Source organism: Oncorhynchus mykiss, chromosome 25, assembly GCF_057628025.1.
Source record: "Oncorhynchus mykiss isolate SJ-2025 chromosome 25, ASM5762802v1, whole genome shotgun sequence".
In the NCBI taxonomy this organism is placed as follows: Eukaryota; Metazoa; Chordata; class Actinopteri; order Salmoniformes; family Salmonidae; genus Oncorhynchus; species Oncorhynchus mykiss.
The window spans coordinates 90,248,617-90,498,689 of record NC_143046.1 but is presented as its reverse complement, the minus strand read 5'-3'; the positions used below and the strand labels follow the sequence as shown (position 1 = coordinate 90,498,689).

Genomic DNA, 250,073 nt, shown 5'->3' with positions numbered 1-250,073 from the left:
GTATATCTCACTAGGTCAGGATATTAAACCTCCTCCATGTATATCTCACTAGGTCAGGATATTAAACCTCCATGTATATCTCACTAGGGTCAGTATCAGCAGGGGGAGAGAGCAGCAGACTGAGGATCAGTCTCAGCAGAGGGAGAGAGCAGCAGACCGAGGGTCAGTCTCAGCGTAGGGAGAGAGCAGCAGACTGAGGATCCGTCTCCCAACATCTCTCCGCTCTCCCTTTCCTCCACTGACACTGACCAAAAAGGGGACACCGTCTTCCAGTTGATGGCAAAACTCAAGTAGCACCGCATTATTTCTGCCTCGTGCACAAATTCATGTTGTTACTCTTATGAACAGAGAAAGTGAAATATTCCTTATATTAAAAAGACCAAGCCGCTAATAATAACATCAACGCAAGCCTATAGATACACTTACTTACTCATTCACTACCGATGCACTGCTTGTTGTAGCGCTGAGTGAAAATAGGAAGAACGCGCATTGGATGGTTTATAAAATTGTTGAATACAAAGTGTTGACAGTGCTGAGTTAGAACTTAAACATGAACTCACTCATAAAAACAGCAGCTCTGTGCTGCATTCGTTGACAGTCTCTCTCTAGTCATGATTTTAAACGTTTTGACATTTCACAGTATCAATTTTTCCGAAGCTTTCTTTAATGCCTGCTACGTTACTGCAGTCTCGGTCATCTGAGCAATCTGATTGGCCAGCGGTAAGCATAGTGCACTTGATTTCCTCTACAGGCCCACCGGGAAGGCAGAGTTTATATATTCAGACACATGAAATGGCAACAGTTTGTCTACCCGGCGGGCAGGGCAGCTGAATTGGCTGCACCTACCAACAAACAGCCCAATACGAAAAAAAAAAGAAAAAAATTATGAATAGGTTTTTAACAGAAATGTTTGGCGATCGACTAGAAATGACAAGTCGATCGCCATCGACCGGTTGGTGACCACTGACCTTAGATGATCAGGACAGTATTTGTCTGAAGAGGTGAAGTATGGCGATGAGCTATACGACTGTACTTCTGATTCTAATTCTCAAGAGGAAAGGTAAAACCCTCAGCCGTGAGGTTACTGAGGAGGACCAACAGTGACAGGCGGGGGGTCTGAAAGGGACTGGCATGCAGGGATGGAACATAAGGATTTTGGGCAGTGCCCAGCAGACCCCGGTTTCTACATTCAGGTCCTACATCTGTGGCCTGCAATGTTTGAAAAGGCAACATTTCACTGCTGTGTCAGACTAGTTTGGCACATCTTCTATTATCAATTTCACTGCTGTGTCAGACTAGTTTAGCACATTGAGGCATGACAAAGAATTACCTTGGTGTACATTTATACATATTTTTGTATTTTATTCCAAGAATAGAATCAGTGGTTCAATAATGTAAATGACCATTATTCAGAGATCCCAGAATGTAACTTTAAACTGCTGTCCTACTGTAGGTCTACCCATCAATTTAAAAAAAATCACCTGAGCTCCTGCCTACATGGGCGGAGAATCACGTGGCAGTTAACTTAAATATGAAATTAACTTCAATATGATTAGACTGTAGTTTACTACAGTGTCTGTAAATAAATATTGATCGTGGTAAGAAGTGGAGGGCGCTCAACCAACATGCACATAGGTTAGGTTACTATGGTGACCATAGGTAAGGTTACTATGGTGACCATAGGTTAGGTTACTATGGTGAGCGAGCGTTGCGCCTTTTCATTATCAATAAGTGTTACCCATTTATTTGACTCTGCCGGCAAATCGTCCTCTAAAAGGTGGGTTATATCCTATAGGCCTGAGCCAAACGTAGCAAGTGTTGCTGTCATCATTCTTGTTGCTTCCAGTTCAGTAGCTGTACGACCAGGTGCTCGTGTTCTCTATTAAATAGAGTGGGCTATAGCCTATGCATGGACGGAGAAGCACGGGACTGTTATCTTTCCAAAGAAATGTACTTCCTAAATAGGATTAGGTGATTAGGTTATAGTTTACTACATGGCTTAGAAAGGCCTATCCAGACCATTCACCCAGTCCAGTCACACAGCCCTATCCAGTCCAGTCACTCAGCCCTATCCAGTCCAGTCACACAGCCCTATCCAGTCCAGTCACTCAGCCCTATCCAGTCCAGTCACTCAGCCCTATCCAGTCCAGTCACCCAGTCCAGTCACTCAGCCCTATCCAGTCCAGTCACCCAGTCCAGTCACACAGCCCTATCCAGTCCAGTCACTCAGCCCTATCCAGTCCAGTCACACAGCCCTATCCAGTCCAGTCACTCAGCCCTATCCAGTCCAGTCACTCAGCCCTATCCAGTCCAGTCACTCAGCCCTATCCAGTCCAGTCACTCAGCCCTATCCAGACCATTCACCCAGTCCAGTCACACAGCCCTATCCAGTCCAGTCACTCAGCCCTATCCAGTCCAGTCACTCAGCCCTATCCAGTCCAGTCACTCAGCCCTATCCAGACCATTCGCCCAGTCCAGTCACTCAGTCCTATCCAGTCCAGTCACTCAGTCCTATCCAGACCATTCACCCAGCCCAGTCACTCAGCCCTATCCAGTCCAGTCACCCAGCCCTATCCAGACCAGTCACTCAGCTCTATCCAGACCATTCACCCAGTCCAGTCACTCAGCCCTATCCAGTCTAATCACTCAGCCCTATCCAGACCATTCACCCAGTCCAGTCACTCAGCCCTATCCAGTCCAGTCACTCAGCTCTATCCAGACCATTCACCCAGTCCAGTCACTCAGCCCTATCCAGTCCAGTCACTCAGCTCTATCCAGACCATTCACCCAGTCCAGTCACTCAGCCCTATCCAGTCCAATCACTCAGCCCTATCCAGACCATTCATCCAGTCCAGTCACTCAGCCCTATCCAGTCCAGTCACTCAGCCCTATCCAGTCACTCAGCCCTATCCAGTCCAGTCACGCAGCCCTATCCAGTCACTCAGCCCTATCCAGACCATTCACCCAGTCCAGTCACTCAGCCCTATCCAGTCCAGTCACTCAGCCTTATCCAGTCCAATCACTCAGCCCCTATCCAGTCCAGTCACCCTATCCAGTCCAGTCACCCAGTCCAGTCACTTAGCCTTATCCAGTCCAATCACTCAGCCCTATCCAGACCATTCACCCAGTCCAGTCACTCAGCCCTATCCAGTCCATTCACCCAGTCCAGTCACTCAGTCCAGTCACCCAGCCCTATCCAGTCCAGTCACTCAGCCCTATCCAGACCATTCACCCAGTCCAGTCACTCAGCCCTATCCAGTCCATTCACCCAGTCCAGTCACTCAGCCCTATCCAGTCCAGTCACTCAGCCCTATCCAGACCATTCACCCAGTCCAGTCACTCAGTCCAGTCACTCAGCCCTATCCAGTCCAGTCACCCAGCCCCATCCAGTCCAGTCACCCAGTCCAGTCATTCAGCCCTATCCAGTCCAGTCACTCAGCCCTATCCAGACCATTCACCCAGTCCAGTCACTCAGTCCTATCCAGTCCAGTCACTCAGCCATATCCAGTCCAGTCACCCAGCCCAGTCACTCAGCCCTATCCAGTCCAGTCACTCAGCCCTATCCAGTCCAGTCACTCAGCCCTATCCAGACCATTCACCCAGTCCAGTCACTTAGTCTTATCCAGTCCAGTCACCCAGTCCAGTCACTCAGCCCTATCCAGTCCAGTCACTCAGACCCTATCCAGACATTCACCCAGTCCAGTCACTCAGTCCAGTCACCCAGCCCTATCCAGTCCAGTCACTCAGCCCTATCCAGACCATTCACCCAGTCCAGTCACTCAGCCCTATCCAGTCCATTCACCCAGTCCAGTCACTCAGCCCTATCCAGTCCAGTCACTCAGCCCTATCCAGACCATTCACCCAGTCCAGTCACTCAGTCCATTCACTCAGCCCTATCCAGTCCAGTCACCCAGCCCTATCCAGACCATTCACCCAGTCCAGTCACTCAGCCCTATCCTGTCCAGTCACTCAGCCCTATCCAGTCCAGTCACCCAGTCCAGTCACTCAGCCCTATCCAGTCCAGTCACTCAGCCCTATCCAGTCCAGTCACTCAGCCCTATCCAGACCATTCACCCAGTCCAGTCACTCAGCCCTATCCAGTCCATTCACCCAGTCCAGTCACTCAGCCCTATCCAGTCCAGTCACTCAGCCCTATCCAGTCCATTCACCCAGTCCAGTCACTCAGTCCAGTCACCCAGCCCTATCCAGTCCAGTCACTCAGCCCTATCCAGACCATTCACCCAGTCCAGTCACTCAGCCCTATCCAGTCCAGTCACTCAGCTCTATCCAGACCATTCACCCAGTCCAGTCACTCAGCCCTATCCAGTCCAATCACTCAGCCCTATCCAGACCATTCATCCAGTCCAGTCACTCAGCCCTATCCAGTCCAGTCACTCAGCCCTATCCAGTCACTCAGCCCTATCCAGTCCAGTCACGCAGCCCTATCCAGTCACTCAGCCCTATCCAGACCATTCACCCAGTCCAGTCACTCAGCCCTATCCAGTCCAGTCACTCAGCCTTATCCAGTCCAATCACTCAGCCCCTATCCAGTCCAGTCACCCTATCCAGTCCAGTCACCCAGTCCAGTCACTTAGCCTTATCCAGTCCAATCACTCAGCCCTATCCAGACCATTCACCCAGTCCAGTCACTCAGCCCTATCCAGTCCATTCACCCAGTCCAGTCACTCAGTCCAGTCACCCAGCCCTATCCAGTCCAGTCACTCAGCCCTATCCAGACCATTCACCCAGTCCAGTCACTCAGCCCTATCCAGTCCATTCACCCAGTCCAGTCACTCAGCCCTATCCAGTCCAGTCACTCAGCCCTATCCAGACCATTCACCCAGTCCAGTCACTCAGTCCAGTCACTCAGCCCTATCCAGTCCAGTCACCCAGCCCTATCCAGACCATTCACCCAGTCCAGTCACTCAGCCCTATCCTGTCCAGTCACTCAGCCCTATCCAGTCCAGTCACCCAGTCCAGTCACTCAGCCCTATCCAGTCCAGTCACTCAGCCCTATCCAGTCCAGTCACTCAGCCCTATCCAGACCATTCACCCAGTCCAGTCACTCAGCCCTATCCAGTCCATTCACCCAGTCCAGTCACTCAGCCCTATCCAGTCCAGTCACTCAGCCCTATCCAGTCCATTCACCCAGTCCAGTCACTCAGCCCTATCCAGACCATTCACCCAGTCCAGTCACTCAGTCCAGTCACTCAGCCCTATCCAGTCCAGTCACTCAGCCCTATCCAGTCCAGTCACCCAGTCCAGTCACTCAGCCCCATCCAGTCCAGTCACCCAGTCCAGTCATTCAGCCCTATCCAGTCCAGTCACTCAGCCCTATCCAGACCATTCACCCAGTCCAGTCACTCAGTCCTATCCAGTCCAGTCACTCAGCCATATCCAGTCCAGTCACCCAGCCCAGTCACTCAGCCCTATCCAGTCCAGTCACTCAGCCCTATCCAGTCCAGTCACTCAGCCCTATCCAGACCATTCACCCAGTCCAGTCACTTAGTCTTATCCAGTCCAGTCACCCAGTCCAGTCACTCAGCCCTATCCAGTCCAGTCACTCAGACCCTATCCAGACATTCACCCAGTCCAGTCACTCAGTCCAGTCACCAAGCCCTATCCAGTCCAGTCACTCAGCCCTATCCAGACCATTCACCCAGTCCAGTCACTCAGCCCTATCCAGTCCATTCACCCAGTCCAGTCACTCAGCCCTATCCAGTCCAGTCACTCAGCCCTATCCAGACCATTCACCCAGTCCAGTCACTCAGTCCATTCACTCAGCCCTATCCAGTCCAGTCACCCAGCCCTATCCAGACCATTCACCCAGTCCAGTCACTCAGCCCTATCCTGTCCAGTCACTCAGCCCTATCCAGTCCAGTCACCCAGTCCAGTCACTCAGCCCTATCCAGTCCAGTCACTCAGCCCTATCCAGTCCAGTCACTCAGCCCTATCCAGACCATTCACCCAGTCCAGTCACTCAGCCCTATCCAGTCCATTCACCCAGTCCAGTCACTCAGCCCTATCCAGTCCAGTCACTCAGCCCTATCCAGTCCATTCACCCAGTCCAGTCACTCAGCCCTATCCAGACCATTCACCCAGTCCAGTCACTCAGTCCAGTCACTCAGCCCTATCCAGTCCAGTCACTCAGCCCTATCCAGTCCAGTCACCCAGTCCAGTCACTCAGCCCCATCCAGTCCAGTCACCCAGTCCAGTCATTCAGCCCTATCCAGTCCAGTCACTCAGCCCTATCCAGACCATTCACCCAGTCCAGTCACTCAGTCCTATCCAGTCCAGTCACTCAGCCATATCCAGTCCAGTCACCCAGCCCAGTCACTCAGCCCTATCCAGTCCAGTCACTCAGCCCTATCCAGTCCAGTCACTCAGCCCTATCCAGACCATTCACCCAGTCCAGTCACTTAGTCTTATCCAGTCCAGTCACCCAGTCCAGTCACTCAGCCCTATCCAGTCCAGTCACTCAGACCCTATCCAGACATTCACCCAGTCCAGTCACTCAGTCCAGTCACCCAGCCCTATCCAGTCCAGTCACTCAGCCCTATCCAGACCATTCACCCAGTCCAGTCACTCAGCCCTATCCAGTCCATTCACCCAGTCCAGTCACTCAGCCCTATCCAGTCCAGTCACTCAGCCCTATCCAGACCATTCACCCAGTCCAGTCACTCAGTCCAGTCACTCAGCCCTATCCAGTCCAGTCACCCAGCCCTATCCAGACCATTCACCCAGTCCAGTCACTCAGCCCTATCCTGTCCAGTCACTCAGCCCTATCCAGTCCAGTCACCCAGTCCAGTCACTCAGCCCTATCCAGTCCAGTCACTCAGCCCTATCCAGTCCAGTCACTCAGCCCTATCCAGACCATTCACCCAGTCCAGTCACTCAGCCCTATCCAGTCCATTCACCCAGTCCAGTCACTCAGCCCTATCCAGTCCAGTCACTCAGCCCTATCCAGTCCATTCACCCAGTCCAGTCACTCAGCCCTATCCAGACCATTCACCCAGTCCAGTCACTCAGTCCAGTCACTCAGCCCTATCCAGTCCAGTCACTCAGCCCTATCCAGTCCAGTCACCCAGTCCAGTCACTCAGCCCCATCCAGTCCAGTCACCCAGTCCAGTCATTCAGCCCTATCCAGTCCAGTCACTCAGCCCTATCCAGACCATTCACCCAGTCCAGTCACTCAGTCCTATGCAGTCCAGTCACTCAGCCATATCCAGTCCAGTCACCCAGCCCAGTCACTCAGCCCTATCCAGTCCAGTCACTCAGCCCTATCCAGTCCAGTCACTCAGCCCTATCCAGTCCAGTCACTCAGCCCTATCCAGACCATTCACCCAGTCCAGTCACTCAGCCCTATCCAGTCAGGTCACTCAGTTCAGTCACTCAGCCCTATCCAGACCATTCACCCAGTCCAGTCACTTAGTCCTATCCAGTCCAGTCACCCAGTCCAGTCACTCAGCCCTATCCAGACCATTCACCCAGTCCAGTCACTTAGTCCTATCCAGACCATTCACCCAGTCCAGCCACTCAGTCTCTCTGTGTCTCTGTCTCTCTCTCTCTCTCTCCCTCTCTCTCTGTCTCTCGCTGTCTCGCTATGTCTCTCTCTCTCTATGTCTCTCTCTCTCTATGTCTCTCTCTCTCCCTCTCTCTCTCTCTCTGTCTCTCTCTGTCTCTCTCTCTATGTCTCTCTCTATCTGTCTCTCTCTATGTCTCTCTATGTCTCTATGTCTCTCTATGTCTCTCTCTCTCTCTCTCTCTATGTCTCTCTCTCTCTCTCTCTGTCTGTCTCTCTATGTCTCTCTCTCTCTCTCTGTCTGTCTCTCTCTCTCTGTCTCTCTCTCTCTCTCTCTCTACAGAATACATTAGGGGAAGTTCCTTTGCTGTAGGCAACAATCCAGCTCTGCCAGGCTGCCAGATATCGGCTTTATCCCCCTCATCGAACTCGTGTTCAACTGCTCTTTAAATCGGTTTAATTAAATGTTTACATTTGCTTCAAGTGTGTGTGTTTTTTTCACCAGATCTATAGTGTTGTTTGTGTTGATTTATATCCAAGGCAACGTAATCCAAATCTGGCGATATATTTTACATGTAGTTTAGCACTTTGTGTTGATAGTTTGGTGAGCAGAGTACAGAGGTTGTAATGGCTTCAGCACTGAGTAATTGCACTCAATCTGCTCAATTTACAAGAGCAATTTGTTAAGGGGACTTGCTCAAGGGGATATTGACAGCGCCTTGTCCGCGTGGGGATTCGAACCAAAGCAACCGTTGAGTTTACTGGCCCAATGTCCTGACCACTAGACTACCTGTCTGTAATCAAGTCCTTTGGATCTCAAGCCTAAACCTGATGGACCCCTAATCGTTTGTGCTGCTCAGTTATCGAAGGTGCTTTACTGCCATCTGCTGGATCATAAAAAATACTGCTACTGTCAAATGCCGTTCCAAGTCACTTTGCACATCATAAAGCGAATATTTATTTTACCTCACGATCGTTTCCTTTGCCATTTCGATAATAATTCGCTAGTAGTTGCTATCATATTTTATTAATTTTTTATTTAACTAGGCAAGTCAGTTAAGAACAAATTGTTATTTTCAATGACGGCCTAGGAACAGTGGGTTAACTGCCTGTTCAGGGGCAGAACAACAGATAGACCTTGACTGCTCGGGGGTTTGAGCTTGCAACATTCCGGTTAGTCCAACGCTCTAACCACTAGGCTACCCGGCCGCCCCCATAGACTAGATGGGAAAGGGTTTATCAGGACGACTGACTCAACCGACTGTCTTTCATTTGTATTATTATTTTATTATTATTATTTTTTATAATTGCAGAAAACGTCAGTATAAAACAGACAACATATGCTAGGGGGGATACAACAAATGACAGATTATACAAAGACCAAAGACATACACGTATTGATTGTTTCAACAGCTTTACTTTATTGGTAGAATGTAGAATGGTTTTAATAATGTACTGCTCGAACTCCTTATAGAAAACAAGGAAGTGTTTTTTTAAAAATATATTAGTTTATTATTTTGAATTATTTTTGTATTCGTTAAAAAATATATATTATCATTTAAAAAAAACATTTATTGATTACATTTTTCCCATTAACACAATAGATTTTCATTTATCCTTTATTATTCGGTATCTATTCGTCTCCACAGACAACTCTCAATTGCGCGACGTCATCCATCCGGGTACCAGGCGCGCGTCCGTGAAGCCTCTCCTTCACCCAACAGAGACTCCGGGCCCCGGAACTGACTGCGGAACTGCTTCGTACACAAATTAAATTGAAAAAAAAAAAAAATATGCCAGATGTCACGGTGTTTTTGTCATGTTTGTTGTTTTTTATTTCAATTTTGCGTCCAGGGATCGGGGCAGAAGTGTCCTTGTGGAATGTCGACATCAACTCAGTGAGTTACATGCGACTGTCCTGTGTGTGTGGTGTGTGTGTGTGTGTGGTGTGTGTGTGTGGTGTGTGGTGTGTGGTGTGTGGTGTGTGGTGTGTGTGTGGTGTGGTGTGTGGTGTGTGGTGTGTGGTGTGTGTGTGGTGTGGTGTGGTGTGGTGTGTGTGTGTTGTAGCATGACAGTATTTCAATAGCAGCTGCAGTAGGTAGCCTAGCCTAGCCAGCAGGCTTTTTGAAGTACAACAGTCAAGCCCAGGGAAGTAAATTAAATCCTGGGTTGACAGATGTAATATGAAGGTTTTCGACGATTCAGACACCAGTGTATGTACTGAAGCTAACGTTACACTGGTCTGATTTGTTTTCATGATCAATATTACATCACATTATCTGGGAAGATAGGCTACTAACTTAGCTACCACAGATGATTTGCTACTAACGTTACTCCTTGAGCCGAGAAGACTCAGTTGTGTCCTCAATAACCTGACAATACTGTTATTTATATATATATATATATCTACAGTGTAAGGTCTGGTAGTGAATGGAATATGTGTATATAGCTAGTTTCCTTATTTCTTAAAGTTGAGATAATACTGCTAGCAAGACTAAGGCTAGGTAACTTTCCAACTAGCTAGTTGTCTGATGTTGTATTGCACAACCATGACAAGTGTTTACATAAAACCTTCTCTTACTGGCACATAGTTGGTAAGAGGTTGTCCAAGGTGCTTGCTGCCATGGTAACTTGATCTATTCGTTTCTTTAGTCACAAAATGCCGTCTTCAGGAAGACATTGTACGCCAACACAACCATCTTCATGACATGTAAGTAATGAACCTTGGACGACGACAAAACGAAGATCATTTGCTTAAAAGGCCCAAAAAGATTTGATTTGACGGCTGTAGTTAAACAGGGTTTTCCTGTTACTCCTGTCGTGCAACTGACTTTACTCGTGGGCTTAGTCTGAAATGGCACCCTGTTCCTTATCCGCTCCCTAGTCAAAAATAGTGCACTATTACTGTATAGGGAATATAGTTCCATTTTGAACACAGCCTGACCACGCGGCTGTGTTTCTCCCAGTATCCTTCATTTCACTACAAACACTTGGTACGGGGCCTTACACTTTTCCACTCCCCCCCCCCCCCTCCCCACCACCTCTCTTTCCCTGTGTTTCTGCCATTGACTCTCCTCTCCTCCTCCAGTCCAGGGCGACTTGGCTCTATGTGATTCCACCCTGGCCTTCAACATCAGTTGGTACCTCCGTTCCTCGATCTGCTACAATGAAGTCTTTAATACTCCAGTGAGTACAATCCCTTCTTCTTCTCCCCATTCTCACAGGCTGACTCGTCATAAACCCTGCACACGAACCACACATAGCACACAGAGAAACAGTACGACATATCCAACTGTGCCATCACATTAATGTTGTAATAACGGAACCACAAAATAGTGTGTTGCCTGTAAAGAATTAGACACCATCATTTCTACATTAGAAGAGACATACTCCTGTTTCTGTTTCTACTTCCTGTAGGACAACAAGGCACTGACTATGTTTGGTCTGGATCACATGCTGAAGGAGGACTGGAGTGGCTTCTACAGCCAGGGATACATGTACTTCGACAACTGCTCGACTCTTTTACTACCCAAGGTCGGCTCTGTTGTTGTTGTTGTTGTTGTTGGGGTTGGGGTGTGTGAGGGGGCGGGGGGGGGGGGGGGGGGGGGGGGTTGCCATACACTGACTTATAATTCTTGGTTGATGTATTATATCTCTGCCCCCCATCCCCCCATCCCCTCCCCCGCCTCCATTCCTCCTTCCAGGTGTACTACACAGACTTCAGCCCCTATCAACCCCTCGTCAGCCCACAGGTATTATATTATTGTATTCAGACACCTTTTGATTTTAAAAGAAAAGTGTTGTTACGTTACAGCCTTATTCTAAAATAAAATAACACATGATACCCCATAATGACAAAGCAAAAACTGTTGTAATAACAAAGCAACAACATTTTTTTTTAAATTTACTTAAGTATTCAGACTCTTCACTCAGTACTTTGTTGAAGCACCTTTGGCAGCGATTACAGCCTTGTGTCTTCTTGGGTATGACGCTACAAGCTTGGCACACCTGTATTTGGGGAGTTTCTCCCATTCTTCTCTGCACATCCTCTCAAGGTGTCAGGTTGGATGGGGAGTGTCGCTGAACAGCTATTTTCAGGTCTCTCCAGAGATGTTTGATCGGTTTCAAGTCCGGGCTCTGGCTGGCCCACTCTGTTACATTCAGAGACTTGTCCTGAAGCCACTCCTGTGGTGTCTTGGTTGTGTGCTTAGGGTTATTGTCCTGTTGGAAGGTGAACCTTCACCCCAGTCTGAGGTCCTGGGCGCTCTGGAGCAGGTTTTCATCAAGCATTTCTCTGTACTTTGCTTCGTTCATCTTTCCCTTGATCCTGACTAGTCTCCCAGTCCCTGCCACTGAAAAACATCCCCACAGCATGATGCTGCCACCACCAGGCTTCACCGTAGGGATGGTGCCACCACCATGCTTCACCGTAGGGATGGTGCCAGGTTTCCTCCAGACGTGACGCTTGGCATTCAGGTCAAATAGTTACATCTTGGTACCTCCGTTCCTTTATCTGCTACAATGAAGTCTTTAAATCTTTTAATCTTATGGTCTGAGAGTACTTTAGGTGCCTTTTGGCAAACTCCAAGCAGGCTGTCATGTGCCTTTTACTGAGGAGTGGTTTCCATCTGGCCACTCTACCATAAAGGCCTGATTGGTGGAGTGCTGCAGAGATTGTTGTCCTTCTGGAAGGTTCTCCCATCTCCACAGAGGAACTCTGGAGCTCTGTCAGAGTGATCATCAGGTTCTTGGTCAAGGCCCTTCTCCCCTGATTGCTCAGTTTGGCTGGGCAACCAGCTCTAGGAAGAGTCTTGGTGGTTCCAAACTTCTTCCACTTAAGAATGATGGAGGCCACTGTGTTCTTTGGGACCTTCGATGCTGCAGAAATGTTTTAGTACCCTTCCCCAGATCTGTGCCTCGACACAATCCTGTCTCAGAGCTCTACGGACAATTCCTTTGACCTCATGGCTTGATTGTTGCTCTGAAATGCACTGTCAACTGTGGGACCATATATAGACAGGTGTGTGCCTTTCCAAATCATGTCCCATCAATTGAATTTACCACAGGTGGACACCAATCAAGTTGTAGAAACACCTCAAGGATGATCAATGGAAACAGGATGCACCTGAGCTCAATGTCGAGTCTCACAGCAAAATGTCTGAATACTTATGTAAATAAGGTGTTTCTGTCCGTGGGCAAATATGTAGAGAATGTTTTGTTCAGATCAAGAGGTACGGTCAAAAAAGTGATTGAAATCAAATGGACCCAAACCCATCTGTATACTCACTGTTACTCTGTTGTTTAGAGCGAGGAAGGCAGGCCTTCCAATCAGAGTGCTCCGCAGGGGTGGCTGGAAAAGCCGGTAAGCCAATCAGAACTCTGTTTTATAAGATATCTGTAAACAGGTTGTACATAGTCATGCCTGTTTCTAAATGTGTTTTGCATTTGAAAGTGTGTTTCTGAAATGGCAGCATATGGACCCTGGTCAAAAGTAGTGGACTAAGTACTAAGTACACAGGTGTAAAGTATTTAAGTCAAAAATACTTGAAAGTACTACGTAAGTAGTTTTTTGAGGTATTTGTACTTTTATCATTTTATATTTTTGACAACTTATTTTTATGTCACTACATTCCTAAAGAAAATAATAATGTACTTTTTTTTACCCCGTACATTTTCCCTGAAACCTTAAAAAGTACTCGTAACATTTTGCATGCTTTTAGTAGGACAGGAAAAGGGTCTAATTCACACTCTTATCAAGAGAACATCTCTGGTCCTACTGCATCTAATCTGGTGGACTCAACTAAACACACATGTCTGAGTGTTGGCGCGTGCCCCTTCTTATCCATATATTAAACAAAACAAGAACATGGTGCCATCTGGTGTGCTTAATATAAGGAATTTTGAAATGATTTATACTTTTGATACTTCAGTATATTTGAGCAATTACATTTTCTTTTGATACTTAAATATATTTAAACTTTAAATATAATATAATAATATTTAATATATTATATTTATATTTAATATTTAATATATTATAATATATTTAATATATTTATTTAATATATTATATTATATTATTATATTATTATATAATATTTAAACTTTATATAATATTTAAACTAATTTATTTTAACTCCACACTCGACTCTCAATTGCGCGACGTCATCCATTTGGGTTCCAGGCGTGTCCGTATGGTGACTCACTTTGACTTGAGTCATTCTATATTAAGGTGTCTTTTACTTTTAATCAAGTATGACAATCGGGTACTTCCCCCCCCACCACTGTCTAAAATAGGGAACAGGGTGCTATTTGGGATGCGTTCGAAGTGTCTTGTCATGTGTCCCCTTGAAGGATATTGGTGCGGTGGCCAAGGCTTGGTCCGACAGCCCCTACCTGTTTATAGTGAAGGTACAGCCGCAGCAGCGTGGAGATGCCAGCGGGGGGCGCCCTGGAGCAGAGGAGGAGGAGCCTAATGATGTCCAGGGAAACTTGGCCTTTATCAGTCAGTATTACCGTAACTGACACTCTCTAATATGAACATAGGCCCTTTTGACTTAGTGCTTCGTCATTGAAGATCCCTTCTGTCTGCAGAGCGATGAGAAATTGGACGTTGTCTGACTGCCTGTCTCTGACTGCCTGTCTCTGACTGCCTGTGTCTGACTGCCTGTGTCTGACTGCCTGTGTCTGACTGCCTGTGTCTGACTGCCCTGCCTGTCTGACTGCCCTGCCTGTCTCTGACTGCCCTGCCTGTGTCTGACTGCCCTGCCTGTCTCTGACTGCCCTGCCTGTCTCTGACTGCCCTGCCTGTCTCTGACTGCCCTGCCTGTCTCTGACTGCCTGTGTCTGACTGCCCTGCCTGTGTCTGACTGCCCTGCCTGTCTCTGACTGCCCTGCCTGTCTCTGACTGCCCTGCCTGTCTCTGACTGCCCTGCCTGTGTCTGACTGCCCTGCCTGTCTCTGACTGCCCTGCCTGTCTCTGACTGCCCTGCCTGTCTCTGACTGCCCTGCCTGTCTCTGACTGCCTGTCTCTGACTGCCTTTCTCTGACTGCCTGTCTCTGACTGCCTGTCTGTGTATTTACAGTGACCGTGGAGATGAAGGGGCCTCGTGAATACTCCTCCCCTGCAGACTGGCCTCTTATGATGGTGTGTTTCAGCCCGCCCCAACAGTGCAGCATTCAATATCAAAATAGTGTAACTGGGAAAACAGTACACAAGAAATAAGAGAAACATAAGATAACAGGAGAATGAATGCTGTATACTGGGTCTGGTCTAGGGTCTGGTCTAGGGTCAGGTCTAGGGTCAGGGTCAGGTCTAGGGTCTGGTCTAGGGTCTGGTCTAGGGTCAGTGTCAGGTCTAGGGCCAGGTCTAGGGTCAGGGTCAGGTCTAGGGTCTGGTCTAGGGTCTGGTCTAGGGTCAGTGTCAGGTCTAGGGTCAGGTCTAGGGTCTGGTCTAGGGTCAGTGTCAGGTCTAGGGTCAGGTCTAGGGTCAGTGTCAGGTCTAGGGCCAGGTCTAGGGTCTGGTCTAGGGTCAGTGTCAGGTCTAGGGTCAGGTCTAGGGTCAGTGTCAGGTCTAGGGTCAGGTCTAGGGTCTGGTCTAGGGTCTGGTCTAGGGTCAGTGTCAGGTCTAGGGCCAGGTCTAGGGTCAGTGTCAGGTCTAGGGTCTGGTCTAGGGCCAGGTCTAGGGTCAGTGTCAGGTCTAGGGCCAGGTCTAGGGTCTGGTCTAGGGCCAGGTCTAGGGTCAGTGTCAGGTCTAGGGCCAGTGTCAGGTCTAGGGTCAGTGTCAGGTCTAGGGCCAGGTCTAGGGTCAGTGTCAGGTCTAGGGCCAGGTCTAGGGTCAGGGTCAGGTCTAGGGCCAGGTCTAGGGTCAAGTCTAGGGTCAGTGTCAGGTCTAGGGCCAGGTCTAGGGCCAGGTCTAGGGTCAGGGTCAGGTCTAGGGTCAGGTCTAGGGTTAGGTCTAGGGCCAGGTCTAGGGCCAGGTCTAGGGTCAGTGTTAGGTCTAGGGTCAGTTTCAGGTCTAGGGTCAGTGTCAGGTCTAGGGTCAGGCCTAGGGTCAGTGTCAGGTCTAGTGTCAGGCCTAGGGTCCGTGTCAGGCCTAGGGTCCGTGTCAGGCCTAGGGTCAGTGTCAGGTCTAGGGTCAGTGTCAGGCCTAGGGTCCGTGTCAGGCCTAGGGTCCGTGTCAGGCCTAGGGTCAGTGTCAGGCCTAGGGTCAGTGTCAGGCCTAGGGTCAGTGTCAGGCCTAGGGTCAGTGTCAGGTCTAGGGTCAGTGTCAGGTCTAGGGTCAGTGTCAGGTCTAGGGTCCCCAGTTCTACATGGTGATGTGTTTGTTCTTCCCCAGTTCTACATGGTGATGTGTATAGTGTATGTGTTCTTCGGGGCGCTCTGGCTCTTCTGGTCGGCCTGTTACTGGAAAGATCTGTTGAGGATCCAGTTCTGGATCGGAGGAGTGATCATCCTGGGCATGCTGGAGAAGGCCGTCTTCTACTCCGAGTACCAGAGCATCCGCTACAGAGGAGACTATGGTCGGTTAAATTCACGCTCTTATTTTGAAATGCACTGTCATTTAAAAAAAATGTTTTTTGGTATGTCGATTGGTTGATTTGATGGAGAGTTGCATCATGGTCATTCTCTTTTTGTAAATCTGTAAATAATAATAATGCTGTTAAATGTTCTGCTTCTACAGTCCAAGGTGCTGTCATCTTTGCCGAGTTGCTGTCTGCTCTGAAGAGATCTCTGGCTCGCATCCTGGTGCTCATAGTCAGTCTGGGCTACGGCATCGTCAAGTGAGTTCATCCTGTCATACTTATTCCCCTTTTTAATAGTGAACTAGGGTCCACGGTCAAAAGTAGTGCACTATGTTTAAAGGAATAGAGTGCCATTTGGAAAGCGTACAATATGAATTACACTATTCTATGGGTTCAGAACTGAGGTCTAGTGTCAGGTCTAGGGTCAGTGTCAGGTCATAGTGAACTAGGGTCCCACGGTCAAAAGTAGTGCACTATGTTTTAAAGGAATAGAGTGTCATTTGGAAAGCGTACAATATGAATTACACTATTCTATGGGTTCAGAACTGAGGTCTAGGGTCAGTGTCAGGTCATAGTGAACTAGGGTCCCACGGTCAAAAGTAGTGCACTATGTTTTAAAGGAATAGAGTGTCATTTGGAAAGCGTACAATATGAAGACTGACTGTGATTACACTATTCTATGGGTTCAGAACTGAGGTCTAGTGTCAGGTCTAGGGTCAGTGTCAGGTCATAGTGAACTAGGGTCCCACGGTCAAAAGTAGTGCACTATGTTTTAAAGGAATAGAGTGTCATTTGGAAAGCGTACAATATGAATTACACTATTCTATGGGTTCAGAACTGAGGTCTGGTGTCAGGTCATAGTGAACTAGGGTCCCACGGTCAAAAGTAGTGCACTATGTTTTAAAGGAATAGAGTGTCATTTGGAAAGCGTACAATATGAAGACTGACTGTGATTACACTATTCTATGGGTTCAGAACTGAACTGTTGTCATTGTCCATCACCTACCGACTGTATGGTGTGAGGATTCACCTAGCGCTCACGATTTGGGGCGGTACAGGTGTTTGATGTATTTGAATAATTGATTAGTTAATTATTATTATTATTATTATTAATTAATTAATAATTGCTTATGTTATATTAATAGAAGGAGAGGTTATAAGACTTACATTTTATAGGGTCCTAGACTATAGATGAACAATATATATATTCATTATATAGTTTTGGAATTGTTCCACAGTTTCTCTCCTCTCGCTCTCTCTCGTAATGTGCGACTGAGACAGAACTCTGCAGGGGAGTGTGGGAGATAAGACCAGTTAGACATTCAACAATAAATCAACGTTCTGGGGAGGGGGACATTTTATTGCCTAGCTTTTAAATAAACATTTGAAACTCTCTGTTTGTATCGCCATGGATACAGGGTTTTGGTCTCGGGAGTAAAAAGGTGGTCAGTGACATCACGAAGGCGGGACTATTGGGTTTTATAAAAAATAACTTGAGACTTTTTTTTTGTTTGACGCAGAACTTACTCGGAAATATACGTGCTCTGTTCCTGTTCCTGTTGTCAACTTCTGTCTGCAATTGCATTAAATAAAGGGTTTTTGAATGATTTAATTCAATATATTGTCATAATGCTAATTTCACCAATGAGACAATGATGGTACGAAAGAAACTAACCCTAACATTAATGGAGGATTCCCTCACACTACAATCTTGTACAGTGTTTACATGTACAAGGAGTTGTGACACACACACACACACACACACAGCGCAGGTTTTACTATCCTTGTGGGGACTTCTGGGGATTTCCCATACCCATGAGGATACTAATACACACACACACACACACACACACACCAACACCCTGGTTTTATGGCCTAGCTTTGACCACACATCTGGGCACGTATTCACGAAGCGTCTCCGAGTAAAAGCGCTGATCGAGGATCAGACCCCCATTTTTTTCCAGTGTGATCTAAAACAAAAGGGGGGTTGGGGGAGCTGATCCTAGATCTGTACTCTGAGACTGTTTTGTGAGTTCAGGCCCTGATTTTCCCTGTTTTCCTGCTCTGTCTCTCGCAGACCCAGGCTGGGCACCACAGTCCACCGGCTAGCAGCAGTAGGCCTGCTCTACCTGCTCTTCTCCTCCGTGGAGGGAGTGCTGCGCGTCACAGGAGTGAGTAGCTACAGTTTGGATTAATCACTACACTTCTCATCGAGTGCAATCACTACAATTCTCATCGAGTGCAATCACTACACTTCTCATCGAATGCAATCACTACACTTCTCATCGAGTGCAATCACTACACTTCTCATCGAGTGCAATCACTACACTTCTCATCGAGTGCAATCACTACACTTCTCATCGAGTGCAATCACTACACTTCTCATCGAGTGCAATCACTACACTTCTCATCGAGTGCAATCACTACACTTCTCATCGAGTGCAATCGCTACACTTCTCATCGAGTGTCATCACTACACTTCTCATCGAGTGTCATCACTACACTTCTCATCTAGTGTCATCACTACACTTCTCATCGAGTGTCATCACTACACTTCTCATCGAGTGCAATCACTACACTTCTCATCGAGTGCAATCACTACACTTCTCATCGAGTGTCATCACTACACTTCTCATCTAGATCACTTTGAGACACCTTGTGAAGTTTGGATGCACCTCTCATTCTTTGAACTGTCCCTCTGTCCTCAATATTTTTATTTCTCTTTCTACCTCTCCCTCTCTCACTCTCTCTTTCTGTCTCTCCCTCTCTCTCTCTCTCTTTCTGTCTCTCTGTCTCTTTCTCTCGCTCTCTTTCTACCTTTCTCTCTCTCCCTCTCTGTCTCTCTCTCTCTCTCTCTCTCTCTCTCTCTCTCTCTCTTTCTCTCTTTCTACCTTTCTCTCTCTCCCTCTTTCTGTCTCTCTGTCTCTTTCTCTCGCTCTCTTTCTACCTTTCTCTCTCTCCTTCTCTGTCTCTCCCTCTCTGTCTCTCCCTCTCTCTCTCTCTCTCTCTTTCTGTCTCTCTGTCTCTTTCTCTCGCTCTCTTTCTACCTTTCTCTCTCTCCTTCTCTGTCTCTCCCTCTCTCTCTTTCTGTCTCTCTCTTTCTCTCGCTCTCTTTCGCTTTCTCTGTCCTGTTAATCTCTCTCTCTCTCTCTTTGTCTCTGTCTCTTTGTCTCTGTCTCTCTGTCTCTCTCTCTCTCTTTGTCTCTGTCTCTTTGTCTCTGTCTCTCTCTCTCTCTCTGTCTCTCTCTGTCTCTCTGTCTCTTCAGGGTTTCTATGGGACCGTAGCCCTGGTGGCTAACCTGAGTCTCTCTCTCATTGACTCCTGTGTGATGTGGTGGATCTTCATAAGCTTGTCCCAGACCACTCGTCTTCTGAAGCTGCGTAGGAACGTGGTGAAGCTGTCTCTGTATCAGCATTTCACCAACACACTCATCTTCTCTGTTCTGGGTGAGTTGAAGGGAATTATTGATGGATGCTTTTAATGTCACAGTGGTATGAAAGGCACAGCTTTTCAATTTCATATGAATTTTGTTGTACTCGGGTACTGTAATCTCAATATTGACTTATTGAATAAATGCTAAGTTATTTATTTTATCTTTTCACTTTGTTTTGTTCCCGTAGCTTCTATTATCTTCATCATCTGGACGACCAAAGTGTTTAAGCTGGTCGACTGCCAGACGGTGAGTTGGTAGATTTTACACTGAACAAAAAACAAAGTCCCATGTTTCCCAGGAACAGGAAATAGAAGATCCCAGAAAATGTTCCATACGTTCCAAAAAATCGTATTTCTCTAAAACAAATGTTGTCTACAAATTAGTTTTACATCCCTGTTAGTGTTATATCCTCCTTTACCAAGGTAATACGTCCACCTGACAGGTGTGGCATGTCAAGAAGCTGATTAAACAGCATGATCATTACAAAGGTGTACCTTGTGCTGGGGGACAATCAAAAGACCCTAACACAATAGCACAAATGTTTTGAGGGAGCATGAGATGGCGTGCAATTGGCATGTTGACTGTAGGAATGTCCACCAGAGCTGTTGCCAGAATGTACATTTTTCTAACATAAGCCGCCTCCCAACATATTTTTTTGAGAATTTGGCAGTACGTCCAACTGGCCTGTGTATGGCGTTGTTTGGGCGAGCGGTTTGCTGATGTCAATGTTGTGAACAGAGTGCCCCGTGGTGGCTGTGGGGTTATGGAATGGGCAGGCGTAAGCTACGGACAACGAACACAATTGCATTTTATCGATGGCAATTTGAATGCTCAGAGATACCGTGACGGGATCCTGAGGCCCATTGTCGTGCCATTCATCCACCGTCATCACCTCATGTTTCAGCATGAGATCCAATGTCGCAAGGATCTGTACACAATTCCTAGAAGCTGAAAATGTCCCAGTTCTTCCCTGGCCTGTATACTCACCAGACATGTCACCCATTGAGCATGTTTGGGATGCTCTGGATTGACGTGTATAACAGTGTGTTCCAGTTCCCGCCAATATCCAGCAACTTCGCACAGCCATTGAAGAGGAGTGGGACAACATTCCAACAGGCCACAATCAACAGCCTGATCAACTCTATGAGAAGGAGATGTGTCCCACTGCATGAGGCAAATAGTGGTCACACCAGATACTGACTGGCTTTCTGATCCACGCACCTACTTGTTTTAATTATTTGTAATTTTTTTTAAAAGTTTTTGAGACCAACAGATGCACATCTGTATTCCCAGTCATGTGAAATCCATAGATTAGGGCCTAATGAATTTAAAAAAATTTACTGATTTTCCTTATGAACTTCAAATCGTTTGAAATTGTTGCAGTTTGCGTGTTTTTTTATTTATTTATTTTTGCTCAGTGTATAGCTACATATTCTAAACAAATGATGCTTGATTATGCTGTTGTCTTGTGTTTTTAAAAGACCGTGTCTCTGTCTCTGTCTCTGCCACTGTGTGTCTCAGGGTTGGAGGGATTTGTGGGTAGACGATGCCTTCTGGCGCCTCCTCTTTTCCACCATCCTCCTGGTCATCATGGTGTTGCTACGACCCTCCGCCAACAGCCAGAGGTCAGAGGTCAACATTTTTTTTTTTAACAGACTAATGTTTTCATAGAGGACAGAGGTCATTTGTAATAACACTTCTAATATATACATATCTAATAGGAAGTGTATACATTACAATAGTAACAGTGTAGTAATATACAATAGTATATAGCACCTGTCTGAGGCTGTGTTGTGTTCTCGCAGGTTCTCCCATTCCCCTCTGATCGATGAAGACGATGAGGAGGATGACGCCAAGGAACCCATGCTGAATGAAGCCTTTGGTGAAAGACTTTAACCAGTTTAACGTTAGGATTTCCTGCTGTATTGATATAATATATGACAATAGGGATCTCTAGCGGGGTTGGGGTCAACTCCAGTCTAGCGGGGTTGGGGGTCAACTCCAGTCTAGCGGGGTTGGGGGTCAACTCCAGTCTAGCGGGGTTGGGGGTCAATTCCGAAAGTAAACCCAATTCCACATTTTCCTATTTGAAAAGCATTGAGGAGAATTGGAATTTCAGTGTACTTCCTGAAATGACCCCGAATCTGGTCTCTCCGGTGCCTTCAGAAAGTGTTGTGTTACAGCCTGAATTCAAAATGAATTATATATATATATATATATTTTTTTAAATTACATTGGTGAGAAAAAAATTGATTTAAACCATTTGAATTCAGGATGTAACACAACAAAATGTGTAATAAGTCAAGGAGTATGAAGACTTTCTGAAGGCCCTGCATCTAACTCCACATTTCTGTTCCAGAGGGGATGAAGATGAGAGGCACCAAGGCTGAGACTAATGGATCCCAGTCACAGAAACTACTCAGTAAAGAGGTCAGTCCATTCAATTCAATTCAAAACTACTCAGTGAGGCGGCGAGTCCAATTCAATATAAACATATATATATATATATATATAATATCCCAGAGGGGTAATTACTTTGGGCATGTCTGCAGCAACAAAATCAACAGTGTCTAGGGCTCCAAGGGCTCAGGTCCTCCGAGAGAAAGAATTAGAGGGAGCATACAGACACCGGATAAGACAGGAGAAATACTCCAGATATAACAGACTGATCCTAGCCCTCCGACACAAACTATTGCAGCCAAAAATACTGGAGGCTGAAACGGGAGGGGTCGGGAGACACTGTGGCCCCGTCCGACTATATACTCCTGGACAGGACCAACCAGGCAGGGTATAACCCCACCCACTTTTTCAAGGCACAGCCCCCACACCACTAGAGGGATATCTTCAACCACCAACTTACAAGGCTGAGTATAGCCCACGAAGATCTCCCCCATGGCACGAACCCGAGGGGGGCGCCAACCCAGACAGGAAGATCACATCAGTGACTCAACCCACTCAAGTGATGCACCCCTCCTAGGGACGGTATGAAAGAGCCCCAGTAAGCCAGTGACTCAGCCCCTGTAATAGGGTTAGAGGCAGAGAATCCCAGTGGAAAGAGGGGAACCGGCCAGGCAGAGACAGCAAGGGTGGTTCGTTGCTCCAGAGCCTTTCCGTTCACCTTCACACTCCTGGGCCAGACTACACTCAATCATATGACCCACTGAAGAGATGAGTCTTCAGTAAAGACTTAAAGGTTGAGACCGAGTTTGCGTCTCTCACATGGGTAGGCAGACCATCCCATGAAAATGGAGCTCTATAGGAGAAAGCCCTGCCTCCAGCTGTTTGCTTAGAAATTCTAGGGACAATTAGGAGGCCTGCGTCTTGTGTAGGTATGTACGGCAGGACCAAATCAGAGAGATAAGTAGGAGAAAGCCCATGTAACGCTTTGTAGGTTAGCAGTAAAACCTTGAAATCAGCCCTTGCCTTACTGTCTTTCCAAGCTAGTCGGAAGACTTCCAGTTTGGTGTGACACCATTTCCGTTCCAATTTTCTGGAAGCTTGCTTCAGAGCTTGGGTTTTTTCTGTATACCAGGGAGCTAGTTTATGACAAATGTTTTTTGTTTTTAGGGGTGCGACTGCATCTAGGGTAATACGCAAAGTTCAATTGCGTTCCTCAGTTAGGTGGTTAACCGATTTTTATATTCGGACATCCTTGAGTAGGTGGAGGGAGTCTGGAAGGGCATCTAGGAATCTTCGGGTTGTCGGGTTGTCCGAGAATTTATAGCACTGCTTTTTGATGATCCTTGGTTGGGGTCCGATGACTTAACTTAGTCATCTTTTCACAGTCCAATCTGATTCAAGACACTGTTTTGCGTATATCCCAATAAATGAACGTATCCTTTCTCTTGTTCTCAGGACGAAGACCTGAAATGGGTTGAGGAGAACATTCCCACGACTGTTGCTGATGTGTGAGTAGGAAAGAAATGAAAATGTTGAAGATGTATTGGCCCAAGTTACTGCTATGTTCATTATACTGTATAACTGGTCACCTCTCTGCTCTCAATTCAATAAATGCTTTATTGGCATGAATAGTGGTTGTCATTGCTTCTAAAGCAATGTATATGAATATATGCTAGAAGGTTAATAATTATATACAGTACCAGTCAAACGTTTGGACACACCTACTCATTCCAGGGTTTTTCTTTATTTGTACTATTTTCTACATTGTAGAATAATAGTGAAGACATCATAACTATGAAATAACACATATGGAATCATGTAGTAACCAAAAAAGTGTTAAACAAATCAAAATATATTTGAGATTCTTCAAAGTAGTCACCCTTTGCCTTGATGACAGCTTTGCACACTCTTGGCATTCTCTCAACCAGCTTCATGAGGTAGTCACCTGGAATGCATTTCAATTAACTGGTGTGCCTTGTTAAAAGTTCATTTTGTGGAATTTCTTTCCTTCTTAATGTGTTTGAGGCAATTAGTTGTGTTGTGACCAGGTAGGGGTGGGTGTCTATATTATTCTCTCTGGTATGCAATCTGGTTTCTGCTCAGGTTATGGACGTGTCACTGCAACCTTAAAAGGTCCTCAATGATGTCACCATTGCCCTTGATTCTAAGTAATGTTGTGCTGCTATTTTTATTGACTTGGCCAAAGCTTTTGATACAGTAGACCATTCCATTATTGTGGGCCGGCTAAGGAGTATTTGGTGTCTCTGAGGGGTCTTTGGCCTGGTTTGCTAACTACCTCTCTCAAAGAGTGCAGTGTATAAAGTCAGAACATCTGCTGTCTCAGCCACTGCCTGTCACCAAGGGAGTACCCCAGGGCTCGATCCTACGCCCCACGCTCTTCTCAATTTACATCAACAACATAGCTCATGCAGATGATACAGTCTTATACTCAGCTGGCCCCTCCCTGGATTTTGTGTTAATTGCTCTACAACAAAGCTTTCTTAGTGTCCAACAAGCTTTCTCTGCCCTTAACCTTGTTCTGAACACCTCCAAAACAAAGGTAATGTGGTTTGGTAAGAAGAATACCCCTCTCCCCTACAGGTGTGATTACTACCACTGAGGGTTTAGAGAGCTTGAGGTAGTCACCTCATACAAGTAAGTGGGAGTATGGCTAGACGGTACACTGTCCGTCTCTCAGCACATATCCAAGCTGCAGGCTAAGGTTAAATCTAGACTTGGTTACTTCTATAGTAATCACTCCTCTTTCACCCCAGCTGCCAAACTAACCCTCATTCAGATGACCATCCTACCCATGCTATATTACGGAGACATAATTTATAGATGGGCAGGTAAGGGTGCTCTTGAGTGGCTAGATGTTCTTTACCATTCGGCCATCAGATTTGCCACCAATGCTCCTTATAGGACACATCACTGCACTCTATACTCCTCTGTAAACTGGTCATCTCTGTATACCCGTCGCAAGACCCACTGGTTGATGCTTATTTATAAAACCCTCTTAGGCCTCACTCCCCCCTATCTGAGATATCTACTGCAGCCCTCATCCTCCACATACAACACCCCTTCTGCCAGTCACATTCTGTTAAAGGTCCCCAAAGCACACACATCCCTGGGTCGCTCTTCTTTTCAGTTCGCTGCAGCTACCGACTGGAACGAGTTGCAACAAACACTCAAACTGGACCGTTCTATCTCCACACTCTTACTGACGGTTGTGGCTGCTTGGCGTGATGTATTGTTGTCTCTCTACCTTCTTGCCCTTTGTGCTGTTGTCTGTGCCCAATAATGTTTGTACCATGTTTTGTGCTGCTACCATGTTGTGTTGCTGTCTTAGGTCTCTCTTTATGTAGTGTCGTGATGTGTGTTTTGTCCTATATTTAAAATAAATAAATAATAATAATAATAATAAATGATCCCATCCCTGCAAGGAGGCCTTTTGGTAGGCCGTCATTGTAAATAATATATTTTTCTTAACTGACTTGCAGAGTTAAATAAATACAAATGATGGTCTTTTACCAAATAGGACCAAGTCCATATTATGACAAGAACAGCTCGAATAAGCAAAGAGAAATGACAGTCCATCATTACTTCAAGACATGAAGGTCAGTCAATCTGGAAAATTAAGAACTTTGAAAGTTTTCTTCAAGTTCAGTCGCAAAAAAACCATCAATGCTGAATTTGTCTCTCATGAGGACCGCCACAGGAAAGGGAGGCCCAGAGTTTTGATTTGATTTAACTAGGCAAGTCCAGTTAAGAACAAATTCTTATTTACAATGACGTCCCCAACGACCCGGACGACGCTGGTCCTATTGTGCGCCGCCCTGTGGGGCTGTAGTATCGAATCAGTGTCTGTAGCTATGCAGTGCCTTAGACCGCTGCGCCACTCGGGAACCCTTACCTCTGCTGCAGAGGATACGTTCATTAGAGTTCACTGATGCACCTCCGATGATTGCAGCCCGAATAAATACAGACACAGACACATCTCAACATCAACTGTGTGAATCAGGCCTTCATGCTCATATTGCTGCAAAGGAACCACTACTAAAGGACACCACTAAGAAGAAGAGACTTACTTGGGCCAAGAAACACGAGCAATGGACATTAGACCAGATGGAAATCTGTGCTTTGGTCTGATGAGTCCAAACTGGAGATTTTTGGTTCCAACCGCCGTGTCTTTGTGAGACGCAGAGTAGGTGAACGCATGATCTCTGCATGGTTCCCACCGTGAAGCATGGAGGAGGTGGTGTGATGGTGTGGGGGTGCTTTGCTGGTGACAGTCAGTGATTTATTTAGAATTCAAGGCACACTTAACCAGCATGCTCAGCATATGTGGAAACTTATTCAAGACTGTTGTAAAAGCATTCCAGGTGAAGCTGGTTGAGAGAATACCAAGTGTGCAAAGCTGTCATCAAGGCAAAGGGTGGCTACTTTGATGAATCTCAAATATAAAATATTTTGATTTGGTTTAAAACTTCTGGTTACTACATGATTCCATATGTGTCATAGTTTTGATGACTTCACTATTATTGTGCAATGTAAAATAAAAAAAAATAAAAAAATAAACCTTGAATGATGTAGGTGTTCTAAAACTTTTGACTGGTACTGTACATTTAAAAAAATCATACATGAACAAATAAGCAATTATCTCTGTCTTCCTCTCTCTCTGTCTCTGTCTCCCTCTCTCTCGGTCTCTGTCTCCCTCTCTCTCTGTCTCCCTCTACAGAGCCCTCCCAGTAATGCTTGACGAAGAGGAGGTAAATAAGGAACTTCTCTCTTTTTTAAAATGTTTACCTTTATTTAACTAGGCAAGTCAGTTAAGAACAAATTCTTATTTTCAATGACGGCCTAGGAACAGCCTGTTCAGGGGCAGAACGACAGATTTGTACCTTGTCAGCTTGGGGATTTGAACTTGCAACCTTTCGATTACTAGCCAAATGCTCTAACCACTAGGCTACCTGCTGGTTACTAGTCCAACGCTCTAACCACTAGGCTACCCTGCCGCCTCTAACCACTAGGCTACCTGCCACCCCTACACTCTAACCACTAGGCTACCTGCCCCCCCTACACTCTAACCACTAGTCTACCTGCCCCCCTACACTCTAACCACTAGGCTACCTGCCACCTCTACACTCTAGCCACTAGGCTACCTGCCGCCTCTACACTCTAACCACTAGGCTACCTGCCACCCCTACACTCTAACCACTAGGCTACCTGCCACCTCTACACTCTAACCACTAGGCTACCTGCCTCCCCTACACTCTAACCACTAGGCTACCTGCCACCCCTACCTGCCACCCCTACACTCTAACCACTAGGCTACCTGCCGCCTCTACACTCTAACCACTAGGCTACCTTCCGCCCCTACACTCTAACCACTAGACTACCTGCCTCCTCTACACTCTAACCACTAGGCTACCTGCCACCCCTACCTGCCACCCCTACACTCTAACCACTAGGCTACCTGCCACCTCTACACTCTAACCACTAGTCTACCTGCCGCCTCTACACTCTAACCACTAGGCTACCTGCCACCCCTACACTCTAACCACTAGGCTACCTGTCTCCTCTACACTCTAACCACTAGGCTACCTGCCACCTCTACACTCTAACCACTAGTCTACCTGCCGCCTCTACACTCTAACCACTAGGCTACCTTCCGCCCCAATGTCTCTAATGACTGCCGGTCACATTTTTTGTCTATTTTTTTTAAAAAATACAAAAAAATAAAGCTCAGTCAAAAGTTATATTTTGTGTTACTATCATTCAACAGAGACACATGTTTCTCTCGCTTTTTGTCCCCAGGAAATTCTGAAAACCAAGATGGAGAGATCCAAAATGGAATGACCGAGGGGAGGGGTTTCACTGAGGGGAGGGGTTTCACTGAGGGGAGGGGTTTCACTGAGGGGAGGGGTTTCACCGAGGGGAGGGGTTTCACCGAGGCAGCCATTGATGGAGTCAAATGAAGTGATCCATCAGATCCTATATTTATGTACAACACTTTTATGTTCCTTCATTTTGAGCACCGCCATGCAGCCGCTAATAAACTCTACGGCTTTGCCAAATGGCCCCCTATTCCCTCTGTAGTGCACTACTGTTGACCAGGGCCCATAGGGTAGTGCCCTACTGTTGACCAGGGCCCAAAAGGTAGTGTACCCTATGGGCCCTGGTCAACAGTAGTGCACTCCATTTGGGATGTCACTTGGCCCAGTGAGTCAGTCAGTCTGCCATTGACACCTATCTATAATAGTATTGACACAGGGGCAGTCTGATAATTTGTCAGATTTGCTAAATGCATTATTATGTGTCACTGTGAGGCTTTTTATGTTAGTTTCTGCCACCACCTCCCAAGATAATTAATTTGACACCCCCCCCTCCCTCCCCCTCCCCTACACTGACACAGTGCAAGTTAAACACAGCCTGTGAGGCCAGACTAGGCCCACTCACCCAGTAATTTATTCTACAGACAACATGTTTTTGTATTGTTAAATTATCCTGCATTGCATATTTTTTGTTGTTTGTTTAGCAGGAAATAAGGACAGCATCTAATGTACAGTAAAGTGGATCTGTGTTGTAATTTCTTTGTTACATTATTGTATGCATTTTTTTGCTGTTTATTCTGGGATTAAAGTTTATATTAAAACCTTGTCACCATGCAAATTAATACAAGATGTGTATAGTATTATGTGTGTTTTTTTTTTTTTTTTTTTTTTTTTTTTAGGGTCACAAGATACTCATTATTCTCTACTACGACCCGGTACTAGAACGCTGGTTAAGGTTCGCCTTGTTCTAATTCATCGCTCATGATTGTGCTCACATATTATCCATTATATTGACCAGATTTTCGAGTGGCCGCTCTGACAATGGAAATACACGTCCTTTAACGCACAACTTCGATATAAATGTTGTTGTTTTTTTATGTTAATCAATGTTGGCGGTGTGTCACGTGTCCCATTTATATCAGTTCACTCGTAACAACCTAAGCAACTTATATTCGATCAAATAAACTTCACCCAGCAAATAAGCCATTACATATTATTTTATTTTTTTAGTTGACCAAACTCGACATCCCAATACAAAAACCCTCCTCGCTTGGTGTGCGGGAAAAAAACGGCAACTTCCGGAGGAGACAGATTGTTGGGCGGAGTTTCCCCTCTCGCTCCGCTTCTTCCTCTCTGATGTACTGATCACGTGACGTGTCAGTAAGGAGCAGACACTGTGTATTAGCAGTTCTTTATATATATATATCTGTGTTAGCTTATTGACTAGCAGAACATTTTTATAGGAGAAGTATTTAGCTACTTATTTCAGATTTCTTTGTCAATTAAGTTGTATTATTAATTAAGAGGTTCGGTCAAGACCAACATGGGGATAATAGGGCATTTTGTTAACGCGTTATCCATGGTGTCCTCTCGCTAATAAAGCAAAGTTCGTTCGCTAATCAATTTGCTCGCTATTTGTTTTGGATGTCATGGCTTCAACGAATGACAGAGGATTTATGTTAAGGTTACCTGCACCGATTAAAGACACGGTTTAATCGACGGGGGTTGGACTTGACATTTCCAGACGTACCTTTTTTTTTTTTTAACGTTGCCTAAAAATGTTTTGTTATTGTCTCTAACGTTACTAGATTATTTATAGAGGGAACTAAACTACCGGTAACTACCGAGACTCCACAATGCATGACGCCTACGAACCGGTCCCTATCCTGGAGAAACTGCCTCTGCAGATTGACTGTCTTGCTGCTTGGGGTAAGTTGATAATGTCAGCAAACTAACTAACATTAGCAAATTATTGTTGCCATAAACTACCTAACTAGTTAACTAGGTAGGTAGTAAGTTAGCTGACTGGTTTGTTTACCAGATAACCAGCAGATAACTCTTGTCTGCTAGTTGTAGCAATGTTACCTTGATGAGTTTTGACGTGACCCGACATTTGTAAACAAAGCAACCCTGTCTTGCACATGGTCGAGGACGTGGAGAATTTAATACCGTTGTTATAATTTTGCTCTGTGATGTGTGTTCCCTGTGTAGTGCACTACTTTTGACGAGAGTCCTAGTGCACTACATTTGGGATGTATCCATACTTACTGATCATGACCTTCTCTCCTCCTATCACATAACAGAGGACTGGCTTCTGGTCGGCACTAAACCAGGCCATCTCCTGCTCTACAGGATAAAAAATAATGCAGGTGAATAAGAGAGAGACTGCTGTCAGTGTCCTGTGTCCCTGTCTATTTGTGTGTGTCTGTCCCAGGGCCCTGTCTATTTGTATGTGTCTCCCCCAGGGCCCTGTCTATTAGTATGTGTCTGTCCCAGGGCCCTGTCTATTTGTATGTGTCTCCCCCAGGGCCCTGTCTATTTGTGTGTGTCTCCCCCAGGGCCCTGTCTATTTGTATGTGTCTCCCCCCCAGGGCCCTGTCTATTTGTATGTGTCTCCCCCCAGGGCCCTGTCTATTTGTATGTGTCTCCCCCCAGGGCCCTGTCTATTTGTATGTGTCTCCCCCAGGGCCCTGTCTATTTGTGTGTGTCTCCCCCCAGGGCCCTGTCTATTTGTGTGTCCCCCAGGGCCCTGTCTATTTGTGTGTGTCTCCCCCAGGGCCCTGTCTATTTGTATGTGTCTCCCCCAGGGCCCTGTCTATTTGTATGTGTCTCCCCCAGGGCCCTGTCTATTTGTGTGTGTCTCCCCCCAGGGCCCTGTCTATTTGTGTGTCCCCCAGGGCCCTGTCTATTTGTGTGTGAATGTTTGACGTCTGCAAGCATAGTTTCCAGCGTCATTGTGTTTTTTATTTTGTTCCTCATTCCGTAGCAGGTGTTTAAAACAAGGAAACATATCCTATCTCTCTCTCTCTTCCTCGTAGGTACCAACAGGTTTGAGGTAACTCTGGAGAAGTCCAACAAGAACTTCTCAAAGAAGATCCAGCAGGTATGTTAGTCAGAGTGTCTGTCATAGTTAAAGTGTACGTACCTATGATGAAAATTACAGGCCTCTCTCAGCTTTTTAAGTGGGAGAACTTGCACAATTGGTGGCTGACTAAATACTTTTTTTGGCACCACTGTATGTTATTCAGAGTGAGACTTCACATTCTGTTGATGTGATGGTCATTTAATTTTTTCAAATGTTTTTAAATGAGGGATGTCAGATTTAAAGAAATATAGTAGACACTCCATTGTCCTAGCCTGGTTCAGTTGCTGCCATTTGTCAAGCCAAACGTGGTGTGACAATGACTGACAAGGATTTGGTGTGTGTTTCGCGTCATGTGCTAGCTTAGCCCCCATTAGCTTCCCCCCTCTCTGTATGCGTACAATACAGTTCATACCACAGCTCCAACACGTGACCACTCAAATGACGACAACAACAAGGATCCTCCTTGATAGCGCAATTGGCATTTCAAGTCCTGGAAAGAGTTTACGGGCCTGTCCTTATGTCCGGCACTTATTCTACCGTTGTCCTGCTGTGAACATAGACTTGAAGTCACTGGCCACTTTAATAAATTGATCACTGGTCCCTTTAATAATGGAACACTGGTCCCTTTAATAATGGAACACTGGTCCCTTTAATAAATGGATCACTGGTCCCTTTAATAATGGAACACTGGTCCCTTTAATAATGGAACACTGGACCCTTTAATAATGGAACACTGGTCCCTTTAATAATGGAACACTGGTCCCTTTAATAATGGAACACTGGTCCCTTTAATAATGGAACACTGGTCCCTTTAATAATGGAACACTGGTCCCTTTAATAATGGAACACTGGTCCCTTTAATAATGGAACACTGGTCCCTTTAATAATGGAACACTGGTCCCTTTAATAAATGGATCACTGGTCCCTTTAATAATGGAACACTGGTCCCTTTAATAATGGAACACTGGTCCCTTTAATAATGGAACACTGGTCCCTTTAATAATGGAACACTGGTCCCTTTAATAATGGAACACTGGACCCTTTAATAATGGAACACTGGACCCTTTAATAATGGAACACTGGTCCCTTTAATAATGGAACACTGGTCCCTTTAATAATGGAACACTGGTCCCTTTAATAATGGAACACTGGACCCTTTAATAATGGAACACTGGACCCTTTAATAATGGAACACTGGTCCCTTTAATAATGGAACACTGGTCCCTTTAATAATGGAACACTGGACCCTTTAATAATGGAACACTGGTCCCTTTAATAATGGAACACCGGTCCCTTTAATAATGGAACACCGGTCCCTTTAATAATGGAACACCGGTCCCTTTAATAATGGAACACCGGTCCCTTTAATAATGGAACACCGGTCCCTTTAATAATGGAACACCGGTCCCTTTAATAATGGAACACCGGTCCCTTTAATAATGGAACACCGGTCCCTTTAATAATGGAACACTGGTCCCTTTAATAATGGAACACCGGTCCCTTTTAATAATGGAACACCGGTCCCTTTAATTATGTTTACATATATATGCTTTACTCATCTCATGTATATACTGTATTCTGTTCTACTGTATTTTAGTCAATGCCACTCAGACGTTGCTCAATCTAATATTTCTATATTTCTTAATTCCGTTCTTCTACTTTTAGATTTGTGTGTATTGTTAGATATTACTGCACTGGTGGGAGCTAGGACCACAAGCATTTCACTATGCCCGCAAATAACATCTGTTAAACGTGTGCATGTGACCAATAAGATCTGTTAAACGTGTGCATGTGACCAATAAGATATGTTAAACGTGTGCATGTGACCAATAACATCTGTTAAACGTGTGCATGTGACCAATAACATCTGTTAAACGTGTGCATGTGACCAATAACATCTGTTAACATGTGTATGTGACCAATAACATATGTAAACCATGTGTATGTGACCATTAACATCTGCTAACCATGTGTATGTGACCAATAACATCTGTTAAACACGTGTATGTGAGCAATAACATCTGTTAAACGTGCATGTGACCAATAAGATTGGATTTTGAAGTTCAAACCTTCCTTGTCTCTCCTTCTCACAGCTGTTTGTTGTGTCACAGTACAAGATCCTCGTCAGTCTGTTAGGTAGGAGAAATATGTACTATCTTCAGTAAACTAGCTTGTTGTTGTTTACTTGAACGTGTGGGTTGTCAATCTCAGTAAATCCATAGCTCCTATGTTTTTTTAAAATAGTGTGTGCGTGTGCGTGTGTGCGCACACATACCGGTTTCTCCCCACCTACAGAGAACAACATCCATGTCCACGACCTCTTGACCTTCCAGCAGATTACTGTGGTCTCCAAGGCCAGAGGGGCAACGCTCTTCGCCTGTGACCTGCAGGTGAGATGACGACATAGTTTGTAAATGTTTTTTTGATGTGAACCAGTGGTGTCTAATTTATCTGTAGCTCCTGTAAAATCTGTTTCCAAAATTATCTTCTTCTTCGTTGCAGCAGTCCCCCTCGGGAGAAGCCCAGCTGAGGATGTGTGTTGCTGTGAAGAAGAAGCTTCAGCTGTACTACTGGAAGGACAGGGAGTTCTACGAGCTACAGGTGAGACAGGAGGGTTAAGGGGAGGGGGGGGGGGGCAGGATGCAATGCTATAATGGCAGGATAAACAAACCTTGTTTAGAGGGATATTGTTAACCAAAAGGAATGAACCTTATTAGTGGTTTGTTTGTTTGTCTGTCAGGGGGACTTTGCTGCTCCAGACATCCCGAAGTCCATGGCCTGGTGTCAGAACTCCATCTGTGTAGGCTTCAAGAGAGACTACTACCTCATCCGGGTCAGTGGGGCACAAAACAGGAAACACTGTGTGGATTTCATGTTTTACTGCAGACGTGACAGAATGAAGTGCGATGAAGATGAAGCACCAATGTTCCTTGTTTTCCTTCAGACTCTCCTGGGTTGTGTTCAGTAGGGCACACTGTAGAAAAACGGTTTTGAAACATAAAACCAAAATGAGTGTTTTTTTTGTTGTTTTTTTGTCCTTTTTATACCATTTCGTGCCTTATGATCCCTCTCTGTGTCTCTCTGTGTCTCTCTCTGTCTCTCTCTCTGTCTCTCTCTGTGTCTTTCTCTGTCTCTCTCTCTGTCTCTCTCTGTGTCTTTCTCTGTGTCTTTCTCTGTGTCTTTCTCTGTGTCTTTCTCTGTGTCTCTCTCTCTGTCTCTCTCTCTGTCTCTCTCTCTGTCTCTCTCTCTGTCTCTCTCTCTGTCTCTCTCTCTGTCTCTCTCTCTGTCTCTCTCTCTGTCTCTCTCTCTGTCTCTCTCTCTGTCTCTCTCTCTGTGTCTCTCTCTGTGTCTCTGTGTCTCTCTGTCTCTCTCTTCTCTCTCGCTCTCTGTCCTCCAGATGGATGGCCGTGGCTCCATCAAGGAGCTCTTCCCCACGGGGAAGCAGCTGGAGCCCCTGGTGGCCCCCCTGGCTGATGGGAAGGTGGCGGTGGGCCAGGATGACCTCACGGTGGTGCTCAACGAGGAGGGGGTCTGCACTCAGAAGTATGCTCTCAACTGGACCGACATCCCCATCGCAATGGGTACGAACATGAGCTCCTTTTTGTTTGTGTAATATCCTGTCCCAAATGGCACCCTATTCCCTAAATATGGGCCTATGTGGCCTGGTCAAAAGTAGGGCACTACATCAAATCAAAGTTTATTTGTCATGTATGAATTCAACAGGTGTAGTAGACCTTACAGTGAAATGCTGAATACAACAGGTGTAGTAGACCTTACAGTGAAATGCTGAATACAACAGGTGTAGTAGACCTCACAGTGAAATGCTGAATACAACAGGTGTAGTAGACCTTACAGTGAAATGCTGAATACAACAGGTGTAGTAGACCTTACAGTGAAATGCTGAATACAACAGGTGTAGTAGACCTTACAGTGAAATGCTGAATACAACAGGTGTAGTAGACCTTACAGTGAAATGCTGAATACAACAGGTGTAGTAGACCTCACAGTGAAATGCTGAATACAACAGGTGTAGTAGACCTTACAGTGAAATGCTGAATACAACAGGTGTAGTAGACCTTACGGTGAAATGCTGAATACAACAGGTGTAGTAGACCTTACGGTGAAATGCTGAATACAACAGGTGTAGTAGACCTCACAGTGAAATGCTGAATACAACAGGTGTAGTAGACCTCACAGTGAAATACTGAATACAACAGGTGTAGTAGACCTCACAGTGAAATGCTGAATACAACAGGTGTAGTAGACCTCACAATGAAATGCTGAATACAACAGGTGTAGTAGACCTTACTGTGAAATGTTGAATACAACAGGTGTAGTAGACATCACAGTGAAATGCTGAATACAACAGGTGTAGTAGACCTTACAGTGAAATGCTGAATACAACAGGTGTAGTAGACCTTACAGTGAAATGCTGAATACAACAGGTGTAGTAGACCTCACAGTGAAATGCTGAATACAACAGGTGTAGTAGACCTTACAGTGAAATGCTGAATACAACAGGTGTAGTAGACCTTACAGTGAAATGCTGAATACAACAGGTGTAGTAGACCTCACAGTGAAATGCTGAATACAACAGGTGTAGTAGACCTCACAGTGAAATGCTGAATACAACAGGTGTAGTAGACCTGACAGTGAAATGCTGAATACAACAGGTGTAGTAGACCTTACAGTGAAATGCTGAATACAACAGGTGTAGTAGACCTCACAGTGAAATGCTGAATACAACAGGTGTAGTAGACCTCACAGTGAAATGCTGAATACAACAGGTGTAGTAGACCTCACAGTGAAATGCTGAATACAACAGGTGTAGTAGACCTCACAGTGAAATGCTGAATACAACAGGTGTAGTAGACCTTACAGTGAAATGCTGAATACAACAGGTGTAGTAGACCTCACAGTGAAATAGGGCCCTGGGGGAGACACATACAAATAGACAGGGCCCTGGGGGGAGACACATACAAATAGACAGGGCCCTGGGTGGGAGACACATACAAATAGACAGGGCCCTGGGGGGGAGACACATACAAATAGACAGGGCCCTGGGGGGGAGACACATACAAATAGACAGGGCCCTGGGGGGGAGACACATACAAATAGACAGGGCCCTGGGGGGGAGACACATACAAATAGACAGGGCCGTGGGGGGGAGACACATACAAATAGACAGGGCCCTGGGGGGAGACACATACAAATAGACAGGGCCCTGGGGGGGAGACATACAAATAGACAGGGCCCTGGGGGAGACACACATTGGGGGAGACACACATAGAGTGGGGCAAAAAAAGTATTTAGTCAGCCGCTAATTGTGCAAGTTCTCCCACTTAAAAAGATGAGGCCTGTAATTTTCATCATAGGTACACTTCAACTATGACAGACAAAATGAGGAAAAAAAATCCAGAAAATCACATTGTAGGATTTTTATTGAATTTATTTGCAAATTATGGTGGAAAATAAGTATTTGGTCACTAACAAAAGTTTATCTCCAATACTTTATATACCCTTTGTTGGCACTGACAGAGGTCAAACGTTTTCTGTAAGTCTTCACAAGGTTTTCACACACTGTTGCTGGTATTTTGGCCCATTCCTCCATGCAGATCTCCTCTAGAGCAGTGATGTTTTGGGGCTGTTGATGGGCAACACGGACATTCAACTCCCTCCAAAGATTTTCTATGGGGTTTAGATCTTGAGACTGGCTAGGCCACTCCAGGACCTTGAAATGTTTCTTACGAAGCCACCCCTTCATTGCCTGGGCGGTGTGTTTGGGATCATTGTCATGCTGAAAGACCCAGCCACGTTTCATCTTCAATGCCCTTGCTGATGGAAGGAGGTTTTCACTCAAAATCTCACGATACATTGCCCCATTCATTCTTTCCTTTACACGGATCAGTCGTCCTGGTCCCTTTGCAGAGAAACAGCCCCAAAGCATGATGTTTCCACCCCCATGCTTCACAGTAGGTATGGTGTTCTTTGGATGCAACTCAGCATTCTTTGTCCTCCAAACACGACGAGTTGAGTTTTTACCAAAAAGTTCTATTTTGGTTTCATCTGACCATATGACATTCTCCCAATCTTCTTCTGGATCATCCAAATGCTCGCTAGCAAACTTCAGACGGGCCTGGACATGTACTGGCTTAAGCAGAGGGACACGTCTGGCACTGCAGGATTTTTGGCAATTTTAACCGCACCCTTGTTTGTGTACATGGATTTTATAATGTCATATATTTTCCCCCCTTCACCACTTTCCATCAATTTGTACAGCAGACCCTCATGCCAAATTGAGTCTAAATCAACAAAGCATAAGAAGACTTTGCCGTTTGTTTGTTTGTCATTTAGGGTGTGTAGGGTGAATATGTGGTCTGTTGTACGGAAATTTGTTAAAAAGCCAATTTGACATTTGCTCAGTACATTTTCACTGAGAATGAATGAGTCTCTCTCTCTCAGAGCAACAGCCCCTCTACATCATGTCTCTCTCTGTCTCTGTCTCTCTGTGTCTCTCTGTCTGTCTGTGTCTCTCTGTCTCTCTCTCTCTCTCTCTCAGAACATCAGTCCCCCTACATCATGTCTCTGTCTCTCTCTCAGAACATCAGTCCCCCTACATCATAGCTGTCCTGCCTCGCTATGTGGAGATAAGGACCTTTGAACCCAGACTGCTGGTCCAGAGTGTGGAGCTGCAGAGACCACGATTCATCACATCAGCTGGGTGATTATGCAATCACACTATACAGATCAGAGCGTCTCAGAGTAGGAGAGATCATCTAGGATCTATTCATATAGTCTGACTCAATATGATCTGGGATCAACACATAGTCTGACTCAATATGATCTGGGATCTATACATATATTCTGACTCAATATCATCTGGGATCAACACATAGCCTGACTCGATATGATCTGGGATCAACACATAGCCTGACTCGATATCATCTGGGATCAACACATAGCCTGACTCGATATGATCTTGGATCTATACATATAGTCTGACTCAATATGATCTGGATCTATACATATAGTCTGACTCAATATGATCTGGGATCTATACATATAGTCTGACTCAATATGATCTGGGATCTATACATATAGTCTGACTCAATATGATCTGGGATCTATACATATAGTCTGACTCAGTATGATCTGGGATCTATACATATAGTCTGACTCAATATGATCTGGGATCTATACATATAGTCTGACTCAGTATGATCTGGGATCTATACATATAGTCTGACTCAATATGATCTGGGATCTATACATATAGTCTGACTCGATATGATCTGGGATCTATACATATAGTCTGACTCGATATGATCTGGGATCTATACATATAGTCTGACTCAATATGATCTGGGATCTATACATATAGTCTGACTCAGTATGATCTGGGATCTATACATATAGTCTGACTCAATATGATCTGGGATCTATACATATAGTCTGACTCAATATGATCTGGGATCTATACATATAGTCTGACTCGATATGATCTGGGATCTATACATATAGTCTGTGACGTATTCCACAGAGAACACTGTCAACCATCACACACTGTTGTAATGAATAACTATCTCTCCCTTGTTGTTCTGTCTCTGTGTCTCTGTCTGTCTCAGGCCCAATATAGTGTACGTTGCCAGCAACCATTTTGTCTGGCGCCTGGTGCCTGTGCCCATCGCCAGTCAGATCAGACAGTTACTACAGGACAAGCAGTTTGAACTGGCCCTGCAGCTGGCCGTGAGTAGGATGAACTACCGCTGACAAAGACGCGCGGATACATCTAGGATAACACAACGTTTTATAACTGGTGCACCCGTTCTCTGCCAGTCACATTCTGTTAAAGGTTCCCAAAGCGCACAAACACATCCCTGGGCCGCTCCTCTTTTCAGTTTCGCTGCAGTTAGCGACTGGAACGAGCTGCAACAAACACACTCGAACCGGACAGTTTTTGTCTACATCTCTTCATTCAAAGACTCAATCGTGGACTCTCTCTTACTGACAGTTTTGTCTCAATCTCTTCATTCAAAGACTCAATCGTGGACTCTCTCTTACTGACAGTTTTGTCTACATCTCTTCATTCAAAGACTCAATCGTGGACTCTCTCTTACTGACAGTTGTCTACATCTCTTCATTCAAAGACTCAATCGTGGACTCTCTCTTACTGACAGTTTTGTCTCAATCTCTTCATTCAAAGACTCAATCGTGGACTCTTTCTTACTGACAGTTGTGTCTACATCTCTTCATTCAAAGACTCAATCGTGGACTCTCTCTTACTGACAGTTTTGTCACAATCTCTTACTTTGATTTGCAGAATATGAAGGATGACGTGGAAGGAGATAAGAGACAGCAGATTCACCACATCCAGAATCTCTATGCCTTCAATCTGTTCTGTCAGAAGAGGTTCGATGACTCCATGCAGGTGTTCGCTAAGCTCGGCACAGGTGAGGTTTTTTACGGCCGTCGTCTGAGAGGGGAGGGGTTTGGCTGGGTGTGAAGTGAAATTGATGATCAGGCCAATCAGAACCTTTAGGGTCCTGGTCAGCAGTAGTGTTCTATATAGGGGATAGGGCCCTGGTCAACAGTAGTGTACTATATATAGGGAATAGGGCCCTGGTCAACAGTAGTGTACGATATAGGGAATAGGGCCCTGGTCAACAGTAGTGTACGATATAGGGAATAGGGCCCTGGTCAACAGTAGTGTACGATATAGGGAATAGGGCCCTGGTCAACAGTAGTGTACGATATAGGGAATAGGGCCCTGGTCAACAGTAGTGTACTATATAGGGAATAGGGCCCTGGTCAACAGTAGTGTTCTATATAGGGAATAGGACCCTGGTCTACAGTAGTGTTCTATATAGGGCCCTGGTCAACAGTAGTGTTCTATATAGGGAATAGGACCCTGGTCAACAGTAGTGTACGATATAGGGAATAGGGCCCTGGTCAACAGTAGTGTTCTATATAGGGAATAGGGCCCTGGTCAACAGTAGTGTACTATATAGGAAATAGGGCCCTGGTCTAAAGTAGTATATAGGGCACTAACGTAACCATAGTAACGCTGTACCTCCCTCCAACAGATCCGACCCATGTGATTGGTCTGTATCCCGACCTGCTCCCCGCTGACTACCGTAAACAGCTGCACTACCCCAACCCCCTGCCCAGTCTGTCTGGAGCAGAACTGGAGAAGGCTCACCTGGCGCTCATAGACTACCTGACACAGGTGGGTAGGGGGGTTGTAAACCAGCATGTAGCACTACCTGACACAGGTGGGTGGGGTTGTTGTGTGATGTACCAGTAGTATAGTACCCTGCTGGCTTGTCTCTGTGCTGTCTCAGGTGAATGTTTATCCAGTAGCATGGTACCCTGCTGGCTTGTCTCTGTGCTGTCTCAGGTGAATGTTTATCCAGTAGTATAGTACCCTGCTGGCTTGTCTCTGCTGTCTCAGGTGAATGTTTATCCAGTAGTATAGTACCCTGCTGGCTTGTCTCTGCTGTCTCAGGTGAATGTTTATCCAGTAGTATAGTACCCTGCTGGCTTGTCTCTGCTGTCTCAGGTGAATGTTTATCCAGTAGCATGTCACCCTGCTGGCTTGACTCTGTGCTGTCTCAGGTGAATGTTTATCCAGTAGCATGGTACCCTGCTGGCTTGTCTCTGTGCTGTCTCAGGTGAATGTTTATCCAGTAGCATGGTACCCTGCCGGCTTGTCTCTGTGCTGTCTCAGGTGAATGTTTATCCAGTAGCATGGTACCCTGCTGGCTTGTCTCTGTGCTGTCTCAGGTGAATGTTTATCCAATAGCATGTCACCCTGCTGGCTTGTCTCTGTGCTGTCTCAGGTGAATGTTTATCCAGTAGCATGGTACCCTGCTGGCTTGTCTCTGTGCTGTCTCAGGTGAATGTTTATCCAGCAGCATGTCACCCTGCTGGCTTGTCTCTGTGCTGTCTCAGGTGAATGTTTATCCAGTAGCATGTCACCCTGCTGGCTTGACTCTGTGCTGTCTCAGGTGAATGTTTATCCAGTAGCATGGTACCCTGCTGGCTTGTCTCTGTGCTGTCTCAGGTGAATGTTTATCCAATAGCATGTCACCCTGCTGGCTTGACTCTGTGCTGTCTCAGGTGAATGTTTATCCAGTAGCATGGTACCCTGCTGGCTTGTCTCTGTGCTGTCTCAGGTGAATGTTTATCCAGTAGTATAGTACCCTGCTGGCTTGTCTCTGCTGTCTCAGGTGAATGTTTATCCAGTAGCATGGTACCCTGCTGGCTTGTCTCTGTGCTGTCTCAGGTGAATGTTTATCCAGCAGCATAGTACCCTGCTGGCTTGACTCTGTGCTGTCTCAGGTGAATGTTTATCCAGTAGCATGGTACCCTGCTGGCTTGTCTCTGTGCTGTCTCAGGTGAATGTTTATCCAGTAGCATGGTACCCTGCTGGCTTGTCTCTGTGCTGTCTCAGGTGAATGTTTATCCAGTAGCATAGTACCCTGCTGTCTTGTCTCTGTGCTGTCTCAGGTGAATGTTTATCCAGTAGTATAGTACCCTGCTGGCTTGTCTCTGTGCTGTCTCAGGTGAATGTTTATCCAGTAGCATGGTACCCTGCTGTCTTGTCTCTGTGCTGTCTCAGGTGAATGTTTATCCAGTAGCATGTCACCCTGCTGGCTTGACTCTGTGCTGTCTCTGGTGAATGTTTATCCAGTAGCATAGTACCCTGCTGGCTTGACTCTGTGCTGTCTCAGGTGAATGTTTATCCAGCAGCATAGTACCCTGCTGGCTTGACTCTGTGCTGTCTCAGGTGAATGTTTATCCAGTAGCATGGTACCCTGCTGTCTTGTCTCTGTGCTGTCTCAGGTGAATGTTTATCCAGTAGCATGGTACCCTGCTGGCTTGACTCTGTGCTGTCTCAGGTGAATGTTTATCCAGTAGCATGGTACCCTGCTGGCTTGCTGTCTCAGGTGAATGTTTATCCAGCAGCATGTCACGCTGCTGGCTTGTCTCTGTGCTGTCTCAGGTGAATGTTTATCCAGTAGCATGTCACCCTGCTGGCTTGTCTCTGTGCTGTCTCAGGTGAATGTTTATCCAGTAGCATGTCACCCTGCTGGCTTGACTCTGTGCTGTCTCAGGTGAATGTTTATCCAGTAGTATAGTACCCTGCTGGCTTGTCTCTGCTGTCTCAGGTGAATGTTTATCCAGTAGTATAGTACCCTGCTGGCTTGACTCTGTGCTGTCTCAGGTGAATGTTTATCCAGCAGCATGTCACCCTGCTGGCTTGTCTCTGTGCTGTCTCAGGTGAATGTTTATCCAGTAGCATGTCACCCTGCTGGCTTGTCTCTGTGCTGTCTCAGGTGAATGTTTATCCAGTAGCATGTCACCCTGCTGGCTTGTCTCTGTGCTGTCTCAGGTGAATGTTTATCCAGTAGTATAGTACCCTGCTGGCTTGTCTCTGCTGTCTCAGGTGAATGTTTATCCAGTAGCATGGTACCCTGCTGGCTTGTCTCTGTGCTGTCTCAGGTGAATGTTTATCCAGCAGCATGTCACCCTGCTGGCTTGTCTCTGTGCTGTCTCAGGTGAATGTTTATCCAGCAGCATGTCACCCTGCTGGCTTGTCTCTGTGCTGTCTCAGGTGAATGTTTATCCAGTAGCATGGTACCCTGCTGGCTTGTCTCTGTGCTGTCTCAGGTGAATGTTTATCCAGCAGCATGTCACCCTGCTGGCTTGTCTCTGTGCTGTCTCAGGTGAATGTTTATCCAGTAGCATGTCACCCTGCTGGCTTGACTCTGTGCTGTCTCAGGTGAATGTTTATCCAGTAGCATGGTACCCTGCTGGCTTGTCTCTGTGCTGTCTCAGGTGAATGTTTATCCAATAGCATGTCACCCTGCTGGCTTGACTCTGTGCTGTCTCAGGTGAATGTTTATCCAGTAGCATGGTACCCTGCTGGCTTGTCTCTGTGCTGTCTCAGGTGAATGTTTATCCAGTAGTATAGTACCCTGCTGGCTTGTCTCTGCTGTCTCAGGTGAATGTTTATCCAGTAGCATGGTACCCTGCTGGCTTGTCTCTGTGCTGTCTCAGGTGAATGTTTATCCAGCAGCATAGTACCCTGCTGGCTTGACTCTGTGCTGTCTCAGGTGAATGTTTATCCAGTAGCATGGTACCCTGCTGGCTTGTCTCTGTGCTGTCTCAGGTGAATGTTTATCCAGTAGCATGGTACCCTGCTGGCTTGTCTCTGTGCTGTCTCAGGTGAATGTTTATCCAGTAGCATAGTACCCTGCTGTCTTGTCTCTGTGCTGTCTCAGGTGAATGTTTATCCAGTAGTATAGTACCCTGCTGGCTTGTCTCTGTGCTGTCTCAGGTGAATGTTTATCCAGTAGCATGGTACCCTGCTGTCTTGTCTCTGTGCTGTCTCAGGTGAATGTTTATCCAGTAGCATGTCACCCTGCTGGCTTGACTCTGTGCTGTCTCTGGTGAATGTTTATCCAGTAGCATAGTACCCTGCTGGCTTGACTCTGTGCTGTCTCAGGTGAATGTTTATCCAGCAGCATAGTACCCTGCTGGCTTGACTCTGTGCTGTCTCAGGTGAATGTTTATCCAGTAGCATGGTACCCTGCTGTCTTGTCTCTGTGCTGTCTCAGGTGAATGTTTATCCAGTAGCATGGTACCCTGCTGGCTTGACTCTGTGCTGTCTCAGGTGAATGTTTATCCAGTAGCATGGTACCCTGCTGGCTTGCTGTCTCAGGTGAATGTTTATCCAGCAGCATGTCACGCTGCTGGCTTGTCTCTGTGCTGTCTCAGGTGAATGTTTATCCAGTAGCATGTCACCCTGCTGGCTTGTCTCTGTGCTGTCTCAGGTGAATGTTTATCCAGTAGCATGTCACCCTGCTGGCTTGACTCTGTGCTGTCTCAGGTGAATGTTTATCCAGTAGTATAGTACCCTGCTGGCTTGTCTCTGCTGTCTCAGGTGAATGTTTATCCAGTAGTATAGTACCCTGCTGGCTTGACTCTGTGCTGTCTCAGGTGAATGTTTATCCAGCAGCATGTCACCCTGCTGGCTTGTCTCTGTGCTGTCTCAGGTGAATGTTTATCCAGTAGCATGTCACCCTGCTGGCTTGTCTCTGTGCTGTCTCAGGTGAATGTTTATCCAGTAGCATGTCACCCTGCTGGCTTGTCTCTGTGCTGTCTCAGGTGAATGTTTATCCAGTAGTATAGTACCCTGCTGGCTTGTCTCTGCTGTCTCAGGTGAATGTTTATCCAGTAGCATGGTACCCTGCTGGCTTGTCTCTGTGCTGTCTCAGGTGAATGTTTATCCAGTAGCATGTCACCCTGCTGGCTTGTCTCTGTGCTGTCTCAGGTGAATGTTTATCCAGCAGCATAGTACCCTGCTGGCTTGACTCTGTGCTGTCTCAGGTGAATGTTTATCCAGTAGCATGGTACCCTGCTGGCTTGTCTCTGCTGTCTCAGGTGAATGTTTATCCAGTAGCATGTCACCCTGCAGTCCACTGCTGGCTTGATTCATATCTAGTTAGTTGCAGGGTGTTGTGCTGATGGACAGGGATTTGTCTGCCCTTTGTAATCCTTTTGGTGGGCCGCCTAAGCACTTTTTTTGGGGGGGGGGGGGGTCGTCGAAGTCCAAACAGTGTAAAAAAATAATGGGCCCTGACAGTAAATCTCAGTAAGACCAAAATAATGGTGTTCCAAAAAAGGTCCAGTCACCAGGACCACAAATACAAATTCCATATAGACACCGTTGCCCTAGAGCACACAAAATACTATACGTACCTCGGCCTAAACATCAGCGCCACAGGTAACTTCCACAAAGCTGTGAACGATCTGAGAGACAAGGCAAGAAGGGCATTCTATGCCATCAAAAGGAACATAAATTTCAACATACCAATTAGGATTTGGCTAAAAATACTTGAATCAGTCATAGAGCCCATTGCCCTTTATGGTTGTGAGGTCTGGGGTCCGCTCACCAACCAAGACTTCACAAAATGGGACAAACACCAAATTGAGACTCTGCACGCAGAATTCTGCAAAAAATATCCTCCGTGTACAACGTAGAACACCAAATAATGCATGCAGAGCAGAATTAGGCCGATACCCACTAATTATCAAAATCCAGAAAAGAGCCGTTAAATTCTATAACCACCTAAAAGGAAGTGATTCCCAAACCTTCCACAACAAAGCCATCACCTACAGAGAGATGAACCTGGAGAAGAGTCCCCTAAGCAAGCTGGTCCTGGGGCTCTGTTCACAAACACAAACACACCCTACAGAGCCCCAGGACAGAAACACAATTAGACCCAACCAAATCATGAGAAAACAAAAAGAAAATTACTTGACACATTGGAAAGAATTAACAAAAAAACAGAGCAAACTAGAATGCTATTTGGCCCCACACAGAGAGTACACAGCGGCAGAATACCTGACCACTGTGACTGACCCAAATTTAAGGAAGGCTTTGACTATGTACAGACTCAGTGAGCATAGCCTTGCTATTGAGAAAGGCCGCCGTAGGCAGAAATGGCTCTCAAGAGAAGACAGGCTATGTGCTCACTGCCCACAAAATGAGGTGGAAACTGAGCTGCACTTCCTAACCTCCTGCCCAATGTATGACCATATTAGAGAGACATATTTCCCTCAGATTACACAGATCCACAAAGAATTCGAAAACAAATCCAATTTTGAAAAACTGCCATATCTACTGGGTGAAATTCCACAGTGTGCCATCACAGCAGCAAGATTTGTGACCTGTTGCCACGAGAAAAGGGCAACCAGTGAAGAACACACACCATTGTAAATACAACCCATATTTATGCGTATTTATTTTATCTTGTGTCCTTTAACCATTTGTACATTGTTAAAACACTGTATATATATAATATGACATTTGTAATGTCTTTATTGTTTTGAAACTTCTGTATGTGTAATGTTTACTGTTAATTTGTATTGTTTATTTCACTTTATATTTTCACTTTATATATTATCTACCTCACTTGCTTTGGCAATGTTAACACGTTTCCCATGCCAATAAAGCCCTTGAATTGAATTGAATTGATAACACAGAATTATCCTTGGCAAAATGCATAGAATTTCAGGAAATGACCTTAAAAATGCTCAGATTTATCTTCACTGCCAAAATTAGGGACCTCTAAAATTGTCTCCTAAATATTTCCTGTTCCCCCCCCACCACCACCTCAGCCCCACCACCACCTCAGCCCCCCCACCTCATCCCCTACCCCACCACCACCTCAGCCCCCCCCCCCCACCACCACCACCTCCTCAGCCCCTTCACGGTCCAGAGGAAAACCCCAATGACAGTGATGTGTGTATTCCAGAAACGCAGTCACCTGGTGAAGCACCTGAACGACTCCGAGCCGTCCACCCCGTCTCCCCTCATGGAAGGGATTCCCACCATCAAGAGCAGGAAGAAACTCCTGCAGATCATCGACACCACGCTGCTCAAATGCTACCTGCATGTACGTATGGATACCTCAGACGTACTCCCCCATTCCATTGTAATGCTACCTGCAGGTACGTATGGATACCTCAGATGTACTCCCCCATGTCATTGTAATGCTACCTGCATGTACGTATGGATACCTCAGACGTACTCCCCCATTCCATTGTAATGCTACCTGCATGTACGTATGGATACCTCGGACGTACTCCCCCATTCCATTGTAATGCTACCTGCATGTACATATGGATACCTCAGACGTACTCCCCCATTCCATTGTAATGCTACCTGCATGTACGTATGGATACCTCAGACGTACTCCCCCATTTCATTGTAATGCTACCTGCAGGTACGTATGGATACCTCAGACGTACTCCCCCATTCCATTGTAATGCTACCTGCATGTACGTATGGATACCTCAGACGTACTCCCCCATTCCATTGTAATGCTACCTGCATGTACGTATGGATACCTCAGACGTACTCCCCCATTCCATTGTAATGCTACCTGCAGGTACGAATGGATACCTCAGACGTACCCCCCCATTCCATTGTAATGCTACCTGCATGTACGTATGGATACCTCAGACTGTGCCCCCTGTGTTAATCTAGTGTCTCTCTCCAGACCAACGTGGCCCTGGTGCCCCCTGTGTTAATCTAGTGTCTCTCTCCAGACCAACGTGGCCCTGGTGTCCCCTGTGTTAATCTAGTGTCTCTCTCCAGACCAACGTGGCCCTGGTGTCCCCTGTGTTAATCTAGTGTCTCTCTCCTCTCCCCAGACTAACGTGGCCCTGGTGCCCCCTGTGTTAATCTAGTGTCTCTCTCCTCTCTCCAGACTAACGTGGCCCTGGTGTCCCCTGTGTTAATCTAGTGTCTCTCTCCAGACCAACGTGGCCCTGGTGTCCCCTGTGTTAATCTAGTGTCTCTCTCCTCTCCCCAGACTAACGTGGCCCTGGTGTCCCCTGTGTTAATCTAGTGTCTCTCTCCTCTCCCCAGACTAACGTGGCCCTGGTGTCCCCTGTGTTAATCTAGTGTCTCTCTCCTCTCTCCAGACTAACGTGGCCCTGGTGTCCCCTGTGTTAATCTAGTGTCTCTCTCCTCTCTCCAGACTAACGTGGCCCTGGTGTCCCCTGTGTTAATCTAGTGTCTCTCTCCAGACCAACGTGTCCCCTGTGTTAATCTAGGGTCTCTCTCCTCTCTCCAGACCAACGTGGCCCCTGTGTTTAATCTAGTGTCTCTCTCCTCTCTCCAGACCAACGTGGCCCTGGTGTCCCCTCTGTTGCGTCTGGATAATAACCACTGTCACATTGAGGAGAGTGAGTACATCCTGAAGAAGGCCCACAAGTACAGCGAGCTCATCATCCTCTATGAGAAGAAGGGTCTGCATCAGAAAGGTAATGAGCACCATCACACCTCCTCCTCCATGCTTCAAAGGTAATGAGCACCATCACACCACCTCCTCCATGCTTCAAAGGAAATTAGCATTGTCGCCGTGGCGTGTAGACGGGGTTGTCACCGTGGCGTGTAGACGGCGTCGTCGCCGTGGCGTGTAGACGGCGTCGTCGCCGTGGCGTGTAGACGGCGTCGTCGCCGTGGCGTGCAGACGGCGTCGTCGCCGTGGCGTGCAGACGGCGTCGTCGCCGTGGCGTGCAGACGGCGTCGTCGCCGTGGCGTGCAGACTGCGTCGTCGCCGTGGCGTGTAGACGGCGGCGTCGCCCTGGCGGTGTCTGGAGAATACTAACACTACCAGTCTCTAAAGTTTGGACACCTGCATTCAAGGGTTTTTCTTTATTTTATTATTACTATTTTCTACATTGTAGAATAATAATGACGACCTCAAAACTATGAAATATGAAATAACACATATGGAATCATGTAGTAACCAAAAATGTTCTCTCAACCAGCTTCACCTGGAATGCTTTTCCAACCGTCTTGAATGAGTTGAGCTGAGCACTTGTTGGCTGCTTTTCCTTCACTCTGCGGTCCAACTCATCCCAAACCATTTCAATTGGGTTGAGGTCGGGTGATTGTGAAGGCCAGGTCATCTGATATGCAGCACTCCATCACTCTCCTTCTTGTTAAAATAGCCCTTACACAACCTGGAGGTGTGTTGGGTCATTGTCCTGTTGAATAACAAATGATAGTCCCACTAAGTGCAAACCAGATGGGATGGCGTATCGCTGCAGAATGCTGTGGTAGACAGGCTGTGCCTTGAATTCTAAATAAATCACACAGTGTCACCAGCAAAGCCCCCCCCCAACACCATCACACCTCCTCCTCCATGCTTCACGGTGGGAACCACACGTGGAGATCATCCGTTCACCTATTCTGCATCTCACAAAGACACGAACGGTTGGATCCAAAAATATCCAACTTGGACTCCATCAGACCAAAGGACAGATTTCCATCGGTCTAATGTCCATTGCTCGTGTTTCTTGGCCAAAGCAAGTCTCTTCTTATTGGTGTCCGTTGGTAGTGGTTTCTTTGCAGTATCAGACACTTCTATACAGGCTATTGTTAAAAAGAAGAGGGTAGTTGTAAGTTTGGATCAGTGCTGATGTTTTTTATTTGACCTTCATTTAACTTGACAAGTCCGTTAAGAACAAATTCTTATTTTCAATGACGGCCTACCCGGGGAACAGTGGGTTAAACTGCCTTGTTGATTTAGTAGCCTGGTTGCTGTTTCATGGCCTGTTGCTCCAGACTGATTTAGTAGCCTGGTTGCTGTTTCATGGTCTGTTGCTCCAGACTGATTTATAGTTAGTATGCTGTTTAATGGCCTGTTGCTCCAGACTGATTTAGTAGCCTGGTTGCTGATTCATGGCCTGTTGCTCCAGACTGATTTAGTAGCCTGGTTGCTGTTTCATGGCCTGTTGCTCCAGACAGATTTAGTAGCCTGGTTGCTGTTTCATGGCCTGTTGCTCCAGACTGAGTTAGTAGCCTGGTTGCTGTTTCGTGGCCTGTTGCTCCAGGCTGATTTAGTAGCCTGGTTGCTGTTTCATGGCCTGTTGCTCGAGACTGATTTAGTAGCCTGGTTGCTGTTTCATGGCCTGTTGCTCCAGACTGATTTAGTAGCCTGGTTGCTGTTTCATGGCCTGTTGCTCCAGACTGATTTAGTAGCCTGGTTGCTGTTTCATGGCCTGTTGCTCCAGACTGATTTAGTAGCCTGGTTGCTGTTTCGTGGCCTGTTGCTCCAGGCTGATTTAGTAGCCTGGTTGCTGTTTCATGGCCTGTTGCTCGAGACTGATTTAGTAGCCTGGTTGCTGTTTCATGGCCTGTTGCTCCAGACTGATTTAGTAGCCTGGTTGCTGTTTAATGGCCTGTTGCTCCAGACTGATTTAGTAGCCTGGTTGCTGTTTCATGGCCTGTTGCTCCAGACTGATTTAGAGTTAGTATGCTGTTTCATGGCCTGTTGCTCCAGACTGATTTAGTAGCCTGGTTGCTGTTTAATGGCCTGTTGCTCCAGACTGATTTAGTAGCCTGGTTGCTGTTTCATGGCCTGTTGCTCCAGACTGATTTAGTAGCCTGGTTGCTGTTTCATGGCCTGTTAGTATGCTGTTTAATGGCCTGTTGCTCCAGACTGATTTAGTAGCCTGGTTGCTGTTTCATGGTCTGTTGCTCCAGACTGATTTAGTAGCCTGGTTGCTGTTTCATGGTCTGTTGCTCCAGACTGATTTAGAGTTAGTATGCTGTTTCATGGCCTGTTGCTCCAGACTGAGTTAGTAGCCTGGTTGCTGTTTCATGGCCTGTTAGTATGCTGTTTCATGGCCTGTTGCTCCAGACCGATTTAGAGTTAGTATGCTGTTTAATGGCCTGTTGCTCCAGACTGAGTTAGTAGCCTGGTTGCTGTTTAATGGCCTGTTGCTCCAGACTGATTTAGTAGCCTGGTTGCTGTTTAATGGTCTGTTGCTCCAGACTGAGTTAGTAGCCTGGTTGCTGTTTCATGGTCTGTTGCTCCAGGCTGATTTTAGTATGCTGTTTAATGGTCAGAAATGTATTCTGATCAATTCTAAATAAAATTATATAAAGGCCTAATTACCACAGAAATTCCATAGTCTATAGGTAGGTAGCCTAAATCAACATGTAGGTTACAGCAGCCTGTAGGTAGGTAGCCTAAATCAACATATAGCCTATAGGTAGGTAGCCTAAATCAACATGTAGCCTATAGGTAGGCAGCCTAAATCAACATATAGCCAATAGGTAGGTAGCCTAAATCAACATATAGCCAATAGGTAGGTAGCCTAAATCAACATGTAGCCAATAGGTAGGTAGGTAGCCTAAATCAACATGTAGCCAATAGGTAGGTAGGTAGGTAGCCTAAATCAACATGTAGCCTATAGGTAGGTAGCCTAAATCAACATGTAGCCTATAGGTAGGTAGCCTAAATCAACATGTAGCCTATAGGTAGGTAGCCTAAATCAACATATAGCCTATAGGTAGGTAGCCTAAATCAACATATAGCCAGCCTATAGGTAGGTAGCCTAAATCAACATGTAGCCTATAGGTAGGTAGCCTAAATCAACATATAGCCTATAGGTAGGTAGCCTAAATCAACATATAGCCTGTAGGTAGGTAGCCTAAATCAACATGTAGCCAATAGGTAGGTAGCCTAAATCAACATATAGCCAATAGGTAGGTAGCCTAAATCAACATATAGCCTATAGGTAGGTAGCCTAAATCAACATATAGCCAGCCTATAGGTAGGTAGCCTAAATCAACATGTAGACAATAGGTAGGTAGCCTAAATCAACATATAGCCAATAGGTAGGTAGCCTAAATCAACATATAGCCAATAGGTAGGTAGCCTAAATCAACATATAGCCAATAGGTAGGTAGCCTAAATCAACATGTAGCCTATAGGTAGGTAGCCTAAATCAACATATAGCCTGTAGGTAGGTAGCCTAAATCAACATATAGCCTATAGGTAGGTAGGTAGCCTAAATCAACATGTAGCCAATAGGTAGGTAGCCTAAATCAACATGTAGCCTATAGGTAGGTAGCCTAAATCAACATGTAGCCTATAGGTAGGTAGCCTAAATCAACATGTAGCCAATAGGTAGGTAGCCTAAATCAACATATAGCCAATAGGTAGGTAGCCTAAATCAACATATAGCCAGCCTATAGGTAGGTAGCCTAAATCAACATGTAGACAATAGGTAGGTAGCCTAAATCAACATATAGCCTAAATCAACATGTAGACAATAGGTAGGTAGCCTAAATCAACATATAGCCAGCCTATAGGTAGGTAGCCTAAATCAACATGTAGCCTATAGGTAGGTAGCCTAAATCAACATATAGCCTATAGGTAGGTAGGTAGCCTAAATCAACATATAGCCTATAGGTAGGTAGGCTGTAGCATGATTCATTGACGAAGGAGTAGTGAAGTCTTGGACCCTTGTTCTGCAGAGAAGTCGTTAACCAAAGAAGTTGTGCAATCCGATTGATGAGCAATTGTCGTCCCCGCAAACCTTAACATTTGGTGATTTTTTTTTTTTTTTTAAATATATATTTTTAAAAAAAATGTATTGTCCAATCAGACGACCTAAATATATATTATTATTGTCTGAATTGTATTATGTACTCGCGTACAAGTGACACGTCCTTTTGTTCTGCATTCTCTCCCTCGTTTCTCTTCCTTCACACCTCTCCTTCACCTCTTCCTGACCCTGTTTGTGCTCCTCTCTTCCTCCCCTACAGGTGTTGTTGGATCAGTCCCACCAAGGCTAACATTCCTCTCTTCCTCCCCCAGCCCCACAGGTGTTGTTGGATCAGTCCCACCAAGGCTAACATTCCTCTATTCCTCCCCCAGCCCATAAGGTGTTGTTGGTTCAGTTCCACCAAGGCTAACTCGCCTCTCTTCCTCCCCTGCAGGTGTTGTTGGATCAGTTCCACCAAGGCTAACTCGCCTCTCTTCCTCCCCTGCAGGTGTTGTTGCATCAGTTCCACCAAGGCTAACGTTCCTCTCTTCCTCCCCCAGTCCTACAGGTGTTGTTGGATCAGTTCCACCAAGGCTAACTCTCCTCCCCCAGCCCTACAGATGTTGTTGGATCAGTTCCACCAAGGCTAACTCTCCCCTCTTCCTTCCCCAGCCCTGCAGGTGTTGTTGGATCAGTTCCACCAAGGCTAACGTTCCTCTCTTCCTCCCCTGCAGGTGTTGTTGGTTCAGTTCCACCAAGGCTAACTCGCCTCTCTTCCTCCCCTGCAGATGTTGTTGGATCAGTTCCACCAAGGCTAACGTTCCTCTCTTCCTCCCCTGCAGGTGTTGTTGGATCAGTTCCACCTAGGCTAACGTTCCTCTCTTCCTCCCCCAGCCCTACAGGTGTTGTTGGATCAGTTCCACCAAGGCTAACTCTCCTCCCCCAGCCCTACAGATGTTGTTGGATCAGTTCCACCAAGGCTAACTCTCCTCTCTTCCTCCCCCAGCCCTACAGGTGTTGTTGGATCAGTCCACCAAGGCTAACACTCCTCTCTTCCTCCCCCAGCCCTACAGGAGTTGTTGGATCAGTCCACCAAGGCTAACTCTCCTCTCTCCCCCCCCCAGCCCTACAGGTGTTGTTGGATCAGTCCACCAAGGCTAACTCTCCTCTAAAGGGACATGAGAGGACGGTGCAGTACCTCCAGAGACTGGGTGAGTTAACCTCCCAACATCAACTTAACACCGATGTTTTGTCAACGATATTGGATTAAACATCCATGTAAATGAACACTGGGATTGAAACATACAATCGGCTTTCCACACAGCAGAGTTGATGTGTGTATGACGGCACTAACGAAGAGAACGCCACAGTCGATATAGCTCCACAAACAAACACCATATGAGTTAACCTTTAACCTTTCCACCATTCTCACACGTCCAACCCTGTCCTCTCTGAGCGTACCATTAATCATCTCTTATCATTATCTTGTCAGGGATGGAGAATCTGGTCATTATCTTTGAGTTCTCTCCCTGGGTTCTGAAGATCTGTCCCGAGGACGGACTCAAGGTGAGACAGGATTGTCAGGAGTTGGAACTGTCTTTTCCTACCCTAGTTGACTGCACTGTTTGTTGGAACGTTGTTGCTGGGACTTGCTTCCATTCAGCCACAAGAGTATTAGTGAGGTCGGGCACTGATGTTGGGCGATTAGGCCTGGATCACAGACGGTGCTCCAATTCATCCCGAAGGTGTTCGATGGGGTTGAGGTCAGGGCTCTGTGCAGGCCAGTCAAGTTCTTCCACACCGATATTGACAAACCATTTATTTTATAGACCTCGCTTTGTGTACTGGGGCATTGTCATACTGAAACAGGAAAGGGCCTCCCCCAAAATGTTGGATGCACAGAATCATCTAGAATGTCATTGTATGCTGTAGGGTTAAGATTTCCCTTCACTGGAACTAAGGCCCAAATCATGAAAAACACCCCCAGACCATTACTACTCCTCCACCAAACTTTACAGTTGGCAGGTAGCGTTCTCCTGGCATCTTCCAAACTCAGATTCGTCTGTCGGACTGTCAGATGGTGAAGTTTGATTCGGCATCCCAGAGAATGCGTTTCCTCTGCTCAAATCAAATCAGATGTTATTGGTCACATGGTCAGCAGATGTTATTGGTCACATGGTCAGCAGATGTTATTGGTCACATGGTCAGCAGATGTTATTGGTCACATGGTCAGCAGATGTTATTGGTCACATGGTCAGCAGATGTTAATGTGAGTGTACTGAAATGCTTGTGCTTCTAGTTCAAAACAATTCCCCAACAACTACCTTATACACACAAATCTAAAGGGATGGAATAAGAATATGTACATATAAATATATGAATGAGTGATGGTACAGAACGGCATAGGCAAGATGCAGTAGATGGTATCGAGTACAGCATATACAGTGCCTTGCGAAAGTATTCGGCCCCCTTGAACTTTGCGACCTTTTGCCACATTTCAGGCTTCAAACATAAAGATATAAAACAATTTTTTTGTGAAGAATCAACAAGTGGGACACAATCATGAAGTGGAACGACATTTATTGGATATTTCAAACTTTTTTAACAAATCAAAAACTGAAAAATTGGCCGTGCAAAATTATTCAGCCCCCTTAAGTTAATACTTTGTAGCGCCACCTTTTGCTGCGATTACAGCTGTAAGTCGCTTGGGGTATGTCTCTATCAGTTTTGCACATCGAGAGACTGACATTTTTTCCCATTCCTCCTTGCAAAACAGCTCGAGCTCAGTGAGGTTGGATGGAGAGCATTTGTGAACAGCAGTTTTCAGTTCTTTCCACAGATTCTCGATTGGATTCAGGTCTGGACTTTGACTTGGCCATTCTAACACCTGGATATGTTTATTTTTGAACCATTCCATTGTAGATTTTGCTTTATGTTTTGGATCATTGTCTTGTTGGAAGACAAATCTCCGTCCCAGTCTCAGGTCTTTTGCAGACTCCATCAGGTTTTCTTCCAGAATGGTCCTGTATTTGGCTCCATCCATCTTCCCATCAATTTGAACCATCTTCCCTGTCCCTGCTGAAGAAAAGCAGGCCCAAACCATGATGCTGCCACCACCATGTTTGACAGTGGGGATGGTGTGTTCAGCTGTGTTGCTTTTACGCCAAACATAACGTTTTGCATTGTTGCCAAAAAGTTCAATTTTGGTTTCATCTGACCAGAGCACCTTCTTCCACATGTTTGGTGTGTCTCCCAGGTGGCTTGTGGCAAACTTTTTAACCAACACTTTTTATGGATATCTTTAAGAAATTGCTTTCTTCTTGCCACTCTTCCATGAAGGCCAGATTTGTGCAATATATGACTGATTGTTGTCCTATGGACAGAGTCTCCCACCTCAGCTGTAGATCTCTGCAGTTCATCCAGAGTGATCATGGGCCTCTTGGCTGCATCTCTGATCAGTCTTCTCCTTGTATGAGCTGAAGGTTTAGAGGGTCTTGGTAGATTTGCAGTGGTCTGATACTCCTTCCATTTCAATATTATCGCTTGCACAGTGCTCCTTGGGATGTTTAAAGCTTGGGAAATCTTTTTGTATCCAAATCCGGCTTTAAACTTCTTCACAACAGTATCTCGGACCTGCCTGGTGTGTTCCTTGTTCTTCATGATGCTCTCTGCGCTTTTAACGGACCTCTGAGACTATCACAGTGCAGGTGCATTTATACGGAGACTTGATTACACACAGGTGGATTGTATTTATCATCATTAGTCATTTAGGTCAACATTGGATCATTCAGAGATCCTCACTGAACTTCTGGAGAGAGTTTGCTGCACTGAAAGTAAAGGGGCTGAATAATTTTGCACGCCCAATTTTTCAGTTTTTGATTTGTTAAAGTTTGAAATATCCAATAAATGTCGTTCTACTTCATGATTGTGTCCCACTTGTTGTTGATTCTTCACAAAAAAATACAGTTTTATATCTTTATGTTTGAAGCCTGAAATGTGGCAAAAGGTCGCAAAGTTCAAGGGGGCCGAATACTTTCGCAATGCACTGTACATATGAGATGAGTAATGTAGGGTATCGGTATATAAACATAAAAGTGGCATAGTTTAAAGTGGCTAGTGATACATGTATTACATAAAGATGGCAAGATGCAGTAGATGGTATAGAGTACAGTATATACATATGATATGAGTGATGTAGGGTATGTTAACATTATATAAAGTGGCTAGTGATACATTTTTACATCCAATTTTTCCAATATTAAAGTGGCTGGAGTTGAGTCAGTATGTTGGCAGCAGCCACTCAATGTTAGTGGTGGCTGTTTTAACAGTCTGATGGCCTTGAGATAGAAGCTGTTTTTCAGTCTCTCGGTCCCAGCTTTGATGCACTTGTACTGACCTCGCCTTCTGGATGATAGCGGGGTGAACAGGCAGTGGCTCGGGTGGTTGTTGTCCTTGATGATCTTTATGGCCTTCCTGTGACATCGGGTGGTGTAGGTGTCCTGGAGGGCAGGTAGTTTGCCCCTGGTGATACGTTGTGCAGACCTCACTACCCTCTGGAGAGCCTTACGGTTGTGGGCGGAGCAGTTGCCGTACCAGGCGGTGATACAGCCCGACAGGATGCTCTCGATTGTGCATCTGTAGAAGTTTGTGAGTGTTTTTGGTGACAAGCTAAATTTATTTTGAGTCAATTGGCGGCTTTACACCACTCCAGCCAACGCTTGGCATTGTGCATGGTGATCTTAGGCTTGTGTGCGGCTGCTCAGCCGTGGAAACCCATTTCATGGAGCTTCCGACAAACAGTCATTGTGCCGACGTTGCTTCCAGGGGCAGTTTGGAACTCGGTAGTGAGTGTTGCAATCGAGGACAGATGGTTTTTACGTGCTTCAGCACTCGGCGGTCCTGTTCTGTGAGCTGGTGTGGCCTACCACTTCGCGACTGAGCCGCTGTTGCTTCTAGACGTTTCCACTTCACAATAACAGCACTTACAGTTGACCAGGGCTGCTCTAGCAGGGCAGAAATTTTAAGAACTGACTTGTTGGAAAGGTGGCATCCTATGACGCTGCCACGTTGAAAGTCACTGAGCTCTTCAGTAAGGGCCATTCTACTGACAATGTTTGTCTATGGAGATTGCATGGATGTGTTTTCGATTGAATACACCGGTCAACAACAGGTATGGCTGAAATAGCCAAATCAACTAATTTAAAGGCATGTTCACATACTTTTGAACATGTAGTGTACATACTAAGATACATTGATTCTCCATTGGGGAAAATGTAAATTCAGTATCACTATAGGTCATATACATATTGTTTCTGTCCCAGATCTTCACTGAGGACCTGACAGAGGTAGAGACCCTGCCCAGAGACAAGGTCCTGAACTTCCTGAAGGAGGGCTTTAAGGAGCTGACTATCCCCTACCTGGAGCACATCGTACACGTCTGGGAGGAGACGGAGCCAGAGTTCCATAACGTCCTCATTCAGCTGTACCTGGAGAGGGTCCAGGGGCTCATGAAGCAGTACCTCAACTCCCTGCCCGAGGGTAAGACCTGATACTACTACAATTTTTTTTTTTTTGGGGGGGGGGGCCTAAGGAATATCTAGTATCATTGATCTATAACAGAAAAATAAGTAGTCCCAGCACACTGCCCTGAGGTACTCCACAGCCCCCAGCACACTGCCCTGAGGTACTCCACAGCCCCCAGCACACTGCCCTGAGGTACTCCACAGCTGGGATCTGTCTGTTCTGTCTTCCTTGTCCTGTAGGGGTTCCTGCAGTGGCTGCTGGGAAGGAGGAGGGGGACCTGGGAGAGTTTAGGAACAAGCTTCTATGTTTCCTGGAGGTCTCTACCAGCTACGAGCCTGGACGTCTTATCAGTGACTTCCCCTTTGACGGTAAGAATGGGAAAGTTAGGTGGGGGAAATATTCGATGAAGTTACATATTGCAATATTATTTTGGACGATATATTGATATGTTGACTCTCGAAGTATCGATTTGTACTTGCTAGGTAGCATTAGCTAGCGCTAGTTGTCTGGACATGCACCGAAACGGCCGTATTCCTATAGCTTATTCTTCATCTTCTTTTGAAAAAGTGAGCCAACATGTTTTCAGCACTTATTTCCATGACTCTTGTCGCTCTGCAGGAGACATACACTGAGTGTACAAAACATTATGAACACCTTCCTAATATTGAGTTGTACCCCCCCTAATGTCTGCAGAACAGCCTCTATTCGTCGGGACATGGACTCTGCAAGATGTTGAAAGCGTTCCACAGGGATGCTGGCCCCATGTAGAATCCAATGCTCCCCACAGTTACCAAGTTGGCTGGATGTCCTTTGGGTCTTGAGGCACACGGGGGACTATTGAGTGTGGAAAAACCCAGCAGCATTGCAGTTCTTGACACACTCAAACCGGTGCACCTACTACCATACCCCGTTCAAAGGCACTTAAATCTTTTGTCTTTGCCCATTCACCCTCTGAATGGCACACACACTGGCCTGATGGCTCCTTGCTGTTCCCAGTCCACCTGGTTGTGCTGCTGCTCCAGTTTCAACTGTTCTGCCTGCGGCTATCAAACCCTGACCTGTTCACCGGACGTGTTACCCGTCCCAGACCTGCTGTTTTCAACTTTCTAGAGACAGCAGGAGTGGTAGAGATACTCTCAATGATCGGCTATGAAAAGCCAACTGACATTTACTCCTGAGGTGCTGACTTGCTGCACACTCTACAACCACTGTGATTATTATTATTTGACCCTGCTGCTCATTTATGAACATTTGAACATCTTGGCCATGTTCTGTTATAATCTCCACCCGGCACAGCCAGAAGAGGACTGGCCACCCCTCATAGCCTGGTTCCTCTCTAGGTTTCTTCCTAGGTTCCTGCCTTTCTAGGGAGTTTTTCCTAGCCACCGTGCTTCTACACCTGCATTGCTTGTTGTTTGGGGTTTTAGGCTGTGTTTCTGTACAGCACTTTGAGATATCAGCTGATGTAAGATATTTTGAATTTGATTGATACACAATCCATGTCTCAAGGCTTACAAATCCTTCTTTAACCTGTCTCCTCTTCATCTACACTGATTGAAGTGGATTTAACAGGTGACATCAATAAGGAATCATATCTTTCACCTGGATTCACCTGGTCAGTCTGTGTCATGGAAAGAGCAGCTGTTCCTAATGTTTTGTACGCTGTGTTTTGTACACTGTGAACAATATGTTTGAAACATCAAATCACAAAATCGCAGTATCGAATCGCATACATACAGAATCATGAGAATCACAATGCATACAGAATCATGAGATTCACAATACATTGAGAATCACAATATATATAGAATCACAATACATAGAGAATCATGAGAATCACAATACATACAGATTCATGAGAATCACAATACATAGAGAATCATGAGAATCACAATACATACAGATTCATGAGAATCACAATACATAGAGAATCATGAGAATCACAATACTTAGAGAATCATGAGAATCACAATACATTGAGAATCATGAGAATCACAATACATCGAGAATCATGAGAATCACAATATATATATATATATATATATATATATAGAATCACAATATTTAGAGAATCATGAGAATCACAATACATATAGAATCGGCATGTAAGTATGGTGATACAGGCCATCCATTCCCAGCCCTAGTGGTCATGGTAGAGGCGGTTGGTCTTGTCCTCTCTGACTGCTCTTAGTGATCGCATGCGGCCCTTTGGACGCAATGATTGTAAGTCGCTCTGGAGTGTTTGCTAAATAACTCTCATAAATTTATGCCATCTATGTCTATGCTGATCCCAGATCGGTTTGTGTTGTCTTGACAACTCCTATGGTCATTACCTAGCCTGGTCCCAGATCTGTTTGTGTTGTCTTGCCAACTCCTATGGTCATTACCTAGCCTGGTCCCAGATCTGTTTGTGCTGTCTTGACAACTCCTATGGTCATTACCTAGCCTGGTCCCAGATCGGTTTGTGTTGTCTTGACAACTCCTATGGTCATTACCTAGCCTGGTCCCAGATCTGTTTGTGTTGTCTTGACAACTCCTATGGTCATTACCTAGCCTGGTCCCAGATCTGTTTGTGTTGTCTTGCCAACTCATATGGTCGTTACCTAGCCTGGTCCCAGATCGGTTTGTGTTGTCTTGACAACTCCTATGGTCATTACCTAGCCTGGTCCCAGATCTGTTTGTGTTGTCTTGCCAACTCATATGGTCGTTACCTAGCCTGGTCCCAGATCATACTATTATATTATAATTAAGTCTATGATTTGTTAGAGCAGTCTGACTGAGCGGTGGTAGGCAGCAGCAGGCTCGTAAGCATTCATTCAAACTTTACAGTGTTTGCCAGCAGCTCTTAGCAATGCTTGAAGCACAGCGCTGTTTATGACTTCAAGCCTATCAACTCCCGAGATTAGACTGGTGTAACCAATGTGAAATGGCTAGCTAGTTAGCGGGGTGCGCGCTAACAGCGTTTCAAACGTCACTCGCTCTGAGACTTGGAATATTTATTCCTCTTGCTCTGCAAGGGCCGCGGCTTTTGTGGAGCGATGGGTAACGATGCTTCGAGGGTGGCTGTTGTCGATGTGTTCCTGGTTCGAGCCCAGGTAGGGGCGAGGAGAGGGACGGAAGCTATACTGTTACACTGGCAATGGCAATACTAAAGTGCCTATAAGAACATCCAATAGTCAAAGGTTAATGAAATACAAATGGTATACAGAGAAATAGTCCTATAATAACTACAACCTAAAACTTCTTACCTGGGAATATTGAAGACTCGTGTTAAAAGGAACCACCAGCTTTCATATGTTCTCATGTTCTGAGCAAGGAACTGAAACGTTAGCTTTCTTACATGGCACATATTGCACTTTTACTTTCTTCTCCAACACTTTGTTTTTGCATTATTTAAACCAAATTGAACATGTTTCATTATTTACTTGAGGCTAAATTGATTTGATTTATGTATTAAGTTAAAATAAAAGTGTTCATTGTTCATTCAGTATTGTTGTAATTGTCATTATATATATATATATATATATATATATATATATATATATATATATATATATATATATATTTTTCTAAAAATCGACCGGCTCATCGGTGTCTGCTTTTTTTGGTCCTCCAATAATCGGTATCGGTGTTGAAAAATCATTATCAGTCGACCTCTAGTTCTAATATCCCATAAACCTTTGCTTAAATGAGGAAGAATTCTAAGCAATGGCACCAGCTATGCTAGTTGGCAACGACGCTGGTCCCATGACGCAACCGCACCCTGGGTGTCTTCAATCTAACCGTGCCATTTTGTCTGTGTCAGGTCTTCTGGAGGAGCGGGCCGTGCTGCTGGGTCGGATGGGGAAACACGAACAGGCCCTCTACATCTACGTACACGTCCTGAAGGACACACACATGGCAGAGGAGTGAGTACTACTGCCTAGACACACACACTGACTCACACACGGTTGGTTAGCCTTTATTCCCCTCTGAAGTCCACTGAGACGCTTGTGCCAACAGGGAAAGGAGACTTTTTTTTTCACCCGACTTGGTGGGGGCTGTGGAAAGGGGAGGAGATTTAACACTTGCTCTTGTATCATGTGACCCCCCGAAATAATCATTGGACCAGTGTACATTATTGCAAGTTTATGCAGATGGACTTGGAAGATGACCGCCAAGCCAGCTGCACCAATGTGTCAGAGGAAACACTGTTAAACTGACGACTGAGGTCAGCCTGCAGGCGCCCGGCCCACCACAAGGAGTCGCTAGAGCGTGATGAGACAAGTACAGCCTCCCCCGGCCAAACCCTATTGGACTCCCGGTCACGAACCCCAGGCTGTAGTGATGCTGCAACACTGCGATGCAGTGCCTTAAACGGCTGCGCCGCTCGGGAGGCCTGACAATGACACGTTTAAATCTGTTTCCCACACAACTTTCAGGTTAAAAAGATGACCTTTTTTGTCTGAGTTCTTCAGAAGCAAAGAGTTGGAGCTGATGCCTCGTTCCCTTTCCGAGCCAAATGCCACCTCCAGAATTGCTGTTGAGGAATAGGTATAATTATTTCAGTTCAGTTTAATAATTATTATTGAGGTATAATTATTTCAGTTCAGTTTAATAATTATTGAGGTATAATTATTTCAGTTTCTCCATCATAGAGATCCACCCCACCCGAACAAGGACACCCCTGTCAACCCAGGCCTTCCATAGAAATGGTTTCTTATCTATATTGAGCTTAGGATTCAGCCAGATTCCAGCTGAAAGATTTAAGTAGGGGTTGACCTTGAACCTAAGAGGTTATTTTCCAAACCCGCATATGTGATGAGTCTGCGCCTCCTTTTGACAGCTGATATATCGTGAAGAGAAATGTTCTGACAGAGGAAGTTTTTAATTGAAAAACCAAGGTGGGACACGTTCTGGAGTTGGGGACAAGTGGGCCAAGTGCCTCGGGCTTAAAGCCTGATGGTATAACAGCGGATTTGGAATGCCAAGCCCACCCTGATCCACTGGCCTCTAACTTGCACAAGTTAAGCCTAGTGCATTTGTCATTCCAAATAAAATAAAATAAAAATCTGAGATTATCAAACTTTTTTAAAAGTATATAAGGGGAGTTTTAATTGGCTGTGCTTAGACTCCAGAATTTAGACTGGAGATTACCTGTCCTATTGGCCCCATAATGAAAGAAACAGGTCATTTTCAGTCCTATTGGCCCCATAATGAAAGAAACAGGTCATCTCCAGTCCTATTGGTCCCATAATGAAAGAAACAGGTCATCTCCAGTCCTATTGGTCCCATAATGAAAGAAACAGGTCATCTCCAGTCCTATTGGTCCCATAATGAAAGAAACAGGTCGTATCCAGTCCTATTGGCCCCATAATGAAAGAAACAGGTCATCTCCAGTCCTATTGGTCCCATAATGAAAGAAACAGGTCGTATCCAGTCCTATTGGCCCCATAATGAAAGAAACAGGTCTTCTCCAGTCCTATTGGTCCCATAATGAAAGAAACAGGTCGTTTCCAGTCCTATTGGCCCCATAATGAAAGAAACAGGTCGTTTCCAGTCCTATTGGCCCCATAATGAAAGAAACAGGTCGTCTCCAGTCCTATTGGTCCCATAATGAAAGAAACAGGTAATCTCCAGTCCTATTGTCCCCATAATGAAATAAACAGGTCCTCTCCAGTACTATTGGTCCCATAATGAAAGAAACAGGTAATCTCCAGTCCTATTGGCCCCATAATGAAATAAACAGGTCGTCTCCAGTCCTATTGGCCCCATAATGAAAGAAACAGGTAATCTCCAGTCCTATTGGCCCCATAATGAAAGAAACAGGTCGTCTCCAGTCCTATTGGCCCCATAATGAAAGAAACAGGTCGTCGCCAGTCCTATTGGCCCCATAATGAAAGAAAAAGGTCGTCTCCAGTCCTATTGGCCCCATAATGAAAGAAACAGGTCGTCTCCAGTCCTATTGGTCCCATAATGAAAGAAACAGGTCGTCTCCAGTCCTATTGGCCCCATAATGAAAGAAACAGGTCGTCTCCAGTCCTATTGGTCCCATAATGAAAGAAACAGGTCATCTCCAGTCCTATTTGTCCCATAATGAAAGAAACAGGTCGTATCCAGTCCTATTGGCCCCATAATGAAAGAAACAGGTCATCTCCAGTCCTATTGGTCCCATAATGAAAGAAACAGGTAATCTCCAGTCCTATTGGCCCCATAATGAAAGAAACAGGTCGTCTCCAGTCCTATTGGCCCCATAATGAAAGAAACAGGTCCTCTCCAGTCCTATTGGTCCCATAATGAAATAAACAGGTCATCTCCAGTCCTATTGGCCCCATAATGAAATAAACAGGTAATCTCCAGTCCTATTGGCCCCATAATGAAAGAAACAGGTAATCTCCAGTCCTATTGGCCCCATAATGAAAGAAACAGGTCTTCTCCAGTCCTATTGGTCCCATAATGAAAGAAACAGGTCATTTTCAGTCCTATTGGCCCCATAATGAAAGAAACAGGTAGTCTCCAGTCCTATTGGCCCCATAATGAAAGAAACAGGTAGTCTCCAGTCCTATTGGCCCCATAATGAAAGAAACAGGTAGTCTCCAGTCCTATTGGCCCCATAATGAAAGAAACAGGTAGTCTCCAGTCCTATTGGCCCCATAATGAAAGAAACAGGTCTTCTCCAGTCCTATTGGTCCCAAAATGAAAGCAAGTGAAGAAGCCGGATGTGGAGGTCCTGGGCTGCCATGGTTACACGTGGTGTGAGGTTGTGATGCCGTTTGGACATACTGCCAAATGATCTAAAATGACGTTGGAGGCGGCTTATGGTAGATAAATTAACATCACATTTTCTGGCAACAGCTCTGGTGGACATTCCTGCAGTCAGCATGCCAATTGCACGCTCCCTCAACCTCTGATAACTGTGGTATTGTGTTTCATCTCTGTTCATCTTTCATCATCTCTCTTCGGATCCTTCTAAAAAACGCTTTATTCCCATCCTGATTCTGGGAATCTTCCAATCAGGATTTCTGGAAAAAAACTGTCAATTTTGGGAAAGTTACAGGAAATTTTTGCAACTTTTTACTAAAGGAAGGGAGTAGGACTACAGAAAGTCTCCCACTAAAACATCCAACCAGCCATTAACAACAACATGCTGATTCAAAACTCTTGTTGTGAATCGTCACGTGTTGTTATCTCACTCCAAGCTGATTTTGTGTTGCTCTCCCCTCAGGTTCTGTCATAGGCATTATGACAAAGAGACGGACAGAAGCCAAGATGTGAGTAACCCCTTATGACTGACGCATACCTACATACCTGCCTCGTTAACCCTCTATATCTGTTAACCCAGTGGTACTATGATACAGGTGTACCTGTCTGTTAACCCAGTGGTACTATGATACAGGTGTACCTGTCTGTTAACCCAGTGGTATTATGATACAGGTGTACCTGTCTCTACTGCGCATGTACCTGTCCCCTCCTGACGTCCACTGTCTTGGGCCAATCAAAATGGAGCTGTTGGAGCCACAGGCCAATCTAATGGCAGCTCTACATGTCCTGGAGCTGCACCACAGCAAGCTGAATACAACTAAGGTAGGTTGCATCACACCACAGCAAGCTGAATACAACTAAGGTAGGTTGCATCACAGCACAGCAAGCTGAATACAACTAAGGTAGGTTGCATCACAGCACAGCAAGCTGAATACAACTAAGGTAGGTTGCATCACAGCAAGATGAATACAACTAAGGTAGGTTGCATCACAGCAAGATGAATACAACTAAGGTAGGTTGCACCACAGCAAGATGAATACAACTAAGGTAGGTTGCATCACAGCAAGATGAATACAACTAAGGTAGGTTGCATCACAGCAAGATGAATACAACTAAGGTAGGTTGACTCAAATGATGTCTTTTTCTGGAATTGTCCAAGCTGTTTAAAAGGCACAGTCAACTTAGGGTATGTAAACTTCTGACCCACTGGAATTGTGATACAGTGAATTATAAGTGTAATAATCTGTCTGTAAACAATTGTTGGAAAAATTACTTGTGTCATGCACAAAGTAGATGTCCTAACCGACTTGCCAAAACTATAGTTTGTTAACAAGACATTTGTGGAGTGGTTGAGAAACTAGTTTTAATGACTCCAACCTAAGTGTATGTAAACTTCCAACTTCAACTGTATCTATATTATATATATATATATTATATCTCTCCACCAGGCCATCGACCTGCTGCCAGCCAACACTCAGATCAGAGAGATCCGTGTGTTCCTGGAGAGTGTTCTGGAGGAGAAGGCTCAGAGGAAACGCTTTGACCAGGTCCTCAAGAGTCTGCTGCAGGCCGAGTTCCTACGGGTGAGAGAGAGAGAGAGAGAGAGAGACGCTCTGTGTGTTGGTGTCGTGTCCTATGTTACTGTCCTCTACCAGAACCTCTTTCAAAAACTTCAGAAGGAAGGGAGGAAGCTCTTGAGTTTGAAGGTAGACCTTGAAATACATCCACAGGTACACCTCCAATTGACTCCAATGATGTCAATTAACCTATCAGAAGCTTCTAAAGCCATGACATCATTTTCAGAGCTTCCTCCCTTCTGATGTTTGAGGAGAAGGTTGAAGGAAAGAGCAACAAGGAACTACCTTTGGAGATTCAACCCTGATGTTTGTTTTTTGGTCTGTCTGGCGTGTGTGATGTTTGTTTTTTGGTCTGTCTGGCGTGTGTGATGTTTGTTTTTTGGTCTGTCTGGCGTGTGTGATGTTTGTTTTTTGGTCTGTATGGCGTGTGTGATGTTTGTTTTTTGGTCTGTCTGACGTGTGTGATGTTTTTGGTCTGTCTGACTTGTGTGATGTTTTTGGTCTGTCTGTCGTGTGGGATGTTTTTGGTCTGTCTGACGTGTGTGATGTTTTTGGTCTGTCTGATGTGTGGGATGTTTTTGGTCTGTCTGGCGTGTGGGATGTTTTTGGTCTGTCTGGCGTGTGGGATGTTTTTGGTCTGTCTGGCGTGTGGGATGTTTTTGGTCTGTCTGGCGTGTGGGATGTTTTTGGTCTGTCTGACGTGTGGGATGTTTTTGGTCTGTCTGGCGTGTGTGTGATGTTTGTTTTATGGTCTGTCTGACGTGTGGGATGTTTTTGGTCTGTCTGACGTGTGTGATGTTTTTGGTCTGTCTGACGTGTGGGATGTTTTTGGTCTGTCTGACGTGTGGGATGTTTTTGGTCTGTCTGACGTGTGTGTTTAGGTCCAGGAGGAACGTATCTTCCACCAACAGGTGAAGTGTATCATCACAGAGGAAAAGACCTGCAGGGTTTGTAAGAAGAAGATCGGAAACAGGTAAACTTTTTATTTATTTTACCCTTACTTTCCCTGGTAAATTGACTGAGAACACATTCTCATTTCCAGCAATGACCTGGGGAATAGTTACTGGGATGAATGAGTCAATTGTAAACTGGGGATGATCAGGTGGCCATGATGGTTTGAGGGTCAGATTGGGACTTTAGCCTGGACACCAGGGTTAACCCCCCCCCCTACTCTTATGATAAGTGCCATGGGATCTTTAGTGACCTCAGACAGTCAGGACACCTGTTTCACGTCCCACCCGAAAGACAGCACCCTACACAGGGCAGTGTCCCCAATCACTGCCCTGGGGCATTGGGATATTTATTTTAGACCAGAGGAAATTGTGCCTCTTACTGGCCCTCCAACACCACTTCCAGCAGCATCTGGTCTCCCATTCAGGGACTGACCAGGACCAACCCTGCTTAGCTTCAGAAGCAAGCCAGCAGTGGTATGCAGGGTGGTATGCTGCTGGCTATTCTAATATCAATGCTTTATAAACACCTATAACTATGTCATACATCCTTTAGTATGTGATAAAAACCTGTTGTAAATCTGTGGTAAAGGCTGTCTATGTACTAAAACACTCTGTCCTGTCCAGCGCCTTCGCCAGGTATCCCAACGGTGTTGTGGTTCATTACTTCTGCTGTAAGGACCGAGGGGTGTGTCCTACGGAGCAGTGACACCGCTACCCCCACCCCCCCACCTGGACGCAAAGCACTCTGGGATACTAACAGACCAGACCGCCGTGTGCTGAAATGACAGAATAGTTCCCTCCTGTGGACTTCGTGTTCGTAGCAGCACCCTGGAAGGCTGGGTTGAAACGACATCACAGCAGCTGGGATATTCAGGAGGAGAGGAGGACTCCATCTCCGGAACTCTGGCTGCTTCCCTCCGGAACTCTGGCTGCTTCTCTCCGGAACTCTGGCTGCTTCTCTCCGGAACTCTGGCTGCTTCTCTCCGGAACTCTGGCTGCTTCTCTCCGGAACGAACTCTGGCTGCTTCCCCTCCGGAACTCTGGCTGCTTATCTCCGGAACTCTGGCTGCTTATCTCCGGAACTCTGGCTGCTTCTCTCCGGAACGAACTCTGGCTGCTTCTCTCCGGAACGAACTCTGGCTGCTTCTCTCCGGAACGAACTCTGGCTGCTTCTCTCCGGAACGAACTCTGGCTGCTTCTCTCCGGAACGAACTCTGGCTGCTTCTCTCCGGAACGAACTCTGGCTGCTTCTCTCTGGAACTGCTACCAGCTACCTATTCTGCCCCACATCCCCAGCTACCTATTCTGCCCCACATCCCCAGCTACCTATTCTGCCCCACATCCCCAGCTACCTATTCTGCCCCACATCCCCAGCTACCTATTCTGCCCCACATCCCCAGCTACCTATTCTGCCCCACAACCCCAGCTACCTATTCTGCCCCACAACCCCAGCTACCTATTCTGCCCCACAACCCCAGCTACCTGCTAAACTACAGTACCTGTAGCTATTCTACCAACTACTCTGCTACAGTGACTACTCTGCCCCCTCCCTCTCTCATCCTCAGAGTCTACTCAGTACGCTATAGAGACTATATAGACTAACTCTTATTCTCTGATGCCTTGTGACTTTTAAGAATGTCCTTAAAAGCAGCCATTTCTTTTCAGTTAGCGTGTGTTTCTGAGGGAATGGTTTTCATGTTTTCAGTTAGCGTGGGTTTCTGAGGGAATGGTTTTCAGTTAGCGTGTGTTTCTGAGGGAATGGTTTTCAGTTAGCGTGTGTTTCTGAGGGAATGGTTTTCAGTTAGCGTGTGTTTCTGAGGGAATGGTTTTCAGTTAGCGTGTGTTTCTGAGGGAATGGTTTTCAGTTAGCGTGTGTTTCTGAGGGAATGGTTTTCAGTTAGCGTGTGTTTCTGAGGTAATGGTTTTCAGTTAGCGTGTGTTTCTGAGGTAATGGTTTTCAGTTAGCGTGTGTTTCTGAGGGAATGGGTTAAAAAAACAGACTTCAGATTCAAACGTAACGACTCCATTTCTAGCATGGTCCATTTGCACAAACACATTTTTTTCAGATCCGCTGCAGCGATATAACCTCTCCTGAAAACTTTTTTTTTTTTAGATCAACCTGTATTTGGATGTAGATCCACAGTTTCAAAATGTGTCTTTTTTAGTGATTGATACAATATATTCATTCATTTTTGGGAAAAACCTGAAAGAAAAATGATGTCAGCAGCTCAGCCCATGTTTCCTTATTCCAGAAGTGATCGGTGAAATGAAATGGTTCTGTCTTTATCACGAGTGTACGTCAGATTGGGATGAATCCCAAAATGGCACCCTATTCCATTTTATAGTGCACTACTATATAGGGTTCTATATAGGGTTCTGGTGAAAAGTAGTGCACTATATAGGGAATAGGGTGCCATTTTGGGATGCATATGCATTATATATGTCGCAGTTGTATCCTCGCAACATTGTAAATAAATACGTGCAGCATCAACCAACCGTCCATCTGTTTATTGAAGGAGATGTAGCTAGCTATACTCAACCGACCGTTCATCTGGTTATTGAAGGAGATGTAGCTAGCTATACTCAACCAACCGTTCATCTGTTTATTGAAGGAGATGTAGCTAGCTATACTCAACCAACCGTTCATCTGTTTATTGGAGATGTAGCTAGCTATACTCAACCAACCATTCATCTGTTTATTGAAGGAGATGTAGCTAGCTACACTCAACCAACCGTTCATCTGTTTATTGAAGGAGATGTAGCTAGCTACACTCAACCAACCGTCCATCTGTTTATTGGAGGAGATGTAGCTAGCTATACTCAACCGACCGTTCATCTGGTTATTGAAGGAGATGTAGCTAGCTATACTCAACCGACCGTTCATCTGGTTATTGAAGGAGATGTAGCTAGCTATACTCAACCGAGCGTTCATCTGTTTATTGAAGGAGATGTAGCTAGCCATACTCAACCAACCGTTCATCTGTTTATTGAAGGAGATGTAGCTAGCTACACTCAACCAACCGTTCATCTGGTTATTGAAGGAGATGTAGCTAGCCATACTCAACCAACCATTCATCTGTTTATTGAAGGAGATGTAGCTAGCTACACTCAACCAACCGTTCATCTGGTTATTGAAGGAGATGTAGCTAGCTATACTCAACCAACCGTTCATCTGGTTATTGAAGGAGATGTAGCTAGCTATACTCAACCAACCGTTCATCTGGTTATTGAAGGAGATGTAGCTAGCTATACTCAACCAACCGTTCATCTGTTTATTGAAGGAGATGTAGCTAGCTATACTCAACCAACCGTTAATCTGGTTATTGAAGGAGATGTAGCTAGCTATACTCAACCAACCGTTCATCTGGTTATTGAAGGAGATGTAGCTAGCTACACTCAACCAACCGTTCATCTGGTTATTGAAGGAGATGTAGCTAGCTATACTCAACCAACCGTTAATCTGGTTATTGAAGGAGATGTAGCTAGCTATACTCAACCAACCGTTCATCTGGTTATTGAAGGAGATGTAGCTAGCTATACTCAACCAACCGTTCATCTGTTTATTGAAGGAGATGTAGCTAGCTACACTCAACCAACCGTTCATCTGTTTATTGAAGGAGATGTAGCTAGCTATACACAACCAACCGTCCATCTGTTTATTGAAGGAGATGTAGCTAGCTATACTCAACCAACCGTCCATCTGTTTATTGAAGGAGATGTAGCTAGCTATACTCAACCAACCGTTCATCTGTTTATTGAAGGAGATGTAGCTAGCTATACTCAACCAACCGTTCATCTGTTTATTGAAGGAGATGTAGCTAGCTATACTCAACCAACCGTTCATCTGGTTATTGAAGGAGATGTAGCTAGCTACACTCAACCAACCGTTCATCTGTTTATTGAAGGAGATGTAGCTAGCTATACTCAACCAACCGTCCATCTGTTTATTGAAGGAGATGTAGCTAGCTATACTCAACCAACCGTCCATCTGTTTATTGAAGGAGATGTAGCTAGCTACACTCAACCAACCGTTCATCTGGTTATTGAAGGAGATGTAGCTAGCTATACTCAACCAACCGTCCATCTGTTTATTGAAGATGTAGCTAGCTACACTCAACCAACCGTCCATCTGTTTATTGAAGGAGATGTAGCTAGCTATACTCAACCAACCGTTCATCTGTTTATTGAAGGAGATGTAGCTAGCTACACTCAACCAACCGTCCATCTGTTTATTGAAGGAGATGTAGCTAGCTGTACTCAACCAACCGTCCATCTGTTTATTGAAGGAGATGTAGCTAGCTACACTCAACCAACCGTTCATCTGGTTATTGAAGGAGATGTAGCTAGCTACACTCGACCAACCACCTGTTTGTTTTTGAGGAGTACATTTGTACGGAATGGGGTGAGTTTACGTTAGCTAGTTACACTCAACCAACCGGAATGGGGTGAGTTTACGTTAGCTAGTTACACTCAACCAACCGGAATGGAGTGAGTTTACGTTAGCTAGTTACACTCAACCAACCGGAATGGGGTGAGTTTACGTTAGCTAGTTACACTCAACCAACCGGAATGGGGTGAGTTTACGTTAGCTGGTTAAGTAATGGGGTGAGTTTACGTTAGCTAGTTACACTCAACCAACCGGAATGGAGTGAGTTTACGTTAGCTAGTTACACTCAACCAACCGGAATGGGGTGAGTTTACATTAGCTAGTTACACTCAACCAACCGGAATGGGGTGAGTTTCCCTCCTACCATGTCTATGTTGTAGAGAGGGGATCTCCCCTCCTACCATGTCTATTTTGTAGAGGGGGGGGGTCTCCCCTCCTGTCCCTCCTCCTGTATCTGTTCTCAGATCTGTTTCTCCTCCTCTTCAGGCTTCGGGTAACTTTCCTAAAATTCCCTTGTTTTCCAGAAGTCTGGTTCAGAATTTCCTGATTTATTGACTTTACAATTGTGTGAATATTTCTGTTTTTTTTTTATCATCATCTGGATCATCATTAACAGTTAGCTATTTGAGCAATCTTCAGTTTTAAATAATAAGAACGTTTATCCCTGCCACTGTTTTTGGAAATAGCTGAGGGTTGGCACTGAAGGAATGTAACCACTCTCAAATTCGTAGACAGAACTTTGGCTGGAACGACTGACCGTCTGTAAAATATCTAATGTGGTTATCTATAGTAGTTATCTAATGTGGTTATCTATAAATATCTATAATTATAACCATGTTTTGAGGTCCATACAGTCTATGATTATAATTACACTGTTTACAAACAATGGTGTAAAAAAAATGCTTCTATTTTGGGTTCAGAGCCCTATACTACCAATCAGGTTTGAGGAGTTAGCCAGGTACGTTTCTATGGCAACACATCGTTCAGAACTAACCTGCTCGGGGGTTAGTTAACTCAGAGGAGGGGGCGGGCTAACTCAGAGGAGGGGGCGGGCTAACTCAGAGGAGGGGGCGGGCTAACTCAGAGGAGGGGGCGGGGGCGGGCTAACTCAGAGGAGCAGGTGGGCTAACTCAGAGGAGGGGGCGGGCTAACTCCATTTATCCTGAACGAAGTGTCTTGAGCAGCGAGTTGAGGACCAATGAAATCAGATTTCCTCCCTCTCGCAAAGATCGTGTCATCCCCTTCATTTGAGAGATATTTTAATCATCAAATGTTTTTTTTGGGGGTGGGGGTGGGGGGGTAAAATACCTATCACATTCCACATTTAGTAATTACAGCATTTTGCTTTCTAAACTACGTTTTTCGCATGAGATTGTATTTCATAGACGCACAGTATAATCCGTAGAGAGCAGTTCCCGTTCAAGTCAAGACCGACAGCCAATAATAGCGTACCCGTGAGTTTACAGTCAAATTGCCAGGGTTAGAGGTTCCTAGACCCTTCTATGGGTTATACTGCATGTCTATGGGCAGCAAGCTATTCCACGGGTAGGAGTGAAAGGAGGGGGGGGGGGGTTGTGTATTGATAAGCACACCAAAGACGGCGTTAAAAAGAGTAAGAGAACAAAGACGGCACTTTTCAAAAAGCCGATTTCACACCGTAACCTGCTGAATTTGGATAATACTTTTCTATGGCATTTAAATTCCTTTGCTCTGAAATGACCTCTCTGTGCAGGTCGAGATGGACCTGGCTGTCATGAGCGTCTCAGTGTATTGGTCGGGTGACGTTGGTGTTGGTGGCCAACAAGTGACGAGAGTGTGAAGTAACAACAAGCCTAGACCAAATATGGACATTTCTCCAGGGAAACGACCCAGGACGTTTTTTAATTCAGGGAGAAAGAAACAACAGAATACGCCACAGCACAAAAACGTGTGTAATTCGGCTCTTACCCTTCCGGGGGCAACCCTCCCTCTTGGCCAGTAGATGTCGCCAACGAGCAGGAAAATATTGGCCTTCACACACCCTCTCACTCCATCGCAACATGTTAAAAAAAAATGACAAGAATTTTTTTTCCTGAACTTATATCTCTCAGATATAGGACAAACACTTCAGAACCAACTTACTTTACATTTTTGGTGGACACTATATGTTATTCAGTGTTTCTATTGGCTAATAGCAGTAAGGACTATCTGTTATTCAATGTGTTTCTATGGGCTAATAACAGTAAGGACAATGTGTTTCTATGGGCTAATAGCAGTAAGGACTATCTGTTATTCAATGTGTTTCTATGGGCTAATAGCAGTAAGGACTATCTGTTATTCAATGTGTTTCTATTGGCTAATAGCAGTAAGGACTATCTGTTATTCAATGTGTTTCTATTGGCTAATAGCAGTAAGGACTATCTGTTATTCAATGTGTTTCTATGGGCTAATAGCAGTAAGGACAATGTGTTTCTATTGGCTAATAGCAGTAAGGACTATCTGTTATTCAATGTGTTTCTATTGGCTAATAGCAGTAAGGACAATGTGTTTCTATTGGCTAATAGCAGTAAGGACCATCTGTTATTCAATGTGTTTCTATTGGCTTATTTTATCCGTTATTTTACCAGGTAAATTGACTGAGAACACTTTCTCATTTGCAGCAATGACCTGGGGAATAGTTACAGGGGAGAGGAGGGGGATGAATGAGCCAATTGTAAACTGGGGATGATTAGGTGACCGTGATGGTTTGAGGGCCAGATTGGGAATTTAGCCAGGACACCGGGGTTAACACCCCTACTCTTACGATAAGTGCCATGGGATCTTTAATGACCTCAGAGAGTCAGGACACCCGTTTAACGTCCCATCCGAAAGACGACACCCTACACAGGGCAATGTCCCTCCAACACCACTTCCAGCAGCATCTGGTCTCCCATCCAGGAACTGACCAGGACCAACCCTGCTTAGCTTCAGAAGCAAGCCAGCAGCGCTATCCAGGGTGGTATCCAGGGTGGTATCCAGGGTGGTATCCAGGGTGGTATCCAGGGTGGTATGCAGGGTGGTATGCAGGGTGGTATGCAGGGTGGTATCCAGGGCGCTATCCAGGGTGGTATCCAGGGTGGTATGCAGGGTGGTATCCAGGGCGCTATCCAGGGTGGTATCCAGGGTGGTATCCAGGGCGCTATCCAGGGCGCTATCCAGGGCGCTATCCAGGGTGGTATCCAGGGTGGTATCCAGGGTGGTATCCAGGGTGGTATCCAGGGTGGTATGCTGCTGGCAAATAGCAGTTTATAAAACAATGTGATACTTCAAGGGGTTCTTAAAATTAAACATCAAATAGCTAAATTATCCTTGGTATGACCTTCTTAGTTTCAGTGTTTAAATCCACCGCGGTCTGTAGTTTCAGTGTTTAAATCCACCGCGGTCTGTAGTTTCAGTGTTTAAATCCACCGCGGTCTGTAGTTTCAGTGTTTAAATCCACCGCGGTCTGTAGTTTCAGTGTTTAAATCCACCGCGGTCTGTAGTTTCAGTGTTTAAATCCATCGCGGTCTGTAGTTTCAGTGTTTAAATCCATCGCGGTCTGTAGTTTCAGTGTTTAAATCCATCGCGGTCTGTAGTTTCAGTGTTTAAATCCATCGCGGTCTGTAGTCTCAGTGTTTAAATCCACCGCGGTCTGTAGTCTCAGTGTTTAAATCCACCGCGGTCTGTAGTTTCAGTGTTTAAATCCACCGCGGTCTGTAGTTTCAGTGTTTAAATCCACCGCGGTCTGTAGTTTGTGTTTAAATCCACCGCGGTCTGTAGTCTCAGTGTTTAAATCCACCGCGGTCTGTAGTTTCAGTGTTTAAATCCACCGCGGTCTGTAGTTTGTGTTTAAATCCACCGCGGTCTGTAGTTTCAGTGTTTAAATCCACCGCGGTCTGTAGTTTCAGTGTTTAAATCCACCGCGGTCTGTAGTTTCAGTGTTTAAATCCATCGCGGTCTGTAGTTTCAGTGTTTAAATCCACCGCGGTCTGTAGTCTCAGTGTTTAAATCCACCGCGGTCTGTAGTCTCAGTGTTTAAATCCACCGCGGTCTGTAGTTTCAGTGTTTAAATCCACCGCGGTCTGTAGTTTCAGTGTTTAAATCCACCGCGGTCTGTAGTTTGTGTTTAAATCCACCGCGGTCTGTAGTCTCAGTGTTTAAATCCACCGCGGTCTGTAGTTTCAGTGTTTAAATCCACCGCGGTCTGTAGTTTGTGTTTAAATCCACCGCGGTCTGTAGTTTCAGTGTTTAAATCCACCGCGGTCTGTAGTTTCAGTGTTTAAATCCACCGCGGTCTGTAGTTTCAGTGTTTAAATCCATCGCGGTCTGTAGTTTCAGTGTTTAAATCCACCGCGGTCTGTAGTTTCAGTGTTTAAATCCATCGCGGTCTGTAGTTTCAGTGTTTAAATCCATCGCGGTCTGTAGTTTCAGTGTTTAAATCCATCGCGGTCTGTAGTTTCAGTGTTTAAATCCATCGCGGTCTGTAGTTTCAGTGTTCAGGGATTAGAGCCTTTCCCCAGGACATATTACTCTCGCTCTCACTCTCTCTCTCTCTCTGTCACACACACACACACACGAGACAGACCAGCCTGCATGCACACACACACACTGATTCACACACACATATTGAACGGCTAACACTGACACACACACACATACAGACAAGCTCGCACTCGCATATAGACCAACACACACAGACCAGCCTGCATGCACACACACACACACACACACACAAGCTCAGCGTAACCATAGCGAAGACACCGTCAGAGAGAGTGGTAAATAATACAACCCATTTATGAGCTGATGAGATGCCTGGATTCCATCATTCATTCTCTCTGTGTGCATCCCACATCACACCCTATTCCCTAAATAGTGCACTACTTTTGACCAGGGCCCACAGGGGGCACTATATAAGGGATAGGCTGCCATTTGCGATACAAGCCTATGTGATTGCATGAGTCATTTCTGTGGTTCATGTTGAAGTCAACTAGGTTCTACTGAAGAGGGTCTAGGCCGAGCAGAAATGCAGTTACAATGAGCTGAGAGGACTGTTGGTCCAAAACTATGAGCTGAGAGGACTGTCGGTCTGAAACTATGAGCTGAGAGGACTGTTGGACCAAAACTATGAGCTGAGAGGACTGTTGGACCAAAACTATGAGCTGAGAGGACTGTTGGACCAAAACTATGAGCTGAGAGGACTGTCGGTCCAAAAGTATGAGCTGAGAGGACTGTCGGTCCGAAACTATGAGCTGAGAGGACTGTCGGTCTAAGGCGGAGGTGATGAGATCCTTGACTAGTCTCAAAGCACTTCATGATGGCAGAAGTGAGTGCTACGGGGCGGTAGTCATTTAGTTAAGTTATTTTAGGTTTAGGAACAATGGTGGGCGTCTTGAAGCATGTGGCGACAGCAGACTGTGACAGGGTCCGTAAACACACCAGCCAGCTGGTCTGCGCATGCTCTGAGGACACAGCTAGGGATGCTGTCTGGGTCAGCAACCTTCCGAGGGTTAACACGTTTAAATGTCTTACTCACGTCGGCCACCGAGAAGGAGAGTCCCGCTTGAATTCACGCTCTTGGACACAGCTATTAGCATCCGTAGCATTCTTCAACCTCGTGTTGCGTTTTGGGGTTGCGACGAATCCTCGACCTCGGCTGCAGCACGCGGTCATCTCGTCTGATATGTAAATTCTTAACTCGTATGTTTTATTTATACCCCAGGGTTGGGTGTTTCCGGCAAGTTCTCTGGGCATATGTAGTTACGAGGCAAGGTCTAGATTTGACTCAGATCCAATTTAGACAACCAACTAAACTGAACCGATTCCGACAACATATCCAGAGAGAGCCATGTTTCCGTGAAACAGAGAATGTTACAATCTCTGATGTCTCTCTGGAAGGCAACCCTTGGCTCTAATTTCGTCTACCTTGTTGTCAAGAGACTGGGCGAGTAATATACTCGGAAGGGGTGGGTGGTGTTGCACGCCTTCGAAGTCTGACCAAGGAGGCCGCTCCGTCTACTTCTTCTGCGGCGACGTTGTTTTGGGCCCGGCCTCTGGAATTAGATCCAATGTCCTGGGTTGTGGTGCGAACAAAGAATCTGCTTCAGGCAAGTCATATTCTTGGTCGTAATGTTGGTGAGTTGACGTCACTCTTACACTCTTACATCCAATTTGTTCTTCCCAGCTGTATGTAATAACACTTAAGATTTACTGGGGTAACAATGTAAGAAATAATACATAAAAAATAATATATTTAAAAAATACCCCGTAGTTTCCTAAGGACTCGAAGCGAGGACGCCCATCTCTGTCGGCGTCATCTTGTCACTCTAGAGAAGCTTCATACCAATTACCATCTGGATCTAAATGTTATTGGTTTTAGGGCTGTTTCTCTTCGGGGTCAATGCCTGGTTGCTGTGAAAGGCACTTTTATGTGTGTTTAAACGGGAGAGCTATATCAATCTAATTTAAACCAGAATGTAATTTGAGTGACTTGGTTTAAATTGAGTTGTGTGGAACCAGATGTGTGTTTTAAATGCTACGTTACGGTATGACCGTACCCTATATGGCACCCTATCCCCTATATAGAACACTACTGTTGACCAGGACCCTATTCCCTATATAGTGCACTACTGTTGACCAGGACCCTATTCCCTATATAGTGCACTACTGTTGACCAGGACCCTATTCCCTATATAGTGCACTACTGTTGACCAGGTGCCATTTGGAACGGGGTTTACAGAGACTAGGTTGTACCCCCGGGCCCCTCGAAAACCTCCAGATTATGTTACTGGATATTTATGTTTCATTTAGGAATCTTGGCATAGTTTGTCCTGGTGTGGTGGTCTATCCCAGTGGAGCAGCTGTGGAGAATTACACACAGACTCTATACTGTCGTTGTTAGGTGGAGTGCAAAATTACATCATCCACTTCTCTCCTTGATATCCCGCGTTCCAAATGGCACACTCTTCTCTTTATGGTGTACTGCTTTAGACCAGGGCCCCAACAGGGAGTGCACTACTTTAGACCAGGGCCCCAACAGGGCGTGCACTGCTTTAGACCAGGGCCCCAACAGGGAGTGCACTACTTTAGACCAGGGCCCCAACAGGGAGTGCACTACTTTAGACCAGGGCCCCAACAGGGCGTGCACTGCTTTAGACCAGGGCCCCAACAGGGCGTGCACTGCTTTAGACCAGGGCCCCAACAGGGCGTGCACTGCTTTAGACCAGGGTCCCAACAGGGCGTGCACTGCTTTAGACCAGGGCCCCAACAGGGAGTGCACTACTTTAGACCAGGGCCCCAACAGGGCGTGCACTGCTTTAGACCAGGGCCCCAACAGGGAGTGCACTACTTTAGACCAGGGCCCCAACAGGGAGTGCACTACTTTAGACCAGGGCCCCAACAGGGCGTGCACTGCTTTAGACCAGGGCCCCAACAGGGCGTGCACTGCTTTAGACCAGGGCCCCAACAGGGCGTGCACTGCTTTAGACCAGGGCCCCAACAGGGAGTGCACTACTTTAGACCAGGGCCCCAACAGGGCGTGCACTGCTTTAGACCAGGGCCCCAACAGGGAGTGCACTACTTTAGACCAGGGCCCCAACAGGGCGTGCACTACTTAGGGTCAGACTGTTATATATGGAGTATTTCTCCTGTCTTATTCGGTGTCCTGTGTGAATTTAAGTGTGCTCTCTCTAAATCTCTCTTTCTCTCTTTCTTTCACTCTCTTGGAGGACCTGAGCCCTAGGACCATGCCTCAGGACTACCTGGCATGATAACTCCTTGCTGTCCCCAGTCCACCTGGCCGTGCTGCTGCTCCAGTTTCAACTGTTCTGCCTGCGTCTATGGAACCCTGACCTGTTCACCGGACGTGCTACCTGTCCCAGACCTGCTGTTTTCAACTCTCTAGAGACAGCAGGAGTGGTAGAGATACTCTTAATGACATTTACTCCTGAGGTGCTGACCTGTTGCACCCTCGACAACCACTGTGATTATTATTATTTGACCCTGCTGGTCATTTATGAACATTTGAACATCTTGGCCATGTTCTGTTATAATCTCCACCTGGCACAGCCAGAAGAGGACTGGCCACCCCTCATAGCCTGGTTCCTCTCTAGGTTTCTTCCTAGGTTCCTGCCTTTCTAGGGAGTTTTTCCTAGCCACCGTGCTTCTACACCTGCATTGCTTGCTGTTGGGGGCTTTAGGCTGGGTTTCTGTACAGCACTTTGAGATATCAGCTGATGTACGAAGGGCTATATAAATACATTTGATTGATTGATTTAGACCAGGGCCCAACAGAGTGTGTATTCCTTTAGACCAGGGCCCAACAGGGAGTGTATTCCTTTAGACCCGGGCCCAACAGGAAGTGCACTACTTTAGACCAGGGCCCAACAGAGTGTGCACTACTTTAGACCAGGGCCCAACAGAGTGTGCACTACTTTAGACCAGGGCCCCAACAGGGAGTGCACTACTTTAGACCAGGGCCCAACAGAGTGTGCACTACTTTAGACCAGGGCCCCAACAGGGAGTGCACTACTTTAGACCAGGGCCCAACAGGGAGTGCACTACTTTAGACCAGGGCCCAACAGGGAGTGTACTACTTTAGACCAGGGCCCAACAGGGAGTGTACTACTTTAGACCAGGGCCCAACAGGGAGTGCACTACTTTAGACCAGGGCCCAACAGGGAGTGTACTACTTTAGACCAGGGCCCAACAGGGAGTGTACTACTTTAGACCAGGGCCCAACAGGGAGTGCACTACTTTAGACCAGGGCCCCAACAGGGAGTGCACTACTTTAGACCAGGGCCCCAACAGGGAGTGCACTACTTTAGACCAGGGCCCCAACAGGGAGTGCACTACTTTAGACCAGGGCCCCAACAGGGAGTGCACTACTTTAGACCAGGGCCCCAACAGGGAGTGCACTACTTTAGACCAGGGCCCCAACAGGGAGTGCACTACTTTAGACCAGGGCCCCAACAGGGAGTGCACTACTTTAGACCAGGGCCCCAACAGGGAGTGCACTACTTTAGACCAGGGCCCCAACAGGGAGTGCACTACTTTAGACCAGGGCCCCAACAGGGAGTGCACTACTTTAGACCAGGGCCCCAACAGGGAGTGCACTACTTTAGACCAGGGCCCCAACAGGGAGTGCACTACTTTAGACCAGGACCCCAACAGGGAGTGCACTACTTTAGACCAGGGCCCAACAGGGAGTGCACTACTTTAGACCAGGGCCCCAACAGGGAGTGCACTACTTTAGACCAGGGCCCCAACAGGGCGTGCACTGCTTTAGACCAGGGCCCCAACAGGGAGTGCACTACTTTAGACCAGGGCCCCAACAGGGCGTGCACTACTTAGGGTCAGACTGTTATATATGGAGTATTTCTCCTGTCTTATTCGGTGTCCTGTGTGAATTTAAGTGTGCTCTCTCTAAATCTCTCTTTCTCTCTTTCTTTCACTCTCTTGGAGGACCTGAGCCCTAGGACCATGCCTCAGGACTACCTGGCATGATAACTCCTTGCTGTCCCCAGTCCACCTGGCCGTGCTGCTGCTCCAGTTTCAACTGTTCTGCCTGCGTCTATGGAACCCTGACCTGTTCACCGGACGTGCTACCTGTCCCAGACCTGCTGTTTTCAACTCTCTAGAGACAGCAGGAGTGGTAGAGATACTCTTAATGACATTTACTCCTGAGGTGCTGACCTGTTGCACCCTCGACAACCACTGTGATTATTATTATTTGACCCTGCTGGTCATTTATGAACATTTGAACATCTTGGCCATGTTCTGTTATAATCTCCACCTGGCACAGCCAGAAGAGGACTGGCCACCCCTCATAGCCTGGTTCCTCTCTAGGTTTCTTCCTAGGTTCCTGCCTTTCTAGGGAGTTTTTCCTAGCCACCGTGCTTCTACACCTGCATTGCTTGCTGTTGGGGGCTTTAGGCTGGGTTTCTGTACAGCACTTTGAGATATCAGCTGATGTACGAAGGGCTATATAAATACATTTGATTGATTGATTTAGACCAGGGCCCAACAGAGTGTGTATTCCTTTAGACCAGGGCCCAACAGGGAGTGTATTCCTTTAGACCCGGGCCCAACAGGAAGTGCACTACTTTAGACCAGGGCCCAACAGAGTGTGCACTACTTTAGACCAGGGCCCAACAGAGTGTGCACTACTTTAGACCAGGGCCCCAACAGGGAGTGCACTACTTTAGACCAGGGCCCAACAGAGTGTGCACTACTTTAGACCAGGGCCCCAACAGGGAGTGCACTACTTTAGACCAGGGCCCAACAGGGAGTGCACTACTTTAGACCAGGGCCCAACAGGGAGTGTACTACTTTAGACCAGGGCCCAACAGGGAGTGTACTACTTTAGACCAGGGCCCAACAGGGAGTGCACTACTTTAGACCAGGGCCCAACAGGGAGTGTACTACTTTAGACCAGGGCCCAACAGGGAGTGTACTACTTTAGACCAGGGCCCAACAGGGAGTGCACTACTTTAGACCAGGGCCCCAACAGGGAGTGCACTACTTTAGACCAGGGCCCCAACAGGGAGTGCACTACTTTAGACCAGGGCCCCAACAGGGAGTGCACTACTTTAGACCAGGGCCCCAACAGGGAGTGCACTACTTTAGACCAGGGCCCCAACAGGGAGTGCACTACTTTAGACCAGGGCCCCAACAGGGAGTGCACTACTTTAGACCAGGGCCCCAACAGGGAGTGCACTACTTTAGACCAGGGCCCCAACAGGGAGTGCACTACTTTAGACCAGGGCCCCAACAGGGAGTGCACTACTTTAGACCAGGGCCCCAACAGGGAGTGCACTACTTTAGACCAGGGCCCCAACAGGGAGTGCACTACTTTAGACCAGGGCCCCAACAGGGAGTGCACTACTTTAGACCAGGGCCCCAACAGGGAGTGCACTACTTTAGACCAGGGCCCCAACAGGGAGTGCACTACTTTAGACCAGGGCCCCAACAGGGAGTGCACTACTTTAGACCAGGACCCCAACAGGGAGTGCACTACTTTAGACCAGGGCCCCAACAGGGAGTGCACTACTTTAGACCAGGGCCCAACAGGGAGTGCACTACTTTAGACCAGGGCCCCAACAGGGAGTGCACTACTTTAGACCAGGGCCCCAACAGGGAGTGCACTACTTTAGACCAGGGCCCAACAGGGAGTGCACTACTTTAGACCAGGGCCCAACAGGGAGTGCACTACTTTAGACCAGGGCCCAACAGGGAGTGCACTACTTTAGACCAGGGCCCCAACAGGGAGTGCACTACTTTAGACCAGGGCCCAACAGGGAGTGCACTACTTTAGACCAGGGCCCAACAGGGAGTGCACTACTTTAGACCAGGGCCCAACAGGGAGTGCACTACTTTAGACCAGGGCCCAACAGGGAGTGCACTACTTTAGACCAGGGCCCAACAGGAAGTGCACTACTTTAGACCAGGGCCCAACAGGGAGTGCACTACTTTAGACCAGGGCCCCAACAGGGAGTGCACTACTTTAGACCAGGGCCCAACAGGGAGTGCACTACTTTAGACCAGGGCCCAACAGGAAGTGCACTACTTTAGACCAGGGCCCAACAGGGAGTGCACTACTTTAGACCAGGGCCCAACAGGGAGTGCACTCGGCTAACATTTCAGATGCAGGTTTTGTTTTTTCTATGGAGAAATACATTGTAAATTCCCAGAGGTAAGTGGGCTGGGCAGGGCTGGGCAGGGCAGGGCTGGGCAGGGCTGGGCTGGGCAGGGCAGGGCTGGGCAGGGCTGGGCAGGGCAGGGCTGGGCAGGGCTGGGCAGGGCAGGGCAGGGCTGGGCAGGGCAGGGCTGGGCAGGGCTGGGCAGGGCTGGGCAGGGCAGGGCAGGGCTGGGCTGGGCAGGGCAGGGCTGGGCAGGGCAGGGCTGCTCCACAGTGCCTCAGGAATGTCTGTTCCATGAGGCTTGCCCAGTTCAGGGTGGTCAGTGTGACTGTCTCTGTCTGTCTGAATCTGTGGGTGAGTAATTCACTGAAGGACACAGATTACAATAAGATCCGTCTGTAGATAATGCTTTATATCCAACCTTACAAATATATATTTTTTCCAAAGGAACAGAGAGTATCTTTCTAGAAGGAAGAAGATATCTTTGATAATTCCCAAAGAACATTAATTCAGTTTTGCCTGCCTCCTAATTTTAGTTGCTTGAGTTGAATGGTGGAGACTCTCAAATAGGCTGTTAAAATATATTAGACAATGAATCCAGTCATTTTTTTGCTTTTTTGTTACTTACAACCTCATGCTAATCACATTAGCCTCCGCGGGGGGGGGGGGGGGACACCGATCCCGTAGAGGCTCTAGCTAACGTTGCCCATTAGTGGAAGATAGGCTAGTGAGCAAGCATTTTAGCCAGGTAGCCGAGGACAACGACAACAAAGATACTGTATGACATAGTTTCATCAACATGAAAGACAGGAAGATGGCATTTCTCTACAAGTAGGGTGAGTCAACATGTGTTTTCTACTTTCTCACTCACACACACACACACACACACACACACACGGTTCATGCTGTGGATCATGTAACGAACTGTCTGTTACTGCACATGCAATATAATATGCTTTGTGGACTTCACTGGACAGAGGATGCTATCCGGTATTGTGATGAAACAAAGGTGTGGTTGAATCTATTCTGCCACTGTGTCTTCTTACTGTCTCGGGCCTTAGGCCCTATATACCACTGTGTCTTCTTACTGTCTCGGGCCTTAGGCCCTATATACCACTGTGTCTTCTTACTGTCTCGGGCCTTAGGCCCTATATACCACTGTGTCTTCTTACTGTCTCGGGCCTTAGGCCCTATATACCACTGTGTCTTCTTACTGTCTCGGGCCTTAGGCCCTATATACCACTGTGTCTTCTTACTGTCTCGAGCCTTAGGCCCTATATACCACTGTGTCTTCTTACTGTCTCGGGCCTTAGGCCCTATATACCACTGTGTCTTCTTACTGTCTCGAGCCTTAGGCCCTATATACCACTGTGTCTTCTTACTGTCTCGGGCCTTAGGCCCTATATACCACTGTGTCTTCTTACTGTCTCGAGCCTTAGGCCCTATATACCACTGTGTCTTCTTACTGTCTCGGGCCTTAGGCCCTATATACCACTGTGTCTTCTTACTGTCTCGCGCCTTAGGCCCTATATACCACTGTGTCTTCTTACTGTCTCGGGCCTTAGGCCCTATATACCACTGTGTCTTCTTACTGTCTCGGGCTTTAGGCCCTATATACCACTGTGTCTTCTTACTGTCTCGAGCCTTAGGCCCTATATATCACTGTGTCTTCTTACTGTCTCGCGCCTTAGGCCCTATATACCACTGTGTCTTCTTACTGTCTCGGGCCTTAGGCCCTATATACCACTGTGTCTTCTTACTGTCTCGGGCCTTAGGCCCTATATACCACTGTGTCTTCTTACTGTCTCGGGCCTTAGGCCCTATATACCACTGTGTCTTCTTACTGTCTCGAGCCTTAGGCCCTATATATCACTGTGTCTTCTTACTGTCTCGCGCCTTAGGCCCTATATACCACTGTGTCTTCTTACTGTCTCGGGCCTTAGGCCCTATATACCACTGTGTCTTCTTACTGTCTCGGGCCTTAGGCCCTATATACCACTGTGTCTTCTTACTGTCTCGAGCCTTAGGCCCTATATACCACTGTGTCTTCTTACTGTCTCGGGCCTTAGGCCCTATATACCACTGTGTCTTCTTACTGTCTCGGGCCTTAGGCCCTATATACCACTGTGTCTTCTTACTGTCTCGGGCCTTAGGCCCTATATACCACTGTGTCTTCTTACTGTCTCAGGCCTTAGGCCCTATATACCACTGTGTCTTCTTACTGTCTCGAGCCTTAGGCCCTATATATCACTGTGTCTTCTTACTGTCTCGGGCCTTAGGCCCTATATATCACTGTCTTTTTACTGTCTCAGGCCTTAGGCCCTATTTATCAAGGTATCAAGGAATATGAACTAACAGGTTATAGAGCAAACAAGCAATTATCACAACACATAGGTTGTAAAATGGCTTGTGGGGTCCAGTGATTTTACCCATGCACCGCTATTGGTCTATCCATTATCTTTACATAATCAGTAGTGTTCTATTCTAACAGAAACCACACTGAGAACGCAATCCAGCCAAAGACAGTGAGAAGATCTGCTGTGTGCATCAGCCAGAAATGATTCCTCGGAAGGAATTTCAGGGCGCTAGGACCGCGCACGGCTCTGTGAATGCGCAAATCCCAGTCAAGCAGAGAGACTGTTCGCTCCTCTCTCTATCTGAATAGTTCGTTACTGGTGAGGCTGTTTGCTGCGGTGCGAGCCATAACCGGAGAAGCAATTTTTGCGCACCTCTCCTCCAGCTCCGTCTCCGGTTCCAAAAGAACCACCAAGCGAACCTGAAACCAGAGATTAACCATCTGGGGGTTTCAGGACAAAGTCCTCCTTATGGGCTCACAATGCGCAGGATACGGGCCAACGCCATCGCTATCTTGACCGTAGCGTGGATCCTGGGAACATTTTATTACCTGTGGCAGGACAATAAACCACACTCATCATCATCCCCAGCCTCGCAGCCCCGCGTCGCGGACATCAGGAGACATGCCGACGGCGGGAGGCTGGAGATCCACCGAGACGACAGGTCCATTCCGTTGATTGTGAGTGACAGATTGAGAGCAGAGAAGCGTGATGGGAGAGACGGAGAACCGAGAGAGAGATAGAAGGGGTAGGGAAGCGGCTAGCTGTGGCTGTGCTGCTGCAGGGGAGTGTGTGTTGCATGTTGATGCACAGTGGGTTATCTCTGTTGCTGCTCACCCACCACCTCACTGAGTCTACTATTTGTGTTGAGCGCAGAGAACCTGTGCGTCGACGCTGTGGTCCATTTCCTATAATGAATCTGAACTCTAAATATGATATTTCTGCTACCGCATTATTATTGCGTTATTTTCAGTGGTGGAACAAGTGCCCTGTCGTCATACTTGAGTAAAAGTCAAGATACCTTAATAGAAAATGACTCAAGTGAAAGTTGAATGTAAAATACTACTTGAGTTTAAGTCTAAAAGTATTTGATTTTAAATATACTTAAATATCAAATGTAAATGTCATTTAAAAAATATACTTAAGTATCAAAAGTATAAAAAAAAAAAAACACAACACATATATATTTACAGATAGCCAGGGATACACTCCAACACTCAGACATCATTTACAGATAGCCAGGGGAACACTCCAACACTCAGACGTCATTTACAGATAGCCAGGGGAACACTCCAACACTCAGACGTCATTTACAGATAGCCAGGGGAACACTCAGACATCATTTACAGATAGCCAGGGGAACACTCCAACACTCAGACATCATTTACAGATAGCCAGGGGAACACTCCAACACTCAGACATCATTAACAGATAGCCAGGGGAACACTCCAACACTCAGACGTCATTTACAGATAGCCAGGGGAACACTCCAACACTCAGACGTCATTTACAGATAGCCAGGGGAACACTCCAACACTCAGACGTCATTTACAGATAGCCAGGGGAACACTCCAACACTCAGACATAATTTACAAATGGAGCATTTGTGTTTAGTGAGTCCTCCAGATCAGAGGCAGTAGGGAGGACCAGGGATGTTCTCTGTTTAGTGAGTCCTCCAGATCAGAGGCAGTAGGGAGGACCAGGGATGTTCTCTGTTTAGTGAGTCCTGCAGATCAGAGGCAGTAGAGAGGATCAACGATGTTCTCTTGATAAATGTGTGAATTGGACCATTTTCCTGTCCTGCTAAGCATTCCAAATGTAACAAGTACTTTTGGGTGTCAGGGGAAAATGTATGGAGTAAAAAGTACATTATTTTCTTGAGTATTGTAGTGAAGTAAAAGTAGTCAAAAATATAAATAGTAAAGTACAGATACCCCAAAAAGTACTTAAGTAGTACTTTAAAGTACTTTACACCACTGATTATTTTCATCTGTTATGTTGTGCCGGATGTCATGCATTTCAATGAGGGGACATCCACAATGCAATGCCCCCTTGCAGTTGAAGGCTCTGTTGTGAGACTGACACCAGATACTTAAGAACGAATCTAACTCTGCGTCGTCCAGCCAGAGTCCATTGAAGAACAGGAAGTTACCAAACCACAAGAAGATTAAAATATGTGGGGAGTTTTTCAGCTGAGACAATATATTTATCCTGTCTCGATCTTCCAAAATAAATGTGATTTCTAACGAGAGACACTCTCCTCCATCCTGTGTGATTTCTGACGAGAGACACTCTCCTCCATCCTGTGTGATTTCTGACGAGAGTTAGCTAATTCAAGTTTATCATTTCAAAAGGATAATTGATCATTAGAAAACCCTTTTGAAATTATGTTAGCACAGCTGAAGACTGTTGTTCTGATTAAAGAAGCAATGAAACTGTCCTTCTGTAGACTAGTTGAGTATCTGGAGCAACAGCATCTGTGGGTTCGATTGGGCTCAAAATGGCCAGAAACAAAGACCTTTCTTCTGAAACTCGTCAGTCTATTCTTGTTCTGAGTAATGAAGGCTATTCCATGTGAGTCATTGCCAAGAATCTGAAGATCTTGAACAACGCTGTGTATTACTCTCTTCACAGAACACTTCAAACTGTCTCTAACCAGAATAGAAAGAGGAGTGGGAGGCCCCGGTGCACAACTGAGCAAGAGGACAAGTATTTTAGTGTCTAGTTTGAGAAACAGACGCCTCACAAGTCCTCAACTGGCAGCTTCATTAAATAGTACCCGCAAAACACCAGTCTCAACGTCAACAGTGAAGAGGCGACTCCGGGATGCTGGCCTTCTAGGCAGAGTTCCTCTGTCCAGTCTCCATGTCAACAGTGAAGAGGCGACTCCGGGATGCTGGCCTTCTAGGCAGAGTTCCTCTGTCCAGTATCTGTGTTCTTTTGACAATCTTTATTTCTTTTGCCAATTTGTATTGGCCAGTCTGAGAGATGGCTTCTTCTTTGCAACTCTGCCAAGAAGGCCAGCATCCCGGAGTCGCCTCTTCACTGTTGACGTTGAGCCTGGTGTTTTGCGGGTACTATTTAATGAAGCTGCCAGTTGAGGACTTGTGAGTCTGTTTCTCAAACTAGACAGTAATGTACTGCGCTCTAATCCCGTAATCCAAACAATCAATTTATACATTTTAAATTTGTTCACAAACTGTATTTAACACCAAGGAAACGTTTTACGATGGGATTGGCCCCAACTCCCAACTGGTCAATATGTCCCGGAAATTAGTAGGTACATTACTTCATATTATTATTATTTTTATTTTTTTAATTTCACTTTTATTTAACCAGGTAAGCCAGTTGAGAACAAGTTCTCATTTACAACTGCGACCTGGCCAAGATCAAGCAAAGCAGTGCGACAAAAACAACACAGAGTTACACATGGAGTAAATAAATGTACAGTCAATAACACAATAGAGAGTTTATATACAGTGTGTGCAAATGGAGTGAGGAGGTAAGGCAATAAATAGGCCAATAGTAGTGAAGTAATTACAATTTAGCAAATTACTCTGGAGGGGTATTTGTGCAGATGAGGATGTGCAAGTAGAAATACTGGTGTGTAAAATAGCAGAAAAACAAAAATAAATATGGGGATGAGGTAGGTAGTTGGTTGAATGGGATATTTCCAGATGGGCTGTATACAGCTGCAGCGATCGGCAAGCTGCTCTGACAGCAGACGCTTAAAGTTAGGGAGGGAGATATATCTCTGTTCCAGTCATTGGCGGCAGCAGAGAACTGGAAGGAAAGGCAGCCAAAGGAGGTGCTGGTTTTGGGGATGACCAGTGAAATATACCTGCTGGAGCACGTGCTACGGGTGGGTGTTGTTATGGTGAACAGTGAGCTGAGATAATGCGGAGCATTACCTAGCAAAGACTTATAGATGACCTGGAGCCAGTGGGTTTGGCGAAGAATATGTAGCGAGGACCAGACAACGAGAGCATACAGGCCGCAGTGGTGGGTAATATATGGGGCTTTGGTGAAAAAAACAGATGGCACTGTGATAGGCTGCATCCAGTTTGCTGAGTAGAGTGTTGGAGGCTATATATAAACAGACCCCCAATTTGACACACTGAACTCTGTCTGAGAAGTAGTTGGTGAACCAGGCGAGGCAGTCATTAGAGCAACCAAGGCTGTTGAGTCTGCCGATAAGAATGTGGTGATTGACAGAGTTGAAAGCCTTGGCCAGGTCGACGAAGATGGCTGCACAGTACTGTCTTTTATACATGGCGCTTATGATATCGTTTAGGACTTCGAGCGTGGCTGAGGTGCACCCGTGACCAGCTCGGAAACCAGATTGCATAGCAGAGAAGGTACGGTGGGATTCGAAATGGTCTGTTTGTTCACTTGGCTATCGAAGAATTTAGAAAGGCAGTGCATGATGGATATAGGCTTGTAACAGTTTGGGTCAAGTGTCTCCCCCTTTTGAAGAGGGGGATGATGGCGTCCGCTTTCCAATCTTTAGGAATCTCAGACTATACCAAAGAGAGGTTAGGGGTTGCAACAATGGCGGCGGATAATTTTAAGAAAAGAGGGTCCAGATTGTCTAGCCCAGCTGATTTGTAGGGATCCAGATTTTGTAGCTCTTTCAGAACATCAGCTGTCTGGATTTGGGTGAAGGAGAAGTGGGGGGGAGGGGGGCTTGGGCCAGTTGCTGTGGGGGGGGTGCAGAGCTGTTGGCCAGGGTTGGGGTAGCCAGGTGGAAGGCATGGCCAGCCATAGAGATTTGCTTATTGAAATTCTCGATAATCATGGATTTATGAGTGGTGACAGTGTTTCCTAGTCTCAGTGCAGTGAGCAGCTGTGATGTGGGAGGGTTCTGCAGATAAATGCTTCTGGGGCAAAGTTACAAAGTTAATTTTGAAGTCCATGAGTATAAGCCCCTTGAATCTCTCAATCAATCAGAGAAGATTACAGCTGGCAGGCAGCACTGCCAAGCCGGGGTAGAGACATGTTGGCTGGTTGGGGGAATGGGAGGTTGGGGGTAGAGACATGTTGGCTGGGTGGGGCTGGGAGGTTGGGGGTGGAGACATGTTGGCTGGGTGGGGTTGGGGGAATAGGATGGGAGGTTGGGGTGGAGACATGTTGGCTGGGTGGGGTTGGGGGAATAGGATGGGAGGTTGGGGTGGAGACATGTTGGCTGGGTGGGGTTGGGGGAATAGGATGGGAGGTTGGGGTGGAGACATGTTGGCTGGGTGGGGTTGGGGGAATAGGATGGGAGGTTGGGGGTGGAGACATGTTGGCTGGGTGGGGTTGGGGGAATAGGATGGGAGGTTGGGGTGGAGACATGTTGGCTGGGTGGGGTTGGAGGAATAGGATGGGAGGTTGGGGTGGAGACATGTTGGCTGGGTGGGGTTGGGGGAATAGGATGGGAGGTTGGGGTGGAGACATGTTGGCTGGGTGGGGTTGGGTTGGGGGAATAGGATGGGAGGTTGGGGTGGAGACATGTTGGCTGGGTGGGGTTGGGGGAATAGGATGGGAGGTTGGGGTGGAGACATGTTGGCTGGGTGGGGTTGGAGGAATAGGATGGGAGGTTGGGGGGATAGGATGGGAGGTTGGGGTGGAGACATGTTGGCTGGTTGGGGGAATAGGATGGGAGGTTGGGGTGGAGACATTGGCTGGGTGGGATTGGCGGAATAGGATGGGAGGTTGGGGGAATAGGATGGGAGGTTGGGGGAATAGGATGGGAGGTTGGGGGAATAGGATGGGAGGTTGGGGGAATAGGATGGGAGGTTGGGGGTATAGGATGGGAGGTTGGAGGAATAGGATGGGAGGTTGGAGGAATAGGATGGGAGGTTGGGGGAATAGGATGGGAGGTTGGGGTGGAGACATGTTGGCTGGGTGGGAGGTTGGGGGAATAGGATGGGAGGTTGGGGGTATAGGATGGGAGGTTGGGGGAATAGGATGGGAGGTTGGGGGAATAGGATGGGAGGTTGGGGGAATAGGATGGGAGGTTGGGGTAATAGGATGGGAGGTTGGGGGAATAGGATGGGAGGTTGGGGGAATAGGATGGGAGGTTGGGGGAATAGGATGGGAGGTTGGGGGAATAGGATGGGAGGTTGGGGGAATAGGATGGGAGATTGGGGGAATAGGATGGGAGGTTGGGGGAATAGGATGGGAGGTTGGGGGTGGAGGCCAACTGATTTTTTATTTTCCTGTTTATACTGAATGTTTTATTTATTAAAATCTGTATTTTATTTATTACAATTTCTATGTATTTCTTAGTTTTTTCTTTTCTTTTGAGTAGCAGCCTAATTTGAAATGGATAATGTATCTGTTAAAATGTAGAAATAATAAAAGAATACCAACATACATTCAATTTTATTTATAAAAAAAAAACATTATCCAAGGTGCATTCCAGGATATGCTCACATGCAAATAGCCCTCTGGCTATGGATGTCTATGATAAATAAACACCTAACCTAACACCTAACCCAACCCTAACACCTAACCCAACCCTAAAAAACATTATCCAAGGTGCATTCCAGGATATGCTCACATGCAAATAGCCCTCTGGCTATGGATGTCTATGATAAATAAACACCTAACCTAACCCTAACACCTAACCCAACCCTAACCCAACCCTAAAAAACATTATCCAAGGTGCATTCCAGGATATGCTCACATGCAAATAGCCCTCTGGCTATGGATGTCTATGATAAATAAACACCTAACCTAACACCTAACCCAACCCTAACACCTAACCCAACCCTAAAAAACATTATCCAAGGTGCATTCCAGGATATGCTCACATGCAAATAGCCCTCTGGCTATGGATGTCTATGATAAATAAACACCTAACCTAACCCCAACCCTAACCCAACCCTAACACCTAACCCTAACACCTAACCCAACCCTAAACCTAACACCTAACCCTAACACCTAACCCTACCCTAAACCTAACCCTAACACCTAACCCAACCCTAACACCTAACCCTACCCTAACACCTAACCTAACACCTAACCCAACCCTAACACCTAACCCAACCCTAAAAAACATTATCCAAGGTGCATTCCAGGATATGCTCACATGCAAATAGCCCTCTGGCTATGGATGTCTATGATAAATAAACACCTAACCTAACACCTAACCCAACCCTAACACCTAACCCAACCCTAAAAAACATTATCCAAGGTGCATTCCAGGATATGCTCACATGCAAATAGCCCTCTGGCTATGGATGTCTATGATAAATAAACACCTAACCTAACACCTAACCCAACCCTAAAAAACATTATCCAAGGTGCATTCCAGGATATGCTCACATGCAAATAGCCCTCTGGCTATGGATGTCTATGATAAATAAACACCTAACCTAACACCTAACCCAACCCTAAAAAACATTATCCAAGGTGCATTCCAGGATATGCTCACATGCAAATAGCCCTCTGGCTATGGATGTCTATGATAAATAAACACCTAACCTAACACCTAACCCAACCCTAACACCTAACCCAACCCTAAAAAACATTATCCAAGGTGCATTCCAGGATATGCTCACATGCAAATAGCCCTCTGGCTATGGATGTCTATGATAAATAAACACCTAACCTAACACCTAACCCAACCCTAACACCTAACCCAACCCTAAACCTAACCCTAACACCTAACCCAACCCTAACACCTAACCCAACCCTAACACCTAACCCAACCCTAACACCTAACCCTAACACCCAACCCTAAACCTAACCCTAACACCTAACCCTAACACCTAACACAACCCTAACACCTAACCCTAACACCTAACCCTAACACCTAACACAACCCTAACACCTAACCCAACCCTAAACCTAACCCTAACACCTAACCCAACCCTAACACCTAACCCTAACACCTAACCCAACCCTAACACCTAACCCAACCCCAACACCTAACCCAACCCCAACACCTAACCCTAACCCCAATCCTAACCCAACCCTAATACCTAACCCAACCCTAATACCTAACCCAACCCTAACACCTAACCCAACCCTAAACCTAACACCTAACCCTAACGTAACACCTAACCCAACCCCAACCCTAACGTAACACCTAACCCAACCCTAACGTAACCCCTAACCCTAAACACTTAACCCAACTCCAACCCTAACACCTAACCCAACTCCAACCCTAACGTAACACCTAACGTAACACCTAACCCAACCCCAACCCTAACGTAACACCTAACCCAACCCTAAACTTTCCATGAGAGCATCTCAGTAAAGCATGGTACAGGAGACTGGTTTTCCCCATGTCTCGCTCTCTCCCCCTCTTTCTCTGTGTGGTTCCATAACTTCCATAGCAACAGGTGCCCTCCACAACCAGGGTTCATGACATCACTCATGATGAGTAATTTCTTGGCCACATGATGGCTCCTTGCCTGCACTGTTAAAATAGTCTCAAAACACCATGATTGTGTAATGAAACCAAGTAAAGTATTGTACCTAAACTGAGATCTGATGTTTGTGTTTTAAAACAGAAATGTAGTACTCTGAAACACCCACAGTGGTTCTTGGGGACTGCATGTAAGAGCATGTAAGAGCAGGGGTTAAGAGCAGGCAGCCTGGCGGTTAAGAGCAGGCAGCCTGGCGGTTAAGAGCAGGCAGCCTGGCGGTTAAGAGCAGGCAGCCTGGCGGTTAAGAGCAGGCAGCCGGGCGGTTAAGAGCAGGCAGCCTGGCGGTTAAGAGCAGGCAGCCTAGCGGTTAAGAGCAGGCAGCCTGGCGGTTAAGAGCAGGCAGCCGGGCGGTTAAGAGCAGGCAGCCTGGCGGTTAAGAGCAGGCAGCCTGGCGGTTAAGAGCACATAGCCTGGCGGTTGCTGGTTCAAATCCCTGAGCAGGCAAGATGGAAAAATGTGCCCTTCTATCCTTGAGCACGGCAGTTAGCCCCCAACAACATCTGCTCTCTGAGGGGACACATTTTGGTTGAATGCATTCAGTTGTGCAACTGGCTTGGTATCCTTTAACCTGATTATAGGTGTTAGTAAGAGAACGTTGTGAAAAATTTTCTTTGGGGGGTGGGGTTCAGTGCATGTTAAACACAGCATCAAAACACAACAGTTTCTCATACAATCAATGGTTTGGAAATGCAAATTATTATTAGCCTAAGTATTGATTGATGATAAGGGTAATTTGAGAATATTTTTGGTGGAATTCCACCTTTTTGTTTTTAATGATTTATTTTATTAAATTAAATTTTATAATTTTATTATTATTTTATTTTATTTTATTTATTTAGACAGATTAGAAACAGGAGGGGCAGTAAGATCGTACATTTCGTTTACATTTTTACCCACACAGCCACACTGTAAAAAAAAAAAAAAAAAAAAAAAAAAAAAGATTCAATGGTGAATTGAAATTGTCAAAACAAACAACAGCCTTTATACACTTAATTAAAGTGAATGTAAGTTGTGCAGAGCCCGTGATCAAGCAGTAACCCCCCCAGCATGGACAGGTCACCCCTCTCCCCACCGAAGACCAGGGTTCAATTCCCCGCACCTCTCTGGGAATTGTGCTAACATAATTTCAAAAAGGGTTTTCTAATGATAAACTTGGATTAGCTAACGCAACGTGCCATTGGAACACAGGAGTGATGGTTGCTGATAATGGACCTCTGTACGCCTTTGTAGATATTTAATTGAAAACATTTTTTGTTTTCCAGCTACAGTAGTCATTTACAACGTCTACACTGTATTTCTGATCAATTTTATGTTATTTTAATGGACAAAAAAACGTGTTTTTCTTAAAAAAACAAAAAACAAGGACATTTCTAAGTGACCCCAAACTTTTGGACGGTAGTGTATAACTTCATCATTTTCATTTTTGAGGATGCCATTTTGTTGTGGCTTCCAAATTGCTGAAAAAAAAGAATGAAGTTTGAGTTGATGAAAGCATTGGCCTGTGGTGTTCTATACAGAGTTAGAGCTCAGAGCAGAAAGGTTCACCCCCCCCCCTGAGCTGTGGTAGTCACGCTGTGTGTGTTCAGATGTTTTTTCACCCTGGCCCTCTCCCAGGTAATGTGACCCTAATCACAATACCATGGAAACCAGGCTAGACCTTTTAGTCCAATTAGACACGAGAAACAAACAAGGGTTGGACATATAACACTTAACCCACTCTCCTCTCTTACTTTATCTCTGTCTCTGTCTCTCTCTCTCTGTGTCTCTCTGTGTCTCTCTCTCTCTCGCTCTCTATGTTCTGTAACCATGGTAATAAATTTGATTCAGTGATGTTATCATAACTCAAAATTACATTACAGCACTGTTTTGTTTGCTCTGCGGAACAATCTCCTTTGCAACGCTACATTCTATGAATTTTTCCATGAGCTCAACCTCCGATATCTGGTCCTGCTCCACGCTGTATGTGACTGAATGTGTAGATGCTTATTGAATCAGAATGGTGTGTGTCTGTCTCTTGTTTGTGACTGAATGGGTCTCTGTATGTCCTCTACCACTGGGAATGACTATTAGTTACAACAGAGACTTGAATCCTGCTAGAGAAACCGTTTATCCTGCTAGAGAAACCGTTTATCCTGCTAGAGAAACCGTTTATCCTCCTAGAGAAACAGTTTATCCTGCTAGAGAAACCTTTTACCCTGCTAGAGACACCTTTTACCCTGCTAGGGAAACCGTTTACCCTGCCAGAGAAACCGTTTACCCTGCTAGAGATACCCTTTATCCTGCTAGATTGACTACTAGTTACTGCAGAGACTCGAATCCTGCTAGAGAAACATTTTAAATTAGTCATGTGGGTTTTTGCCACAACTTTGTGCACGTGTGGGCTTGCACGTCCGGTTGCTAAGTGTTGCAGTGTCAGGCTAAATGAAATTAACTGATCAACTGTGGGACCTTACAGGTAATTCTGTAAGAACAGCTGCCTGCGGTAAGATCATGGTGGTGGTAGTGGTGGTGGGTGTCTCTTTGTCAACAATAGCTGGTGCTGTGATCTCTAATATTAACCTTTTGTAACTAGGGGGCAGTATTTTCATTTTTGGATAAAAAAACTTTCCCATTTTAAACGGGATATTTTGTCACGACAAGATGCTCGACTATGCATATAATTGACAGCTTTGGATAGAAAACACTCTAACGTTTCCAAAACTGCAAAGATATTGTCTGTGAGTGCAACAGAACTCGAAACCCAGATAAAAATCCAATCAGGAAGTGCCCCATATTTTAAAAGCGCTGCATGCCAATGACTCCTTATATGGCTGTGAATGAGCTTACGTTTTCTACGTATTCCCCAAGGTGTCTACATCATTGTGACGTCTTTTTACACATTTATGTTGAAGAATAACTGTAAGAGACCACATTTAGCAAGTGGTCACATGATGGCTCCTGCAGAAAATCTTGCGTAAAGTACAGACGTAGCCATTTTTCCAATCGCTTCTAATGAGAAACCAATTGTCCCGACGGATATATTATCGAATAGATATGTGAAAAACACCTTGAGGATTGATTCTAAACAACGTTTGCCATGTTTCTGTCGATATTATGGAGCTAATTTGGAAAAAAGTTTGGTGTTGTAGATTTCTCAGCCAAACGTGAAGAACAAACGGGAGCTATTTGGCCTACAAAAATAATATTTTTGGAAAAAAGGAACATTTGCTATCTAACTGGGAGTCTCGTGAGTGAAAACATCCGAAGCTCATCAAAGGTAAACGATTTAATTTGATTGCTTTTCTGATTTCCGTGACAAGGTTGCCTGCTGCTAGCAAGGCATAATGCTATGCTAGGCTATCGATAAACTTACACAAATGCTTGTCTAGCTTTGGCTGTAAAGCATATTTTGAAAATCTGAGATGACAGTGTGATTAACAAAAGGATAAGCTGTGTCTCAATATATTTCATTTGTGATTTTCATGAATAGGAATATTTTCTAGGGATATTTATGTCCGCTGCGTTATGCTAATTAGTTTGAGGCGATGATTACGCTCCCCCGCATGCGGGATGGGTAGTATCAAGAAGTTTTTAAGGAAGTCTCAAGTTTTTGCTCGCCTGAGGTAGAGTACCTTATGATAAGCTGTAGACCACACTATTTTACCAATAGATTTTTCATCTTCATAGTTGTCTATTTACCACCACAAACCGATGCTGGCACTAAGACGTTGCTCAACAAGCTGTATAAGATCATAAGGAAACAGGAAAACAGGAAACATGCTCATCCGGAAGCTGCGCTCCTATTGGCCGGGACACTAATCCTGACGCTTATAAGAAATCCCGCTATGCTATCAGATGAACCATCACACGCTCAGCACTAAGACCCCCACTCAACGAGCTGTATAAGGCCATAAGGAAACAAGAAAATGCTGATCCAGAGGTGGCGCTCCTAGTGGCCGGGGACTTTAATGCAGGCTAACTTAAATCTGTTTTACCTCATTTCTACCAGCATGTCACATGTGCAACCAGAGGGAAAAAAAGACTTCACACTCAGAGACGCTTACAAAGCTCTCCCTCGCCCTCCATTTGGCATATCTGACCATAACTCTATCCTCCAGATGAAGCGGATGCTAAGCTACAGGACTGTTTTGCTAATACAGACTGGAATACAGTGCATTGCGAAAGTATTCGGCCCCCTTGAACTTTGCGACCTTTTGCCACATTTCAGGCTTCAAACATAAAGATATAAAACTGTATTTTTTTGTGAAGAATCAACAACAAGTGGGACACAATCATGAAGTGGAACGACATTTATTGGATATTTCAAACTTTTTTAACAAATCAAAAACTGAAAAATTGGGTGTGCAAAATTATTCAGCCCCTTTACTTTCAGTGCAGCAAACTCTCTCCAGAAGTTCAGTGAGGATCTCTGAATGATACAATGTTGACCTAAATGACTAATGATTCGCAAGGCACTGTATGTTCCCGGGATGGCATCTGATCATCCAATGGCATTGAGGAGTTTACCACATCAGTCACTGGCTTCATTAATAAGTGCATTGACGACGTCATCCCTACTGTGACCGTACGTACATATCCCAACCAGAAGTCATGGATTACAGGCAACATCCGCACTGAGCTAAAGGCTATAGCTGCCGCTTTCAAGGAGCGGGACACTAATCCGGACACTTAAGAAAAGAAATCCCGCTATGCCCTCCAACGAACCATCAAACAGGCAAAGCGTCAATACAGGACTAAGATTGAATCCTACTACACCGGCTCTGATGCTTGTCGGATATGGCAGGGCTTGCAAACTATCACGGATTGCAAAGGGAAACCCAATTACGCATTCCTGCGCCTGTCTCCCGAATCATTCATACCAGCTTGACAACTGTTCAGACGTGTGGTCAGGTGCCACAAAAAGGGACGTAGGAAAATTAAAATTGTCTCAGAACAGGGCAGCGTGACTTGCCCTTAAAAGTACACAGTGTTAACATTAATGACATGCATCTCAATCTCTCATGGCTCAAAGTGGAAGAGAGATTAACTTTTTGTAAGAAGTGTTGACATGCTGAATGTACCAAGCTGTCTAAACCACTGGCACACAGCTCAGACCCCAATTCATACCCCACAAGACATGCCACCAGAGGTTTCTTCACAATCCCCAAGTCCAGAACAGACTATGGTAGGCGCACAGTACTACATAGAGCCATGACTACATGGAGCTCTATTCCACAGTACTACATAGAGCCATGACTACATTAAACTCTATTCCACAGTACTACATAGAGCCATGACTACATGGAACTCTATTCCACAGTACTACATAGAGCCATGACTACATGGAGCTCTATTCCACAGTACTACATAGAGCCATGACTACATTAAACTCTATTTCCACAGTACTACATAGAGCCATGACTACATGGAACTCTATTCCACAGTACTACATAGAGCCATGACTACATGGAACTCTATTCCACAGTACTACATAGAGCCATGACTATGACTGTGAAGAGAGAGACACACACACACAGGTAAAGACTCACACATACTCACTTTATATTGTAGATATGTAGTGGTGTAATAATGTTATGAAGTACGGTTTTATCTTTAGTTTTATATGTAAGTGCTTCATTTGTTTGGACCCCAGGAAGAGTAGCTGCTGCCTTGACAGGAACTAATGGGGATCCATAATAAACCCCAGGAAGAGTAGCTGCTGCCTTGGCAGGAACTAATGGGGATCCATAATAAATCCCAGGAAGAGTAGCTGCTGCCTTGACAGGAACTAATGGGGATCCATGATAAACCCCAGGAAGAGTAGCTGCTGCCTTGACAGGAACTAATGGGGATCCATAATAAACCCCAGGAAGAGTAGCTGCTGCCTTGGCAGGAACTAATGGGGATCCATAATAAACCCCAGGAAGAGTAGCTGCTGCCTTGACAGGAACTAATGGGGATCCATAATAAACCCCAGGAAGAGTAGCTGCTGCCTTGGCAGGAACTAATGGGGATCCATAATAAACCCCAGGAAGAGTAGCTGCTGCCTTGACAGGAACTAATGGGGATCCATAATAAACCCCAGGAAGAGTAGCTGCTGCCTTGACAGGAACTAATGGGGATCCATAATAAACCCCAGGAAGAGTAGCTTCTGCCTTGACAGGAACTAATGGGGATCCATAATAAACCCCAGGAAGAGTAGCTTCTGCCTTGACAGGAACTAATGGGGATCCATAATAAACCCCAGGAAGAGTAGCTTCTGCCTTGACAGGAACTAATGGGGATCCATAATAAACCCCAGGAAGAGTAGCTGCTGCCTTGACAGGAACTAATGGGGATCCATAATAAACCCCAGGAAGAGTAGCTTCTGCCTTGACAGGAACTAATGGGGATCCATAATAAACCCCAGGAAGAGTAGCTTCTGCCTTGACAGGAACTAATGGGGATCCATAATAAACCCAGGAAGAGTAGCTGCTGCTTGGCAGGAACTAATGGGGATCCATAATAAACCCCAGGAAGAGTAGCTGCTGCTTGGCAGGAACTGATGGGGATCCATAATAAACCCCAGGAAGAGTAGCTGCTGCCTTGACAGGAACTAATGGGGATCCATCATAAACCCCAGGAAGAGTAGCTGCTGCCTTGACAGGAACTAATGGGGATCCATAATAAACCCCAGGAAGAGTAGCTGCTGCTTGGCAGGAACTAATGGGGATCCATAATAAACCCCAGGAAGAGTAGCTGCTGCCTTGGCAGGAACTAATGGGGATCCATAATAAACCCCAGGAAGAGAAGCTGCTGCTTGACAGGAACTAATGGGGATCCATAATAAACCCCAGGAAGAGTAGCTGCTGCTTGGCAGGAACTAATGGGGATCCATAATAAACCCCAGGAAGAGTAGCTGCTGCCTTGGCAGGAACTAATGGGGATCCATAATAAAACCCAGGAAGAGTAGCTGCTGCCTTGGCAGGAACTAATGGGGATCCATAATAAACCCCAGGAAGAGTAGCTGCTGCCTTGACAGGAACTAATGGGGATCCATAATAAAACCCAGGAAGAGTAGCTGCTGCCTTGGCAGGAACTAATGGGGATCCATAATAAACCCCAGGAAGAGTAGCTGCTGCCTTGACAGGAACTAATGGGGATCCATAATAAACCCCAGGAAGAGTAGCTGCTGCCTTGACAGGAACTAATGGGGATCCATAATAAACCCCAGGAAGAGTAGCTGCTGCCTTGACAGGAACTAATGGGGATCCATAATAAACCCCAGGAAGTAGCTGCTGCCTTGACAGGAACTAATGGGGATCCATAATAAACCCCAGGAAGAGTAGCTGCTGCCTTGACAGGAACTAATGGGGATCCATAATAAACCCCAGGAAGAGTAGCTGCTGCCTTGGCAGGAACTAATGGGGATCCATAATAAACCCCAGGAAGAGTAGCTGCTGCCTTGGCAGGAACTAATGGGGATCCATAATAAACCCCAGGAAGAGTAGCTGCTGCCTTGGCAGGAACTAATGGGGATCCATAATAAACCCCAGGAAGAGTAGCTGCTGCCTTGGCAGGAACTAATGGGGATCCATAATAAACCCCAGGAAGTAGCTGCTGCTACTCTTTGTTTATTATCTGTGCACAGTGACTTCACCCCGTCCCTAGATATTACCTCACTCGACTAACCCGTACCCCCGCACATTGACTTGGTACTCCTTGTAAATAGCCTCGTTATTATTATACATTTTTTACTTTAGTTTAGAAAAATGTTCTTACTTTAAAAAAATATATAATTATGCATTGTTGTTTGAGGACTCGTAGTAAGTATGTAATTTCTACACCTGTTGTATTCGGCGCATGTGACAAATAAAATTTCCCCTGATTCATTATGGGGGATTATGGGGGATTTCAATCACCTGCACTCTGAGTGCTTACATTCAGTATGTGATTTGTCTAACAAGGGAAAATAACATTTAACTAAGACTTGTGTTGCGGCTCAGTCCCTTCCCACTGGGCACACTCTGTCTCCCCTCTCACTCCTACACCTCCTCTGTCTCCCCTCTCACTCCTACACCTCCTCTGTCTCCCCTCTCGCTCCTACACCTCCTCTGTCCTCCCTCTCACTCCTACACCTCCTCTGTCTCCCCTCTCGCTCCTACACCTCCTCTGTCTCCCCTCTCGCTCCTACACCTCCTCTGTCTCCCCTCTCGCTCCTACACCTCCTCTGTCTCCCCTCTCACTCCTACACCTCCTCTGTCTCCCCTCTCACTCCTACACCTCCTCTGTCTCCCCTCTCGCTCCTACACCTCCTCTGTCTCCCCTCTCGCTCCTACACCTCCTCTGTCTCCCCTCTCGCTCCTACACCTCCTCTGTCTCCCCTCTCGCTCCTACACCTCCTCTGTCTCCCCTCTCGCTCCTACACCTCCTCTGTCTCCCCTCTCGCTCTTACACCTCCTCTGTCTCCCCTCTCGCTCTTACACCTCCTCTGTCTCCCCTCTCGCTCCTACACCTCCTCTGTCTCCCCTCTCGCTCCTACACCTCCTCTGTCTCCCCTCTCACTCCTACACCCCCTCTGTCTCCCCTCTCGCTCCTATGGTTAAAAGGTTCCAGATAACATCTCAGTCATTCTAGAGATCACTAACTGGGTGTCTCAGACCAGATAACATCTCAGTCAGTATAGAGATCACTAACTGGGTGTCTCAGACCAGATAACATCTCAGTCATTATAGAGATCAGTAACTGGGTGTCTCAGACCAGATAACACCTCAGTCATTCTAGAGATCACTAACTGGGTGTCTCAGACCAGATAACATCTCAGTCATTGTAGAGATCACTAACTGGGTGTCTCAGACCAGATAACACCTCAGTCATTCTAGAGATCACTAACTGGGTGTCTCAGACCAGATAACATCTCAGTCATTGTAGAGATCACTAACTGGGTGTCTCAGACCAGATAACATCTCAGTCATTGTAGAGATCACTAACTGGGTGTCTTAGATGATGGATCAGGTGGTACAGTATCTAAGCTTTTCAAATGAGGTTGGTAAGGTCACCATCAACTGTGTGAGAGACAAAGATGACATCCATCTTCTAACTCGTAACCCATCTTTCTTGTTTACCTCTACTTCCTGAGTTTTGACCTCTGACTCCTGACCTCTGTGTTTTGTTCTGCCCCCCTGCAGATGACCCTGTCTCCGTGGGCGGAGCAGCAGCAGCAGGGTCAGCTCATAGGTAGTTTCGATGAGAAGGCGTACCTGTTGGAGAAACAGCTGAAGGCGGGAGACGACCCCTACAGAGACCACGCCTTCAACCTGGCCGAGAGCGACCGACTCGGCTCCGAGCGGGCTATCAGAGACACACGGCACTACAGGTGACTACACACAGACCGAATGGGCTCAGAGCGGGCTATCAGAGACACACGGCACTACAGGTGACTACACACAGACCGAATGGGCTCAGAGCGGGCCATCAGAGAAACACGGCTCGACTCGACAGGACACTCTCATAAAGAGAGTACATCATGCAATGTCTGCACCTTCAACCATCAACCTTGGGCTGGCATGATATCACATGTCCTTTGCTGTTATGATAGCAAACACTCATTGGGTTTTATAGTGAGTGGGGTGTACAGTACACAATGCACAGGAGGTGTGAATACTTTAAAACAATGTTGCTTATTTTTGTTTGTAGGTGTGCCTCCGTGAATTATGATGCTAACCTTCCTCCTACGAGCATCATCATCACCTTCAACAATGAGGCTCGCTCCACCCTGCTACGCACCATCAAAAGGTAAGGATCCACTGCTACAGAACACTAGAACACTGCTGTAACACTAGAACACTGCTGTAAAACACTAGAACACTGTTATAGAACACTGCTATAGAACACTGCTATAGAACACTAGAACACTGCTATAGAACACTGCTATAGAACACTGCTATAGAACACTAGAACACTGCTATAGAACACTAGAACACTGCTATAGAACACTGCTGTAAAACACTAGAACACTGCTGTAAAACACTAGAACACTGCTGTAGAACACTGCTGTAAAACACAAAGAACACACTCCAGCCTGCTACGCACCATCAGAAAGTAAAGTACTATTGTATTTCTCACACAATAAACAATTAAGAATTGACCATCTTATATTTAGTGTTTAATGCTGTCTTCTCTCTCTCTCTCTCTCTGTCTCTCTCTCTCTCCCAGTGTCCTGTTGAGGAGCCCTCCCTCTCTGATCCAGGAGATCATCCTGATAGATGACTTCAGTACTGATCGTGAGGCCTCCCTGCTTTTTCTCAGTTCTACTTGTTAAATAGTCTCTGGTCCTTACACGGCTCCCAGCATGAGTCTCTGACAGTAACTCTGCTCTCTGTGAGGTCCCTATCGGTTCCCTTTCAGTCTCTATGAGGTTCTTCTTCTTTATGAGGTTCTTCACATTGACCTAGGAAGTTCTCTCTGTCTCCACCTGCTGTATTTGCTCTGTCAGAACACAGAGAAATGCATGAAGAGAGATTGTGAGATGGGGACAGGCATACAGGGAGACCGTGAGAGGGTAAATCATAAAAACATGTTGAATGATTTAGATAGCAGGAGAGAGAATTTGTCCAGGAATGTACACTACATGACCAAAAGTATGTGGACACCTGCTCGTCGAACATCTCATTCCGAAGTCATGTGCATTAATATGGAGTTGGTCCCCCTTTGCTGCTATAACAGCCTCCACTCTTCATGGATAGGCGTTCCACTAGATGTTGGATCATTGCTGTGGGGACTTGCTTCCATTCAGCCACAAGAGCATTAAGAAGGTTGGGCACTGATTTTGGGCGATTAGGCCTGGTTAGTAGTCGGCTTTCCAATTCATACGAAAGGTGTTTGATGGGGTTGAGGTCAGGGCTCTGTGCAGGCCAGTCAAGTTCTTCCACACGGATCTCGACAAACCATTTCTGTATGGACCTCGCTTAGTGCCAGCCAGTCGGCCAGTCAGTCAGCCAGCCAGCCAGCCAGTCAGTCAGCCAGTCAGTCGGCCGGCCAGTCAGTCGGCCAGTCAGTCGGCCAGTCAGTCGGCCAGCCAGTCGGCCAGCCAGTCGGCCAGCCAGTCGGCCAGTCAGTCGGCCAGCCAGTCAGCCAGCCAGTCAGTCAGCCAGCCGGCCAGTCAGCCAGCCAGTCAGTCAGCCAGCCTGTCAGTCAGTCGGCCAGTCAGCCGGCCAGTCAGTCGGCCAGTCAGTCGGCCAGTCAGTCGGCCAGTCAGTCGGCCAGTCAGTCGGCCAGCCAGTCGGCCAGTCAGTCAGCCAGCTAGCCAGTCATTCAGCCAGTCAGTCAGCCAGCCGGCCAGTCAGCCAGCCAGCCAGTCAGTCGGCCAGTCACCCAGCCAGTCAGTTGGCCAGTCAGCCAGCCAGTCGGCCAGTCAGTCGGCCAGTCAGTCGGCCAGTCAGTCGGCCAGTCAGTCGGCCAGTCAGTCGGCCAGTCAGTCAGCCAGTCAGCCAGCCAGTCAGCCAGGTGTATGACGTGACAGAGACCATCATCTGGCATTGCATTGTGGATGGAACAAGGACTTGTTCCTAAACCTAAATAATAATAATAATCCCTAGGTTTTGGTCATTTTATCTGTAAACAATAAATGCACAATCACAGATGTCTGTGTGTCTGAGTCTGTGTGTCTGAGTCTGTGTGTCTGAGTCTGTGTGTCTGAGTCTGTGTGTCTGAGTCTGTGTGTCTGAGTCTGTGTGTCTGAGTCTGTGTGTCTGAGTCTGTGTGTCTGAGTCTGTGTGTCTGAGTCTGTGAGTCTGAGTCTGTGTGTCTGAGTCTGAGTCTGTGTGCGTGTGAGTCTGTGTGCGTGTGAGTCTGTGTGCGTGTGAGTCTGTGTGCGTGTGTGTGTGTGTGTTATTTGTGACATGACATACCTTCCTCTTTTCCAGCTGAGGACTGTCAGCAGCTCTCTCAGATCCCTAAAGTACGCTGCCTGAGGAACGGACGTCGAGAGGGTGAGTTGTGTCTGCCTGCTGCTCATAGGCTGGGGTGGTATACAGTATCCTGGGGTGGTATACAGTATCCTGGGGTGGTATACAGTATCCTGGGGTGGTATACAGTATCCTGGGGTGGTATACAGTATCCTGGGGTGGTATACAGTATCCTGGGGTGGTATACAGTATCCTGGGGTGGTATACAGTATAATGGGGTGATATACAGTATACTGGGGTGGTATACAGTATACTGGGGTGGTATACTGGGGTGGTATACAGTATACTGGGGTGGTATACAGTATCCTAGGGTGGTATACAGTATACTGGGGTGGTATAATGGGGTGGTATACAGTATACTGGGGTGGTATACAGTATACTGGGGTGGTATACTGGGGTGGTATACAGTATACTGGGGTGGTATACAGTATACTGGGGTGGTATACAGTATACTGGGGTGGTATACTGGGGTGGTATACAGTATACTGGGGTGGTATACAGTATACTGGGGTGGTATACAGTATACTGGGGTGGTATACAGTATACTGGGGTGGTATACAGGGGTGATATACAGTATACTGGGGTGGTATACTGGGGTGGTATACAGTATACTGGGGTGGTATAATGGGGTGGTATACAGTATACTGGGGTGGTATACAGTATACTGGGGTGGTATACTGGGGTGGTATACAGTATACTGGGGTGGTATACAGTATACTGGGGTGGTATACAGTATACTGGGGTGGTATACAGTATACTGGTGTGGTATACTGGGGTGGTATACAGTATACTGGGGTGGTATACAGTATACTGGGGTGGTATACAGTATACTGGGGTGGTATACTGGGGTGGTATACAGTATACTGGGGTGGTATACAGTATACTGGGGTGGTATACAGTATACTGGGGTGGTATAATGGGGTGGTATACAGTATACTGGGGTGGTATACAGTATACTGGGGTGGTATACTGGGGTGGTATACAGTATACTGGGGTGGTATACAGTATACTGGGGTGGTATACAGTATACTGGGGTGGTATACTGGGGTGGTATACAGTATACTGGGGTGGTATACAGTATACTGGGGTGGTATACAGTATACTAGGGTGGTATAATGGGGTGGTATACAGTATACTGGGGTGGTATACAGTATACTGGTGTGGTATACTGGGTGGTATACAGTATACTGGGGTGGTATTCAGTATACTGGGGTGGTATACAGTATACTGGGGTGGTATACAGTATACTGGGGTGGTATACTGGGGTGGTATACTGGGGTGGTATACAGTATACTGGGGTGGTATACAGTATACTGGGGTGGTATACAGTATACTGGGGTGGTATACAGTATACTGGGGTGGTATACAGGGGTGATATACAGTATACTGGGGTGGTATACTGGGGTGGTATACAGTATACTGGGGTGGTATAATGGGGTGGTATACAGTATACTGGGGTGGTATACAGTATACTGGGGTGGTATACTGGGGTGGTATACAGTATACTGGGGTGGTATACAGTATACTGGGGTGGTATACAGTATACTGGTGTGGTATACTGGGGTGGTATACAGTATACTGGGGTGGTATACAGTATACTGGGGTGGTATACAGTATACTGGGGTGGTATACTGGGGTGGTATACAGTATACTGGGGTGGTATACAGTATACTGGGGTGGTATACAGTATACTGGGGTGGTATAATGGGGTGGTATACAGTATACTGGGGTGGTATACAGTATACTGGGGTGGTATACTGGGGTGGTATACAGTATACTGGGGTGGTATACAGTATACTGGGGTGGTATACAGTATACTGGGGTGGTATACAGTATACTGGGGTGGTATACTGGGGTGGTATACAGTATACTGGGGTGGTATACAGTATACTGGGGTGGTATACAGTATACTAGGGTGGTATAATGGGGTGGTATACAGTATACTGGGGTGGTATACAGTATACTGGTGTGGTATACTGGGTGGTATACAGTATACTGGGGTGGTATTCAGTATACTGGGGTGGTATACAGTATACTGGGGTGGTATACTGGGGTGGTATACTGGGGTGGTATAATGGGGTGGTATACAGTATACTGGGGTGGTATACAGTATACTGGGGTGGTATACAGTATACTGGGGTGGTATACTGGGGTGGTATACAGTATACTGGGGTGGTATACAGTATACTGGGGTGGTATACAGTATACTAGGGTGGTATAATGGGGTGGTATACAGTATACTGGGGTGGTATACAGTATACTGGTGTGGTATACTGGGGTGGTATACAGTATACTGGGGTGGTATACAGTATACTGGGGTGGTATACAGTATACTGGGGTGGTATACTGGGGTGGTATACAGTATACTGGGGTGGTATACAGTATACTGGGGTGGTATACAGTATACTGGGGTGGTATACTGGGGTGGTATACAGTATACTGGGGTGGTATACAGTATACTGGGGTGGTATACAGTATACTAGGGTGGTATAATGGGGTGGTATACAGTATACTGGGGTGGTATACAGTATACTGGTGTGGTATACTGGGTGGTATACAGTATACTGGGGTGGTATTCAGTATACTGGGGTGGTATACAGTATACTGGGGTGGTATACAGTATACTGGGGTGGTATACTGGGGTGGTATACTGGGGTGGTATACTGGGGTGGTATACTGGGGTGGTATACAGTATACTGGGGTGGTATACAGTATACTGGGGTGGTATACAGTATACTGGGGTGGTATACTGGGGTGGTATACAGTATACTGGGGTGGTATACAGTATACTGGGGTGGTATAATGGGGTGGTATACAGTATACTGGGGTGGTATACAGTATACTGGGGTGGTATAATGGGGTGGTATACAGTATACTGGGGTGGTATACAGTATACTGGGGTGGTATACTGGGGTGGTATACTGGGGTGGTATACTGGGGTGGTATACAGTATACTGGGGTGGTATACAGTATACTGGGGTGGTATACAGTATACTGGGGTGGTATACAGTATACTGGGGTGGTATACAGGGGTGATATACAGTATACTGGGGTGGTATACAGGGGTGATATACAGTATACTGGGGTGGTATACTGGGGTGGTATACAGTATACTGGGGTGGTATAATGGGGTGGTATACAGTATACTGGGGTGGTATAATGGGGTGGTATACAGTATACTGGGGTGGTATACAGTATACTGGGGTGGTATACAGTATACTGGGGTGGTATAATGGGGTGGTATACAGTATACTGGGGTGGTATACAGTATACTGGGGTGGTATACAGTATGAGAAAATGTGCAGAATGTCGGTCCAAAATCCATCTCCTTCCATCTTCTCCCACTGCCGGCCACTGGGCTTCCTCTCACTACCATATTTGGTAGTGGGTGGAAACACCATGCGGATGCTTCACATTTACACGTCCTGTGAAATATCTGGTTCATTATTCTATCTGTGGTTGTAGTGTCGTGTCAATGTATCATAATGAAGAAACCTCAATGTCCCAACTATCTACATACATGGCTCTAGGTACAGTTATCCCCAAGCTACTGTACCTAGAGCTACTGACCCCAAGCTACTGACCTCAACGTCCCGACTCTCAGGAAGCAGCTTTACAACTAGACACCTTGGTGTTCTCTATCGGCAGCCACTGCAGAGGTCTGGCTAGCTGTTTTCTCAGGCTCATACTGTACTCTTATCTGTGTCCTAGGACTGATCCGGTCCCGGGTACGAGGGGCAGACTCGGCCTCTGCGTCTATCCTGACCTTCCTGGACAGCCACTGTGAGGTCAACACTGACTGGCTACAGCCCATGATACAGAGGGTCAAAGAAGTACGCACTCACTCACTCACTCACTCACTCACATGCATGCACACTCAAACACACACACTCTCTGCCTGGCTCCAGTCCATGATACAGATGTTGCCTGATGACTCACACTCAAGTCTTCCTCTGTCGTTCACTAGAGACTTTAGTCTTGATCTGCTCTGTCCATTAGGGCTCCCGACGGGCGCAGTGGTCTAAGGCAATGCAACTCAGTGCTAGAGGTGTCACTACAGACACCCTGTTTGGAATCCAGGCTAAATAAGAATTTGTTCTTAACTGACTTGCCTAGTTAAATAAAGGTAAAAAAAAAAAAAAAAAGTTGTCACAAAGTTGGAAGCACAGAATCGTCTAGAATGTAATTGTATGCTGTAGCGTTGAGATTTCCCTTCACTGGAACTAAGGGGCCCGAAACCATGAAAAACAGCCCCAGACCCTTATTCCTCGTCCACCAAACTTTACAGTTGGCACTATGCATTGTGGCAGGTAGCGTTCTCCTGGTATCCACCAAACCCAGATTTGTCCGTCAGACTGCCAGATGGTGAAGCGTGGTTCATCACTCCAGAAAACGCGTTTCCAGTGCTCCATTATGGATCCCCATTAGTTCCTGCTGAGGCAGCAGCTACTCTTCCTGGGGGTTTATTATGGATACCCATTAGTTCCTGCCAAGGCAGCAGCTACTCTTCCTGGGGTTTATTATGGATCCCCATTAGTTCCTGCCGAGGCAGCAGCTACTCTTCCTGGGGGTTTATTATGGATACCCATTAGTTCCTGCCAAGGCAGCAGCTACTCTTCCTGGGGTTTATTATGGATCCCCATTAGTTCCTGCCAAGGCAGCAGCTACTCTTCCTGGGGTTTATTATGGATACCCATTAGTTCCTGCCAAGACAGCAGCTACTCTTCCTGGGGTTTATTATGGATACCCATTAGTTCCTGCCAAGGCAGCAGCTACTCTTCCTGGGGTTTATTATGGATCCCCATTAGTTCCTGCCAAGCAGCAGCTACTCTTCCTGGGGTTTATTATGGATCCCCATTAGTTCCTGCCAAGGCAGCAGCTACTCTTCCTGGGGTCTAGCAAAATTAATGCAGTTTATACAATTCGAAAATCATTACAATACATTCACAGACTTCACAACACACTGTGTGCCCTCAGGCCCCTACTCCACCACTACCACATATCTACACTACAAATCCATGTGTATCCATGTGTGTGTGTATAGTGCGTATGTTATTGTGTGTGTGGGTATGTACAGTATGTGTCTGATTCTATATTTGTGTCTCTTCACAGTCCCCGTTGTTCCATAAGGTGTATTTAAATCCATTTAAATCTAATTTTAATCCACTTTCAGCCAGGAGAGATTGACATGCATATTATTAATGTTTGCTCTCTGTGTACATCCAAGGGCCAGCCGTGCTGCCCTGTTCTGAGCCAATTGCAATTTTCCTAAGTCCCTTTTTGTGGTACCTGACCACATGACTGAACAGTAGTCCAGGTGTGACAAATCTAAGGCCTGTAGGACCTGCCTTGTTGATAGTGTTGTTAAGAAGGTAGAAACTAGGGCCTGTAGGACCTGCCTTGTTGATAGTGCTGTTAAGAAGGTAGAAACTAGGACCTGCCTTGTTGATAGTGTTGTTAAGAAGGTAGAAACTAGGACCTGCCTTGTTGATAGCGTTGTTAAGAAGATAGAAACTAGGGCCTGTAGGACCTGCCTTGTTGATAGTGCTGTTAAGAAGGTAGAAACTAGGACCTGCCTTGTTGATAGTGCTGTTAAGAAGGTAGAAACTAGGACCTGCCTTGTTGATAGTGCTGTTAAGGCAGAGCAGCTCTTTATTATGGACAGACTTCTCCCCATCTTAGCTACTGTTGTATCAATATGTTTTGACAGTTTACAATCCAGGGTTACTCCAAGCAGTTTAGTCACCTCAACTTGCTCAATTTCCACATTTATTTATTACAATTATTAGTTTAGTTTTTTCCCCAAATACAATGCTTTTAGTTTTTTAAATATTTAGGACTTGTTCCATTCTGAAACTAACTGCAACTCTTTGTTAAGTGTTGCAGTCATTTCAGTCGCTGTAGTAGCTCACGTGTTTAGTGTTGAGACATCCATATACATAGGCACACTATCTTTCCTCAAAGCCAGTGGCATGTCGTTAGTAAAGATTGAAAAAAGCAAGGGGCCTAAACAGCTGCCTTGAGGAATTCCTGATTCTACCTGGATTATGTTGGAGAGGCTTCCATTAAAGAACACTGTGTTCTGTTAGACAAGTAACTCTTTATACACAATATAGCAGAGGGTGTAAAGCCATAACACATACATTTTTCCCTCTCAACTATACAATTGTTCAATTCCTCATCAATCCATGGGGATTTAACAGTTTTTACACAGATTTTTTATTAATGGTTGCGTGCTTATTAGTAACTGGAATATGCAATTTGATAAATGTGACAGTCCGAGGGGTTTCAAGCTCTGGTTGATTTTGAAATGTTCTGATATTTATTGGTATTTATTTAAAGGAGATGGTCCCGTCGGAGCCAGCGTACGAGGTGTGTGAGTTATTTTAGAATTGTAATGTTTTGAATTATAATGACCCTAACCAAGTTGTCTGCTTTGAAGCCTCACTTAGAATAATTTATTCTCTATTTTTGTTTGCTGGCGCGCTGTAGTCACACAAAATAATGCAAATGTTATTATTCACTTTTTTTTTTTAGCTCATTTGAATTGGAATAGGTAGCTATGGGTTGAGGCTTTATCTTCCCATGCTAAATCAGACCAATTCATCCACTTTATGGAAACACAACATCGCTATAAGCGAAGATGATTGGGATATATGGACTATCCTGCTAGCCAGTCACTGCTCTGCCTGTCCCTTCTTGTCCACCCGCTTCGCTCTGCTTTCTTCTCTCGCCCACTTCTGGTGAGTTTTTTTCACTTTAATCTGGCTTTAATTGTCTACAAATTAATATTTTCTATGTTGGATTCACGTCTCCATCTCAACCAAAAATCTATGTTTTAAAGAATTGAACTAAATCAAATCAAACATAATTTATAGAGATTTTTATTAGATTTTTGATATTATCTCAACTGTAATCCGGGTCATTTGTTTGTGCTATTAGATGAAGCCCAGTGATAACACATGAATCTGTTCTATAAATAAGAAACTATCTGACAGTGGATCCCCATTTGAACTGTTGTCGTGTCATTTTAAGTGGTTGTGTCGTGGGAATTCAAAACGAGGACGTTGGAAAGTCAATATGAATCAGTCCATATGTTGTCAGCAAGCTGGAGAGGTCAAACTGACATGCAGAAAGTCCTGGGCTGAATTGAGCGCTTAAAAGTTGACATCCATCCATTTGGAAATGTAGCGTCTCCTCCTACTGTGAGAGTGGATCATGAAATAGCCCTATACAATTATTATTGTTTCAAGCTGTTGAGAGTGGCTCTTCCCAAAGCCCTCTGAGTGCAGTTTCAAGCTCTACTCTCCCCTCCCCCACACTGCCTGACTCCCTGACACAGTGAACACAGAGTACACCCTGGGTTCAATCTGGGTTCAACACAAAGTACACCCTGGGTTCAACACAGAGTACACCCTGGGTTCAACAGAGTACACACAGAGTACACCCTGGGTTCAACACAGAGTACACCCTGGGTTCAACACAGAGTACACCCTATTTCAGTTGTTGTGTATATTACTTTAGTTTTATTTGATGACTTTATTTAATAATCATCTCTATAGAGCCGCTGTCTGACAAATCACTATTTAGTATTTCTTCAAAGTAAATAAATACTATGACTGCTGAATACCAACTATCAATACTGTACCCAGCGAAACATATGCTCTTCTCTCTTCACTTAGATCAGGTACTATCAGGTAGAGATACTGTACCCAGCGAAACATATGCTCTTCTCTCTTCACTTAGATCAGGTACTATCAGGTAGAGATACTGCCTGAGTATTTGGGGATTTGCAACCTTCCGGTTACTAGTCCAACACTCTAACCACTAGACAACCTGCCGCCCCGATGATGTCATCAGTGTCACTGAATGTAATTGTAAACATTTATCTTCTTGAACTATAAAACAGAGAGGAGGCTGCTGAGGACGGCTCATAGTAATGTCTGGAACGGAGTCAACGGAATGGCAACACATCTCCAGCACCATGGTGGTTCCCATGTGTGTGATACCGTTCCACCTACTCCGGTCCAGTCATTAACACGAGCCCGTTGCTTGGTGGCACCCTAGGGGAGGACGGGCTCGTGGTAATGACTGGAGCGGAATGGGTGGAACGGTATCAAACACATGGTTTCCATGGTTCCCATGTGTTTGATGCCATTCCGTTGACTCCGTTCCAGACATTACTATGAGCATGTTCTTCCCTAATTAAGGTGCCACCCAACCTCGTGTGGTAGAAACACTGTGTTTTCAACGTAATTATTGTTGATGCTGGAGATTGTGTGTGTGTGTGACTGTGCCTGTCTCTCCTCTCCCCAGGACCGTACCCGGGTGGTCAGCCCCATCATCGATGTCATCAGCCTGGATAACTTTGCCTACTTAGCAGCTTCAGCTGACTTGAGGGGAGGTCAGTAGGATTACTGTATGAGCACACACACACACATACTCGGTAGTTTTACTATCCTTGTGGAGACCAAACAATTGATTCCCATTCAACATCCTATTTTCCTTAACCCCATACCCCTAAACCTAACCCCATACCCCTAAACCTAACCCCATACCCCTAAACCTAACCCCATACCCCTAAACCTAACCCCATACCCCTAAACCTAACCCCATACCCCTAAACCTAACCCCATACCCCTAAACCTAACCCCATACCCCTAAACCTAACCCCATACCCCTAAACCTAACCCCATACCCCTAAACCTAACCCCATACCCTTAAACCCAAACCCTTAACCCAAATTCTAACCTTAATTGTAACCCTAAACTGAAGCCTAAACTGTCCATTTTTCTTGTGGGAATGCTCCCCCCCCCCCCCCCCCCCCCTCCCTCTCTGTCTCTCAGGGTTTGACTGGAGTCTACACTTTAAATGGGAGCAGATTCCCATCGAACAGAAGATGTCCAGGAATGACCCCACACTGCCTATCAGGTAGCTACAGTAGTTGTGTTGATGTGGTCTCCACACTGCCTATCAGGTAGCTACAGTAGTTGTGTTGATGTGGTCTCCACACTGCCTATCAGGTAGCTACAGTAGTTGTGTTGATGTGGTCTCCACACTGCCTATCAGGTAGCTACAGTAGTTGTGTTGATGTGGTCTCCACACTGCCTATCAGGTAGCTACAGTAGTTGTGTTGATGTGGTCCAATTTCTTATTCCCCCGTCTCTTCACATTCAGGCAAAAGTTGTGGAATGTTGCTGATAAAAAATATCACGAATAGACAGATGTAAAGATGACGTGATTCCTTCGTCCGCCATGTTTGTTCTACATCTGAGACTACCTCCAGTCTGTCCTCCTGTGTGTATCAGACAGTCTGTCCTCTGTGTGTATCAGACAGTCTGTCATCTGTGTGTATCAGACAGTCTGTCCTCCTGTGTGTATCACACAGTCTGTCCTCCTGTGTGTATCACACAGTCTGTCCTCCTGTGTGTATCACACAGTCTGTCCTCCTGTGTATATCAGACAGTCTGTCCTCCTGTGTGTATCAGACAGTCTGTCCTCCTGTGTGTATCAGGCAGTCTGTCCTCCTGTGTGTATCAGGCAGTCTGTCCTCCTGTGTGTATCAGGCAGTCTGTCCTCCTGTGTGTATCAGACAGTCTGTCCTCCTGTGTGTATCAGGCAGTCTGTCCTCCTGTGTGTATCAGGCAGTCTGTCCTCCTGTGTGTATCAGACAGTCTGTCCTCCTGTGTGTATCAGACAGTCTGTCCTCCTGTGTGTATCAGGCAGTCTGTCCTCCTGTGTGTATCAGGCAGTCTGTCCTCCTGTGTGTATCAGGCAGTCTGTCCTCTGTCCTCCTGTGTGTATCAGACAGTCTGTCCTCCTGTGTTCTCTGCTACAGAACTCCAGTGATTGCAGGAGGGATCTTTGTGATGGACAAGAGCTGGTTCAACCACCTGGGGCAGTACGACACTCACATGGACATCTGGGGAGGGGAGAACTTTGGTGAGATCACTGGGGGGAGGGGGGAGGGGAGGGGGAGGAGAGAACACACACCATCTGGCCCATTAACCTGACTGACATATGGCTTTAGATAGGATCTCAACATTAACATGACTGACATATGGCTTTAGATAGGATCTCAACATTAACATGACTGACATATGGCTTAGATAGGATCTCAACATTAACCTGACTGACATATGGCTTAGATAGGATCTCAACATTAACCTGACTGACATATGGCTTTAGATAGGATCTCAACATTAACATGACTGACATATGGCTTAGATAGAATCTCAACATTAACCTGACTGACATATGGCTTAGATAGGATCTCAACATTAACCTGACTGACATATGGCTTAGATAGGATCTCAACATTAACATGACTGACATATGGCTTTAAATAGGATCTCAACATTAACATGACTGACATATGGCTTTAGATAGGATCTCAACATTAACATGACTGACATATGGCTTTAGATAGGATCTCAACATTAACCTGACTGACATATGGCTTTAGATAGGATCTCAACATTAACATGACTGACATATGGCTTTAGATAGGATCTCAACATTAACATGACTGACATATGGCTTTAGATAGGATCTCAACATTAACCTGACTGACATATGGCTTTAGATAGGATCTCAACATTAACATGACTGACATATGGCTTGGATAGGATCTCAACATTAACATGACTGACATATGGCTTAGATAGGATCTCAACATTAACCTGACTGACATATGGCTTAGATAGGATCTCAACATTAACATGACTGACATATGGCTTGGATATGATCTCAACATTAACATGACTGACATATGGCTTAGATAGGATCTCAACATTAACCTGACTGACATATGGCTTGGATAGGATCTCAACATTAACCTGACTGACATATGGCTTAGATAGGTTTTGACAGCAGACCATTAAAACACTATCGCCACCTATTGAATATAACTGACTGATGATTGGTGTGACTGGACCAGCTGGTGATTGATGATGTGACTGGAACAGCTGGTGATTGATGATGTGATTGGACCAGCTGGTGATTGATGATGTGATTGGACCAGCTGGTGATTGATGATGTGACTGGACCAGCTGGTGACTGATGATGTGATTGGACCAGCTGGTGACTGATGATGTGATTGGACCAGCTGGTTATTGATGATGTGATTGGACCAGCTGGTGATTGATGATGTGACTGGACCAGCTGGTGACTGATGATGTGATTGGACCAGCTGGTGATTGATGATGTGATTGGACCAGCTGGTTATTGATGATGTGACTGGACCAGCTGGTGACTGATGATGTGATTGGACCAGCTGGTGACTGATGATGTGATTGGACCAGCTGGTGACTGATGATGTGATTGGACCAGCTGGTGACTGATGATGTGATTGGACCAGCTGGTGATTGATGATGTGACTGGACCAGCTGGTGATTGATGACGTGATTGGACCAGCTGGTGATTGATGATGTGACTGGACCAGCTGGTGACTGATGACGTGACTGGACCAGCTGGTGATTGATGATGTGACTGGACCAGCTGGTGACTGATGATGTGACTGGACCAGCTGGTGACTGATGATGTGATTGGACCAGCTGGTGACTGATGATGTGATTGGACCAGCTGGTGATTGATGATGTGATTGGACCAGCTGGTGATTGATGATGTGACTGGACCAGCTGGTGACTGATGATGTGATTGGACCAGCTGGTGATTGATGATGTGACTGGACCAGCTGGTGATTGATGATGTGACTGGACCAGCTGGTGATTGATTATAAGACTGGACCAGCTGGTGATTGATGTGACTGGACCAGCTGGTTATTGATGATGTGACTGGACCAGCTGGTTATTGATGATGTGATTGGACCAGCTGGTGATTGATTGACCTTATGTGTCTGCTGCAGTGTGCTCTGTAGCAGGTTAACTGGGATAATGAAGACCAGACTGTTTTGTGTGGATGTGTGTAGGTTTTAATCTCCCCTATATAAACATGTCTATATTAACCTATGACCTTAACTCATACATCTCTCTCTCAGAGCTGTCCTTCAGGGTGTGGATGTGTGGTGGGAGCCTGGAGATTCTGTTAGGGTTTCCCTGTACATACTGTGTCCCTCCCTCCTCAGAGCTGTCCTTCAGGGTGTGGATGTGTGGTGGGAGCCTGGAGATTCTGCCCTGCAGTAGGGTGGGACACGTCTTCAGGAAGCGACATCCCTACGACTTCCCAGAAGGCAACGCTCTCACATACATCAAGTAAGTGAGCTTGGCTAGGTCGCTCTGATATCCATTCTACAGATGCACACACACAGACACACAACTATAGACACACACTCTAGTCCTGCCTGTAAAAAAATAAAAATAATATTTTCGGGAATCCTAGCCATTCCGAAAACGTCTTCTCGGGGACTCCATTCCGAAAACGTCTTCTCGGGGACTCCATTCCGAAAACATCTTCTCGGGGACTCCATTCCGAAAACGTCTTCTCGGGGACGCCATTCCAAACATCTTCTCGGGGACTCCATTCCAAACGTCTTCTCGGGGACTCCATTCCAAACGTCTTCTCGGGGACTCCATTCCAAAAGTCTTCTCGGGGACTTCATTTCAAACGTCTTCTCGGGGACTCCATTTCAAACGTCTTCTCGGGGACTCCATTCCAAACATCTTCTCGGGGACTCCATTCCAACCGTCTTCTCGGGGACTCCATTCCAAACGTCTTCTCGGGGACTCCATTCCAAACGTCTTCTCGCGGACTCCATTCCAAACGTCTTCTCGGGGACTCCATTCCAAACGTCTTCTCGGGGACTCCATTCCAAACGTCTTCTCGGGGACTCCATTCCAAACGTCTTCTCGGGGACTCCATTCCAAACGTCTTCTCGGGGACTCCATTCCAAACGTCTTCTCGGGGACTCCATTCCAAAAGTCTTCTCGGGGACTCCATTCCAAACGTCTTCTCGGGGACTCCATTCCAACTGTCTTCTCGGGGACTCCATTCCAAACGTCTTCTCGGGGACTCCATTCCAAACGTCTTCTCGGGGACTCCATTCCAAACATCTTCTCGGGGACTCCCAGCCATTCCAAACATCTTCTCGGGGACTCCATTCCAACTGTCTTCTCGGGGAATCCCAGCCGTTTCTAACCTCTTCTCGGGGACCCTCCTCTCGGGGACATGTATTTGAACTATTCCAGAACTAGCATACCTGATTCAACTAGTCAACTAATCCTCAAACCTTTGGGTGGATCAGGTGAGAGAGTTCAGCGCTACGACACAACTGAAATGTCTGGGGTCATGACAGAGAGGAAGGAACAGCGGAGCTGTGTTATTATCCTACCTAACCAGGTGTGTGTGTGTGTGTGTGTGTGGTCAGGAACACGCGTCGGGCAGCGGAGGTGTGGATGGATGAGTATAAACAGTACTACTACTCAGCAAGGCCCTCAGCGCAGGGCAAGGCTTTCGGCAGGTTAGTAGTCCTCTCTGGTACCTTTTAACCAACACTATTCATATATTTGCTGTTGGATGAATCCACCTCCAAAACAGAATCTTTTCAGGAAATGGAAAAACTGCCATATTTTTCTCTCCCTCTCCCCTTCCCCCCTTCCCCCTCTCCACTTTCCCTCTCCCCTTTCCCCTTCCCCCTCTCCACTTTCCCCCTTCCCCTCTCCCCTCTCCCCCTTCCCCCTCTCCCCTTTCCCCCTCTCCCCTTTCCCCCTCTCCCCTTTCCCCCTCTCCCCTTCCCCTCTCCCCTCCCCTTCCCCCTCTCCCCTCCCCCCCCCTTCCCCCTCTCCCCTCTCCCCCCTTCCCTTTCCCTCTCCCCTTCCTCCTCTCCCCCTTCCCTTTCCCTCTCCCCTCTCCCCTTTCCCTTCCCCCTCTCCCCCTTCCCCTTCCCCCATCCCTTTCCCTTTCCCTCTCTCCCCCTTCCCTTTCCCTTCCCCCTCTCCCCTCTCCCCCTTCACCCTCTCCCCTCTCCCCCTTCACTTCCCCCATCTCCCCTCTCCCCCTTCACTTCCCCTTCCCCCTCTCCCCCTTCACTTCCCCTTCCCCCTCTCCCCTTTCCCTTCCCCCTCTCCCCCCTCACTTCCCCTTCCCCCTCTCCCCCTTCACTTCCCCTTCCCCCTTTCCCCCTTCACTTCCCCTTCCCCCTCTCCCCCTTCACTTCCCCTTCCTCCTCTCCCCTTTCCCTTCCCCCTTCCCCCTCTCCCCTTTCCCTTCCCCCTTCCCCTTTCCCCTTCCCCCTCTCCCCTTCCCCTCTACCCTTTCCCTTCCCCCTTTCCCCTTCCTCTTCTCCCCTTTCCCCCCTTCCCCCTCTCCCCTATCCCCTTCCCCCTCTCCCCTTTCCCTTCCTCCCTCTCCCCTCCTCCCTCTCCCCTCCTCCCTCTCCCCTTCTCCCTCTCCCTTCTCCCTCTCCCTCCCCCTCCCCTCCCTCCCTCTCTCCTTCCCCCTCCCCTTCCCCCTCTCCCTTCCCCCTCTCTCCTCTCCCCTCTCCCTTTCCCCTCTCCCCCTCCCCTCTCCCCCTCCCCTTCTCCCTCTCCATGCTCATTCCTTCCTATAGCATTGCAGACCGGCTGACTCTACGACACAAGCTGAACTGCAAGTCTTTCCATTGGTATATGGAGAACGTTTACCCTGAGCTAAGGTGAGAGGAGAGAGTCTCTACTGGCTAACCAGACAGGTTAGAGAGAGTCTCTACTGGCTAACCAGACAGGTGAGAGGGGAGAGTCTCTACTGGCTAACCAGACAGGTGAGAGGGGAGAGTCTCTACTGGCTAACCAGACAGGTGAGAGGGGAGAGTCTCTACTGGCTAACCAGACAGGTGAGAGGGGAGAGTCTCTACTGGCTAACCAGACAGGTGAGAGGGGAGAGTCTCTACTGGCTAACCAGACAGGTGAGAGGGGAGAGTCTCTACTGGCTAACCAGACAGGTGAGAGGGGAGGGTCTCTACTGGCTAACCAGACAGGTGAGAGGGGAGGGTCTCTAATGGCTAACCAGACAGGTGAGAGGGGAGGGTCTCTACTGGCTAACCAGACAGGTGAGAGGGGAGAGTCTCTACTGGCTAACCAGACAGGTGAGAGGGGAGAGTCTCTACTGGCTAACCAGACAGGTGAGAGGGGAGGGTCTCTACTGGCTAACCAGACAGGTGAGAGGGGAGAGTCTCTACTGGCTAACCAGACAGGTTAGAGGGGAGGGTCTCTACTGGCTAACCAGACAGGTGAGAGGGGATGGTCTCTACTGGCTAACCAGACAGGTGAGAGGGGAGAGTCTCTACTGGCTAACCAGACAGGTTAGAGGGGAGGGTCTCTACTGGCTAACCAGACAGGTGAGAGAGGAGGGTCTCTACTGGCTAACCAGACAGGTTAGAGAGAGTCTCTACTGGCTAACCAGACAGGTGAGAGGGGAGAGTCTCTACTGGCTAACCAGACAGGTGAGAGGGGAGAGTCTCTACTGGCTAACCAGACAGGTGAGAGGGGAGAGTCTCTACTGGCTAACCAGACAGGTGAGAGGGGAGAGTCTCTACTGGCTAACCAGACAGGGGAGAGTCTCTACTGGCTAACCAGACAGGTGAGAGGGGAGAGTCTCTACTGGCTAACCAGAGAGGGGAGAGTCTCTACTGGCTAACCAGACAGGTGAGAGGGGAGAGTCTCTACTGGCTAACCAGACAGGTTAGAGGGGAGGGTCTCTACTGGCTAACCAGACAGGTGAGAGGGGAGGGTCTCTACTGGCTAACCAGACAGGTGAGAGGGGAGAGTCTCTACTGGCTAACCAGACAGGTTAGAGGGGAGGGTCTCTACTGGCTAACCAGACAGGTGAGAGGGGAGGGTCTCTACTGGCTAACCAGACAGGTTAGAGAGAGTCTCTACTGGCTAACCAGACAGGTGAGAGGGGAGAGTCTCTACTGGCTAACCAGACAGGTGAGAGGGGAGGGTCTCTACTGGCTAACCAGACAGGTGAGAGGGGAGAGTCTCTACTGGCTAACCAGACAGGTTAGAGGGGAGGGTCTCTACTGGCTAACCAGACAGGTGAGAGGGGAGAGTCTCTACTGGCTAACCAGACAGGTGAGAGGGGAGAGTGTCTACTGGCTAACCAGACAGGTGAGAGGGGAGAGTCTCTACTGGCTAACCAGACAGGTGAGAGGGGAGAGTCTCTACTGGCTAACCAGACAGTTGAGAGGGGAGGGTCTCTACTGGCTAACCAGACAGGTGAGAGGGGAGGGTCTCTACTGGCTAACCAGACAGGTGAGAGGAGAGGGTCTCTACTGGCTAACCAGACAGGTGAGAGGAGAGGGTCTCTACTGGCTAACCAGACAGGTGAGAGGGGAGAGTCTCTACTGGCTAACCAGACAGGTGAGAGGGGAGAGTCTCTACTGGCTAACCAGACAGGTGAGAGGGGAGAGTCTCTACTGGCTAACCAGACAGGTGAGAGGGGAGAGTCTCTACTGGCTAACCAGACAGGTGAGAGGGGAGAGTCTCTACTGGCTAACCAGACAGGTGAGAGGGGAGAGTCTCTACTGGCTAACCAGACAGGTGAGAGGGGAGAGTCTCTACAGGCTAACCAGACAGGTGAGAGGGGAGAGTCTCTACTGGCTAACCAGACAGGTGAGAGGGGAGAGTCTCTACTGGCTAACCAGACAGGTGAGAGGGGAGAGTCTCTACTGGCTAACCAGACAGGTGAGAGGGGAGAGTCTCTACTGGCTAACCAGACAGGTGAGAGGGGAGGGTCTCTACTGGCTAACCAGACAGGTGAGAGGGGAGAGTCTCTACTGGCTAACCAGACAGGTGAGAGGGGAGAGTCTCTACTGGCTAACCAGACAGGTGAGAGGGGAGAGTCTCTACTGGCTAACCAGACAGGTGAGAGGGGAGGGTCTCTACTGGCTACCCAGACAGGTGAGAGGGGAGGGTCTCTACTGGCTAACCAGACAGGTGAGAGGGGAGAGTCTCTACTGGCTAACCAGACAGGTGAGAGGGGAGAGTCTCTACTGGCTAACCAGACAGGTGAGAGGGGAGAGTCTCTACTGGCTAACCAGACAGGTGAGAGGGGAGGGTCTCTACTGGCTAACCAGACAGGTGAGAGGGGAGAGTCTCTACTGGCTAACCAGACAGGTGAGAGGGGAGGGTCTCTACTGGCTAACCAGACAGGTGAGAGGGGAAGAGTCTCTACTGGCTAACCAGACAGGTGAGAGGGGAGGGTCTCTACTGGCTAACCAGACAGGTGAGAGGGGAGGGTCTCTAATGGCTAACCAGACAGGTGAGAGGGGAGGGTCTCTACTGGCTAACCAGACAGGTGAGAGGGGAGAGTCTCTACTGGCTAACCAGACAGGTTAGAGAGAGTCTCTACTGGCTAACCAGACAGGTTAGAGAGAGTCTCTACTGGCTAACCAGACAGGTTAGAGAGATTCTCTACTGGCTAACCAGAGTCTCTGGGTGAGAGGGGAGAGTCTCTGGGTGAGAGGGGAGAGTCTCTGGGTGAGAGGGGAGAGTCTCTGGGTGAGAGGAGAGAGGAAAGAGTCTCTGGGTGAGAGGAGAGAGGAAAGAGTCTCTGGGTGAGAGGGGAGAGTCTGGGTGAGAGGGGAGAGTCTGGGTGAGAGGGGAGAGTCTGGGTGAGAGGGGAGAGTCTGGGTGAGAGGGGAGAGTCTCTGGGTGAGAGGGGAGAGTCTCTGGGTGAGAGGGGAGAGTCTCTGGGTGAGAGGAGAGAGGAGAGTCTCTGGGTGAGGCCCCAATAACCTCTCCTTGCTCCTGAAGTGTACACTCGTTCACTACTCCCTACAAATGTCAAAGCATTGGAATGGGTGGGCAGGCATAGGCTAGAGGGAGTTTCCATATAACTGTAATTTCCTTTAGTGAAGGGAAGTGAACAAGTGCACACTTCGGGAGAAAGGAGAGATTTGGGACACACAGTATCTACTACGGGCTAACCAGCCAGTTGTTCTGTATAACAGTATAGCCACCTCACCAGTAGATCAGTAGACGATTATCAACGTGTTAAATATGAACTGGGTTCACCTGCATTCTACTGTTCCACTTTATGTCTCCAGGCTAACCTCTGAACCTCTCTGTTATAGTACTGTCAACCTCTGAACCTCTCTGTTATAGTACTGTCAACCTCTGAACCTCTGAACCACTGTTACAGTACTGTCAACCTCTGAACCTCTGTTCCAGTACTGTCAACCTCTGAACCTCTGTTACAGTACTGTCAACCTCTGAACCTCTGTTCCAGTACTGTCAACCTCTGAACCTCTGTTACAGTACTGTCAACCTCTGAACCTCTGTTATAGTACTGTCAACCTCTGAACCTCTGTTATAGTACTGTCAACCTCTGAACCTCTCTGTTATAGTACTGTCAACCTCTGAACCTCTGAACCACTGTTACAGTACTGTCAACCTCTGAACCTCTGTTACAGTACTGTCAACCTCTGAACCTCTGTTCCAGTACTGTCAACCTCTGAACCTCTGTTACAGTACTGTCAACCTCTGAACCTCTGTTCCAGTACTGTCAACCTCTGAACCTCTGTTACAGTACTGTCAACCTCTGAACCTCTGTTATAGTACTGTCAACCTCTGAACCTCTGTTATAGTACTGTCAACCTCTGAACCTCACTGTTACAGTACTGTCAACCTCTGAACCTCTGAACCACTGTTACAGTACTGTCAACCTCTGAACCTCTGTTCCAGTACTGTCAACCTCTGAACCTCTGTTACAGTACTGTCAACCTCTGAACCTCTGTTCCAGTACTGTCAACCTCTGAACCTCTGTTACAGTACTGTCAACCTCTGAACCTCTGTTATAGTACTGTCAACCTCTGAACCTCTGTTATAGTACTGTCAACCTCTGAACCTCTGTTATAGTACTGTCAACCTCTGAACCTCACTGTTACAGTACTGTCAACCTCTGAACCTCACTGTTACATTACTGTTAACCTCTGAACCTCTGTTACAGTACTGTCAACCTCTGAACCTCTCTGTTACAGTACTGTCAACCTCTCTGTTACAGTACTGTCAACCTCTGTACCTCTCTGTTACAGTACTGTCAACCTCTCTGTTACAGTACTGTCAACCCCTGTACCTCTCTGTTACAGTACTGTCAACCTCTGTACCTCTCTGTTACAGTACTGTCAACCTCTGTACCTCTCTGTTACAGTACTGTCAACCTCTGTACCTCTCTGTTACAGTACTGTCAACCCCTGTACCTCTCTGTTACAGTACTGTCAACCTCTGTTACAGTACTGTCAACCTCTGAACCCCATTCCCCTCTCTCCATTACCTCATGTTCCCATCTCTCTCCATTACCTCCTGTTCCCCTCTCTCTCCATGACCTCCTGTTCCCCTCTCTCTCCATTACCTCATGTTCCCCTCTCTCTCTATTACCTCCCGTTCCTCTCTCTCCATTACCTCATGTTCCCCTCTCTCCATTACCTCATGTTCCTCTCTCTCTCTCATTACCTCCTGTTCCCCTCTATCCGTTACCTCCTGTTCCTCTCTCTCCGTTACCTCCTGTTCCTCTCTCTCCATTACCTCCTGTTCCCCTCTCTCCATTACCTCATGTTCCCCTCTCTCTCCATTACCTCCTTTTCCCATCTCCTCATTACCTCCTGTCCCCCTCTTTCTTCATTGCTTCCTGTTCCTCTCTATCCATTACCTCCTGTTCCCCTCTCTCTCCATTACCTCATGTTCCTCTCTCTCTCTCTCTCATTACCTCATGTTCCTCTCTCTCTCTCTCCATTACCTCCTGTTCCCCTCTCTCTCCATTACCTCCTGTTCCTCTCTCTCTCCATTACCTCCTGTTCCTCTCTCTCTCCATTACCTCATGTTCCCCTCTCTCTCCATTACCTCCTGTTCCCATCTCTCTCCATTACCTCCTGTTCCCTTCTCTCTCCATTACCTCCTGTTCCCCTCTCTCTCCATTACCTCCTGTTCCCCTCTCTCTCCATTACCTCCTGTTCCCCTCTCTCTCCATTAACTCCTGTTCCCCTCTCTCTCCATTACCTCCTGTTCCCCTCTCTCTCCATTACTTCCTGTTCCTCTCTCTCCATTACTTCCTGTTCCTCTCTCTCTCCATTACCTCCTGTTCCCCTCTCTCTCCATGACCTCCTGTTCCCCTCTCTCTCATTACCTCCTGTTCCCCTCTCTCTCCATTACCTCATGTTCCCATCTCTCTCCATTACCTCATGTTCATCTCTCTCTCCATTACCTCATGTTCCCCTCTCTCTCCATTACCTCATGTTCCCATCTCTCTCCATTACCTCATGTTCCCATCTCTCTCCATTACCTCATGTTCATCTCTCTCCATTACCTCATGTTCATCTCTCTCCATTACCTCCTGTTCCCCTCTCTCTCCATGACCTCCTGTTCCCCTCTCTCTCCATGACCTCCTGTTCCCCTCTCTCTCCATGACCTCCTGTTCCCCTCTCTCTCCATGACCTCCTGTTCCCCTCTCTCTCCATGACCTCCTGTTCCCCTCTCTCTCCATTACCTCCTGTTCCCCTCTCTCTCCATGACCTCATGTTCCCATCTCTCTCCATTACCTCATGTTCCTCTCTCTCTCCATTACCTCCTGTTCCTCTCTCTCTCCATTACCTCCTGTTCCTCTTTCTCTCCATGACCTCCTGTTCCCCTCTCTCTCCATGACCTCCTGTTCCCCTCTCTCTCCATGACCTCCTGTTCCTCTTTCTCTCTCCATTACCTCCTGTTCCTCTCTCTCTCTCCATTACCTCCTGTTCCTCTCTCTCTCCATTACCTCCTGTTCCTCTCGCTCTCTCCATTACCTCCTGTTCCTCTCTCTCTCCATTACCTCATGTTCCCCTCTCTCTCCATTACCTCATGTTCCCCTCTCTCTCCATTACCTCCTTTTCCCATCTCCTCATTACCTCCTGTCCCCCTCTTTCTTCATTGCTTCCTGTTCCTCTCTATCCATTACCTCCTGTTCCCCTCTCTCTCCATTCCCTCATGTTCCTCTCTCTCTCTCTCTCATTACCTCATGTTCCTCTCTCTCTCTCTCCATTACCTCCTGTTCCCCTCTCTCTCCATTACCTCCTGTTCCTCTCTCTCTCTCCATTACCTCCTGTTCCTCTCTCTCTCCATTACCTCATGTTCCCCTCTCTCCCCATTACCTCCTGTTCCCTTCTCTCTCCATTACCTCCTGTTCCCCTCTCTCTCCATTACCTCCTGTTCCCCTCTCTCTCCATTACCTCCTGTTCCCCTCTCTCTCCATTAACTCCTGTTCCCCTCTCTCTCCATTACCTCCTGTTCCCCTCTCTCTCCATTACTTCCTGTTCCTCTCTCTCCATTACTTCCTGTTCCTCTCTCTCTCCATTACCTCCTGTTCCCCTCTCTCTCCATGACCTCCTGTTCCCCTCTCTCTCCATTACCTCCTGTTCCCCTCTCTCTCCATTACCTCATGTTCCCATCTCTCTCCATTACCTCATGTTCATCTCTCTCTCCATTACCTCATGTTCCCCTCTCTCTCCATTACCTCATGTTCCCATCTCTCTCCATTACCTCATGTTCCCATCTCTCTCCATTACCTCATGTTCATCTCTCTCCATTACCTCCTGTTCCCCTCTCTCTCCATTACCTCCTGTTCCCCTCTCTCTCCATGACCTCCTGTTCCCCTCTCTCTCCATGACCTCCTGTTCCCCTCTCTCTCCATGACCTCCTGTTCCCCTCTCTCTCCATGACCTCCTGTTCCCCTCTCTCTCCATTACCTCCTGTTCCCCTCTCTCTCCATGACCTCATGTTCCCATCTCTCTCCATTACCTCATGTTCCTCTCTCTCTCCATTACCTCCTGTTCCTCTCTCTCTCCATTACCTCCTGTTCCTCTCTCTCTCCATGACCTCCTGTTCCCCTCTCTCTCCATGACCTCCTATTCCCCTCTCTCTCCATGACCTCATGTTCCTCTCATGCTTCCTTACCCTGTGTCTCTCTTTTTTTAAGCGTTTATTTTACCATGTGTAATGAAAATATTTGCAGTCTTACTCACCCGAGCTCTCACAGTAAAAACAATACAAACAGCAGAAGTTTACAAATATACATGTATTCAATAACCAGCCATTCAAAAAAGCTCCATCTCTCTCTCTCTCTCTCTCTCTCTCTCTCTCTCTCTCTCTCTCTCTCTCTCCCTTTTCCTTCCCCCATCTCTCTCTCTCTCTCTCTCTCCCTCTCACCTCTCTTACCTCTCCCTCTCACCGCTTGCGTCTCCCAGGATCCCTGAGCGGGATGCAGTGTCCAGTGTGTTGAGACAGGGAGGGATGTGTCTGGAGAGCCTGGGTTCAGACAGCCTGGGCCTAGCAGAGTGTAGTAGAGGCTCTGGAGCGATGAGGCCACAGTCACAGGTCAGTACCATCACCCAGAGAGATATGTATATGTAACCACTAGGGACATATAGTGGTTATGGGAGTGTTGGTGTGTGTAATAACAATAATAATAATTTGTGTGTGTGTCGCTCTCTCTATCTCTCTGTCTCTCTCTCTGTCTATCTCTCTCTCTCTGTCTCTCTCTCTCTCTCTGTCTCTCTCAATCTCTCTCTTTCTCTCTCTCTCTCTCTCTGTCTCTCTGTCTCTGTCTCTCTTGTACAGAGGTGGCAGCTGGTGGAGCCTCTTCTACGCCAGCAGGACATCTGTCTGGCCATCACAGCTTTCACTGCCGGGTCAAAGGTCAAGATGGAACCCTGCAACATGAAAGAGCCCAGACAGGTCAGTCAGTCAGACAGACAGACAGGTGTGTATGGGACGTGGACCAGCCTCTCATCTCCCTACGGTCCCGTCAGCCTTCCCATTATACTGGCTCCCGAGTGGTGCAGCGGTCTAAGGCACTGCATCTCAGTGCTAGAGGCTTCACTACAGACACCCTGGTTGGAATCCAGAATGTATCACAACCGGCCGTGATTGGAAGTCCCATAGGGCAGCGCACAATTGGCCCAGCGTCGTCTGGGGAAGGCCGGGGTAGGCCGTCATTGTAAAGAAGAATTTGTTCTTAACCTGTTATGGATGATGCGAATTTTCGCAGCTTTTTGTCTGACTTGTTAAATAAAGTTTAAATACTGAACTCTGGTCAACAGTAGTGCACTATATAGGGAATAGGGTTCCATAGGGCTCTGGTCTAAAGTAGTGCACTATATAGGGAATAGGATTCCATAGGGCTCTGGTCTAAAGTAGTGCACTGTATAGGGAATAGGGTGCAATTTGGGATGCTGGTCTGGTCTGAGGTTAGCCTCACAGCTACATAGGATCTCAAAGGGAATCACATTTCTATCTAAAGCCATATGTCAGTCATGTTAATGATGAGATCCTATCTAAGCCATATGTCAGTCATGTTAATGATGAGATCCTATCTAAGCCATATGTCAGTCAGGTTAATGTTGAGATCCTATCTAAGCCATATGTCAGTCATGTTAATGTTGAGATCCTATCTAAGCCATATGTCAGTCATGTTAATGTTGAGATCCTATCCAAGCCATATGTCAGTCATGTTAATGATGAGATCCTATCTAAAGCCACATGTCAGTCAGGTTAATGTTGAGATCCTATCTAAGCCATATGCCTCTCCCTTCTCTCACCCCTCCCTCCCTCCTCTCACCCCTCCCTCCCTCCCTCCTCTCACCCCTCCCTCCCTCCCTCCTCTCACCCCTCCCTCCCTCCTCTCACCCCTCCCTCCCCCCTCTCACCCCTCCCTCCCCCCTCTCACCCCTCCCTCCCCCCTCTCACCCCTCCCTCCCTCCTCTCACCCCTCCCTCCCTCCTCTCACCCCTCCCTCCCTTCTCTCACCCCTCCCTCCCTCCTCTCACCCCTCCCTCCCTCCTCTCACCCCTCCCTCCCCCCTCTCACCCCTCCCTCCCCCCTCTCACCCCTCCCTCCCCCCTCTCACCCCTCCCTCCCTCCTCTCACCCCTCCCTCCTCTCACCCCTCCCTCCCCCCTCTCACCCCTCCCTCCCCCCTCTCACCCCTCCCTCCCTCCTCTCACCCCTCCCTCCCTCCTCTCACCCCTCCCTCCCCCCTCTCACCCCTCCCTCCCTCCTCTCACCCCTCCCTCCCTCCTCTCACCCCTCCCTCCCCCCTCTCACCCCTCCCTCCCTCCTCTCACCCCTCCCTCCCTCCTCTCACCCCTCCCTCCCCCCTCCCTCCCTCCCTCCTCTCACCCCTCCCTCCCTCCTCTCACCCCTCCCTGCCCATCTTTCTGCCCCTCCTGTAGAAGTGGAAGGTAAAAGGGCCGACCCTGCAGCACGTGGTTAGTGGTCTGTGTCTTGACAGTCAGCTGTCTGTTGGCCCTCCTGCCATCACTCAGTGTCGGCCCCAGCTGGCCAGTCAGGTCTGGGAGCCACAACTCATCACCTGATTACCTGAAACCTGGTGGCCGGAGAGAAGAGTAGGAGGAACTCTGGTGGCTGGGGAGAGGAGGAGGGAGAGGAGGAACTCTGGTGGCTGGGGAGAAGAGGAGGAGGAGGAGGAGGAGGAACTCTGGTGGCTGGGGAGAGGAGGAGGAGGAAGAGGAGGAACTCTGGTGGCTAGGGGGAAGAGGAAGAGGAGGAGGAACTCTGGTGGCTGGGGAGAGGAGGAGGGAGAGGAGGAACTCTGGTGGCTGGGGAGAAGAGGAGGAGGAGGAGGAGGAACTCTGGTGGCTGGGAAGAGGAGGAGGAGGAACTCTGGTGGCTGGGGAGAGGAGGAGGAGGAAGAGGAGGAACTCTGGTGGCTAGGGGGAAGAGGAGGAGGAACTCTGGCTGGGGAGAGGAGGAGGAAGAGGAGGAACTCTGGTGGCTGGGGAGAAGATCATAATGACCTGGGGGACCTGATCCTAGATCATAATGACCTGAGGGACCTGATCCTAGATCATAATGACCTGGGGGACCTGATCCTAGATCATAATGACCTGGGAGACCTGATCCTAGATCATAATGACCTGGGGGGACCTGATCCTAGATCATAATGACCTGGGAGACCTGATCCTAGATCATAATGACCTGGGGGACCTGATCCTAGATCATAATGACATATGGGACCTGATCCTAGATCATAATGACATATGGGACCTGATCCTAGATCATAATGACCTGGGGACCTGATCCTAGATCATAATGACCTGGGGGACCTGATCCTAGATCATAATGACCTGGGAGACCTGATCCTAGATCATAATGACCTGGGGGACCTGATCCTAGATCATAATGACCTGGGGGACCTGATCCTAGATCATAATGACCTGGGAGACCTGATCCTAGATCATAATGACCTGGGAGACCTGATCCTAGATCATAATGACCTGGGAGACCTGATCCTAGATCATAATGACCTGGGGGAACCTGATCCTAGATCATAATGACCTGGGGGGACCTGATCCTAGATCATAATGACCTGGGAGACCTGATCCTAGATCATAATGACCTGAGGGACCTGATCCTAGATCATAATGACCTGGGGGGACCTGATCCTAGATCATAATGACCTGGGAGACCTGATCCTAGATCATAATGACCTGGGGGGACCTGATCCTAGATCATAATGACCTGGGAGACCTGATCCTAGATCATAATGACCTGGGGGACCTGATCCTAGATCATAATGACCTGGGGGGACTTGATTCTAGATCATAATGACCTGGGAGACCTGATCCTAGATCATAATGACCTGGGAGACCTGATCCTAGATCATAATGACCTGGGAGACCTGATCCTAGATCATAATGACCTGGGGGACCTGATCCTAGATCATAATGACCTGGGGGGACTTGATCCTAGATCATAATGACCTGGGAGACCTGATCCTAGATCATAATGACCTGGGAGACCTGATCCTAGATCATAATGACCTGGGAGACCTGATCCTAGATCATAATGACCTGGGGGGACCTGATCCTAGATCATAATGACCTGGGGGACCTGATCCTAGATCATAATGACCTGGGAGACCCGATCCTAGATCATAATGACCTGGGGGGACCTGATCCTAGATCATAATGACCTGGGGGACCTGATCCTAGATCATAATGACCTGGGAGACCTGATCCTAGATCATAATGACCTGGGAGACCTGATCCTAGATCATAATGACCTGGGAGACCTGATCCTAGATCATAATGACCTGGGGGACCTGATCCTAGATCATAATGACCTGGGGGGACCTGATCCTAGATCATAATGACCTGGGGGGACCTGATCCTAGATCATAATGACCTGGGAGACCTGATCCTAGATCATAATGACCTGGGAGATCTGATCCTAGATCATAATGACCTGGGAGACCTGATCCTAGATCATAATGACCTGGGAGACCTGATCCTAGATCATAATGACATATGGGACCTGATCCTAGATCATAATGACCTGGGGAGACCTGATCCTAGATCATAATGACCTGGGAGACCTGATCCTAGATCATAATGACCTGGGGGGACCTGATCCTAGATCAGCTCTCCTACTGTGAATACCAGAACCAGGTGTTACCTGTCAGAGGTCTTCATCCTCTCGGATGTTGTGGTTTCTTCCTACTGTAGCTTTTCCCAACTTCAACTGTTTCTTGCACATTTCACATTTTAGTGTCTGTCAATAAATGCCGGACAACAAATTGCAAAATGTGTATATTTCACTGAATAGCTGTTTTTAAAATAAAGTGTCAAAGCATTTTCAGGAACGGTATTTGTTGTTTTGCCCAAATAATGTTTCGTTTTTGTCTTTGGGATGTCATGTAAATATTATAAAACCAAAATCTGCTTGGATTTTGCGTAAAGTTAAAGTACCCTATATGTTGTTTGATAAATAAATAATGTTGGTATAATGATCTGTTTCCAGTTCTTTAATGCAGAATCATAGCCTGGGTACCAGTCAGCTTGTGCCACTTCTTGTCATAAAAAGGAGTGGCATGATGGCACAAACAGACTGGTACCCAGGCTAGTGTAATCATACTTTTTAATGATTTTACCAGGTAAGTTGACTGAGAACACGTTCTCGTTTGCAGCAACGGCCTGGGGAATAGTTACAGGGGAGAGGAATGAGCCAATTGTAAACTGGGGATTATTTGGTGGCCAGATTGGGAATTTAGCCAGGACACCAGGGTTAACACCCCTACTCTTACGATAAGTGCCATGGGATCTTTAATGACCTCAGAGAGTCAGGACACCTGTTTAACATCCCATCCGAAAGACTGCACCCAACACAAGGCAGTGTCCCCAATCACTGCCCTGGGGCATTGGGATATTTATTTTAGACCAGAGGAAAGAGTGCCTCCTACTGGCCCTCCAACACCACTTCCAGCAGCATCTAGAAGCACAAGCATTTCGCTACACTCGCATTAACATCTGCTAACCATGTGTATGTGACAAATAAAATTTGATTTGATTTGATCTGGTCTCCCATCCAGGGGACCGACCAGGACCAACCCTGCTTAGCTTCAGAAGCAAGTCAGCAGTGAGATGCAGGGTGGTAATGCAGGGTGATAATGCAGGGTGATAATGCAGGGTGATAATGCAGGGTGGTATTCTTCTTGTTGTTCACAGAGATACAGTACATGTCTAACGGGGAGAGAATTCATTCTAATGTCCAGTCAGAACATGAGAACCTGTAGGCTGCAGTACAACCTAACACCACTAGAGGGCAGGTTAACCTCATAAATAGAGAATGTGCTGTGTTTGTAACCAAGTGGGAATTTATCACATACGACTTGGAAAAATCTACTTGAGGGGGCGGCAGGTAGCCTAGTGGTTAGAGTGTAGGGGGGTGGCAGGTAGCCTAGTGGTTAGAGTGTAGGGGGGCGGCAGGTAGCCTAGTGGTTAGAGTGTAGGGGTGGCAGGTAGCCTAGTGGTTAGAGTGTAGGGGTGGCAGGTAGCCTAGTGGTTAGAGTGTAGGGGTGGCAGGTAGCCTAGTGGTTAGAGTGTAGGGGTGGCAGGTAGCCTAGTGGTTAGAGTGTAGGGGAGGCAGGTAGCCAAGTGGTTAGAGTGTAGGGGAGGCAGGTAGCCTAGTGGTTAGAGTGTAGGGGGGCGGCAGGTAGCCTAGTGGTTAGAGTGTAGGGGAGGCAGGTAGGCTAGTGGATAGAGTGTAGGGGAGGCAGGTAGCCAAGTGGTTAGAGTGTAGGGGCGGCAGGTAGTCTAGTGGTTAGAGTGTAGAGGTGGCAGGTAGCCTAGTGGTTAGAGTGTAGGGGGGCAGGTAGACTAGTGGTTAGAGTGTAGGGGGGCAGGTAGGCTAGTGGATAGAGTGTAGAGGAGGCAGGTAGCCTAGTGGTTAGAGTGTAGAGGAGGCAGGTAGACTAGTGGTTAGAGTGTACGGGCAGTAGGTAGCCTAGTGGTTAGAGTGTAGGGGTGGCAGGTAGCCTAGTGGATAGAGTGTAGGGGAGGTAGGTAGCCAAGTGGTTAGAGTGTAGAGGAGGCAGGTAGACTAGTGGTTAGAGTGTAGGGTCAGTAACCGAAAGGTTGCTGGATCGAATCCCGAGCTGACAAGGTAAAAACCTGTCGTTCTGAACAAGGCAGTTAACCCACTGTTCCTAGAGCAGTTAACCCACTGTTCCTAGACCAGTTAACCCACTGTTCCTAGACCAGTTAACCCACTGTTCCTAGACCAGTTAACCCACTGTTCCTAGACCAGTTAACCCACGGTTCCTAGACCAGTAAACCCACGGTTCCTAGACCAGTTAACCCACAGTTCCTAGACCAGTTAACCCACGGTTCCTAGACCAGTTAACCCCCTGTTCCTAGACCAGTTAACCCACGATTCCTAGACCAGTTAACCCACTGTTCCTAGACCAGTTAACCCGCTGTTCCTAGACCAGTTAACCCACTGTTCCTAGACCAGTTAACCCACTGTTCCTAGACCAGTTAACCCACTGTTCCTAGACCAGTTAACCCACTGTTCCTAGACCGTCGTTGAAAATAAGAATTTGTTCTGAACTGACTTGTTATATAAAATCATAGTGGGGAAACTCCTCTTTCATCTAAAACTCCTCCCATCTGAAACTCCTCCCATCCGGAGACTCCTCCCACATGCTGACCTCTGTCACCTACTAAGAAAATTACATTGATACATCATTTTTTGGCAGTTAATTGAAACAAAACGATCTTCATTTTTTTTAACACTATAATTTTGTTAAAAGCAGTGTAGTATTTTTTGGTTTATGGTTTACGCAGCTCTGTCGGCCAATAGCTAATCAGCGTTTCTCAACGAGTTCAAAGCACTTGAATGCATCTAACTGTTATTTGCAAATTCCCACCTCCCGATTGGTACGCAGCGTCTGTGTCTGAGAAGGGCTGTTTTTGGAACTTATGTGGTGGGGTGTGTTCATTAATGCAGGGTTAGAGAGCATTACACACAGACAGGAGACTCTCTCTGGGTTAGAGAGCATTACACACAGACAGGAGACTCTCTGGGTTAGAGAGCATTACACACAGACAGGAGACTCTCTCTGGGTTAGAGAGCATTACACACAGACAGGAGACTCTCTGGGTTAGAGAGCATTACACACAGACAGGAGACTCTCTCTGGGTTAGAGAGCATTACACACAGACAGGAGACTCTGGGCTAGGGAGCATTACACACAGACAGGAGACTCTGGGTTAGGGAGCATCACACACAGACAGGAGACTCTGGGTTAGGGAGCATCACACACAGACAGGAGACTCTGGGTTAGGGAGCATCACACACAGACAGGAGACTCTGGGTTAGGGAGCATCACACACAGACAGGAGACTCTGGGTTAGGGAGCATTACACACAGACAGGAGACTCTGGGTTAGGGAGCATCACACAGACAGGAGACTCTGGGTTAGGGAGCATCACACACAGACAGGAGACTCTCTGGGTTAGAGAGCATTACACACAGACAGGAGACTCTCTCTGGGTTAGAGAGCATTACACACAGACAGGAGACTCTCTGGGTTAGAGAGCATTACACACAGACAGGAGACTCTCTCTGGGTTAGAGAGCATTACACACAGACAGGAGACTCTGGGCTAGGGAGCATTACACACAGACAGGAGACTCTGGGTTAGGGAGCATCACACACAGACAGGAGACTCTGGGTTAGGGAGCATCACACACAGACAGGAGACTCTGGGTTAGGGAGCATCACACACAGACAGGAGACTCTGGGTTAGGGAGCATCACACACAGACAGGAGACTCTGGGTTAGGGAGCATCACACACAGACAGGAGACTCTGGGTTAGGGAGCATCACACAGACAGGAGACTCTGGGTTAGGGAGCATCACACACAGACAGGAGACTCTCTGGGTTAGAGAGCATTACACACAGACAGGAGACTCTCTCTGGGTTAGAGAGCATTACACACAGACAGGAGACTCTCTGGGTTAGAGAGCATTACACACAGACAGGAGACTCTCTCTGGGTTAGAGAGCATTACACACAGACAGGAGACTCTGGGCTAGGGAGCATTACACACAGACAGGAGACTCTGGGTTAAGGAGCATCACACACAGACAGGAGACTCTGGGTTAGGGAGCATCACACACAGACAGGAGACTCTGGGTTAGGGAGCATCACACACAGACAGGAGACTCTGGGTTAGGGAGCATCACACACAGACAGGAGACTCTGGGTTAGGGAGCATCACACACAGACAGGAGACTCTGGGTTAGGGAGCATCACACACAGACAGGAGACTCTCTCTGGGTTAGAGAGCATTACACACAGACAGGAGACTCTGGGTTAAGGAGCATTACACACAGACAGGAGACTCTGGGTTAGGGAGCATCACACAGACAGGAGACTCTGGGTTAGGGATCATCACACAGACAGGATACTCTGGGTTAGGGAGCATCACACACAGACAGGAGACTCTCTCTGGGTTAGAGAGCATTACACACAGACAGGAGACTCTCTCTGGGTTAGGGAGCATTACATATAGACAGGAGACTCTGGGTTAGGGAGCATTACATACATACAGGAGACTCTCTCTGGGTTAGGGAGCATTACACAGAGACAGGAGACTCTCTCTGGGTTAGGGAGCATCACACACAGACAGATGACTCTCTGGATTAGAGAGCATCACGCACAGACAGGAGACTCTCTGGGCTAGGGAGCATTACACACAGACAGGAGACTCTGGGTTAGGGAGCATTACATACAGACAGGAGACTCTGGGTTAGGGAGCATTACATACAGACAGAAGACTCTCTCTGAGTTAGAGAGCATTGAATACAGACAGGAGACTCTCTGGGTTAGGGAGCATTACACACAGACAGGAGACTCTGGGTTAGAGAGCATTACACACAGACAGGAGACTCTCTCTGGGTTAGGGAGCATCACACACAGACAGAAGACTCTGGGTTAGGGAGCATCAGACACAGACAGGAGACTCTCAGGGTTAGGGGGCATTACACACAGACAGAAGAATCTCTGGGTTAAAGAGCATTACACACAGACAGGAGACTCTCTGGGTTAGAGAGCATTACATACAGACAGGAGACTCTCTCAGGGTTAGGGGGCATTACACACAGACAGGAGACTCTCTCAGGGTTTGGGGGCATTACACACAGACAGGAGACTCTCTCAAGGTTAGGGGGCATTACACACAGACAGGCAGGAGACACTCTCAGGGTTAGGGAGCATTACACAGACAGACAGGAGAATCTCTCAGGGTTAGGGAGCATTACACACAGACAGGCAGGAGACTCTCTCAGGGTTAGGGAGCATTACACAGACAGGAGAATCTCTCAGGGTTAGGGAGCATTACACACAGACAGACAGGAGAATCTCTCAGGGTTAGGGAGCATTACACACAGACAGACAGGAGACTCTCTCAGGGTTGGGGGGAATTACACAGACAGGAAACTCTCTCAGGGTTAGGGAGCATTACACACAGACAGACAGGAGACTCTCTCAGGGTTAGGGAGCATTACACACAGACAGGAGACTCTCTCAGGGTTAGGGGGCATTACACACAGGCAGGAGACTCTCTCAGGGTTAGGGAGCATTACACACAGACAGACAGGAGACTCTCTCAGGGTTAGGGAGCAATACACACAGACAGGAGCCTCTCTCAGGGTCAGGGAGCATTACACACAGACAGGAGACTCTCTCAGGGTTAGGGAGCATTACACACAGACACTTGACAGTTTGCACCATTCACTCTCTGATAACTGTTGGTGAGAATCAGAAGTCTTCCTTCCCAGGCCAGACAGCGTGATATTTCTGGTTTGTGATCAGACGAGTAGGTGTGTTTGTTTCTGTGTGCAAAGACTGAGACAGGTAGGGAGACAGGAAGGGAGACAGGGAGGGAGACAGGGAGGGAGACAGGCAGGGAGACAGGGAGGGAGACAGGCAGGGAGACAGGGAGGGAGACAGGCAGGGAGACAGGCAGGGAGACAGGCAGGGAGACAGGGAGGGAGACAGGCAGGGAGACAGACAGGGAGGAAGACAGGTAGGGAGACAGGTAGGGAGAGTGTGAAGGAGAAAGCGCCAACAGGCTTTATCACATTGTCAAGAAGTATAGCCTAGTTATTGATAGTAGTGTAACTGCTGTGTAGACCAGCATACCTCTGCCTGTCTACAGCCCAAACCTGTTTTAACCTCAGTACTCAGATATATGTGGAATGTAGCTGATAAACCACTGGCCTTAAAAGGGGCAATCTGTTGTTCGAACGATAATAAACACAGAAATGTGACCACTCTCAAATGAATGGGCAGAGCTATGAATACAAGGACTGTCCATCCACAAGGACTGTCCATCCACGAGGACGGTCCATCCACGAGGACTGTCCATCCACGAGGACTGTCCATTCACAAGGACTGTCCATCCACAAGGACTGTCCATCCATAAGGAGTCCATCCACAAGGACTGTCCAACCATAAGGGCTGACCATCCACAAGGACTGTCCAACCATAAGGGCTGACCATCCACAAGGACTGTCCAACCATAAGGGCTGACCATCCACAAGGACTGTCCAACCACAAGGACTGTCCAACCATAAGGGCTGACCATCCACAAGGACTGACCATCCACAAGGACTGTCCATCCACGAGGACTGTCCATCCACGAGGACTGTCCATCCACAAGGACTGTCCATCCACAAGGACTGACCATCCACGAGGACTGTCCATCCACGAGGACTGTCCATCCATGAGGACTGTCCATCCATAAGGACTCACCATTCACAAGGACTGTCCATCCATAAGGAGTCCATCCACAAGGACTGTCCATCCACAAGGAGTCCATCCACAAGGACTGTTCATCCACAAGGACTGACCATCCACGAGGACTGTCCATCCACAAGGACTGTCCAACCATAAGGGCTGACCATCCACAAGGACTGTCCATCCACAAGGACTGACCATCCACGAGGACTGTCCATCCACAAGGACTGTCCAACCATAAGGACTGACCATCCACAAGGACTGTCCATCCACAAGGACTGTCCATCCACAAGGACTGTCCAACCATAAGGGCTGACCATCCACAAGGACTGTCCATCCACAAGGACTGACCATCCATGAGGACTGTCCATCCACAAGGACTGTCCAACCATAAGGACTGACCATCCACAAGGACTGTCCATCCACAAGGACTGTCCAACCATAAGGGCTGACCATCCACAAGGACTGTCCAACCATAAGGGCTGACCATCCACAAGGACTGTCCAACCATAAGGGCTGACCATCCACAAGGACTGTCCAACCACAAGGACTGTCCAACCATAAGGGCTGACCATCCACAAGGACTGACCATCCACAAGGACTGTCCATCCACGAGGACTGTCCATCCACGAGGACTGTCCATCCACAAGGACTGTCCATCCACAAGGACTGACCATCCACGAGGACTGTCCATCCACGAGGACTGTCCATCCATGAGGACTGTCCATCCATAAGGACTCACCATTCACAAGGACTGTCCATCCATAAGGAGTCCATCCACAAGGACTGTCCATCCACAAGGAGTCCATCCACAAGGACTGTTCATCCACAAGGACTGACCATCCACGAGGACTGTCCATCCACAAGGACTGTCCAACCATAAGGACTGACCATCCACAAGGACTGTCCATCCACAAGGACTGTCCAACTATAAGGGCTGACCATCCACAAGGACTGTCCATCCACAAGGACTGACCATCCACGAGGACTGTCCATCCACAAGGACTGTCCAACCATAAGGACTGACCATCCACAAGGACTGTCCATCCACAAGGACTGTCCAACCATAAGGACTCACCATCCACAAGGACTGTCCATCCACAAGGACTCACCATCCATAAGGACTGTCCATCCATAAGGACTGTCCATACATGATATCAACATTCTAGTTTTAACTGTGTTTTGAGAATATACAGTGTTTGTTTACATTTAATTTGTTTACAAACAAAGGACTAAGTGTTTTGACGGGGTGCGGCAGTAGAACTAAGCTCATGAGGTAGTTTATTAGTTTCGATTCTTCAACAATCAATGACTATATACTGTATATCATCCACTTAAATATACCACAAATGGATGTATCAATCCCAGATTGCCCCTTGAAAGGAGTCTCTTCTCATCGGAATGAATAGGGGCCTGGGGGGGGGGGGGGGGGGGGGGGGGGGGAGACACAGAACAGAATGGGATACATCAGGGAAGGGGGGGGGGGGGGGGGAGACACAGAACAGAATGGGATACATCAGGGAAGGAACCACAACAACGGGTCCAGTTGTACTCTCCTTCTTCTTCTGAACTGAGTTTACTCAATTCACTCCACATCGCAGAAGTTCAGCTTTACGGCGGTGATTGTTTTGATAAGGCCACGTTCCAGGTTATTTAGCGGAGAGACTCCGTTCACGGTAAACGCTGAGTATGTCGGCGGTCAAATCCAAAATGACTTTTATATTTCTAGAAATATGCAACTCTTCAGCTCTACAGATTGAATGGAGTCAACAGTATCATTTTAGCCAGACTCAACCCAGTGAACAAAATAGGTTGAAATGGGCGGCAGGGTAGCCTAGTGGTTAGAGCGTTGGACTAGTAACCAGCAGGTAGCCTAGTGGTTAGAGCGTTGGACTAGTAACCAGAAGGTTGCGAGTTCAAACCCCCGAGCTGACAAGTTACAATCTGTCGTTCTGCCCCTGAACAGGCAGTTAACCCACTGTTCCCCGGCTGTCATTGAAAATAAGAATTTGTTCTTAACTGACTTGCCTGGTTAAATAAAATAAAATGACATATTTTCAACCTGTTTTGCTCACTGGGAAGAGTTGTTGTTGGCCCTTTCTGCTAAGTAGAATGGTGAACTTGGTAAAAATGCAGTGGTTTTCAGAATCAAACGCTGTTAAAATGTCAAACTATATTGAATAGGACTGTGTCTGAATGGGACAGTCACCGGAACCAGTTAGGGAATGAATGAACGGCTGAATGAACAGGAAGTGAACTCTGGCTAGGTTCCGACTGACTTTGTTGACATTGTTCTTAACCTATTTATCCAGGTGTTCATTGACCACCATGATGAGATAGTGATGAGATAGGAATGGCACCCTATTCCCTATGTAGTGCACTACTTTCAACCAGGAATGGCACCCTGAAGGATGTAGGTAATGTTGTCAGTCTGGTGTAGAAGGATTGTTCTACTCAGTTATATCACCATCACCAGCTGGGTGTTCTGTGTGCAAGGAGTTTTGAATATTCGTTTTATTTCCCTATTCCCTACATAGTGCACTACTTTCAACCAGGAATGGCACCCTATTCCCTATGTAGTGCACTACTTTCAACCAGGAATGGCACCCTATTCCCTACGTAGTGCACTACTTTCAACCAGGAAGGGCACCCTATTCCCTACGTAGTGCACTACTTTCAACCAGGAATGGCACCCTATTCCCTATGTAGTGCACTACTTTCAACCAGGAATGGCACACTATTCCCTATGTAGTGCACTACTTTCAACCAGGAATGGCACCCTATTCCCTATGTAGTGCACTACTTTCAACCAGGAATTGCACCCTGAAGGATGTAGGTAATGTTGTCAGTCTGGTGTAGAAGGATTGTTCTACTCAGTTATATCACCATCACCAGCTGGGTGTTCTGTGTGCAAGGAGTTTTGAATATTCATTTTATTTCCCTATTCCCTACATAGTGCACTACTTTCAACCAGGAATGGCACCCTATTCCCTATGTAGTGCACTACTTTCAAACAGGAATGGCACCCTATTCCCTATGTAGTGCACTACTTTCAACCAGGAATGGCACCCTATTCCCTATGTAGTGCACTACTTTCAACCAGGAATGGCACCCTGAAGGATGTAGGTAATGTTGTCAGTCTGGTGTAGAAGGATTGTTCTACTCAGTTATATCACCATCACCAGCTGGGTGTTCTGTGTGCAAGGAGTTTTGAATATTCGTTTTATTTCCCTATTCCCTACATAGTGCACTACTTTCAACCAGGAATGGCACCCTATTCCCTATGTAGTGCACTACTTTCAACCAGGAATGGCACCCTATTCCCTATGTAGTGCACTACTTTCAACCAGGAATGGCACCCTATTCCCTACATAGTGCACTACTTTCAACCAGGAAGGGCACCCTATTCCCTACGTAGTGCACTACTTTCAACCAGGAATGGCACTCTATTCCCTATGTAGTGCACTACTTTCAACCAGGAATGGCACCCTATTCCCTATGTAGTGCACTACTTTCAAACAGGAATGGCACCCTATTCCCTACATAGTGCACTACTTTCAACCAGGAAGGGCACCCTGAAGGATGTAGGTAATGTTGTCAGTCTGGTGTAGAAGGATTGTTCTACTCAGTTATATCACCATCACCAGCTGGGTGTTCTGTGTGCAAGGAGTTTTGAATATTCGTTTTATTTCCCTATTCCCTACATAGTGCACTACTTTCAACCAGGAATGGCACGCTATTCCCTATGTAGTGCACTACTTTCAACCAGGAATGGCACCCTATTCCCTACGTAGTGCACTACTTTCAACCAGGAATGGCACCCTATTCCCTACGTAGTGCACTACTTTCAACCAGGAATGGCACCCTATTCCCTACGTAGTGCACTACTTTCAACCAGGAATGGCACCCTATTCCCTACGTAGTGCACTACTTTCAACCAGGAATGGCACCCTATTCCCTATGTAGTGCACTACTTTCAACCAGGAATGGCACCCTATTCCCTATGTAGTGCGCTACTTTCAACCAGGAATGGCACCCTATTCCCTATGTAGTGCACTACTTTCAACCAGGAATGGCACCCTGAAGGATGTAGGTAATGTTGTCAGTCTGGTGTAGAAGGATTGTTCTACTCAGTTATATCACCATCACCAGCTGGGTGTTCTGTGTGCAAGGAGTTTTGAATATTCGTTTTATTTCCCTATTCCCTACATAGTGCACTACTTTCAACCAGGAATGGCACCCTATTCCCTATGTAGTGCACTACTTTCAACCAGGAATGGCACCCTATTCCCTATGTAGTGCACTACTTTCAAACAGGAATGGCACCCTATTCCCTATGTAGTGCACTACTTTCAACCAGGAATGGCACCCTATTCCCTATGTAGTGCACTACTTTCAACCAGGAATGGCACCCTGAAGGATGTAGGTAATGTTGTCAGTCTGGTGTAGAAGGATTGTTCTACTCAGTTATATCACCATCACCAGCTGGGTGTTCTGTGTGCAAGGAGTTTTTAATATTCGTTTTATTTCCCTATTCCCTACATAGTGCACTACTTTCAACCAGGAATGGCACCCTATTCCCTATGTAGTGCACTACTTTCAAACAGGAATGGCACCCTATTCCCTACGTAGTGCACTACTTTCAACCAGGAAGGGCACCCTATTCCCTACGTAGTGCACTACTTTTAACCTGATTCCTATGGGCCCTGGTCAAAAGAAGTGGGGGTCACAGGGCTCAGGCAAAAAGTAGTGACTCATTGCTGGCCTTCTGATTGGTGCAGAGTTACTGAGAGGAATATATGGCTTCATGAGCAATCATGAGTCGTTCTATGCAGGTTAAGGACCCACCTGACCATCATGAGTTGTTCTATGCAGGTTAAGGACCCACCTGACCATCATGAGTCGTTCTATGCAGGTTAAGGACCCACCTGACCATCATGAGTCGTTCTATGCAGGTTAAGGACCCACCTGACCATCATGAGTTGATCTATGCAGGTTAAGGACCCACCTGACCATCATGAGTTGCTCTATGCAGGTTAAGGACCCACCTGACCATCATGAGTTGGTCTATGCAGGTTAAGGACCCACCTGACCATCATGAGTCAGTCTATGCAGGTTAAGGACCCACCTGACCATCATGAGTTGGTCTTTGCAGGTTAAGGACCCACCTGACCATCATGAGTTGGTCTATGCAGGTTAAGGACCCACCTGACCATCATGAGTCAGTCTATGCAGGTTAAGGACCCACCTGACCATCATGAGTCGGTCTATGCAGGTTAAGGACCCACCTGACCATCATGAGTCAGTCTATGCAGGTTAAGGACCCACCTGACCATCATGAGTCGGTCTTTTCAAATGAGCTCTATTCTATCAAAAAAATCTTATTGGAATCACATTTTTATAGACGGTGTATTTTCCAAATGTTACACCATACACCACAAAAGTAACCGGTTGTAAAGTCCCGCCCCGTTCATCTGTCTATCACTTATATATTTTTTCTCCAATCGAACACCTTCAACTTCACCTTTTATACTTGCAGACATTGACCAATGGATTAGGACAGGGAGGGACGTCCGTTGCTATGGGCGAGTGGACTGGCAGGTGAAACTGGACTGCTGACTCGTGAACAGCAGCAGGAACAGGAGGAGCAGCAGTAGCAGGAGTAACAGCAGGAGGAACAGCAGTAGCAGGAGTAACAGCAGGAGGAACAGCAGTAGCAGGAGTAACAGCAGGAGGAACAGCAGTAGCAGGAGGAACAGCAGTAGCAGGAGTAACAGCAGGAGCAGGATAGAGTTCATTTCCAACACTTCTCTGGGAATTTAAATCGTCCCAAGTTCGAGAGATTTGAAATTGACTGACTTTTGGATCGGGGCCCTGATCACAGGTAAGGAGAGAGCGAGAGACAAATGAGGGATTTTGAAATGATAGCTACTTATTAACGCTTTCGTCGGGTGCGCTTACTATGAAAAATATATGTTTTGACTGGGGTTCATTGCTCGTAACGCTAGCTAGCTATCCAGCAAATGCTAACTAGGTAACTAGCTAGCTGTGGTATTTAATGAACCGAATGAGCTACACGCTAACGCAGACTGGTGAGTTATACTATTAACTAGCAGTCGGTCGAACTATATATTTAATGTTGCTTTTACCAGCTAATAAGGCCAATTTAACGTCCTGTGGAAAAGTGTTATAACGACTCTAGAAGCTAGCTAGCTAACGTCGGCTAACTAGCGGTAACTAGTTAGCCAGGTAACGTTAACTAGCCAGGTAAGCGTTAACTAGTTAGCCAGGTAAGCGTTAACTAGCTAGCCAGGTAACGTTAATTAGCTGTACGGCTCGGTTCTAACCGACGTTATCGCCTTTTCTAACGACGTCGTTAGAAAAAAAAACTTAGCTAGTTATCTGGCTACTGTCCCGAGTAACTAGCTAGTTAAATGATGTTTTATACACAACGTTAGCTATCACTTGATGTTTTGAGGTAGTTTAAAAAACAAGTGAAATGTATAACATAATATGGCCTCAAACCTTACCTACCGTAGAGATATTGTAACGTTAGTTCCCAAAGGAGTCTTGAATAACGTTCGTTAATAACTAGCTAACTTTGTTCTCAATTAGATCATTAACTCTACCTATAAAGTAAGTTAGATAACCTGTCAGTTAACAGGGTTGAAGTATTATTTTTTCTCTTCACGGTAATGGTTGGTGTTCTGCTTTTTAGTTGTTTTCAAATATGGACCTCTTATTAGACACTACTGACAATGTAGGTAGGAGTGTTTTCAAGTAGAGTCACCTGAATGGGTAGTTCAGCAGGTAGAGTCTGGGACCAGACATTGGTGTTCTCAAAATGCCATAGATTAAGTGTTTGACAGCAACAACAAAAAAGTGTATTCAAAGCATAAATGGCTGGTGCGAACCTGTATGGTAACTGATAATAAGACATTAAGACCTGCGACTGGTCAACCTGTATGGTAACTGATAAAAAGCTATTAAGACCTGCGACTGGTCAACCTGTATGGTAACTGATAATAAGACATTAAGACCTGCGACTGGTCAACCTGTATGGTAACTGATAATAAGCTATTAAGACCTGCGACTGGTCAACCTGTATGGTAACTGATAATAAGCTATTAAGACCTGCGACTGGTCAACCTGTATGGTAACTGATAATAAGCTATTAAGACCTGCGACTGGTCAACCTGTATGGTAACTGATAATAAGCTATTAAGACCTGCGACTGGTCAACCTGTATGGTAACTGATAATAAGCTATTAAGACCTGCGACTGGTCAACCTGTATGGTAACTGATAATAAGCTATTAAGACCTGCGACTGGTCAACCTGTATGGTAACTGATAATAAGCTATTAAGACCTGCGACTGGTCAACCTGTATGGTAACTGATAATAAGCTATTAAGACCTGCGACTGGTCAACCTGTATGGTAACTGATAATAAGCTATTAAGACCTGCGACTGGTCAACCTGTATGGTAACTGATAATAAGCTATTAAGACCTGCGACTGGTCAACCTGTATGGTAACTGATAATAAGCTATTAAGACCTGTGACTGGTCAACCTGTATGGTACCTCAATATAAGACATTAAGACCTGCGACTGGTCAACCTGTATGGTAACTGATAATAAGCTATTAAGACCTGTGACTGGTCAACCTGTATGGTAACTGATAATAAGCTATTAAGACCTGTGACTGGTCAACCTGTATGGTAACTGATAATAAGCTATTAAGACCTGCGACTAGTCAACCTGTATGGTAACTGATAATAAGCTATTAAGACCTGCGACTGGTCAACCTGTATGGTAACTGATAATAAGCTATTAAGACCTGCGACTGGTCAACCTGTATGGTAACTGATAATAAGCTATTAAGACCTGCGACTGGTCAACCTGTATGGTAACTGATAATAAGCTATTAAGACCTGTGACTGGTCAACCTGTATGGTACCTCAATATAAGACATTAAGACCTGCGACTGGTCAACCTGTATGGTACCTCAATATAAGACATTAAGACCTGTGACTGGTCAACCTGTATGGTACCTCAATATAAGACATTATATTGGTCAACCTGTATGGTACCTGCTCACAGATCACTGCACCTGTACATAGCTCATCTGTAAATAGCCCATCCAACTACCTCATCCCCATACTGTTATTTATTTAATTTATTTTGCTCATTTGCACCCCCAGTATCTCTACTTGCACAAGCATCTTCTGCACATCTAAACCAGTGTTTAATTGCTATATTGTAATTATCTCGCCACTACGGCCTATTTATTGCCTTACCTCCCTTATCCTACCTCATTTTGCACACATTGTATATAGTCAATAATACAATAGGAAAAAAGTCTGTTTCTTTATTCCGTGTGTAACTATGTTGTTGTTTGTTGCACTGCTTTGCTTTATCTTGGCCAGGGTCGCAGTTGTAAATGAGAACTTGTTCTCAACTTGCCTACCCGGTTAAATAAAATAAAAACTGATAGTAAGTTCTTAAGACCTGCGACTAGCCGCTGCCCCACGGAGATTTGATGAATATTGAGGAAAAAAACAAAAAACAAATATGAGTCTCAAACGCTGCTTTTCATTGCTGACCTGCAGAGGTCACTAATGGACGTTGTGTTAAAAGCTCAGAGTAATTCATCGTTTTTCAGCACAATGTGGTGAATGCCCCAGAGGCTTCAGAAAGCCTCGGTTTCCCCATCACTGACATACGCTTGCCTCGATGCCAAGTAGAGGTGGCCGGGTGTGCACAATATGGTCTTGCCTGCAACTCGCGTCCTCTGGGCAAGACCAGGGAAGAACCCGGCCCCTCTTCTATTGGCTCCTAGCCGATAGGAGAACTAACATGCTGACTACACCGCTGGCGTGCACTGCAAAATAAATTTAGACATGTTATTCAATTATTGCACCCACACTGCTCGCGAGCGTCTGCGTTGTCAAGGGCTAAAATAGAAGTCAGTTCTATTTCTGAAGCAGATCACGCTGCAAGTCCTGCCTCTCCCATCTCCTCATTGGTTTATAGAAGCAGATACCCACGTACCATCTCCTCATTGGTTTATAGAAGCAGATACCCACGTACCATCTCCTCATTGGTTTATAGAAGCAGATACCCACGTACCATCTCCTCATTGGTTATATCGTCACGTGCGTGACTGAAAGACGAACGGAGGTCAGTGGTGGTTATACAACTTTATGAAAATCACCATATAAATCCAAAGAAGAAAAAGCCTGGAAGGAGGAGATGACTAGAAATGATTTGGTTTACCGTTTTTATGTGTGGATTAATTGTCAGAGTAGAGGACCTTGTGCATTTCAGGTAAAATAACAACTCTACGTTTATATCCCAGGACAAATTAGCTAGAAACAGCAAGCTAGTTAGTAGGACAAATTAGCTAGAAACAGCAAGCTAGCTTAATAGGACAAATTATCTAGCAACTGCAAGCTAGCTAACTAGGACAAATTAGCTAGCATATGCAAGCTAGCTAACTAGGACAAATTAGCTAGCAACTGCAAGCTAGCCAAATAGGACAAATTAGCTAGCAACTGCAAGCTAAATTCCCATAAATGTTTCAGAGTTTGTTTTGATATTTTAACCTGTGTGTCTTGATCGCGTTTGGTGTGGGGGGGGGGACAAATTCAATTTGCACACGATTGCGGGTGGTCTGGTTTGGGTACGGTGTAGCGGGTTAGGAGAATGACATTTAAGGTTAGGAAAAGGGTTAAGCTTAGCTAAAAATCCAACAAGGAAGTAGTCAAGAGAAGAGGTAGGGTTTCCCTGGACTCTTCTTCACTGGTTTTGGACAGGATGTGGGTCACAGTCAGACTCTTCTCGGCGGGCAGGGAGTGAAACTCAACACTTGGCCGACATGCGTAATATCCCATTTTAGTCATCGTCAGATTGTGTGTCACGATCCCAACAGCCCCTGTTCTGTTGACTCTTCAAATCCGTCCTCGTTGAGATTCTCAGTGTTATTCACGTCAAATACAATAGCGAGGAATGTGATCAGACTGACACACACACAGCCACTTATCCACCTCCTGACTCCCTTTCCTCCTTCCTGGAAACATTTCCCACAGAGATTAGGTTATGGGATGGTGAATAACTGTCAACATTCACCATGAAGTCTTTCTAGAACCCATCATGGCTTTTTCCTATTCTTCTGCTATGAAGTGATTTCAACAATCACTCCCAGCAGATTAATTCAAGCTGATTTTTCTGTGAATGCAGTTTGATTGCCCACTAGTAAAACGAACATGGGCTGTTGATTGGTTTGTGTGTTTCCATTAGGGGAAGGAAATGACCAAAACAAATGTGTGTTGTCATTAGTATCCTCTAACCACATGACTCCTATTGATTGATTGGTTAGTCTGTTGTCATTAGTACCCTCTAATCACATAACCCCTATTGATTGATTGGTTAGTCTGTTGTCATTAGTATCCTCTAATCACATAACCCCTATTGATTGATTGGTTAGTCTGTTGTCATTAGTACCCTCTAATCACATAACCCCTATTGATTGATTGGTTAGTCTGTTGTCATTAGTACCCTCTAATCACATAACCCCTATTGATTGATTGGTTAGTCTGTTGTCATTAGTACCCTCTAACCTCATGACTCCTATTTGATTTTGCTGCTGAAATCATCCAGTTTGTTGTTGTTGGTCAATATGATGTTCTCGTTAGCAGCAATGAGGCCCTCTGCTCTCTCCTGGCACTCCCTTTTTTGGCTGGGCTTTTTCAGAGCAACGACAAACTTGATATCACCGTCTTTGTGCATGTTTGGAGCTCATATCTTTTCATCCTCCGGAGGATGACTGTGAAAATGCTTTGTATCAACAAAAAAAAACCTTGGCTATGACTGAGGAGCAAGAATGACCGAGGAGCAAGAATGTCGGCCCGGTACTAAGTCTGTGACTGCGTCTCTACATAGTGAACTACTTTTAACCAGGCCCTGGTCAAAAGTAGTGCACTAAATAGGGAATAGGGTGCTGGTCTATAGTAGTGTACTAAATAGGGAATAGGGTGCTGGTCTATAGTAGTGTACTAAATAGGGAATAGGGTGCTGGTCTATAGTAGTGCATTAAATAGGGAATAGGGTGCTGGTCTATAGTAGTGTACTAAATAGGGAATAGGGTGCTATTTGGAACTGTCTGTCGTGTAAATTCAGCGCTAAAGCCCATTTTGAAAGTAAATGTTCCTGCGTTGGTCGGAGACGGCATTCACGGTAAACGTTGCACATGTCGGCTTAATCGTAAGTTACCGTTACATTTCTAGCGCGAAATCTGATACGCTTCAGCCATACGGATTGAATAGAGCCCTTAGCTGATGCTAGGTCGGTGTGTTTTTGTGTTGGGTCTCTGGAGGCCTTCTCCTCACCTAGCAACCATCCGTCCATGTGACTGACTGATCAGTGATACAGTACCTGTCAACAGACAGATAAGCCGGCTGAGGCAAGCCGGCTGAGGCAAGCCGGCTGAGGCAAGCCGGCTGAGGCAGGCCGGCTGAGGCAGGCAGGCCGGCTGAGGCAGGCAGGCCGGCTGAGGCAGGCAGGCCGGCTGAGGCAGGCAGGCCGGCTGAGGCAGGCAGGCCGGCTGAGGCAGGCAGGCCGGCTGAGGCAGGCAGGCCGGCTGAGGCAGGCAGGCCGGCTGAGGCAGGCAGGCCGGCTGAGGCAGGCAGGCCGGCCGAGGCAAGCCGGCCGGCTGTACTACGACTGTGCATTCAGAGTTGATGGTTTATTTAATCACTCCAGTCTGATAACCAGGGAGTAGCACAGCAGTGGGATTCGTCCTGCTGGTGTTCTGCTGTTCTGATTGGTTCACTCCAATCATTCAGTCCGCGACCTGGTAAACAGATTGGTCCTGCTGGTGTTCTGCTGTTGTGGGACAAGATGATATTTTTCCATGTAAAATGTTCCATCCTAAAATGAGGAATGTGCGATGGCTTTGATTTCTTGTCAAACAGATGGAGAAGGGTTCGGGAATACATTACAAATACAACGTTGAAGTAGAGACTCCTGGCAACTGATATCAACACTTAGCGACGGCAGGTTAAAGGATCCTGAACTAAAAGTTTGAAGTTTTAAGAAACATTGCATTGTGCCTTGATGTTTCGTTACCAACAGCTCGGCTCGGGCTGGCCGAGTCTGTCTGTCTCTGTCTGAACAAAATCATTTAATTCAGAATGACACTTTTATTTTTTTTCCCTTCTTCACCCAGACAATTGACAGGAGCCAAATTGTATTTATTGGCTTTTCAACAACAACAAAAACAGACATAAGCCGGCTAATGGAGAACCCTAGTGCTGACCCAGTTTTCAGCACAACTACCTCATAATGGGTTTTCTGTAATCAAAGAACTAGTTTTGACGCTCTTCAGTTCCCGCTTTGCACAGGTTGCTGCGCTCATGTGTTACCATGGTGACACACTTATACTTGTCTGTTTTATGATGAGAATCATCATTCTCACCATTTTTTTTGACTTCTCAAAGCAAATATAATCACTGCGTCATCACTCTGTCTCCAACTGGCTCAATAGACCTCTGAATCACATCATTTGGAAAGGGCTGTCTGTCCTATATTTCTATATTGACTATAATTCAGCTCTCTCCACTGGGCTGTACGGTCTGGAGGGAGCAGTGCCCCCCCCACTGGGCTGTACGGTCTGGAGGGAGCGGGGCCCCCCCACTGGGCTGTACGGTCTGGAGGGAGCGGGGCCCCCCCACTGGGCTGTACGGTCTGGCGGGAGTGGGGCCCCCCACTGGGCTGTACTGTCTGGAGGGAGCAGTGCCCCCCCCCCACTGGGCTGTACGGTCTGGAGGGAGCGGGGCCCCCCCACTGGGCTGTACGGTCTGGAGGGAGCGGGGCCCCCCCACTGGGCTGTACGGTCTGGCGGGAGTGGGGCCCCCCACTGGGCTGTACTGTCTGGAGGGAGCAGTGCCCCCCCCCACTGGGCTGTACGGTCTGGAGGGAGCGGGGCCCCCCACTGGGCTGTACGGTCTGGAGGGAGCGGGGCCCCCCCACTGGGCTGTACGGTCTAGCGGGAGTGGGGCCCCCCACTGGGCTGTACTGTCTGGAGGGAGCAGTGCCCCCCCCCCACTGGGCTGTACGGTCTGGAGGGAGCGGGGCCCCCCACTGGGCTGTACGGTCTGGAGGGAGCGGGGCCCCCCACTGGGCTGTACTATCTGGAGGGAGCAGGGCCCCTCCACTGGGCTGTACTGTCTGGAGGGAGCGGGCCCCCTCCGCCGGGCTGTACGGTCTGGAGGGAGCGGGGCCCCCCACTGGGCTGTACTGTCTGGAGGGAGCGGGGCCCCCCACTGGGCTGTACTGTCTGGAGGGAGCGGGCCCCCTCCGCCGGGCTGTACGGTCTGGAGGGAGCGGGGCCCCCCACTGGGCTGTACTGTCTGGAGGAAGCGGGCCCCCTCCGCCGGGCTGTACTGTCTGGAGGGAGCAGGGCCCCCCACTGGGCTGTACTGTCTGGAGGGAGCGGGGCCCCCCCACTGGGCTGTACTGTCTGGAGGGAGCAGGGCCCCCCACTGGGCTGTACTGTCTGGAGGGAGCAGTGCCCCCCCACTGGGCTGTACGGTCTGGAGGGAGCGGGGCCCCTCCACTGGGCTGTACTGTCTGGAGGGAGCAGGGCCCCCCCACTGGGCTGTACGGTCTGGAGGGAGCGGGGCCCCTCCACTGGGCTGTACTGTCTGGAGGGAGCAGGGCCCTCCACTGGGCTGTACTATCTGGAGGGAGCAGGGCCCCTCCCACTGGGCTGTACTGTCTGGAGGGAGCAGGGCCCCTCTGCCTTATCAATTCTCTCCAAGCTCAAGGACTGATAGGGAGGAATTACTTGTGTGTGATTCGGTAACATTGTAGTTGGAGGAATGAATTGCAGGCTTGTACTTTACCCTGTGTAGGTCACAGAGGGACAAAGGTCATCCCTGATACCTGACGTGATACCTGTCATAGCTGATACCTGTCATAGCTGATACCTGATGTGTGTGTACCTGTCATCGCTGATGTGTGTGTGTACCTGTCATCGCTGATGTGTGTGTGTGTACCTGTCATAGCTGATACCTGGTGTGCGTGCGTTCACCTGTCATAGCTGGTGTGTGTGTGTGTGTGTGTGTACCTGTCATAGCTGATACCTGGTGTGTGTGCGCGTGCACCTGTCATAGCTGGTGTGTGTGTACCTGTCATAGCTGGTGTGTGTGTGTGTGTGTACGTGTACCTGTCATAGCTGCTGTGTGTGTGTACGTGTACCTGTCATAGCTGCTGTGTGTGTGTGTGTGTACCTGTCATAGCTGCTGTGTGTGTGTGTGTACCTGTCATAGCTGCTGTGTGTGTGTGTGTACCTGTCATAGCTGCTGTGTGTGTGTGTGTACCTGTCATAGCTGCTGTGTGTGTGTGTACCTGTCATAGCTGCTGTGTGTGTACCTGTCATAGCTGGTGTGTGTGTGTGTGTGTGTGTGTGTACGTGTACCTGTCATAGCTGCTGTGTGTGTGTGTGTACCTGTCATAGCTGCTGTGTATGTGTGTGTACCTGTCATAGCTGCTGTGTGTGTGTACCTGTCATAGCTGGTATCCGGTGTGTGTGTGTGTGTACCTGTCATAGCTGGTGTGTGCACCTGTCATAGCTGTTGTGTGTGTGTGTACCTGTCATAGCTGATATCCGTTGTGTGTGTTTGTGCCTGTCATAGCTGGTGTGTGTACCTGTCATAGGCTAAACAGAACCAACTGTGTGTTGTCCGGTGGTCCTGGTGGTGGCTGGGTTCTGCTGCAGTCACCACCACGAGCCTGCACGTTGCCGTGGCTCTTGTTCCCTGGTAACGGCAGCGGTTGCTGGGTGACTGGTGATGAGAGCATTTTGACCCAGTGTTCACCATGATACCCAGATATATGGAGAGACCTTGGTGTTCTCTCCAGCGAGCGCGCGCACACACCACACACACACACACACACACACACACACACCATTAGGAAAATGCGGCACCGGACATTTTGACCGGCAGCGTTTTAATTTACCGGACCCATAATGCATTGGGTGAGTAACCTGATTAGGGCGTCCACCCAGAGTGCTCAGAATAACAGAACTTAAGATTTTAGGTTATGGTCATTCATCTTAACCGAACATGCGACTCCCGTAGTGAAGCAGCCAATAAAACCTCCATCCTCAACCTGGAGCTCTCTCTGTTCAACATGATGACATGGTGGGAGGGACACCTCCATCCTCAACCTGGAGCTCAACATGATGACATGGTGGGAGGGACACCTCCATCCTCAACCTGGAGCTCAACATGATGACATGGTGGGAGGGACACCTCCATCCTCAACCTGGAGCTCAACATGATAACATGGTGGGAGGGACACCTTCATCCACACCCTGAAGCTCTCTCTGTTCAACATGATAACATGGTGGGAGGACACCTCCATCCACATCCTGAAGCTCTCTCTGTTCAACATGATAACATGGTGGGAGGACATCTCCATCCACACCCTGAAGCTCTCTCTGTTCAACATGATAACATGGTGGGAGGACATCTCCATCCACATCCTGGAGCTCTCTCTGTTCAACATGGTGGGAGGACACCTCCATCCACACCCTGAAGCTCTCTCTGTTCAACATGATAACATGGTGGGAGGACATCTCCATCCACATCCTGGAGCTCTCTCTGTTCAACATGGTGGGAGGACACCTCCATCCACCCCCTGAAGCTCTGTTCAACATGGTGGGAGGACACCTCCATCCACACCCTGAAGCTCTCTCTGTTCAACATGGTGGGAGGACATCTCCATCCACACCCTGAAGCTCTCTCTGTTCAACATGTTAACATGGTGGGAGGACACCTCTGTATTACTGGAAGTGCACACAATATTCACTATTAAATTGTATGTTTTTGGAGAGAAAAATGGACCCACAAAACAACGTAGGAAACCGGGATCTTGATCCAGGAAAGGATTGAATGTCTCTTCTGTAACCATGAAGTTTGATCTTGACATATTTTTTGAAGTGTTTAAAATTATACTGTCAGTATTTTGAAATACCCTGATTAAATGATATCTCCCATCCTACTTTAAAGCTCTCATGATAACCAGCCAAACGCTAAGCCACGCCCACGGACATTAGTTTCTTCTCCTCAATGAGTCTGGATCTGAGAACCTCCCCAGCCCTTCACCGAGTCATGCAAACACATTCGGGCCGTCTGATTGGTCCAGAAACTAATGACATGGGGCCGGGGCCAGAGCCAGAACACAAATGGGTAAAGTGGCAGTTGAAAAATGTGCCATTGGCTTTGATACTCTGATTGGTTAAAGACAATCCAATCGCTGATTACTTTGTTTTGTACAATGCCTCTCGTGTCCCAAAATCGCCACAAACAAATTAAATGTGACCCTATTCAGGAAACTAGGCGTATGTCGCAAGTCACGACTTCACAGGAGAGCCACTTGAATGTAAAACATTTTTTTTTAATCAAAATGCGTTTTTTTGGGCAGAAATGCTTTCTTGAACATTAACTTTCATGTGCCTTAACAAACTTGTATGCCATCTGTAAATACGAATACAATTGTTAAATTACGATCCTTGTTTGTTAAGCCATAGACAAAGGGTGAGAGCGCAACCTTCCCACTCGTCATGATTGGCTGAGATAATGAGTGGGCTGGACATGCCGAGAGAGGAGTTCGGATTGGTCTGCCATATTGAAGGCTTCTGTCTATTTGAACTCGTCAGTCTGTGTTGGTAATCCTGTCGAACGTGTCTTTAAAAAATATATATATATTTTGTAGTGGACCTGCATAAGTGTTGTTCTCCACTTTCTGGAGGACTGAGTTTTGAAATCAGTGGAATTAGAGTATGATAACTAAGGAGATGGAGGAAACACCGGTCTCTGGATTACATCTTCAAACTAAGGGCAACCGTGGCATGGCATTCCAGACAGGGAGACGCGTCCTTGATGCATGTTGATGTACACAGGTAATATAATGTAGCTAGCTAATGCTAGACTTTCAGATATTACACGTTTCTAATTTTGACAGAAAGTGGTTTCATTTCAAGCCAAAGTGTACTGTTAGCTAGGTAACGTTAGCTGGTGTTATAATTCGTTTCCCAGAGCCATTTTGCTGCTCTAGTTAGAGCCTAATGTTAGCTAGGTAACATTGAACATTAGCTCCCAGTACTGTGGCATTGTTGGTGCTTTGTTCACTGCACAGTTGAGAGCATCTTTGCTGGCTTTATCACCGCTTGGTATGGCAACTGCTTGGCATCCGACTACAAGGTGCTACAGAGGGTAATGCGTTACCCAGTACATCACATGGGCCAAGCCTCCTGCCATCCATGACCTCTATACCAGGCGGTGTCAGAGGAAGGCCCAAAAATGGTCAGTCTCCAGGCACCCAAGTCATAGACTGTTCTCTTTGCTACTGCACGGCAAGCGGTGCCAGAGTGCCAAGTCTGGGACCAAAAGGTGCCTTAACAGCTTCCACCCCTCCCCGCGCATGACACAGCGTGTCTGGTTTCTCTGACCTGTTAATGTTGACGCAGCGTGTCTGGTTTCTCTGTCTTGTTAATGTTGACACAGCGTGTGTCTGGTTTCTCTGTCCTGTTAATGTTGACACAGCGCGTGTCTGGTTTCTCTGTCCTGTTAATGTTGACGCGAATAATAGTTATACATGTGCTTTATGAGTAGTGAGTGATCCTAGGGTGCTTTATGGCTGGTGAGGGATCCCAGGTTGCTTTGAGTAGTGAGTGATTTTAGGGTGCTTTGAGTAGTGAGTGATTCTAGGGTGCTTTGAGTAGTGAGTGATTCTAGGTTGCTTTATGAGTGGTGAGTGACCCCAGGGGTGCTTTGTGACTGGTGAGTGACCCCGGGGGCGCTTTGTGACTGGTGAGTGACCCCGGGGGCGCTTTGTGACTGGTGAGTGACCCCGGGGGCGCTTTGTGAGTGGTGAGTGACCCCGGGGGCGCTTTGTGACTGGTGAGTGACCCCGGGGGCGCTTTGTGACTGGTGAGTGACCCCAGGGGCGCTTTGTGACTGGTGAGTGACCCCGGGGGCGCTTTGTGACTGGTGAGTGACCCCGGGGGCGCTTTGTGACTGGTGAGTGACCCCGGGGGCGCTTTGTGAGTGGTGAGTGACCCCGGGGGCGCTTTGTGAGTGGGGAGTGACCCCGGGGGCGCTTTGTGAGTGGGGAGTGACCCCGGGGGCGCTTTGTGAGTGGGGAGTGACCCCGGGGGCGCTTTGTGAGTGGGGAGTGACCCCGGGGGCGCTTTGTGAGTGGGGAGTGACCCCGGGGGCGCTTTGTGAGTGGGGAGTGATCCTAGGGTGGCAACACAAACATTCTGTGATTTCAATGAGTTTTTCTCCATTCTGAATGGTTAATACTGTATAATTAAACTTCAACCAAAACACATTTCAGCACTTTATCATTTCTGCATTTCCTGCACTCAATTGTAGCGGTGGATAAAGTACCCAATGGTCATACTTCAGTAAAAGTAAAGATACTTTCACTTGAGTAATTTTCTATTAATGTAAGTCACCCAGTAAAATATTACTTGAGTGAAAGTCTCTAAAAGTATTTGTTTTTAAATACTTTAGTATCAAAAGTAAAAGTATAAATAATTTCAAATTCCTTATCAAACCAGATGGCACCATTTAAAAAAAAAATTACGGATAGCAAGAAGCACGCTCCAACACTCAGAGATCATTTACAAACAAAGCATGTGTGTTTAGTGAGTCCGCCAGATGAAGATGACCAGAGATGTTCTCTGTTTAGTGAGTCCTCCAGATCAGAGGCAGTAGGGATAGCCAGGGATGTTCTCTGTTTAGTGAGTCCTCCAGATCAGAGGCAGTAGGGATAACCAGGGATGTTCTCTGTTCAGTGAGTCCTCCAGATCAGAGACAGTAGAGATGACCAGGGATGTTCTCTGTTTAGTGAGTCCTCCAGATCAGAGGCAGTAGGGATGACCAGGGATATTCTCTGTTTAGTGAGTCCTCCAGATCAGAGACAGTAGAGATGACCAGGGATGTTCTCTGTTTAGTGAGTCCTCCAGATCAGAGGCAGTAGGGAGGACCAGGGATGTTCTCTTGATAAGAGTATAAATTGGACCATTTTCTTGTCCTGCTAAACATTTCAAAATGTGACAAGTACTTTTGGCTGTCAGGGAAAATGTATGGAGTAAAAAGTACATTATTTTCTTTAGGAATGTAGTAAAGTAAAAGTAGTCAAAAATATAAATAGTAAAGTACCAATACCCCAAAAAGTACTTAAGTAGTACTTTAAATGATCTTTACTTCAGTACTTTACACCACTGCTCAATTGAGAATTTCTACACTGCCATGTCGGGCTGCACGATATGGGTAAATAATCTAGGATTTATTTTTAACCAAATGTTGCAATTGCGATTTGACTTGCGAATTAGAGCAAAACTGTTGGAATCGTGGAAATAAAAATGACTATTCTAATTCTATAGTTAGAATATGATACTGGGCACTTTGAATACAGTGTTTTGAGATGACAACGAATGAAAATGCCAGGGGAGGAGTTATTGTGACAGGGTAGGAACTAAAGTGTTGATAAGTGTTTTCCTAGGGGACCCTATGCTATGGCTATAGTGCATGTTTTCGCTTAACTACATCATGTAGCTAACATACTCTTGCTTTGCATATTCCTCTTGGATTTAGAAGACACTTTTGCAAAAACAACATGCTTATTTTAGGTCTACACCATCACTGGTATTACCAGGCTGTATTAGCTAGGTAAGCTACGTTTGCTCTGACTCAGTACATTTATTAGCTAGCTAGCTACTAGCGTTAGCGGCTAACAATTAGCATCTCAAGATTTAGGGCAACATGCTAAGAAAAGGCAAACTAGCTGTTTGCAGATGTGAGAAACACAAATTGAATAGTGTCATTACAGAACGCTAGTGGATTTATATTAAGAAGCAAATTGAAAACAGCGTTGTTGTCGTCAACATTGTTGCATGTGCTGCGTTGACCATGCACACTGAACACAAGTGTCTCGTGGGCGAGGAACATCAAATGCTGCTCCTTGAGTGACAGGGGGGCGTGGCTAGGTCAGTGTGGAAAGTGAGAAGAGGAGAGAGAGAGATGACTCAAGTAGCGAAGTAAACTCTAAAAATGGACATTGCACATGGTGTGTCACATTTTAACAAATCAAACATTCAAATACCGGTATAGAAGGTAAAGTAAAAACCCAATACCTGTTTACCATAAAATACGGTAGACCGCCCTAACACACAGTCAACAAAGTCATTTTTATTTTGTTACATCCATTCAAATTATAATAGTACCTATTTTGAAATATCTTTCCAACACTTTCCCCCTCGATTATCTGTGTCGATAATAAATACGCTATGGACATGTTGCATGTATTTTAATGATCGTCAGTTTCCTCTTCGTGCTATATCATGTCTGTCCCATTCATACTGTCCTTGTCAAGTCATTACCTTATTGCCTACTTTCAGAAAGCCAAAGGTAGGCCTAGGTTTTTAAAATGCGTTTTAAGAAAAGGACAAGTATTTTCTCTTGTATCTGACATAAGAATCAAACTCTCCTGTCATGATGTAATCTGTTAATAGGCCTGTTTTCAGTAGGCTACATTATGTCTCTCCTGTCATGATGTAATCTGGTAATAGGCCTGTTTTCAGTAGGCTACATTATGTCTCTCCTGTCATGATGTAATCTGTTAATAGGCCTGTTTTCAGTAGGCTACATTATGTCTCTCCTGTCATGATGTAATCTGGTAATAGGCCTGTTTTCAGTAGGCTACATTATGTCTCTCCTGTCATGATGTAATCTGGTAATAGGCCTGTTTTCAGTAGGCTACATTATGTCTCTCCTGTCATGATGTAATCTGGTAATAGGCCTGTTTTCAGTAGGCTACATTATGTCTCTCCTGTCATGATGTAATCTGGTAATAGGCCTGTTTTCAGTAGGCTACATTATGTCTCTCCTGTCATGATGTAATCTGGTAATAGGCCTGTTTTCAGTAGGCTACATTATGTCTCTCCTGTCATGATGTAATCTGGTAAAAGGCCTGTTTTCAGTAGGCTACATTATGTCTCTCCTGTCATGATGTAATCTGGTAATAGGCCTGTTTTCAGTAGGCTACATTATGTCTCTCCTGTCATGATGTAATCTGGTAATAGGCCTGTTTTCAATAGGCTACATTATGTCTCTCCTGTCATGATGTAATCTGTTAAAAGGCCTGTTTTCAGTAGGCTACATTATGTCTCTCCTGTCATGATGTAATCTGGTAATAGGCCTGTTTTTCAGTAGGCTACATTATGTCTCTCCTGTCATGATGTAATCTGGTAATAGGCCTGTTTTCAGTAGGCTACATTATGTCTCTCCTGTCATGATGTAATCTGTTAATAGGCCTGTTTTCAGTAGGCTACATTATGTCTCTCCTGTCATGATGTAATCTGGTAATAGGCCTGTTTTCAGTAGGCTACATTATGTCTCTCCTGTCATGATGTAATCTGGTAATAGGCCTGTTTTCAGTAGGCTACATTATGTCTCTCCTGTCATGATGTAATCTGGTAATAGGCCTGTTTTCAGTAGGCTACATTATGTCTCTCCTGTCATGATGTAATCTGGTAATAGGCCTGTTTTCAGTAGGCTACATTATGTCTCTCCTGTCATGATGTAATCTGTTAAAAGGCCTGTTTTCAGTAGGCTACATTATGTCTCTCCTGTCATGATGTAATCTGGTAATAGGCCTGTTTTCAGTAGGCTACATTATGTCTCTCCTGTCATGATGTAATCTGGTAATAGGCCTGTTTTCAGTAGGCTACATTATGTCTCTCCTGTCATGATGTAATCTGGTAATAGGCCTGTTTTCAGTAGGCTACATTATGTCTCTCCTGTCATGATGTAATCTGGTAAAAGGCCTGTTTTCAGTAGGCTACATTATGTCTCTCCTGTCATGATGTAATCTGGTAATAGGCCTGTTTTCAGTAGGCTACATTATGTCTCTCCTGTCATGATGTAATCTGGTAATAGGCCTGTTTTCAATAGGCTACATTATGTCTCTCCTGTCATGATGTAATCTGTTAAAAGGCCTGTTTTCAGTAGGCTACATTATGTCTCTCCTGTCATGATGTAATCTGGTAATAGGCCTGTTTTTCAGTAGGCTACATTATGTCTCTCCTGTCATGATGTAATCTGGTAAAAGGCCTGTTTTCAGTAGGCTACATTATGTCTCCCCTGTCATGATGTAATCTGGTAATAGGCCTGTTTTCAGTAGGCTACATTATGTCTCTCCTGTCATGATGTAATCTGTTAAAAGGCCTGTTTTCAGTAGGCTACATTATGTCTCCCCTGTCATGATGTAATCTGGTAAAAGGCCTGTTTTCAGTAGGCCACATTATGTCTCTCCTGTCATGATGTAATCTGGTAATAGGCCTGTTTTCAGTAGGCTACATTATGTCTCTCCTGTCATGATGTAATCTGGTAATAGGCCTGTTTTCAATAGGCTACATTATGTCTCCCCTGTCATGATGTAATCTGGTAATAGGCCTGTTTTCAGTAGGCTACATTATGTCTCCCCTGTCATGATGTAATCTGGTAATAGGCCTGTTTTCAATAGGCTACATTATGTCTCTCCTGTCATGATGTAATCTGGTAATAGGCCTGTTTTCAGTAGGCTACATTATGTCTCTCCTGTCATGATGTAATCTGGTAATAGGCCTGTTTTCAGTAGGCTACATTATGTCTCCCCTGTCATGATGTAATCTGGTAATAGGCCTGTTTTCAGTAGGCTACATTATGTCTCTCCTGTCATGATGTAATCTGGTAATAGGCCTGTTTTCAGTAGGCTACATTATGTCTCTCCTGTCATGATGTAATCTGGTAATAGGCCTGTTTTCAGTAGGCTACATTATGTCTCTCCTGTCATGATGTAATCTGGTAATAGGCCTGTTTTCAGTAGGCTACATTATGTCTCTCCTGTCATGATGTAATCTGGTAAAAGGCCTGTTTTCAGTAGGCTACATTATGTCTCTCCTGTCATGATGTAATCTGGTAATAGGCCTGTTTTCAGTAGGCTACATTATGTCTCTCCTGTCATGATGTAATCTGGTAATAGGCCTGTTTTCAATAGGCTACATTATGTCTCTCCTGTCATGATGTAATCTGTTAAAAGGCCTGTTTTCAGTAGGCTACATTATGTCTCTCCTGTCATGATGTAATCTGGTAATAGGCCTGTTTTTCAGTAGGCTACATTATGTCTCTCCTGTCATGATGTAATCTGGTAAAAGGCCTGTTTTCAGTAGGCTACATTATGTCTCCCCTGTCATGATGTAATCTGGTAATAGGCCTGTTTTCAGTAGGCTACATTATGTCTCTCCTGTCATGATGTAATCTGTTAAAAGGCCTGTTTTCAGTAGGCTACATTATGTCTCCCCTGTCATGATGTAATCTGGTAAAAGGCCTGTTTTCAGTAGGCTACATTGTCTCCCCTGTCATGATGTAATCTGGTAAAAGGCCTGTTTTCAGTAGGCTACATTATGTCTCTCCTGTCATGATGTAATCTGGTAATAGGCCTGTTTTCAGTAGGCTACATTATGTCTCTCCTGTCATGATGTAATCTGGTAATAGGCCTGTTTTCAATAGGCTACATTATGTCTCTCCTGTCATGATGTAATCTGGTAATAGGCCTGTTTTCAGTAGGCTACATTATGTCTCCCCTGTCATGATGTAATCTGGTAATAGGCCTGTTTTCAGTAGGCTACATTATGTCTCCCCTGTCATGATGTAATCTGGTAATAGGCCTGTTTTCAATAGGCTACATTATGTCTCCCCTGTCATGATGTAATCTGGTAATAGGCCTGTTTTCAGTAGGCTACATTATGTCTCTCCTGTCATGATGTAATCTGGTAATAGGCCTGTTTTCAGTAGGCTACATTATGTCTCTCCTGTCATGATGTAATCTGGTAATAGGCCTGTTTTCAGTAGGCTACATTATGTCTCCCCTGTCATGATGTAATCTGGTAATAGGCCTGTTTTCAGTAGGCTACATTATGTCTCTCCTGTCATGATGTAATCTGGTAATAGGCTTGTTTTCAGTAGGCTACATTATGTCTCCCCTGTCATGATGTAATCTGGTAATAGGCCTGTTTTCAGTAGGCTACATTATGTCTCTCCTGTCATGATGTAATCTGGTAATAGGCCTGTTTTCCGTAGATTCGACTACCATATGTCTCTCATGATAGTGTTCTCTCTTTGAAGAACATATGCTACTGCCGTGGAATGATTTCAGCAACAGGGTTTGTGACGTTATGCCAATATTTCAGGAAATGTGGGAGGAAACCCATTGGACTCCATTTGAATGGTTGTGTGTATAAAAAATAAATAAATAAATATGCAGAAAAGCCATCAGAGAAGGTAGGCATATGTTTATTTTGCCTCCTTTTATTGTTGTCAATACGAAAATGGAGACAGAACCTCTCCAGAGTCTCTGTGCCCAGTGGGTTCTCCTCTCTCACATCCCTCACGGCCCCGGGACCTCAGTCCAGCGTCTCTCACGGCCCCGGGACCTCAGTCCAGCGTCTCTCACGGCCCCGGGACCTCAGTCCAGCGTCTCTCACGGCCCGGGACCTCCGACCAGTGTCTCTCACGGCCCGGGATCTCAGTCCAGCGTCTCTCACGGCCCGGGAACTTCGACCAGCGTCTCTCACGGCCCGGTACCTCCGACCAGCGTCTCTCACAGCCCGGGACCTCCGACCAGCGTCTCTCACGGCCCGGGACCTCAGTCCAGCGTCTCTCACGGCCCCGGGACCTCAGTCCAGCGTCTCTCACGGCCCGGGACCTCAGTCCAGCGTCTCTCACGGCCCCGGGACCTCAGTCCAGCGTCTCTCACGGCCCCGGGACCTCAGTCCAGCGTCTCTCACGGCCCGGGACCTCCGACCAGCGTCTCTCACGGCCCGGGACCTCCGACCAGCGTCTCTCACGGCCCGGGACCTCCGACCAGCGTCTCTCACGGCCCGGGATCTCAGTCCAGCGTCTCTCACGGCCCGGGAACTTCGACCAGCGTCTCTCACGGCCCGGTACCTCCGACCAGCGTCTCTCACAGCCCGGGACCTCCGACCAGCGTCTCTCACGGCCCGGGACCTCCGACCAGCGTCTCTCACGGCCCGGGACCTCCGACCAGCGTCTCTCACGGCCCGGGACCTCCGACCAGCGTCTCTCACGGCCCGGGACCTCCGACCAGCGTCTCTCACGGCCCGGGACCTCCGACCAGCGTCTCTCACGGCCCGGGACCTCCGACCAGCGTCTCTCACGGCCCGGGACCTCTGACCAGCGTCTCTCACGGCCCGGGACCTCAGTGCAGCGTCTCTCACGGCCCGGGACCTCAGTCCAGCGTCTCTCACGGCCCGGGACCTCAGTCCAGCGTCTCTCACGGCCCGGGACCTCAGTCCAGCGTCTCTCACGGCCCGGGACCTCAGTCCAGCGTCTCTCACGGCCCCGGGACCTCAGTCCAGCGTCTCACACACTGTGGTTTATTTAAGGAGTAATATTTTCCTGACACACTCCTCTTCACTGATGGCCTGGGGGTTGAGGTTGCTTGGTGTGACACAACTTTGACTTCTGTTGTTTTATTTAGGAGAACAGCTGACTCTGTCACCGGGGCTTCTGTTGTTGATATGGGAGAACAGCTGACTCTGTCACCGGGGCTTCTGTTGTTGATATGGGAGAACAGCTGACTCTGTCACCGGGACTTCTGTAGTTGATATAGGAGAACAGCTGACTCTGTCACATGGGCTTCTGTAGTTGATATAGGAGAACAGCTGACTCTGTCACCGGGGCTTCTGTAGTTGATATGGGAGAACAGCTGACTCTGTCACATGGGCTTCTGTAGTTGATATGGGAGAACAGCTGACTCTGCCACCGGGGCTTCTGTAGTTGATGTAGGAGAACAGCTGACTCTGTCACCGGGGCTTCTGTAGTTGATGTAGGAGAACAGCTGACTCTGCCACCGGGGCTTCTGTAGTTGATGTAGGAGAACAGCTGACTCTGTCACCGGGGCTTCTGTAGTTGATGTAGGAGAACAGCTGACTCTGTCACAGGGGCTTCTGTAGTTGATATAGGAGAACAGCTGACTCTGTCACAGGGGCTTCTGTAGTTGATATGGGAGAACAGCTGACTCTGTCACAGGGGCTTCTGTAGTTGATATGGGAGAACAGCTGACTCTGTCACCGGGGCTTCTGTAGTTGATATGGGAGAACAGCTGACTCTGTCACCGGGGCTTCTGTAGTTGATATGGGAGAACAGCTGACTCTGTCACCGGGGCTTCTGTAGTTGATATGGGAGAACAGCTGACTCTGTCACCGGGGCTTCTGTAGTTGATATGGGAGAACAGCTGACTCTGTCACAGGGGCTTCTGTAGTTGATATGGGAGAACAGCTGACTCTGTCACCGGGGCTTCTGTAGTTGATATGGGAGAACAGCTGACTCTGTCACCGGGGCTTCTGTAGTTGATATGGGAGAACAGCTGACTCTGTCACAGGGGCTTCTGTAGTTGATGTAGGAGAACAGCTGACTCTGTCACAGGGGCTTCTGTAGTTGATGTAGGAGAACAGCTGACTCTGTCACCGGGGCTTCTGTAGTTGATGTAGGAGAACAGCTGACTCTGCCACCGGGGCTTCTGTAGTTGATATGGGAGAACAGCTGACTGCCACCGGGGCTTCTGTAGTTGATATGGGAGAACAGCTGACTCTGTCACAGGGGCTTCTGTAGTTGATGTAGGAGAACAGCTGACTCTGTCACAGGGGCTTCTGTAGTTGATGTAGGAGAACAGCTGACTCTGCCACAGGGGCTTCTGTAGTTGATATGGGAGAACAGCTGACTCTGTCACCGGGGCTTCTGTAGTTGATATGGGAGAACAGCTGACTCTGTCACAGGGGCTTCTGTAGTTGATGTAGGAGAACAGCTGACTCTGCCACCGGGGCCTCTGTAGTTGATATAGGAGAACAGCTGACTCTGTCACAGGGGCTTCTGTAGTTGATGTAGGAGAACAGCTGACTCTGTCACCGGGGCTTCTGTAGTTGATATGGGAGAACAGCTGACTCTGTCACCGGGGCTTCTGTAGTTGATATGGGAGAACAGCTGACTCTGCCACCGGGGCTTCTGTAGTTGATATGGGAGAACAGCTGACTCTGCCACCGGGGCTTCTGTAGTTGATATGGGAGAACAGCTGACTCTGTCACCGGGGCTTCTGTAGTTGATGTAGGAGAACAGCTGACTCTGTCACCGGGGCTTCTGTAGTTGATGTAGGAGAACAGCTGACTCTGTCACCGGGGCTTCTGTAGTTGATGTAGGAGAACAGCTGACTCTGTCACCGGGGCTTTCTTTGTGCAGGAAATGTCCTTTATCAGCTAGTTTTAAAGAGGTGCTGAGGAGACAGGAATACTGGGCTCAGCATGATTTAGAAATTCTGATTTAGCAATTTCTCTCTCTGGCCCACCATCCTAACAGGCAGGCCAAGTGTGTGTGTGTGTGTGTGTGTGTGTGTGTGTGTTTGTGTGTGTGTGTGTGTGTGTGTGTGTGTGTGTGTGTGAGTGAGCCAGGTCACAGGCAGGCTGGAGGTAGCATGACTGTTGTCCCAGCAGGAAGTTCCTGTTGTACTCTGTTCTCTTATCACTCCTGCTGCTAAACACACACACACACTACTTACTGTCATTACTTGTTTGCCCTAGAACAGCCATTCCCAAACTGGGGTATTTCTACCGCCTGGCACAGTTCCTGGTATATGTCCGTTACGTTTATGGGGGGTCAATTAAGGAAGACATTCTCTTCCGGAAACCAGGACAACAGGAGATGATCTTTTTAAAGTACTGGACAGCTTTGTGACATCAAATGGACTTTGGTGGTCAAGATGTGTTGGTATCTGTACTAATGGGCGTAAAAGCCATGACAGGGAGACATAGTGGAGTGGTAACGCGCGTGCAAGAAGTTGCTCCTGACGCCACCTGGGTACACTGCAGCATCCACCTAGAGGCTCTTGGGTACACTGCAGCATCCCACTAGAGGCTCTTGGGTACACTGCAGCATCCACCCAGAGGCTCTTGGGTACACGGCAGCATCCCCCTAGAGGCTCTTGGGTAGACGGCAGCATCCCCCTAGAGGCTCTTGGGTAGACGGCAGCATCCCCCTAGAGGCTCTTGGGTAGACGGCAGCATCCCCCTAGAGGCTCTTGGGTAAACGGCAGCATCCCCCTAGAGGCTCTTGGGTAAACGGCAGCATCACCCTAGAGGCTTTTGGGTACACTGCAGCATCCCCCTAGAGGCTCTTGCTGCCAAGGGAATGACAGACAGCTTGAAAGATGTTTTGGACACTACAGTGAAAATTATTAACTTTGTTAACTTCTTGACGCAACCCATCCCGTTAGCGGGATGATTTATCAATAACCGCTGAATTGCAGAGCGCACATTCAAATAATATTCATGAAATCACAAGTGCAATATAGCAAAACACAGCTTAGCTTTTTGCTAATCCACTCTGTCGTGTCAGAGGTCTGTCTCCGCTGTGGCTGCGTGGCAGAGGCCCTGAGGGGGGTGGCTGCGTGGCAGAGGCCCTGAGGGGGGTGGCTGCGTGGCAGAGGCCCTGAGGGGGGTGGCTGCGTGGCAGAGGCCCTGAGGGGGGTGGCTGCGTGGCAGAGGCCCTGAGGGGGGTGGCTGCGTGGCAGAGGCCCTGAGGGGGGTGGCTGCGTGGCAGAGGCCCTGAGGGGGGTGGCTGCGTGGCAGGGGCCCTGAGGGGGGTGGCTGCGTGGCAGAGGCCCTGAGGGGGGTGGCTGCGTGGCAGAGGCCCTGAGGGGGGTGGCTGCGTGGCAGAGGCCCTGAGGGGGGTGGCTGCGTGGCAGAGGCCCTGAGGGGGGTGGCTGCGTGGCAGAGGCCCTGAGGGGGGTGGCTGCGTGGCCCTGAGGGGGGTGGCTGCGTGGCCCTGAGGGGGGTGGCTGCGTGGCCCTGAGGGGGGTGGCTGCGTGGCCCTGAGGGGGGTGGCTGCGTGGCCCTGAGGGGGGTGGCTGCGTGGCCCTGAGGGGGGTGGCAGGGGCCCTGAGGGGGGTGGCAGCGTGGCAGAGGCCCTGAGGGGGGTGGCAGAGGCCCTGAGGGGGGTGGCAGGGGCCCTGAGGGGGGTGGCTGCGTGGCAGGGGCCCTGAGGGGGGTGGCTGCGTGGCAGAGGCCCTGAGGGGGTGGCTGCGTGGCAGATGCCCTGAGGGGGTGGCTGCGTGGCAGAGGCCATACAGTGCATTATGAAAGTATTCAGACCCCTTGACTGTTTTTAAATGTTATCTTACAGCTTTATTCTAAAATGGATTAAAAGTTTAAACATTTCCTCATCAATCTACACACAATACCCCATAGTGACAAAGCAAAAACAGAAATACCTTATTTACATAAGTATTCAGACCCTTTGCTATGAGACTAGAAATTAAGCTCAGGTTCATCCTGTTTCCATGAACTTGATTGGAGTCCACCTGTGGTAAATTCAATTGATTGGACATGATTTGGAAACCCCTGACACCCCTGTCTATATAAGGTCCCACAGTTGTCAGAGTGCATGTCAGAGCAAAAACCAAGTCATGAGGTCGAAGGAATTGTACGTAGAGCTCCAAGACAGGATTGTGTCGAGGCACAGAGAGAGAAGGGCCTTGGTCAGGGAGGTGACCAAGATCCCGATGATCTGCAGGTGAAAGACTGGGTCCGAATCTGCAGGAGAGCCCACAAATAGTTCATTAGGCGGGACATAAACTCAGTTCCTTGGTCTGTCAGAATCTCGTTCGGGATGCCCACCCGGCTAAAGAGGTGGAACAGCTCCTGGGCGATTCCCTTGGATACCGCCGCTCATAGGGGAATGGCCTCGGGATACCGGGTGGCATAATCTACTAATACCAGGACGTACTAGTGTCCTCGTGCTGTTTTTACCAGGGGTCCCACTATGTCCATGGCGACGCGTGCAATGGGCACCCTGATGATTTTTAAAATATTGATTTGATCTTTATTTAACTAGGCAAGTCAGTTAAGAACAATTTCTCATTTTCAATGATGATCTAGGAACAGTGCCTGCCTTGTTCATGGGCAGAACGACAGATTTGTACCTTGTAAGATCGAATCCCCGAGCTGACAACCTTTCGGTTACTAGTTCAATGCTCTAACCACTAGGCTACCTGCCGCCCCGGTAGGGGGACCAGTGGGTTTCGGGAAATGTGCTTTTGGGGCGGTGATTTGATACTCCGGGCAGCTGCGACAATAGTCTTCCGCGGCCCTCCTAATCCCGGGCCAGTGGAACCGGGTGGCGATTCATTCCTGGGTCTTCTCCATTCCCCGGTGCGCCCCCAACAGGTGGGTGTGGGCCAGCTGAAGAAGGGTTCCCACGTAGCATCGGGGAAGCAACAATACCTCTCAAAGTTCCCCCTGTTGGCGTGACACCTGATACAAAAGGTTATTCTTGATTTGGAAATGGGGGTACCGCCAGTCATTCACCCCCAGAAGTAGCTGTCCATCCACCGCTATCACTTGGGCTCCGGCGGCTTTCAAGTTCGAATCCTCCCACTGGGCAGTCCCAAATTGTCCCCACAGTTGGCTCCCAGCGGGTATTTCGACTGGCCCCTTGAAATTGAGGAGGGGGAGGCTTAGCTCCTCCTCCAGTGGTTCCCCATGGGGTTCGTGTTCTGGCGCCGCCTCCAACTCCGTAGATAGAGGTTGGTCAACCACTTGCTTCTGGGCTGCACAGGCGACGGACGGTTCATCCTCACTCTCATCTTCGGCCGGCTCGTACCTTTTTCCTCAGCTTGTCTCTGCTACAAGCTTGGCAGAGCTTGGGGAGAAACTCCTCAAATACAGGTGTGCCAAGCTTGTAGGGTCATACCCAAGAAGACTCGATGCTGTAATCGCTGCCAAAAGGTGCTTCGTCTAAGTACTGAGTAAAGGGTCTGAATACTTATTTAAATATATGTATGTGTGTGTGTAAAAATTTGCACACAAATAACATTGCTTATGCTTTGTCATTATGGGGTATTGTGTGTAGATTGATGAGGGGGGAAAAATAATGTAATCATTTTTAGAGTAAGGTTGTAACGTAACAAAATGTGGAAAGAGTCAAGGGGTCTGAATACTTTCCGAAAGGCACTGTATTTCACCAAAATGGTAGCACTATACAGCCCTGCTGATCCTTAACCCCCTGAACTCTATCCCTGGTCTCTGTAGTTTCCACCCTAGCCTCTGACCCTTGTGTCACCCTGACCTGTGTCCCCTGGTAATTGTCGTTCCCACCATGACCCTTGTGTCACACTGCCCCGTGTCCCCTGGTAATTGTAGTTCCCACCTTGACCCTTGTCTCACTCTGCCCCATGTCCCCTGGTAATTGTAGTTCCCACCTTGACCCTTGTCTCACTCTGCCCCGTGTCCCCTGGTAATTGTAGTTCCCACCTTGACCCTTGTGTCACTCTGCCCCGTGTACCCTGGTAATTGTAGTTCCCACCTTGACCCTTGTCTCACTCTGCCCTGTGTCCCCTGGTAATTGTAGTTCCCACCTTGACCCTTGTCTCACTCTGCCCCGTGTCCCCTGGTAATTGTAGTTCCCACCTTGACCCTTTTCTCACTCTGCCCCGTGTCCTCTGGTAATTATAGTTCCCACCTTGAACCTTGTCTCACTCTGCCCCGTGTCCCCTGGTAATTGTAGTTCCCACCTTGACCCTTGTGTCACTCTACCCTGCTGTGTGTAGTTAAGCTAGCCCAGGTTTATGTAACACCTCTCTTCCTTTACGTCACCAGCCCAGCGCTGAGCATGCCAGGAAAATTGGATTACCGCGGTAACGACGTTTCTCATTCTTTCATGTGTGTCTCCTCTCCAGAGCTACTACAGAGCTACCATGTTCCACCTTGACTTAGTGTTCTCTCTCTCTCTGTGTGTGACGTCACTGGGCCGTGGGTTACTATGTAGGCGTGATTTGTGGGTTCGATGCTGATACCGTGTTTTGTGTAAATGGGTTCTAAGATACGCTGTAATATGGTGGTTTGCTGGTTTTGTGTTGCAGTGCAAGACTGCAGTGTCCTGAGTCAGACACACGGGCAGAATACTGTAGACGGTGCTAGCAACTAGCCAGGGAGTTCTGCAGAGTTGTTCAATGTTTTCTCTCTTCCTCTCCCTCTCTCTTTCCCGCTCTTCCCTAGGATCCTTCTGTAGGGTTTAATCAGTTTTACATTCCTGGGAGATTATTGAAATAGTACTGGGCTGGGTACAGGACATCTGCAGCAGTGCTATAGCTACTCTCTGCTCTGCTGCCTTCCTCCCTCTTTCTTTCCCTCTGATCAGTGAAGTAGCGAAAGTTCATGTCTGTTTGTCAGTCAGTAAGGATGGTATGGTGTGAGAGCATGATCCAGTACTCTGTCTCGCTCTCTGAGTGTCGTGCCCTCGGTGTGTCTCGTGCCCTCTGTCTCTCTCTCGGCATGTCTCGTGCCCTCTGTCTCGCTCTCTGTGTCTCGTGCCCTCTGTCTCGCTCTCTGTGTCTCGTGCCCTCTGTCTCGCTCTCTGTGTCTCGTGCCCTCTGTCTCGCTCTCTGTGTGTCTCGTGCCCTCTGTCTCGCTCTCTGTGTGTCTCGTGCCCTCTGTCTCGCTCTCTGTGTGTCTCGTGCCCTCTGTCTCGCTCTCTGTGTGTCTCGTGCCCTCTGTCTCGCTCTAGGTGTGTCTCGTGCCCTCTGTCTCACTCTCGGTGTGTCTCGTGCCCTCTGTCTCGCTCTCTCCACCCCCCCTTCTCTGTCCTGGTGGGAGCCCCAGTCTTAAAGGCCCCTCAGTACTGGGCTTATTAAGAGGAGAGTCCTCGTCATGACTGTAAATACTCTGGGGCTGTGACCACTCCTGCAGGGCTTGATTTGTGTACTGTACCAGGCTGTGCTGTACACCACTGTACCAGGCTGTGCTGCCCTGTACACCACTGTACCAGGCGGTGCTGCCCTGTACACCACTGTACCAGGCGGTGCTGCCCTGTACACCACTGTACCAGGTGGTGCTGCCCTGTACACCACTGTACCAGGCGGTGCTGCCCTGTACACCACTGTACCAGGCGGTGCTGCCCTGTACACCACTGTACCAGGTAGTGCTGCCCTGTACACCACTGTACCAGGTGGTGCTGACCTGTACACCACTGTACCAGGCTGTGCTGCCCTGTACACCACTGTACCAGGCTGTGCTGCCCTGTACACCACTGTACCAGGTGGTGCTGCCCTGTACACCACTGTACCAGGCGGTGCTGCCCTGTACACCACTGTACCAGGCGGTGCTGCGCCGTACACCACTGTACCAGGCGGTGCTGCCCTGTACACCACTGTACCAGGCGGTGCTGCCCTGTACACCACTGTACCAGGTGGTGCTGCCCTGTACACCACTGTACCAGGCGGTGCTGCCCTGTACACCACTGTACCAGGCGGTGCTGCCCTGTACACCACTGTACCAGACGGTGCTGCCCTGTACACCACTGTACCAGGCGGTGCTGCCCTGTACACCACTGTACCAGGCGGTGCTGCCCTGTACACCACTGTACCAGGTAGTGCTGCCCTGTACACCACTGTACCAGGTGGTGCTGCCCTGTACACCACTGTACCAGGCTGTGCTGCCCTGTACACCACTGTACCAGGTGGTGCTGCCCTGTACACCACTGTACCAGGCGGTGCTGCCCTGTACACCACTGTACCAGGCGGTGCTGCCCTGTACACCACTGTACCAGGCGGTGCTGCCCTGTACACCACTGTACCAGGCGGTGCTGCCCTGTACACCACTGTACCAGGCGGTGCTGCCCTGTACACCACTGTACCAGGCGGTGCTGCCCTGTACACCACTGTACCAGGCGGTGCTGCGCCGTACACCACTGTACCAGGCGGTGCTGCGCTGTACTCGGCTGTGCTGTACTAGGCTGCAGAGAGAGTCAGCGGGAGGAGGAGGAGCGAGTGAGTGGGAGAGAAAGTATGCAAGCTGTTACCAGTCAATAACGTGGCCTAGTGGTTGGATAAGACAGGTGGTAACATTACAAGATGTCCAGGGTTCAGAGGTCATGGTTTGTTGTGGCAGAGAAGCTGTGTTTACTTTTCCTCCCCTCTTCATGTCTTTTTCTGCAGTGACAGGCGCCTGCCTAAGCTCTGCAGTGAGCTGAGACATGATATGACCTAAATAAACAAGTGTGGAGAGGGAGCACGAGGGAGGGGGGAGCGGGCGGAAAGGAGCGAGGGAGAGGGAAGCGAGGGACCGAGCGGGAGAGAGGGCAGGGCGATCCCAATGCTCTAACCACTAGGCTACCTGCTGAAATTGAACTCCGGTGCATCCTGTTTCCACTGATCATCCTTGAGATGTTTCTACAACTTGATTGGAGTCCACCTGTGGTAAATTAAATTGATTGGACATGATTTGCAAAGGCACACACCTGTCTGTATAAGATCCCACCGTTGGCAGTGCATGGTCACTATATATTTTTGCATTTGTCCATCACTAAGAAGACTTCCTGTTGTATTTGATAAGTCGTGATCCTTGAATGAGCTTGGGCGGTCTCATTGGTTAGATGGCAACCAAAGAGGAGCCAATTCCTTGGCTGAATGTTTTTCAAATTTGCAAAAATGTCTAAAAACATATTTTTGCTTAGTCATTATGGGGTGTTTTGTGTGTGTGTGTGTGTGTGTGTAGATTGAGGGGTTTAATCAACATTTTTAAAAGGCTTTAACGTAACAAAATGTGTGGCAAAAGTCTGAAAACTTTCCAAAAGCTCTGTACATACATTCATTTATTCACATACAACAACAAACAAAAACATCAACAAAAAAAACTGAACGTCCAGTTTCCTAAACACGAGCCGCGACTTAAACCCAGGCTGATGAAAAATAGCCATTGCCCTCTAGTGCAGAACCTGACATTATCTGCTTTCAGAAACCCTGTTAAGAGGGTCTGTAAGTGATCACGTTTGCCTCGATTTCAGCCAGGTTTTTAACTAATGGCGAAATTCATACTTTAGAAGAACGGTAGGAGAAAAACGCTAACAGGAAGCATTCGTTGTAAATGAAGGTTAAATGAAGGTTAAATGAAGGTTAAATGAAGGTTCAATGAAGGTTCAATAAAAAACGCTAACAGGAAGCATTCGTTGTAAATAAGGTTAAATGAAGGTTAAATGAAGGTTAAATGAAGGTTAATTAAAAAACGCTAACAGGAAGCACAGGGAAAACATGGCAGGTGAACAGAACTCATCCAGAGCTCTCTGACCTACTGACAGAAAGACATCAGATATCTGATGGCAAACATTGAGTAGTGAATTACATCCAAGAGTAACTTCATCACCTCATGTGCTGCACAACAGAGACTCTCCTATAGATACACAACTCTATGGGCTCCCCCTATAGATACACAACTCTATGGGTTCTCCTATAGATACACAACTCTATGGGCTCCTCCAACAGATACACAACTCTATGGGCTCCCCCGATAGATACACAACTCTATGGGCTCCTCCAATAGATACACAACTCTATGGGCTCCTCCAATAGATACACAACTCTATGGGCTCCTCCAATAGATACACAACTCTATGGGCCCCTTTAATAGATACACAACTCTATGGGCTCCCCAATAGATACACAACTCTATGGGCTCCCCAATAGATACACAACTCTATGGGCTCCCCAATAGATACACAACTCTATGGGTTCTCCCAATAGATACACAACTCTATGGGCTCTCCCAATAGATACACAACTCTATGGGCTCTCCCAATAGATACACAACTCTATGGGCTCCCCCAATAGATACACAACTCTATGGGCTCCCCCAATAGATACACAACTCTATGGGCTCCCCCAATAGATACACAACTCTATGGGCTCTCCCAATAGATACACAACTCTATGGGCTCCCCCAATAGATACACAACTCTATGGGCTCTCCCAATAGATACACAACTCTATGGGCTCTCCCAATAGATACACAACTCTATGGGCTCCTCCAATAGATACACGACTCTATGGGCTCCTCCAATAGATACACGACTCTATGGGCTCTCCAACAGATACACGACTCTATGGGCTCTCCAATAGATACACGACTCTATGGGCTCCCCCTATAGATACACGACTCTATGGGCTCCCCCTATAGATACACAACTCTATGGGCTCCCCCTATAGATACACAACTCTATGGGCTCCCCCTATAGATACACAACTCTATGGGCTCCCCCTATAGATACACAACTCTATGGGCTCCCCCTATAGATACACAACTCTATGGGCTCCCCCTATAGATACACAACTCTATGGGCTCCCCCTATAGATACACAACTCTATGGGCTCCCCCTATAGATACACAACTCTATGGGCTCCCCCTATAGATACACAACTCTATGGGCTCCCCCTATAGATACACAACTCTATGGGCTCCCCCTATAGATACACAACTCTATGGGCTCCCCCTATAGATACACAACTCTATGGGCTCCCCCTATAGATACACAACTCTATGGGCTCCCCCTATAGATACACAACTCTATGGGCTCCCCCTATAGATACACAACTCTATGGGCTCCCCCTATAGATACACAACTCTATGGGCTCCCCCTATAGATACACAACTCTATGGGCTCCCCCTATAGATACACAACTCTATGGGCTCCCCCTATAGATACACAACTCTATGGGCTCCCCCTATAGATACACAACTCTATGGGCTCCCCCTATAGATACACAACTCTATGGGCTCCCCCTATAGATACACAACTCTATGGGCTCCCCCTATAGATACACAACTCTATGGGCTCCCCCTATAGATACACAACTCTATGGGCTCCCCCTATAGATACACAACTCTATGGGCTCCCCCTATAGATACACAACTCTATGGGCTCCCCCTATAGATACACAACTCTATGGGCTCCCCCTATAGATACACAACTCTATGGGCTCCCCCTATAGATACACAACTCTATGGGCTCCCCCTATAGATACACAACTCTATGGGCTCCCCCTATAGATACACAACTCTATGGGCTCCCCCTATAGATACACAACTCTATGGGCTCCCCCTATAGATACACAACTCTATGGGCTCCCCCTATAGATACACAACTCTATGGGCTCCCCCGACAGATACACAACTCTATGGGCTCCCCCGACAGATACACAACTCTATGGGCTCCCCCGACAGATACACAACTCTATGGGCTCCCCCGACAGATACACAACTCTATGGGCTCCCCCGACAGATACACAACTCTATGGGCTCCCCCGACAGATACACAACTCTATGGGCTCCCCCGACAGATACACAACTCTATGGGCTCCCCCGACAGATACACAACTCTATGGGCTCCCCCGACAGATACACAACTCTATGGGCTCCCCCGACAGATACACAACTCTATGGGCTCCCCCGACAGATACACAACTCTATGGGCTCCCCCGACAGATACACAACTCTATGGGCTCCCCTGACAGATACACAACTCTATGGGCTCCCCTGACAGATATTTACAAACAAACACGTGACTGGCTGAACAGTTCTGGGGAACTACAGTAATCTTCATAATGTGAAAATCAAAAGAAATCAGCCAAGACCTCAGAACAAAACATTGTAGACCTCCACAAGTCTGGTTCATCCTTGGGAGCAATTTCCAAATGCCTGAAGGTACCACATTCATCTGTACAAACAATAGTACGCAAGTATAAACACCATGGGACCACGCAGCCGTCATACCGCTCAGGAAGGAGACGCGTTCTGTCTCCTAGAGATGAACGTACTTTGGTGCGAAAAGTGCAAAACAATCCCAGAACAACAGCAAAGGACCTTGGGAAGATGCTGGAGGAAACCGGAAAATTTGTGGGCAGAACTGAAAACGCGTGTGCGAGCAAGGAGGCCTACAAACCTGACTCAGTTACACCAGCTCTGTCAGGAGGAATGGGCCAACCAAAATTCACCCAACTTATTGTGGAAGGTTACACAAAACGCTTGGCCCAAGTTAAACAATTTAAAGGCAATGCTACCGAATACTAATTCGACTGTATGTAAACTTCTGACCCACTGGGAATGTGATGAAAGAAATAAAAGTTGAAATAAATCATTCTATACTATTATTCTGAAATGTCACATTTCTTAAAAGAAAGTGGTGATCCTAACTGACCTAAAACAGGATATTATTTTTTTTTACTAGGATTAAATGTCAGGAATTGTGGAAAAACTGAGTTTAAATGGATTTGGCAAAGGTGTATGTAAACTATCCACTTCCTTTCTGTATACACACGGTACACCGCCCAAGCCTTACGCACAGCCTCCACAAAGTGGAAGCAGGTATTATAAAAATACTATTTGTTTTTGATAATTCAATTATCAGTTAACTATTACATTAATTCAGGGTTTCGTTCATTATACCAAACTCGGGCCATATCAAATTTATTTATATAGCCCTTCTTACATCAGCTGATATCTCAAAGTGCTGTACAGAAACCCAGCCTAAAACCCCAAACAGCAAGCAATGCAGGTGTAGAAGCACGTTGGCTAGGAAAAAACTCCCTAGAAAGGCCAAAACCTAGGAAGAAACCTAGAGAGGAACCAGGCTATGAGGGGTGGCCAGTCCTCTTCTGGGTAGAGAGGAACCAGGCTATGAGGGGTGGCCAGTCCTCTTCTGGCTGTGCTGGGTAGAGAGGAACCAGGCTATGAGGGGTGGCCAGTCCTCTTCTGGCTGTGCTGGGTAGAGAGGAACCAGGCTATGAGGGGTGACCAGTCCTCTTCTGGGTAGAGAGGAACCAGGCTATGAGGGGTGGCCAGTCCTCTTCTGGCTGTGCTGGGTAGAGAGGAACCAGGCTATGAGGGGTGACCAGTCCTCTTCTGGCTGTGCTAGGTAGAGAGGAACCAGGCTATGAGGGGTGGCCAGTCCTAGAGATTATAACAGAACATATATAGATTGTAAACCGGTTCCTCTGGTAACACTATACTAAATAAATATAATCTATTTTTTGCAGCCTATATTTGATTCTGGCATCCCTCTCTATTTCTCATAACTTAAATGTGCCACAAAGAGGAATATGTATCTTGTATAGAACACACAACAAAAGCCAAGTGGCTAAATCATTACTGGTTTTGTTTGCAGAGGAAACGTGGACTGTTCCAGCGTCTTCAAAGCCTCCAGGGTAAATATTTGTTCGTGTTTCATATGTTTTGGGGCGTCACGGCGATGATGACTACCGCGGAAACACTGGTTCTCTGCAACTTGACTGACTTCCTTCCCCACCGTAGAACACGCCCACAGGGTTGTTTGGTTAGAGCTGTTAGTGTAATTCTTCCTGTCTTTTATCTAGTGGCATCCTCTCATACACTGCTCTCTCGCTCTCTCTCTTCTCTCGCTCTTGTCCCTTCTCGTGCCCTTTTCCCCCTCTCCCTTCTCGCTCCCTCTTTCCCCCTCTCCCTTCTCGCTCCCTCTTTCCCCCTCTCCCTTCTCGCTCCCTCTTTCCCCCTCTCCCTTCTCGTGCCCTCTTTCCCCCTCTCCCTTCTCGCTCCCTCTTTCCCCCTCTCCCCTCTCGCTCCCTCTTTCCCCCTCTCCCCTCTCGTGCCTCTTTCCCCCTCTCCCTTCTCGTGCCCTCTTTCCCCCTCTCTCTTCTCATGCCCTCTTTCCCCCTCTCCCTTCTCGTGCCCTCTTTCCCCCTCTCTCTTCTCGTGCCCTCTTTCCCCCTCTCCCTTATCGTGCCCTCTTTCCCCCTCTCCCTTCTCGTGCCCTCTTTCCCCCTCTCCCTTCTCGTGCCCTCTTTCCCCCTCTCCCTTCTCGTGCCCTCTTTCCCCCTCTCCCTTCTTGCTCCCTCTTTCCCCCCCTCCATCTCTCTCTCTCAGGAGGTCCAGGATGAATAAGCTACGGCAGAGTTTCCGGCGGAAGAAAGACGTGTACGTTCCTGAGTCCAGCCGACCGCACCAGTGGCAGACGGACGAGGGGGCGGTCCGCAGGGGAAAGTGTAGCTTCGCAGTCAAGGTGACACACACACACACACACACAGACACATCCAACACACACAACACACAACACACACACACAGAGTAGCAGTCAGCAGCGCCTCTGCTCTAACAATCTGTAGCTAACACCCGCACACCTCCCTGAGAAAGACCTGTCAACACTCAGGTCTGTTATTAATCAGACTTTGGAACCATGCTTGGTCTGCTGTTGTCTGGCTTACAGAAATGATCTTGTTGTTGTTTAAAAAATATATATTTTAAGGTATTTTATTGAATAGCACCTCCACGGCTATGCCCCACACCCCATTCATGCCAATACCACCGCAACAACTATAGTATCAGTTCTGTGTCTGATAAGTAGTATGGAGCTGCGGCTTGCAGTATTGTTTCTTCATCCTATGTTATGTTTTCTCAGTGAATTTGGTTGTTTTTGTTGTCCTGTTCAGAGAAATGAGTCATTGGAGTTGTTTAGGTTTACGTCCTAGCCTACATGCTGATATTAACATGTTCTGACCACTAGATGGTGCTGTTCCGGGTGTTAATGGGATACTTCACACAAATTACATTGGTTTCATTACCCTGTCAGCAGTCAATGGACAAGGTATGACAGCAATCCATGCATTGGTTTTATTGTCCACTGTTTCAATTGGTAACTTTTTATTATTTGTGGCACAAATCCAATGCCTGTCATTGGTATCTTATATTAGCATCACAATTCATGTCCAAATCAGCCTGAAGTATTTAACAATAGATCATATAACTCAATGGTGTGTGTGTTTAACTGGACTGGAGTGTGTTTAACTGGACTGGAGTGTGTTTAACTGGACTGGAGTGTGTTTAACTGGACTGGAGTGTGTTTAACTGGACTGGAGTGTGTGTGTGTGTGTTTAACAGGACGGTAGTCGACTGTAGTGTGTGTGTGTGTGGGTTTAACAGGACGGTAGTTGACTGTGTGTGTGTGTGTGTGTGTTTAACAGGACGGTTAGCTTTCTGAAAACAACAAATGGAACTGAAATGGACCACTCCCTGGTAACGTGGGACCAACCCTTCCTCTTTACTCTGTCCTACATAGTACAGGGAGGTAGAACACCTCCTCAACTGACAGACCAACCCTTCCTCTTTACTCCTACATAGTACAGGGAGGTAGAACACCTCCTCAACTGACTGGACCAACCCTTCCTCTTTACTCCTACATAGTACAGGGAGGTAGAACACCTCCTCTACATAGTACAGGGAGGTAGAACACCTCCTCAACTGACTGGACCAACCCTTCCTCTTTACTCCTACATAGTACAGGGAGGTAGAACAACACCTCTACATAGTACAGGGAGGTAGAACACCTCCTCAACTGACGGACCAACCCTTCCTCTTTACTCCTACATAGTACAGGGAGGTAGAACACCTCCTCAACTGACTGACCAAAACGGGGTTTGGTAGAAGGTGACAGGAGCACCGGTTTGTGTCCGTAACCTTCTGCCTAACCCTGACCACACTGGTAACCTTCTGCCTAACCCTGACCACACTGGTAACCTTCTGCCTAACCCTGACCACACTGGTAACCTTCTGCCTAACCCTGACCACACTGGTAACCTTCTGCCTAACCCTGACCACACTGGTAACCTTCTGCCTAACCCTGACCACACTGGTAACCTTCTGCCTAACCCTGACCACACTGGTAACCTTCTGCCTAACCCTGACCACACTGGTAACCTTCTGCCTAACCCTGACCACACTGGTAACCTTCTGCCTAACCCTGACCACACTGGTAACCTTCTGCCTAACCCTGACCACACTGGTAACCTTCTGCCTAACCCTGACCACACTGGTAACCTTCTGCCTAACCCTGACCACACTGGTAACCTTCTGCCTAACCCTGACCACACTGGTAACCTTCTGCCTAACCCTGACCACACTGGTAACCTTCTGCCTAACCCTGACCACACTGGTAACCTTCTGCCTAACCCTGACCACACTGGTAACCTTCTGCCTAACCCTGACCACACTGGTAACCTTCTGCCCAACCCTGACCACACTGGTAACCTTCTGCCCAACCCTGACCACACTGGTAACCTTCTGCCTAACCCTGACCACACTGGTAACCTTCTGCCTAACCCTGACCACACTGGTAACCTTCTGCCTAACCCTGACCACACTGGTAACCTTCTGCCTAACCCTGACCACACTGGTAACCTTCTGCCTAACCCTGACCACACTGGTAACCTTCTGCCTAACCCTGACCACACTGGTAACCTTCTGCCTAACCCTGACCACACTGGTAACCTTCTGCCTAACCCTGACCACACTGGTAACCTTCTGCCTAACCCTGACCACACTGGTAACCTTCTGCCTAACCCTGACCACACTGGTAACCTTCTGCCCAACCCTGACCACACTGGTAACCTTCTGCCCAACCCTGACCACACTGGTAACCTTCTGCCTAACCCTGACCACACTGGTAACCTTCTGCCTAACCCTGACCACACTGGTAACCTTCTGCCTAACCCTGACCACACTGGTAACCTTCTGCCTAACCCTGACCACACTGGTAACCTTCTGCCTAACCCTGACCACACTGGTAACCTTCTGCCTAACCCTGACCACACTGGTAACCTTCTGCCCAACCCTGACCACACTGGTAACCTTCTGCCTAACCCTGACCACACTGGTAACCTTCTGCCTAACCCTGACCACACTGGTAACCTTCTGCCTAACCCTGACCACACTGGTAACCTTCTGCCTAACCCTGACCACACTGGTAACCTTCTGCCTAACCCTGACCACACTGGTAACCTTCTGCCTAACCCTGACCACACTGGTAACCTTCTGCCCAACCCTGACTTTAAACTAAGACCAAACAGGATTTTTTTTGTTTTCATACATTTTTTTGATATAGCCAACAAGAGGAAACCCTCCAGGCGTGACCACTGTGAAACACACACAAACGCACACGGGGGGGGGCTGTTAATAGTCACACGTGCCAAATACAACAGGTTTTGACCTTACCGTGAAATGATTACTTACAAGCCCTTAACCAACAGTACAGAGTCCATGTGAGAGGGGGAGGTTACCGGTACAGAGTCCATGTGAGAGGGGGGGGGTACCGGTACAGAGTCCATGTGAGAGGGGGGGGTACCGTTACAGAGTCCATGTGAGAGGGGGGGGGGTACCGGTACAGAGTCCATGTGAGAGGGGGGGGGTACCGTTACAGAGTCCATGTGAGAGGGGGGGGGGGGGTACCGTTACAGAGTCCATGTGAGGGGGGGGGGGGGGTACCGTTACAGAGTCCAGGAGGGGGGGGGGGTACCGTTACAGAGTCCAGGAGGGGGCGGTACCGTTACAGAGTCCATGAGGGCGGGTACCGGTACAGAGTCCATGTGAGAGGGGGGGGGGGGGTACCGGTACAGAGTCCATGTGAGAGGGGGGGGGGGTACCGGTACAGAGTCCATGTGAGAGGGGGGGGGGTACCGTTACAGAGTCCATGTGAGGGGGGGGGGGGGGGTACCGTTACAGAGTCCAGGAGGGGGGGGGGTACCGGTACAGAGTCCATGTGAGAGGGGGGGGGTACCGTTACAGAGTCCATGTGAGGGGGGGGGGGGGGGTACCGTTACAGAGTCCAGGAGGGGGGGGGTACCGTTACAGAGTCCATGTGAGAGGGGGGGGTGTACCGGTATACAGAGTCCATGTGAGAGGGGGGGGGGGGGGGGGTACCGTTACAGAGTCCATGTGAGGGGGGGGGGGGTACCGTTACAGAGTCCATGTGAGAGGGGGGGGTACCGGTACAGAGTCCATGTGAGAGGGGGGGGGGTACCGGTACAGAGTCCATGTGAGAGGGGGGGGGGGTACCGTTACAGAGTCCATGTGAGAGGGGGGGGGGGGTACCGTTACAGAGTCCATGTGAGGGGGGGGGGTACCGTTACAGAGTCCAGGAGGTGTGGGGGGTACCGTTACAGAGTCCATGAGGGGGCGGTACCGTTACAGAGTCCATGAGGGCGGGTACCGGTACAGAGTCCATGTGAGAGGGGGGGGGTACCGGTACAGAGTCCATGTGAGAGGGGGGGGGGGGGTACCGGTACAGAGTCCATGTGAGAGGGGGGGGGGTACCGTTACAGAGTCCATGTGAGGGGGGGGGGGGGTACCGTTACAGAGTCCATGTGCGGGGGGGGGGGGGTACCGTTACAGAGTCCATGTGAGGGGGGGGGGGGTACCGTTACAGAGTCCATGTGAGGGGGGGGGGGGGGTACCGTTACAGAGTCCAGGAGGGGGGGGGTACCGGTACAGAGTCCATGTGAGAGGGGGGGGGGTACCGTTACAGAGTCCATGTGAGGGGGGGGGGGGGGGGGTACCGTTACAGAGTCCAGGAGGGGGGGGGGTACCGTTACAGAGTCCAGGAGGGGGGGGTACCGGTACAGAGTCCATGTGAGAGGGGGGGGGTACCGTTACAGAGTCCATGTGAGGGGGGGGTACCGTTACAGAGTCCAGGAGGGGGGGGGTACCGTTACAGAGTCCATTTGAGAGGGGGGGGTGTACCGGTACAGAGTCCATGTGAGAGGGGGGGGGGGGGGTACCGTTACAGAGTCCATGTGAGGGGGGGGGGTACCGTTACAGAGTCCATGTGAGAGGGGGGGGGGGTACCGGTACAGAGTCCATGTGAGAGGGGGGGGGGGGGGGGTACCGTTACAGAGTCCATGTGAGAGGGGGGGGGGGGTACCGTTACAGAGTCCATGTGAGGGGGGGGGGGGGGTACCGTTACAGAGTCCATGTGAGGGGGGGGGGGTACCGTTACAGAGTCCATGTGAGAGGGGGGGGGGGTACCGGTACAGAGTCCATGTGAGAGGGGGGGGGGGGGGGGTACCGTTACAGAGTCCATGTGAGAGGGGGGGGGGGTACCGTTACAGAGTCCATGTGAGGGGGGGGGGGGGGGGTACCGGTACAGAGTCCATGTGAGAGGGGGGGGGGGTACCGGTACAGAGTCCATGTGAGAGGGGGGGGGGGGGTACCGTTACAGAGTCCATGTGAGGGGGGGGGGGTGGTACCGTTACAGAGTCCAGGAGGTGTGGGGGGTACCGTTACAGAGTCCATGAGGGGGCGGTACCGTTACAGAGTCCATGAGGGCGGGTACCGGTACAGAGTCCATGTGAGAGGGGGGGGGGGGTACCGTTACAGAGTCCATGTGAGGGGGGGGGGGGGGTACCGGTACAGAGTCCATGTGAGAGGGGGGGGGGGTACCGGTACAGAGTCCATGTGAGAGGGGGGGGGGGGGGTACCGTTACAGAGTCCATGTGAGGGGGGGGGGGGGTACCGTTACAGAGTCCAGGAGGTGTGGGGGGTACCGTTACAGAGTCCATGAGGGGGCGGTACCGTTACAGAGTCCATGAGGGCGGGTACCGGTACAGAGTCCATGTGAGAGGGGGGGGGTACCGGTACAGAGTCCATGTGAGAGGGGGGGGGGGGGGTACCGGTTCAGAGTCCATGTGAGAGGGGGGGGGTACCGTTACAGAGTCCATGTGAGGGGGGGGGGGGTACCGTTACAGAGTCCAGGAGGGGGGGGGTACCGGTACAGAGTCCATGTGAGAGGGGGGGGGGTACCGTTACAGAGTCCATGTGAGGGGGGGGGGGGGGTACCGTTACAGAGTCCATGTGAGGGGGGGGGGGGGGGGGTACCGTTACAGAGTCCAGGAGGGGGGGGGGTACCGTTACAGAGTCCATGTGAGAGGGGGGGGTGTACCGGTACAGAGTCCATGTGAGAGGGGGGGGGGGGGGTGTACCGTTACAGAGTCCATGTGAGGGGGGGGGGGGTACCGTTACAGAGTCCATGTGAGAGGGGGGGGGTACCGGTACAGAGTCCATGTGAGAGGGGGGGGGGGGGGTACCGTTACAGAGTCCATGTGAGAGGGGGGGGGGGTACCGTTACAGAGTCCATGTGAGGGGGGGGGGGGGGGTACCGTTACAGAGTCCAGGAGGGGGAGGGGGTACCGTTACAGAGTCCATGTGAGGGGGGGGGTACCGTTACAGAGTCCATGTGAGGGGGGGGGGGGGGGGTACCGTTACAGAGTCCAGGAGGGGGGGGGTACCGGTACAGAGTCCATGTGAGAGGGGGGGGGGGGGGGGTACCGGTACAGAGTCCATGTGAGAGGGGGGGGGGGGGTACCGGTACAGAGTCCATGTGAGAGGGGGGGGGGGGTACCGTTACAGAGTCCATGAGGGGGCGGGTACCGGTACAGAGTCCATGTGAGAGGGGGGGGGGGGGTACCGTTACAGAGTCCATGTGAGAGGGGGGGGGGGTACCGGTACAGAGTCCATGAGGGGGGGGGGGGGTACCGTTACAGAGTCCATGTGAGGGGGGGGGGGGGGGGTACCGTTACAGAGTCCAGGAGGGGGGGGGGTACCGTTACAGAGTCCAGGAGGGGGGGGGGTACCGTTACAGAGTCCATGAGGGGGCGGGTACCGGTACAGAGTCCATGTGAGAGGGGGGGGGGGTACCGGTACAGAGTCCATGTGAGAGGGGGGTGGGTACCGTTACAGAGTCCATGTGAGAGGGGGGGGGGGGGTACCGTTACAGAGTCCAGGAGGGGGGGGGGGTACCGTTACAGAGTCCAGGAGGGGGCGGTACCGTTACAGAGTCCATGTGAGGGGGGGGGGGGGGGTACCGTTACAGAGTCCAGGAGGGGGGGGGGTACCGTTACAGAGTCCATGTGAGGGGGGGTACCGTTACAGAGTCCATGTGAGGGGGGGGGGGGTACCGTTACAGAGTCCAGGAGGGGGGGGGGTACCGGTACAGAGTCCATGTGAGAGGGGGGGGGGGGGGGGTACCGGTACAGAGTCCATGTGAGAGGGGGGGGGGGGGTACCGGTACAGAGTCCATGTGAGAGGGGGGGGGGGTACCGTTACAGAGTCCATGAGGGGGCGGGTACCGGTACAGAGTCATGTGAGAGGGGGGGGGGTACCGGTACAGAGTCCATGTGAGAGGGGGGGGGGGGTACCGTTACAGAGTCCATGTGAGAGGGGGGGGGGTACCGGTACAGAGTCCATGTGAGAGGGGGGGGGGGGGTACCGTTACAGAGTCCATGTGAGAGGGGGGGGGGTACCGTTACAGAGTCCATGTGAGGGGGGGGGGGGGGGGGGTACCGTTACAGAGTCCAGGAGGGGGGGGGTACCGTTACAGAGTCCAGGAGGGGGGGGGGTACCGTTACAGAGTCCATGAGGGGGCGGGTACCGGTACAGAGTCCATGTGAGAGGGGGGGGGGGTACCGGTACAGAGTCCATGTGAGAGGGGGGTGGGTACCGTTACAGAGTCCATGTGAGAGGGGGGGGGGGGGTACCGTTACAGAGTCCAGGAGGGGGGGGGGGGGGTACCGTTACAGAGTCCATGTGAGGGGGGGGGGGGGGGGTACCGTTACAGAGTCCAGGAGGGGGGGGGGTACCGTTAGAGTCCAGCAGGGGGGGTACCGTTACAGAGTCCAGGAGGAGGGGGTACCGTTACAGAGTCCAGGAGGAGGGGGTACCGTTACAGAGTCCAGGAGGAGGGGGTACCGTTACAGAGTCCAGGAGGAGGGGGTACCGTTACAGAGTCCAGGAGGGGGGGGTACCGTTACAGAGTCCAGGAGGAGGGGGTACCGTTACAGAGTCCAGGAGGAGGGGGTACCGTTACAGAGTCCAGGAGGAGGGGGTACCGTTACAGAGTCCAGGAGGAGGGGGTACCGTTACAGAGTCCAGGAGGAGGGGGTACCGTTATAGTCCATGAGGGGGCGGTACCGTTACAGAGTCCATGAGGGGGGGTACCGTTATAGTCCATGAGGGGGCGGTACCGTTAGAGTCCATGAGGGGGCGGTACCGTTACAGATTCCATGAGGGGGGGGGGGTACCGTAACAGAGTCCATGAGGGGGCGGGTACCGGTACAGAGTCCATGTGAGAGGGGGGGGGGGGGGGGGGTACCGTTACAGTCCATGTGAGAGGGGGGGGGGGGGTACCGGTACAGAGTCCATGTGAGAGGGGGGGGGGGGGTACCGTTACAGAGTCCAGGAAGGGGGGGGGGTACCGTTACAGAGTCCATGAGGGGGGGGGTACCGTTAAAGAGTCCATGAGGGGGGGGGGGGGGGGTACCGTTACAGAGTCCATGACGGGGGGGTACCGTTACAGTCCATGAGGGGGCGGTACCGTTACAGATTCCATGAGGGGGGGGTACCGTTACAGAGTCCATGAGGGGGGGGGGGTACCGTTACAGAGTCCATGAGGGGGGTACCGTTAGAGAGTCCATGAGGGGGGGGGGGGGCACCGTTACAGAGTCCATGAGGGGGGGGGGGGGGGGGTACCGTTACAGAGTCCATGAGGGGGGGGGGGTACCGTTACAGAGTCCATGAGGGGGGCGGTACCGTTACAGATTCCATGACGGGGGGGGGGGGGGGGGGGGGTACCATTACAGAGTCCGCGAGGGGGGGGGGGGGGTACCGGTACAGAGTCCGCGAGGGGGGGGTACCGGTACAGAGTCCATGAGGGGGGGGGGGGGGGGTGTACCGGTACAGAGTCCATGAGGGGGGGTACCGTTACAGAGTCCATGACGGGGGGGTACCGTTATAGTCCATGAGGGGGCGGGGTACCGTTACAGAGTCCATGAGGGGGGGGGGGGTACCGTTAGAGTCCATGAGGGGGGGGGTACCGTTACAGAGTCCATGAGGGGGGGGGGGGTACCGTTACAGAGTCCATGAGGGGGGGGTACCGTTACAGAGTCCATGAGGGGGGCGGTACCGTTACAGAGTCCATGAGGGGGGGGGGGGGGGTACCGTTACAGAGTCCATGAGGGGGGGGGTACCGTTACAGAGTCCATGACGGGGGGGGGGGGGTACCGTTACAGAGTCCATGACGGGGGGGGGTACCGTTACAGAGTCCATGAGGGGGGGGTACCGTTACAGAGTCTATGAGGGGGGGGGGTACCGTTACAGAGTCCATGAGGGGGGGGGGTACCGTTACAGAGTCCATGGGGGGGGGGGGGGGTACCGTTACAGAGTCCATGAGGGGGGGGTACCGTTACAGAGTCCATGAGGGGGGGGGGTACCGTTACAGAGTCCATGAGGGGGGGGGGGGTACCGTTACAGAGTCCATGAGGGGGGGGGTACCGTTACAGAGTCCATGAGGGGGGGGGGGTGGTACCGTTACAGAGTCCATGAGGGGGCGGTACCGTTACAGAGTCCATGAGGGGGGGTACCGTTACAGAGTCCATGAGGGGGGGGTACCGTTACAGAGTCCATGAGGGGGGGGGTACCGTTACAGAGTCCATGAGGGGGCGGTACCGTTACCGAGTCCATGAGGGGGGGTACCGTTACAGAGTCCATGAGGGGGAGGGGGGTACCGTTACAGAGTCCATGAGGGAGGGGGTACCGTTACAGAGTCCATGACGGGGGGGTACCGTTACAGAGTCCATGAGGGGGGTGTACCGTTACAGAGTCCATGTGAGGGGGGGCCACCGGTTGTAATATGTACCTGTTGTGGGAGTTATTAAAGTCTCTATGCATAGATAATAAACAGAATAGCAGCAGTGTAGAAGAGGGTTCTGGGTATTTGCAAACCACATAGCTGGAGCCCTGAGCTGACACATTTTACACCTCATCTCTTCTAGTTATACTAAACGTATAGGTAGTTAGTAACAGTGACCATAGCACACACCCTTACAAGGCAGGGGTTACCCCAACCCCAACCCCCCAAATAAATGTTTTAGCGGTATTGAAAATCACACTGTCGGTTTTTCAAAATACCCCGGTATAGGGTATAAACAGTACATCTCACAAGTCTACTGTCAATTAATATAACTTATTCCTAATGTGCATCCCAAATGGCACCCTAATCCCTAAATCTACTGTCTATTAATATAATTTACAGAAGCCAGTCCTATTGTGCATCCCAAATGGCACCCTACTCCCTTTGGGCCCTCGACAAAAGTATGTTTTCATTTGAGACACCGTCATCCAGTCATTCACAGGAGCACGGGGACCTTTTGGGCCTCCTGGGAGGGAGGAGCAGGAAGGACCCGTTGGCACGGGGACCTTTTGGGGCCCCCTGGGAGGGAGGAGCAGGAAGGCTTCGTTGGCACGGGGACCTTTTGGGGCCCCCTGGGAGGGAGGAGCAGGAAGGACCCGTTGGCACGGGGACCTTTTGGGGCCCCCTGGGAGGGAGGAGCAGGAAGGACCCGTTGGCACAGCGACCTTTTGGGCCCCCTGGTAGGGAGGAGCAGGAAGGACCCGTTGGCACGGGGACCTTTTGGGGCCCCCTGGGAGGGAGGAGCAGGAAGGACCCGTTGGCACGGGGACCTTTTGGGGCCCCCTGGGAGGGAGAAGCAGGAAGGACCCGTTGGCACGGGGACCTTTTGGGGCCCCCTGGGAGGGAGAAGCAGGAAGAGGACGTTACCACTCGCAACATGCTGGCACAGTTTCTGCTACCGGTGTCACTAACTCTTTGTCTCTGTCTCTCTCTGTCTGTCTCTCTGTCTCTGTCTGTCTCTCTCTCTTTGTCTCTGTGTCTCTCTCTCTTTGTCTGTCTCTCTCTGTCTCTCTCTCTCTTTGTCTCTGTGTCTCTCTCTCTGTCTGTCTCTCTGTCTCTGTCTCTCTGTCTGTCTCTCTCTGTATCTCTCTCTGTCTGTCTCTCTGTCTCTGTCTGTCTCTCTCTCTTTGTCTCTGTGTCTCTCTCTCTGTCTGTCTCTCTCTGTCTCTCTCTCTCTTTGTCTCTGTGTCTCTCTCTTTGTCTCTGTCTCTCTGTCTCTCTCTCTCTTTGTCTCTGTGTCTCTCTCTTTGTCTCTGTCTCACTCTATCTCTCTCTCTCTTTGTCTCTGTGTCTCTCTCTTTGTCTCTGTCTCACTCTGTCTCTCTCTCTCTTTGTCTCTGTGTCTCTCTTTGTCTCTGTCTCTCTCTCTCTTTGTCTCTGTGTCTCTCTCTCTTTGTCTGTCTCTCTCTGTCTCTCTCTCTCTTTGTCTCTGTGTCTCTCTCTTTGTCTCTGTCTCTCTCTCTCTTTGTCTCTGTGTCTCTCTCTTTGTCTCTGTCTCTCTGTCTCTCTCTCTCTGGCTCTCTCTGGCTCTCTCTGTATCTGTCTCTCTCTAGTACCTGGGTCATGTAGAGGTGGAGGAGTCCAGAGGAATGCACATCTGTGAGGATGCAGTGAAGCAGCTCAAGACGGTAGGTAGAGGTCTGTCTGTCTTGCTGTCTGTCCTCCTGTCTGTCTCTCTCACACACACTGGACCATATGTAGCTACAGAGCCTTCAAAGTATTCAGACCCCTTGACTTTTTCCACATTTTGTTACATTAAACATTTATTCTAAAATGGATTTCATTTATTTTTTCCTCGTCAAACTACACACAATACCCCATAATGACAAAGCAAAAACAGGTTTTTAGACATTTCTGCAAATGTATAAAAAAATATGTAAATCAGAAATACCTTATTTCTACTTAATACCTTACGTATTCAGACCCTTTGCTATGAGACTCGAAATTGAGCTCAGGTGCATCCTGTTTCCATTGATCATCCTTGAGATGTTTCTACAACTTGATTAGAGTCCACCTGTGGTAAATGCTATTTATTGGACACGATATGGAAAGGCACACGCCTGTCTATATAAGGTCCCACAAGTTGACAGTTCATGTCAGAGCAAAAACCAAGCCGTGAGGTCAAAGGAATTGTCCGTAGAGCTCCGAGACAGGATTGTGTCGAGGCACACATCTGGGGAAGGGTACCAAAACATTTCGGCAGCATTGAAGGTCCCCAAGAACACAGTGATCTCCATCATTCTTAAGTGGATGAAGTTTAGTAACACCAAGACTCTTCCCAGAGCTGGGAGAAGGGCCTTGGTCAGGGAGGTGACCAAGAACCCCATGGTCACTCTGACAGAGCTCCAGAGTTCCTCTGTGGAGATGGCAGGACCTTCCAGAAGGACAACCATCTCTGCAGCACTCCACCAATCAGGCCTTTATGGTAGAGTGGCCAGATGGAAGCCACTCCTCAGTAAAAGACATCATGATGTGGGGATGTTTTTAAGCGGCAGGACCTGAGAGACTTGTCAGGATCGAGGCAAAGATGAATTGAGCAAAGTAAAGAGAGATCCTTGATGAAAACCTGCTCCAGAACGCTCAGGACCTCAGACTGGGGGTGAATGTTCACCTTCCAACAGGACAACGACCCTAAGCGCACAGCCAAGACAACGCAGGAGTGGCTTCGGGACAAGTCTCTGAATGTCCTTGAGTGGCCCAGCCAGAGCCTGGACTTGAACCCGATCGAACATCTCTGGAGAGACCTGAAAATAGCTGTGCAGTGACGCTCCCCGTCCAACCTGACAGAGCTTGAGAGGATCTGCAGAGAAGATTGGGAGAAACTCCCCAAATACAGGTGTGCCAAACTTGTAGCGTCATACCCAAGAAGACTGGAGGCTGTAATCGCTGCCAAAGGTGCTTCAACAAATTACTGAGTAAAGGGTCTGAATACTTATGTAAATGTGATTTTTCAAAAAACAGTTTTTGCTTTGTCATTATGGGGTGCTGTGTGTAGATTGAGGGGGGAGGAAAACAATTTCATACATTTTAGAATAAGGCTGTAACGTAACAAAATGTGGAAAAGGTCAAGGGGTCAGAATACTTTACGTGTTGGCCTGTGGGCTCTCCAGAACAAGGAGCCCTCCTCTCCTCTCCAGAACAGGGAGCCCTCCTCTCCTCTCCAGAACAGGGAGCCCTCCTCTCCTCTCCAGAACAGGGAGCCCTCCTCTCCTCTCCAGAACAGGGAGCCCTCCTCTCCTCTCCAGAACAGGGAGCCCTCCTCTCCTCTCCAGAACAGGGAGCCATCCTCTCCTCTCCAGAACAGGGAGCCCTCCTCTCCTCTCCAGAACAGGGAGCCCTCCTCTCCTCTCCAGAACAGGGAGCCCTCCTCTCCTCTCCAGAACAGGGAGCCCTCCTCTCCTCTCCAGAACAGGGAGCCCTCCTCTCCTCTCCAGAACAGGGAGCCCTCCTCTCCTCTCCAGAACAGGGAGCCCTCCTCTCCTCTCCAGAACAGGGAGCCCTCCTCTCCTCTCCAGAACAGGGAGCCCTCCTCTCCTCTCCAGAACAGGGAGCCCTCCTCTCCTCTCCAGAACAGGGAGCCCTCCTCTCCTCTCCAGAACAGGGAGCCCTCCTCTCCTCTCCAGAACAGGGAGCCCTCCTCTCCTCTCCAGAACAGGGAGCCCTCCTCTCCTCTCCAGAACAGGGAGCCCTCCTCTCCTCTCCAGAACAGGGAGCCCTCCTCTCCTCTCCAGAACAGGGAGCCCTTCTCTCCAGAACAGGGAGCCCTCCTCTCCTCTCCAGAACAGGGAGCCCTCCTCTCCAGAACAGGGAGCCCTCCTCTCCAGAACAGGGAGCCCTCCACTCCTCTCCAGAACAGGGAGCCCTCCTCTCCTCTCCAGAACAGGGAGCCCTCCTCTCCTCTCCAGAACAGGGAGCCCTCCTCTCCTCTCCAGAACAGGGAGCCCTCCTCTCCTCTCCAGAACAGGGAGCCCTCCTCTCCTCTCCAGAACAGGGAGCCCTCCTCTCCTCTCCAGAACAGGGAGCCCTCCTCTCCAGAACAGGGAGCCCTCCTCTCCAGAACAGGGAGCCCTCCTCTACTCTCCAGAACAGGGAGCCCTCCTCTCCTCTCCAGAACAGGGAGCCCTCCTCTCCTCTCCAGAACAGGGAGCCCTCCTCTCCTCTCCAGAACAGGGAGCCCTCCTCTCCTCTCCAGAACAGGGAGCCCTCCTCTCCAGAACAGGGAGCCCTCCTCTCCTCTCCAGAACAGGGAGCCCTCCTCTCCTCTCCAGAACAGGGAGCCCTCCTCTCCAGAACAGGGAGCCCTCCTCTCCAGAACAGGGAGCCCTCCTCTCCTCTTCTCTATTCCCCATTTGTCTATTTGTAGTCTCTCACCGCGTGGCGTCGTTAAGTGGCTAGTATCCTTCCATTCCCTAGTGTGTTTCTAGCCAGTCTTCCCCTGTATCGGTCAGGGTCTGACCCTAGTGTGTTTCTAGCCAGTCTTCCCCTGTATCGGTCAGGGTCTGACCCTAGTGTGTTTCTAGCCAGTCTTCCCCTGTATCGGTCAGGGTCTGACCCTAGTGTGTTTCTAGCCAGTCTTCCTCTGTATCGGTCAGGGTCTGACCCTAGTGTGTTTCTAGCCAGTCTTCCCCTGTATCGGTCAGGGTCTGACCCTAGTGTGTTTCTAGCCAGTCTTCCCCTGTATCGGTCAGGGTCTGACCCTAGTGTGTTTCTAGCCAGTCTCCCCCTGTATCGGTCAGGGTCTGACCCTAGTGTGTTTCTAGCCAGTCTCCCCCTGTATCGGTCAGGGTCTGACCCTAGTGTGTTTCTAGCCAGTCTTCCCCTGTATCGGTCAGGGTCTGACCCTAGTGTGTTTCTAACCAGTCTTCCTCTGTTTCGGTCAGGGTCTGACCCTAGTGTGTTTCTAGCCAGTCTTCCCCTGTATCGGTCAGGGTCTGACCCTAGTGTGTTTCTAACCAGTCTTCCCCTGTATCGGTCAGGGTCTGACCCTAGTGTGTTTCTAGCCAGTCTCCCCCTGTATCGGTCAGGGTCTGACCCTAGTGTGTTTCTAGCCAGTCTCCCCCTGTATCGGTCAGGGTCTGACCCTAGTGTGTTTCTAGCCAGTCTTCCCCTGTCTCGGTCAGGGTCTGACCCTAGTGTGTTTCTAACCAGTCTTCCCCTGTATCGGTCAGGGTCTGACCCTAGTGTGTTTCTAGCCAGTCTCCCCCTGTATCGGTCAGGGTCTGACCCTAGTGTGTTTCTAGCCAGTCTTCCTCTGTATCGGTCAGGGTCTGACCCTAGTGTGTTTCTAGCCAGTCTTCCCCTGTCTCGGTCAGGGTCTGACCCTAGTGTGTTTCTAACCAGTCTTCCTCTGTATCGGTCAGGGTCTGACCCTAGTGTGTTTCTAGCCAGTCTTCCCCTGTATCGGTCAGGGTCTGACCCTAGTGTGTTTCTAACCAGTCTTCCCCTGTATCGGTCAGGGTCTGACCCTAGTGTGTTTCTAGCCAGTCTTCCCCTGTATCGCTCAGGGTCTGACCCTAGTGTGTTTCTAGCCAGTCTTCCTCTGTATCGGTCAGGGTCTGACCCTAGTGTGTTTCTAGCCAGTCTTCCTCTGTATCGGTCAGGGTCTGACCCTAGTGTGTTTCTAGCCAGTCTTCCTCTGTATCGCTCAGGGTCTGACCCTAGTGTGTTTCTAGCCAGTCTTCCCCTGTGTCGGTCAGGGTCTGACCCTAGTGGGTTTCTAGCCAGTCTTCCCCTGTATCGGTCAGGGTCTGACCCTAGTGTGTTTCTAGCCAGTCTTCCTCTGTATCGCTCAGGGTCTGACCCTAGTGTGTTTCTAGCCAGTCTTCCCCTGTGTCGGTCAGGGTCTGACCCTAGTGGGTTTCTAGCCAGTCTTCCCCTGTATCGGTCAGGGTCTGACCCTAGTGTGTTTCTAGCCAGTCTTCCCCTGTATCGGTCAGGGTCTGACCCTAGTGTGTTTCTAACCAGTCTTCCTCTGTATCGGTCAGGGTCTGACCCTAGTGTGTTTCTAGCCAGTCTTCCTCTGTATTGGTCAGGGTCTGACCCTAGTGTGTTTCTAGCCAGTCTTCCTCTGTATCGGTCAGGGTCTGACCCTAGTGTGTTTCTAGCCAGTCTCCCCCTGTATCGGTCAGGGTCTGACCCTAGTGTGTTTCTAGCCAGTCTTCCTCTGTATCGGTCAGGGTCTGACCCTAGTGTGTTTCTAGCCAGTCTTCCCCTGTATCGGTCAGGGTCTGACCCTAGTGTGTTTCTAGCCAGTCTTCCCCTGTATCGGTCAGGGTCTGACCCTAGTGTGTTTCTAACCAGTCTTCCCCTGTATCGGTCAGGGTCTGACCCTAGTGTGTTTCTAGCCAGTCTCCCCCTGTATCGGTCAGGGTCTGACCCTAGTGTGTTTCTAGCCAGTCTTCCTCTGTATCGGTCAGGGTCTGACCCTAGTGTGTTTCTAGCCAGTCTTCCCCTGTCTCGGTCAGGGTCTGACCCTAGTGTGTTTCTAACCAGTCTTCCTCTGTATCGGTCAGGGTCTGACCCTAGTGTGTTTCTAGCCAGTCTTCCCCTGTATCGGTCAGGGTCTGACCCTAGTGTGTTTCTAACCAGTCTTCCCCTGTATCGGTCAGGGTCTGACCCTAGTGTGTTTCTAGCCAGTCTTCCCCTGTATCGCTCAGGGTCTGACCCTAGTGTGTTTCTAGCCAGTCTTCCTCTGTATCGGTCAGGGTCTGACCCTAGTGTGTTTCTAGCCAGTCTTCCTCTGTATCGGTCAGGGTCTGACCCTAGTGTGTTTCTAGCCAGTCTTCCTCTGTATCGCTCAGGGTCTGACCCTAGTGTGTTTCTAGCCAGTCTTCCCCTGTGTCGGTCAGGGTCTGACCCTAGTGGGTTTCTAGCCAGTCTTCCCCTGTATCGGTCAGGGTCTGACCCTAGTGTGTTTCTAGCCAGTCTTCCTCTGTATCGCTCAGGGTCTGACCCTAGTGTGTTTCTAGCCAGTCTTCCCCTGTGTCGGTCAGGGTCTGACCCTAGTGGGTTTCTAGCCAGTCTTCCCCTGTATCGGTCAGGGTCTGACCCTAGTGTGTTTCTAGCCAGTCTTCCCCTGTATCGGTCAGGGTCTGACCCTAGTGTGTTTCTAACCAGTCTTCCTCTGTATCGGTCAGGGTCTGACCCTAGTGTGTTTCTAGCCAGTCTTCCTCTGTATTGGTCAGGGTCTGACCCTAGTGTGTTTCTAGCCAGTCTTCCTCTGTATCGGTCAGGGTCTGACCCTAGTGTGTTTCTAGCCAGTCTCCCCCTGTATCGGTCAGGGTCTGACCCTAGTGTGTTTCTAGCCAGTCTTCCTCTGTATCGGTCAGGGTCTGACCCTAGTGTGTTTCTAGCCAGTCTTCCCCTGTATCGGTCAGGGTCTGACCCTAGTGTGTTTCTAGCCAGTCTTCCCCTGTATCGCTCAGGGTCTGACCCTAGTGGGTTTCTAGCCAGTCTCCCCCTGTATCGCTCAGGGTCTGACCCTGAATGTACACAGGAGCCATTTTTCATTTGAAACACTGCTACTCCACCCAGTGTACTGTAGTCTGGTTCTACGGGTCTGAGGTACTGCTACTCCACCCAGTGTACTGTAGTCTGGTTCTCCAGGTCTGAGGTACTGCTACTCCACCCAGTGTACTGTAGTCTGGTTCTACAGGTCTGAGGTACTGCTACTCCACCCAGTGTACTGTAGTCTGGTTCTCCAGGTCTGAGGTACTGCTACTCCACCCAGTGTACTGTAGTCTGGTTCTACGGGTCTGAGGTACTGCTACTCCACCCAGTGTACTGTAGTCTGGTTCTCCAGGTCTGAGGTACTGCTACTCCACCCAGTGTACTGTAGTCTGGTTCTCCAGGTCTGAGGTACTACTACTCCACCCAGTGTACTGTAGTCTCATTCTACAGGTCTGAGGTACTGCTACTCCACCCAGTGTACTGTAGTCTGGTTCTCCAGGTCTGAGGTACTGCTACTCCACCCAGTGTACTGTAGTCTGGTTCTCCAGGTCTGAGGTACTGCTACTCCACCCAGTGTACTGTAGTCTGGTTCTCCAGGTCTGAGGTACTGCTACTCCACCCAGTGTACTGTAGTCTGGTTCTCCAGGTCTGAGGTACTGCTACTCCACCCAGTGTACTGTAGTCTGGTTCTCCAGGTCTGAGGTACTACTACTCCACCCAGTGTACTGTAGTCTCATTCTACAGGTCTGAGGTACTGCCACTCCACCCAGTGTACTGTAGTCTGGTTCTACAGGTCTGAGGGTCTGGCTGTACTATCCCGTCTGGCCATCTGTTGAACCCAGCTTAACTCACTGAGCCCGGGGGGGACAGGCACAGGGAAGACCTGTCACCCAGACAGATGTGTAGCTTCACTGAGCCCAGGGGGGACAGGCACAGGGAAGACCTGTCACCCAGACAGATGTGTAGCTTCACTGAGCCCAGGGGGGACAGGCACAGGGAAGACCTGTCACCCAGACAGATGTGTAGCTTCACTGAGCCCAGGGGGGACAGGCACGGGGGACAGCCACGGGGAAGACCTGTCACCCAGACAGATGTGTAGCTTCACTGAGCCCAGGGGGGACAGGCACGGGGAAGACCTGTCACCCAGACAGATGTGTAGCTTCACTGAGCCCAGGGGGGACAGGCATGGGGAAGACCTGTCACCCAGACAGATGTGTAGCTTCACTGAGCCCAGGGGGGACAGGCACGGTGGACAGGCACGGGGAAGACCTGTCACCCAGACAGATGTGTAGCTCACTGAGCCCAGGGGGGACAGGCACAGGGACAGCCTGTCACCCAGACAGATGTGTAGCTTCACTGAGCCCAGGGGGGACAGGCACGGGGAAGACCTGTCACCCAGACAGATGTGTAGCTTCACTGAGCCTAGGGGGACAGGCACGGGGAAGACCTGTCACCCAGACAGATGTGTAGCTCACTGAGCCCAGGGGGGACAGGCACGGGGAAGACCTGCCACCCAGACAGATGTGTAGCTTCACTGAGCCCAGGGGGGACAGGCACGGGGACAGCCATGGGGACAGCCATGGGGAAGACCTGTCACCCAGACAGATGTGTAGCTTCACTGAGCCCAGGGGGGACAGGCACGGGGAAGACCTGTCACCCAGACAGATGTGTAGCTCACTGAGCCCAGGGGGGACAGGCACGGGGACAGCCACGGGGAAGACCTGTCACCCAGACAGATGTGTAGCTTCACTGAGCCCAGGGGGGACAGCCACGGGGGACAGCCACGGGGAAGACCTGTCACCCAGACAGATGTGTAGCTCACTGAGCCCAGGGGGGGCAGGCACGGGGACAGCCACGGGGAAGACCTGTCACCCAGACAGATGTGTAGCTTCACTGAGCCCAGGGGGGACGGGCACGGGGAAGACCTGTCACCCAGACAGATGTGTAGCTTCACTGAGCCCAGGGGGGACAGGCACGGGGAAGACCTGTCACCCAGACAGATGTGTAGCTTCACTGAGCCCAGGGGGGACAGGCACGGGGAAGACCTGTCACCCAGACAGATGTGTAGCTTCACTGAGCCCAGGGGGGACAGGCACGGGGAAGACCTGTCACCCAGACAGATGTGTAGCTTCACTGAGCCCAGGGGGGACAGGCACGGGGAAGACCTGTCACCCAGACAGATGTGTAGCTCACTGAGCCCAGGGGGGACAGGCACGGGGACAGCCACGGGGAAGACCTGTCACCCAGACAGATGTGTAGCTTCACTGAGCCCCTTTGGGAAAGGCACGGGGGACAGCCACGGGGAAGACCTGTCACCCAGACAGATGTGTAGCTCCACTGAGCCCAGGGGGGACAGGCACGGGGAAGACCTGTCACCCAGACAGATGTGTAGCTTCACTGAGCCCAGGGGGGACAGGCACGGGGAAGACCTGTCACCCAGACAGATGTGTAGCTTCACTGAGCCCAGGGGGGACAGGCACGGTGGACAGCCACGGGGAAGACCTGTCACCCAGACAGATGTGTAGCTCACTGAGCCCAGGGGGGACAGGCACGGGGACAGCCACGGGGAAGACCTGTCACCCAGACAGATGTGTAGCTTCACTGAGCCCAGGGGGGACAGGCACGGGGGACAGCCACGGGGAAGACCAGTCACCCAGACAGATGTGTAGCTCACTGAGCCCAGGGGGGACAGGCACGGGGAAGACCTGTCACCCAGACAGATGTGTAGCTTCACTGAGCCCAGGGGGGACAGGCACGGGGAAGACCTGTCACCCAGACAGATGTGTAGCTTTACTGAGCCCAGGGGGGACAGGCACGGGGAAGACCTGTCACCCAGACAGACACACGTGTAACCTTGGTACTTCCATCTCTCTCTGTAGTTTCCAGAGGAGTTAAAGGGACCAACAGTGTTGGGACAGAAAGGGGGACTGCCCTGCCTCATTTGGGATTGTGACTCTGTCTAGGAGAGCTGCCCTGCCTCATTTGGGAGGGTTACTCTGTCTAGGAGAGCTGTCCTGCCTCATTTGGGAGGGTGACTCTGTCTAGGAGAGCTGCCCTGCCTCATTTGGGAGGGTGACTCTGTCTAGGAGCCCTTCCTCATTTGGGAGGGTGACTCTGTCTAGGAGAGCAGCCCTGCCTCATTTGGGAGTATTGGGACAGAAAGGAAACACACGGATTGATGATGTTCAAATTAAATATTTCCAGTGTTCTTGCTGCTGTCACACCCAGGTCAGAAACTCCAGTAGATTACCAGGACTGACTGACTGACTGGCGGACGACTCTGTCTCATTTGGGAGGGTGACTCTGTCTAGGAGCGCTGCCCTGCCTCATTTGGGAGGGTGACTCTGTCTAGGAGCGCTGCCCTGCCTCATTTGGGAGGGTGACTCTGTCTAGGAGCGCTGCCCTGCCTCATTTGGGAGGGTGACTCTGTCTAGGAGCGCTGCCCTGCCTCATTTGGGAGGGTGACTCTGTCTAGGAGCCCTGCCTCATTTGGGAGGCAGACTGCGAACCTTTGTTCTGAGAAATGAAGGCTATTCCATGTGAGAAATTGCCAAGAAACGGAAGATCTGGTACAACGCTGTGTATTACTCCCTTCGCAGAACAGCACAAACTGTCTCTAACCAGAATAGAACGAGGAGTGGGAGGCTCCGGTGCACAACTGAGCAAGAGGTACTTTATTGTCTAGTTTGAGAAACAGACGCCTCACAAGTCCTCAACTGGCAGCTTCATTAAATAGTACCTGCAAAACACCGGTCTCAATGTCAACAGTGAAGAGGCGACTCTGGGATGCTGGAGCTCTCGACCCGCTCCACTACAGCCCTGTCGATGTGAATGGTGGCGTGCCCTCCCCTCCGTTTCCTGTAGTCCACGATCATCTCCTTTTAACCTGCTGACGTTGATGAGGAGGTTCTCCTGGCACCACACTGCCAGGTCTCTGACCTCCTCCCTATAGACTGTCTCATCGTTGTCGGTGATCAGGCTTATCTCCAACAACATGTAATGATGGCGTTGGAGTCGTGCACGTCCAATCAGTCGTTGGTGAACAGGGAGTACAGGAGGGGACTAAGCACGTACCCCTGAGGAGCCCCCATGTTAAGGGTCAGCATGGCGGATGTGGTGTTGCCTACCTTCACCACCTGGGGGCCGCCCGTCAGGAAGTCTAGGATCCATGGACAGAGAACACCACCGTGGTTTTTAAGAAGGCTCAGCAAAGGCTATTCTTCTTAAGGTAGCTCCGATCCGTCGACAGTCTGCTAAGAAATGCTCCGTGTTTTTTTTAATAGTGTTGTGGCTTAGTGTCCTGTTTTACATTGCAATCTGCTGGGGGGGGGGGGTGTAACATCACGATGAAGGCTGCAAACAGGCTAAGCAAAATGATCAAGAACGCTGGATCTACCATCGGCACCAAGCAGGACGAACTAGAGCCCGTGCTGGATAAATTGGTCCTCAAAGAGATTAGAATTATGGTGGCAAACACTAGCCAGCCCCTCCACAGTACCTGGAGCATCACAGTGATATAACCACCACTAGTCACAGTGATATAACCAACACTAGTCATCTCCTCCACAGTACCTGGAGCATCACCGTGATATAACCACCACTAGTCACAGTGATTATAACCAACACTAGTCACCTCCTCCACAGTACCTGCCTGGAGCATCGCGGTGCGATGACAGATTTATTTTACGCAGGGCCAAAACGGAACATTTGCGCCGATCCTTCTTACCATGAGGCTTTTTAACACAAACACTTAGACACATCAATGTATATACAAAAAAAACTGTGTACATGTTTTTTTTTTTATGGTCTATTTACTGATATTGATTGTTGCAGTCACATTTCCCCTCCAGGGGATTCATGCGATACTATCTAATCTATCTGTATATGATCCATGACCAGCCTTTCAAAGCACTTCATGGCTACAGAGGTGAGCGCTACGGGGCCATAGTCACTTAGACAGGTTACCTTGGTGTTCTTGGGCACGGGGACTATGGTGGTCTGTTTGTTGGTATTACAGACTCGGACAGGGAGAGGTTGAAACATGACAGTGAAGACGCTTGCCAGCTGTCAGCACATGCTCTGAGTACGTGTGGGTCCTGGTAATCTGTCTTGTGAATATTAACCTGTTAAAAGGTCTTACCCACATCGGCTACGGAGAGCGTGATCACACAGTCGTCCGGGAACAGCTGGTGCTCTCATGCGTGGTTCAGTGTTGCTTGCCTCGAAGCGAGTATAGAAGGCATTTAGCTCGTCTGGTAGGCTCGCGTCACTGTTCAGCTCGCGACTGGGTTCCCCTTTGTAATCCATGATAGTTTTCAAGCCCTGCCACATCTGACGAGCATCAGGTTGCAGTGGGATTTCTTATAAGTGTCAGACTTATTGTCCCGCTCAGTGTAGATGTTGCCTGTAATCCATGGCTTCTGGTTGGGATATGTACGGTCACTGTGGGGATGACTCGAGGCACTTATTAATGAAGCCAGTGACTGTGGTAAACTCCTCAACGCCAATATGAATCCCAGATGAATCACCTTCCAATATGATTCACCTTACAATTTTAATCACCTTACTCCCCTCAAACTGGATCCCTCTTCATCCATCTATCGCTTCACTCACTCACTCTTAATCAAGCTTCACTCCTCCAACCCCTCCTTTCCCCCCATAAACAAAGGCATACACACCTGTCTTCCACCCACACACACACACCTATACCCTCACCTGGACATTCTAAATGTAGCCATCGGTCATCGGTAACATTGTGCGTCCTTGTCCCCCCCCCCTCCCCCCACCCACCTTCTCCTGTACCAATCCCACAACAGGACAGGAAATTCTTCAAGGGCTTCTTTACTAAAGTAAGTTGTGCTTTTGTGTGTGAAGGCCAAGTGCCTGTCTCTTTCCTTGCCCTTAATATAACCCCCTCACTCTCTGATTATGGCTGACTGTACTACTGGGCCAGGCCACCAGGAACTGTCTGGGACCTCACCAACAAACTACCTGGAGACGTGTGAGTGTGAGTGTGTGTGTGAGTGTGTGTGTGCCTCACCAGCTCTTCTTCCATCAGAGAAGGATCAAGACGAGACCTGTGTGAATAACAGCCTGTCCTGTGTGTATTGTCTCTGTCTCGGTGTGTTATTTAACTTAAGGAACTGGTTGGCCACTGTTTCAGTTGATTTGTTGTAGTCAACTTTCTTCCTCATTCCAGTCTGGGTACTCACAACACAACACCTACTCATGACTTCCTGTCTCTTCCTCATTCCAGTCTGGGTACTCACACCTACTCATGACTTCCTCTCTTCCTCATTCCAGTCTGGGTACTCACAACACAACACCTACTCATGACTTCCTCTCTCTTCCTCATTCCAGTCTGGGTACTCACACCTACTCATGACTTCCTCTCTCTTCCTCATTCCAGTCTGGGTACTCACACCTACTCATGACTTCCTCTCTTCTTCATTCCAGTCTGGGTACTCACAACACAACACCTACTCATGACTTCCTCTCTCTTCCTCATTCCAGTCTGGGTACTCACACCTACTCATGACTTCCTCTCTTCTTCATTCCAGTCTGGGTACTCACAACACAACACCTACTCATGACTTCCTCTCTCTTCCTCATTCCAGTCTGGGTACTCACACCTACTCATGACTTCCTCTCTCTTCCTCATTCCAGTCTGGGTACTCACACCACCTAATCATGACTTCCTCTCTTCCTCATTCCAGTCTGGGTACTCACACCACCTAATCATGACTTTCTCTCTTCCTCATTCCAGTCTGGGTACTCACAACACCTAATCATGACTTCCTCATTCCAGTCTGGGTACTCACAACACCTAATCATGACTTCCTCTCTCTTCCTCATTCCAGTCTGGGTACTCACACCTACTCATGACTTCCTCTCTCTTCCTCATTCCAGTCTGGGTACTCACAACACCTAATCATGAATTCCTCTCTCTTCCTCATTCCAGTCTGGGTACTCACACCTACTCATGCCATCCTTTCTCTTCCTCATTCGTCTGGGTACTCACAACACCTAATCATGACTTCCTCATTCCAGTCTGGGTACTCACAACACCTACTCATGACTTCCTCTCGCTTCCTCATTCCAGTCTGGGTACTCACAAAACCTACTCATGACTTCCTCTCTCTTCCTCATTCCAGTCTGGGTACTCACAAAACCTACTCATGACTTCCTCTCTCTTCCTCATTCCAGTCTGGGTACTCACACCTACTCATGACTTCCTCTCTTCCTCATTCCAGTCTGGGTACTCACAACACAACACCTACTCATGACTTCCTCTCTCTTCCTCATTCCAGTCTGGGTACTCACACCTACTCATGACTTCCTCTCTCTTCCTCATTCCAGTCTGGGTACTCACACCTACTCATGACTTCCTCTCTTCTTCATTCCAGTCTGGGTACTCACAACACAACACCTACTCATGACTTCCTCTCTCTTCCTCATTCCAGTCTGGGTACTCACACCTACTCATGACTTCCTCTCTTCTTCATTCCAGTCTGGGTACTCACAACACAACACCTACTCATGACTTCCTCTCTCTTCCTCATTCCAGTCTGGGTACTCACACCTACTCATGACTTCCTCTCTCTTCCTCATTCCAGTCTGGGTACTCACACCTACTCATGACTTCCTCTCTCTTCCTCATTCCAGTCTGGGTACTCACACCACCTAATCATGACTTCCTCTCTTCCTCATTCCAGTCTGGGTACTCACACCACCTAATCATGACTTTCTCTCTTCCTCATTCCAGTCTGGGTACTCACAACACCTAATCATGACTTCCTCATTCCAGTCTGGGTACTCACAACACCTAATCATGACTTCCTCTCTCTTCCTCATTCCAGTCTGGGTACTCACACCTACTCATGACTTCCTCTCTCTTCCTCATTCCAGTCTGGGTACTCACAACACCTAATCATGAATTCCTCTCTCTTCCTCATTCCAGTCTGGGTACTCACACCTACTCATGCCATCCTTTCTCTTCCTCATTCGTCTGGGTACTCACAACACCTAATCATGACTTCCTCATTCCAGTCTGGGTACTCACAACACCTACTCATGACTTCCTCTCTCTTCCTCATTCCAGTCTGGGTACTTACAAAACCTACTCATGACTTCCTCTCTCTTCCTCATTCCAGTCTGGGTACTCACAAAACCTACTCATGACTTCCTCTCTCTTCCTCATTCCAGTCTGGGTACTCACAAAACCTACTCATGACTTCCTCTCTCTTCCTCATTCCAGTCTGGGTATTCACAAAACCTACTCATGACTTCCTCTCTCTTCCTCATTCCAGTCTGGGTACTCACAACACAACACCTACTCATGAGTTCCTCTCTCTTCCTCATTCCAGTCTGGGTACTCACAACACAACACCTACTCATGACTTCCTTTCTCTTCCTCATTCCAGTCTGGGTACTCACAACATCTACTCATCACTCTCTCCTAACCTTCCTTTACAATGTTTGACTTTCAGTTGTTTTTCCTCTGTTTCCAGGTTGGGATTTGTGTTTGTGTGCGTGACATATGTGTGTCTCTCTCATCTCTGTAACTCTCCCGGTCTCTTTCTCATCTGTTTGTCTCTTTCTCATCTCTGTTTGTCTCTTTCTCATCTCTGTTTGTCTCTTTCTCATCTCTGTCTCTTTCTCATCTCTTTCTCATCTCTGTTTCTGTCTTTCACATCTCTTTCACATCTCTTTCTCATCTCTGTTTCTGTCTCTTTCTCATCTCTGTTTCTGTCTCTTTCTCATCTCTGTTTCTGTCTCTTTCTCATCTCTGTTTCTGTCTCTTTCTCATCTCTGTTTCTGTCTCTTTCTCATCTCTGTTTCTGTCTCTTTCTCATCTCTGTTTCTGTCTCTCTGTCATCTCTCTGTCTCTGTCATCTGTGTGTGTCTTTTTGTCTGCAGGCAGGGAAGAAGGCAGTGAGAGCGGTGCTATGGGTCTCAGCAGACGGTCTCCGTGTAGTAGATGACAAAACTAAGGTAAGGGATCTCCTGCTATGCTGTCTGAACAGCTAGGTCACACACCCGCGTGGCACAGACATAGTGTTTGATTGGAAATCTAATCAAGCACTTCTTGAGAGCTCATGTTGCGCCACAGTTCTGTAGGCTATGCAATTGCGAGAGAAAACAGAGTGATGGCCTCTAATAAAAAGAGGAGGATCCCATCAGCTTTCTATAGGCCTACTTTATTTATTTCTCAACTTTCCTAATATTAAGCACATTGCTTCTCTTTACAACGAGAGTATAGCCTACCTGGCTGCCATGAAAATGAACCACGGGAAAAGCATCCTCCAGTCTCTATTTAAGTGCATAGATTACATTTTCTCGCTGCCCCTGTTTCGAGACAGGTGCATGATAATGGTCCATTCTAAATCCAAACAAATTTCACACATGCACTAAATAATTTATGCAAATACAAGATTAAGTCAAGAATAGTCTGATGGGTGACAATATTAGCCCAGAGTAAGGCAAGAAGCAATGTATGCCTTTTTTTTTTTGGCAACTTTTTCTAATCATAGTCGCACATCTCATGTAGCCTATATGTTTTGATGAGGTTTGTATCACAACTGAAGTGGCCAAATAACGTCTTAAAATTAAGCACATTCATCTGCTTCACAACGGGTGTAGAGCCTAACTGGCTCGGAAAGTTTTCAGACCCCTTGACTTTTTCCAAATTTTGTTAAGTTACAGCCTTATTATCAAATTGACTAATTACATTTTTTTCCTCGTCAATCTACACACAATACCCCATAATGACAAAACAAAAATGTTTTTTGTTTGTGAATTTATAATAATAAAAACTGATTTACATAATTATTCAGACCCTTTACTCAGTACTTTGTTGAAGGACCTTTGGCAGCGATTACAGCCACAAGTCTTCTTGGGTATGATGCTACAAGCTTGGAACACCTGTATTTGGGGAGTGTCTCCCATTCTTCTCAGCAGACCCTCTCAAACTCTGTCAGGATGGATGGGGAGCGTCACTGCACAGCTATTTTCAGGTTTCTCCAGAGATGTTCGATCGGGTTCAAGTCCGGGCTCTGGCTGGGCCACTCAAGGACATTCAGAGACTTGTTCCGAAGCCACTCCAGTGTTGTCTTGGCTGTGTGCTTATGGTTGTTGTCCTGTTGGAAGGTGAACCTTCACCCCAGTCTGAGGTCCTGAGAGCTCTGGAGCAGATTTTCATCAAGGATCTCTCTGTACTTTGTTCAGTTCATCTATCCCTCAAGCCTGACTAGTCTCTCAGTCCCTGCTGTTGAAAAATATCCCCACAGCATGATGCACCATAGGGATGATGCCAGGTTTCCTCCAGACGTGACGCTTGGCATTCAGGCCAAAGAGTTTAATATTGGTTTCATCAGACCAGAGAATCTCGTTTCTCATGGTCTGAGAGTCCTTTAGGTGCATTTTTGCAAACTCCAAGTGAGCTGTTATGTGCTTTTTACTGAGGAGTGGCTTCCGTTTGGCCACTCTACCATAAAGGCCGGATTGGTGGAGTGCTGCAGAGATGTTTGTCCTTCTGGAATGTTCTCCCATCTCCACAGAGGAACTCTAGAGCTCTGTCAGAGTGACCATGAGGGTTTTTGGCCCTTCTCCCCTGATTGTTCAGTTTGGCTGGGCAGTCAGCTCCAGGATGTCTTGGTGGTTCCAAACTTCTTCCATTTAATTATGATTGAGGCCACTGTGTTCTTGGGGACCTTCAATGTTGCAGACATTTTTTGGTACCCTTGCCCAGATCTGTGCCTCAACGCAACCCTGTCTCGGAGCTCTACGAATAATTCCTTCGACCTCATGGCTTTGTTTTTTCTCTGACATGCATTGTCACCTGGGTGACCTTAGACCGGTGTGTGCCTTTCCAAATCATGTCCAATCAATTGAATTTACCACAGCTGGACTCCAGTCAAGTTGTAGAAACATCAAGGATGATCAATGGAAACAGGATGCACCTGAGCTCAATTTAGAGCCTCAAAGCAAAGGGTCTGAATAATTATGTTTTATTTTTAATACATTTAAAATAAAATCTATAAATCTGTTTTCACTTTATTATGGGTTATTGTGTGTAGATTGAGGATTTTTAAAATTTCATTTTAGAATAAGGCTGTAACTTAACAAAAGGAGGAAAAAGTCAAGGGGTCTGAATACTTTCCGAATGCAGCGCGTGAGTTTCATGTTTGGGGAAGATAATTTTCACCATAAAAATGCACCTTTTATAATAAAAGCATTTAAATGCATTATTGCATTTGTGGTCACTTTTGAGAATGGTGTTTTCCTGCTATTGGAACAAATGCGCTTATACCCTACTGCCTTGTGCGCATTTCTGCGTTCATAATGTGAAGAAATAGCCAAATAGTTTATCAGCATTTTAACCTAAACGTTCTGATCTGTTGCGTCAGCTAGTGGTTGTATTAATTTGAGATCTATCGCATCCCACAACTGTCCCAGACTAATGTTTGGAATATTTATTTCTCGCACAGAATAGAATGGGTCAACTTATGTACTATGGGGGATAGTAGATTGACATAGGCTAGTGTTGTTGCTGTTCGTTAGGCCTACTCATCTTGTTGGCTGACGAAAAGTAAAATGTGGACAGTTCTTCCAATATCTTCAATATGCACCTCGGAATTGGATGAGGATGGGCACAGTTGCGTCCCCGGTGTGTTTGTCTTCACTTGTAGCCTGTGAGAATGACCCGATTACGTGATGGAGAGCCGAGTGAGATGAGAGGTGCTTCGGAGCAGGCAGCACTCGGGTAGAAGGGTACAGTGACCACTGGCCCAGGAAAAGGCATGGATTTTTTTTTTTAGGGTGCATTACAGCCACACAAAGGGGATGCCGCCGGGAAATTTGCGGCATTATCAAGTGCTTGTCAAATTATGAGTGAGAGACTGATGAAGTGTGTACAGCCTGCACAAAAAAAGAAAGCAGAGCTCATGCGTTTCACGCAACTTTTTTCAATTCATCGTTAGTCTCATCGTGGAGCCATAGAATGTATTAAAAATCCAAACTATATGTTTATAGAACAACTAAAGTTACATTAATTAATAACTCTAAATTAAGCATATAGGAGTACCTAACCACTCAACACAGAATAGCCCCATGTGCACACTCCCTCAAATCATACTATAATTTTAAATAATGCCACGGAATTCTAAGCAGATCTTGTCTGTTAAATGAACTAGTGTAGCCCACAGCCATTTGGCACAGCCAGATCAGGACCTAACATAAGGACAAGTCAGAGTATGTTCTTCTGAAATAGACTACATTTTCTTCATATCATGTTTCTTTAGACCTGTCTAAAATAAATAATGGATTTATTGTGAAGGTGTAGGATATATTACATGGATTTATTAAGACTTGTTAAAAATGTAGATGTTCCAAAGGTCTGGAAGCCAGGAGATTCTAAATGTGTTTATGTTAATTAAAAGGTCTAGAAGCCAGGAGATTCTAAATGTGTTTATGTTAATTAAAAGGTCTAGAAGCCAGGCGATTCTAAATGTGTTTATGTTAATTAAAAGGTCTGGAAGCCAGGAGATTCTAAATGTGTTTATGTTAATTAAAAGGTCTAGAAGCCAGAAGATTCTAAATGTGTTTATGTTAATTAAAAGGTCTGGAAGCCAGGAGATTCTAAATGTGTTTATGTTAATTAAAAGGTCTAGAAGCCAGAAGATTCTAAATGTGTTTATGTTAATTAAAAGGTCTAGAAGCCAGAAGATTCTAAATGTGTTTATGTTAATTAAAAGGTCTAGAAGCCAGGAGATTCTAAATGTGTTTATGTTAATTAAAAGGTCTAGAAGCCAGAAGATTCTAAATGTGTTTATGTTAATTAAAAGGTCTAGAAGCCAGAAGATTCTAAATGTGTTTATGTTAATTAAAAGGTCTGGAAGCCAGGAGATTCTAAATGTGTTTATGTTAATTAAAAGGTCTAGAAGCCAGAAGATTCTAAATGTGTTTATGTTAATTAAAAGGTCTGGAAGCCAGGAGATTCTAAATGTGTTTATATTAATTAAAAGTTCTGGAAGCCAGAAGATTCTAAATGTGTTTATATTAATTAAAAGTTCTGGAAGCCAGGAGATTTGAAATGTGTTTATGTTAAAGGTCCATTGCCGTGAGACCGACCCAGTTATTGCCTTGACAATCACCTGCTGATTAAAATTTGTGACCGCCACAACGTGTTAAAACTCAGCCAGAGGAAATGCTTTGTGGAAGTTTGGCTTTCTTGAAAAGAGGAAATTCTTACACCCCCATTGACTTGCAAAAGTTTCACTTTAAAAAAAAATACAAAATTATGAACTAGTAACGTTTTGGTCTACTGACCGTTTGTCGACCCAACAGTATCTATTTTTTTTGTAGCTGGATATATTCTCCAGTACACCTGCTATAGAAAAAGTCCTTGGTGGACCATGAGCACGGCATGTCCCTATTCAACTGTGGGATCTGCTGCCACCTGCTGGATGAAGCCAATATTACATGGAGACTTATTGTGTCAAGCCAGAAGCATTATGAAGTAACTAACACTCCATACATCCTTATGATACTTGTAGCCATACATCCATATGATACTTGTAGCCATACATCCTGATGATACTTGTAGCCATACACCCTGCTGATACTTGTAGCCATACACCCTGCTGATACTTGTAGCCATACACCCTGCTGATACTTGTGGCCATATATCCTGCTGATACTTGTAGCCATACACCCTGCTGATACTTGTGTCCATACACCCTGCTGATAGTTGTAGCCATACACCCTGCTGATAGTTGTAGCCATACACCCTGCTGATAGTTGTAGCCATACACCCTGCTGATACTTGTGGCCATACATCCTGCTGATACTTGTAGCCATACACCCTGCTGATAGTTGTAGCCATACACCCTGCTGATACTTGTAACATCACTCACATGTACTTTCAATGAAAAGGAACGTAGATAGGACATCTGGACAGGATGTGTTTGATCATGTTGTAATGACAGTCAGGGTATTGTGTTAGTCAGGGTAATGTTTCTTCACTAGGAACCAGACACAACGGAACAGGGAAGGACCTATCTGAATTTGTCCGATAAAATGTCTAGTTTTCGTAGCAAAACATTTTTTCGTTTCGAATAACCGGTTTCTAACTAATGAATACACCCCTTAGGTAATGCTGAAATAGTCAGTGTAATGATAATGTTGTAATGTGGTGGTGTTGTAATGTGGTGGTGTTGTAATGGGATGGTGTTGTAATGGGATGGTGTTGTAATGGGATGGTGTTGTAATGTGGTGGTGTTGTAATGGGGTGGTGTTGTAATGTGGTGATGTTGTAATGGGGTGGTGTTGTAATGGGGTGATGTGGTGGTGTTGTAATGTGGTGATGTTGTAACGGGGTGATGTTGTAACGGGGTGATGTTGTAATGGGGTGGTGTTGTGATGTGGTGGTGTTGTAATAATGTTGTAATGTGGTGGTGTGGTGGTGTTGTAATGGGGTGGTGTTGTAATGGGGTGGTGTTGTAATGGGGTGGTGTTGTAATGGGGAGATGGGGTGGTGTTGTAATGGGGTGGTGTTGTAATGGGGTGATGTGGTGGTGTGGTGATGTGGTGATGTTGTAACGTGGTGATGTTGTAATGGGGTGGTGTTGTAATGGGGTGGTGTTGTAATGGGGTGATGTTGTAATGGGGTGATGTTGTAATAATGTTGTAATGTGATAATGTTGTAATGTGATAATGTTGTAATGATCATGTCTCTGTAGGACCTGATCCTAGACCAGACAATAGAGAAAGTATCGTTCTGCGCTCCGGACAGGAACTTTGAGAGAGCGTTCTCCTACATCTGTAGAGATGGAACGACGAGACGCTGGATCTGCCACTGCTTCATGGCTATCAAGGACTCGGTAAGACCCTAACCTTTTACCCTAACCCCTAAACCAGACCCTCACCCAAAAACCAGACCCTAACCTGTTACCCTAACCCCTAAACCAGACCCTAACCTATTACCCTAACCCCCTAACACCCATCTCCTAACCCCAAAACCAGACCCTAACCCCCTAACACCTACCTCCTAACCTGTTACCCTAACCCCTAAACCAGGCCCTAACCTGTTACCCTAACCCCTAAACCAGGCCCTAACCTGTTACCCTAACCCCTAAACCAGACCCTAACCTGTTACCCTAACCCCTAAACCAGGCCCTAACCTGTTACCTTAACCTGTTACCCTAACCCCTAAACCAGGCCCTAACCTGTTACCCTAACCTGTTACCCTAACCCCTAAACCAGACCCTAACCTGTTACCCTAACCCCTAAACCAGACCCTAACCTGTTACCTTAACCCCTAAACCAGACCCTAACCTGTTACCCTAACCCCTAAACCAGACCCTAACCTGTTACCCTAACCCCTAAACCAGGCCCTAACCTGTTACCTTAACCTGTTACCCTAACCCCTAAACCAGGCCCTAACCTGTTATCCTAACCCCTAAACCAGGCCCTAACCTGTTACCCTAACCTGTTAACCTAACCCCTAAACGAGACCCTAACCTGTTACCCTAACCCCGAAACGAGACCCTAACCTGTTACCTTAACCCCTAAACCAGACCCTAACCTGTTACCTTAACCCCTAAACCAGACCCTAACCTGTTACCTTAACCCCTAAACCAGACCCTAACCTGTTACCCTAACCCCTAAACCAGACCCTAACCTGTTACCCTAACCCCTAAAACAGACCCTAACCTGTTACCCTCCACCCCTAAACCAGACCCTAACCTGTTACCCTCCACCCCTAAACCAGACCCTGACCTGTTACCCTAACCCCTAAACCAGGCCCTAACCTGTTACCCTAACCTCTAAACCAGGCCCTAACCTGTTACCCTAACCTGTTACCCTAACCCCTAAACCAGACCCTAACCTGTTACCCTAACCTGTTACCCTCACCCCTAAACCAGACCCTGGCCTGTTACCCTCCACCCCTAAACCAGACCCTAACCAGTTACCTTAACTCCTAAACCAGACCCTAACCTGTTACCCTAACCTCTAAACCAGGCCCTAACCTGTTACCCTAACCCCTAAACCAGACCCTAACCTGTTACCCTAACCCCTAAACCAGACCCTAACCTGTTACCCTAACCCCTAAACCAGACCCTAACCTGTTACCCTAACTCCTAAACCAGAACCTAACCTGTTACCCTAACCCCTAAACCAGGCCCTAACCTGTTACCCTAACCCCTAAACCAGACCCTAACCTGTTATCCTAACCACAAAACCAGGCCCTAACCCCTAAACCAGGCCCTAACCTGTTATCCTAACCACAAAACCAGACCCTAACCCCTAAACCAGGCCCTAACCTGTTACCCCAACCTGTTACCCTAACCCCTAAACCAGTCCCTAACCTGTTACCCTAACTTGTTACCCTAACCCCTAAACCATACCCTAACCTGTTACCCTAACCTGTTACCCTCACCCCTAAACCAGACCCTAACCTGTTACCCTCCACCCCTAAACCAGACCCTAACCTGTTACCCTCCGCCCCTAAACCAGACCCTCACCACAAAACCAGACCCTAACCTGTTACCCTAACCACAAAACCAGACCCTAACCCCTAAACCAGACCCTAACCTGTTACCCTCCACCCCTAAACCAGACCCTCACCACAAAACCAGACCCTAACCTGTTACCCTCACCCCTAAACCAGACCCTAACCTGTTACCCTAACCCCTAAACCAGACCCTAACCTGTTACCCTAACCTGTTACCCTAACCCCTAAACCAGACCCTAACCTGTTACCCTCCACCCCTAAACCAGACCCTAACCTGTTACCCTAACCCCTAAACCAGACCCTCACCACAAAACCAGAACCTAACCTGTTACCCTAACCCCTAAACCATACCCTAACCTGTTACCCTAACCCCTAAACCAGACCCTAACCTGTTACCCTAACCCCTAAACCAGACCCTAACCTGTTACCCTAACCCCTAAACCAGACCCTAACCTGTTACCCTAACTCCTAAACCAGACCCTAACCTGTTACCCTAAACCAGGCCCTAACCTGTTACCCTAACCCCTAAACCAGACCCTAACCTGTTACCCTAACCCCTAAACCAGACCCTAACCTGTTACCCTAACCCCTAAACCAGACCCTAACCTGTTACCCTAACCCCTAAACCAGACCCTAACCTGTTACCCTAACTCCTAAACCAGGCCCTAACCTGTTACCCTAACCCCTAAACCAGACCCTAACCTGTTACCCTAACCCCTAAACCAGACCCTAACCTGTTACCCTAACCCCTAAACCAGGCCCTAACCTGTTACCCTAACCTGTTACCCTCACCCCTAAACCAGACCCTAACCTGTTACCCTAATCCCTAAACCAGACCCTAACCTGTTACCCTAACCCCTAAACCAGACCCTAACCTGTTACCCTCACCCCTAAACCAGACCCTAACCTGTTACCCTCACCCCTAAACCAGACCCTAACCTGTTACCCTAACCTGTTAACCAAACCCCTAAGCCAGACCCTAACCTGTTACCCTAAACCCTAAACCAGACCCACACCCCTAAACCAGACCCTAACCTGTTACCCTAACCCCTAAACCAGACCCTAACCTGTTACCCTAATCCCTAAACCAGACCCTAACCTGTTACCCTAAATCCTAAACCAGACCCTAACCTGTTACCCTAACCCCTAAACCAGACCCTAACCTGTTACCTCAACCCCTAAACCAGACCCTAACCTGTTACCCTAACCCCTAAACCAGACCCTAACCTGTTACCCTAACCCCTAAACCAGACCCTAACCTGTTACCCTAACCCCTAAACCAGACCCTAACCTGTTACCCTCACCCCTAAACCAGACCCTAACCTGTTACCCTAACCTGTTACCCTCACCCCTAAACCAGACCCTCACCCCTAAACCAGACCCTCACCCCTAAACCAGACCCTCACCCCTAAACCAGACCCTAACCTAACCCCTAAACCAGACCCTAACCTGTTACCCTAAACCAGACCCACACCCCTAAACCAGACCCTGACCTGTTACCCTAACCCCTAAACCAGACCCTCACCCCTAAACCAGACCCTCACCCCTAAACCAGACCCTCACCCCTAAACCAGACCCTCACCCCTAAACCAGACCCTCACCCCTAAACCAGACCCTAACCTGTTACCCTAACCTGTTACCCTCACCCCTAAACCAGACCCTCACCCCTAAACCAGACCCTCACCCCTAAACCAGACCCTCACCCCTAAACCAGACCCTCACCCCTAAACCAGACCCTAACCTAACCCCTAAACCAGACCCTAACCTGTTACCCTAAACCCTAAACCAGACCCACACCCCTAAACCAGACCCTAACCTGTTACCCTCACCCCTAAACCAGACCCTAACCTGTTACCCTAACCTGTTACCCTCACCCCTAAACCAGACCCTCACCCCTAAACCAGACCCTCACCCCTAAACCAGACCCTCACCCCTAAACCAGACCCTAACCTAACCCCTAAACCAGACCCTAACCTGTTACCCTAATCCCTAAACCAGACCCTAACCTGTTACCCTAACCTGTTACCCTCACCCCTAAACCAGACCCTCACCCCTAAACCAGACCCTCACCCCTAAACCAGACCCTAACCTAACCCCTAAACCAGACCCTAACCTGTTACCCTAATCCCTAAACCAGACCCTAACCTGTTACCCTAACCCCTAAACCAGACCCTAACCTGTTACCTCAACCCCTAAACCAGACCCTAACCTGTTACCCTAACCCCTAAACCAGACCCTAACCTGTTACCCTAACCTGTTACCCTAACTCCTAAACCAGCCCATAACTCTTACCCTAAACCCCACATCCTAACCCCTAAACCAGCCCATAACCCTTAACCTACCTGGTGTTAACGTGGTGTTAAGGGAGAGCGTCTGAGCCACGCAGTGGGCTGTGCCTTCGCTGCCTGTCTGGAGAGAAAACAGAAGCGAGAGAAGGAGTGTGGTGTCACAGCAACCTTCGACGCCAACAGAACCACCTTCACCAGGGAGGGCTCGTTCCGAGTTACCACGGCGACGGAAGCGGCGGAGCGAGAAGAGGTCATGAGGCAGTTGCAGGACAAGAAAGGTGTGTGTGTGTGTGTGTGTGTGTACTTATCGTTGCCCAGCATCTACATCAGGGGCAGGCAACTAGATTCCACTGTTGGAGCCGATGGTCAGGGAGCTGGAACATAATTCTATTAATTTGTACACTGCAAATAACAATAACTAAGCCAAAAAATAGATTTTATTTTAAAATGTAAAAAAATGTACACCTTGAGTACATTCAGACGTGATCACATATGTCTCTTTTTTTAAATTTGTTTCTACTTAAACATATATTTTCTATTTTTCCCTCATTTTTAGCTGAATACATGGAGATTTTTACTGTCTTTTTTTTAACCAAAAACTGAAATTAACTTTTGAGGCCTGTTGCCGACCCCTGGTCTACATGATGGATCTAATTTTGTCACCTTTTACATTCTTCCTCTTCCCACAGCGGAGAGTGATGTCAAGTCCGCAATGCCTCTCTCCTCGGGTCCCAGTGTGGGTGTGGTAAACCAGGCTGTGGCCCCTCTACCAGGGTCCCCCTCCTCCTCCCCTCCCCTGGGCATGGAGAGCACCCTGGGCCTCCAGGTTATCCCCCGCAGACACGCCCCAGTGGAGGCCCTGGCCAGACAGGGTTCCTTCAGAGGGTTCCCTGCCCTCAACAACAACTCCTCTCCCTTCAAACGGCAGCTGTCCCTCAGGATGAACGATCTTCCCTCTACCATGCAGAGGAAGTCTGACTTCCCCATGAAGAACACAGGTACTGCCCCTTTCATATAGGCATTGTTCCATGTAGCAGGTAGCCTCCAGGTTACCGCCTCCCATCAGACAGCGTCATTCCATTATAATGCTGCGTTATGAAATTCTGTAGTGAAATCAAATCAAACTTTATTAGTCACATGCGCCGAATACAACAAGTGTAGACCTTACAGTGAAACGCTTACGAACAAGTCCTCAACCAACAGTTCAAGAACAGTTAAGAAAATATTTACCAAGTAGACTAAAATAAAAAATACAATTTTTATTTGTCACATACATATTATATTATTATAATAAAAGTAATAATAAAAAGTAACACAATAACAATAACGAGGCTCTATACAGGGGTTACTGGTACAGAGTCAATGTGGAGGCTATATACAGGGGTTACCGGTACAGAGTCAATGTGGAGGCTATATACAGGGGTTACTGGTACAGAGTCAATGTGGACGCTATATACAGGGGGTACCGGTACAGAGTCAATGTGGAGGCTATATACAGGGGGTACCGGTACAGAGTCAATGTGGAGGCTATATACAGGGGGTACCGGTACAGAGTAAATGTGGAGGCTATATACAGGGGGTACCGGTACAGAGTCAATGTGGAGGCTATATACAGGGGGTACCGGTACAGAGTCAATGTGGAGGCTATATACAGGGGGTACCGGTACAGAGTCAATGTGGAGGCTATATACAGGGGGTACCGGTACAGAGTAAATGTGGAGGCTATATACAGGGGGTACCGGTACAGAGTCAATGTGGAGGCTATATACAGGGGGTACCGGTACAGAGTAAATGTGGAGGCTATATACAGGGGGTACCGGTACAGAGTCAATGTGGAGGCTATATACAGGGGGTACCGGTACAGAGTCAATGTGGAGGCTATATACAGGGGGTACCGGTACAGAGTCAATGTGGAGGCTATATACAGGGGGTACCGGTACAGAGTAAATGTGGAGGCTATATACAGGGGGTACCGGTACAGAGTCAATGTGGAGGCTATATACAGGGGGTACCGGTACAGAGTCAATGTGGAGGCTATATACAGGGGGTACCGGTACAGAGTCAATGTGGAGGCTATATACAGGGGGTACCGGTACAGAGTCAATGTGGAGGCTATATACAGGGGGTACCAGTACAGAGTCAATGTGGAGGCTATATACAGGGGGTACCGGTACAGAGTCAATGTGGAGGCTATATACAGGGGGTACCGGTACAGAGTCAATGTGGAGGCTATATACAGGGGGTACCAGTACAGAGTCAATGTGGAGGCTATATACAGGGGGTACCGGTACAGAGTCAATGTGGAGGCTATATACAGGGGGTACCGGTACAGAGTCAATGTGGAGGCTATATACAGGGGGTACCGGTACAGAGTCAATGTGGAGGCTATATACAGGGGGTACCGGTACAGAGTCAATGTGGAGGCTATATACAGGGGGTACCGGTGCCGAGTCAGTGTGGAGGCTATATACAGGGGGTACCGGTGCCGAGTCAGTGTGGAGGCTATATACAGGGGGTACCGGTGCCGAGTCAGTGTGGAGGCTATATACAGGGGGTACCGGTGCCGAGTCAGTGTGGAGGCTATATACAGGGGGTACCGGTGCCGAGTCAATGTGGAGGCTATATACAGGGGGTACCGGTACAGAGTCAATGTGGAGGCTATATACAGGGGGTACCGGTACAGAGTCAATGTGGAGGCTATATACAGGGGGTACCGGTACAGAGTCAATGTGGAGGCTATATACAGGGGGTACCGGTGCGGGGTTAGTTGAGGTTAGTTGAGGTAATCTGTACATGTAGGTGGGGGTGAAGTGACTATGCATGATGATGATTATAAACAGCGAGTAGCAGCAGTGTACAAAAGGGAGGGGGGGGGGGGGGGGGGGGGGGGGGGGGGGGGGTCAGTGTAAATTGTCCGGGGGCCATTTGATTAATTGTTCAGCAGTCTTATGGCTTGGGGGTAGAAGCTGTTGAGGAGCCTTTTGGTCTTAGACTTGGTGCTCCAGTACCACTTGCCGTGCGGTAGCAGAGAAAACAGTCTATAACTTCGGTGAGTCTTTGATGTTAATGGGGGCGTGCTCGGTCCTCCTTTTCCTGTAGTCCACGATTAGCTCCTTTGTCTTGCTGACATTGAGGGAAAGGTTCTTGTCCTGGCACCAAACTGCCAGTTCTCTGACCTCCTCCCTATAGGCCGTCTCATCATTGTCGGTGATCAGGCCTACCACTGTTGTCGTCCGCAAACTTAGTGATGGTGTTGGAGTCTTGTTTGGCCACGCAGTCATGGTTGAACAGGGAGTACAGCAGGGGACTAAGTACACACCCCTGAGGGGCCCCAATGTTTGTTTAGGGTGTCTGGGAGGATGCTGTTGATGTGAGCCATGACCAGCCTTTCAAAGCACTTCATGGCTACCGACGTGAGTGCCACGGGGCGGTAATCATTTAAGGTTTCCTTCGCTTCCTCGGGCACAGGGACTATGGTGGTCTGCTTGAAACGTGTAGGTGTTACAGACTCTGACAGGTAGAGGTTGAAAATGTCAGTGAAGACACTTGCCATTTGGTCCATGCATGCTTTGAGTACATGTCCTGGTAATCTGTCTGGCCCTGCCGCTTTGTGAATGTTGACCTGGTTAAAGGTTTTGTTCACATCAGCTACCGAGAGCATTATCACACAGTCATCCAAAACAGCTGGTGCTCTCGTGAATGCTTCAGTGTTGCTTGCCTCGAAGCGAGCATTAAAGGCATTTAGCTCGTCTGGTTGCCTCGCATCACTGGGAAGCTCACGTCTGTGTTTCCTTTTGTAGTCCGTAATAGTTTTCAGGCCACATCCAACAAGCGTCCAAGCCGGTGTAGGAGGATTCGATCTTAACCTGAATCCTGTATTGACGCTTTGCTTGTTTGATGGTTTGTCTGAGGGCATAGCAGGATTTCTTATAAGCGCCCGGATTAGTCTCCCGCTCCTTGAATGCAGCAGCTTTAGCTCGATGCGGACGTTGCCTGTAATCCATTGCTTCTGGTTGGGATATGTACGTACAGTCACTGTGTGGGGATGTTGTTGTTGATGCATTTACTGTTGCAGCCGATGACTGAGGTGGTATAATCTTCAATGTCATTGGATGAATCTCGGAACATATTCCAGTCTGTGCTAGTAAAACACAGTCACTGGTACTTCCTGCTTTAGTTTTAGCTTGTAAGCAGGAATCAGGATGATAGAATTATGGTCAGATTTGCCAAATGGAGGGCGAGGGAGAGCTTTGTACACGTCTCTGTGTGTGGAGTAAAGGTGGTCTAGGTTGGATTTTCTCCTCTGGTTGCACATTTAACATGCTGGTAGAAATGAGGTAAAACTGATTTAAGTTTCCCTGCATTAAAGTCCCCGGCTGCTAGGAGCGTTGATTCTGGGTGAGCGTTTTCTTCTTTGCTTATGGCCTAATAGAGCTGCTTGAGAGCGGTCTTAGTGCCAGCATCAGTCTGGGGCGGTAAATAGATGGCTACGTATAATACAGATGAGAGCTCTCTTGGTAGATAGTGTGGTCTACAGCTTATCATAAGGTACTCTACCTCAGGTGATCAATACCTCGAGACTTCTTTAATATTAGACATCGCACACCAGCTGTTATTGACAAATAGACACACACCCCCACCCCTCGTCTTACCAGAGGGAGCGTCTCTGTTCTGCCGGTGTATGGAAAATCTCGCTAGCTCTATATTGTCCGTAATCGTCGTTCAGACACGTCTCGGTGAAACATAAGATGTTACAGTTTTTGATGTCCCGTTGGTAGGATAATCTTAATCGTAGGTCATCAATTTGTATTTTCCAATGTTTGCACGTTAGCAAGAAGAACGGATGGCAATGGGAGTTTACTCGCTCGCCTACGGATTCTCAGAAGACAACCCGATCTGCGTTCCCTTTTTTCCTGCTTCTTTTCTTCACGCAAAAGGTGTGGATCACCGTCAGCCATGTTCTTCGGCGCCATCTTGTTCATGATGTCATCCCACATTTTTAGTGGGTATGTGTCCAACGCTTAAACTTTCACCTTCTGCTACTATTTCTGTCAAGTCTACGCATACAACCACACAGAACCCACTGCAACGTAACGCTGCAAGGTACATGCAGCGTTCCGTTGGAAATTAATGTTTGTCTGGTGTACCAAAACGCAATGTCGGCGGTGTGATCGAGACGTTAGAGCACTTGGCCATTAACCAAAAGGTTGCTGGTTTGAATCCCGGGGCTGGTGTGGGCAAGGCACTTAACTTTTAATTGCTCCAGTGAAGGCCATGACCCTTGATAATGACTGACAGGTGTCTCAGGCATTTGGGGTGTGCAACAAAACACAATTTCTAATTCAAACGTGTGAAATGGGACAAATAGAAACACCTACCACATTATTATTGTTATGTTTGACATGACTAATTAACCAGCTAAAGGTAAAGGTAAAACACGGTCAGGTAAAATACTGTCAGGTAAAATACGGTCAGGTAAAACACGGTCAGGTAAAACACGGTCAGGTAAAACACGGTCAGGTAAAACACGGTCAGGTAAAATACGGTCAGGTAAAATGCGGTCAGGTAAAAGGCGGTCAGGTAAAATTTTGAAATGTTATTTTCTTGTGTTTCAGTCCCGGAGATGGAGGGAGAGGGGGACAGCATCAGCTCGTTGTGTACCCAGATCGCCTCAGCATTCAGTGGTCCTCCTGAAGACCCCTTCTCCCAGGCCCCCATGCCCCGACCAGCTTCCTCCCCACAGTCACCTGTAGCGCCCCTAGGGGCTCAGCCAGGTAACTACACTGACAGATTTAACTGTTGCTATGCAAAATTACACTACTACTGTGTGTGTGCTTGTGACACTCGGGCTGTCTGTGTTAGTATCCATCCGTAAAAGTAATCTAATACCACCACGTCTACCTGTCCATCTAATAACACCACGTCCATCTAATACCACCACGTCTACCTGTCCATCTAATACCACCACGTCCATCTAATACCACCACATCTACCTGTCCATCTAATACCACCACGTCCATCTAATACCACCACATCTACCTGTCCATCTAATACCACCACGTCTACCTGTCCATCTAATACCACCACGTCTACCTGTCCATCTCATACCACCACGTCTACCTGTCCGTCTAATACCACCACGTCTACCTGTCCGTCTAATGCCACCACGTCTACCTGTCCATCTAATACCACCACTTCTACCTGTCCATCTAATACCACCACGTCCATCTAATACCACCACGTCTACCTGCCCATCTAATACCACCACGTCTACCTGTCCATCTAATACCACCACGTCCATCTAATACCACCACGTCCATCTAATACCACCACGTCTACCTGTCCATCTAATACCACCACGTCTACCTGTCCATCTAATACCACCACGTCTACCTGTCCATCTCATACCACCACGTCTACCTGTCCGTCTAATACCACCACGTCTACCTGTCCGTCTAATGCCACCACGTCTACCTGTCCATCTAATACCACCACTTCTACCTGTCCATCTAATACCACCACGTCCATCTAATACCACCACGTCTACCTGCCCATCTAATACCACCACGTCTACCTGTCCATCTAATACCACCACGTCCATCTAATACCACCACGTCCATCTAATACCACCACGTCTACCTGTCCATCTAATACCACCACGTCTACCTGTCCATCTAATACCACCACGTCCATCTAATACCACCACGTCCATCTAATACCACCACGTCTACCTGTCCATCTAATACCACCACGTCTACCTGTCCATCTAATACCACCACGTCTACCTGTCCATCTAATACCACCACGTCTACCTGTCCATCTAATACCACCACGTCCATCTAATACCACCACGTCTACCTGTCCATCTAATACCACCACGTCTACCTGTCCATCTAATACCACCACGTCCATCTAATACCACCACGTCTACCTGTCCATCTAATACCACCACGTCTACCTGTCCGTCTAATACCACCACGTCTACCTGTCCGTCTAATGCCACCACGTCCATCTAATACCACCATGTCTACCTGTCCATCTCATACCACCACGTCTACCTGTCCATCTAATACCACCATGTCTACCTGTCCATCTCATACCACCACGTCTACCTGTCCGTCTAATACCACCATGTCTACCTGTCCATCTCATACCACCACTTCTACCTGTCCATCTAATACCACCACGTCTACCTGTCCATCTAATACCACCACGTCCATCTAATACCACCATGTCTACCTGTCCATCTCATACCACCACGTCCATCTAATACCACCATGTCTACCTGTCCATCTCATACCACCACGTCTACCTGTCCATCTAATACCACCACGTCTACCTGTCCATCTAATACCACCACGTCCATCTAATACCACCATGTCTACCTGTCCATCTAATACCACCACGTCCATCTAATACCACCATGTCTACCTGTCCATCTAATACCACCACGTCTACCTGTCCATCTAATACCACCACGTCTACCTGTCCATCTAATACCACCACGTCTACCTGTCCATCTAATACCACCACGTCCATCTAATACCACCATGTCTACCTGTCCATCTAATACCACCACGTCCATCTAATACCACCACGTCTACCTGTCCATCTAATACCACCACGTCTACCTGTCCATCTAATACCACCACGTCTACCTGTCCATCTAATACCACCACGTCTACCTGTCCATCTAATACCACCACGTCCATCTAATACCACCACGTCCATCTAATACCACCACGTCTACCTGCCCATCTAATACCACCACGTCTACCTGTCCATCTAATACCACCACGTCTACCTGTCCATCTAATACCACCACGTCTACCTGTCCATCTAATACCACCACGTCTACCTGCCCTTCTCATACTACTGTTATTTCCTCTCTCTCTGCTGTCCTGTTTGCTATTCACTCTGCCGTAGGGAACGGTACCGGTCCTGCCTTCCCTCCTGCTGTTGTTGTTGCTGCTAACTCTCCAGCACTGCCCCCTCCACTACCTGCTCGAGACACTAACCCTTGGGCCAAGACCCCGAGCCCCCACTGCCAAGCAGGGCAACATACCTCAGCTGCCTCTTCCTCTGCACACCCAGGTAAGGACTGGAGCATAGAAGCCTCCGGACCCTTGGTGTTTGGCTACTACTGTGGTTGTTCTGTTTCTATGGACTGAGACACCAGACCAGAACACAGACGGACTGGTTCTGTTTCTATGGACTGAGATACCAGAACACACGGACTGGTTCTGTTTCTGGGGACTGAGACACCAGAACACAGACAGACTGGTTCTGTTTCTATGGACTGAGACACCAGACCAGAACACAGACGGACTGGTTCTGTTTCTATGGACTGAGATACCAGAAAACACGGACTGGTTCTGTTTCTGGGGACTGAGACACCAGAACACAGACAGACTGGTTCTGTTTCTATGGACTGAGACACCAGACCAGAACACAGACGGACTGGTTCTGTTTCTATGGACTGAGATACCAGAACACACGGACTGGTTCTGTTGCTATGGACTGAGATACCAGAACACACAGACTGGTTCTGTTTCTGGGGACTGAGACACCAGAACACAGACAGACTGGTTCTGTTTCTATGGACTGAGACACCAGACCAGAACACAGACAGACTGGTTCTGTTTCTATGGACTGAGACACCAGACCAGAACAGACAGGCTGGGTCTGTTTATATGGACTGAGACACCAGACCAGAACAGACAGGCTGGTTCTGTTTCTATGGACTGAGACACCAGACCAGGACACAGACAGGCTGGTTCTGTTTCTATGGACTGAGACACCAGACCAGAACACAGACAGACTGGTTCTGTTTCTATGGACTGAGACACCAGACCAGAACACAGACAGGCTGGGTCTGTTTCTATGGACTGAGACACCAGACCAGGACACAGACAGGCTGGGTCTGTTTCTATGGACTGAGACACCAGACCAGAACAGACAGGCTGGTTCTGTTTCTATGGACTGAGACACCAGACCAGAACAGACAGGCTGGTTCTGTTTCTATGGACTGAGACACCAGACCAGGACACAGACAGGCTGGTTCTGTTTCTATGGACTGAGACACCAGACCAGAACACAGACGGACTGGTTCTGTTTCTATGGACTGAGACACCAGACCAGAACACAGACAGGCTGGGTCTGTTTCTATGGACTGAGACACCAGACCAGGACACAGACAGGCTGGGTCTGTTTCTATGGACTGAGACACCAGACCAGAACAGACAGGCTGGTTCTGTTTCTATGGACTGAGACACCAGACCAGGACACAGACAGGCTGGTTCTGTTTCTATGGACTGAGACACCAGACCAGGACACAGACAGGCTGGTTCTGTTTCTATGGACTGAGACACCAGACCAGAACAGACAGGCTGGTTCTGTTTCTATGGACTGAGACACCAGACCAGGACACAGACAGGCTGGGTCTGTTTCTATGGACTGAGACACCAGACCAGAACAGACAGGCTGGTTCTGTTTCTATGGACTGAGACACCAGACCAGGACACAGACAGGCTGGTTCTGTTTCTATGGACTGAGACAACAACAGACCAGAACACAGACAGGCTGGTTCTGTTTCTATGGACTGAGACACCAGACCAGGACACAGACAGACTGGTTCTGTTTCTATGGACTGAGACACCAGACCAGAACACAGACAGACTGGTTCTGTTTCTATGGACTGAGACACCAGACCAGAACAGACAGGCTGGTTCTGTTTCTATGGACTGAGACACCAGACCACAGACAGACAGGATTCCACAGCAGGTCTGACATGAGACGAGTGTTTAGCAAGTTAGCAATTGTTGTCGTCAATCAAATCTATTGATGATGCTCTTTTTATATCTGTTGTCACAGTGTTAAATGCACAATTATATCTACAATTCTGTGTTAATTAGTCTCTCCCAAACATTCTCTGGTGTTTCCTCCCAACAGGAGCTGATTGGACAACCCCAGTGATTGTAGCTCCACCCTCCACCACGGCGTCCCCATCGCACCCATCCCACCGCCGCACGCCGTCCGAGGCTGACCGCTGGCTCGAGGAGGTCACCAAGTCTATCTGCGCTCTGCAGCCCGCGTCCACACCCCCCTTCCAACCGTTCCTCACCCCCAACCCGCCAGCCTTGTCCACCACCCCAACCCAGGCATTCTCAACCACACTACCCACAGGCCAGCCCTTCTCTGCCCCCATGCCTGTGCCATCTGTTGCTCCCGTGGCCTTCATGTCCTCCTTGCCCCCTCGCCAGCCTGCCTACCCAATGTCCAACGGGCTGCCCTATGCCCAGCCCAGTGTGCCGGTGGTGGGCATCACCTCCTCTCAGATGGTAGCCTATTTGTTTGGTTCAACCCCCCAGACCCAGGCGTACCCCATCCCCCAGTATGATCCTTACAACAACCCCCATCAGCAGCCCTCGATGCCCCTGCCTGTCCCCCTTCAGCCACCCAATGGGAGTGTAGCCTTCAATGGGGGCAGAGCTGACAGCTGGGCCCCTCCCTTCCTGCCCCCTCAGTCCTCCCCGGCCCCTCCCCCCCTGCCCCCTCAGTCCTCCCCGGCCCCTCCCCTGCCCTCGCAGCTCCAGCCCGCGGCCGACCCCTTCGAGGCCAAGTGGGCCTCCCTGGAGAGTCGGTCCCGTCAGCACACCACGCCGTCGCCCACTAACCCCTTCTCCTCCGAGCTCCACACAACCTTTGAGATCCAACTCTAGAGACTGAGAGACTGGGGAGGAGGAGGACTGGGGAGGACTGGTGGAGGGGGAGGACTGGGGGGAGGTGGACTACGGAGGATGACGACTGGGGAGGAGGAGGACTGGGGAGGACTGGTGGAGGAGGAGGACTGGGGAAGACTGGTGGAGGGGGAGGACTGGGGGGAGGTGGACTACGGAGGATGACGACTGGTGGAGGAGGAGGGACTGGTGGAGGAGGAGGACTGGGGAGGACTGGTGGAGGAGGAGGACTGGGGAGGACTGGGGGAGGTGGACTAGGGAGGATGACGACTGGGGAGGAGAGGAAAGGAGGCTGTTCTGTTGATTGTTCAGGTTGGAGAGAGAGGAGGAGGTAGCCTCTCTGTCTCTCCATCCGCCTGGTCTGGCTTTGTGGGGGGACTTGAGGGAGGAGGAGGGAAATGTATGGGTGCATCTATAAGTTGGGGTGAAGCTGCTGGCAGCACTGAGAGGTCATGGAGAGACGGAATTATTGAGGTGCTGCTGCTTAACAGGCATATTGTGGGTTTAGTTTCTTTGGGTGGACCCTGTGGAGTCCTAGAGCCCCAGTCAGCCCCAACCAGTCAGCCCCAACCAGTCATCCTCAACCAGCCCCAACCAGTCATCCTCAACCAGCCCCAACCAGTCAGCCCCAACCAGTCAGCCCCAACCAGTCAGCCCCAGCCAGTCAGCCCCAACCAGTCAGCCCCAACCAGTCAGCCCCAACCAGTCAGCCCCAACCAGTCATCCTCAACCAGCCCCAACCAGTCATCCTCAACCTGCCCCAACCAGTCATCCTCAACCAGCCCCAACCAGTCATCCTCAACCAGCCCCAACCAGTCAGCCTCAACCAGCCCCAACCAGTCAGCCTCAACCAGCCCCAACCAGTCAGCCTCAACCAACCCCAACCAGTCAGCCTCAACCAGCCCCAACCAGTCAGCCTCAACCAGCCCCAACCAGTCAGCCTCAACCAGCCCCAACCAGTCAGCCTCAACCAGCCCCAACCAGTCAGCCTCAACCAGCCCCAACCAGTCAGCCTCAACCAGCCCCAACCAGCAACCCAGCTCAACCCAGTCATCCTCAACCAGCCCCAACCAGCCAGCCCCAAATAGCCCCAACCAGCCAGCCTAGCCCCAACCAGCCACCCAGTCAGCCCCAACCAGTCAGCCTAGCCCCAACCAGCCACCCAGTCAGCCCCAACCAGTCAGCCCCAACCAGTCAGCCTCAACCAAGCCCCAACCAACCAGCTCCGCCTCAGACCCAACTAGCCCTCCCAGCTCTGGAGAGACCATAATGACTGTAGTAGGGGTTACGGCTCCTTCCCCTGCCTCCCTCTCCTGGTCCAGCTCACAGCGCCCCCAGGAGTATGACCTGCTCTCCCGGCCACCTGTCAGGCAGAAGGACTGCAGCACTGAAAGAGAACTGAGCCTCCAGACCAGAGGTTCTCATATAAAACTTCAAAATCAGAAGTGACAGAATGCCAAAATCTTTATTTTTATGCATTAAGGTATATTTTAAATAGCTTTGGAAATCTTAACAGAAGAGTTGTATGTCATTTTTTTTTGCCAGAGGCACAGACGCTACTAGCTAGCTACAATGAGAATGAGTCGATGTGTAACGTGTATACAAGCAATTGTGTTATAGATAACATATATCTATTAAGAATATAAGAGTATACACAGCAACACAGCTCACGGCAGGAGTCTGATTTCCATGACGATGTGTTTTTTGTTTGAATGGACAGCTGTTTTTACTTCTTCTTTTTAAAAGGAATTCTGTCGTCTTGTCGGTTGACTGGCTTGGATGTGCATCTCACTGTAAATAGTCAATCCTCATTGCAGCAACAATTCAATGTGGATCCAGTGGGCAGAAGCAGTGATGGAGCTGATAGTCGAGGGGTATCCAAGGGTGTGTTCACTAGGAACCGAACGGAAACTGGGCGGGACCTACCTGAATTTGTCCAATAGAAACTCATTTTCGATTTGCTAAAAAAAAAATTATTTTTTTTTTCCCCCGTTTGAAGCAAATGTTTGGTACGATGTTCCACTAATGAATTACACCCCAGGTTGCCTCTGCTTACTACAGCTCTGCTCTCTCAAGTCTCCTTGCTATAATAGTACTGGTCTCGTACTCGATAGGACTCCATAGTACTTGTTAGTACTCAATGGTCCTTGTTAGTACTCGATAGGACTCAATGGTCCTTGTTAGTACTCGATAGTACTCATGAGTACTTGTTAGTACTCGATAGTACTTGTTAGTACACATTCAACTTTCTCTGTCTTCTTCATTGTCATTGTTTAATTTTTCTGGTAATATTTTTTGATTTTGTATTTTTATCACTTTGGACAGTGTCATCTCCTAATTTTTCTCCTTAAATTATATTTTTCAATGAAAATGATTGCTTGACAGATCTCCCTTTTTTTTTAGTTTTTTGTTGCACAAGCACTGTAGTAGGTGATAATTTGACCACAGTGATGAATGATGGTACCACAGGTCATGGCTGTGGGTAATGTATAGTTGGGTCAGTCATGGGTCTAGCTATAGTAATGGATATTTGTGGCTCCTCCTCCCCAGAGGATTGCAAAATTCCAGTGACGGTCTATAAATCACCCGGGTTCCAGAAATCCTGGTTGGGAAAACTCTTGGAATTTTTAAAAGGTAATAAACAGGAAATCCAGGAATCCTCCTTCCAGCCTTATCTGTGACAAAATGACCTGGGTGTCCTGAACTGTTTGTTTGTTTTTAAATCGAACTGTAGTTCTGAATCCAGTGGTTTTGCAGTAGAACGAGACATTGATCTGTTTGTGTGTCACAAAATGGAAACCCTATTCGATCTATACTGTAAGCCGTAACCTCCCAGCGCTCTGGTTTAAAAGCAGTGCACCGTATAGGGAATACAATGTCTCTCTCACTCTCATCTGACACACTTTATTTTATTTTTTTTTATTTTTTTTATCAAGCCTGTGAATATGATCTGTTATCTGATCAAGTTTTTATTTTCCATTTTTTTTGTTGTAATTATTTCATTGTTTTTTTATTCCATTTTCTTTCCAGAACAATTGAAGCTAAAACAGATTTAATAAATTGATGGTGATGGAAACGACAAGGTTCTGTGTTGTAATTGTTTTATGTGAGGCCTTTCAAATCAGATGTTATTTGTCACATGCTTTTTAAATAAGGGTGTAGACTAAAAATCCAATTTATGGTTGATGCGAAAATGTGGTGGGGTGGGTCTGTATGGGCGGGTGTGACGAAATTACGGAGCCTCCGGTGGGGAACGCCGAGGCTAAATTTGAGCTCCGTACTGCATCCATGTGCGCCTCCCAAATTTTTTGGAACAATGCGGAGGGTTCCATATCGCCCAGAATTGACACAATTGGTTGATTGTAGGTGTGGGCGGGAAGTCCTGTATAAACACAAACTCCCTTCCTTGACCACTTCCTTAACCACAGCTCTGCGCTGCGTCGTGAAGCACCAGAAGTATGAATGCAGAGGCCATATCACTGGAAATGCTGCACGGCCAATGCAGATAATGGCTTGACAATGTAGCGTCTTTAACAGTGAAATGCTTACTTACGGGTCCTTTTCCAAAGATACTATATATATATATATATATATATATATATATATATATATATATATATATATATATATATATATATATATATATATATATATATATATATATATATATATATATATATATATATATACACATACACACACACACACACACACACACACACACAGTGGGGAGAACAAGTATTTGATACACTGCCGATTTTGCAGGTTTTCCTACTTACAAAGCATGTAGAGGTCTGTAATTTTTATCATAGGTACACTTCAACTGTGAGAGACGGAATCTAAAACAAAAATCCAGAAAATCACATTGTATTATTTTTAAGTAATTAATTTGCATTTTATTGCATGACATAAGTATTTGATCACCTACCTACCAGTAAGAATTCCGTCTCTCACAGACCTGTTAGTTTTTCTTTAAGAAGCCCTCCTGTTCTCCACTCATTACCTGTATTAACTGCACCTGTTTGAACTCATTACCTGTATAAAAGACACCTGTCCACACACTCAATCTAACAGACTCCAACCTCTCCACAATGTCCAAGACCAGAGAGCTGTGTAAGGACATCAGGGATAAAATTGTAGACCTGCACAAGGCTGGGATGGGCTACAGGACAATAGGCAAGCAGCTTGGTGAGAAGGCAACAACTATTGGCGCAATTATTAGAAAATGGAAGAAGTTCAAGATGACGGTCAATCGCCCTTGGTCTGGGGCTCCATGCAAGATCTCACCTCGTGGGGCATCAATAATCATGAGGAAGGTGAGGAATCAGCCCAGAACTACACGGCAGGACCTGGTCAATGACCTGAAGAGAGCTGGGACCACAGTCTCAAAGAAAACCATTAGTAACACACTATGCTGTCATGGATTAAAATCCTGCAGCGCATGCAAGGTCCCCCTGCTCAAGCCAGTGCATGTCCAGGCCCGTCTGAAGTTTGCCAATGACCATCTGAATGATCCAGAGGAGGAATGGGAGAAGGTCATGTGGTCTGATGAGACAAAAATAGAGATTTTTGGTCTGAACTCCACTCGCTGTGTTTGGAGGAAGAAGAAGGATGAGTACAACTCCAAGAACACCATCCCAACCGTGAAGCACGGAGGTGGAAACATCATTCTTTGGGGATACTTTTCTGCAAAGGGGACAGCACGACTGCACCGTATTGAGGGGAGGATGGATGGGACCATTTATCGCGAGATCTTGACCAACAACCAACAACCTCTTGACCAACAACCCCAGTAAGAGCATTGAAGATGGGTCGTGGCTGGGTCTTCCAGCATGACAACGACCCGAAACACACAGCCAGGGCAACTAAGGAGTGGCTCCGTAAGAAGCATCTCAAGGTCCTGGAGTGGCCTAGCCAGTCTCCAGACCTGAACCCAATAGAAAATCTTTGGAGGGAGCTGAAAGTCCGTATTGCCCAGCGACAGCCCCGAAACCTGAAGGATCTGGAGAAGGTCTGTATAGAGGAGTGGGCCAAAATCCCTGCTGCAGTGTGTGCAAACCTGGTCAAGAACTACAGGAAACGTATGATCTATGTAATTGCAAACAAAGGTTTCTGTACCAAATATTAAGTTCTGCTTTTCTGATGTATCAAATACAAATTAATTACTTAAAAGTCCTACAATGTGATTTTCAGGATTTTTGTTTTAGATTCCGTCTCTCACAGTTGAAGTGAATCTATGATAGAAATTACAGACCTCTGCGTGCTTTGTAAGTAGGAAAACCTGCAAAATCGGCAGTGTATCAAATACTTGTTCTCCCCACTGTATATATATATATTAATTGAAGTCGGAAGTTTACATACACTTAGGTTGGAGTCATTAAAATTAGTTTTTCCACAACCACAAATTTCTTGTTAACAAACTATAGTTTTGGCAAGTTGTTTAGGACATCTACTTCGTGCATGACACAAGTAATTTTTCCAACAATTGGTCACGGACAGATTATTACACTTATAATTCACTGTATCACAATTCCAGTGGGTCAGAAGTTTACATACCCTAAGTTGACTGCCTTTTCTGGAAAATTCCAGAAAATTATGTCATGGCTTTAGAAGCTTCTGATAGGCTAGTTGACATCATTTGAGTCAATCGGAGGTGTACCTGTGGATGTATTTCAAGGCCTACCTTCAAACTCAGTGCCTCTTTGCTTGACATCATGGGAAAATCGAAAGAAATTAGCCAAGACCTCAGGAAAAAAAAAATGTGTGTTTGGTCAAATTGATTCCAGTCCCCCTGCATTAAAATCATCGGCCACGAGAAACACTGCTTCTGGATGTGCATTTTCTTTTTTGCTTATGACCCTATACAGCTCGTTGAGTGCGGTCTTAGTGCCAGCATTTGTGGTGGTAAATAAACAGCTATGAAAAATATAGATGAAAACTATCTTGGTAGATAGTGTGGTCTACAGCTTATCATGAGATACTCTACCTCAGGCGAGCAAAAACTTGAGACTTCCGTAACATTGGAGATCGCACACCAGCTGTTGTTAGCAAAGAGACACACCCCTCCTCCCTTTTTCTTATCCGAGTCTGCCTTCCGAACAATGAGACATGTATATTAACCACGTCCTCGTTCAGCCACGACTCTGAGATACATAGAATATTACAGGTTTTCAGGTCCTGTTAATAGGATAGTCTCGAAGGGAGCTCATCCAGTTTGTTCTCCAGTGATTGATAGGATAGTCTCTGATGGAGCTCATCCAGTTTGTTCTCCAGTGATTGATAGGATAGTCTCGAAGGGAGCTCATCCAGTTTATTCTCCAGTGACTACACTTTCGCCAATAGACTTCCAATGCCCTCTGTTCTATTTGTTCACCGACGGAGTCTCGTCAGGATGCCGCCGCTTTCTTTTTTGAGTCCCGGGTGATTAGGACCTGGTCCGGGCTAAGCAGAACGTCCAGAATCGCTGCCTTCCTTGAAGTAAAAATGTTCATACAAATTGAGGTTTAGTGATCCCTTTTCTGATATCCAGATGCTGTTTTCGGGTCATAGGAAATGATGGCGGAGACATTATGTACAAAAAAAAGGTTTGTCGTGTGTACGTAAGATGGCTACTCTCCACTGCAGCACCATCTTATATCTGACTCCGCAAGTGATTTTCATATAATGAGACAGCAACTTTACCAGGTAAAAATGTAACATCTACACTGCAATATTGGAGTAAAGACGCCATATGATTGAACAGATTTTTGTATTTTTATCAGAAGGAGCTTTTTTCCCCCAGAAGACAGATTTAATTATTAAATATATGCATGCAAAACATCACAAATACTATAACTAAATCAATCGGAAATTGTAGGGAATTGCATTTTTTTATTTATTTATTTATTTCCAAATTGTGTTTGATTGGATAATAAATCATAATTAATTGGTTAATTAATTGACGTATTAACTCTGACCTCCCTGACACTGCGTGGGGGCGCCATGACAACGTCCTCCCATCGTCATAAATAGAGCCGGAAGCAGAACGTCAACACCTAGAAATCAACCAGTGGACATATGCAGACACAGCACAGGGTTGTAGTGTGGACGTGAAATGCCAAGGTAGGTAAAAGGCTTGAAATAAGTATAGTCACTCACGTTGTTTAACGTTACTGACGTAGGCTAACGTTAGGTAGCTAGTTGGCTAGTCAATCTAGCTAGCTATTGTATTAAGCTAACGTTAGCTATCACGTTAAGCTAAATTTAACTGAGGAAGGTGTGCGCTATATATAAAACTCATGCTAGCCAGTGACACCCCCCCCCCCCCCCCCCCCCCCCGCAACATCAACAACAAACGAATTGTGATTTACAATTTAGATTGTGCGCCTCACTTTCGGTACCTAGCAGGCTACGTGGTTAGGCTAGTTGTTGCTCGTTAGCTCCTCGGCCTCGACGTGAAGCTGCATTAGCTGTTGGCTAGCTAGCCAGCCTGGTGTTTGCTTGCTAACTATAGTACCTAGTTAGCGATATTGACTGACTCTCATCTCATTTTCAGAACATTATCTTTCTAGCGGCGTCAGTCGTCCAGTGGTCGCAAACATCCGGATGTCAATTAGTTATGCTTATCAGAGTTAGCTGCTAAACATACATGTCAAACAACCTCGTTAGCACCAGCTAGTTAGCCTCGCTTGTAAACAATGGCAGTGAATTGCGCAATGCTGTCTTAGTTATCATATGCTCTGCTGTGACACTCAAACGTGCAGCAAACATATAATATAACGTGGCATTGTTGGACAAGTGAAGTTATGAGTCTACTGCTTTGCCATTCATCCTATGGACAATGTGTTGTCGACAGTTTGTGTTGGTTCAGATTGATATGTAAATGTAAACGTTATTGCTGATTGTCTCCTAGGGGATACGGTGTCTGCCCAGAGCCTACTAACCAATAGCCTCTTCACACGGATAAAGACATCAACAAACGAAGGATGTGCCCCAATGCTGACGATATATCCCCAAAGTCTCTATGACCAAATTTCAAATCGGTCTGCAACTTGGATGTAGGTCTACCTACCTAAGCTCATTTACAACACTTCTCAACCAACCAGCCCTAACCAAATAAACTCTGCACCTCTGAAACCCAAGATGGCTTCTAGACAAAGTGCCCTAACTGCTGCCGTGGTTACCCTGTTGGGAGCCACCTTGGGTGGCCTGTTGCTATGGCGACAGAGAGCCATAAGGACAAAGAAGCAACAGCTTTCTGCTCAGGGTCTGAAGGGTCAGGTAAGGGTCAGCTCTTGTCCCTTACCTGTGGAACCAGAGCCTGTGGTTCTGGACTGTAAGAACCCAGTGGAGTCCCAAATCCAGTCTAAGCAGACCCAGCTATCCCCGGGTCAGAGTCTGGTCCTCCCCCTGCCTGCTGTGCTACCCCCTGTTGACCAGGCCCTGGCGGTGCAGCCGGTGATGGTAAGCTCTGAGAAGGAGTGGGAGCAGCTGTGGCCCATGCTGCAGAAGGATCTGTCAGTCTATCCTGTCCTCGGCCTGGACTGTGAATGGGTGAAGAGTCAAACTAATACCCTGGGTGTAAGTTTGTTCTGCATGTTTTTTAAACATATCATCCCATTTGTACTCTGTTTATTTTATCTTATCTCTGACTGCATCTCTCTCCCTCCTCTCTCTCCCCCTTGCCGTCCCTGCCCCCCCCCCCCCCTCCCTCTGTCCCCAGGTGTCAGTGAAGGATAAGACTTCAACAGTCTCTTTACTCCAGATGGCTTCCTACTCTGGTCTGTGTGTGTTGGTGAGGCTGCAGCCGTTCCGTGCTGGCCAGCAGGACTTGCCACTTACCCTGAAAGAGGTAGGCTCATATGTGGTCCTCTGTGGCTCAGAATGGTGTTTTAAAATGCCAGTATAGTAGGTTAGATTTCCCGCTGGGGCCACCAATATGAAAATGAATGCACTCACTATTAGGGCTGGGAATTGCCAGGGGACCTCACGATATGACCTCACTATAAAAATCTCAATACTGGGGGACCTCTGGGTGCGCTGTGGCGGTCACGCTGGGGGACCTCTGGGTGCGCTGTGGCGGTCACGCTGGGGGACCTCTGGGTGCGCTGTGGCGGTCACGCTGGGGGACCTCTGGGTGCGCTGTGGCGGTCACGCTGGGGGACCTCTGGGTGCGCTGTGGCGGTCACGCTGGGGGACCTCTGGGTGCGCTGTGGCGGTCACGCTGGGGGACCTCTGGGTGCGCTGTGGCGGTCACGCTGATGGACCTCTGGGTGCGCTGTGGCGGTCACGCTGGGAGACTTCTGGGTGCGCTGTGGCGGTCACGCTGGGAGACCTCTGGGTGCGCTGTGGCGGTCACGCTGGGGGACCTCTGGGTGCGCTGTGGCGGTCACGCTGATGGACCTCTGGGTGCGCTGTGGCGGTCACGCTGGGGGACCTCTGGGTGCGCTGTGGCGGTCACGCTGGGGGACCTCTGGGTGCGCTGTGGCGGTCACGCTGGGGGACCTCTGGGTGCGCTGTGGCGGTCACGCTGGGGGACCTCTGGGTGCGCTGTGGCGGTCACGCTGGGGGACCTCTGGGTGCGCTGTGGCGGTCACGCTGGGAGACCTCTGGGTGCGCTGTGGCGGTCACGCTGGGGGACCTCTGGGTGCGCTGTGGCGGTCACGCTGGGGGACCTCTGGGTGCGCTGTGGCGGTCACGCTGGGGGACCTCTGGGTGCGCTGTGGCGGTCACGCTGGGGGACCTCTGGGTGCGCTGTGGCGGTCACGCTGGGGGACCTCTGGGTGCGCTGTGGCGGTCACGCTGGGGGACCTCTGGGTGCGCTGTGGCGGTCACGCTGGGGGACCTCTGGGTGCGCTGTGGCGGTCACGCTGGGGGACCTCTGGGTGCGCTGTGGCGGTTCTCATGATTCTAGATGTATTGTGATTTTGAATACTGGGATTTTATTATGCTTTGGTCCAAACGTATTGCTCACTATGTCTGCTGCAGAGGGACGAGACGGAGACATGAGAGAACCAGTTTTGATCCATCATGGAAATAAAAGTGCTGAAAACTAATTAGCTATTTAAAAAGATGGAGAACCAGCTATTAAGGAAAAACGTTGTCGTTTTGGAACAGCCAACTAACGCAAAAATTAAACAGCGATATTGTAAAAACACATATCACACACGGTCTTAAAATTTGTGGTTTTTGGCTAGTTTCAGCCACCTGTTGCTGACAGGTGTATAAAATGGAGCACAAAGCCATGCAATCTCCACAGACAAACATTGGCCGTAGAATGGCCCTCACTGAAGAGCTCAGTGACTTTCAACGTGGCGCTGTCATACGATGCCACCTTTCCAACAGGCCGGTTTGTCAGAGTTCTGCTCACAGAACGGGAACTCTGAAGCACGTACAAACCGTCTGTCCTCGGTTGCAACACTCACTGCAGAGTTTCAAACAAACTGCCTCTGGAAGCAACGTCGGCACAAGAACTGTTCGTCAGGAGCTTTCCACGGCCGAGCAGCCGCACACAAGCCTAAGAGCACCATGTGCAATGCCAAGCGTCGGCTTGAGTGGTGTAAAGCTCGCCGCCATTGGACTCTGGAACAGTGGAAACGCGTTCTCTGAAGTGATGAATCACGCTTCATCTGGAAGTCTAATCTGGGTTTGGCGGATGCCAGGAGAACGTTACCTTCCGGAATGCATACTGCCAACTGTAAAGTTTGGTGGAGGAGGAATAATGGTCTGGGGCTGTTTTTTAATGGTTCGGGCCCCTTAGTTTCAGTGAAGGGAAATCTTAATCCTACAACATACAATGACATTCTAGATGATTCTGTGCTTCAAACTTTGACACCAGTTTAGGGAAGGCCCTTTCCTGTTTCAGCATGACAATGCCCCCTTGTACAAAGCGAGGTCAATACAGAAATGGTTTGTCGATCGGTGAGGAAGAACTTGACTGGCATGCACAGAGCCCTGACCTCAACCCCATCGAACACCTTTGAGATGAATTGGAATGCTTAATGTGAGCCAGGCCTAATTACCCAACATCAGTGCCCGACCTCACTAATGTTCTTGTGGATTAATGGAAGCAAGTCCCCGCAGTAATGTTCCAACATCTAGTGGAAAGCCTTCCCAGAATAGTGGAGGCTGTTATAGCAGCAATGTTCCAACATCTAGTGGAAAGCCTTCCCAGAAGAGTGGAGGCTGTTATAGCAGCAATATATAGCGCGCACAAGCAACTCCATATTGATGCCCATGATTCTGGAATGAGATATTCGACGAGCAGGTGTCCACATACTTTTGACCATGTGTATATATCGGTACAGACTTCCCCCTTCCCTACTCACTGTTGTAAATGTTTTTTTATGGCATGTATTTATGTTATTTATTTTTTATATATAGGTCCTCAGCGACCCTCACATCCTGAAGGTGGGTGTGGGCTGCTATGAGGACGGGAAGCGTCTGACACGAGACTATGGCCTGGCGCTGGGATGTACTGTGGACTTAAGATACCTTGCACTACGACAAAGGTACCATACTAGTTGTTCTGTCTGTCTGATTGGCACATGCAGTACGTAATGCTCCGTTTTTATAGTTGATCATTTCCTGTCGTGTGTCACGGACTGTTTGTCAGTGGTTGTCTGAGAAAAGCGTCTTCAGGTTTTAATGTCACGTGCACAAGTACTGTGAAATGCCTTTCTTGCTTAACTCTAAACCCCAACAATGCAGTAGTCGATATCAATGTAGCATAAAGGGAGAACAAAAACACACAGGAAAAAGAAAGTAAGAAGCTATATACTGGTTCGGTTCCAATACCATATTAACAACGTACAGGGTTACTGGAGTGATGGAGGTAGATATGTATAGGGGGAAGGAGACAGGGTTACTGGAGTGATGGAGGTAGATATGTATAGGGGGAAGGAGACTATATACAGGGTCAGTACCATATTAACAACGTACAGGGTTACTGGAGTGATGGAGGTAGATATGTATAGGGGGAAGGAGACTATATACAGGGTCGGTTCCAATACCATATTAACAATGTACAGGGATACTGGAGTGATGGAGGTAGATATGTATAGGGGGAAGGAGACTATATACAGGGTCAGTACCATATTAACAATGTACAGGGATACTAGAGTGATGGAGGTAGATATGTATAGGGGGAAGGAGACTATATACAGGGTCGGTACCATATTAACAATGTACAGGGAGGGATACTAGAGTGATGGAGGTAGATATGTATAGGGTGAAGGGGACAGGGATACTGGAGTGATGGAGGTAGATATGTATAGGGTGAAGGGGACAGAGATAGTGGAGTGATGGAGGTAGATATGTATAGGGGGAAGGGGACAGGGATACTGGAGTGATGGAGGTAGATGTGTATAGGGGGAAGGAGACAGGGATACTGGAGTGATGGAGGTAGATATGTATAGGGGGAAGGGGACAGGGATACTGGAGTGATGGAGGTAGATGTGTATAGGGGGAAGGGGACAGGGATACTGGAGTGATGGAGGTAGATGTGTATAGGGGGAAGGGGACAGGGATACTGGAGTGATGGAGGTAGATGTGTATAGGGGGAAGGAGACAGGGATACTGGAGTGATGGAGGTAGATGTGTATAGGGGGAAGGAGACAGGGATACTGGAGTGATGGAGGTAGATGTGTATAGGGGGAAGGAGACAGGGATACTGAAGTGATGGAGGTAGATATGTACAGGGGGAAGGTGACCTATATACAGGGTCAGTACCATATTAACAATGTACAGGGATACTGGAGTGATGGAGGTAGATATGTATAGGGGGAAGGTGACTATATACAGGGTCTGTACCATATTAACAATGTACAGGGATACTGGAGTGATGGAGGTAGATATGTATAGGGAGAAGGAGACAGGGATACTGGAGTGATGGAGGTAGATATGTATAGGGGGAAGGAGACAGGGATACTGGAGTGATGGAGGTAGATATGTATAGGGGGAAGGAGACAGGGATACTGGAGTGATGGAGGTAAATGTGTATAGGGGGAAGGAGACAGGGATACTGGAGTGATGGCGGTAGATATGTATAGGGGGAAGGAGACAGGGATACTGGAGTGATGGAGGTAGATATGTATAGGGGGAAGGGGACAGGGTGTCTTGATAGATGATAAACAGAGTAGCAGCAAGTATTCAGACCCCTTGACTTTCCACATGTTGTTACATTACAGACTTATTCTAAAATTGATTAAATAGTTTTTCCCCCCCTCAATCTACACACAATACCCCATAATGACATCACAATACCCCATAATGACATCACAATACCCCATAATGACATCACAATACCCCATACCCCAAAAACAGGTTTTTGCAAATATATTAAAGTATTCAGACCCTTTACTCAGTACTTTGTTGAAGCACCTTTAGCAGTGATTACAGCCTTGAGTCTTCTTGGGTATGATGCTACAAGCTTGGCACACCTGTATTTGGGGAGTTTCTCCCATTCTTCTCTGCAGATCCTCTCAAGCTCGTGTCAGGTTGGATGGGGAGCGTCGCTGAACAGCTATTTTCAGGTCTCTCCAGAGATGTTCGAATTCAAAATGATTAAATATATGTAATCCATCTACATATATTACCCCATAATGACAAAGTGAAACATGTTTGTAAACTTTTTACCCTTTTTTTTTTTTTTGTGATATCCAATTGGAAGTTACAGTCTTGTCCCATCGCCGCAACTCCCGTACGGACTCGGGAGAGGCTAAGGTCGTCCTGGGAAACACGACCCTGCCAAACTGCTCGCTTTTTCCCGGAAGCCAGCCCGCACCAATGTGTCGGAGGAAACGCCGTCCAACTGGTGACCGAAGTCAGCGTGTACCCGCCACAAGGAGTCACTAGAGCATCCTGGGATAAGGACAACCCAGCCAAACCCTCCCTTAGCCGGAGTGATGCTGCGCCCAATTATTATTATTTTTTCTAATTTATTGAAAATGAAATGCAGAAATATCAAATTAACGTAAGGATTAGAGGTCAACCGATTTATAATTTTTCAACACCGATACCGATTTATTGGAGGACCAAAAAAAGCCGATACCGATTAATCGGCTGATTTAAAAAAAAAAAACTAAATTTTTAATAATGACAATTACAACAATACTGAATGAACACTTTAACTTAATATAATACATCAATAAAATCAATTTAGCCTCAAGTAAATAATGAAACATGTTCAATTTGGTTGAAATAATGCAAAAACAAAGTGTTGGAGAAGAAAGTAAAAGTGCAATATGTGCCATGTAAAAAAGCTAACGTTTAAGTTCCTTGCTCAGAACATGAGAACATGTGAAAGCTGGTGGTTCCTTTTAACATGAGTCTTCAATATTCCCAGGTAAGAAGTTTTAGGTTGTAGTTATTATAGGAATTATAGGACTATTTCCCTCTATACCATTTGTATTTCATTAACCTTTGACTATTGGATGTTCTTATAGGCACTTTAGTATTGCCAGTGTAACAGTATAGCTTCCGTCCCCCTCCTCGCCCCTACCTGGGCTCGAACCAGGAACACATCGACAACAGCCACCCTCAAAGCACCGTTACCCATGCAGGGCAAGGGGAATAAATGTTCCAAGTCTCAGAGCGAGTGACGTTTGAAAAGCTGTTAGCGCGCGCGAACTAGCTAGCCATTTCAAATCGGTTACACCAGTCTAATCTCGGGAGTTGATAGGTTTGAAGTCATAAACAACGCATTGCTTGAAGCACAGCGAAGAGCTGCTGGCAAAACGCACGAAAATGCTGTTTGAATGAATGCTTACGAGCCTGCTGGTGCCTACCATCGCTCAGTCAGACTGCTCTATCAAATCATACTTAATTATAACATAATAACACACAGAAATACGAGCATTAGTTCATTAATATGGTCGAATCCGGAAACTATCATCTCGAAAACAGAACATTTATTATTTCAGTGAAATACGGAACCGTTCTGTATTTTATCTAACGGGTGGCATCCATCAGTCTAAATATTCCTGTCACATTGCACAACCTTCAATGTTATGTCATAATTATGGCAAATTAGTTCGCAACGAGCCAGGCGGCCCGAACTGTTGCATATACCCTGACTCTGCGTGCAATGAACGCTAGAGAAGTTTGAAGTCTTGAGTGATTTTGACCCAGATGAAACTTGATGTTCTCGGCCTGCATTACTGAACCCTGTCAATGTGGCTGGCGGTGTGCTCCCCTCACTGTTTCCTGTAGTCCACGATCAGCTCCTTAGTCTTACTGATGTTGAGATGGACGTTGTTGTCCTGGCAACACTGCCAGGTCTCTGACCTCCCTATTCGCTGTCTCATCGTCGCCGGTGATCAGGCTGACCACCGTGTCGTCAGCGAACTTCATGACGGTGTTGGAGTCGTGCGTTTTCCTAGTCTGTCTGTGTTTCTGTGCAGGAAGGTGGTGTTGAATAACGGTCTGAGTCTGAAGTCTCTGGCAGCTGACCTGCTCAACGTCTCTCTGGAGAAATCCTTGGAGCTGCGCTGTAGTGACTGGGAGGCTGACCCGCTGACCTTACAACAGGTACACAACACTACTGGTGTTAGTTTATACAGGATGTGACACTTCGTTAGAACGTCTACACTGCTGGTGTTAGTTTATACAGGATGTGACACGTTGTTACTGTCCATGTTGAAGATCAGCTTTGCAGTTGGACTGATCTACAAATCAACCTGCATTCCAAATAACTAATAGCCATTCTGTGCCTTATGCTTCCTCGAACTGATCCCCTCAAACATGCAGAGATTATTATCTTCTCATTAACGCCCCAACCCCTCCCTCTCTCTCCCCCCTGACCTTCAGATGACCTACGCAGCCCGAGACGCACAGGTATCCATCGCCCTCTTCTTCCGCCTGCTCGGCCTCCACTCAGACACCACGCCCTCACTTGACACTGGGAGTGGCTACTCCCAGCTGGCCAATTGCTGCCAGGGCGTGGTGGACACACCCTTCAGGGGGTGGGTTGGAGGAGAGTGCGAGGATGGAGGGAAAAGCGTGGATCGAGAGAGGAGGAGGAGGAGTAGGAAGCTCCAGCAGTCTGTTTTTGAAAGCCCAGAGTCTGGGGACCAGCAAGTTCCAGACCCCAGGAAGAACAACAAGAGAAAATCGCTCGGGGTGGGCTACTCTGCCAGGTGGGTAGGATGGGGGGGTGCTACTCTGCCAGGAGGGTAGGATTGGGGGGGGGGTGCTACTCTGCCAGGTGAGTAGGAGGGGGGGTGCTACTCTGCCAGGTGGGGGGTGCTACTCTGCCAGGTGGGGGGTGCTACTCTGCCGGTGGGGGGGGGGGGGGGGCTACTTTGTACAGGTGGGTAGGGGGGTTGGGCTACTCTGCCAGGTGGGTAGGGGGGTTGGGCTACTCTGCCAGGTGGGTAGGGGGGTTGGGCTACTCTGCCATGTGGGTAGGGAGGTTGGGCTACTCTGCCATGTGGGTAGGGGGGTTGGGCTACTCTGCCATGTGGGTAGGGGGGGTGGGGTAGGGGGGAGGGTAGGGGGGTGGGCTAGTCTGTACAGGTGTTGCAGATATTTTTCTTAACTTGTTATTTTGTGTTACCATTTTCTCACTTTCATAGTAAAGATGAATTGTCTATTTTATAAACCTGTTGTGTGAAACATGAGTGTTGGAAATCTGGGGCCCGGTTGCACCAGTTATGTGTTCAAACAACAACAACAACAACAACAACAACAACAAAGTTGATCTTAGGTCGACTTTGTTCAGAACCTCACATCTTTTGCACCAACCAAAAATAAGACGAGTCGTAGCAGGTCCCGCGTAAACAAAGCACATTCTGGAGATGTGACGACGTGTCATAATGATGGTTGCTATGCGGCGACCGTTGCTAGACTGTTGCTGTTCTCAACTGGGTTGCCATGTCTGCGGTCTTCTTTTAGCAGGTGAAAATGTATTGGTTGTGGGGGTTTTTGGGGCAACTTTTTGATATAGAATCGTGGCGGCGAGTGTGTTTTTTTATTTATTTTAAAAATAATAATTTTACACTGTGACCTGCAGACGATTAGGTAGTGAGGCAGCCTGTTGCTGAGTGAGTAGTATGGTGGAGAGGGACTGGGTGTAATGTTGAGACTGATGGTGGAGAGGGACTGGGTGTAATGTTGAGACTGATGGTGGCCTCCTTACTCGCACACACTTTTTTCAGTTCTGCCCACAAATGTTCTATAAGATTGAGATCAGGGCTTTGTGATGGCCACTCCAATACCTTGACTTTGTTGTCCTTTAGCCATTTTGCCACAACTTTGGAAGTATGCTTGGGGTCATTGTCCATTTGGAAGACCCATTTATGACCAAGCGTTAACTTTCTGACTGATGTCTTGAGATGTTGCTTCAATACATCCACATAATTTTCCTTTCTCATGATGCCATCTATTTTGTGAAGTGCACCAGTCCCTTCTGCAGCAAAGCACCCCCATAACATGATGCTGCCACTCCCGTGCTTCACGGTTGGGATGGTGTTCTTCGGCTTGCAAGCCTCCCCCTTTTTCCTCCAAACATAACAATGGTCATTATGGCCAAACAGTTCTATTTTCATCAGACCAGAGGACAGTACGATCTTTGTCCCCATGTGCAGTTGCAAACCGTAGTCTGGCTTTTTTATGGTGGTTTTGGAGCTTCTTCCTTGCTGAGCGGCCTTTGAGGTTATGTCGATATAGGTCTAGTTTTACTGTGGATATAGATACTTTTGTACCTGTTTCTTCCAGCATCTTGTTCTGTCTCTTGGAGACAGAACGCGTCTCCTTCCTGAGCGGTATTGACGGCTGCGTGGTCCCATGGTGTTTATACTTGCGTACTATTGTTTGTACAGATGAACGTGGTACCTTCAGGGGTTTGGAAATTGCTCCCAAGGATGAACCAGACCTGTGGGGATCTACAAAAAAAATTTCTGAGGTCTTGGCTGATTTCTCTTGATTTTCCCATTTTGTCAAGCAAAGAGGCACTGAGTTTGAAGGTAGGCCTTGAAATAAATCCACAGGTACATCTCTAAATGATGTCAATTAGCCTATCAGAAGCTTCTAAAGCCATTACATAATTTTCTGGAATTTTCCAAGCTGTTTAAAGGCACAGTCAACTTAGTGTATGTAAACTTCTGAACCACTGGAATTGTGATACAGTGAAATAATCTGCCTGTCTAAACAATTGTTGGTTAAATTAATTCATGCACAAAGTGATGTCCTAACCGACTTGTGAAAACTATATTTTGTTAACAAGACATTTGTGGAGTGGTTGAAAAACGAGTTTTAATGACATGCGTGTAAGGGAAGGGATTTACTTACACTCAGCAGTCAAATTAAATCAACATCCGTTGATGGAAAACGGTCTGCCGATTTCTAAATGCGAATTATCATTTCTGTTGATAGTCAAATTCCTTTTAGTTATGTTAGCTCGCAATACTTTATTTTGATGGAAAACCCACATTTTGCTGCTTACATCGTTACAAGTTACGTCGATTATTTCTCGTTAATCCGCTCGATAACGTTATGGGTTTATTGGCTAAATGTGCAGGAAAACAAATTAGGCTAGTTTCATGCTTTGTGGCGGGTTATGAGTAGTCATTACGCTACGATATCGGCTTTTTAGCTAGACCTGGCAACCCTGGATCTAAAGTTTGCGATGTCGGCTTTGCGAAATGACTTGCAACTATCCATTCACGTTTTCTTAACGCCTCGATCAGACATTGCGTTCGTTGAAGTAGATTCCATTTATAATGCAACGCTGCCTTCACATTGCAGAGTTGCGGTTGCGGTGCGTTCGGTGGTGCGTACTGTATCGAACGTATGCGTCAAACTGTATGCGTAGATGGCTTGACAGAAATGGCAGCGCGAGGTGAATGTTGAACTTTTGTTGCGCACATATCCAGATGCTGCGTACCATTTTGGGCAATGACGCTGTCGGTTTTGATCGACGCTAAGCACAACTGGATGAATCCATACATTATTACTGTGGCAATCAATATCACTGAATGGCAAAAAAGAATATTGGCATAAAGCTGTTCTTAGTTACGGAGTGCCTGGATACAGCCCTTAGCCGTGGTATATTGGCCATATACCACAAACCCCCGAGGTGCCTTATTGCTACTGGTTACCAACATGATTAGAGCAGTAAAAATACATGGTTTGTCAAACCCGTGGTGTACCGTCTGATATACCACAGCTGTCAGCCAATCAGAATTCAGGGCTGGAACCACCCAGTTTACAATGTAGCATAAATCAAGTGTGTTATTTTGCTATCGACTCGCTTATAGGGAAACTCCAAAAGCCTGCGGAGGTTGTGAGATATGAACAGGATACATTGGCAATTCACATTCACACACAGTAGAAAATCCAATCGCCTAACTCGGCATCCACCTGCCTCTGAGACACTAAACACTCCCAAAATGTTGGATGACTCAGGCATTCTTCCTGCTATTTTCTATGGGTATCATGCTATAGAGGTGATCTGATGCAAACGCCATATACCTGTTCCCTACTAGGTGTAGATTCGAGTCCCAGTCGTAACTCATAGGAGGGCTTACGCCCCGGTGGTGAAACGAGTGTAATTTTAGGACCCAACTGGTGCAACCTACCCCTGTCCGTTGACCTTTTTCTCACCACGTTAGGGCAGCTCTGTATCCAGTGTAGTGACTGACCAGGATTCCCCGTCACTGTTTACAGGAAGTCCCCTCTCTATGACAACTGTTTCCTCCATGCCCCGGATGGACAACCCCTCTGTACCTGCGACAAGAAGAAGGCCAAGTGGTACCTGGATAAAGGAATAGGAGGTACATACAGCACTGCCAGGCCCTAAAGCACTGCCAGGCCCTATGCACTGCCAGGCCCTATGCACTGCCAGGCCCTATGCACTGCCAGGCCCTATGCACTGCCAGGCCCTATGCACTGCCAGGCCCTATGCACTGCCAGGCCCTATGCACTGCCAGGCCCTATGCACTGCCAGGCCCTATGCACTGCCAGGCCCTAAGCACTGCCAGGCCCTAAGCACTGCCAGGCCCTAAGCACTGCCAGGCCCTAAGCACTGCCAGGCCCTAAGCACTGCCAGGCCCTAAGCACTGCCAGGCCCTAAGCACTGCCAGGCCCAAAACCCACCAAGTATTCTCATATGAATGAACAGTTAATTGGAATTCTTTACTATAGTAGTTGGATTCATACTGTTAAATGTGGTTTAAAAATGTACTACTTACAAAACCCCAGTTCACTTGAATTTTGAAGTTGACACTAAATTAGTTTATCTCTCCCATCTCTCCTCTCCTCCTCTAGTGCTGCAGAGTGAGGATCCATTCATTGTGCGTCTGCTGTTTGAGCCTTCGGGACGTCCAGACTCCCAGCAGGACTACTACCTGACTGCCAAGGAGAACCTGTGTGTGGTGTGTGGCAAGAACGACTCTTATATCAGGTGAGGAGAACCTGTGTGTGGCAAGAACGACTCTTATATCAGGTGAGGAGAACCTGTGTGTGGCAAGAAGGACTCTTATATCAGGTGAGGAGAACCTGTGTGTGGCAAGAACGACTCTTAAATCAGGTGAGGAGAACCTGTGTGTGGCAAGAAGGACTCTTATATCAGGTGAGGAGAACCTGTGTGTGGTGTGTGGCAAGAACGACTCTTATATCAGGTGAGGAGAACCTGTGTGTGGCAAGAAGGACTCTTATATCAGGTGAGGAGAACCTGTGTGTGGCAAGAACGACTCTTATATCAGGTGAGGAGAACCTGTGTGTGGCAAGAAGGACTCTTATATCAGGTGAGGAGAACCTGTGTGTGGCAAGAACGACTCTTATATCAGGTGAGGAGAACCTGTGTGTGGCAATAACCTAAACATATTTTTTTTTTTTATCAACATTGTTTTTTATTGCCAAAAACTTTGCTACAGTGTGTGCACTAATGAATACACCCCTGTTATTAATCACCCCCCCCCCCCCCCTCTTCTTACCCCTACAGGAAGAACATCGTTCCCCATGAGTACAGACGTCACTTTCCCACGGAGATGAAAGACCACAACTCCCATGACATCTTGCTGTTGTGCACTTCCTGTCACGCGGCCTCCAATGTCCACGATGGCTTCCTGAAGCAGCAGCTGGCTGATGAACATGCTGCCCCCCAGGTAGGAGCAGGGAGGTGGGTTTGGGGGGGTTTTTGCTCTACTCAACTGTATGGATTAATTTCTACCCCCCCAGGGTTGTGAGGAGGGCGTGCGGCTCCTGGAGGACTCTGACCGCAGGAGGGTTCGTTCTGCAGCCCGTGCCCTCCTGACTGCGGGGGAAGGGCTCCCTGGGCCCCGGAGAGACGAGCTGCAGGAAGTCATCAGGAGTTTCTTCAACGACCTCGACGGGGAGCTGACGACAGACACCCTGCAGAGTGCTGCTGGCCTAGAGACACGGTGAGACCAAGGGAGATAGGGAGGGGAGGGGGTTAGACTGGAGGTAGATATCACCACACACTGCAGAGGGCTGCTGGCCTGGAGACACAGTGAGACCAAGGGAGACAGGGAGGGGAGGGGGTTAGACTGGAGGTAGAGATCACCACACACTGCAGAGGGCTACAGGCCTGGAGACACAGTGAGACCAAGGGAGGGAGGGAGGGGTTAGACTGGAGGTAGATATCACCACACACTGCAGAGGGCTACAGGCCTGGAGACACAGTGAGACCAAGGGAGGGAGGGAGGGGTTAGACTGGAGGTAGAGATCACCACACACTGCAGAGGGCTACAGGCCTGGAGACACAGTGAGACCAAGGGAGGGAGGGAGGGGTTAGACTGGAGGTAGAGATCACCACACACTGCAGAGGGCTACAGGCCTGGAGACACAGTGAGACCAAGAGAGACAGGGAGGGGAGGGGGTTAGACTTGAGGTAGATATCACCACACACTGCAGAGGGCTACAGGCCTGGAGACACAGTGAGACCAAGGGAGGGAGGGAGGGGTTAGACTGGAGGTAGAGATCACCACACACTGCAGAGGGCTACAGGCCTGGAGACACAGTGAGACCAAGAGAGATGGGGAGGAGTTAGACTGGAGGTAGATATCACCACACACTGCAAAGGGCTACAGGCCTGGAGACACGGGGAGACCAAGAGAGACAGGGAGGGGTTAGACTGGAGGTAGATATCACCACACACTGCAAAGGGCTACAGGCCTGGAGACACGGGGAGACCAAGAGAGACAGGGAGGGGTTAGACTGGAGGTAGATATCACCACACACTGCAAAGGGCTACAGGCCTGGAGACACGGGGAGACCAAGGGAGGGAGAGGTTGTTGAGGAACTATCAATGCCGATGTTGTGGGTTCAATTCCCACAGGGATCACATGCACATACTGTAAATGTACTGTCATGTTGGATATCGGTCTGTGGCATATATTACAAACTATGATTTTTTGGTTGATTGTTTATAAAAAATTAAAATGTGTCGTCCTTTCTTCACCACTCCCTGTCCACCCCCTTCACCCCTCCCTGTCCCCCCCCCCCCTCACCCCTCCCTGTCCCCCCCCCTTCACCCCTCCCTGACCCCCCCCCCTTCCCTTCACCCCTCCCTGTCCCCCTCCCAGGATCTTCAATGAGAGCTATGTTCCCCACGGGCTGAAGGTGGTGCAAGCGCATGCCAAGCAGGGTCTGAAGGGGTTAATGGGCCTAGAACGCCACTGGAGGCAGCACTTCCTGTCTACCATGACGCCGCGCTACCTCCCTCCTCTGTGGTCCGTCAACCACAACCACAGCAAGTTCCTACGCAAATACGGCGAGGATCTCCCCATCCAACTTAACTGAACTACAGTCTACGTTTTTTAACCTGGAAAGGGCCAGGCAGTTTGGCATGACAAGGAGTCTAAGGAAATGGATTGGTAGCCAGGCTCCATCTCTCTCTATTTATCCATCAGCTTCTCTCTTCTCTTCTCTGGATCACCGTATTTTCAGTAGTTAAAACAGAAGCTACATTATCCACACTGGAGCCCAGAGAGCTGACTGACCGACCTACGGTGTCTGGTGGTAGTCTCACCTCCGCCTGGGACGAGGCAGTCTGTCACCCTGTTCCTATATGGTGACATACATGTTGAGTCAGACATATAGACTTACGGCCCTCGCTTGAACTCAAAACGTCCCCTACAGGCCCTCCGATGAACTAGAGCCAGAGACTAGCAGAGACCATTGGCTGAAATGGTACCCCTCTTCTTTATAAAGGGCAGTACTTTAGACCAGGGCCCACAGGGGTGCACCATGTAGTGTCTAGAGCTATTTCAGATAGCTGGACAGAGGTACGGCCTAGCTGGAGCCCGAGGAGATGGACAGACTGCCTTGGTTCTGACAGAGGTACGGCCTAGCTGTAGCCCGAGGAGATGGACAAGATTGCCTTGGTTCTGACAGGTAAAGGAAGTCTGTATCAAGAACACCATCCATGCTGCAGGATTCATAATGAAATTATATTGCATATGGACACTTTTTAACCAACACTGTGGTTTGGTTTCCCGGACAGATTGACTAGTCCTGGTCTTAAAAATCCATTTTAAATGGAGATTCTCTCCAGGACTAGATTTAATCTGGGGCCAGTAAACCAGCCCTATGTATATCAATAAATAAAAATGTGAAATGTGATTTTCACCAATTTCAGAAAATCATGTATTTTAAGACTACGCTGAAACCTGCTCTTAATTCTCGTGAAATATAAATTATAATTTTCCCCTGCAGGTTTTCAGCCCTAATGATGATTCCTATGCGTTTGTGTATGTGCGGAAGTCAACGGTTTGCTTTGCAAAGGTGACTTTAATTCAACGACACGATTTGACGTTCCCATTTGTCTTCAACCGATCAGACATTATGATATGACCACCAGCCATTGGATGGGTCACAAATTACACTACCTTTTGAACGGGGACCCACAAGGCAGTGCGTTTTTTTTTTATATAGTGATTTAAGGTTCCATTTCAGTCACAGTCACTCTCAGGTTCAGTAGGACAACGTAGAACGCTTGGCGACGTGACATCACTTCCTCCTGTACGGTCTGGCTTGCATCCCAAATTGCACCCTATTCTCTACATGGTGCACTACTTTATGTTGGTCATGGATGTGTTCTCTCGCTCTCTCTCTAATCAGGACACCTCATGTCACATGTTTTAGTGTGACTCTTCCCCTCATTAGAAGAGACTAAAATCAGGACACGTCTTCATTCCTCTACAACAGTTCCAGTCCAACCTCCTTTCCCCCCCTCCTAATCATTTCACATTGAGATAAGGACCAGCCTGTATGTATTGGTAGCCTGAGAGTGACTAGCTTCATTGGTTAGTAAAGAATGATGGCCTTCTTGTACAGCGCGGCTAACCTGCTGACGCGTACGCCGCGGCTAATGCGTACAGCGCGACTAACCTGCTGACGCGTACGCCGCGGCTAACGCGTACAGCGCGGCTAACCTGCTAACGCGTACAGCGCGGCTAGCCTGTTTTGCAAAGCAGAGATTTTCATGTTCTCGAGCATGACGACAATTTGCGTTTTTGTTTAAATTGAGAAGTTGTTTAACTTAAAAGAAACCAGCAGCTTTTTCTTTTATTTACATTTGTCCAGATGTATAGAAGCTGTTCTGTTTCCCTAATATTGTAAAATAAAAGATCAGATTTGTCTACTTCTGAGGCTGGTTTTGATTATTCAGAGTGGCTGGATTGTAGTGTTGTCATGGACAATTCTTTTAAGTGAGACGTTTTGTTATTTCTTCAAACAATGAATCTTTATTGATTTTTTTTTAAGAATTGCAATAATGAAGCTGATCAACGACCGTCCATTGTTGATCGTTTGATAACCTTAGAAGGAAACCGTGGGTCTTTCTTAAATATATAGCTAACACTAAAAATGCTTAGTCATGGCTGATTCCACCCCACCCCTGCAGCTCGGGGCATCACGAGCCATCTTGGGTTCATCTTGTGAGTTTTGTGGTGTTTCTCAGACGCCAAGATGATTTAGAAACAACGAGGGGTTTGTGTTTTACTCCTCCAGGCCATCTCTAGCTCGGGTCCCAAACACCAACTCATTCTATGGTATGCAGGTTGTAGGTTTAATCGCCAAGCCATCACAAATCAATTTCTTAGTGTCAAGCCCCGGAGGCCCAACTCACTCACACACAGATGAGAGTACAGAGAAACCTTATTCGATGCATCATCTTGTAATTTTTCTATCATCGTGTTCAGTTAAATACGTTGCATCTCTGGCTAATCTTTATCACCTCTTGTTCTGTCTGCATGTTTTATATCAAGAATGAGATGGGGGGGGGGGGGCGGACGACCATCAGTTCAGTTGAACAAGAGAAACACAAAATAAACACTTTAAATACAAAATCATTTTTAATAGTCTGTAAAAATGTTGTACAAAAGCGTTGTCCTTTTACATTTTGTAAATGGAACGAATCGCTTCTCATGTCGTTCATCTCCCAGGAGTCTTCAGTTG

The 250,073-nt window shown here is 47.9% G+C and overlaps 5 protein-coding genes across 23 annotated transcripts; all 5 read left to right on the top strand.

The window, feature by feature from the left end:
• Nucleotides 1-9,171: 9,171 nt before the first annotated feature.
• LOC110506013 (Golgi-pH regulating cation channel) lies at nt 9,172-28,536 on the top strand. 2 transcript variants are annotated; one of them, XM_090221463.1, is made up of 19 exons: nt 9,172-9,420; nt 10,175-10,232; nt 10,611-10,708; nt 10,940-11,056; nt 11,227-11,274; nt 12,828-12,884; nt 13,877-14,027; nt 14,608-14,669; nt 15,861-16,044; nt 16,206-16,305; nt 18,125-18,218; nt 19,314-19,494; nt 19,669-19,727; nt 21,003-21,106; nt 21,287-21,363; nt 21,841-21,911; nt 23,337-23,389; nt 26,620-26,650; nt 27,699-28,536. In XM_090221463.1, the coding sequence occupies exons 1-19, from the start codon at nt 9,316-9,318 to the stop codon at nt 27,738-27,740; spliced, it is 1,692 nt and encodes a 563-aa protein (XP_090077589.1). In that variant the 5' UTR covers nt 9,172-9,315; the 3' UTR covers nt 27,741-28,536. The 2 variants fall into 2 exon arrangements, with proteins under 2 accessions (XP_090077589.1, XP_090077590.1); XM_090221464.1 differs by lacking the exon at nt 9,172-9,420 and adding an exon at nt 9,443-9,735.
• Nucleotides 28,537-29,048: 512 nt separating this feature from the next.
• Nucleotides 29,049-68,950, top strand: LOC110504288 (VPS39 subunit of HOPS complex). Of its 6 annotated transcripts, none has more exons than XM_090221457.1 (24): nt 29,049-29,644; nt 30,019-30,084; nt 30,754-30,818; nt 32,894-32,936; nt 33,096-33,190; nt 33,303-33,401; nt 33,541-33,633; nt 34,198-34,381; nt 37,401-37,521; nt 38,426-38,546; nt 39,121-39,250; nt 39,884-40,026; nt 46,127-46,267; nt 47,501-47,642; nt 52,790-52,876; nt 53,158-53,231; nt 56,987-57,203; nt 57,428-57,556; nt 60,994-61,096; nt 64,393-64,438; nt 64,602-64,751; nt 65,378-65,512; nt 66,388-66,479; nt 67,084-68,950. In XM_090221457.1, exons 1-24 carry the CDS (start codon nt 29,572-29,574, stop codon nt 67,163-67,165), a joined length of 2,631 nt encoding a protein of 876 aa, XP_090077583.1. In that variant the 5' UTR covers nt 29,049-29,571; the 3' UTR covers nt 67,166-68,950. The 6 variants fall into 6 exon arrangements, 5 of the variants coding, with proteins under 5 accessions (XP_090077583.1, XP_090077586.1, XP_090077588.1 ...); XR_016492093.1 differs by having other exon boundaries at nt 29,057-29,644; nt 33,306-33,401; nt 64,602-64,791; nt 67,084-68,256; XM_090221458.1 differs by having other exon boundaries at nt 29,057-29,644; nt 33,306-33,401.
• A 16,030-nt stretch (nt 68,951-84,980) lies between these two features.
• LOC110506014 (UDP-N-acetyl-alpha-D-galactosamine:polypeptide N-acetylgalactosaminyltransferase 16) lies at nt 84,981-131,888 on the top strand. Of its 6 annotated transcripts, none has more exons than XM_036963116.2 (15): nt 84,981-85,513; nt 102,400-102,587; nt 102,908-103,006; nt 103,427-103,494; nt 105,136-105,201; nt 108,889-109,010; nt 113,494-113,581; nt 114,024-114,108; nt 115,016-115,119; nt 117,263-117,389; nt 118,502-118,594; nt 119,684-119,767; nt 127,325-127,454; nt 127,698-127,814; nt 129,310-131,888. In XM_036963116.2, exons 1-15 carry the CDS (start codon nt 85,316-85,318, stop codon nt 129,451-129,453), a joined length of 1,713 nt encoding a protein of 570 aa, XP_036819011.1. In that variant the 5' UTR covers nt 84,981-85,315; the 3' UTR covers nt 129,454-131,888. The 6 variants fall into 6 exon arrangements, with proteins under 6 accessions (XP_036819011.1, XP_036819010.1, XP_090077580.1 ...); XM_036963115.2 differs by having other exon boundaries at nt 84,998-85,513; nt 117,176-117,389; nt 129,310-129,817; XM_090221454.1 differs by lacking the exon at nt 84,981-85,513 and adding an exon at nt 88,971-89,191.
• Nucleotides 131,889-143,640: 11,752 nt separating this feature from the next.
• On the top strand, nt 143,641-227,754 carry numb (NUMB endocytic adaptor protein). Of its 8 annotated transcripts, XM_090221447.1 has the most exons (12): nt 143,723-144,069; nt 177,304-177,343; nt 178,038-178,173; nt 189,237-189,311; nt 200,949-200,981; nt 204,052-204,126; nt 209,874-210,014; nt 214,013-214,214; nt 214,626-214,934; nt 219,552-219,710; nt 221,863-222,030; nt 223,888-227,754. In XM_090221447.1, the coding sequence occupies exons 3-12, from the start codon at nt 178,048-178,050 to the stop codon at nt 224,655-224,657; spliced, it is 2,058 nt and encodes a 685-aa protein (XP_090077573.1). In that variant the 5' UTR covers nt 143,723-144,069; nt 177,304-177,343; nt 178,038-178,047; the 3' UTR covers nt 224,658-227,754. The 8 variants fall into 8 exon arrangements, with proteins under 8 accessions (XP_036819008.2, XP_090077573.1, XP_036819006.2 ...); XM_036963111.2 differs by lacking the exon at nt 177,304-177,343; XM_036963114.2 differs by lacking the exon at nt 200,949-200,981 and having other exon boundaries at nt 143,795-144,069.
• Nucleotides 227,755-231,715: 3,961 nt separating this feature from the next.
• LOC110505945 (exonuclease 3'-5' domain-containing protein 2) lies at nt 231,716-249,258 on the top strand. Its single transcript, XM_036962434.2, has 11 exons — nt 231,716-231,776; nt 232,567-233,234; nt 233,377-233,505; nt 236,037-236,164; nt 240,056-240,182; nt 240,462-240,790; nt 244,320-244,426; nt 244,920-245,055; nt 245,596-245,758; nt 245,832-246,034; nt 247,199-249,258. Exons 2-11 carry the CDS (start codon nt 232,797-232,799, stop codon nt 247,413-247,415), a joined length of 1,977 nt encoding a protein of 658 aa, XP_036818329.2. The 5' UTR covers nt 231,716-231,776; nt 232,567-232,796; the 3' UTR covers nt 247,416-249,258.
• The last annotated feature ends 815 nt before the right edge of the window (nt 249,259-250,073 follow it).

Bases quoted from the DNA above. Each gene is read 5' to 3' on its own strand.
- numb (XM_036963111.2), top strand. From the start codon at position 178,048: ATGAATAAGCTACGGCAGAGTTTCCGGCGGAAGAAAGACGTGTACGTT. The intron at 178,174-189,236 runs GTGACACACACA...GTCTCTCTCTAG, and splicing joins AGTGTAGCTTCGCAGTCAAG to TACCTGGGTCATGTAGAGGT. The intron at 200,982-204,051 runs GTAAGTTGTGCT...TTTTGTCTGCAG, and splicing joins TCAAGGGCTTCTTTACTAAA to GCAGGGAAGAAGGCAGTGAG.
- LOC110506014 (XM_036963115.2), top strand. From the start codon at position 85,316: ATGCGCAGGATACGGGCCAACGCCATCGCTATCTTGACCGTAGCGTGG. The intron at 109,011-113,493 runs GTACGCACTCAC...TCCTCTCCCCAG, and splicing joins TGATACAGAGGGTCAAAGAA to GACCGTACCCGGGTGGTCAG. The intron at 127,455-127,697 runs GTCAGTACCATC...TCTCTTGTACAG, and splicing joins CGATGAGGCCACAGTCACAG to AGGTGGCAGCTGGTGGAGCC.
- LOC110504288 (XM_090221457.1), top strand. From the start codon at position 29,572: ATGCATGACGCCTACGAACCGGTCCCTATCCTGGAGAAACTGCCTCTG. The intron at 29,645-30,018 runs GTAAGTTGATAA...ATCACATAACAG, and splicing joins TGACTGTCTTGCTGCTTGGG to AGGACTGGCTTCTGGTCGGC. The intron at 38,547-39,120 runs GTGAGTAGGATG...TTTGATTTGCAG, and splicing joins AACTGGCCCTGCAGCTGGCC to AATATGAAGGATGACGTGGA.
- LOC110506013 (XM_090221463.1), top strand. From the start codon at position 9,316: ATGCCAGATGTCACGGTGTTTTTGTCATGTTTGTTGTTTTTTATTTCA. The intron at 16,306-18,124 runs GTGAGTTCATCC...TGTCTCTCGCAG, and splicing joins CTGGGCTACGGCATCGTCAA to ACCCAGGCTGGGCACCACAG. The intron at 21,107-21,286 runs GTCAGAGGTCAA...GTGTTCTCGCAG, and splicing joins CCCTCCGCCAACAGCCAGAG to GTTCTCCCATTCCCCTCTGA.
- LOC110505945 (XM_036962434.2), top strand. From the start codon at position 232,797: ATGGCTTCTAGACAAAGTGCCCTAACTGCTGCCGTGGTTACCCTGTTG. The intron at 240,791-244,319 runs GTGGGTAGGATG...CACTGTTTACAG, and splicing joins GGGGTGGGCTACTCTGCCAG to GAAGTCCCCTCTCTATGACA. The intron at 245,056-245,595 runs GTGAGGAGAACC...TTACCCCTACAG, and splicing joins AAGAACGACTCTTATATCAG to GAAGAACATCGTTCCCCATG.